This window comes from Asterias amurensis, chromosome 7 (genome assembly GCF_032118995.1).
Source record: "Asterias amurensis chromosome 7, ASM3211899v1".
Lineage (NCBI taxonomy): Eukaryota > Metazoa > Echinodermata > Asteroidea > Forcipulatida > Asteriidae > Asterias > Asterias amurensis.
In genome coordinates this window covers 10,983,505-11,234,962 of record NC_092654.1, presented here as the reverse complement: position 1 = coordinate 11,234,962, position 251,458 = coordinate 10,983,505, and the positions used below count along the sequence as shown (strand labels likewise).

At 38.4% G+C, this 251,458-nt stretch overlaps 11 protein-coding genes across 13 annotated transcripts; 9 read left to right on the top strand and 2 right to left on the bottom strand.

Moving 5' to 3' along the window:
* Window positions 1–39,886: 39,886 nt before the first annotated feature.
* LOC139939980 (achaete-scute homolog 5-like) lies at window positions 39,887–44,558 on the top strand. The gene is made up of 2 exons (XM_071936157.1): window positions 39,887–40,309; window positions 43,674–44,558. Exon 2 carries the CDS (start codon window positions 43,983–43,985, stop codon window positions 44,484–44,486), a length of 504 nt encoding a protein of 167 aa, XP_071792258.1. The 5' UTR covers window positions 39,887–40,309; window positions 43,674–43,982; the 3' UTR covers window positions 44,487–44,558.
* Window positions 44,559–54,512: 9,954 nt separating this feature from the next.
* Window positions 54,513–75,076, top strand: LOC139939978 (phenylalanine-4-hydroxylase-like). The gene is made up of 15 exons (XM_071936154.1): window positions 54,513–54,699; window positions 57,745–57,780; window positions 58,932–59,045; window positions 60,386–60,569; window positions 61,146–61,225; window positions 61,825–61,892; window positions 62,420–62,555; window positions 63,281–63,341; window positions 64,946–65,081; window positions 67,179–67,248; window positions 68,070–68,126; window positions 68,922–69,017; window positions 69,884–70,017; window positions 70,878–70,993; window positions 72,458–75,076. Exons 1-15 carry the CDS (start codon window positions 54,643–54,645, stop codon window positions 72,499–72,501), a joined length of 1,389 nt encoding a protein of 462 aa, XP_071792255.1. The 5' UTR covers window positions 54,513–54,642; the 3' UTR covers window positions 72,502–75,076.
* Window positions 75,077–77,194: 2,118 nt separating this feature from the next.
* LOC139939799 (protein O-mannosyl-transferase TMTC2-like) lies at window positions 77,195–139,940 on the top strand. The gene is made up of 11 exons (XM_071935918.1): window positions 77,195–77,417; window positions 109,564–110,170; window positions 120,105–121,161; window positions 129,742–129,856; window positions 130,522–130,607; window positions 131,513–131,697; window positions 132,494–132,572; window positions 133,284–133,405; window positions 134,063–134,144; window positions 134,593–134,771; window positions 135,221–139,940. Exons 1-11 carry the CDS (start codon window positions 77,335–77,337, stop codon window positions 135,428–135,430), a joined length of 2,805 nt encoding a protein of 934 aa, XP_071792019.1. The 5' UTR covers window positions 77,195–77,334; the 3' UTR covers window positions 135,431–139,940.
* Window positions 139,941–141,000: 1,060 nt separating this feature from the next.
* Window positions 141,001–153,529, top strand: LOC139939627 (F-box only protein 3-like). The gene is made up of 10 exons (XM_071935668.1): window positions 141,001–141,201; window positions 142,524–142,616; window positions 143,983–144,152; window positions 144,522–144,763; window positions 145,467–145,589; window positions 146,042–146,169; window positions 147,724–147,881; window positions 149,162–149,245; window positions 150,841–150,954; window positions 152,333–153,529. The coding sequence occupies exons 1-10, from the start codon at window positions 141,104–141,106 to the stop codon at window positions 152,434–152,436; spliced, it is 1,314 nt and encodes a 437-aa protein (XP_071791769.1). The 5' UTR covers window positions 141,001–141,103; the 3' UTR covers window positions 152,437–153,529.
* LOC139939628 (uncharacterized) lies at window positions 153,431–158,320 on the bottom strand. The gene is made up of 4 exons (XM_071935669.1): window positions 158,064–158,320; window positions 156,935–157,027; window positions 156,027–156,090; window positions 153,431–155,199 (listed from the first exon to the last, which is right to left on the bottom strand). Exons 1-4 carry the CDS (start codon window positions 158,106–158,108, stop codon window positions 154,670–154,672), a joined length of 732 nt encoding a protein of 243 aa, XP_071791770.1. The 5' UTR covers window positions 158,109–158,320; the 3' UTR covers window positions 153,431–154,669.
* Window positions 158,321–162,896: 4,576 nt separating this feature from the next.
* Window positions 162,897–164,294, top strand: LOC139939626 (alpha-N-acetylgalactosamine-specific lectin-like). Its single transcript, XM_071935667.1, has one exon. The coding sequence runs from the start codon at window positions 163,002–163,004 to the stop codon at window positions 163,548–163,550; it is 549 nt and encodes a 182-aa protein (XP_071791768.1). The 5' UTR covers window positions 162,897–163,001; the 3' UTR covers window positions 163,551–164,294.
* A 6,810-nt stretch (window positions 164,295–171,104) lies between these two features.
* LOC139939624 (alpha-N-acetylgalactosamine-specific lectin-like) lies at window positions 171,105–172,362 on the bottom strand. The gene has a single exon (XM_071935666.1). The coding sequence runs from the start codon at window positions 172,253–172,255 to the stop codon at window positions 171,722–171,724; it is 534 nt and encodes a 177-aa protein (XP_071791767.1). The 5' UTR covers window positions 172,256–172,362; the 3' UTR covers window positions 171,105–171,721.
* A 1,179-nt stretch (window positions 172,363–173,541) lies between these two features.
* Window positions 173,542–175,036, top strand: LOC139939623 (echinoidin-like). The gene has a single exon (XM_071935665.1). It carries the CDS (start codon window positions 173,607–173,609, stop codon window positions 174,219–174,221), a length of 615 nt encoding a protein of 204 aa, XP_071791766.1. The 5' UTR covers window positions 173,542–173,606; the 3' UTR covers window positions 174,222–175,036.
* Window positions 175,037–178,588: 3,552 nt separating this feature from the next.
* LOC139939836 (echinoidin-like) lies at window positions 178,589–180,236 on the top strand. The gene has a single exon (XM_071935978.1). It carries the CDS (start codon window positions 178,710–178,712, stop codon window positions 179,346–179,348), a length of 639 nt encoding a protein of 212 aa, XP_071792079.1. The 5' UTR covers window positions 178,589–178,709; the 3' UTR covers window positions 179,349–180,236.
* A 3,301-nt stretch (window positions 180,237–183,537) lies between these two features.
* On the top strand, window positions 183,538–202,258 carry LOC139939955 (uncharacterized). Its single transcript, XM_071936124.1, has 6 exons — window positions 183,538–183,716; window positions 185,656–185,811; window positions 187,036–187,150; window positions 190,577–190,653; window positions 194,334–194,479; window positions 195,374–202,258. The coding sequence occupies exons 1-6, from the start codon at window positions 183,547–183,549 to the stop codon at window positions 195,541–195,543; spliced, it is 834 nt and encodes a 277-aa protein (XP_071792225.1). The 5' UTR covers window positions 183,538–183,546; the 3' UTR covers window positions 195,544–202,258.
* A 5,134-nt stretch (window positions 202,259–207,392) lies between these two features.
* On the top strand, window positions 207,393–242,290 carry LOC139939745 (solute carrier family 28 member 3-like). Of its 3 annotated transcripts, none has more exons than XM_071935841.1 (11): window positions 207,393–207,693; window positions 216,676–216,828; window positions 221,318–221,601; window positions 223,087–223,228; window positions 224,175–224,366; window positions 226,047–226,208; window positions 226,980–227,236; window positions 229,807–229,975; window positions 231,037–231,210; window positions 238,591–238,771; window positions 240,377–242,290. In XM_071935841.1, the coding sequence occupies exons 1-11, from the start codon at window positions 207,421–207,423 to the stop codon at window positions 240,475–240,477; spliced, it is 2,088 nt and encodes a 695-aa protein (XP_071791942.1). In that variant the 5' UTR covers window positions 207,393–207,420; the 3' UTR covers window positions 240,478–242,290. The 3 variants fall into 3 exon arrangements, with proteins under 3 accessions (XP_071791942.1, XP_071791943.1, XP_071791944.1); XM_071935842.1 differs by lacking the exons at window positions 238,591–238,771; window positions 240,377–242,290 and adding exons at window positions 232,868–233,048; window positions 234,088–235,928; XM_071935843.1 differs by lacking the exon at window positions 207,393–207,693 and adding an exon at window positions 215,424–215,659.
* The last annotated feature ends 9,168 nt before the right edge of the window (window positions 242,291–251,458 follow it).

Genomic DNA, 251,458 nt, shown 5'->3' with positions numbered 1-251,458 from the left:
AGGAAATGTAATGAGAAATATTAATACCTGAATTATAAGGGGTGGGGCTGAGAAACAGTCAAGGATCCATTAAACTTAATTCTTCACAAATCTGTGCGTTCTCTTAGGATAAATATATCATTAAACATTAAAGGAACACGTTGCCTTGGATTGGACGAGTTGGTATATAAAAAGCGTTTGTTACCGTTTGTTATAAAATGCATATGGTTAGAAAGATGTTAAAGTATAATACAATGATCCACACAAGTAGATAAGCACCTCAAAAATATGCTTAGCAGAAAGTTACCAGAGTCAAAACACCATGCCAAAATGTACAATCTGTTACTGGTAGGCCTATCCTAATTGTTGTTGGCTATAAAGCAGAAAACTTGTCAGCAATATTTTTCTGCCTAGACTGCTCTATGAAATCCGGACCATTTTGTTTGTTTGTATTTTTCGTTTCTCCTTAAAAACAACAACTGCACACATTGGTGGTGTTATTTTAACACCCTTAGCCCATTTATTTTTCATGGTATTCTGCATACATCAATGTATACCAGGGCCCAATTTTATAGAGCTGTTCAAGCAGAAAATGTTGCTCGACGTTTCTGCCAAGCAAACTTAAACAGGATACCAGTAACATAATATTGTACATGATGACATGGTGTTTAATCTGGTATATGTAAGCACAGTTTTGTTGTAATTAGCTGCTTGTTTTGTTTATAAGCAGCTCTTATTTTTGGCTTCGAAGTCAAGTTTAAAAACAACAACACTTTTGTGTAAAACAAATACTCTCAACAAAAACTGTTTTTAACATTATTTTATTATATTATTTATTATATCATTAGCTGATTTGAAGTTCTATTTATATGAACTTAAGGTCTTTAAGTTAAGTTGCCTGAAGTTTAAAAACCACAACACCTTTGTGTAAATACTCCCCAACAAAAACTCTGGCGAGATTTCATGTATTTATTATATCATTTCTTGTAGTTGGAAGCCAAGGGCATGTTCCCGGTCATTGTACCGGGCGAACACGCAGTGCCTTAAGCCCCCGGGGCCGGAGCATACAGCGCGCGGCCCTGTAATTACCGCCAATGTCTCGACCCCAAACATCTGGCCACTTCTAATAAAACTTTCATTATTAGCGAAAACTTTGCGTTGATTGGAAACTTTGAAATAAATATTCTTGTAGTGAGACCCCAAATCAACATCTTACAAAAACTTTGAGATAAATTGTGTGGCATTGGAAAGAATGGCAGAGGAAGTTCTCATTCTTCGGCTAAATAAAGTGTAATATCCACAGCCAAAATGCTTCGGATGTTTTTTTTTATATCTTCAAAACTACAAACCATTTTTTAAATTTTCTTTAGATAACTGATTTAATGCCGTTTTATTCAAAGTATTATCATATTTCACAATAAATCGAAGAAATAGTATGAAAAAGGTACATACCATAATAATACCATTTTGCCTAAGTGAAAGTCAAAATCTCTTTCACGCTATGGGAAAAGGACAGATGAGGAAAACGGTTGCAGTAAACCAATGTTATATTTTATTTTTCAATTTCATTATTAGTATTTAATTGCTAGTTTGTATTTTTTTTAATGACAACCTCATTTACATATCATTGTTTATAGTAAGTGTTGGAGACAGAGGGCGTTACTTGTCATTGACCTTACAACTTGTAAAAGTTGTATTAGTGTAAACAAACAAGAAATCTTTTTAAAACAAATACAAATTGTGAAATCACAAAATTATATAGCAAAATAGTTTACAAGCGGTAATAATGTCTTGCTTTGAAATAAAGATATGCTCAAGCGGATAAGATAATACAATTTTCCTCATCAGAATTAGAGCTGTCGCAGAAAATAAACGACTAAATTTTTTGTTTATGCTGTACTACAGTTTGTATGGTGAAAATAATCATTATGAACATTTCACAAACAGGTACCTTCTTTGAAACGAATAGCTTTGAATTCATGAACAGAAAACTTGTTTCAAAATCATTAAAGAAGAAATTTTTTACCTGATATTTACTAAACGGTTGGATAACCTTTTAAACTTTCTAGGGTCAATAGGCCAAGTTCAATAATTGTAAGAACTCTCGGTCATTGGCACTAAAAACATCCATGGAGACTGTAAGTCTCTTTTATTACAGGTGCTAAATTTCAAAATGGCCGCCTCAGCGCGCCACCCAGCACCGTGGAATGTAATCGCTTAGCATCAGTCTGCTCAGAGTACGGGGCCTGGCCACAGAGAGAACGGTCTAAGGGACTTCTACCCCAGCGAAGCCCCGGTCGAATCTGGCCTCGTAGCCGGTACCTTTTTTTTTTTAAAGGCACTAGACACCTTTGGTAATTGTCTAAGACCAGTTTTCTCATTTGGTGCATCTCAACATTATGCATAAAAATAACAAACCTGTGATTTTTTTTAATAAATTGGTAATTGAAGTTGCGAGAGAATAATGGGGAAAAGAAAAAACACCCTTGCCGTACCAGTTGTGTGCTTTCAGATGCCTTGAATTTGAGACCTCAGCTGAGGTTTCTTATTACGTCACTTCAGAGGGAGCCGTTTCTCACGATGTTTTATACTACTAACATCTCTCAGTTGCTTGTTACCAAGTAAGTTTTGATGCTTACAATCATTTTGAGTAGTTACCAATAGTGTCCAGTGCCTTTAATAACACAGCGTCTGTGTTTCACATGACCTTGATGTCTACCAAGAACAGAAAAACAAACTCTTCGGATCTTTGACCATTCCAGAAGGCAAGCAGTGATGCACTATTGGATGCCTATGTTTCCCTCTGGTTGTTGACCTTAGCTTTCACATTGTCAAAGATGTATCGCTTTATACCGAATACGGGGCATTTTTTAATAAATAAAAAAGAATTTGTTTAAAACATAATGTGCTTTAAATATTATTCACTACAGAGATTTTTAAGAGGTTTAACAATTCTTTTCAACTTCGTAAGCAAATGTGTAACAATGCTAGTTCATAAGCCGATTTGTCTTCTTTTTATGTAAGTGGTAGTTTGGCTTTAGTAATTGTGGAAAAGTTTAGCGTATAACAAGTCATTTTCATTGGAGGAAAGAGGTAAGGCTTGGGCAAAGAATTAGGGCTCACCCTGGTGTTCCCAGATAAACAATTATTGCAAGAAGTGAAAGACATTCCTGGTATAGTACATACTCAAAGCATATGATGTTTTGAACCAAACAATTTAAGATCTCGAAATCAAGCATCTGAAAGCACACAACTTCGGGTAACAAGAGTATTTTTTCTTTCATTATCATCTCGCAACTCCGACGACCAATCGAGCTCAAATTTTCACAGGTTTGCTATTGTATGTATATGCTAAGATTCACCAAGTGAGAAGACTGGTGTTTGACAATTACCAATAGTGTCCAGTGTCTTTAAGTAGAGGGCTATAGAGGGGTACATAGTTCTTGGCAGAATGGGGGTAGCCTACTGAGTATCAGTGCTTCGCATACATCGGCGTAATACAGGCTATACATTTCATCTTCGAGGGCAAGGCATTTTGACTCTGCAAAGGGCGCTTCCATTGGAAAGTTTTAAGCATAATGAGAAACTGTTTAAGGGGACCAATATCAGGGCAACTTAAGCCAGATTGCGACCTTTTTGTAACCCTTGCCTGTGTATAAGCACTACACAAAAAAGACTATACTCTATCCCAATTCAAAATTAACATACAATCAAATACATGGAGCAAGAAGGATCACAAGTCAAATATGTCCATTAACAAGCTTGATGATTCGAGTACAAGATTTATTTATAAGGATGTCTTTTATCAAAAACAAAAAAATATTTTGCCTCAAAGAATTTGGAGTAATTAATGTCAAGAGGTGTTGTTCAGAATTGATCACGAGTGAAATAAACAATACAGGCTTTAGTCCCCATGGGTTTCCAGTCGCGGTGTCTTACTCTCTGTGGTCAAACGGAAACAAAAGCTGCAGGATTTAACAAACAAAGGGTCTTGTTAGACATACTGCCTCTAGCTAATTGGTGTTCGGGAATGCCAAAGTTGGTATAACCATGGAGCTATGGTGTAACTGTAGTAGACCGAGCAAGACTAACTTTGCAAGTTAAGTATTGTTAGAAGTGTAGATAGATCTGATACACACAAGAAAACTAATACCAATTTCTACGTTTCTCCCTCTTATTTTAATATTTCAGTCAGCTGTTTTTAAGTTTCTTGATATGTTATTTTATTGAACAATTATTTTTGGGATTAGAAAGAAACAACGAGGACACTGTGTGCTAAATCTGAAACAGAAGGAGCATTACATTTGGATAAAAATAAATTTTAAAAATCATGCAAAGTTTCATTGTTCATTTCCAAACTTAAACACCCTCTCATTTCTGTCTGACCTATTAAGTTAGTGTGGAAACACTATTTCTGTGTCTTATAGACTTAGATTTAGAGTTTATTTAAATTAAAGGTATCATAAAAAAACTTCTACATACATAAAACTGAAATTGTGACATTTGTGTTAACAAGCCGATGTGACGTAATGAAACTTAACGTTCTTTGTAGACTTTTCTCCGCAAAATTGCCGTCGGCGCACTTTAAAGTTGACCCCCTGGACCTATCTCAAAGTCACCGCTGGCGGCAGTATTTAACCGACAAACGTCTAATTGCTGAGAAGGTCTTGACCTTTTCGACGTGCCCTTTGTCTTCAGTGGCGACTGTCCGAAGCCGCGTTTGGGCAATTAGTGAGGTCAGGTGCCTCGGGCCTATTAACACATATCATAGTGAATTACGACATTAGCGTATAACAAGAATTGCCTGGGACAAACTACTAAAAATACAACTGACACGTTTAGTTAAAATGCGCGATATTTTAAGTCAACAACGAGATTTCGCGAGTGTTTGGGTAGTTTTTGAGCGAAATAAGTATTAAGCCTAAAAGAAGGTAGTAATTTGATTCTATGTGAACAAACGAGCCAATATAAGGCCTATATAGGTTTCAGATTGTTTAATACCCAAAAATTATCTGAGTTCTGCAATACAAAATGGTTTGGAAAAAAAAAACAAGGAAAGAAAAGAACAAGAAATATAAGAGTAAGCCAAAATGCAAATGACCGATCACAACAACAACAATGGCTCCATTCCTTTCAAGAACATGTTGCCAAACAGTGTAGTTATGATCCTATTATATAAAAGTCGTCATGTAAAGTACAAAATAATTTATTTCTTCTTCTCAAATTCCTTCGTACAGGGCGAATATCAGAATTTTCACAAGTACGTTTCACTGTGTCAATGTCCTGGAGTTAGCTGTCACAATGAGTATTCATTCTTCCAGAGCTTCAAAAGGTGAGTATTCAGATTAAGTATGATTTTCTTTTCTGGAGAGGCATAACATGATATATTTTTTTCACTAACGGAAATGTTTGATATTTTATACATAAAAATAAACGTAATTATTTACAAAATGTGTCAATATATTGAATAACTTAAAAACTTTGTGAGCACTTTGGTTTTGATACCTGTTAAATTTAGTGTAATTCTTCCTATTTATAACGATGTAATCGTTTTGATCTCCGAATAATAGCCGTTGCTCATATCGCCTTTACCACTAAAGTGCATGCACTCAAAATCCTTACACGACTAATTGACCTTTTGACCCCATTAACTATGAACTCGACTTCCCATACACATTAAAAAATCCACCACATGACCTATTAGTACGCAAGCGAGATGTCGACAGCCTTGTATAAGATCAACAAGGTTTTGTCGAATTGTGGGTGCACCACACTATAAGCGGCTTTCAAACTATTTGTTGTGACAATTTTCGTTTTTCCCCAATAAAAGGAATAGCCGTAGAATGTTTGAGCCAGCCTACGCCTGACGAAAATGAACACCAATGAGCGAGTAAACTGTTCATACCACCATTATTTGAATCAAGCCTGTTTAGTGTATATAATCTACCCCAAATTGCCAAGGTTGAAAGTCAACCACCCCCAACAATATTGGACCATTTTACAGCAATCCATTATAAACCATGTTTTTCACAACTTTGTTACAAAGTTAATGCATTGGTACAATATTTCTGTAAAGAATATTACATCCTACACGGTATTAGTCCCCTATTGGTTGTTTGTCTGAAAATTGTAGAGCGCCCTCCCTCTCGCCAGCCACTGGCTCACCGGTCTTATCAAAAACCGATGGAATAGGAAGTAAGGAGCCTGTACAAATTTTAGTTCAGGGTGCATCGATTGTAGGCCTACTGCCGATTGATATGATAATGCATGAAATGTTAAAAATATTGGCTAATTATTTGGAGTGTTGCGATCGAGCCCTATCAGTAAAAGCGAAACATAATTCAAAATGTTCACAGCTTTACATTAAACTTACACGGTTGATGATAATGGTAGTAGAAAGCTTCCCTTCAAATATTACTTACTGAGCTGCTGTAGTTTTTGAGAATTGAGTGAAACAGTCACAAAATAATTTTCGTCTCAGTTTTAGCATTTAAAATTCCATTAACCAGTTATGATATTATATCAAAAACATATCATAACTGGCTAATACGTTTTAACGTGTTATTTATTTTCGTGACCCTGTTTTACTCATTAATTTCTCAAAAACTACATCACCTCAGCAAGTAATATTTAAGGGAAGCTTTCTATTATCATTATAAATCTGTAAACTTTGTAAATGTAAATCTGTGGACATTGTTTTTTTAAATTAGAAACAAGTACATAGCCCTTTAATGCGCAATGGACTTGCACAATAGAGCTACTTTTTCGTGGTGGTGACTGCATAGTACGTGTTTGATTAAAGGGATGGGAAATTTCCAATGCACATGTGCATACGGCAGCAGCCAATCCTACCATTGATGATGAGTTGACAGGACCGAACGAATAACATAGTGATCATTAATTAATGCTTAGCCATTTATAAGTTATTTTATAAAACAATACACGAAAACAAATTGCAAAACCAATTGGTTTCGTGGTTTCGTCATCCAATGAATTTAACGAATGTACTCAAGAAAAATAAGTAGAAACCTTCCGTGATTTTCAAGACTGGTGTGTTGAAACAGCGCCACCATTTGTATTATTATGCACTCATTGGGTTGAATAAACTACGACGTTGGAAATGTACGTCATTGGCAAAACGCAGTAGCATCAACCGTAGCCGTATCTGCCAATTCGGATACGGTTTATATATTATTTTTATGCAAATATATCAGCGTACAAAGGTGTCAAAGGGGATGTTGTGCCCAGGTGTGTGTCACCGCCCACCCCCCCAAATCATGGTTAAACTATTTTTTCTTGGGCTGAAGGAAGTTGAGTCAAAAGAGGGCGCTATGAAGCCAAAATGTATACGCGAAAGATTGTTGTCTCCCCAAGATTCTTGTCTCCCAAGATTCTTTCCCCACATAACAAGGGGAGACTTGGATTGAAGGAGGTTGAGTCAAAAGAGGGCGCTATGAAGCCAAAATGTATACGCGAAAGATTGTTGTCTCCCTAAGATTCTTGTCTTCCAAGATTCTGTCCCCACAAGGGGAGACTTGGATTGAAGGAGGTGGGTTAGAAAGAGGGCGCTATGAGAAAAGTGTGTACACCGCCATATGACCAGTGCCTGCTGTTATTCTTACCTGTAAACACATGGGACCAGTTGAGAGACTCAGAAACCCTTTACTTAATTCAGACTCATAATATTGAAGAATATGGATTTGGCCTATGCTGATATTGAGCTAAATGTTCATTTTTGTCTGCTGTGCACAGACATAGAGTATTGCACCCGAATGAAATGCCTGTTTGGATCAACCAATTATACACGCCTAAAATTTGCTATACTGCTAAAATGGCAGCATGCAAAATTAACCTTATAGCTACCCACAATACTCTTGCTACGGTCACCCGGGCCCAATTTCATAGCGCTGCTTAACGGTAAGCAAATTTGTGTGCTTACTGTAGCAGAACAATTTGCTTAAAAAAGCCTTAGCGTATTTTACAGGTTAGCAGAACAATTGAGCGGCCATATTGCGTGTTTACCGTGGATTTGCATTGTGACGTCATTTATTTCGTACGGTAAGCACCGGAAAGTTATCATGCCTTTTCGTGTGCTTACGGTTAGCAGCGCTATGAAATAGATATTGCACAGAAAGCACAAAATCGGTCGCTAAACAGCGCTATAAAATTGGGCCCTGCATATTTAGCATTATATCTTGAGCTATACCCCTTATCCTGTGCTAACTATCATTCGTTCATTGGTCTCCAAAAGGCCGAATTGTGGACATTTTGTACATCAAGTCGTACAGATAAAAGGAAAGGTCTCCCCTCTTGCAATTTTCCTCCAAAATCACAGCCACATCTCTATGTCTAATCACTGGAAGATGTTATGAACAGTCATCTCGTCAAAAATGTTGTATGTTCAAGTTTTGCAATGGCGCCTTTTTGTTTTAAAGGCAGTGGACACTATTGGTAATTGTCAAAGACTAGCCTCCACAGTTGGTGTACCTCAACATATGCATTAAATAACAAACCTGTGAAAATTTGAGCTCAATCGGTCATCAAAGTTGCGAGATAATAATGAAAGAAGAAAACAACCAAGTCACACGAAGTTGTGTGCGTTTAGATGGTTGATTTCGAGACCTCAAGTTTTAAATCTGAGGTCTCGAAATCAAATTCGTTGAAAATTACTTCTTCTCACAATGTTTTATACCATCAACCTCTCCCCATTACTCGTCACCAATATAAGTTTTATGCTAATAATTATTTTGAGTTATTACCAATAGTGTCCACTGCCTTTAAGCAACACAGTAATAGTTCATTAAGAACTACACCATGAAAACTAGAAAGGCTATTGAAAAAGGTAGGGGATAAGAAGAAAACCCTTAGGGTATAATAATCTAGGTGGTAACGAGAGAGCCCCTTTTATGGCTCTGCTTTAATACCGTTAGCAAACAATCTGCGCTTTCCAAAGCGCTTTTCTGCGCTTACGTCAAGCGTATTTCACGGGTAAGCAGAACATGTTGTTTGTGCACGTGCGTACTCCTCATTTCTAGGCGTTCTTTATTTACAGCTATAAGAAATTCGGCGCTGGCACAGTAAGCGGAGAATGGTGATCGTAAGCGCAGAATTCGGCAATAAGCAGAGCTAAGAAATTTGGCTTGGTTCAACAAGAAAGTTACTAACAAATAAAATAAAAACAAGCTAGTGAGTATGAAATAATCAATTTTGAAAATAACCTAGCAAGCAAGCAAGGGATCACCCACATACATCAATCAATCAATCCATCATCTCTCACCCGTCAATCAATCAACCCATCCATCAATCAACCAATCCATCCAGAAGCAGGCACCTACATCAAAATTAAGAAGTTTCACTCACAACAAAAAAACACGGACCCCAAGTAGGCCTACTGTTGAGGTCACGGGCCATGAAAACCACACCCCTAAAATTGGCTACACCCTTTAATCTGTGGTTTGCCCTCATTCTAGAGATTTTAGAGATAATTCCAGATCCCCAAATTGCACAATATTGCGGTTTTTTTTCTTCTTCATGAAAGCCAGTATTAATAGAATTAACCAGTTTGTTGAATTATTGAGTCAATTTCTGTTTAAATCAAAGGAGATTAAAACCTGTTGAAGAAGATGTGCCCTTATTGCTTCCCGTACACACCACTATCGGCATTGTCCCTTTTCTGTAACGCCATAAGAAAATAAACGCTTCTGACTAAATTCAGCCCTCGGAAAAAAAACAAAAAATTAATAAAATCTCCGTCGAGGTTTCCGCCGGAGTAGCTCTGCCGATCGTAATTATTAGAACAGTGAAGAGAAGGGGAAAAAACCCGGAATAATATTATTTCCCGTTCCATTGGAGCCTAAGGGTAAAACTTGTCATATATCATTTGGTTTAGTCCAACCGCCGATCCCCAGGGGTGTTGTGGTAATTGTCCGCACACGCTCTCTCCAAATCTATTTTGATATCCCGGGAAAAAAACACTTATAATTACTAGCAAAACGGTACATCGCACCCGGGCCCTGTCGGGGCAATTTTAAATTAGTACAGAACCCGTAAAGCCGTTGTATTTATCTAAAGCGAAGAACAAAGCGACAATATTGTATTATCACACGGTTGTTGATTAAGTCTGACAGATATGCTCCGAACTAAACCAAAAACGCGGATGTCTTGAGGCGTAACCTCTGCATAATGCCTCACGCCCTCTGGCGATAAAATGGTGGAGAGGTTGAAGAGGACCACCCCGGGCTCAGTTTGCATGGATACACCCAAACGTTCCAAAGTCTTAACTTAGGGTACCCGGAGAGATTACATGGCATTTTTACACATTTTTGTATACCCTTCACTTGGTACAAAACGGGATCAACTGGTAAGATTTTTAGTGGGAATTGGTGGTTCATGGAACACACGCAACATGTCTTTTAAGAAAATGAAGACGGGACATTAGACAAGAAAAACAAATTGAAAACGTAAAAGGTACTGGTGTTAGTAAACAAAATAAGCTTTTCAACGGTTCAGGGGAACATGTCTCCATCTTTCAGTAAACGTTCATCGTCGTAGCAAGAGAATACAAATCAGGATTGATTAGGAAAAACAAAGTATTGTTTCTCATGTTGTAAAATGATAGTTTAAACTACCTTGTCACTAAGTAACAATATAAAGGGCAGTGTGTAAAACAAGTTGCTATAATGTTACTCTAAAAACTCTCGAATCAGTACTTAGTAAAAGAAGACCCTGATTCAGGGTCCAAGTTGGCCTTCACACATTTCTGGGTTAAGCTGACCCGCAGTCAGTCAGAGCTAAAGACGTTGGTTTCCAAATTTGACATAAACAAAAAGAAAACTTAGGGAGAGTAGACCTGTCTTGAAACGCCCTCGTGGTACGTTTCGACAATCTTTTTCCCAAAAAATAATTAATAGGGTGTGTTTTGTGTTTTTAATTTATGTTATTATGTATCTAAGTTCTAACATATCTAGGTTAAGCCTGGGTTGGGCCTAATATACAGCTGCATTGTTTGCTTATTCTTAAGTTTAATAATGTGGTTTACCATTGACAAATGATTTACCAATTTTGTACACAATGATCCTGGCAGAGTTTTGTCTTGCACCCCCCCCCCCCCCCTAACCAAATCACTGACCGTATTGATGACACCTCGAATGATGTGTGGCATGGTTCAGCATATGACATTACGGCATTATGACCGTATTTTGATTATGTCTAATACTTATTGTGAGTATACGGAAATAAATATTACATTGATGAATAGACCCTTCCCATGAAATATGTAAATTGCACGTAGCGCGTGCGCACTAACGTTTTGGTTGGCAAAATGAGGGAACATCGCGCTGTTTTGTACACGGCTAATGGGTGCGTGACGCAGACGCGATTGCGCGTCTACTTAGTGCACAACTCTATGGCGTTTGCCAACCAACAGGGTCTGTACGCATGCGTGTATGTAATTAGCATATTTCATGGGAAGTGTCCATTGAATAGACCCTTCCCATGAAATATGTAAAGTGCACATAGTGCGTGCGCACTAACGTTTTGGTTGGCAAAATGAGGGAACATCGAGCTGTTTTGTACACGGCTAATGGGTGCGTGACGCAGACGCGATTGCGCGTCTGCTTAGTGCACAACTCTATGGCGTTTGCCAACCAACAGGGTATGTACGCATGCGTGAATGTGATTAGCATATTTCATGGGAAGGGTCCATTGGATTGAATGTGCTAGCAGCGACCCTCGTTGCGGGGGTTTTATATAGTTGAGTATAACTCAGAAAGTTTTTTCAGACCCGAAGATAATTTCAACCTAGTATGGTGTCATGACATATTTTATCAAATACATCAAACTTTGTTCATTCCAAATTATCATAAGCAGTGTCATTTCTTTTTCATGTGCACAAAGGTTCATACAGTAAGTTGTACAGCTTTTGCTTTACAGCGCCCTCTCTGGACCAACCATAACCATCCCAGTGATGCCGGGAGGTGGGAATGACATGTGACTCTCAGTGAGGTATCGATGTGGATCGGACCCAGGTTGGCTGTGTGCAGCAAAATAATGGTATGAACATTTTTGTCACATTGTGGACAGTCTGGTTTTGGCTGCCATATTGACTAGACTAATTCAATACATACTGATCCATACCTGCCTTTAAAAACTATGGCTTTGGCTTCTGGTGAGGCTGCATCCGCCATTTTGAAATCTGTGCTGAATGCTAGGGCCTATCTGCTTCAGAAAACGAATCAAAATTCACAATGTACAGGAGGCCCTGTGGCGGTGGGTTTAGCTACGCCGGTATCCATCCTTGGACGTCACATCGTTGTACTGACAGCAAAAAGTGCTTAAAGACACTGGACACCTTTGGCAATTGTCAAAGATCAGTCTTCGTATGCACTTGGTAAATGCACAAAAGAACAAACCTGTGAAAATTTGAACTCAATTGGTTGTTGAAGTTGCGAGATAAAAATGGAAGAAAAAACACCCTTGTCACGCGAAGTTGTGTTTTTCAGATGCTTGATTTTGGGACCTCAAATTAAACTCGTGACAAATTACCTCTTTCTCAAAAACTGCGTTACTTCAGAGGATCCGTTTCTCAACAGCTCTGCATTGTTTGATACCAAGTAAGTTTTTATGCGAATAATTATTTTGAGTATTTACCAAGAGTGTCCTATGCCTTTATACAACTACAAATAACTTTTTTTTTATAACAGTACAACCAGGCATCCCCACATATGCATAAATTAACAAAACTGCAAAAATGTTGGCTCAATATTGATAATGAAAAGAATAATGAAAGAAAAACACCGTTGTTGCATTACTTTGTGTGTTTCAGCTGATTCGAACTCTTTTATTATTTGAGTGAGAAATTACCTATTTCCCCAGAACAATGTTGTCTCAGAGGGAGCCGTTTCTCACAATGTTTTATATTATTATAACACCCCTTACATGTATTCTGCCTGCTCATTGGTTTAGAGCGCGTCACATGACATGTCTTAGTTTTGCTAGACGACGGCCGTGTGATAGTGCGTCGGTTTGCCGTGCGCTAGTCCGAAGACTAGCACACGGCGTGCAGTACCCAGACGTCCGTTGCGTGTACGAGGATGACAAATTAATAGTCTGTTACCAGTTCGGATTGCACGACACTACATGCAGCACAGTAAAAGTTTTTGCAATCTATATTCGCGTCGTCCGTGGATTGTAGCATTCAGGTCTGTAACTTAATAATAATAGTACAGATTTAGAGAAATGTTTGGGGTGTTATAAAACAAATATTGACTGCTTTTTACTCGTGCAATGGTCAAAAATATGACTCCCTCGGTGATCCCAGTAGCGTTCTATTTTCCCTCGGCTTCGCCTCAGGAAAATAGAACGCTCCGGGGATCACCTCGGGAGTCATAGTTTTAACCATAGCACTCGAAGCAGTCAATATTTGTATACTATCAACAGCTCTCCATTGCTCGATACCAAGTAAGTTTGTAATCGCCGTCCTGATAGTAGAAAACATTGTGGGAAACGACTCCCTCTGAAGTAACGTGGTTTTTTAGAAAGAGGCGATTTCTCACTAAAATAATAAAAGACTTCTAGCTTGGAATCTTTTTTTCCTATCTGAAAGCACACAAATTCGTCCAACAAGGGTGTTTTTCTTTCATCATTTTCTCCCAACTCCGATGACCAATTGAGTTCACATTTTAACATGTTTGTTATTTTATGCATATGTTGAGATACATTAAGTGAGAACACTGGTCTTTGACAATTACCAACAGTGTACCTTCCCTTTAATTAACTTAATTCATCTACAACTCATAACTTCTTGATTATTACGTCATCATAGATTAAACACTCTATTAATTAGTTAATTTCTTTCATTTTGGAATGATGAAACATTGATGATTAGAGTGTCAATCATTCTGACAAACATTGTTCATCCAGCCTCGCGAAACTATCTCAAAGCTCTTCTCTGTCTTGAAAATGTTAATCGCCGTCCTGAAACAGGTAATATAATAAGCAGATTTTTTTGTATTGCTTAGGCTCAGGTTAATATTTCTTCAGTGTCCGCACTGTCAGGGTAGAGGCCTAATCATTAATAGAATAGGCCCACTCCAACCGTAGCCATGTTTACTGGCCTAGCCGGCCGTCCGTACTGCGCTCGCTATTCTAACCAAATCATTGCATAATGAAGAACAAGCTCTGTTGATTCAGTTGTTTTTTCGGCAGTTATTCCTTCAAAATCAAATTATCGTCCTGCTTTGCCGCAGATTGTTTTCATCAAATTGCACGATTATTGACTAGGAGCGCGCGAGTGCGGGGCCCGGCGCCCCTCGGAGCAAGACGATTTTAGGGGGGAGAGAGAGGCCGAGGCGACGGCCGTTCACTCCTCGTTGTGCTTCGGTCGGTCGCTAGCATATTGTGCGGATTACTGACGGACACTGATTTTGTAAAGAGAAATAATGAAGCTCCCAGTCAAAGGGATGGAAGGGGAAGAAAAGGAGGTAGGGGTTCAGTAAGGGTGGATCAAGAGTGGCTGAAAGGTGGGGGCACATGGGATGAGGAACATGAGATGGGGTGCAAGGGAAAGTAAGGAACATTTTAATAAAGCCTGCGAGCAATCTTCTTATTGTATTCCTTATACTACAACTGAGGTTGCAGTCTGGCGAAGAACAAAAAATAACAATAAAGACCTCATTATAGGGAAGTACACTAAACGTAGGGGGTATGGGCGGATCACGACTGGAGGGGGCAGGTTCAAGATAAACTTTTTCTGGTAGTCCTCTTTAAGGATCCACCTGCTTAATCTGCCTCTTTGGTAGGCTTAGATTATTTAAATGAGGAAAGATGGGGATGGGGTGTGAGACGTAGTAAAACGGGGTGAGAAGACGGAGCAGAGACTCCTGGAGGCGAGAGGGAGGGGGGAACACGAAGAAGTTAACTCGGTGCAGAATTAGGGAGGATGAGAAAAAGTCAGAACAAAAATATTGTGAGTTTAGGAAACAGAAAACAAACTACAAGGCGCGGCAACATCCTGCTCCTTCTGCCCCTGCTCCCCTGCCTCTCCTCCTCCCACCCAGCTCCTCCTCTTGCACGCTTTGCTGTTCCTCTTTCTGCCCATCCTCCTGCTGCGCTTCCTCCCCTTCTCCACCAATCCCGCTCATCCCCCTCTAAGCTTCAGCTTCTCCCTCTCTTTACGTGCCTCCTCCTTTTTGTCTGTTCCTGCTCATTCTCATTCTCTTTTTGCTCCTCCCCTTTTCTGCCCTCCTCCTGATTCGCCTATCTCTGATCCCCCCCTTCCCATCCTCATCTCCCCCTCCTTATTCACTTCCTCATCATCTTGCACCCCCTCTTTTATACTTCTCGTTTGTTCATTGTCTTGGGCTGTGACCAGAGATCGCGTAGGAAGCTGCTGTAAACAATTAAAACACAACACCACCTATAGTTTGTGAGGTTTGCGGTAGCAGAATGTGTAAATATCTGGTGAGAAGTGCTTAAAAGAATCGGTGGTTGACCACTCAGTTTCGATCAGTATGTTCTGATCGCTTTCTCCCGAAGACAATCAGAGCATACTGATCGAAACGTTGAGTTAGCAACCGTCGATTATACTCCAAGTATCCAAAGTTTCAAATCCTACCTGAAGTTTTAAGATGTGTGTGCATATGATGAAGAATACATTACAAACAAGTTTGTATTGTTCCAGGCTGCATGATCGTCCAATCTTGCACAAAAACAGTAACAAGACATTCTTAAAGATTGTCTCCACGGCCGGGAGCGATTTCATACTAACATGTGGTTATCGTCAGAAACTATCAACTTGAAAAAGTCAGTTAAATGATTGCATCGCTAGATGAAGTGATACAGCCGTAGTTAGAATAAAGAAGAGCGAGGTCAATGGTCAGCAAAGTTCAAGCACGTGGGACACAATCGAATTATTTTTAGGGTTTTGTTGAAAAAAACTAACTCTCAACCTAATCAATGTTGACATTACGGATATGAGTAAATAATATATTTTCAAGATTAAGCGATTGTTATTTACTTCATGACCCAATGCACCACAACAATGACAAGAAAAGAGAAAAAAATGGAAAAACGTGCACGTGGTCCGGTTTGCGGGCAATAGTTTATATAGAAAGTATTTCCGTGATGTGAACCGCCAGGAACGCCCCGTCACACCCAACAAAGTTGGCGCCAATTGAATCAATGAATTCATGCTCTATTTCATCTATTTGCCAAGCTAATTTGAGCGGACAAATACAATACAAAGCCAGTTTCCCATTGTTAGACCACACAATGGCCAAACGACGTTTGATTAAAGCTTTCCATTTTGTGAAGGTGTCCCAAACATTTCCAGAATGATTTATCCGATGACAACGTTATCGGGGTGTGTTTTTGACGCGACACCACGCCGGTCGTGTGCAAGTCATTACGTCCCTTCTTGAGCCTAAGCGATGGCCCCTTCATTTTGAAATAACAACACAGGCCCCTTGTATTAATATCGTAGCCTATAAACGAATACCGACGAAGATGCCATTGAAATGGGTAATATTTAACGAACAATGGCGCGCAACGGTAAGCCTGCCGACTGACTTTCTACTGGTTATGTTTGGGATTCTTGTGTTTGAACTCTGTTGGATGGAGGCAATACAGGGTGGACTTTTTGTTATGGTAGTGTTGTAAGGGGGGTAGGTAGGTGGGTAACCTCTACGTGGTCTTTTGCAAAGGGAGTTCAAACACGCGTAGTGTCACTGGCGTCGCCCGCCCCGCACGCGACGCTCATTTTCCATGTATGCCCAGTGCTCTATTGTTCTCAAAGGGTAATTTCTTTTTTGGTGGATAACCTTGTTGAGCTTGAATACCACTTCATTATTAAACATTTCCGGATAACTGAATTGGTTTAATATCGAATTAAAAACGCAACAATTGTAACAATATTGTGCAATTTGCTTGATAACGAACATTTTAAAAGAAGGCATTGTAAATCAAAGTTTAGTCAACATTCATGTTAACATGGACGTTGTGATTTGGAAAATGGCAGTAACAAGTGTTGTTTCTTGCTGGTCTGTCACCGCAGCAAATCGAAGAGTCTTGAATTAGTCCGTGTAATTACACTCGAAACTGATTCAGACAAAAGACCATTTTGGTGTGAAGCTCGGGTTTTCGTCTTGTTTTGCTAGCCGTTTTTTTTTTCTTCTTCTCTTCTCTTTTCTTCCCCCCCCCCTCTTTCTTATACCCTTCTACAGAGCAGAACAGTACAAGGATTTTAACCATCCCTCAAATTATCCTGGTTTGCTTGGGGGGTCTGATTGGGCCCACTTAACACGGCGACTCCATTGTTGCTCAATTCCCCTACTTTCACCCGATCTTCTCGTGCGTGCGATGCGGTGGGCCGAACACCGACTCTATTTTGTTGCGGGGATCAGGACGGCGCACTGCCGGCGGGGCCTGCCCGGCACGTGGGGCCTGGGACAAACCACGGCGTAGGGCCCGCGTATGGAGCTGGTGGGCCGGTTTAGCCGCACCGGCGATTCATAATATTTGACTTGTTAACCCTGGCGGGTGTGTACCCTAAGTAAATAAGAGTCACTGGATACAATTCGGTGCAAATTTCCTACGTTCCACTCTATTAACTCAATTTCCCCCTTGGATGGGTTCGGGACAACTTAGCCAGTGCCGCATTGATTCGCAACGGAAGTGCTACGCTAAAGCATCCGTCTACACAGCTTTTCTTTGGTCCAATTTGGGGCGTGTTGTTCCATATCAGTTTTGTACATGTTTTGGTTAAACGCTGAATGAAAAACTCTCCTGGTTTATTAATAATCGTGCGTTCCCTGAGGTAGTGCGAGCGAGCGGCCGTTAGAACAGAGAATTTCCCCCACGCGCATCCGACGCCATTCACGGTCGGTAAACCAAACCTGCCCTAATCCTCGTCCACCCCTTGGATTTAGATATCACATATCGCGATTAGCCGCCAAGAAAGTAACAATCGAGGCCGGATACTGTTACATGGGACAAGTGGGGAGAATTACCTCATTATTTCCCACCCTCTTTCTTCTCCTTCTTCGTCAGACATAAAATGAAGTGTTCTTTTCTGTTCAGCGGAATAGAACTATAGGAGTTGCTTGTTTTTCCCCTGCCAGTGCAACCACAATGCGAGGAGCGAATCCGAGAGGCCTCGCGAGCGGGGCTTTTTTCGCTCCGGCCCCCCGTAGTACATGTTTGTATATCGCCGCACGGTTCGTCGGGCGCAATTTCAGCCGTTCAATACGGCATTTGCCAAAACACTCTGGTACGAGACGGGAAACGTATGCTGCTCGAACTAAATGATGATTAGCAGATTTTGGCTCGTGTTAACAACGACAAATTAAACCACGCTCCAGGTTCTTCATAAAAGCATTTTTTCCCTTTTGGCTGGGGTCTTGTTGTGTGTGATTGAAAAGATGTAAGGGAAGTTTAAGGTCTTGAAGGCTCCAAGAAGCTTGGCTGGAAGCAACAATTGGAAGCAACTTTTATTCCTGATTCTCATTTGCATATTTTTGTCACATACAAATTTACAGAAAAAAAACAAGGGAACACAACTGGATGAAGTGACAAAATATAACTTTTGCCTCGGGTTCAAGTCTTTAGAATTTCCCCTAAATTTGACTATGCATTTTTCGATGAAACATGTATTCTATTTTTATCAACATCAAATTGTTCCTAAATTTTCAAGAGCAGACTGACTCTATAATCATATTATCTAACACTACCAGTTTCATGAAAAACAGACTCTCTTTTCTGATTTTCTATAAATAAATCCACAGAAGAAAGGGATTTTCAGACACCTGTGGCTGAGAAAAGGTTATTGTAGTTTTGTTCACTCTTCACAACGGGGTGCTGTCTTTCATATTAATTGCTCACCAATTGAACACCATTCACTGCGCGTGCACCGAACCATTGTTCGGTCTATGCGGTTGTATACAGCTGTATTCGGATCTTGCAAGAAAACCACAAATATTTCCATGAAATAGTGGAAGATTTTGATCTCTTTTATTGACGATTATCAAAACAGGTAAAACATAAGCAACATGGAAGACGATAAATGATTTTTATTTATTTATGATTTTTGAGGTTGAACAAAGAATTGACTAGAGTGGTATTCAAACCAACGACCTCCGCATTAACGTGCCGGCGCTCTACCAACTGAGCTATCTAGACCTGTGTTGGCGGTGTCCCTATTTCGTCAATATATTTGTTCGGGGTGCCAGTCAGAAGCCATACAACCGTTAACTGCCGTGTGGCCAGGGATCACACCCAAACTACGATACAACCTGTGAAGCGGCAGCGAGGGGATCACCTTACTTATTTTATATAAGACAATTGAGAAGAGTCATGCAACACATGCAATGAACCCATTCAGGGGAACCAAGAGGTAAATTAAACAAATTATTAACAACAAGTGACGTCATTAATACGAATTATTATACGAACATTCCAAACATAACCCCAGGCAAACTCAGGGGAAAAAGGAACGACCAAAATAGCAAAATCATATTAACAAGTGACGTCATTAAATCACCAAGAATTGTATACGCATATTCCAAACATAACTCCAGGCAAACTGGAAACAAATAAAGGAACGACCAAAATACAAAAGTATGTATAATTTTAGGTAAATGTTTTAAAGGAACACGTTACCTTGGATCGTTCGAGCTGGTCTTTGAAAAGCGTTCTGTAACCGTTTGTTATAAAGTCGATATGGTTAGAAAGATGTGGTAAAAGTAGAATACAATGATCTACAAAAATATGCCTCGAAATTGCTTGGTTTTCGTTTTACCTCGTCGACAAACACGGTCGGCCATTTATGGGAGTCAAAAATTTGACTCCCATAAATGGCCGGCCGTGTTAGTTCACGACGTAAACGGAAAACCGTGCAATTTTGAGTGATACTTATGTAGATTCATTATACTCTACTTTTAAAACATCTTTATAACCATATGCATTTCATAACAACGGTTTCAAACGCTTTCCATAGACCAACTGGTCCGATCCAAGGCAACGTGTTCCTTTAAGGAACACGTTGTCTCGAATCGGTCTTTGAAAAGCGTTTGTAACAGTTTGTTATTAAACGTTTTTTTATAGAAAGATGTTTTAAAAGTCGAACATAATGATCCACACAAGTATATCTCGAAATTGCACGGTTTTCCTTTTACCTCGTCGGCAAACACGGTCGGCCATTAATGGGAGTCAAATGTTTTACTCCCATAAATGGCAGACCGTGTTAGTTCGCAAAGTAAAAGGAAAACCATGCAATTTCGAGGCAAACTTGTGTGGGTCATTGTATTCTACTTTTAAAACATCTTTCTAACCATATGCGTTTTATAACAAACGGTTACAAACGCTTTTCAAAGACTAACTCGACCGATCCAAGGCAACGTGTTCCTTTAAAAAACAGCCACCACTAAAAAATAACCAGACAATATAACCAGTGTATATACGCCTGCAACCGTGGACCTCCTATTTTCCCTCTTGTTTATACTTTTTGGCAACTGTGGACCTTTCCCGAACCGTGCACCCTATTGTCCTCTGTTGTTATGTCTTGGTTTGAATGTGTATACCTACTTACAGATACCCAGATATGGTGCTTTGAAACGATGATATACAGAGGCTTAGGTCGTGTTCGAATTGGCGGATACAGCTTACGGCTACGGCTATATTTCCGCGTCACCATGCCTTGAAGTATAGGACGTCCTTAGCAACCTCCTTAGCAACAACCGTAGCCGTAGCTGTAGCCGTCAATTCAGATACGGCATTAGAGATGTAATTTTGTGCGCTGCGTGTGATGTGGCACCGTTCAAAATTATTATCACTCTAGAAGACTATCAATCATCGGTCACACACCGGTGCTTTTTGGAGTGACCAAAAACTAATGGGGGAAAAAAAAAACATTCGTGTTCTTTTTGTTTGTTTGTTTGTTTGTTTGTTTGTGTGTTGTTTGTTTGTTTGTTTTATTTGCTTGTTTTATATGTTTTTGTTTATATGAAAGTTTGTGAGGCTTCAAGCTCTGTCAGTTTTATTTACTGTTTAAGTTATGTGATTTTGTTGACTCTACAAAAGCATGCAAGGTAGCCATAGCTGTTCTCCAGGTTACCCGTCAATCTCCGTAAACATATGACACTGGTTACTTTATTTGCTGACTCCATGTCCTTTCCCGGTTGCGAACCCCTTTGATCGATGGCTACCATAGTATAGATTTGCTCCTATAATTGTTTTACACACATGTCTATTGTGGGCTATAATATACAATAGAAGCCCATTGACTGTTTTCACCCATACGGTTTAACACTGACACGTATAATTAATGCATCCATGTTTGAGCTGTGTGCGAACATTTCAAAAGAGCAGTACTAACATTACATCTTGCAAACGTGCGCACAGCGTTTGGACTTAATAGGCGAGCATGCAACATTATACCTTCAAAGAGATCTAAATAAATATTTATAAAACTGAATCCCTAAGACGGTGCTTGACAACTTCAGAGTACTTCGCAGATTTCGATAAGTAATTTCCTTTTCTCCTTCACTGGCAACGAGGAAATATAATTTGAATCCCCGGCTGTATATGGAATGGGGTAGCCCGCTCGAGACACGTGGCAGGCCGCGGGCAAGCCCGCGCTCCGCAACCCCCTGTCAGCCAGCCCGAGCGACGCTTGTTCTAGAAAACACATTTCTAACATGGCCAATATTCTTAGAGTTGGCCTGGAAACACAATGCGATGCGACGATGGGAACTGACTGGGGTGCTTTTGGCCTCTCTCTCTCTCTCTTCCCCCGGTAAGTCCTTACAGTTGGACGCCCTTGGATGGAAATGTTCGGCATGAGATGTTTATACAGAGCTGCCACACGATTTATGAACTTTCCCAAACGGCACTAATTAAATCGCATTTTAATTATAGGCCAAACCCTGTCTAGTCGGGATGTGATCCCAATTATCTTCAACTATCTCTGAAATTCCAGGTGTACTGTCGTTATGCAAAACCTTGATTCTATTTTCCCTTAAATAAAAGATCGATAAAACTGCTAGTTGTGTGTGTGTGTGTTGTTTGTTTAAAAGTCTGATTTTTGTTTTGTATTTTTACGAAAGATTATGGTGGTGATTGATATCACTTTTTGAGAATTTTTTCTGTCAAACTCTCTTGCGGACGCCGTTCAAATCCCGATTGGTAGATACATTTTGGTTTGGTTGTTCATGATCTTCTTTTTATCTCTTAAGTTGGATTTGAAAATTTGCGTGTTGGAGTATAATAACTTAGGTGAAGTTTGTAGCAGCAGTGTGAAAATCTCCTTTGAGTATTGGTTCTAAAAAGAACCGGTTGTTGGCAGCCCTCGATACTCACAAAATACGATACTTTTATTAGTATCCAACACAGCTTTTTTATACATGATACTCAAGCACTATCTTATTTACCACCCTGGCTTCGTTTCTTTATCTTGGCATAGGTTGGTTTACGCCCGTCACTTGAGATACTTAAATACCCAAAGCATGGATACTACTCTATTTCAAAAGTATTCAATACAGCTTTTTACACATGACTCGAACATTGTCTTATTAACCACTCGGGTTCCTTCTCTTTATCTTAGCCAAGCTGGTTTACCCCCATACTTGAGATGTTGTCAACACAACCTTCTCCGTAAGGGCAAAACACGAGTACGGCTCTCGGTAAGGGGTGCACCCGTGCACTACTTCAGAAGCTGAAAGGCTACGCCCAAGACAACTCATTGAGAGGCGCAAACATTCGAAGCGTATTTCGCTTTAAACCCTCACTAGGTGCGAAACATGCATTGCTTTGTGTATCATTAGAGTTTCACAATCATGTGCAGGAGGCATGGGCAGTGATGGCCGACACTTCACAACAAAAGAGATGAATTTGTAGACTTTTTTTGATAAACATATAAGTGGTGGAAACTAGGGCATCACCTTTTGAGAGGGTTTTTCTTCAACCTCTTGGCTTCTACACCATGTATTTCCTTTAGTCTATGAGGCGGTGAAAGCAGTGTGAAGTATATGGCCTATTTCACGCCGGAGCACTGTAACACAGCGGGTTTTCGACCTTCGTACGTTGATGTCTTTTTTGAAAACTGAACGCTCTCCCAGCTCGTAACTAAATTAAAAGCTAAACACAATAATGTGTGTCAAGTGTTTAGTTTAGGGATTAATGTTCAAGTATACGCGTGGTGTATACGCGCCACAAAAACACCGGTAGCCGATTCGCCAGACAACAACACAACAGATTCCCGCCTTAATTGTTTCCCAAGTATTTGAGTCAACATTTTCCCATGCCCGTTTGATAGTTACAACTCGATGGTCCAATTTATAGGTCAAATCCGATTCAGAAACACAAAACGAACAAATGGATTAAGTTCTTGGGCAAACAGAACAACCGGCAAAGCTTTTAGTTAAATAAATGGCAAGCGGTGGATGCATTGCATTAGAAGATGGTTAAATGTACTATTCTTTCGTATAATCTTACCTTGAGACACGCACGAACTCAGTCTCAAACACATGTTGAAATGCAAACATAACGGTCAAAAGATAAACACAATTAATTTGTCCCTTGTATAAAATATCTAGTTATTTATTCCGTTAGTTTCTTGACCAATTAAACAGGTGTGTGCACTATTGATGTTTCTAAAATCCCATGTACTATACAACTTGATAAGAAAGTTTACTTTGTTTAAGAGTAGGCTGATACTTTGAGAACTTTTGTTCGTTGCATGTTTCTTCATCAGTATTTGCGATGACATGCATTTTTCTCAACCATTTTGAACACCACTTTGAAACCTTGGAACTTTCAGTGAGGTTAACTCGAATGGATGTTTAAAGGACGATTTACAACACAAAACCTGACAGCTATTATAATTAGAGGGTGTAGTAACTGTTAAAGACACTGGACACTAATGGTAATTATCAAAGACCAGTCTTTTCACGTGGTGTATCTCAACATTTGCATAAAATAACAAACCTGTGAAAATGTGAGCTCAATCGGTCGTCGCAGTTGCGAGATAATAATGAATGAAAAACACCATTGTCACACCAAGTTGTGTGCTTTCAGATGCTTGATTTCGAGACCTCAAATTCTAAATCCGAGGTCTCGAAAGCAAATTCGTGGAAAATTACTTCTTTCTCGAAAACTACATTACTTCAGAGGGAGCCGTTTCTCACAATGTTTTATACTATCGACCTCTCCCCATACTCGGTACCTAGTAAGGTTTTATGCTGATAATTATGTTGAGTAATTACCAATAGTGTCCACTGCCTTTAAGGAGTACACAATATTTATTCTGTCAATATAGCTGGTATCTCTATTATTCAACAGAGGTATCTTAAGTATATAGGGACTAGCAAAACATTTCTCTATTACACGTGCATTGATATTGTTGTCAGAGACCTCTCTAAATTAGCTTAATGGAACTTATTTCTTGTATTTAGAGCAATGACCTACTTCTGTTAGATATATCACCATTCCTAACAATGTATTACAAATAGATGAATAAAAGAGATGTCATTATCAAAATAGAGATGTCTCTAATGATGTTATAGATGTCTCGGCAACTCCAGTCCTATATATGAGAAAAGAGATGTTTGTATTTCTCACAGAGATATCTCTATGAAGACAGCTATATTATTAATAAAAGAGATAATTTGATATTTATTAGAGGTATCATAAAGATATCTATATGTTTCTGTCAGAGATTGAATAGAGATATCTTTAACAGTTAGAGGTATCTTTTATTAGAAGTGACATCTATTTTCCTGTAGAAATATCTCTATTATACAGAAATCTCTTTTTCTATTGAGATATCTCTATTCCAAGTAGAGATAATTCTGTTAATATAAAAGATACCTCTATTGAATCATTACACAAATAGTTCATACTTACACGTCGCTACATGCAAATATATACATCTCTTACATTTTATAAATATCTCTACTAAAACAAGTTGACTCTGTTACAAAAAGGTTATCTCTTTTTATCACAGAGATGTATGTATACTTATATATTATACAATATAGATTTCAATTATAACAATAGACATAAATACATGTGTATTCGTGATAGAGATCTGTTTCCATCAGAGATACATACCCCTACTCCAAATAGAGACATCTCTATAAATAATAAAAGTATATGTGTTTCTATTTGATTTTACGACAAAGATAAAGCTATTCATATTAGAGATATAGCTATCAAATTGAATAAACAATAAGTCTGCCAAATGATAAATGATAAGAATGCATTCTGTAATCTGTACCAAAAGCAATCTGAATCTTAGATTGTACACAAAGCTACGAAACCGCATTCAATGCATTGTTCATAATCTATTGTGCGAATTGTGCGAACGCTATATTATTCTAAGTAATTTCGTAATTAATTTTTGCGGTTTTTGAATGGCTGCGGTATTCTGTAAATATGACAGATATCCTTAATGAACTTTCAGTGTGGTAAGCAATCCAGCACATTCATTCGTTCGCCTTGCCTTAAAACTTAGATAGGCCCGCTGGGGACGAGCGAATCCAGCACATTCCAACCATATTGGATTATACATGCAGCTGAAGTCACACGGGTTTTAATAATTATGTGGAATGGAAGGCGCCACCAATAGTCTAAAACAAACATGATTTCTAGAACGCTGACATCTAACGCCTCTATAGATCTAACCAGATCTGTAATTAAATCACAATACCGCTGAATGATAACATGTTATATAACACGTACTATTCTTCTTTTCAAATTATTATTACATTTTAATTTATTATATAATTTACTGATTGCTATTTTGTTCCCCAAAACAATTTTTTTTATTGCAGTCAAGATATGACGTCACTTTACAAAATGGCGGCCGATTTTGAAGGCCTACTATGCAAGTACGAAGTTCCAACATTCATTGACATGTATCAAGGATTCAACCACGGTCTCAAAAGTAAGTGATCTAGTTATCGTTTAAACTCTTAAACTGTTTGGTAGGACTGAACATATAAATGTTCACAGATTTACACATGGGTTAAAGGAGGTCATGGTGGCAACAACTGCAATATTTGTGCCTGAAATGCTGATGGTTTTTAAGAAATGAGTAAGAAAATAACTTTCGATCTCGCGAGTCAAAAGTCCAGTTGATTGAATACAGACTGAGATTTAGGTTTTTTTTCTCGCCATTTTCTCCTGACTTCGGTGGCCGATTTAGCTTAAATTTTCGCAGGTTTCTTATTTTATGTTGTCTCAAATGATTTGTGGAAACTGGTCTTAGTAATTACCAATGCTGTCCGTATGCCTTAACATCTAAATATGGTAACCCAAAAACAAGATATTTATGGTGGAGCCCACTGACGAAATTGTTCCTAAGGGGAAGGAGAAAGTACAAGTCCACGTAACCCATGATACCGAATGTACGCTATAGACTGTATCTAGTTCATCCACCACGCGTTCGTCCCCCTACCATGGAGAGAACAAGCCGAGCGTATTCTCAGGTGTTTGCAATCAACGTCAGAGACCGAATTGCCTTCCCAGCCAGGGAGCCAAAATCTTGTGCCCAGTTTTGTTTCATCTCTACCCCCATAAAAAAATGTAGGGGACACGAAAAGACACCCAAGAAAAATACAAGGGTGTCATATGAGTTCGCAACACTGGAACTGAAACCGACCGCTGTTATTTTCTCATTTAGTCTGGTACTTTAATGTAGCAACTCAATATCTGGACTATTTTTGATAACTTGCTGGGGATTGTGTTACCGTGGGACTATTAAGATTTGGGGAGCTGACATTCTTGTCGACGTATAGGAAAAATCGGTGGTTGCAAGTCGTCACTTTTATTTGGGAGATTAACTCCTGCCCGAAGCAATGGAAGTTGTAATGAAAAGCCTCTTACCAACTACTGCGTAAGAAAACAAGTTTATATAAATTAGCTTATAAGAAAACCCCACTTTGCTTTGATTTTGGAGGTGAACTCGACCAAAGTGAAAATGGTGTCCTTTAATTTTCTAATAACACTATGGAGAGCTGATATGGTGACTTGATACCCCTTGTGGGTGATTCAATTGAGAATGTCATAGTGGGTATGTGTCATAACGCTAGCCTTTGGTTTATACACAAACCATTGGCATTGAGGTAACACCAAGTCAAACCCCTATATATCTGCGGCTGCAAATGACGCATGTGCTTTGCCGACTGGAAAGGAAAAGTTCTCTCTGACACCTTTTTGCTTATATTCTGACAACATGACAGAATCTTGAGCGTTTTCCAGCGCTTTGACGGCGGGAGTATATCTCGACTATCTATCGGTTCCCACGCCGGCTATGTGAGCCGTTCAACGGCCGGGCGTCGTACCGCGCACGCCTGGTCAGACGATCTCGTGTGAAAGTATCGTTCTGCAAGCATTTGTTTACTAGTTACGATGATACACTGCTCCTTGGTACAAATTAATTGCATCAGAAACCGCAGGAGATCAGAGAGTTTTGATGTGGGTGTTATAAAATGACAAAAACCATACTGTAATTCTAGACTGTTGTGAAATTGAATTATGTTACACTCTTGGTTGCCTGTGTTTAAAGACATGTAGGCCTACACTTGGTGATTGTACACATATTGTTGTTGTAATAAATATTTTGTGTATTTAAGGTAAATTGATAATTCAAATACAACTGAGCCAGAACTCCTTAAAGAATGAAAAAAAAAATCTTCTAATGTGTCTGTTAAAACCTATGTCATGGGAATCTTTATTATTTTCATCTTTCACCTTTGTAATGTTGATGCCCAAACCCATCCAATTTGCCACCACACACAACATTATACTTGATTCACTCCTGTCCAACCCCTCAACTAGGATCTCGATTAGTGGCCAATTAACAGCGTTGCTGAGAATGTTCTCCCGTGATTTACATTATTTCTGTTGAAGAATGAAGTCGCTATGTATAGAAAGAATCATAATAGTGTTTGAGAGTGAATTGATGTCTTGTTGGGGTATCTGCCGCGTCACATTGTGAGCTGACAACACAGAAGAATCTTTGATCTTGATGGAAAAGCGCGTAATATTTGGTTGAGTTATAATAAAGGCGAATTTTACCTTTGGAATTTTGAACCGTTTGATTGTTTTAACCCTATACAAATATAAACGTATCAATAAATATTTCATCTGAAAATTTCAAGATGGTCGCGTTTTTAGATATCGCCAAATAGAAAATCCGGAGCGAGTATGTCAACGCATGAAGAATCCCCATCAGGAACACACAATCTGAGAAGCGTTACTAATACCTTTTTAGATAACCACATTACATCGAAGTGAAATGTTTCTCAAAATGCTTTATATTATTGAAAGTTGCTGTAGGCTTCTATCCAATGAGTTTTTATTGACAGTAATTTTAGGAGTGAATATTTAACAAAAACCTTGCCCTTTAATGGAGCGGGCTGTACATCAAGATACCTTCTTTTTATAGTGGAAAAGAAAAAAAAGGAAAAAGTAAACTTACAAATGGAAATATCCAGAGAATCATTCAACTGTCAATCTGCAAGTTTGTACAAAACATTCGTTTTGAAAATGAATTGTTTAGGCCTATACTCTACTACTTATAATGCACAAGTTATGTCACACAATAATTACACTCAATTTGGTGGAGCTTGCTTAGAGGCGTTATCTACGGAAGAGCTGACATAAATAATAGTCGCAGGCAGTGTTCTTGTTTTGTGTTTTCAACAATAATTATACACATGAAATACTGTGATAATTTAAGCTTTATCCGTTGTGTGAATCAGGAGAAACTAAGCAAACGTTGCACAAATTTTAGCATGTCCGCACACTGTCCGTAATTTTTGTTGTAAAAACCGAAATCCGCAGTTGCGTTTTTTAAAATCTTTTAGTTTTCTCGAATAAACATGGCCTCATTTAGGAAGAAAATATGCCACACAGATTTTTTTTTATATAAATGAACTTCAATATTGAATACTGTATGTGCAGCAGCGCCAGGAGCGTCATCGAGCTAGCCGAGTGACATATGCGCGCTATAAGAAGCCATCATCAGAAGGCCCATAAGCCTTCATACTAAAATTAACAATTTGGCATTTTGTCCATAATCATGTATACCTTTATTTTGATTGAATGAGACAAAACAACCATAGTGAAACACCTCGCAAAGTATACAAGTAAGATGACGTGGTGCATAATGCAAATGAACTTTAAAACCCCCTCCCTCTCCAACTCTCCAACTAAAAAGTAGAAGTATCTGACGTTTGAGTTACTAAAGAAAATACGAAGGAAAAACACTCTTGTATTTTTCGCCTTCCACCATGCAGAATCGGGGTTCTGTTTCAGACTGAGCCCCTTGTCCCCAGAGGCGTCAACTGGGCATCACCTCAGATTCCCCGGCGCAATAACAAGGACATTTCACGGACACTTGAGGACATCCTCGGGACTGTTTATTGGACTGTCAGTAAGGTATTGATTTATTCAAAATGACTGCGAGATGAACTGCGCATATTTACTGAACCGTCATGCTCAAATATAAAACCAGCTATATTAATTCTGTCAAACAAACAGCAACTTGGTATAACAAAATGAAATTATAGAGTTTTTCAACCTGTGATATTAAAACAACATGAACTGCGCATCTGAACCGTCATTCCCAAATAAAAAGACCGGCTATATTAACTGTGAACCATATCATAGACAAACATCAACTTGGTGTAACAAAGTATAGAGTTGTTCCTCACATGATATTAAAAACAATATGAACTGCACCGTATTTACTGAGCCGTCATGCTCAAATATAAAACCAGCTTTAAGGTTATATCAACTGAACTCTATCAAAGACAAACAGCAACTTGGTGGATACAAAATGAAAGTATAGCGTTTTCAACCTGTTATATTAAAAACAATATTCAATCTAAAAACGGAACCACTAGCAAGTCAAACAACGACCGGCATCTGTGTAAACCCAATCTCACGGAACGTCAGTTTCCAGTATGGGCCTACATGTGATTTTGTTTTGAATGGGCAATGGTTTTTAGTTTGTGTGCTGACTACAGCAGTGTAGTTTCAGTGCACTACTAAAACAAACGAAAGTAACAACTGGAAGTAAAAAGTTTTCAACCTATTACATTAAAAACAATATAAATTCTAAAAACGGAATCACTGGCAAGCCAAACAACGACCGGCATTTGTGTTAACTCAATTTCATGGAGCGCCAATTTTCAGTAAGTGATTTTGTTTTAAACGAGCAATGGTTTTCAACTTTTATGCTGATGACAGCAGTGTAGTTTCGGTGTAAAAGAACATTATCTAAACAAATGAAAGTAACAAATGAGAGTATAAAGTTTTCAACCTGTTATATTAAAAATAATCTACAATCAAAAAAACGGAACCACTAGCAAGTCAAACAATGACAGGCATCTGTGTAAACCCAAATTCAGCGTCAGTTTTCAGTGTGATTTTGTTAATATGGGTTGTGGTTTTAAGTGGTTGTGTAGTTTCAGTGTGAATGAACTTTATCAAAACATAATGGAAATTAAATATTACTGCATATAGCAAGACAAGGTACATACCTCACGAAGCGTCAATTACAATTTCCCAGTAGGCCTATGTGATTCTTTTGGTGAGCAATGGTTTTAATGGTTTTTAGTTTTTGTGCTGACCATTATATCAGTGTTATTTCAGTGCAATGAAACATTGCTACAAAACTGCAGTAGCAAGACAAAGAAAGTCAAAGCAAAACACACAGAATGACAAAACTGATGAGGAGTAACCTCAGCAAAAATGTCCCAGCTTAGTGAAAAAAAACTCTGTTTTTTTTCAAGGCAAGAGTGTGTTCAACGCACCCCACCCCTCCAAATCGATTCAAAAAGGAAATCCTTAAAAATACATCAGGAAACTGATTTTGAATGGCAATTCTTATACTATATCATACTACAAAGGCATTTATAAAGCGCTCTTACACAAAAATCACAGTGCTTTACCCTACCCCCTAGACCTCAATGGCTTCACATCCATTATCTTCTCATTTATCTGCCAAGTCTATGTCCCACTTTGAAGAAGAAAAAAAAACTCTCCATGTGATATAATTCAAATATTATTTCAGCAACGGATATATGAAAAAATGGTTAATCGGTCCGCACGCGCCAAAAAACCGCATCCAGCACTCGCGTGATAAAACAAAAAAACACAGGCTGAGTTTTTCTTAACCGAAAGCGCTCTGGCATCTGAATCAGCAATAATACTTGCCAATGCCGCTGATGCGTCTAATCGCATTCGGGAACAATGTAATTATCTAGGGGGGCTCCCTACGATTGCGGCAAGACTTGCCTCCCCTTTAAGAGCTCCTTAGAGACGGGGGTATGTTTGCCCCAGCGCGCCCCTAAAGTGCCGGGTTATGCACAGGTGTGCCAGGTGAAATCATAGACCCTTCTCTCGCAACTCCATCTCGCCAATTTTTTTCTTCTCCTCTCTCCCCTACTAACTCTTCTTCTTTCTCCCTCTCTCTCCCCTCGCCCCGCCGGAATCTAATGAGAATTTATCGATCGGCTGGCGTCGATCATCACGGTCTAGGCATCTTCAGCCCCGTAAACTCTACGTGTAACTAATAGGGATTTGCTTAACCAGTGATTGGACTCGCATTGATTTTCACTTTTCTGCCTCTTTCTCTTTTTTTTTCTTCTCTTCGCTGTCTTTCTCCATTTTCTTTTGCTGGAGACTGTCTTGTGAGATGGCAGTACTCATAGATGGAGGTATAAGTCTTGCCTGTTGAGAGAGCCGAAGGGTCCATAGTTATCATTTTCTTGTAGGGCTTGCCTTACGTATACACCATCTACACGGCCGGATACCATTGCGCTGCCGTTGAATTTGGGTTGTATTTGGTGTCGTGTGTAGGTTCTACATGTCAAATGCTGGATTACTGTAATGCAAAAGAGGCAGCGCCTATAAGATTGAAATATCCTCCACAATTTGTAAAGAAAACAGAAAAGAAAACACACATCCAAGTTACCTAACTGTTGGAAGATTTGATTTGTTCCCTTCTAACATTGCCTGGAGATGTTTGCATAGCTTCCAAGCTTCGGCCAGTTTCACTGCTACTTCTAATAAGAAATAATGCGTGACAATGTTCTGTTAATTCTTGCTTACAGCAAAAAAAAGTAGGATACAGTCACACACCGAACATGTGAAATGTTAATTTGTTTGGTTTCGATAAGAACAATTTTGTTGCGCTGAGCTGTTGTTCTTTATCAACTCTGAAACTTGGGCCTGGATTTAATTTTTCAAGTTTCACTGTCCAAATATCTGATATTCAATTATTAGACAGTCCTCTGCAATAATTCATAGTAAATTAACATAACGAATACCTATTTCCACGAAGATGATGTGGACAATTTAAACAAAAGAAGAATTAAAACTTTACAATAAATTGTTTAAAAAAATGTTGAATAGTTTCAGAAAATGTTGAATTCGGTTAAAACATACGATTACGAGCATTCGGCCGTCCATGCCACCAGCGCGGTTTGTTAATCAACAATGGAAAGGTCTGAATACCTCTTCGCCTCGTTTGCAATATAGCCTAACTGTGTTACTTGCTCTCTTTGCTCAAAGTGCCCGTGATAGTTCTACTTTCTGACTGCTTTCCTCAAGGCAACCAAAGGCGCGAGCAAGGCAATCAGCCCTACCGGCTCGCCCTTGATAAACTTTACACTACCTTGTGAGGCACGCGCCCCATTGTGCCGGCATAATGACCAAACCAGTTCTGGCTCAACTCAAACGAGGCAAAGTAGAAGAAATACCCCCTCTAAACAAACCCCAGAAATGGTAATACAGTTTCCTCTGTGGGGAGAGTGGGTTGAGAGATACAAAATATGATTGTCCAATAATCGGTCAAGTCGACGTTTAAAAGACCGCCGCCCAACCCCCTTCAACCACCGGGTTATACTCTCCTCGAATTCCCCGCTTTCTTACCGCGTTAGGTATCGCACCAAGCCAGCAAACATCGGGCTCTTATCCGTATCATGGTATAATCGGACACCTCGCCACTGCTTCTAAGGTGGACTTTTCCCCAGTAATTGTCATAAATTAAGCAATTTTTAGCGCGACTAAAAAAACGTTGACCCTTTGCCATTGTCCTTCTAGCGTCGCCCAATGTAAAGGAGAAACCCCGGGTATGGGGGAGAGGTTTTCATTAAATCTGTACAGTGAATTGAATTGAATTCAATCGGCTCTCCTCTCATGGAGTTTCTTTAACTTCCTTCTGGATTAGGCTACCATGGTGTCAGTGGGGTCTTATTGGGGGTTTTATTGGTTAAACAAGTGCAGACGGCCGATCCATTAATAGGAGAACCTTGTCCAAATATGCCTAGGCGCGGCATGACTGGTGAGAGCCTCAGGGCAAGAAATGAAAGAAGCTTGTAAGAGAAGACATGATGCACATACAAAGGACTACAGGTAGATATTATATAGAGACTAAAGCTAGACAAACAAACGTACAGGCAAGTTAACTTACTACAATAGGACAAACAGATTCAATTAAAGCAGGGCAAAAACAATGACAGGTACATGTTTTTAATATAAGACTCATGAAAAGGACTAAACATGAGGGCAAGAAATGAAAGAAGCTTGTAAAAGAAGACATGATGCAAATACAAAGGAAAACAGGTAGATGGAGACTAAATGAATACAAACATACACGCAAGTTAACCTACTACAGTAGGACAAACAGATTCAATTGAAGCAGGCCAAAGACAATGGTACATGTCTTTAATATAAGACTCATGAAAAGGACTAAACATTAGGGCAAGAAACGAAAGAAGCTTGTAAGAGAAGACATGATGCACATACACAGGACTACAGGTGGATATTATATAAAGACTTAAAGCTAGACAAACAAACGTACATGCAAGTTAACCCACTACAATAGGACAAATAGATTCAATTTAAGCAGTGCAAAGACAATGGTAGAGATCTGTGATACAAGACTCACATGATGCACATGAAAAGGACTAAACATGAGGGCAAGAAATGAAAGAAGCAAAGAGAAGACATGATGCACATACAAAAAAGACAGGTAGATAGAGAGTTAAGCTAGACAAACATATAGGCAAGTTAACCTACTACAGTAGGACAAACAGATTAAATTAAAGCAGGGCAAAAACAATGGCAGGTACATGTTTTAAATATAAGACTCATGAAAAGGACTAAACATGAGGGCAAGAAATGAAAGAAGCTTGTAAAAGAAGACATGATGCAAATACAAAGGAAAACAGGTAGATGGAGACTAAATATATACAAACATACACGCAAGTTAACCTACTACAGTAGGACAAACAGATTCAATTGAAGCAGGGCAAAGACAATGGTACATGTCTTTAATACAATATTCACATGATGCACATGAAAAGGACTAAACATGAGGGCAAGAAATGAAAGAAGCAAAGAGAAGACATGATGCACATACAAAGGAATACAGGTAGATAGAGAGTTAAGCTAGACAAACATATAGGCAAGTTAACCTACTACAGTAGGACAAACAGATTCAATTGAAGCAGGGCAAAGACAATGGTACATGTCTTTAATATAAGACTCGTGAAAAGGACTAAACATGAGGGCAATCAACGAAAGAAGCTTGTAAGAGAAGACATGATGCACAAAGGACTACAGGTAGATATTATATAGAGATTAAAGCTAGAAAAACATAAATCACATGATGCACATGAAACAAACCAAACATGTACATATTGATATAACCTTTACAAATAGACTATAGCATACAGATGAACGGAATGAACATGGTACGGTTGTGAATAATACATGATATGTATTCAAGACCTACGTGAATTTTAAAGAAGGGCTTCCAGGTCAAAGTAAGTTCTGTGTTGCACTCATTTAAAAGAAATTTTAAACATTACATCATTGGCTAGCAACAAGAAATTTGCAGATTTCTCTGAAGAGGAATGGTCGCGTCAATCAAGGGTAAAATACAATGAATATCACAAAAATTCAAAAATGATGTTCCCCCCCCCAGAAAAAAAAAATAAATATATATATATATATATATATATATATATATATTCAGTTTCCCATGTGGTTTATTATTTGATATATATATATATATATATATATATATAAAAAATCATTCGGACTGGAAGGGTATTAAAAACAATGGCAGTTTGCACCCTGGTAAGTGAGGTTAGAGACATGTAATTGTGTTCAATTTGTTCAATTTGCTTGTGTTCAAAGCACTCTGACTATTGTAAAATGAGTGCATCACAAAACTGAATTTTGACCTCGAAGTTCCTCTTTAAAAATCGAAAACTGGATTAACATAAAACATATCGATCTTCCCGTACAGATACAGAGATAGATGATGGGTCTGTGACGTAAGTTACTGTCTGTATTTGCTATATGAGACGAGACTCGTATAATGAACATAGAAATGTGTATTTATTATGCGCTTTTCATACCAAGTACATTCTTCAAAACATTATCAGCCCTTTCTATGGGGCCCTTGGCTTTCCCTGAAACCATCTCAACTCCTTGGGAGTATGCAGCACCAGCAACCGAATGGGTGCACACATGTCGCTATTAAAGGCAGTAGACACTATTGGTAATTACTCAACATAATTGTTAGCATAAAACCTTACTTGGTAACGAGTATAATGGGGAGAAGTTGATAGTATAAAACATTGTGAGAAACGGCTCCCTCTGAAATAACATAGTGTTTGAGAAAGAAGTAATTTTCCACGAATTAGATTTCGAGACCTCAGATTTAGAATTTGAGGTCTCGAAATCAAGCATCTGAAAGCACACAACTTCGTGTGACAAGGTTGTGTTTTCTTTCATTATTATCTTGCAACTTTGACGACCAATTGAGTTCAAATTTTCACAGGTTTGTAATTGTATGCATATGTTGAGATACACCGAGTTAGAATACTGGTCTTTGACAATTACCAATAGTGGCCAGTGTGTCTTTAAGCCATTTACATCAATAATTGCATGCACTACTCCTTGTATCGATGAGTGATGAGAAGTTGGCCTTATAGTTGGCCTATAATGCGATCAAGTTGGCTCAGTGGTTTCTTTCCCTTTCATTTCACCTCTGTGGAGCTCGGTTCGAATCCCACCTATAGGACCAGAGGCTTACATGTTAATTGGGTTTTTAATTTCGGATTGCGTGGATTTCCCTCCGTCCTCCCACATCTAAAACTGAAGAAAAAAAATATTCTCGCTTCCTATGTTTGTTATTGGCGCAAATTGTGCTGATGGCTGTGTAATAAAAAACAATATACAACAACAAAATACAAGGACACAAGCTTTACGACATGGCTTTGCTCTGATGCTCAGGCAGTCTCGATAACTTGAGTTCGATGCGCTAGCTCGCACGGCCAGAACACAAGCAAAGAGTAAAAACCAACGAACACGTGGGTTGTATAAAGTTACCCCTATAAATCCATCTAACCATTGCGAAACCCTACTTTGGTTCTGGTGTATTTTTTTGTCCGCCATTTTGAATCTTCGTTTACAAAAGCATGCAACTTTTTAAGTTACTGATGGGCCGCAGCCTATTCATAAGCAGAATTAAAATAAGGGTTTCCGAACTTCAGAAACTTTGAGACACCTTCCTCAAAAGCCGTAGCCCTCTTTCGGTAAGGACACAGCAGAGAATCTAAAACAAGAACAGTCCAACAAGCTTACCATCGAGTCATCGCGACAGACAACAACTAAACAAACAATCAACCAACGTTAATGCCCGTGAAACAATAATGAATTACTTCATTAAGAGAGTTGATGAACAACAAGAGGATTTCCCGCGCACAATATGCACAATCAGCTGTACCAGTCATATTAGTCCAGGGTCATGTGACTGGAACCGACAGACAAATAAGTAAACAAACGGACAAAGGGTTGAGCGGAAACTAAGGGAGTGACACACGTAGCTGAACAGTGCATGGGCATATCATGGTGAAGAGCTTGCCTAGTCAAATATGGTCAATCCCAGCTTATTCAATCAACTGACCAATATCAAAATAAATCCCAATTGACACTACAAGTCGGGGAAGATATTAATTTTGTTCACAAAACGGTGAAACAATCGCTCTATTTGGTTAACCGCTTTTGGCGCGCGACTCAAACCCTCGCCTATTGTGCTCGTGTATGCTTTGCCAGTCACTGCATCCACAGTGCATTCAATGGCACACCAGTTGCAGTTTACTAATTCTCCGTCAATCATGCATCATCCTAGCACCCCCCCCCCCTCTCTCTCCATCTCAACTCAACCAAAATTACGACCCCCCAAAACCACGCTGCTTTCAATTAATTTCAGAATAAGTATCCACGACTTGAAGTAAATCTAGTCACTGAAGGGTCCCTACATCAGGTTATAAGTGGCGAACACTCCAGGCGCCGGATAAACGTACTTACTTATCGTACGAACCAATTGGGCCGGTAGCGAAACACTGCCGAGAGAGAACTCGCTAGCTGTATAAAGAGAGACAACACTTCACGCGGGAAAACAAAAGCCCGCCCAAAACTATCCTGCAAGGATTATTCACTCTCTGCCACTTTGGGAACCCACGAGTTTTGATGATATTTAAAACCAGTAGCTATAAAATGATATTTGATTCATTGTTTGGCAGCAAACATAGCATGAAGTATTCAATGAACTAAATTAAGAGGAGAACGATTTAAGTGAGAGTGCAGGGAATTGAAACTTGAATACATTTGATTTTAAAAGCGAATACAATTATTTATAATGTTAACAGATGAAATTTAGTTTAATTTAATAAGAACTTATTGAGTAAGGTTGACATAGTTGTGTTTTAAAGAGGAGAAAACCCAAGTTGATTGGCACTAGGAAATATATAATTTAACACATCTAGGGTGTTTAGCTGAACAAGAAATCGTAAAAACTGTTGTCGAACAAAGAAGCATTGATGTATACATAATTAGTATACAAAGCACTTTGTGTCTGGTGTTTTTGTGCTCAGCAACCCTCGCTGTTCGGACAGATAAGACACACCCAGACTGGTTTTCACTCGAAATCAACTCGGTTAAATTTATTTCGAATTGAAGACAAATTCATGTTGTTAACATTAGTAGTAATTTATTTAATGGGCAAAGTATACCTTTGTTTTTAACCTATCGATTGTTTAATCGTATAATATAGATGTATGCCAATACGTGAAAATTTCATTTCATGTTGGTTGCGGTTTTTTAAGATATCGCCGAAAATCCGGAGCAAATAATATATCCAAACAGGAAAAAACCCTAATATGAAACACAATTTACTGCAGTCAACGCTTCTCAGAATTAAACAATGTGGACATAAAAACTGATATTATTTCTCATAAATCAAAGTCGTGGAACATTACTTCTTTCCCGCAAACTACGTCACTTCAGAGGGAGCCGTTTCTCACAATGTTTTTTACTATCAACCTCTCCCCATTACTCGTTACCAAGTAAGATTTTATGCTGGTAATTATTTTGAGTAATTACCAAATAACGTCCACTGCCTTCAAAGATTGTTATCTTCTGTTAAAAAAAAGCATTTTCCCCAAATGAACTCCGCCAACAAAACATACTATTTTGTGTTCATTCAAAAAACTTAAATAATGTTATGCGGACGTAATACAAGCTCTGTTGCTAAGAGAGTTTTAACCGATTTACAAGTGAAGCCGTCCACTGAGGCTTTCAGTTTAGGTCTACCTATTAATTTGTTAATCAGCACAAAAAACAAGTGTTTAATGTTACAAAAATACTTGCACTGTCAATTTATGAGTAAAATGGAGAGAAACAAATTCTGACAAGAATTAGTACACTTGAACTTCCTCCGGTAATTCCCGAGTGACAACACTTGATACATCTAACTGTTGTTTTTCTTAGCCCGTGCACTGACAGTGGTTCGTTCCACCGGCCCGGACCCCGAGATCCACGGCCGTCTTGTACCCGTGTTGCTTCCCCGTGTTTTCCCTCTCAATCGACCCTCTAACTGTCAGCCCCCATGAGCCGAGTCTCCGTGGGTGGTTGTCACGCCGTTGTTTCTCTCTCCACGGCGAATTAGCCGTGGTCCTCTCGTGCACTGCGATTGGATACCGGGCCCCTGTCACCGCTACGGCTTATTAGCGCTAGTCGACCAATTTGTTTCATTATCGAGAGTCTAATAAACTTGAGCTGAGCCAGATCTAGAAGAAAAGAAAAAATCCCTTCTCATCTCTATTCGATGCGGCACGGAGTTCCCTTGAGGGACGAGAAGCAAATTTTGTGTAACTCTGGATTGCCCAAAGCGATGGTAGTTTGTTCCTCGTCTCTACGGGAAGCTTTTCAGTTTTGTTTTTGTGGAAAAATCACCTAACTCTGCACAAAACACAAACTTAAGGAGTTTGGTCCTGCTCATGCGCAGTACTCCCACCACTCTGTAAAATCAATACCAAGATGACGCCTATTCACCTCTGTAGTTAAGACACAGGGAGGCAAACCACGTGAGTCATCTCTCGACCACTCATGGCAACAACATCTCTGATGACAACAGTTGAATTTATCCGCTGCAACAGTTTGCCGCCTCTTTACCCCCATCGCAGTGTGCATGCGTGAGGCAAATTCCAGTTACCCTGGCAACTATTTTGTTCTTCTTAAAAAAAAAACTCATCATGCGAGTTTGACACCGCGTGTTCGTTTTCGATACAACTTTCACCGTGAGGCAATCTGCGCATGTCTGTGCATATTTAAACAGCCTTTTCTTCTCTTTTGTATTTTCTACAACACAACTCGGTTGATGGATGTCGTCTGCAACATTTACGTCAGCACCGGAGGGCGGGAATTCGAAGTCCAGCAGGGAATAAAAAAGAACCGCTAGAGTCGAGCTGGGACTCTTACCTGCACAATCCCCCCGGCACCCCAACTTTCATTTCTGACACCACACATTACGGTTACGCGCGTGTATACACGGTGTCCTCAGTGAGAGAGATGCTCGTTGATTAACACAAACAATCTTTTTACTTTCCACCGCTGCGGATTTGTGTGTCTGTTTCCACAAGTCGGAAATCTCTCATTGAAAATCTCAACAAGCCAGAACTCTCAGTTTATGCGGCATTACGACTTGGACTTTATGAGCGAGATAGAAAACGGCACATCAAGACAAAACATTTGGGGCAAAGAAGTTTCTACTCGTGGAGGAGTTTGGTTTGAGGTGACTAGCTGTATCTTATTGCTTGTCGGCGCTTGGGGGTTTCTACTGCCACACACGGTGCTGAATGTTCTAATTGACAGTGTGGTCTTGTTATAGGGAGATATTAAGACTCAAGGCAGTTACAGACCAGAACATTATCAAAAGGGAGACGGCAAGACCACTATCTTGAACAAGGTAAGAACACTGATTTGTTTTTCTTTATTTTCTTAAAATATAGTATAAGTAAATTTCATACTTTGACACATTGGTTATTTGTGTAGCGGTGATACTTTATATAGTTTGCAGACTAATATATATATATCTGTAAATAAACGGCATAAGATTGCCATATTTTTCCCAACTAGCCGCCTAAACTTCCAAAAGGAATGCAGTTTAAGTTGAGTTGAGTAAATAAGCAAATTTGACGTTACAACGCGTGTAGGGGCGCAAAAGAGGAAAATGGCACACTGACTGTGTTCAAGTGAAGTTTATTTTAAAATAAAGCTAACACTTTAAAGCTAAGTTTAAAGTCAAGATTTTCGGCACGTGAAAAAACCTATCGACGTCTTGATTAAGGATATTCAATTAAAAATGTCTCCAGAAATGTAATTATACTTCAGTCGCAGCGTTTTCTCGGAGTAAGAAACCCAACTCAGCTATTACTTAATCCCTTTAAAAGGTTCGCAAAGGTGAAGTTTTTGTCCGTGGACATTTCTGGATCTCGTGAATAAAATAATCTTCGTGAAAGAACTCACCTGTCAGTATAAACGGCACGTGTGACATTTTGACAGGAACGTTTACCAACCGTAAAATAAATTCGTTGCATGAAGTTTGTTTCAGATAAGTGCTTTGTGTGTGGGTGTAAAACTATACCTTGGCTTTCAGACAGACCTCATAGTAACAGCAAACTATCACTTTGTGATTGTCAAGTATAAATACGGTCCATAACAGTCGAACGTATGGAATGGGCAATATTATCACTCTTGCCATTTTGCATTATTCATTTATAGATGCGAATTGATGTGAAACACACCAGACACCGATCTAAAAACAGGAGGAAAACAAGGCCACCAATGCAATTTTCGTTCATCTCCAAAATATAGAATCACATCTTTCTGAAATAACTATATTTAATAAAAAAATAGTAAACTTCAATTATTTTTTTGCCAAACATTGCAGAATAATCAAAATACAAACAAATATCTGCGGTTTGTTTACCGGTATTATCTTCGGATATTATTTTTATATCTTCGGATAATATCTTTAACAAAATTTCTTCATCAAGATTAGTAATCAGTTCAAACAGTACACATGTTTTTTTTAAACGAAATACCGCTCCTCAGTTAATATTCCAAACCACCCCCCCCGGATCATTATTCCAACGGTTGTTGTGAGTGATCACACGTTTAATTAGACGGATACTGAGTACAGCGGGCAATATTGGGGCCAGTTTCCCCCACCACGGACTCGCCGGAAGAACGGACGCAACGGCCCCGTATACAAAACCACCTGCAAGCCTGGTGGTTCGACCAACATTAATCAATAAAAAAAAAATCTACTCCGCTAATACTGCGCTAAGAACGGGCCGCAATCATTTTTTTTTCTCGCTTTCCGTCGTCTAGAAACACGCAGAATTCTTGTGTGTGTGCGGCACACCCGCGGTGGCCCGAGCCACCCTGCTACGGATCAAGTCGAGATTTACTCTCGGTAGCATTTTTATAAAAACCACAGAGTAAATCTTTAGAGAACACAGTTACTGCTAATTGCTCGCCAAATATTTCTCTTATTTAAGATGGCTTACTGAGATGTTAAACTCAAACCGAATTCGAAATATTATTTTTTTATTCCTATCCATGTTGATGCTCCTTCAGTTAAGCGGCAAAATTGAAGATCAAAATGATGGGCCAAATTGTTTCCGTGATCTTGGAAAGGGGTGGTTCCTAAAGTGGGCGTGTTTTGGGGGTTTCCTATAGGCTAGGCTGGGATAGGACATAGACATACAGCATCACTGTTGCTAGGGGGTAGCAAGTCGTGAGTTTAGATGATTTTGGTGTGAGACCATTTCGATTGGGCATTTGACCAAAAGGGCTCAGTTTTCAAATTGTATTCCGTCGCCACAATTATGTTAATTTTCTAAATGTTTTATTTTAATTAATTTATAAATTTACCTATTTATTTGTATTTGTGTGTATACAAGATAAATTTAAGTATTTGATCACAATTCCACAAAATAATTGGCGATGAATGAAGATGATAAAAACAAAAACTTTGGTTCTTTCGAATCCTCAACATTTCAACATAGCATACAACTTCATACAACTTTTTAATGCAGAATACAACGACCACTTTTAAAACATTCTAAATAAAATATTGGTAGTTATCTTCAACAAATAATACATATTGGCCTTCAAGAAATGTAATCATTCTCGAAGAATTGCTTCAGTTTTCTTAAAGCAACTTAGAGTAGTGTTGTCTTTTCCCCATATTTCCCCTCGCAGCGTCTAAATTCGGCATAACCGATCCTAGGTTTCAGTGAGGCCTTAAAAAGCTCCCCTCGGCCCCGCAATTGCGCACACAGCATGCAGTCGGCTATTATTACATATCAACCAGTGAATACAGTATTATTTTTGTTGGCAAAATAGGGACATTGACACGAAATACTTTGCTTTTTTTTCTTGCACAAGAATGAGTGCCCTGAGGGTATTCAGTCTTTCATTGATGTTATCCAGTCTTTGTTTTTACACGAAAAGAAGGAATATTATTCTTGTCGATAAAAGTGCTTTTAGGTTCTCGGTTTTCTAATGATGACGGTAGTGCTGCCGACTTTGCTCGACGGTTCCTAATAATTATGCTTCGGTCTTTTTGTGAGGGGTTCCTTTACGGTGTACATTATGTAAAGGAAATAATCTTTCGAGAATAGCATTCCATAGGAATGTCAGTAAAATGTCTTATGGAATTGTAAATGAAATAAAATCAAGATCGAAAATGCAATCGTAGTTAACATGAAATCAGAAATCGAGAATACAAATCCCGAGACCGGGTCATAAACACTAAGCTGTTGAGCTGCAAGCGCAAGGTTTGTTTTAGTTTGGTTGCTGGAAAAGACATAATTGTAATCAAATTTGCAATTAAAATATTCAATGTCAATAGCAGTTAGTAAAATAATGTTTGATAGGCCTACGTGACAAGCCACAATATTGAAAATGACAGCCGAGTGTGATGCATCGGTGTGCTTATTGGAGCCCACTGTGATCCGCTGACACATACAATTATACACCAAACGATCACCCAAATCTCAGGAGAATTATGATTTCATGTTCTTTACCTAATGAGATTGAGAACAAAATAGAAAAGGGAACACAAAAGGTCTACGTATACAAGGGGAATTCGAAAGACTGTGTATTCCACAAGAAATTGTGTGTAACAAGTCTATTGGAGGTTCTTAATAATATACAGGAACAAAGGAAAGAAGAAAAGATGTCTCACATATGGATGCAACAAATATAATGTGTACATTCATTTAATTTATGTGTACTTCCTATTGTTTTCCTCTCTGTAGATTTCGTTCGTCAATTTCCGACACTGACGTCTTCTGAGGACTCGGGGTCGGTGAAGACTTGTCGCCATCTTCGAAGCCTACGTCGAATCTAATTCTTGATTGAGAATTTACAAACATTGGTTGAGATTTATTACTCATTTGACGGATGAACCAGTCGAGTAATTAATCAGACAAGAATTTCAAGTCAACTCCAGCAGTTTAACAAGAGCTTTCAAATTCTGCAATCAGGAGAAGATCGAGAGTGGTTTAAAACCGAGAGGTTGATTTTGTTTTCTATTGAAGAGGGATTTTTTCAAACCAACCGGCCTCATGATGATGGAAGAGCCCCACTCGGAGTCGGCGATCTACTCCACGCCGACTTGTGTCCAGCTAGGAATACCCATGAGCGATTGCCCAACGGCGGGCGGTATGTACCCACTACGAGAGCACGGCAACAACACAGACGTCACCTTACCTATACCGAACTATCTCGACCCTCGCTACACCGGCTCGTTCATGGGGCACTACAGCAGCTACGTCCCCATGCCGAGTCCGTTCGGCTTCTACGACCTAGAGCCGTCGTTCATCAGACGACGGAACGAGCGAGAGCGGGAGAGAGTACGGAACGTCAACGAAGGGTACGCGCGGCTTCGGGAACACCTACCGACGGAAAACCCCGAGAAACGGTTGAGTAAAGTGGAGACGCTCCGGACGGCTATACGGTACATCAAGCAGCTCCAAGGTGTGCTCCACACGGAAGAACAAAAAGAGAATAACTGTGACTCCGAAACAGATAGAGGGTCGTTTGAAGACTCAGAAGAAGGCGAAAAGTGATTTTTTTTTAAGTAACACAAAACAATGCTTGTAAATATTTAATTATAGCTTGTATTTATTTACTACAGTGATCCATCTAATATATGAAAGACTAATCATTATAAAGAGAATGATAGACCAAATTTTCATGAGTGTACTTCTTATAGACACAATTTCCATGAGTGTACTTCTCATTGTATCGGCATTCATTTTGACAGTACCTTGAATTAGAAATACATTATTTTTATGACCACAGTTTTCTTACAAACCTCATCATTCGAATAGGTGTAAAATAATTTAAGTCGGCAAAGCCATCAGACTCTGCAATAATTTTGAATTTTTCAAGATAAGACGCCGTTGCAATCGTTCGATTGTTTAAAGGCAGTGGACACTATTGGTAATTACTCAAAATAATTATCAGCATAAAACCTTACTCGATTACGAGTAATGGGGAGAGGTTGATAGTACAAAACATTGTGAGAAACGGCTCCCGTTGAAGTAATGTAGTTTCGAGAAAGAAGTAATTTTCCACGAATTTGATTTCGAGACTTCAAGTTTAGAATTATCTTGAGGTCTCGAAATCAAGCAACTGAAAGCCCACAACTTCGGGTGACAATGGTTTTTCTATCTCTTCATAGTTATCTCGCAACTCCGACGACCAATCGAACTCAAATTTTCACAGGTTTGTTAGTTTATGCATATGTTGAGATACACCAAGTGAGAAGACTAGTCTTTGATAATTACCAATAGTGTCCACTGTCTTTAAATCCCATATACATGTACATGTAAATGAAGTTTTCATTTCAAAGGTGGTCTATCTATTTTTTAGATATCGCCGAAAATCCTGGGCGAATAATTTTGAGGCCCACGCAGGAAGAATAATCCCTAGTCCGTTAACGTCTAGCAGTCTAGGTTACATGTAGGTGGTCATTTTCAAATTCATCTCATAAATCTTTTAAATATCATGAGTTTGGTGTATCCTACAGCTCTAAAGACACTGGACACAATTGGTAATTGTCAAAGACCAGTTTTCTCACTTGGTGTATCCCAACATATGCATAAACTAACAAACCTGTGAAAATTTTAGCTTAATCGGTCCTCGAAGTTTCGAGATAATAATGAAAGAAAAAACACCCTTGTCACACGAAGTTGTGGTGCTTTCAGAAATGCTTGATTTCGAGACCTCAAATTCTAAATCTGAGGTCCCGAAATCTAATTCGTGGAAACTTACTTCTTTCTCGAAAACTACTCCACTTCAGAGGGAGCCGTTTCTCACAATGTTTTATACTACCAACCTCTCCCCATTACTCGTTACCAAGTAAGGTTTTATGCTAATACATATTTTGAGTAATTACTAATAGTGTCCACTGCCTTTAATTGTTTGGGGCATACGAACTGATATCTTTTTACATAAACACTTTACTTCGAAGTGAAAGGTTTCTAAATGGTTTCTACTATCGAAAGCTGCTGTACTTATAACCACAGCAAAAGTATACCTTCCCTAAATATAAATCCTTTTTTAAATCCAAAATTAACCCCCATCACAGTTTCTCCGAAGATTCTAACACCTATATGCCTATACAAATTTCCTTTGTGCCAAAAGACTGTTACGTACAAACTTTACAATGCTGTAAATATTAATGATATCATTGTGTTATAATGGGTAAAGCTTACACTGTGCCAAATATGATTGTACATTTAAATTGATTGTATAAGTGTAAACTTATTTACTGAATGTTTCTGTCTGACGTTGTGGTTTTTGTGTCTGTCAAAGATTTATCAAAATTCCAGTTGATGATACTATGAAGACATTGAATTATCCAAATGATTACATCAAACTGGGCCCAATTTCATATAAATCGGCTTGAGCAGAAAATAATAGACCGATTGCTTTCCGTGCGTCACGTGATCTATAGTGGGTATTGGATCTAAACAAACACGGTGCACTACAAATTCAGAACTAACTGGGGAGGGAAGTGTGTGTATCAAAGTGAACACCACATCTAGAATTGTAGCGCGTCTTGCGAGATAGAGAGATATAATTTGATTTTCCCAATCTCAGTTTTATTCCCGTCTTTATTAAAACAAATTCTTTAAATGAAACACAACAAATGTTGGAACACCCAGTTGATATCAGATACCAGTCATACCTGTATGCGTGATAAATAGTAACAACAATAATAAATAAATAAATAAATCTATAAAGAAAATTAACTTTGAATTGTACCCATAAACCGATGTGTGTTTGCACTGTTTACTCAGTACTTTTCCGAGTCCTGTGAAAAAAAATATAACAGGCATATACCTCGCGGGGATTCGAACCCAGGACCCTTGCATTTATAGGGCAGTGTCTTACCAACTAGACTACCGAGGTTACCCTGTAGCTAGGGGCAAAGCGAATCCTGTGGTATGTCAACACTTACCGCAACGATCTAAGAGATATTTGGGAAAAACAAAATCAATAAATTTAATCGTACAAATTATTTAATCTGGCGGAAAAATATAAAAGGTTACGCTCCGGAAGTGTCAGGCATTCAGGCGCCGGTTCAGTTAATGGCACACACTGGCCCCTCCCCATTGCCATATAGAACCCTTCTGGACTTGCATCCGACCCAGAGCACATCCCCCCCTGCCTCGAACCCTAGCCACCACGCGGGCCCTGTCCCTTTAGGGGAGAAAGCAAGGCAGATCCCAATCACACTGTCCCATCAGGGGCAGCAAAAAGCCTTGAATCTATATTAGAGACAGACGGTATTCGAACCCGGACCGGATGATCCGAGTTGCTGAGACAGTCCCAGCACCGTTACGCACTGCGCTATTGTGTTGGTGCTTAAAAGCTGGTGTTTTCATGGTCATAATCAATAGACCGATTGCGCTCCGTGCCTCACGTGACATATAGTGGGTAAAATGTAAACAAACACGGCGTACTGCAGTGAGTGCATATAAACGTGCTATATAAGACACGATTACTGTTGCAGTTTTTGACTCAATAACGACTCAATTCGTGAAATCACTGAAGAATATTCCGGGGTTTGTCATATGAGACCTTACCGATGGCTGAACAATGCCAGTAAGGGTAAACTAAGTTCCACCAAATAGGAAATTCCAAGAGAATGTTCACACGATGTCATGTGTTTGTGCACGGAAAGTGTGGTTTTACATTGCCCTCATTCAAATAAGTTTTATTGCCAATATTTTCAATAAAAATCTCATTATGAAGCTGCAAATCCCTTTATTTTCACCCTCAAAATATTTGATTGGAAGGGGTAGCTGTCAGCTATGGGTCGGACAACTTCGCGATCTCCCTTATCACAGCCAAACTTCACGCCGTTCACAACGCAAAATGCACGGCGCGTGAGGAGTTCGCTCCAACATCAGTCATTTACGTAGTCCAACCCTACTCTCAAAATAAACCTCCTTTGTAGTAGAATACTGGAAACATCAAACAGCAAATGTGATTTAAATCAATGTCACAATATTCAACCTTATAAAAAAAGGGCCCCGTTTTAGTTAAAAGTGTTATTTATATCGGTACGAGTCTTTCCATGTTTTTACTGTGTAGCGGTGTTTTTCTATACCCACTATAGGGCACGTGATCACATGTAAACATTGCGTAGCGCAATCGGTTTATTGCCGAATCATTTTTCTGCTTAGCAGGAATAAGCCGAATATCAGTCACAAATTGTATGTGTATGACGTCAGTTTCGCTTGTTACCATATTCTGGAATCACAATTTTGTTGTGCTTAGCAATTATTTGTGCTTAAGCAGCTCTATGAAATTGTGGCCTGATTGCATAATAAATTCGTCCATATTGTCGAGTGCTTTTGAATACCTGTTGATACGACTGAAGACACTTTTCACTACATCGATGGAGACTAGTTGTCGCATAATGCGACGTTGGGGAACGAGGTGTTAGAGACTAGACATTATCATGCTGATGCCGTCATGATTTCCACCACTCAAATCGGTGTATCCAAACCTAGACTAGATAGGGAAATAGTCTGGTTCCTTTTTGTAAAACATCAATTACTACACAGGGAACTAAACAAAGATGGCGCCAGCAACCTTTATCATTGAGTGACCGCTATGATTGTCATCCTGTCTTTCAAAATCAGTGTAATCGAACCGAGGCTGGATGAAAGAAAAAAGACTGGCTCCTTTCTTATGCAACGGGTATCAACATTCGTTACTGTCATTTGATAAAGGGAACATGACCAAGATGGTGGCAGTATGATAATGGTCTAGACTACGATAACTTGTTTTGAAATGTGTTCAGATCCGGTATTCCCCGATTGAAAACGAAAATTGTTATTGAATTGTGAAGTAAAATTAAACAGTTACAACGAAAGAAAACTGTAATATTGTCTACACGTTGAGTGTTTTATTTTTAAATTCATGACTGTAGTGATTTAGGCAAGCCCAAATCAAAGACATTCGGGGTCTTTACTTGGTTGATAGATGATTTAGAACGCACCACTAGACGTTAGAGAGTAATGTTCATGAAGCCTTTAGGTACTAAGTAGGCCAACATCACATCAAGCTCGCTGGTTTAATGGCTTTGAATATCTAACCGTTGAGAGACACTACATAGAGACAAGTGAAACTCCTTCTTGAATACGAACTGGTTATTTTTTTGTATAAAATAAATTAAATAACAGTGACACGGACTGGACGTGAACCTTCTAAGCTAAACTGACTGCTATCTGACGAATAAAGACCGACCCTGCAGTAAGTCATTATTAATATTCCTTTATTTTATTCTTGCGCCACTGTATACCTTATAGTCCCATAACTGTGATATTGTTATATGATGGCGAAGGTCGTGGGTTCGAATCCCAGTAATATTCGTGTAGATATTTTCACGAGGTGTGAAAGTACTGAATGACATCGGTGAAAGTGTAAATCACTTAAAGACACTGGACACTATTGGTAATTGTCAAAGACCAGTCTTCTCACTCGGTGTATCTCAACATATGCATAAAATAACAAACTTGTGCAAATTTGACCTCAATCGGTCGTCAAGGTTGCGTGATAATAATGAAAGAAAAAACACCCTGTCACACGAAGTTGTGTGCTTTCAGATGCTTGATTTCGAGACCTCAAATTAATTCCAAGTCTGATGTCTCGAACTCAAATTCGTGGAAAATTACTTCTTTCTCGAAAACTACGTTACTTTTAGAGGGGGCCGCTTCTCACAATGTTTTATACTATCAACCTCTCCCCATTACTCGTAACTAAGTAAGGTTTTATTCTAATAATTATTTTGAGTTATTACCAATAGTGTCCATTGTCTTTAGCATTAGCATCACGGATGGGTGAGGGCATTGTGAGGGCTTTGTGAAGGTGCCGCATGCAATGTCCTCTGTGCAATACTATCCGGAGCACAATATTGCGTATGCAATAATGTCCGTCGGACGGTTTTGCATATGCAATCGTGTCCGCCCGGACGCTGTTGCATAATGCAATTGTGTCCGCCTGGACACATTTGCATATGCAGTTGTGTCCGCCCCGTGCAAAACCGTCCTTGCAGTAAATTAAACGCCCTTGGTCGACGGAACGTTTTTTTACAAGCTAAGTGCATGTCATGAATGACATGGGAAATGTTCGGCCGTTGGGTATTCACTGCAATCATAAAAATACGTGAATATTCATGCTGCATGTACATTGGTTCAGTGCATGCACGTTCGCTTACGCGCGCACAAACATGTACAGTCATGTTCATGTCCACCGAACGGTTTTTGCATAGCCCCGGACACGATTGCATATGCAAAAGTGTCCGGAGCGGACAGTATTGCACGGCGAACACAATTGCATCTGAGGTCTCGAAATCAAATTCGTGGCTAACTTCTTTATCGAAAACTACGTCACTTAAGTAGGAGCTGTTTCTCACAATGTTTTATACTATCAACCTCTCCCCATTACTTGTAATCAAGAAATATTTTATGATAATAATTATTTTGAGTAATTACCGATTGTGTCCACTGCCTTTAATGGGTCGATTCCAGACTAAGGCCTTGTCGGAGATGCAACTACGGCTTCGGCTTGCTTGCCGTTTTAAACTCGAGTGCATAAAAGCAGAGGCCCGTAGCAACATCCCCAAGAACAGCCCCAGGGTAGAGTGACTTTGGCTACGGCTATTGCTGCAACGACTCTCATGAAACCTGCCCATAGCCATATAACATCTGCTGCTGGAGCCATCGATGTGGACACGACCTGTGCACATTTTCATAAAGCCCGATGCAAGCAGTTGCCTTCTACTAAGCACTGGAAAAGGTTGCTATACAGAAACTTGTGGCAGCCACAACTCCTCAAGGTTCACATTGTTGCAACTGGTGCCACGCTCATTTCTCGCAGAGCATACAAATTTGCTAAGCAGTATTTCCTGCTTAGCAGATTTATAAAATTAGGCCCTGAGCGATAAGTTCATGTCACTGTGCTTTTAATAATGTAACCAAAAGCGGCTTGGGACACGTCAGTTCCATCATCAGCACAAACTATATCGGTTGCAGTTTTCCAACGCCATGATTTTAATTTCCCCTCCGATTTATATCAATTAAGCAGCGCTATTATCTACTGGTCCTTGGATCTATAATATAAGAGCAGGCACAGTCCTCCCTTTTCCCTGGTCTAGAAATTAAGCCAGGGTTATCAGCCTGTAGCGAGAGGAAATATAACACCTCTCGAAGTTACGGGTAAACCTGGTTCGCCACTACGCCAGGAGACACGGTTGTGGCGCTTCATGTAAAGACACAAAATGTCACATAGAGCCGGGAAATCTGCAATTTGTCACGATCTCCTGAGATAGGACTCGCGGACGGTTCAGCTTACGGTAGGCTGTATACTCTAATGGGTACAGATCGCTACTATACGAGGGAGAATGTGTACGTTGATGGTAAACAGAAACAAAGGAAGGCAGATGAACTCCGGTTTTGTGACATTATTAAATGACTCACTTAAAGGCAGTGGACACTATTGGTAATTACTCAAAATAATTATTAGCATAAAACCTTTCTTGATTACGACTAATGGGAAGAGGTTGATAGAATAAAACATTGGGAGAAACGGCTCCCTCTGAAGTAGCCTAATAATGTAGTTTTCGAAAAAGAAGTAGTTTTCCACGAATTTGATTTCGAGACCTCAGGTTTAGAATTTGAGGTCTCGAAATCAAGCATCTGAAAGCACCAGCTTCATGTGACAAGGGTGTTTTTTTTTCTTCTTTCATTATTATCTCACAACTTCGACGAGATTGAGCTCAAATCTTTTACAGATTGAGCTCAAATTTTCCCAGGTTTGTTATTTTATGCATGTTGAGATACACAAACTGTGAGGCTAGTCTTTGACAATTAACAATAGTGTCCAGTGTCTATAAGGTGGTCATTAATTGATTCATTGACATTAAATCACTTGCTGACTTACTAAGGTGGGAAGAAAGGGGGTCCAAAAACTCATGGAAAAAAGAGAGGAAAAACAATAGCCTACACCGAAATTAATAGTGAATAACAAACCCGCAATCTCAAACACCATTTTGCTCGGCTTTGTCAAGCACCATTTTGCTCGTCCGTATGTGTGTATTGTATACAGCACATGTACATTTGCAAGTAATGTTGGTGTAGAATTTGACTGCGTATCTCGATGTGAAATGAATGTAGGTCGAAGGTGAATGTACACGCCGGTTTGGAGGCCGGTCTCTGACGTTACTCACGAGCCTCGAGGTGTGACGTCAGATGTTCAGGCTACCTATACATTCGCTTGGCTCATACATTGGGTTTGTTCGATTAGCTCCCCTGGGTCGAGTGCCCCACTTGCGGAGTGGGTCACTACTCACTTGGGGGTGACCCGAGGTGCATGACGTTACCACGAGAGGGCGATGTGATCGTTCGTTTAGCTCTTGTCTGTCAGGGGCTCACCCGAGTGACCACCGCGAGGTCGACACAGGGAAGCTAATCGAACGCACCTACAGTATGTCTCATCCAACCGCCGGGATGGGCAGGGATGGTCAGCACAGCATCTCACGTAACACTTCGCCAGAAACCCGCATTATGTGTAATAAGGATCCATAGATGTATATTTGACCTAGCAGTCAAATCCTACGTATATAAAACAACATTACATGCCATGTACTCTCTAAAATGTAAAAGAGTGAAAAACACCACTCTTTACATTTCGCGTTGTCCCTCAAATAGCTTTTTAAATAGAGTGGTGGTTATTTCACTCTTTTAGAGTGGTTTCACTCCAGGACAGAGTGAAAATCACTCAAAAAGATGCAAACTTCAATCTAAAAGAGTGGAAGACCACTCGAAAAAGAGTTGTCCCTTATATGGCTCTTCAAAAGGAGTGTTTTTTCACACTCTTTTACATGAAGAGAGTAATAACATGCATGCACAATAATGCAAAAACATTATGCACGCTGCATGCAACAGACGACCGAAAGTGCAGTTTACAAACGACTTTAAAGACCCCTGGGCCAATTTCATAGAGCTGCTTAAGCAAAATTCGCTTAAGCACGAAAATTATTTGTTTATTTTACACATGTTACTGGCCAAAATTTCATGCCGTATACATTGCTTGTGACTAGTAGTTAACTGCTGTTTTCTTTAGCATAACAATTGAGTGGAGTCTTGGCCGGTTATCTGATTTTACTAGGCAAGGATTTTTTTTGCTTAAGCAAAATTTTGTGCTTAAGCAGCTCTATGAAATTGGGCCCTGGGTCTGTGTTCGCTTGGTAATGACTCTGGAGATTAATGTCAATGAAAACATAATATACTTTGTAAGAAGCACACAGAAGCTGTGGGTAGTATAATACTTTTAGAGAAACTTTTCACTTTGAAGTTCAGCGGTTGGAAAAAAAGATATAGATTTTTACCCTCAATATTATTCTAATAATTATGAGAATCGTCACTGACCATAACGTTTTTCAAATTGTGTATTCGAATTGCTTTTTCCTGCGTGGACATGTAGCTATACCTCAAGTCGAACGCTTTATACCGAGCGAATCAACGTAACAGAGGGTGATGCTGCACATAATTTTGTCAGCACATAATTAAATAACTGTACGTTTGGATTGTTTTTTTCAATCCTAGTTGTAGATATAGGCTACATACAGTATAAAAGTAGCCTGTCTATTTTTAATTTCAAAAGGTGGTTAGGTATTCTTTAAGATAATATTGCCGAAAGTCCGGAGCGCTTAGTCCACTCAGAAAGAATAATTTGCAATTGGAAAACTCAATCTGAGAAGCGTTACTGTCAGTGCGGCTTGTCAGAAGTTCAACTTGTTTGGGATGAAAAGTGACATCTTTTCCCAAAACCGCAGTCCTCCGAAAATTTCTGAAAATGCATTAAAGCATGAATTACTAAAAGCTTCTGTGCTTTTAACAAAGTATTAATGATAAATTGCCATTAATGTACAGAGTCTAGTCGTTACCAAACGTCTGTAGTGAGTGTGGAGCACAATACGCGAGATGAGTCATTATTGTATAAACCTTAAAAATGTAATAATTAAAATTCTTATATATTATAGTTTTAAAATGATTTATAATGATAATATAAATGACTCTATTATTAATAATTTGTTTATGAAGAATGATGCTTAGTATAAATAACGATATTTTATAATGCAGTCTATACCTACTCTCTGTGAAAGAGAAACGATTTCACTCTCTTGTCCGAGTGGTGTCAGTTTCTTTTGAGAGTGAAAGTCAATCTGTTTCACTTTTTTTAGTGCAATTTATTGGAACAAATTTCACTCTGAATCTAGCTGAAAATACCCGTATTTCACTCTAAAAGGAGTTGTCCTCCATATTGTTCTTGGGCGGATGAAACAAGAACAGCGATCCTCCTGATTGTTCTCAAATAAACCACTCGACCCCCTCCCCCTCCCTCCCAATATATGGCTCTTCCCCTTCCCCCTCCTCCGATCACTGCGACAAGACGACATAAGAGGGCGCTATTTCGAACAGTCCACACGCTTCAGAGAGCAGAGCGAGCGGAGCATGCGCATGCAGCAGCCGACCGTACACACTATATTATAGTACACACACGCACAGAGCACCGAGGCTAGTGTCGCATCGGTCACCGGGGGAGCCGTCCGAGCTGTTGACAGAAGTACTGTATTGCCAACCTCATTGATGTCAAAGGCGTCCGTATTTACCACACCACATTACTGGTATATTTCGGAAGATGGAGGAAGCGAAATGCAAAGACGCATCGCAGTTCAAGATGCAGGGACAAGGAAGGGTTTGTGACGCGTCATCTTTTTAATTTTTAAATCATAAATGTTTATTATAAAAAATTAAAAAGTACAGCTGAAACTACGCCGGTCATGGTCAAACAAAATAAAAGTAAGGCTGGGAGGGGGCACAATAATTCACAACAAAAAGGGAAAAGTATCGTGGCCCTGAAGGTACATATCGCAAACGTGTGCGCATACGTATGCAATGTCGTGAACCAATTCGCGAATATGTGCGCACACGTATGCAATGTCGTGAAACAATTCGCGAATATATGCGCACACGTATGCAATGTCGTGAAACAATTCGCGAATATGTGCGCACACGTATGCAATGTCGTGAAACAATTTGCGAATATGTGCGCACACGTATGCAATGTCGTGAAACAATTCGCGAATATATGTGCGCACATGAATGCAATGTCGTGAAACAATTCGCGAATGTGTGCGCAGACGTATGCGAATTTGTTTGCAGTGTCGTGAATTTTATTGCATACCTCGTCGCATACCTTTGGGATGATGTCATAGTTGCGGTCAATTTGTTAGTGATCTAGGGAGTACGCAATTGGCACTGGTCCCATTTTGTATACCACATATACTTCATCAAGGCAGGACCTTGGGTACCATGCAGGTACATTTTAGCCGCGAATTCTCAGCCGCAAATTCTCAGCCGCGAATACCAGCTGCTAATTCTCAATTTACGGCCGAAAAGTCCAGCCGCTAATTCGAGCCGCCACGCCAGCCGCGAATTTCATTACAAAGTAGTTTCACGAAGCGACAGGATTTCCTAACTAGCTGGGGCAACTCCCCAGTTCATTAGGAATTTAATTGAAAGGTATGCGACAAGGTATGCAATAAAATTCACGACATTGCAAATAAATTCGCATACGTATGCCCACATATTCGCGAATTGTTTCACGACATTGCATACGTCTGCAAACATATTCACCATATTCGCGAATTGTTTCACGATATTGCATACGTGTGCGCACATATTCGCGAATTGTTTCACGACATTGCATACGTGTGACATATTCGCGAATTGTTTCACGACATTGCATACGTGTGCGCACATAATAAGCGAATTGTTTCACGACATTGCATACGTGTGCGCACACGTTTGCGATATGCGATGTCCCTTCAGGGCCACCATAGAAAAGCCTAGGTTCTACCTCCATGTTCACAAGAATATACCTTTTTGAAAATACTCGATATGCGCATGGAGGTAGTGCGCGTTTAGGCGTGGATTGAGGTGCATGTAGTTGTACCCTGCTTCTAGATTCTAGAAACTAACCCTCTTAATTATTGTTTCTACTTGGTACATGTACCCCTGCCAGGGCTAAGGGGGTAAGGTGCATGTACTCCTAGAACTATTATGAGGTTCGTTCCGCTATCGTTAGTCATTTGTGGAGACGATTGCAGAACCATGGAGGAAGGAAGAAAATTAGTTCTTCCTCCATGGCAGAACGAACCTCATTTAGTTCTAGAGTAGGAGTATTTAGGTGCATGCTGGTGATTGCTAGCCAGAGTAGACTGGCATTGCACCTCAGAGGAAGGGCTTGCGCAATGATTGAATGCAGAGATGCCAAGTTCAGAGGCCAGCTATGCGTGAGATTTTTCAAAGCCTACCCCCCCCCTTAAATAAAAAAATTTTACTCGGAGAACGGAATCGCCACCCCAAAAAAATTGTAAAAAAAAAAAAGTATTTCAAAACGCATCAAAAACCTCTTCAGTATACTTCAAAGTCACATGAGGTACACAGGAGATGTTGCTGATTAATGTGGAGGTACGATTGTGTCAGATTATTTCCCCCCCCCCCCCCAAAAGATCAATTTTCGACTAAAAATTATGCCTAAAATCCTCTGCTCACGACTTCTGCCTGTTTTTGAAGAGTCTACGCTGGTGGAGCGCATTGAACGAATTTGCAAAATGAATCGGGACAAACTTGTGCGCAATGTGCGTTTTGCGCTCTGTCAAATTGTCTGCTAAATCTTCTGGGAGAGCAAAAGGGTGCGCAATCTGCAAGTTTGCGCTATGTTTGTACGGCAGCTCAAGTTGATGATTCTGATGAACTGCGTGCAATCTGAAGATTGTGCAATTTTGAAGATTGCGTTCATTTGTACACAAGTGCGCAATATGGCAATGCATTGCCGTTATTTTTTATTTTTTATCCGGTCTGGCCCCAATGCGTGAGAAAATGGTTGCGGTGCGTGAGAGGGGGAGACAGACCCCTAATGCGTGAGACTTATTATTTGTGAAAAGATCTATGGTGCAACAAACAAAAATTAAATGTGCAACTTACTTTAACCATCATACACTAGAGATGTAGAACTAGAATTACCTCCAGCCATCCACGCTTTATTGGAGCAATAAAAAATGCTTAAATTTCAATATGATGGTGGTCAAAAGGGCTGGGCCTTTCTTCTCAAACCTCATGTAGCGAGTCCACCGGCTTATGCTCTATGTACCCAGCTCGGCCTTGAGCAATATCGAAGAAGTCTTTTTCTATTGGGGACGGGTCCAACCCCTGAAAACACCCCTGTAGTTAGTATTTTTATGGTCTCTATCATCAGGGCCAAATTTCAAAGAGCTACTTAGTGAAGCACAAAAATTTGCTCAGCATGAAATTTCTTCTTTGACAAAACAGGATTACCAACCAAATTTCTATTTGTTGCATATTGCTTGTAAGTGGTATTCAGCTGTTGTATCTGACACAAGTGTAGAAGCAACTTTGTCTGCATGTAAAATGAAAAAAAAGGTTTTAAAAAATGTGAAATTATCTCAGAATTAAAGGAACACTATTTATGATTTTTGACTCCATAAAAGGCCGACCGTGTTAGTCGACGAGGTAAAAAAAGAAAAACCGCAATTTCAAGGCATATTTGTGTAGATAATTGTATTCTTCTTTTAACAAACGATTACAGAACGCTTTTAAAAGACCAACTCGACCGATCCAAGGCAACGTGTACCTTTAAAGCTAGTAAAAGTTAAATGGTGTTCAAAGCTTACACATTACTCCAAATCTAATAATTTTTATTTTCATTTTTCCCCAGAGTGATTGGGGTGAAGAGCTTCGTAAGAAAATGGAGGTGAGTTTACCATTTTATCAAAGGCCCCCCCCCCAACACCCTACCTCCGTACTCAGCACCTCATAGTGCACCTTAGTATTAATTACACTATTGGTAGTTACTCAAAATAATTGTTAGCATAAAAACTTAATACTTGGTATTGACGAACAATGGAGAGCTGTTGGTAGTTTAAAACATTGTGAGCAAACGACTCCCTCTGGAGCAACATAGTTTTTGAGGAAAAAGTAATTTCCCACCAAAGTATTTGAGACCTCAGGCGAGGTCTCAGCACTCGAAAGCACACAACTTGTGCTACAAGGGTGTTTTGAGTTTGACCGATTTGAGTTCAAATTTTTACAGTTTTGTTACTTTAAGATACACCAAGTGAGAAGATTGGACTTTGACAATTACCAAAGGTGTCCAGTGTCTTTAAAGGCAGTGGACACTATTGGTAATTACTCAAAATAATTATTAGAATAAAACCTTTCTTGATTACGAGTAATGGGGAGAGGTTAATAGTATAAAATATTGTGAGAAACGGCTCCCTCTGAAGTAATGTAGTTTTCAAGAAAGGAGTAATTTTCCACAAATTTGATTTCAAGACCTCAGATTTAGAATTTGAGGTCTTGAAATCAAGCATATGAAAGCGTACAACTTCGTGTGACAAGGGTGTTTTTTCCTTTCATTATTATCTCGCAACTTCGACGACTGATTGAGCTCAAATATTTCCAGGTCTGTTATTTTATGCAAATTTTGAGATTATACAAATACACCAATTCTGAAGACTAATCTTTGACAATTACCAATAGTGTCCATGTCTTTAAAGCCCACTAACTATATTAACTGCCCTGAATGTAAAACCCGGTTACACTTTCTGCGAAGGCAAATGCATATTAGCCAATTTGACGTCACAAACCTGTTTTCACTGTGAATATTACAGCTCAACTCTTGCAAGATGTTCGTTGCAAAAATGTGTAATGTGAAGTTCACAATGCATCAATTGACATTTGCAGAAAGTATGAACCAATTGAAGCAATTGAATGGTTCCAAAAACCAAAGGTATTTGTAACATTCCCTTTCAACCCTCCAGGACATCTTTTCAGAATTAATCTTTTTCCAGAATTAATATTTTTGGTTACTAAAGCAACAATATTGGTTTTGTTTCCTTCCAGTCTTACAATGACTCCAAGACTAAGACAGAAGCGAAGGAGGCAACCTCACTCTCAGTCATGTTTAGCCTAGAGAAGGCAGTGACTGGCTTGACTCATGTGTTGGGTGTACTTCAGGTTGGTTAGTTTCCTATAGACTGGGGTGGATTTCACAAAGGTAGTCCTAACTTAGGACTAGTCCTCGGCAATGCTAAGAGATAGGACCAGTCCTAAGTTAGGATGAGTTACTGGTCCTAACTTAGCACTTTTAAGCCCCAAGTGCTGCTGGCTGCGCTGACATTGCTGGGATGCTGGCAGCACGAGGTTTTGTACACAAAGACATGGAGGAACCGTAGACTTTTTAACTTTTTATGTGAATTAAGTGACTTTCTCAACGATTTACACAATTTATCCTGTTGAACAGCTTTACAAAATGATAGAATATGCTTATTGAATATATTTAACTGAACAGAAAGTGAATTCTGAAATTCTGTCAAAAAAAGCCTTGCTGTTGTTACATACATTTGTGTTTTATACTTGCACGCTTGAATCAGTCTATAGTCAATGAACACTTTTAATGCTGTTTTGTACCTCTGACGGGCCAATTGCAATTGTGCCCTTTGCAAAGTTTCAATATAGATTTTTCCGTTATAGAAGTGCACACAGAGAGTTCAAGGCCTGCATGCATATATTACACATGTGTCCGATGATGCGTGTTCGACGATTCTATTGACTATAGAACTGTTCTGTGCACAGTTGTACCACCATACCCATGCAGTTGAATGCGGGTTGGCCATATCATTCTATCGTTGAAGACTAGCAGCTGACCTTTGTGTTTCTGGTTCATTGCAAGCACCCAATTAGCACAGGGGTCAGAGTCACAGTGATTAAGTTCCCATTTGGGCCTTTCTCTGTTCATTACCAGAAATTTATAACAATGACAACAATCACAGGACTATTACTCAGGTGGGATTCAAGCCCATGACCTTTGCAATTCTCGAGCAGTGTCTAAGTCTTACCAACTAGACCACTCAGATTGCCCGGTAGCTAGAGGCGTTGGAATCCTATATTTTAGCAGCAGGTACCGCTTCGATTTAATAGATGGAAACTTGCATCCCATACACCGAGCTCAGTGAAGCAAAATTCTGGGTATACAGTGCTAACAAACATCCTTTAATTGACCCCTTGCATGCACGTCACACGCGGCGACTGTGCCATGCTCACCATTTTGGTTGGCAAATAGGTTTGCGCTGCGTAAACGCTGCGTCTCCTAAAGTCGCACTTCACTGTAACACGCAGTGATATTACCCACCAATATGGTAAGATTATTCGATGATGGCTTCAGGCATGAATTGGGTCATTATGGGTAAAACAAAAATTAATATACGTTATCACCGATGGAAATTTCCATCTAATACATCTATTGATACAGGAAACTTGGAACTTAGAACTGGTCCTGAAATTTTTCATCCCTGCAGGACCACAACATCACCTTGGATCACATAGAATCCCGCCCATCAATATCCGACCCCGAGACCAAGGAGTTCCTTGTGACAATTCAGAGGAATCAAGACAGCGATCTGAAGCTGCTAGACGTCTTGGATCAGATCAAGCAGTTTGTCAAGTCCCTGGAGGTCATTCAGGGGTCAAAGGATGATGTAGGTAAGGATTTGTCATGCCCAACACGAGTAATTGATTAAATGTAACCCAGAGGGTCCTCTCCAGACTGGGGACTGGGTTGATCTGTGGAGGAGGCAGAAGTGGCAGCTCAAGATCAGACTATTTGGAAGCTTCTCACCAGTCGGGCAGCTGGGCAGAAATGCATGATGCTGACTAATGATGATGATGAGGAATACGTGACAGAGGAGGTTACACACTTGACATCCCAATGTTCGGACACCCCAATGTCCCTTATTTCATAATCCCATAGTAGCCCTACCCTTACCCTAACACTAGACCATTTACTGGCAGAGGAAGTTCATATATTCTAACATGCTCTTCTATTCTTGTACAGAAGTAAGCCCTGAAAATCTGAAGAATTCCTGAGAACACAGTGAAGACACAATGGGAGCAGGGGGCATGGGAGGGGGAACACCATTTCCACATATTGAGCATCGAATAGGATAGCCTTCAGAATCATATAGGCTATCAAGGTCTCCAATTTTACATAAATTGTTGTTCACTAGAAACTTCATTAGTTAATGCCTTTAATGTTAGTTGTGTATATTTTGTTTTCAGTCTGGTTTCCAAAGACATTGGAGGAAATGAATCCCTGCTTGACACGGCCTCTGTATGCAGAGTTAGAACCATCACACCCTGTAAGTCCTATAGTGTCACCGTTTGATTTTTGTCAAAATGTTATGCTGACTTATAGGCAAGATTATCAAGAAAGATACTTGAAAGTCTCTTGTGAAAGTTTCAGCTGGATGAATACAGTGTGAGCGCGCAGGCATACCTAGAGTTATGGGGTCATTTATACAATGGAATAAAGGTCCCCACAACGTTGTTTTCTTTAAACTGGGTCCTTAAAGGGAACAATAGAACAACACAACTCTGTGTAAATAAGTGTATGTGTACCTGTTGAGAAATTATCAGTGTTTTCATCAAGAGAGTGGAACCCAGCAAGGTGACGGCAGGTACAAATCACATCACAGAAATTTGACTCCTTGGCAAAACATGTGGCAGGAGCAGTAGTTTTTCTCACTGTGAACTGATGCAGATCGTCTTAACTTTATTGTAGTTATACTCGGGGTCTTATTGGTGACTGACATGCTCTCGACAGTCTATAGCTTAGCATCATCCTGAAAAGTCTGCCACTGAATGGTTTTTTTATTGAGCATTCCCCCCCCCCCTGTGGTTGGTACCCAGACTTTATCAGAGAAGCAAACTTTATATTCTGCTTTCACTTTTCAATCAGGGAGCAAAGGATCCTGACTATCTGGCTCACCGCAAGAACTGTTGGGAGATTGCACAGAACTACAAAATGTAAGTATGTCAGCGTGGGTTCTTGACTTGTTTTAAGGGGGTTGGATTATAGAGTGTGTGGAGAACCTTTATATTCCTACTATGAAACAATCATTGATGCATTTGGTGCTGATATGTGGCAAGATGTTACCCCCTGCCCCTCCCCTTACAGAGTTTGTCCTCAACTTTTTCAGTGACTGGCCAGTTGGACCAGTTACCTTGTCATTTCACTGGTCCATCAGCTTTTTCACTCGTCCCTACAGAAATAATAAATAAGGATTGCTTTAAGGATTACATTTTAACTGGCATTTTGCCAGCAGACCACTGTTATGGGAGAATACTGCCCTATTGTTTCTTCATTGTGATCTGGGAATCTCAGGAATTTTTCTGAACAAAGTGTGATGTCTCGATACATCACTGTGGCGATATTGACAACTCACCTTAAAAATGAATCTGTGTTTTCTGTGAAATGGGTCCCAAGTTTCAAAGTAGGATGGGATTAATGTGTCCTCAGCTCAGCTTATCTTGAGATCTTTTCTTACCTCCAGTGGCACTCCAGTTCCCCGCATGAAGTACAGTGAGAATCAGATCAAGACGTTTGGCGCTATCTTCAGTAAGCTCAAGGTCTTGTACCCAACCAATGCTTGCAAGGAGTTCAATCAGATATTTCCCGATCTTGTCAAGGTAGGTCTGCTCCTTTCTGAATAGTATTGAAAGTTCAATTAACCCTCCTGGCTAAATCCTGGTTCATACTTTTTACGAATGCGATGCAAATTTGACGTGAATTTGACGTCACAACTCTATTTTCGCTGTGATATACACAACAGAGTTGAGCACAACTGATGCAAAATATTTGTTGCGAATTTGTGACGTCAACATTCAAATCGCACTTGCATTCGCATTTGCAGGAAGTATGAACTGGGCTTAACTGTTGTATCATCCACTGTGGTTTTGAATGATGCCAGCATGCAATAATGTGATGAATGCGTATATTACATCATATGCTTGTGAAATATTGCCCAACTCACAAGGCCGGACGGCCACTTCAAGGTGAAGGCTACACTTTTGGGCTATTGACCCAAATCAACTGTCACCAGGGACACATTGTCACCTACTCATGGGGCTGAAATAGGGTTACCACCTTTACAGTCCATAAGGATGTAGGCATGGGTATCGTCCACGATAGGAGCCTGGTTGGTGGAGCTGAGTGCACTACCTTCCCAACTTTTTATGAAGCAATTTTGGTTTAGTTCCTTGCTCAAGGGCACAAGTGTCATGACCGGAATTCAAACCCACACTCTGCTGCTGACAACACCAGAGCTTGAGACTGATGAGCTAGGCCACTCGGCCATGACACGCCCCACCTAGAAATTAAAACTTGATCAGACTTTTATTATTTTTATTTTTAGGAATGCGACATTCGTGAAGACCACATTCCGCAGATGGAGGATATTTCCAACTTTGTGGAAAGTAAGTAAGAATATATCAGAAACAGGTGTTGACTTATTTCATAATATACTGCATGTTCGGGTCCTGGTTATATGATTGGTGTATTACGTATCACTTGTCATCCTTTATTTTGCCATGTATACAACTGCAACTCTCCAAAATTTAATATAGGAGTCATATATGAATAATTAAACATACATACATACATACATGTAAGACGCTTTGGATGCGTCGCAGCATCATTTTTGAAGTGGTAGGTGGGTAAAAGCTTCTGAAGTCATCGAGCAGCATGCTATTTGTTCCAGCATCTCCCTGAGTCCGGCTATGTCCCATAGCCTTAGATCTTAAGGGTCTTTCTCAGGATCCCAAAGTGCCATCTCTGTAACAGATCTACCCTCACATTTGTCCCTTTTTCATCTAGGTGTTTCCCCAGTGCATTCGGAATGATGCAAAGTGCTCCAACCATCACAGTGACTACTTTCACTTTCACTCGTCAAATCTTACGAAGTTCCCTGGCCAGGTCTTGAAACTTTTGGATCTTTCTGATTACTATTATTAGTTTTTAAACATCAATAGTCTTTGTATTGTGTCTATCTAACAGAGCGTTCTGGCTTCACTCTGCGTCCTGTATCAGCCTTACTGTCAGCTAGGGACTTCCTGGGTGCCTTGGCCTTCAGAGTCTTCCCTGCTACCCAGTACCTCAGACACACCTCAAGTCCATTCTACACACCATATCATTAATAATATTCTTTGTATTGTGTCTATCTATCAGAGCGTACAGGCTTCGCTCTGCGTCCTGTATCAGCCTTACTGTCAGCTAGAGACTTCCTGAGTGCCTTGGCCTTCAGAGTCTTCCCTGCTACCCAGTACCTCAGACACACCTCAAGTCCCTTCTACACACCATATCGTTAATAATATTCTTTGTATTGTGTCTATCAAACAGAGCGTACTGGCTTCACTCTGCGTCCTGTATCAGCCTTACTGTCAGCTAGGGACTTCTTGAGTGCCTTGGCCTTCAGAGTCTTCCCTGCTACCCAGTACCTCAGACACACCTCAAGTCCCTTCTGCACACCATATCGTTAATAATATTCTTTGTATTGTGTCTATCTAACAGAGCGTACAGGCTTTACTCTGCGTCCTGTATCAGCCTTACTGTCAGCTAGAGACTTCCTGAGTGCCTTGGCCTTCAGAGTCTTCCCTGCTACCCAATACCTCAGACACACCTCAAGTCCCTTCTACACACCATATCATTAATAATATTCTTTGTATTGTGTCTATCAAACAGCGTACTGGCTTCACTCTGCGTCCTGTATCAGCCTTACTGTCAGCTAGGGACTTCCTGAGTGCCTTGGCCTTCAGAGTCTTCCCTGCTACCCAGTACCTCAGACACACCTCAAGTCCATTCTACACACCATATCGTTAATAATATTCTTTGTATTGTGTCTATCTAACAGAGCGTACAGGCTTCACTCTGCGTCCTGTATCAGCCTTACTGTCAGCTAGAGACTTCCTGGGTGCCTTGGCCTTCAGAGTCTTCCCTGCTACCCAGTACCTCAGGCACAGCTCAAGTCCATTCTACACACCATATCGTTAATAATATTCTTTGTATTGTGTCTATCTATCAGAGCGTACTGGCTTCACTCTGCGTCCTGTATCAGCCTTACTGTCAGCTAGAGACTTCCTGAGTGCCTTGGCCTTCAGAGTCTTCCCTGCTACCCAGTACCTCAGGCACACCTCAAGTCCCTTCTACACACCAGAACCGTAAGCATTTTTTTAATCAAATTCAGAGTGGCTAGAGCAAGCTAGTCGAAATGTTGAGACCAATTTAAGACCTCACTCCACAGTAGTGGAGTTGAATTAAGACCCTATACATGAAGCTAATTAAGTAGTATTACCAGCCAATTTCCTTTACCTTCTGCTCAGGTTCATGTAGTAGTTAAAAAGCAGGACAGTTCTTTTCAGAACTTAGAAGTCTCCCGAACAATCAGATAAATCTACTCCGAGGTAGTAGAGTATAGAAAGACAGTTCTCTTAAAGAACAAACTCTACCTGGCAAGTAGATACACACATGGTGTTACCGCAAACCAAATTTACATTGATACCTCACCATGCAAAGGCTCAAATCATATATATTCAGTTCAATTAGATTGTACGCAAAATAGAAAAAGTGGCCCGACTATTCGACCCTAGCAGAGTCTTTCAGAGCCGAAAGCAAACAGAAAAAGCAAGGGATGAACCATGAAGGAGACAAAGAGGAGGGGACATGTTGGATTTATTGTGATGCACACAATCCTAGTATGTAGTCCAAGGACTAAATCATTCTGTTGATGACAACCAAACTTTATTTTATTATTTTGAGTATCCAAAATGGTGTGGGCGGGTTTGCTTAAAACCTTTCTAAAATTCTTTATTTCACTGTTGTGTCACAGTGTTGTTACCCTAGTATACCCATACATAAAGAATAGAGTAACTAGATCGGCCGCGCGCGTACATATGCAGGTTCTGGCATGGGGGCCGCCGTTGCCATCTCCCGTGTACGTTTTCTGTGCGTTGCCGTCAGCATGTGACTTTTTGCCATCAGCACGTGACATTTAGCGCGTCAAAGGCCTATCTCCGGTGTTCATTTTCGCTCGTCGCCTTTCGAACGTGAAATTTTTACTGCGTCCATGGCGAACTAAAACTTTTTCTACACAGGCAATGGCGCGTATGTATGCGCGGCCCATCTAGTTATTTTAATTCTATATCTATGAGTACACCTGTGTTCTGTGTCTTTTAGCAATCCAGCTAGGGTTGTATAGTCGGGCCACAAAGTATCCAAAATGGTGTGGGCGGGTTTGCTTAAAACTTTTCTAAGTTTCTCTATTTTACTGCTGTGCTACAATGTAGAGGGGAGGGTTCTTTGAGGTTTGTTTGGTACTGTCTTATTTTTTTGTGCCTATTTTTGATGAACACTTGGCCTCTTGATCCAATTCACCTGACGCCATTTTGGAAGTAAATGTCCCTGTGTACACAGTGTACTTGTCTGAAAAATACTGCATTCTATTTTTAGATTTTACCAAAAACTGTGTATAAAAAAGTGGAAGCATACTAAAGCCCAGTTCATACTTCATGCGAGCTGAATGCTAAGCAATAGGCAAGGCAAACAATCAAGTTTGTTATACCTCTGTAACAAACTGTGAAGTTTGATTGGTTGAAAACCAATCATGTGACGCGCAACAAAAACGCATGTTACATGGCTCACGACGGGCCGGGGAACATGAAAAGTGATGTACACCGGTGTACATCATCTTGATCGTTCCCAGCGTTGGTCGATTTCACGCTGTGTACGAAAAACCCGGGGGTTCGAGGGAATTGTTTCTCGTTCGTCTGCTAATTAAACAATGAATAGTCAGTCGTAATTATGTTTGAAGATGACAAGAGAACTTCGAGAAGAGGAATAACAATTATACAAAGGTATAACAAAACAATTGTTGCACGTTGTGACTGGGGTCCATGGGTTTTGTACACCCTCGAGGGAAAATGGCACCCTCGGCTTCGCCTTGGGTACCATTTTCCCCCTCGGGTGTACAAAACGCCATGGACCCCGTCCCAGCGTGCAACAATTGTATAATGCACTATTTTCCAGTTACAAACATGGCTACTTTCGGCCACACTGGCTACTTTGAGAGTAAAATCGCTTGTATCGATGGTAAGCTTGTAAACACCGCATCGACTTAAAAGCCACACATTTACTCCCAAAATAGCACAACCAAGATTATCGTAAGGATGCGTCAAGTGAATTGCTAAATCGAGTAGGTGATTTGTCAACTTTTGTCTTGCCAGTTATTGTTCTTACATTCTTTCTGATTTTTCCTGCAGAGACCTTTGTCATGAGCTACTTGGACACTGTGCGCTGTTGGCTAATCCAGAATTTGCTCAATTTTCACAGGTATATGATGTATGGTCTCATCAGAGCCCAATTCATGTAAATAAATGTCTACAATGCACATTATCCAGCATTGGTGTTCACCAAATTATATCCTGCAGACTATCTCCTTAAAGGGTCTATGTAACTTTTGTAGGACAAAAAACACAATGTCCGCAGATTTACACTAAACTTACAGAGTTTGAAGATAATAATAGTAGAAAGCTTCCCTGAAAATATTTTGTGCTGAGGTGCTGTAGTTTTTTGGAAATGGGTAAAACAATGTCTCATGAGACGAAAATTATTTTAATCATTTACAAACGTATTTTCATGACATTTTTTTACTCATTTCTCAAAAACTACAGCACCTCAATAAGTAATATTTGAAGGGAAGCTTTCCACTATCATTATCTTCAAACCCTGTAAGTTTAATGTAAATCCATGGACATTTTTCACGCGAGTTTGAAGGTTTCACAGTGCCATCAAAGTTTTCAGTCAACATTCGTGAATGTCATAGACCAGAGTCCACACTTTGTGTGACCCAACATAATACTAAGCATGATATTATTCCTATATAGCTTTGCTTATTGGTTATTCCTTATCAAACATTGTTTGTACTCTTTTTTTCCATGAAGTATGGAAATAAATATAATTTTGAATTGAATTGAACACTTAATTCTGATTTCTGATTTTTTGTTTGCCCTTGGAAAATTTAGAAAAGAATGTGACTAAATGTTGAAACGCCCTGAGTGTCACTTAGTGACAGATATGAGTGCTATTATAAGAAGCCACTCTTATTATTATTATTGAATCATAGAAATGTTTTCTTTTTTTTCTTTGTGCAGGAGTTTGGTCTTGCCTCACTGGGAGCTCCCGATGAGTTTGTCAACAAATTATCTTCTGTAAGTAAAACAATAGACCCTTCCCATGAAATATGTAAATTGCACATAGCGCGTGCGCACTAACGTTTTGGTTGGCAAAATGAGGGAACATCGCGCTGTTTTGTACACGGCTAATGGGTGCGTGACGCAGATGCGATTGCGCGTCTGCTTAGTGCACAACTCTATGGCGTTTGCCAACCAACAGGGTCTGTACGCATGCGTGAATGTAATTAGCATATTTCATGGGAAGGGTCCATTGTCAGAGAGTAACGATTATAACGTTGGTAACGTTTCTGTTTACACTTCTTCCAATAAGTTCCTGGTTGCTGTTGATGCAAAGTATTCTCCTTCAACTATTCTCCTTCAACTTAAAAACAAGACAAAGCAACTTGTAGGAGGACCGGCTTCCAAACCCTTCATAATAGGCCCCTGCAGTAGCTGGCATCACAGAGCTATGAATGGCGCCCTCTGCTGGCCAGTTGGCCCTTCGGCTGCAATACAAATGAGCAAACTAATTCAGTGTTCAAAATGGACTTGTAATGTTTTTTAGGCTAGGGATATATTACATATCCGCATGCTCTTAAGTTCATTATGACATACATGGCATTTCTTTCAGGCATTTCTTTCAGGCAACCACTTGCATTGTATGCTAAAGGAACACAAGAAAATAATAAGAAAACTGAAATGACAATAAATTTTCTTATTTGAGATTGCCTGGAATTAATTGCCTAAATTACATCATGTGACTTGAGGGTGCTGTTATTTTGTAGCATGCAAGGAGTCTATTAATCATATTCATGGTATCGTTTGTAACAGGTGTACTGGTTCACAGTTGAGTTTGGTATTTGTCAAGAGCCAGGTGGTAGGAAAGCTTACGGAGCTGGGCTTCTTTCCTCAGTGGCTGAGATTCAGGTATGGATATTGTTGTGTTCATAGACCTTATCACAAATTCTTGGTACATTTCCTATTTTTTGGCAATTAGAAAGTTGCATGTTTGCAATCTTTTGACCCCTACCTATAAAGGGGTACCGGAAGCAATCTTTGTTGATAGTCTTACCTTAAACTCTTTAAACCACCATCAGTTCTGTGAACTCGTCAAAATATGCCCATACATGGCCAAGATTGTTTTTAAAACAATTCAGAAAAATGTCTACAAAAAATAATTTGAAACATAAATTTTGTTTGTTTTACAAATGTAAGTCATAATTATGTCAACAATGGAGACATTGGAAAATGTCAATTACAGGCATGTCCTTTTCATTGACCTCTATGGGTGAATGGAAGTGGGTCAAATATTGCAGCTGTTTGCAGCCATCTGTGGTTTTTTTTTTGTGTTTTCTTTTGGGGGGGGGGGGGGGGGTAATCCCCTTGCAGTCACTACAGTCTCTAACCGGTTTTAAGAAATGACACAGGGGCTGTCATTTTGTCATTTATTCATTCTCACTGTACTAGCCAAAAGCCCAAAGGAGAGGACAAGGAGGTTTCAGTTTTAGATGTTGGTGGAAAACCTTTCGAGAATTATTCCAGCGGAAAACCCCCACAGTCTGGTAGGGACTTGAAACCCAATCCACATAGTGGCCGCAGTGGGTTTTGAACACGGGGTCACAGAGGTGGAAGGCGAGGCAAGATACCTCTACACAAACCTGTGATCAGGGTTAATTAATAGATAAAAGTACAAACCCTTAAGGTATCAAAGACTAGAATACAAATCCCATGGTAGTTTTTCTTGATTTGAAAGTACAACTAAAACTGAACAATTATGATCATCTTTACACTAGTATTTCCTAACTGACGAACCAACAGTGAGACCTTTTGATGCAAACGATACAATTAATGCGACCTATCCAGTCGAAGGATTCCAAACAACATACTTCCTGGCAAAAAGCTTCTCTGATGCGCTGCAGAAAATCAGGTTTGACAACTTTCATGAGAAATCTTTGTGTACAGCTATTATTAAAGAATTATTTATAAGCTTGAACCTTGGCTATGTGATTGTACTTCACGGTTCTAAAATCAAGGTAAAAGAACACATTATTATTATTTTTAATTTCTGGGCCCAATTTCATAGAACTGGTTAAGCACAAAGAGTATATGTAGGTAGCTCAGAACAATAAAATAATGCGCGACAGAATAAAGTCACCAGGCAAACTACCATTCCACACTTGCCCGCAAGAAGAATTATCCGTAATGAGAACAAACGATCTGAGAAATATTTCTGACAGTAACATTTCTCAAATTCAAATTTGAGGAATAAGAAATTACATCTATTTCCATAACCACATTACCACTTCAAAGTGAAATGATTCTGAAATTGCTATTTACTTTCGAAAGCTTCTGTACTTTGAACTAACCAAGTAAGTTTTTATTGCTATTAAAGGCACTGGATACTATTGGTTATTGCTCAAAATAATTGTTAGCATAAAAACTTACTTGTTAGCGATCAATGGAGAGATGTTGATAGTATAAAACACTTAAAAAACGGCTCCCTCTGAAAGAAGTTATTTCTCACTAAAATATTTGAATTTGATTTTGTGGCCTTGAATACAAGCATCAGGAAGCACACAACTTCGTGTGACAAGGGTGTTTTTCTTTCCATTTTTATCTCACAACTTTGATGACCAATTGAGTTCAAATTTTCACAGGTTTGTTATTTTGTGCATATGTTGAGATAAGTGAGAAGACTAGTATTTGACAATTACCAAAGGTGTCCAGTGCCTTTAAGTTTAGTGTTGATTACCAAATGTATACCTTCCTTGTAAATTCTGCTTCTAGGAGCTTTGCTGCCACCATACCACGACCATACACTCTGCAGTATAATCCATACACTCACTCCATTGAGGTGCTTGACAGTAAGGAGAAATTACTCAAGGTGGCTGAGCGAATAAATGGTAAGTAGTGATCCCGACTGATTTCCCACTTTCCACCTACTCTCAGTCAACCCAAATTTTCAATGTTTGAGTCGGGCTCGATGTCTGACACTCCACACAACTGTTTCCTGCATACCCATGGCTGATTAGCTCTGCCTTGTTGTTTACTCCTGCATCCTTAATCAGGGTTTTGAGCATGGTCTTGGTGGGTCTTCCGGGACCGCGCCTGCCATGGGTGGGCTCCCACACCATGACTTTTTTGGCTGGTAGCTCTAGGTACAGGAAGTTGTCAATTAAGAGGACAGTCTTGTTTAGAACTGAGTAATCTCCAGAATTCTGAAAAACCTACTCCGCGGCAGTAGAATATGTAGCATAACAAGTTCTCAAAAGAATACAATCTACCCAGCAAGTAGATTATGGTGTTACCGCAAACCAAATATATACATTAAAACCTCACCATGCAATGCCTTAAATCCCATATCAAATGGGTATTGTCTTCAGATTTTAATGAGCAAGGACTCGGTTTGAATTTCAAAAGAGGTGGTTTTTCTTGTAAATTTGAAAATAGAATTTAACTTTTATAGACTGCTTTCCTGCTTTCCATCCCAAAACGGTATAAATGCAAAAAAAATGTTTATAATTCCCTCACATTCTAACCCTGAGCAGAGTCTTACTCATTCAGTCTTTGAGAAAGACTCTGCCAGAGGATCAAAATTAGAAACTATAAACCAAAAATGTTAAGTTAAACTAACTCCTTCCAATAGCAAGTTTACATCAATGAATTTAAATGAGAGCAATGAAGGAGAAAATGTCTTCTGTCTGTTTTATATAAATTGAATTGACTTAAACAGCACTGATTTAAACACAATTTATATTTGGCATCTTTCAAATATTTAAGCTTTGGTTTTTGGAACCGTTTTATTTTTATTTTTACATAGCGCCCTCTGTTGAGCATCTTGACAAAACATACCCTTATCATCTGAGGTCACACTTCCAAGCTTGACAATAATACCAGATACCTGCTTTGAGTACAGGTGTACATGTACTATGACCTCACAGCCATTTAACATGGAGAATCACAGTCAATTCACATGTCCCAGGGAATTCTCTCCGCCTGGGATTCAGTGCCCTATACGCCTCTCTTAATATTTATGCATGACGTCATAATTCTTACCCAAAATGAGGCACGTCCCCCATCACTTGCAGTGGCTGCGCCCATCGCCTCGTTTTGAGTACGCATTGTGTCGTACCTCATGCATAAATATTAAGAGAGGCGTATGGGCTGGAGGAGCATGATTCAAAAGATGGCGCTATCGGAAGAAGTTTGTACACAGTTTGCCATGGGACTGAATCTCTGGGCGGTGGGCGGGGGGCAACAGAATCTCTTGCCACACACCCACATGTGTACAAACATTGTAAGGGCGCTGCATGAGTGCAAACCTACATTTTCAACAGAGTTAATTTATTGCCCCTTTCCTTTTCAAGGTGAGGTGAGCCAGCTGATGGAGGGGATCAGCAAGCTGAAATGAAGAGCGCCCTCTCTTGAAGAGGTGCAGTTAAAAATTTTGAGGGTGGTGTCCATTGGAGTATGCTGTGGTCAGAGACCCCACTGTCATTATGCTCAATGAGGACAGATTTGATGTTGGTGTGAACATAGAACATACCGTAACATTTTTTTGCTGTTTTATCAGGAAGTAGACATTGTATTCAGCTAAAATATTCATGGATATTAGTATCTATCTATATAATTTTGTCTATAAATCAACATTACATTGACAAAAACTACACAGTTTTAAGATAGACATAGTTGAAGACCTTGTTTTGTGATAGAATATTTTTAAACAGAATATTTTTACTACATTTTACTCTGACACCTCTGGACTAATGTGACAGTGCTCTAACAACTGAGCTGAGCTCTACCCCTGAAGTTGGCTGTCTTACTCAGTTGGTAGAGTGCTGCCACGTTAAAGCCATTGGACCCTTTCGGTACAGAAAAAAAACAAAAAGTTCACAGATTTACAAATAATTTACAGGGTTTACAAAAGGTAATGGTGAAAGACTTCTCTTGAAATATTAGTCCATGAAATGCTTTACTTTTTGAGAAAACGGTAAAACAATATAAATTCTCGTTAACGAGAATTACGGATTTGTTATAAGCACATGTCATGACACGGCGAAACGCGCGAAAACAGGAGTGGGTTTTCCCGTTATTTTCTCCCGACTCCGATGTCCGATTGAGCCTAAACTTCCACAGGATTGTTATTTTATGTATAAGTTGTGATACACGAAGTGTGGGACTTGGACAATACTGTTTACCGAAAGGGTCCAATGGCTTTAATCCGGAGGTCACCGGTTCAAGTCCAACTCCAATCAATTTGTCTTTGTTCAACCTGAAATTACATTTTAATCTGAAACTTTTTCTGATAAATTTAGTATTTGTACTAATTAACACAGAAAAGGTTCTTTGACTGTCATTATGTGATAACCTATTTTTTTAACCAAATTTTTTAAAACACTCTTAAAAAGGCATATGACACATATGGTAATTGTCAAAGAACAGTCTTCTCACTTGGTGTATCTCAACATGTGCATCAAATAAGTTAGAGCTGTTTCTCACATTGTTTATACTATCAACAGCTCTTCATTGCTTGTTACCAAGTAAGTTTTTATGCTAACAATTATTTCAAGTAATCACCAATAGTGTCCAGTGCCTTAAAGCCATTGAACCCTTTCAGTAAACAGTATTGTCCAAGGCCCACACTTTGTGTACCACAACTTCTATACCAAATAACAAACCTGTGAAAATTTAGGCTCAATCGGTCATCGGAGTCGGGAGAAAACAACGGAAAAACCTACCCTTGTTTCCGCGCGTTTCGCCGTGTCATGACATGTGTTTAAAATAAATCCGTAATTCTCGTTAACGAGAATTTATATTGTTTTGATGTTTTCTCAAAAAGTAAAGCACTTCATGGAATAATATTTCAAGAGAAGTCTTTCACCATTGCCTTCTGTACACCCTGAAAGTTATTTGTAAATCTGTGAACTTTTTTTTTTTTTTTTTTAACCGAAAGGGTCCAATGGCTTTAAAGCATATGAAAGAAGTAGGCCTAAATTTTCCTCTAACACATTCCATTTCCTTTAAATTTGTTTAATATTTACATGGTATATTTTGCAAGAATTTAAATACACTGTAGGTGGTTTAGGTTTAAAATACAGTACTTAAAATTAGTATATCAATATAAACCACCAAGGAAACTGACTGCGTAAATTTTTAAATATTTTGTTGGGGTTGGATTTGAACCAACTAAAAGTAAGTAGAAAAGAAATTAGTTTACTTTTTTTAAGAACTATGATTTGTCGTCATAAAATGTTGACAATGTTATAAATTTTTTTTTATACCATTGAACAACAATGTTTTGTTTTTCCAAACAACAGTCTGCAATTAAATGGACACGTTGCTTTTGGTTGGGCGAGTTGGTCTATGAAAAGAGTTTAAAACTGTTTATAATAAAATGCCTAATGGTTAGAAAGATGCTTTAAAAGTAGAATCCACACAAATATACCTCGAAATTGCATGTTTTTCTTATATGTAGTGAACTAATACGGCACACCATTTTGACTCCATAAAATGGCCAACCGTGTTAGCTCGCAAAGAAAAATGAAAACCATGCAATTTCGAGGCATATTTGTGTGGATCATTATATTCTCCTTTTAAAACATCTTTCTAACCATATCAATTTCATAGACCAACTGGACCGATCCAAGGCAACGTGTTCCTTTATGCATTAATTTTATAGTGAGTTGCCTATGCAGCCACTATTTTGTTTAATTATGAGAACAGGTTTGATAAAAAAAATTATCATCCAAGTGAAGGAAAGAGAACTTGGATAAACTATGTTATTGTCGGTTCATAAAAATAAATGTTTAAATTTTCTAAAACAGGGTTGAACAAACCTTTATAGCTTAGAATTACAATATGTTTTTATATTTTTATTTGTAAAAAGTGTTTTATTGGTTTTCAACAGCTGCAAATATTACTATAAAAAATATCTATATTCTACTTTTTTAAAGATAACAAGATGAAATAATATTAGGTGAAATAAATTGGCTGCAAACATGGAAAAAGTTTGTTCATTATTTTTTTTCTTTCTTGAAATTAATGTGTACCGGTTTGTATCCACATTCAAACTGAGGACCTATAACATAAGGGACAATGGGTCCACGGTTGCTATCACAAAGGAAATCATTGCGGTCCCTGGTTGCTATCACAAAGAGTTGAACAAAGGAGGGTCTCGATTGCAGGTGTTTACACACTTGTGTGTGTGTTGGGGGGGGGGGGGGTGGGGGCGCTCCGGTATAAAAGTTTGCAGTGCAGCCGTATGGTTCCCTTAGTAGTAAGCCCTACTTATTTGAAATTTAAAACAAAATAACAAAGTTGAGGTTTCAAAAGCCTCTTTTGAATGCTGGACGAATTTCCCGGAAAATTTTGATTGACTTTTACACACTAGACATGCTAGCCCTGGCAAACTTTTTCCCGTAAAAACACTACCTTAGGTTCAAGGGGGACGTTGAAAAATGAACCCCAGATTCACCCACTTAAAGGGAAGGCGTAAACATTTTGATAATCACTCTAAAAATAATTGTTAATGGCAACACAAACTTTTGGTTAGAAGCCTATTACAGCAGTTTTCGACAGTATCATGTTTTTTTTGTATAGAAACATTTCACTTCGGAGGAAAGTGGCTGTGTACAAAATTGTTTTTTTATGCGCCAAAATGTGAATCTGAGAAGCGTTACTGTCATTTTTGTTTCTCAGATTGTTTTATTCATAATAAATTGGGGATTATTCTTCCTGTGTGGACATAAATCTCTCCGGATCTGTGGCGAAACACGACTACCTTTGATATGACGTTTTCACTTGTTATTTTTTACTGTATACTGCTGCAGTATATATATATAAAGGATTATTTTCAAAAGCCGAAGGTATACTTCAGTCAGGCGAGATATCCCGGTTATTATCATGCTGGAATTGAATTCATACTTCCCAGGAAGTGGGCGGGGTTCAAATCCCCAGCAATTTCCCCTGGTTTCCTGTGAATTTGGTATTTGGTGTGAAAAGGGCTTCAGCAATAATTTTATTCCTGAGCAAATCTTTGCAGTTAATATTTCCGATTTTTGGTTGGCCTTCAGAAAGTCTGCAAAACTGTATCAGCCCCTGTACTCCATGCACTGTTCCTACTTATTTTGAAAGGCCAATTTGTTCTCAAGATCTTGTTAATGTTCAATTTGTCTCATACGCTTTGGCTTATGAGCTTTGGCTCTGGTAGGCGAATCGGCAGGCTGTTATTGTTTACTCTACCACCGCGGGTGAAAACACGGATGCGTTTAGTGGCCATAGAGGTAGATTCCTCCATGGTTATAATGAACACTTCAGGTTTTCGTTATATTGCTTTTACTACATCATAAACACCCAAGTGTCCCCCCATAAAAGGTTAATAATTATTTGGCAATGGCAAGCAAGTAAAACCGATCGAAATAGCAACATTAATATATCATGGAGGGTAAGTCGGAACTTTGAACGTGCGCGTGTACAGTGTGAAGAGGGGTGTGTTCACACCACCTTGTGAGCTGTAATGAGAGCCATTCATTTACAGCTCAACAAGGTGGACTAGCATAGGCCTATTTTGGTTCTAGAACCGTTCGATGGTTTTAGTTACTGTAAGTGTATGTACAATAAAACTATTTTATTATTTCTTTTTCAAAAAGTGGTAGCATAATTGCGTAGCCTATCCGTAACATGTATACAGTAACGCTTCTCGGGTTAAATTGTTTGGGTACAACGGATTACTTCGAAGTGAATGATTCTCAAAATGCTTTTACTGATAGGCAGAGAGGTTATGGGAAAATAGCACGGATTAACACAACTTTGTGCATTTTCATGCGAACAGAATTTTAAAAAGTGCTATAGTAGTTTTGTTGCTGTTTCAATCAGCAGAAATTAACAAGTTCTACCAACCCGTTCTCGTCATCCCATCCCCCCTTGCGATGCGGACCAAGTTTCTACCTGTCGCACCCGTACACACTTGCCAACGAAATAACCACTTTGCGGTGACTCTTTACGGCTGTTATGTTCGCACCCTATACAAACACATGAAACAGTCACCGGGACATCACACATTGTGGGCGCATGCTGTTTGCCTGTGTTGTGTGAATTGCATTCAAAAGCACATCCGTATTCTGCTCCACACGGACGGACGTATGACAGAATGGACTACGATGTTACGAAGTTTCCATCATGTTTTCGATGATTAAATCTCTCCAAATGAAGTTTTTAGCTTGATAACCTGCTCACCGGAAAGAAGATGTACGACATTGTTGGCTGCAGCCTTGTGGCATTGGTCCTGTACTTGAACACGCTGAATGCAGAGTTTGCATATGACGACTCGTAAGTTGAAATAGTTTTTCTGTTCTATTTTCTTCCGGGAAAGCGCTCTCATCCAAGAGCGTGTCGCTCTTTCAGTAGGTGCCGTGAGTTTGCGGTTCTAGTCGGGGCATTGCCGAGGCGCTATACTGTTGTCATGTTGACAGTTGCCATCGCGTCGTGCAGATGGTTGATTGCATGTTGGCCAAGTAAATAAGTAGAAATCCTTCTCTTTCTTCAGTAAACTTTGGGTGTCAAGTGATTAGTTGTTGGGCTGTTGTTGTGTTTTTAATCTGCCAACATGTTTATCTCATAAATAAACCGGTTTTCTCTATTTTTTTAAACATTATTGTGGATATAGAAAGTGGTTGGCTTGCACGGCTTCAAATTTGCAGCTCAGGTTTGCTGGCCATGTAATTTTTTCTTAAGGCGGTTTAATTTGTTTTACCTCCTTAGCTCCACCGTAGCTCCCCATAATTTTTTTTTTTATGAAATAAAGGTTCAATTACTTGCTCATTTATTAGATGGCGACTTAAACATTTGGTTTAGAACATGACCTGGGGTGGATTTCACAAAGGTAGTCCTAACTTACGACTAGTCCTAGACAATGCTAAGAGATAGGACTGGTCCTAAGTTAGGACCAGTAACCCATCCTAACTTTGCACTTGGTAAAAATATGGCACTAGAATTTTCCCCCCAAACTTTCCAATTTATTTTCATCAAAAAGTTACCAGTGAATAGAATAAACAAAATTCAATGAGATATTCTGCAACAAAATAAGCTCTCTGATATTCCATTGACTAAACCAGATGAAATTTTCATTCTATTTTATTCAAAATTTAACGTACATTTGTGGTACAATTTGCCATCGCTTCAGAAAATTGGAAGTCGCTCTGTTTAAGTCCCATTTTTTAGGCTACTAGTAAAAACTTTCAACCCAAACTAGCAGTTATCCCTTTTGATTTTTTACTCGATAAATGCAAAACAGAGCACAGAGAGTCATTGTGTCTTCGGAATTTCTTCACACATATTAAGTTTCACAAGAATTTCTTTGAGAATAATTTGTTACTTTTTGAGCAGAAAGAAACAGTCTCCAAGACATTACAAATGACACCTGGGAGATATGCAGTATTTTTGGATGGAGGGAATGGTTCATGAAACATTCCTTTCGAAAATATATGCACCACGAGTTCAAACATAAATTTAATGCAAGATCGTCAGGAGGTAATACATTTGCCTCCAGTTTTATTTCAATTCATTAAATCATCTTGGCTTTTCCGACTCAAACACCTGTTATTTGTGTCAGTTCAGGTTCACTGTTCGCAATCGTACTGTGAGTGTGGGAAAATCATTCTATATTTTGGGGTTGAAAAAAGAAACATTTACTTGAGCGGGACATGAACCTGTAACCTCCGGATTGACCTACCGTCGACTGAGCTTTCTTGCCCCATGTTGGTGGTCTCCTTTTTTTGGAAATCATTCTCTTACCATTTTGCCTCCAGAAAACAGCAAATTTTGTAAAACTTACATATGTATAAATTTGATGTCTAAAAAGTAAGTATGACGAATGAACGGCTGTGAACCATTATATACAGCCATTTTATTTTACTCCTTCAAATCAATGTAAAATGGCAATATCATTGTAATTTTCTTTCATAATGAGGATCGTAATTTATACTGGACTGCAGGCCTGAGGCCAGTGATGTAGCATCAGGGCAATAAAGTAAAGTACGAGTGGACAATTCTGATTGTCTTGTGTTAATATCATCTAACAAGACAAATGAGATGAATCTTCTCTTACAATCCTAGTACTTATGTAATAAACTGTGTAGAATAAGCTATTTTTGTGGTATGGCGGACACAATTGGGTAAATGAGTCTGTATACACCTCAAAACAGTACATTCCTATCAAGTCCGCCATACCTCAAAAAGGCTAATATTTTTTTCTCATTTTGTTTCTGGGTCTTGCAAATGAAATTCTGATCTTGGCAATCAGTAAACTGTTTGAGCTACACAAGCCCTTCTTCAGTCTAATGAATTCAACCCCCATCCCTCCACCCCCCCCCCCCCCCCCAAAAAAAAAAAAAAAAAATCAATAAATAAGCCCCATTATCAACATACAAAATAAATTCTTTCTGCCTTCCAAACAGAGGGAGTGGCTTCATTTAATACAATCGATTATGGTTTACAATTATATATGTTCTTTGAGAGGCATGCATCTTTTGATCATACCAGACAAGTTTAAATTTTGAAAATTGTTTACTTAATTTTGAAAAAAAAGTACAACAAGGCTATTTATACCAGTATATCTTTGAAATTCAAATTATATAAGTTTATGGTTTGGGGTTGTCGCTATATAGGCTAGTCTGTCTGACTCCACATAACGAACAGCTGGAAAACAGATAAATGTGAAAGCTTATGTCTTTTATTACTATGGCTTAATTCAAAATGAATTAAGTTTGTTTTTTAGTAAAACACCTTTTAAGAGGGGATATGACTAATTACTGATTATTAATGTGAAACATTTTCCAGAAATTCTTCAGCACTATTTGTTCAGGAATCCAAGCCTTGCATGAAAATTAAAACTCCCACTCTTATTCTTTATTTATCCAAATTAAAATAATTTTATTAGTCTTAGAATAAGACTCTGCTAGGGTTGAAACTTCAGGTAGCTATGTCTAGTAATATAATAATAATATTGCAACAGCTGTTCGTGTATAGCCTAGAGAATCTCTGATTATTCCTTAAAGAATCGGCAATATTATTCATAATTGTCACTTGATACACCACATGCAGCTTTTGAATTCAACCCGAAAGCAGAATTACTGCATTTTTAATCAACGCAATCCCACTACACAGCAGCCATTCTGAAAAAAGTGAACGACACACTGCCACAAATAACAGCCTCCCTGGGCTCACAATACTATGCATGTTTTCATTTTCTACTAGTAGAATGCCTGACCTAGAAAAAAAGGCAGAAACCACCCATTGAATGCGCCAAACGGCCTGTAAAAACCACAGTCAGCTTAGCAGCAGGGAGGTGGTAACACATACAGTGGCCTGGGCTTCAGTCGCTGTAGTCTCGCCTCCATGAGGAACAATGGGTTGCTGGAGCATACAAACTCTCTCTTTCATTGCACTCAGTATATATACACAGTATGCGTATTTGTTCTTCATGAAAATGGGATGGGAAAAAGTGTTGACTTTAGGGTTTTAAAAACTGTTGAACGACTTGTGTAGTTTGCTTTGTCTTGGTGTTGAAAGGTTCTTCAAAATGGTGTTGGGATTCGTCTCTGATTTTTTGATTCTGAACTGTTCAACATAGAATTGCTATTACAGAAAAAAAAAAATTCATCGCCATTTGATGTGTCCTAAGCTAGATTAATAGGTCCTTTGCTCATCTTTTCAAGAGAACTTTCGTCTATTATACACTGTACCTGCTGTTAAAACAGTTAAAAACAAAAATCTCCTCCTCTTGTTCATTGATAACAACAGTATTTGTTGAGCCTTTGTTCTTACTCCAAATAATGTTTAAAAGAACAACTTAATTTGACTAAATTGTATAGATCTAGATTAGTAATTTTGAGCATTTTTTTTTTAAGCTGGCAGGCCTGGAGTTTCATCTTTGGGAGGGCAAGGCTATTTTCATTTTTGCAAAGGTTACCTCCGTTGAAAAATCTTATAGTCTAGGCCTATGAAATTTTTTGAAGGGTTGAACAAAGGCCAAGACCAGGGCAACATCCAGAGACCACATAGCCTCTGTTGCCTCCATTCAATTTCAGACCTTGTGTTTAACTGCGTTTCATTGTTGTGAAAGACAATCCACACTAATAAGTGTATGCTTGATTTAATTTCAGTATTGCATTTCATTTGATTGACACACATTGCCAATTTATTATGATATCATTTATTAAACCATAGAGCAAGGACAGAGAACCATGCTTAAATATGCCAGTTTTCTAAAATTATTTGTGAAAAACCTACACATTCTTTAAAAAAAAGTAGTTTTGGCTCTCTCGTACTGAAAAGTTGAAGTCATCATAAAATGTACAAACTTTTTGTAAAATTGAAATATTTTGTTAAGCACATGTTGTAAAGTAAACAATATAAATGGTCCACAGTTAGGCCTACCTCTTCAAGACTAAAAAGTTACTTGAAATTCAATCTGACTTGGTTATCCCATAGGGTGGTCTTTTCTCTATAGTTATACTTCCAGCTCAGATTTTATCACTGTTACATTTTCACTCAATGCAATGTCTTGAATGGGATCCCATAGCTGTTTGAATAAGTTGGATTGATTTTAAAACCACCACACTGGATTAGTTAGGGGGAGGTCATTGATGAACCCCCCAAATCCTCATTAGACCAGATAGGAGTAGAGGATTAACCATGGCTTAGATAGATTAACCATGGCTTTCCAAAGTTTATAGCCCCATGCCAGTGTGCTGTACATTAACAAGGCAATAGGTATCATGTTGTGATTGAATGGAATTAGTTTAAGTGGTTTCCTTGTGGGATAACTATAGGGAAGGGATTCCAGAGAGAAAATCAGATTAAATCACATGAGCAGTTGTTGGGCTTCTCCATAGAGTAAACGTCTTATAACATCAAGAGATGGTGATGTCTCACTCTACCTCCATGCTATGACTAATACAAGCATGCACAATGGACACTGCTTTACCATGGATGAAGCCTCATAGCTTTACTGACTGAGGTGTGCATGCAGTCCGGAAATAAAGATGGGTCTCTAGGATCAATTATAAGGCTTTAATTTCTTGGAAGAACCTTCAAGGTTTTTTGGTGTTTAAAGGGTCTATGTAACTGTTGTAGGACAACACAATGTCCACAGATTTACACTAAACTTACACAGTTTGAAGATAATGATAGTAGAAAGCTTCCCTGAAAATATTACGTGCTGAGGTGCTGTAGTTTTTTGGGAAATGAGTAAAACAATGTTGTGAAAATAATTTTCATCTCATGAGACGAACATTATTTTGATAATTTACAAACGTATTTTCATGACATTGTTTTTACTCATTTCTCAAAAACTACAGCACCTCGGTAAGTAATATTTGAAGGGAAGCTTTCCACTATCATTATCTTCAAACCCTGTAAGTTTAATGTAAATCTATGGAAATTTTGAAAAGGTACCCAAGTCTAAGAAACTAGACTGATGGGTTGGCAAATAGAGTGTTCTCAAATGTCTGATGGAAATCAATGTCCGGATGACAAGGTGGTGCAGTACAGCCTGGGTTTTGTTTCAAAGGACTTTGTTGTCAGAATGTTTGTCTTTTTCAATAACTCTTTTGCAGCCGGAACCCTGTGTGGTTAAAGTACCTTTTTCTTTGTATCCACTTGTTATAAATCACAGACAGCAAGGCTCAGAAATTCAGGGAAACCATGAGACAGCCGGGCTTGTAGCTCAAAATTTGTATCGGAATTGAAATTTTATAAACCATTTTTGACACAGAGACTAAGAGAAGCTGTATCTCAAGTGTCTTCCTTTCCAGCCAGAGGAACCCTGGTACAAGGTCTCTCTTTTAGTAAACAGGGGTTACATGTTCTATACTTCAAAACTCATTAAAAGATGTTCTTCAGATTCAAAGTCAACATCTGAACTGTTTGTCTTAATGAAAGATATTACACAATATCAGTGTTATTGTTCAATTAAGTGAAAAACACCACCACACTAAGCTAGTCCTGTGAGTGACTAGGCCTATAAGTGAACAATTTATTTTGTTTCCAGCAAATATGGACACCCCTACCAAATCCTGTCTAAAAACCTTGTTGAATCCCTGCCATATTAAGTCCTGCAGTCCAGTGTAAAATTTTCGAGCCCAAACAGGGTATAATCCAGGCCCTGCAACAAAAGCCAGCCACTTCTTTGTTATACAGTGACCAAAACACACTAATCCCTACATAAAAACCACCCTGCAATAAAAATCAAGAATGGAAGGTCAAACCATCCCATGTTATTTAGGACACCGGGTCTGATCTTTGGATCTTCTTTTGCCATTGCTGTTTAGTAGTTTGTAATTTATCTGGCATGTTTTCGTCCGTCAAGCGTAACTGAACTAATAAGCGCTGTCACCCTTAGTTTTTTGTTTCTTTTCATGCTTACTTCCCGTGACTGAAATTGAGAGAGCAGGGGATATTCCGTTTCAAATCCAAATTTTTTGATGAGTTGGGAACAGAAAAATATTCAGCCTCCACGGTGCATTTAAAATTTATTGAAATTAATGACAGTTTCATTTATAAAGCACACAAATCCACCAGAAGTCCTCTTGGCGCTGACATTGATACAGAAGAAGAATGACTATAATACAGAAAACAAAGATACATCCCAAAACCCAGACGGACAATATGATTTATTAGGGACTATTCAAAACAAGGTTTTCATATACAAGGTTTTAGCCAGGATTTGGTAAAAGGGTGTCAAAATTTGCTGGAAACTTTAAAACGGGTGTCCAAATTGTTCACTAGTCATAAGTAAATGACAGATAAAACAGGGTGTCGATTTATAATTAGGTGTCCAAAACTAAGATACCCAGACACCCCTCTTGCCAACACTATGATTCAAAATAATCAATGGTTAAATAAAAAAAAATTTTTGAAATTGTGGGTGGGTTGGTCCAAAGAAATAACTGAAAATCAAAGTACAGTTTGCAGTGAAAACATAAGAGACACATTTTTTTAAAAGGGGGAAACGGCCAGCATTTTCTTTGAGATGGTCTGCCAGCCTATTTTATTATGTGCTGTCTATTGTTACCAGTCAACCATGTTTCAATGGCCGGCCTTCCATGCCTGAAAAAAAGATGGCAAGAATTTCCTCAACAATAAAGTTCCTTACTCAGGGCTCGAATTTGGCGGGAAATATCCACAGGGCTCGAATTTGGCAGGAAATATCCACAGGACCGCAGGGGCTTGTGTAGCTCAAAAGTTTATCTGGACCAGAATGATTTTACAAAATCAGAATTAAATTGACTCGGAAATAGAAATAGAGAAAATCCATCTCATTGTCTTTTATGTACAGTTCTTCGACAGGGAATGATTTCATCCAGCAATTTTGCAAAGCAGAAACATTTTGACTGCGCTTATTTTGTGCGCACTGAATGCTAAGACTGAGTAGCAATTAATCGTGATTTTTGAGTAGCAACTGATACACTTGTGTAGCGTTTTGCTCTGCTATACAAGGGACATCTCGCTGCTTCGATATAACTGAGGAGGATTGAAAGATATTCATCATACTCCTAGCCATTTGTTTTACAAAATATCACACAATAGAAATAGAATTGAATAGATTTATTTATTGTCCACATTTAAAAGCATAGAAACTTGACATCCACTGGCCAAATACCAGAATACACAATCAATATCAAAACTACAGTATATAAATTACAAAATAAGTTAAATTGGAAATACAAAGCAACAAAAGACCCGCACACTTAAAAAAATGCACCAGCCAAAACAACGCCAACCGGTCACATAGGACATCAAGACAACAACAGGCTGGAAAAACACAACGAGGTATCATATTATTACTAGGTAGAATACCACAAGACCACTAGGATTGTCGGGTTATGAGTTTACTGGCCTGAAAATAAAATCTCTGGCCTCAGGCCTGCTGTCCAGTGTTAACTTCTACTTAAATCTCTCCACTGGCTTCCCGTAAAAGAAAGAATTCTCTTCAAAGTACTTTTGTTTGTTTTTAAAGCCTTCCATGACCAGACGCCATTATATATCAAGGATTGCTTTACTTTTCATAACCCATCTCGCCCTAATCTTCGCTCTTCTCGAGACCCGTTTTTGCTTACCATTCCTAGGACCCGTAGCAAATCTGGCGATCGCACATTCACTTTACTGCTTCCACAGAATGGAACAACATCCCTTCTTTCATTAAAGCCGCTAAATCCACTGACCAATTCAAAAAACTTCTGAAAACACATCTCTTGCCTGTTTAGGCTTTTCTCTTTTTCTCATGCTTTTCAAACATTGTGTATGTAGCTTTTTCAATAAGTTTTTGTAATTGTTTAATTGTGCTTTTATTTTTCAGTTTTTGTAAGCGCTGTGATATAGTTTTTCTATGGGAAGCGTTTCTAAATACCTGTTGTTATTATTATTATTAAGCAAGGAAAAACCATTGAAATCTCCTGAGCTGGGAAAACATCTCAAATATAGATCTGCTTCATTTGAAATTTTGGGTCGGATGGGTGTAATGGTCATAGCAATTTATAAAAAAAGATACAATTTTGTTTAACAGTGGTTGCTCTGCTTGTCCCTTTTTCATATTGTTTTAGCTTTAAGGTTTTAAAGCTCTTTACAGTTTTGGAAGGGAAATTCAAGAGCTGGAAAATCAGTGACTGTGTGGGGCGCTTGACAAGGAGCGCTAACAAATTGGTAACCTGTTTTCTTTGTCCCCCAAATAACCCAACCATCAGGAGACCAAAAGTCTGACCAAATATTACCCGTCAATAGCATAAAAGAAAACGTGGGGCGCCAATCCACACAGAGAGTTAAATCCACGGATTAACTATCTCTTTTTAGAATGCTGGTTTTTACGACTGTAATTTTTCACTGTCGACAGTTGAGAGAGATGTATTTCAATGGTGCCACCATGTAAAGTCACTCTTCTGTGACGACTTAAAGACGACTTGTGTATGAATTGTCATAATATATTGAATGGAAAGGAGGTTACACTTTTACAGGTGAAATATTAGTGCACGTCCAACACATCACCACAAACATTTCAATGGCGTTTGTTTGTGTCGCATTTTTGCAGGGAGAGTTTAAAATTGTGTATGAATAGAATCTTGCAAATGATATGGGTTTATTGTACATTGTGGTTTACCAAATGCACATCAAGCTGTACATAAATCATATGACATAATAGAAAGTACAGATATGACACTTCACACCTTTGGACGAAAAATATTTGTGCCGTGATATGATTTTTATCGTCTGTGAATAAATTTGATGTACAATTGTACAATGTGGCTTACCAGTATTTTGAAAACAAACCATACATAAATCATATTATTGCATAATAGTGGGTACAGATATGACACTTCTCAATTCCTAAAATAACATTACATAAATCATTATGACATAATAGAAAGTACATATCTTTTCACACCTTTTGAGGCAAACTTTATATGCCATAATTATGATTAATTTTTATCATCTGTGATTAAATTTAATGTACAATGTGGTTTAACCAATACTCTGAAAACACACATTACATAAATCATATTATTGCATAAAAGAAGGTACAGATATGACACTTCACATCTTTAGACTAAAACTATATAATACCTTGATATGATCAAATCCCCAATTCTTCAAATAACATAACATAAATCATACATTATGACATAATAGAAAGTACAGATTTGTTCATCTTTGGACGAAATTCATATGCCTATACATGTAGATATGATTAAAACTTAAAAAAAAAAACATTACATTAATCACATGACATAATAGAAAGTACAGATATGACACTTCACATCTATAGACGAAAACTATATGCCATGATAATATTAAAATTCCCATCCTAATTATTTTTTTTTTTACATAAATCACATTATGACATAATAGAAAGTACAAATATGACACTTCAATCTTTTTGGACGAATACTATATTTGCCATGACATCATTAATTTTTAGCATCAGTGAATGAATTTGACTAATGACAATTTTCATGATCGTTGAAATGGACACAATACGGCAAGAAACTTATCTGGAATATTCCTACAGGTGCAGTTTCATTTGAATGCGTTCAAGTTTTGAGTGAATTCAGTCAAGTTTGAGCTATAAAACTACAAAATATGTTGAAAACATTAAACTATGATTGAAGTAGATAAAATGTTGCCTGTTCAGCAAGTTAAAATCTTAAAAATATTAGCTGTTCATGCTGTTAACAAAATTTACATTTAAGATGTTTTGGGGCTGTTTCTTTTTAGATACATTAGCTTACATTATGCATGATAGTATAAAATGTAAGTGTGTCTGCAGATCATAAACTAATTTGATAACGTCTTTAATTACATTTTGTCTATTTTAATTATATTTCATGCACTGTATCCATGACTGTTGGAGGTCTGACTGTTGAAAATTAGGCGGCCAGCTTTCGTTGTGTGTTCACCATGAATTTGCATTACTTTATTACGTTATCAATTTTCATACCTAGAAGGTAGCATACCTTTTAGTATGCTTACTTTTAGCAGCGCTACTATGAAATGGAAACTTGTGCAGTAAGCACAAAATCAACTGTTCAGCAGGTCCATGGAATTATAGGCGCATGTTGTCGTTCCAGGCCATGTGCAGTGCTGTTGTGTTTAGTATTTTGTCTCAAAATGCAACATTCTTTTTCAGATTTTAAAGAAAGCTCATACTTTCTGCTATTCTCCCATGGGTCACCTTCCCCCCCCCCCCATGTACATGCACATACTGTATATAGGCCTTTAGAACCTTATAGCACGCTGCCACCGTCTTGGTCATGGTCCCTGTATCCAAGAACAGCAATGAATGCTAGTATTCATTGCATTGAAAAAGGAACCAGACTATTTTTCTTTCAATCTCTGAAACAGTGACTTCGGCTACAGCTACGGCTATATCACATGCGTCTGCCTATATTTCAACACTGGCAGACATGCTGATTTAGCTGTAGCTGTAGCCAAAGTTGCTGTTTTGCACATGGCCTCAGTTTGGTTACTCTGGTTCAGATTGGAGAAAACCAAAATGGCCGCACCGTGATAAAAGGTCTATATTCATCTCATCAACACTCGACAGCGTGACAGAGCTGAAGGCTTTTGACTTCACAGTCCATACACAAAAACCATTCTTGTGGAATCTCTTCTTTATTCTGAGTCATTCTTTTCTTTTTTTTCTTGGCTCTTGATCAGTTATACTGGCCCAGGGATTTCTAAAGGAGTTAATTTACACAGGTGTGCATTGCCTAACAGACTGTAATAAAAAAAAAAAAACATGACATCAAAACAAGCCTGTGGTAATCTTGCTATGAGAATGATATCAAGCTTATCTTCTTTTAATCTGGTGGCAATAAAGAAAGATCTGATAAGAAGTGGTTTGGGTTTCCACTTTGATTTCTAGCCATTACTTGCGATCATGCTGGGAGGATTTGATCAGAAGGACTCTAAAAAACATGAATGAAATTCCAGAAATGATACTCAGATTTAGAACTTCTTGGGTTTTTGTGCCCCGAGGCGTTTGGCCTTTGTGCTGAAATCTCTTGATGTAGATGTTAGATACTCCCACTAGTGTGTTATAAGTGCTAGGAACCCAAGGCCAAAGGGATGCCTTTTGGGGAGATACATGTAGGGCAGACTCAACAACCCAATTTTCTAAATAATTATGTAATCAACTCAGAATCTCAGATAAAGGGAAGGTTTACCTGTTGATAATCACTCTTAATTAATGGCATAACAACTTCTGGATAGAAAACTACAGCAGCTTTGATAGTAAATAAAAAAATTCACTTCAAAGTCATGTTGTTATGCAAAAAAGTTGTAATTTTTTCTGCCCCCAAGTTTGAATCTGAGAAGCGTTACCGCCTTATGTTTCTCAGATTGTGTACTCCTGTTGGGAATTATTCTTCCTTCTTTGTCTTCTCTCCATGGGGTTGTTGGCTAATATAGTGACTCGAAAATCACTTCTCTAAAAGTCATTGGCTTCACAACCAGAATAAACAAGTGAAATGAAACTTGTGTGTATACATTTGGTAAAAAACTCCCTCAGAACTTAAAATAATTCTTGAGGTAAAAAAATCTGAAATATAAAAGTATCCCAAAAGATATTGTCTGAATGTGAATTACCAAAGCAATCATGACAAATATTGGTTGAGACTCTGTACGTACATGTACATGTGCGTATAGTATGCTGTGATTTCAGCATAAGTGTAACCATATGTTAGCTTCACTCAATTTCTTGTACACAGAGCTTGACCATGGCAAAGCAGTATGATGTGCATATGGAATACGACACTCCAGTAATGCATTGTACTGTGTCCTGTTTGTGTTCAGAGAGCATGTCTGCACAAATCTAACATGTTTCCAAACACACTCACTGCTTGGTTGATAAAGTAGACAATTCCCAAGTCAGTTTTGGAAAGCGTTGGATGGTTGGCAAGCTGTTCATGTTGAAGTGTCATTATATGGTTCAATCAGAACATTTCAACAGTTGAAGACATGAGTCAAAATCTAGGGTTGCTACAATGTACGCGTACAGTGTACATTACTGTACCATATGTCTGTGTAAGATGGGTTGTCAGAAGGGTTGGGGTTAGGTGGGGGGTGGGGAGGGGCTTCAATTCAGCCATGCCCATATAGTGCACAGCATTAACAGGCAATGTGAACACGTTATCTTTTTACAATGAAACCTTACAATTCAGGGGCCACTTCATTGGCCAACAGTCTTATCCATTAATTAAAACTAAACTTGCATTTGCTTGATTTTTTTAGGGGGGAGTGTCACCATTCCCCTTAAAGGGAAAGTATATGTTTTGTAATCACTTTCAAAATTTTAAACTTTTGGTTTGAAACAATTCACTTGAAAGTAATGTGGTTACTAAGTTTTCATGGCCCAAAATTTGAATCTGAGAAACGTTACTGTCAGATTGCTTATTGCTATTGGGGATTATTCTTCCTGCGTGGACGTATTCGCTCAAGACTGCCCGCAAAATCTCAAAATAGGGACCACTGCATACATATAAGAATAAAACAATCGACCAGTTCCAAAAACTGAAGGTAAACTTTGCCTTCAATGTTCAATATTTGATAGGCACCATTTCTCTATTGAAGACTGTCGCGTGACAAGTGTCCCCTGTGCATATTTCTCCATGTATCCCCTGAGACCCTGGCTATGTAGGGGTTAAGAAACCATTCTAATCAATGTTCATGTTTCGTCGTTTTTATGGACTGTAATTTCCTTCTCATGCAACTGATGCTCATGGGAGTTTGTGTTACCCTAGGATTGCAAGAAGGGGGTCATAGGTTCCCCATAAGATATCAATATGCACAACTTATTAAATGTTGCGTGCAGACCTCACTACATCTGCCCATAGTAAATCATCTCTTAACTTAACTGTTTTAAGAATTATAGGCGGTGGCACTGGCTACCGTGAGGACTGTACATCATAATGCTCTTGCGACGCCAGTCCTCCTAGGTTTTGCCATATTCTCCTGAGATGATGCCTGGGAGAATATAAATTTAAAAGAGCAAAATTGAGATATCTTCCGGGGAGTTTTCGTTTAAGAAAGTTCTGACAGCTGTTGGGTGATGGTGTTATAAACCATGTCACAGGAATCGCTTGGATACTTTTTAAATTGAGTTTTAAAAGCCAGTAGATATGAACCTGGTAGGGGGTAACCAGTATGGCCTCCAAACATCTGCGGAAGATTTTACACCTGAATAAACGTATTATTAATTTTTGCAGAATCCAGATTCTAGAGTTAGTTCCTATTGTATGAAATTGAAGTATTCGGCTGGTGGCCTGCTTGTTCAATCAAAGAATATTTTACAGGGCTATGACTAGCAACAGACTTCCAAGAAGTGACTTGAAGTGATCACATCATTTCAAAATGAAAGGTGAAAACCTCCTCTTTTGTGGGTTTGTAGCCAACCTCTGCCTTTTCTACAAATATTTTCATTGTGTACCACCAGTGTGTCCGACTTGGTTATTGCTCCTATCACTATCAGGATGTTCCAGTGCGAAATGTAGCTTTCTGGTTTATCTCATCCATACCCTTTTGCTTTACCAAGATTCGATCCACCATTCCAACAGCTTTTTTTCACCTACAATGTACATGTATTTTATCTCTTTAAAACTCCTTGCCTTCTGCATGTTTCCCTCCATCCTACAAAGTTTAAATTCTAGCCCGATAGTCGCGACACTTGTTTCCTTGAGCAAGGCACTTTATCATAATTGCTTCTCTCCTCCCAGGAATACAAATGGGTACCAGTGAGAGCTGGGCAGTAACTTGTGATTAACAGCGAGCCTGTCCATGGGCTCGGGACAGACTTTTCGTTTCTTGACTTTAGAAACAAAATGTCTGCAGCCTGACCTCACACAACTCAGATTCGTTCATCTCTCTTCAAGTATTAGGGTGCCATCACGTACGGGCTGCCTACGCTGCCCCAAAATACAATAACTTATCATAAATACAAATTATGCTATCAAATTAGCCCACACCACTGATAAATCAAGTGTGCTACTCAAAAACAAAAAGTGAATAATTTATTCTTCGAGAAAAGGGTTTGAATGTTTTTACATTTATGTGACACTCAAGGTCACCAAAACAAAATGTTGGTCAGTGTTTAGCCCTTTTCACACTGTATCTTCTAGTCCTATCCTTGTGGAATAAAGCCCTGGGGAGGCCCCGAGAGTTTTTTATGGTTACCCCCAATGCACTTTCACAAATTGTCCCTTTCACATTGTCCCGCCTAGGTCCCTATTCCATGTTTCAAATTTCGTACAAAATAAAATGACACTTTGCACTTACTTTAACATGAGGTTAGGGATTTGCAAAAGATAGTTACTTTGCTTAACAGACTTTACTTTAGTTGACTTTACTTGGTTGACAGACTTTACTTTGGTTGTCGGACTTTTAAGAAACAAAATGTCTGCAGCCTCACACTTTGACTTTTTAGCAGAGTCTTTCTCAAAAGTTTGAGATTTGCATTTTTTACCCTACCTCTTATATACATGTAAGGGCTCTATTGGAAAATATGGAAGTTGACCTTGGAGCCCCACTTTAACCAACATCTCAACTTCAGTTTCAGACAAGTCTACCTGAGGGCCCCCAGCTGGAAGGTTAACCTGGCAAGACTATATCAATTACCTCAGCCCTTTTTATGGCTTGTTTATTTGTGTACAAGGAATTATCCAATTTCCCTAGAGGAAGGTGCACTACAGTAGTTTTATAGCTCCATGTTGCAATTCAGGAATATTTTTGATAGGTTGAGGGGTGCTACTATTCCCATGATGATTTTGAAAAACTTGAGATGGGAAAGGGGAAACTTTGGTTGACCATGACCTTTTGGATGATGATTGACAGAAATATGGATAAATCATAAACACTTGGGCACACACTTTATTACTTTTGATGGGTTATTTAGGTTGCGGTTGAAAAACCATGGACTCAAGAACAAAAGTTTTCATAATGGCAATTAGCCACAAATTCATGCAATTCTTCAAAAATATTGGCCGCATAATGTTTATCCTAAGAAAACAGAGCAAGCTGTCGCAAACCGCGTACCAACCAAAAGGACCTTATAGTGTATATAAATGTAAAAAACTAGTAGTTAATGGTTTGACGATTTGACCCTAGCATAGTCTTTCTTGAAGGCTAAAAGAGCCTCCGAGAAAGACTCTGCTAATATTTATCCTGTAAGAAATCTTATCATGTTCAAAGGATTTGAACTGGCCTCTAGCTTTCGGGCAAGCTTGGTGGTCTCATGGTATGACATTGGCTCGAGAGTAGCAAAGGTTGTGGGTTGGATCCCAATGGAGTAATATGCCTGTGGATTTTTTCCTCCATATAGGACTGGGGGTGGACTGAGTATACAGTGCTGTACACACTGGTGTTAGGTCACAAACTCACAAATAGTATAGGCCTATTCAGACATACATAAATTGTGATGTAGAATATTATGATTTGCCAACGTTCAATGTTCACATCTCAAAATATTTGTGAAGTAAGTTCCATTAAGTTGTTCATGACAACAGGATTTTGTTTAGTAAGGAGATGAAGAAACTTTAAAAGAAAAATTAAAGATAAGGGACACTTTTGAAAACTCTTCAAACTGATTGTTTGTTTGGTTGTTTGGTTGTTTCCATAGGGCCTATATCACAACTAGACAGTATGTCAAGACAAGAAATTTGATGTAAAATATTGACAAAGGATGGCACCAGGAAAAAGCCTTGGCTTATTACATTGCCCTGGTCCCTTTATTCATCATGATGGGAAAGCTTAGATGGTACAACATGGTACAACAGAGCAAACAACAAGCACAGAGAATGCCAGAGATGTCTAAATTAATGAATGATTGCGGTATTATTATCTTTTTTGCTATAATAACCCCTCAACCTGCCTTGCTGATTCTGTATAAATAAATCCCAGACAGGGGCAGTTCCACATCAATAAAACTGATTCACACCAAGTCTCCAAAAGGCAAACACTTTTATTGGCGAGCCTTTCTTCTGAAAAATCTCGACATGCTTTTGTAAAACAACCACTCACAAAGTCAATACTTCAGTCTTCCTTCTGCCCCCCTTCCAAGTTCTTACTCGGTTACCACTCTCTGCTATCTGAGTGTGTCTTCCAATGAGAATAATGGAGGCCAGTGTAGACCCTTTAGATTAACAAACAGAAAGTGAAGCGGATTTGAAAATCTGTCTTCACTCGGAGCGGCTGTTGGGCAAGCTTGGCATGTTCCCTTCTGCCATGGAGAGGACTGGTCGATGAGGGTTTCTTTAAAGGCACTGGGGTGGATTTTCTTCATCCATGATCTCACAAAGAGTAAAGACTTGGTCTTATCTCAGGGTGGGACGAGTTATTTGTCTTTACTAAGGACTAGCCTTAAGTTTTTAATATCTCCTAGGAGTTAAGTCTTAAGTTAGGAATAGTCTTAACTCTGTGTGAAATCGACCCCTGGACATGATTGATAAAATGTGTCAAAGACCAGTTTTCGCACTTGATGTATCCCAACAAAATGCATAAAATAACAGATCTGTGAAAATTTGGACTTAATTGGTCATCAAAGTTGCAAGAGAATAATGAAAGAAAAAAACACCCATGTTGCACAAATGTGTGTGCCTTCAGATGCCTTAAAAAGTATTAAAAGATTTCAGGCCTGAATCCTTTTTTAAAAGGCTTCATATTAAAATATTTGAGTAAGAAATTACCTCTTTCTCAAAAACTACCATACTTCAGAGGGAACCATTTCTCACAATTTTGTACACTATCAACAGCTCTCCATTGCTCGTTAAGTTTGTTATGCTAATAATTATTTTGAATAATTACGAATAGTGTCCAGTGCCTTTAACCAGCTCATTGCAGAGAATCGGACCTGTTTGTTCAGGTAGATGGGTTAGGGGGTTTGTTGTTCCATGTCTACTAAGCTCTTGTTTGGTTCCATTAGAGGGGTAAGACTGGAACGCACTTGTTCCTCTTTTGTCAGGCCGTGTTTAAACAGTCAACATCAGGCATAGTGGAGGGGTTGGAGCGACTGACATGTACAAACTGGTATATCTTCCGTCTCGAGGGACAGTCAATAGTTAGACCTTGGTTGTGGCACCTAGCCTGGGGGTCTCTGATTTTTGACCTTATCAATTTTTCTCCTCTCTCTCTTTCCCTTTTATTACATATTTTGCTCGGAATTCCTAAATGATGAAAATATTTCCGAAAGATTTTAATGTGAAGAAATCGATTGATGTGGCATAATGTAAATATGAATTACAATATTTTGGGTTGAACAGAAAAAAATTGACTATTGCAGGATTTGCAACATTCAAACTCTGGATTAACGTGTTGGTGCTCCAACTAACTGAGCTCTCCTAATATTGGTGGCCTTCTTATTTTGTTTTAAAATATCGTTCTTTGTTCAGAGTTGCCAGTCAGAAGCCATTCGACATGTAATTAAATTATATCAGTTTTCTAAAGTGGGTATTATTATATTAATTTTTGGTTATACATCGTGTGTTAACAGTAACACTGTATACTCTTTTCCGAGTTCTGTGAAAAAAAAAATCATATTACTCAGAGTTGGATTTGAACCCACGACCTTAATAATTCTAGCGCAGTGTCATACCAACTGGATAATTAAAAGCATTTAGGCCTACTCTTTGAGGCTGGAAATTGAATTTAGATGATCTAAATCATAGGCCTACAGCCTTATTCAGGCTGTGACCTAGAAATACAGTAATAAAAATTACATTAACTACACTGTGTGTGTGTATGTAATCGTTAATGTACTTTTCATTGAATTCTATCGCGAGCTTAAGTTACTTGAAATCACTCTTCCTGATGAAATCAAGCTTCATAATTTACAACCCAATACAGGGCTTCCTCTCACACCCCAAGTGCTTTCTTAATGGATTCCTAGACACGAGACCCCACCACAAATGTGTCAATAAATGGATTTTGTTTGCACTTAAAAGCACGCAACATTAATCAAAACACTTCGCACAAAGATCGGAATTTAAATTGGTAATTTTCCAGGCGCTGGCGTTTTTTGTAGTCGCCAAACCAAAGGAATGTTGTTTTTCCCTACTATGATCCTACTGAAGTTTGCATGTAGAAATTTCTGTTTTTGTTAAAGACCTTTGCCTGGAAGGCAAAGTTGTCTCAGTCGTGGGGGGGGGGGGGGGGTGCAAAGTAGTTTTAATTTGACATTAGTTAATGGGATTGGAAATGACTTGCGACTACAGTACAACAAAAACATGGTGACAATAGTACTAACAACTTTACAAAGAGAAATGTACAACATTAGCGCTCGGAACATACATTTCTGGAAATGAGCACCTCTTACGAAGCTTATGACGTGAAAGTTTTTTCTTAATCTTTCAAATTTAATGCAGTGCTTCCATGGTTGACATTACTTTAAAAAAAAATTGTGTAAAGCATTTTCAGAGGGATATGATTTTGTCAGGATGTTGCAAATAAAGGATTTTTTCAAAGATTTTCATTTCCAGAACTACTCAAGACTTCCAATTCTCGTCAATTTGTATCTACTGCGAATAAGGTGTCTTGAGTAATAAAACCATTGTTTTGCTGAACTTGAGAAATAGTTATTTTGTCTGGGTTTGTAAGACCTTGGTTCTTAAAGGGAAGTAGTTTGGTAATCACTCTTGAAACCAATGGCAATAAAAACTATTGGTTAGAAGCTTAAAGCAGCTTTGGATAGTATAAAGCATTTTGAGAAACATTTCACTTTGAAGTAATGTGTTTATGTCAAAAGACATAAGTTTTTAAAACCCCAAGTTTGAACCTGAGAAGCGTTATTGTCAGTACTGTTTTTTCAGATTGCGTATCCCGATTGGGCATTATTATTTCCTGCATGAACAGGACATATCGCTACTGGTTTCGACAATATTTCAAAAATGCAATCACCTTTTGAACTAAAATTTTCACACATTAGTTCAATTGACAGATCCCTACACTACATATTTTATACAATACACATTTTATAATCATACGGTTCCAAAAACCAATGGTATACTTTGTCTTTAAAGTATAACCTTCTGTATTGGGTCTTGACACTTGATCTCCATTTTTCAGTGACTGGATTACTTTGAAGAGTAATTTTTATCAGCAAAGCGTTTTTCTCTGCGTTAAGCCTGCGAAAGGTAACAACATCGTGATTGGTTTAAATTCATTGTTTGTCAATTGTCATGGTACAGTGGCGTTTTGCAACAAGCTTCAGTATGCATGCATTCATTTCTGCATTTGTGTTCTACGTACTTTTATGAATGACATGAGTACCATAAATGGATAGGTAGTAAATGTCTAACTCGGCACAATATGCAAAATCCAAAATAAAAGTTCAGAGTATAATTTGGATTTGGTTGCACGATGAACCTCAATTTCTTTCTGAAAGGTAACAAACCCAAAGTAATTGGTTTCTAAGTCGGAGTGGCAACATTTGCCTTCCCCCTTGGGTTGGACATTAACAATGTCGTAACAATGGTTAGCAAAACAAATTCTTCAACCTTAATTGGAGGGTTAATTCCTGTTTCATCTCTGAATGAGGACCAGCCGTAAACTGGTTGACAGTTGAATCAACATGATTTATATGAAAAAAATTGAATAGATGTCAGTTCAATACAAAACAGACTTCAACATCCGCCATGGAAAAACCAAATAGCAGGTTGGGTTTAAGTTAATATAAACTTTGCTTGAACCTGAGCAGATGCCTCCCGATGGTAAATTCTGTTGTTGATTCTATACTTGTACAGTACACACCACACAACATGTCCACGCTGATGTTTAAACAGTTGCGGCATGTACGGCTAAATATTTGTTTTTGCTGCAAGAGGGAAAAAAACGTGACATGAAGCGATGATTTATGGACTGTGGAGGGTCGATAAAGATTTTGCAAGATTATTTTTTAGGTTGAATTAGAGATATTCTCAGGAAAAGTTTGTGGAAATGCAAGGACCATCTCCAATTGCACCGCAAATAAGTTATCCACAAACAACCAACTCTATGAGTCTTTAACTGAAAACATTGTTGTGTGTCTTAGACTCCTAGCTATTTCCCAGCTTTTGAGGACCATTGTTTGTAAGCATGATTTTTAATTTGATCTTTTAGAGGATTGAAAATTTTACATTTTCAGTGGTCTCCCTAAGCAGTGGTCCACTGGCCAAATGCCAGTCAAAATTCACTCTAAAGCCGTGTTCGCATTGGACTAACGTTTTACGGAGACAGTGGTTAACATTCCAAAAGGGGAAACTTACCAGCGTCCGCACTTGGATTTATTTGACTCGGGTAAACTAACCGAGACCGTGGGTAAACTAACCGAGCTGGCCCCCTGCGTGACATTGAATAGTTCGATAATCACGAAAATATTATTCTTCCATGACAAAACATGTCAGCTTCTTCGGGCCACGGACAGATTGGAGATTTAACCGAGTCGTCGCGTCCGCATTGGACTTTCTGGCTCGGTTAAACTGACCTGGTCAATCTTCCTGGGTACCTTTGACTAGGTTAAACTACCCATTCGGGTCGGGTAAGTTACCTGGGAGGAAAACTTCCTGGGCTGTTCGCATAGGACTTAAAATGGGTAAAAGTTACTCATTGGCTCGGTTAGTTTAGCCAAATTAAGTCCCACCCGAGTAACATGCCTGTGATATTTTTTCACAGGACTCGGGAAAGTACTGAGTATACAGTGCTAACACACATCGATGTATGGGTAAAAAAATTAAAATAAATTAATATTCTTTATCTCCGATGCAAATTTAACACCTATTAAATTAAGTCCAACGCGAACAGGGCTTAATTGTACCTCCATGGTCCGACTGACTAGAGTAGTAGTTCAGTTTGTAATGCTTCAATATTTCATTTTGGACCAATAAAAAAACTGACAAACCAGTGAAATGACAAGCTGGTCCTGCTGGCCAGTCAATAAAAATGTTAAGGCCAAACCCTGCTTTGGTTCAAAGAAATTAACAAATTTTTTTGAAAACATTTGCGGTGAATGGAAAACATGGAAGTTACTAAAAGCTACTTCATGAACAAAAGGTGTTCAGTGCTTTCTCAACTCCCAATGCTACCTCAAACTCCCAATTCCAGACAAAGATGAAATTGATGTATTAAATATGAATGACAAAGGGGATCAGATAAAAGCTGGTTATGATCGGATTTCATTTTTGAGCCCTTAACACCAGAATAAGATCTTTCAGTTTTCTACGTGCAGTACACGTGGGATGCCTGAATCATCTGATGATTTATGGCGTCTTGTGTTTAGAAAACAAGGCTTTTATCAAATATCAAGATTGGGGCTATGGTCGGGGTCAGAGGTGAACCCTGCCGAAATTGAGGTGAAATCCCCAGAGTTTGGCGTAAACTGGCAATCAAGGAAATGTCATGGTCAGCTGAGTCTGGGGATTGGAATGATGAAGATTGAATGGGTAACATATATCCTTAATGAGGTTTGGGTGGGAATGTGCTTAATGTACAAATTAAAGTTTCCTTTGTTTTGTCAAAAGTGTTTTCCAAGAACTAAAGCAACTTGAAAGAAATGTACTTGTTTACCAGCAACTCCGAACCGACCTTTTTAAAAAAATGTTTTGTATATAATATAGGGTTATATGTTTCCGGTGTGATCCCTGGCTGTACAGCAGTTACAGGTTGAATGACTTCTGACTGGCACCCCCCCCCCCCCCCCCCCCACCGAACAAAGATATTGACAAAATAGGGAGACTGCTAACGTTATTATAGAGCTAGATAGAATTAATGTTGAGGTCACAGGTTAAAATTCCACTCAGCTTAACTTATAGTAGTTTTTTAAGACAAATTGCAGAAAAAACATATACGTGTATGTAGATGAGTTTTCTAAAGGGTATAATTTTTCAGTTTGGGTCACTGATCTATGATCCATTTGAGAACCAAAAGTTCAAAGCATTTTGAAAGTAGTTCATGCGGAATAACATGATTTATTCTGTACCTTGGTCATATTTTTACCCATTTTTCCCCTTCAGATTATGGAGCCGTAGGTCTTTTTGAAACCATTCATGATATTTGTTGTTTATCTAGAACTTTGAGCAGAGCCCTTTTCACACAACAACAGCTTAGCAAGGTTCCCTCGCTTAATTTGAGCATGGTTGAGAAATTGCACCTCATGTGAATGGATTTATCAATGTTTATACTGTCCATAAAGGGCGGCAATCTTGAGAAGATTTCACTTGAGAACTTGGACTGTCCACGCTCAAATTAAACAAGGGACCCCTGTTAAATTGCTGTCAGTATGAACAGGGCTCTTGAGGTGTTGAATCTAGACTTTTGAATTGAATGATCGGATCCAGGTGGGTTAGTCAGTGGGTTGGTACAGATTCTCTTGTGGGTTTGTGGCCTGTACAAGAGTCTGACAATGTCAAGAAACCGGCCCCTGTTTGTTGTCAAGTTTGTCATTGCCATGTTCGGGAGCTTGTTTTGATTAACTGGATCAATGGTTTGCTTAAAGAGCGAGCTTGTTTTGATTAACTGGATCAATGATTTGCTTAAAGAGCGTTTCTATGAATGGAATGGATGGGATGTTCTGAAATATTATCTGATTTTTCATTTTTATTTTCCAATAGATGGAGTCCCCAAGAAAAAGAAAAAAATACTCCGAGTCCCTTTTCTCTTGGTAAATCAGGGTAAAATGTATTTTCCTTGAAACGCTCTCCGAGCCCAAAATCGCGATGTCAAACAAACGGTGTGACAAAGGACTTGTGATGTCTTTGTTGCTTAGTTTTAACAGGCTATCTATATGAATGAAGGGAGGTAACGCAAATAAACCCCAAAACTTAACCTGTAAATGCGACTCTCTAACAGGACGATCCAACTATAAGATAAGATCCGCAAGAATATACAAACAAGAATTTTTTTCTTTCTTTTTTCGAGGAGGCAAGGCAATTCCACCGCTCGGCTTAATTTTTAGTAGCCTAGTGTAAATCGTTCTACAAAAAATACAAGCCAGACCCTTCACATGGCGTCTTCTTGGTTAGTGGCACACTTTTCATCTAAAGTAAGCGCAGACATTTGGTTTATTGGTGAGCAGCTTTATAAAAAATTGAGCTATGCTTTGTAGTAGAATGGTTGCTCTTCAAATTCTAGGATGTGAAGAAACTAGTCACTAAATCTATCACTGCTAAACAACATGTTTCAGTTTTGAGCTATTTTGTGTGTTTTATGAATAATGATACCAGTATTGTTGCTGGCACTCCATTCTATATGATATTAGGGTAGACATTTAGACAAATACACAAATCAGCGGCACAACTCCCATGAGTTATGATTTGCATGAACTCCAGACAGATTTCAAACTAATTCAAAACAGATGAAGTTTGGAGGGGGGGGGGGTATCGAACAAGAAACTGCATTAACTCAAAACTGCTTGTAATGGCAACTGCTTTTCATCATGTTTTATGTTGAATTGATAACTACTGATAACTATTTATTGTGAGTGTGTGACTCGAAAATGGGTCTGGAGCCATTAAGAAAGTCTGACATCCTTGAAAAGTGAAAAGAACACACATTTCAGATTTTCTTTGGTGAGACTTTTTCATTGAATTGGAGAGACTACGTGACAGAACATCTTTATGTGATGGAATTTTCCCGGATAAAAGCTCTTTGTGGGTACAGATTGGAAACAATGAAATGGCAGATTGCGATAAGCCTGCTGCTTTTTTCGTGCTCTATTTGGACATAGTTTGGTCGTCACAGTCCACAATGAGGGTAAGGACTAGCTAATGTTGCAAGATGCATGTCTGCTTAATATCTCTATTTTGTCATCGATAAACAATTGAGCAGAAGGCCTTGATACATAATGGTGAAATGAATGATGGGTTATTAAGGGCACTGGACATGTTTGGGTAATTACTCAAAATAGATAGTAGCATAAAAACTTACTGGGTAAGGAGCAATAGAGAGCTGTTGATAGTAAAACACATTGTAAGAAACAACTCTGTCTGAAGTATTGTAGTTTTGAGAAAAGGGTAAGTCGTCACTAAAATGCTTGAATTATGAGAACAATTGAATGCATGAAGCAGTTAGCAGGCATATGATCAGAAAGAACACAAAGAAAAGGGTGTTTTTTCCCATTATTTTCTTGCAACCTTGATGACCAGTTGAGCCAAAATGGTCACGGATATGTTATTATATGCATGTTGAGTACACCAAGTGAGATTACTGGTCTTTGTCAATTACCAAAAGTGTACAGTGCCTTTATTAGAGTCGGAGCAATGGGAGAAAGAGCACTCTGCATAATGTTTTGGTGGTTTGGTTTTGTCTGGTAGGAAATTGACTTTTGACAGTGACACAGCATCTATTTTGTTGAACATGTGACAACAAAACAACAACCCATAGATCCAATCCTGCAGTGGTGTTTTAATTTCACTTTTTAGCCTATTATTTGATGTTTGGTTTGGAGGACTGCTCTTCTCAGTAATTATGAGAGCAGACTGAAGGCAAACAAAAAGAGAACCAATAACGAGGAAGCAAATGCCATGTAGGTGCCTTGAATATTTACACTGTTATGTAAACCAGTGCTTGGTTAAGTTGTCTGTGCAAACCCACTTCGAATTGGTGACACATTAAGGTCATTCATGTTGGTAGCGAAAATTCAGTGAATTGGGTTCAGAGTCTATCCAGCAAGTCGGAAATTAAAAACGATGTGTCGCAAGTTTTTTATCTATTTTGCCTGTTTGTAATTGAATGTTTATAGGTTTCGAACTGGATACGAACTGCCTGTAGCTACCAGGCAATCTCGGTAGTCTAGTTAGTAAGACACTACTCTAGAATTGCAAGGGTCTTGGGTTTGAATCCTGTGATATTTTTCACAGGACTCGGGAAAGAACTGAGTATACGTGCTAACACACATCTGGGTAAAAAAAGAAAAAAATTGACAGGCTTATTTGTGATAAAAGAAATTGAAAATATTTTGTATGTGTTTCACCAATTTGAATGTTTATCTGTGTTGAAAGAATGGTTGAATACAGGCAGTCAATTCCTCATGTCCCTTTTCTGAATTCCCGCTCCTCACTTTTGATTTAAAGGATGTAAATTTGATGTCTACCATTCTTCCAGTCCCTAAATTAGAGAGTTCTTTCTTAAAGTGCTAGCATATTTACACCCCCAAGCCACCGCCCCATTCCTTCCCCCATCCCAAGGTTCAATGTTTAAAAGTGTCATTGTTGCCCAGGGGTGCGGGTTTCTGTTTGAATATAAATGCAGGTATCCATTGCAACTTTTCAACAGATCTAACAACCAAGTCAACAACTTGGAATTAACAGATTGACATTTTTACAGCTTTTACCTTGGATGGCACCAGACTCAATTGTGCTTTTATGAGCGGGTTATGTTTAGAATTAGATGCAATTATTAATCACGCTATCTAATACAGGTTTTAAGAGACCTAGATATTGCTGATGTATAAATTTAGCTTTGGTAAACCTCAAACTGTCTTCACCTAGCTTCAGTTGAAACACCTGTACATGGCGATGCTAGCTGGAATTCAGTCATTTTACAGAGCTCCAATATACTGTAGGTTGGCAAACAGGTTGGTGGAAAAAGACCTTGTTTGCACCATTTCTGTGGCCGCATGTGTGAATTTTTGTTGTCCCACATGGAAGGCTGACAAACCACCCTACCCCCATAGTCAGCTGGCCTATATCCCTGATACTGGTAGGGAATTCAAGCACTTTGCAGCTCGGTTGGGCAAGCAGATTGGTGAAAAAAAAAAAAAACTTGTTCATACCATTTCTGTGGCCGATTGTTTGAATTTGTTGTCGCACATGGAAGCTGACCAACCACCCTTTCTATATACATGATATACATGCAGTCAGCTGGCCTATCCAAGATAGGGAATTCAAGCATGCAGGTCCTAGGTTGGGCCATGGAGGTAGTGGTTTGGCAAACAGGTTGGTGGAAAAAATACCTTGTTCGCACCATTTTGTTGTGGTCCTGTGTGAATTTCTGTTGTTGCAGGAGGCTGTGATGGCCAACCACCCTACCCATGGCTGGCTGGCCTATCCAAGATACTTCTACACCTCGGTCTGATTAAAATGCTGGCAAATGGTGGATTTAAATAATTCAGGCCTACAGGCCAGGCGATCCATCAGCTTAAAATAGCCACCCTTGTGCTGTAGATCTCATCCACATTTTAGAGAGCATAAAAATGTTCAATTGATGCCTAACAATTTGTAATATTGTTCGCATTTCGGTTGTTGTGTTTTTTCTTTAGGTGTATTTATAACAAAAATTTTGTTTTAACAAGAGATATCTTCATAAAAATATCCACATTTCGAATGTGGTATTTTTTGTTTTAAGTTTAAAACTAGATTTAATTAACTATATTTACAACAAAAATTCAGAAGAGTTATAAGGTGTTTGGTAAAAGGTTGCTTGCCAAATAGAAAGAAAAACAAAATTGCCTTCCGAAAAAATAGTGTTAAAATACGGCCGCCATGGCGCTGTAAGGTTTCATTTCTATCGCTGGTCAGCTCTTAGTTGAAGCACCTAACGCTGTAATGGAAGCACTCATGTATTAAGGCATCTGAGGGTCATGACACTCTTTGCCTCTACTGCATCTTTAATCCATTGCCTTCTGGGTGTTTTGTGTGATTCAGCGATTCAGCCGTCGGGAAAAAAAAGGGAGGCCTTTTCAGAACAAGGGAACCGTGCGGAATAAGATTATAATTTTTTTTTCTCTCCCTGGGAAAAGTGGGCCGGACATTTTAATGAGGGATGGCTTGTGGCTTGTAATATTCTAAGTGGGCAAACTGTGAAAGGTTTCTCGGGTGCATGGATTATTCTGTAGATGGAAGCCGATATGGATTTGAGTTGGGGGACAATTTTTCATGAGCTTTTGTGTTATAAATTTTAAGGAATTTCTAGTCATAATAGGCCTAAGTCATGAATCAATTGAAATTCCATTTAAAGTGAATATTGTAGGACACTTCAACTCTGGATATTTATATAATAGGATTTCTTTTATTCATAAAAATGCAGTAGAAGGAAACACAAATTACTCAAACTTCATTTGCTGGTTCTCTTTTAAAGCCATTATACACTTTCGGTAAACAGTATTGTCCAAGTCCAACACTTTGTGTATCACAACTTATATATAAAATAACGAACCTGTGAAAATTTAGGCTCAATCGGTCATCGGAGTCGGGAGAAAATAACGGGAGACCCCACTCTTGTTTCCACACGTTTCGCTGTGTCATGACATGTGTTTAAAATAAATGCGTAATTCTCGCTATCGAGAATTGATATTGTTTAATGTTTTCTCAAAAAGTAAAGCATTTCGTGGAACAATATTTCAAGAGAAGTCTTTCACCATTACCTTCTGTAAACCCTGTAAATTATTTGTAAGTCTGTGAACTTTTTTTTTTCTTTTTCTGTACCAAAAGTGTATAATGGCTTTAACTGTTACCCTGGGTTGACACTCCCTAAAATATTTTTCTGCAGACAACACATTTAGTTTCTGGAAAAAAAAATAATTAATGCATTATTTGTACAGTTATAAGAATATAAATGTAATTAGAATTAGTATTTCCTATTGGGGTTGGGTAAAGCAAACATTCTAGGACTCAAATTTGGGGGCAAAGTCAACAAGACCGCAGGGCTTGTTTTGTAGCTCAAAATGTTTACTGGACCTGAAGTTTCTTTACAATACCAGAATCCCAATGAGAAAGACTTTCTGCACAGTTCAAGAAGATTGATTGTACTTTTTTCATTATTACTTGTAAGTATCGTATGAGCTTAACTACGAATGACTTCGAGTTGAACTAATGAAAGGATGCAGTCTAACAAACAAATGTATTATTCAATTGGCAAACAGAATAAGACAACAGGACTTGTCTGGTCATGGGTTTACTCTACTGTAAATCACTGACATTGCCCGAGGTCCAGTGTAAATTTTGAGCCCTTCTTATGCAATTTAACTAGATAATATAACTTGGTAACTAGACATCTTTAGGCCTATATTGATTTTCTAATAATGAACAGAAATACCTATAATTTTAACTACAGGGTTAGGAAGTTTGGAAACTTCACTGGAATGGAAGTTAGTATGTTTAAAATCTAAACTTTTTGTGAACTTTTTATTTAGTTCTAATTTGAGTCACATGCCGGACTTTGGTTGGATGTAGACATGAGATAACAAAGAACAAGTAAATTAAATTTTGAAAGTGTGTTCGAACTTGTTGGAAAAGTGGACTGCACCCAGTTTCATGGAGTTGCTTGAGCACAAAATGTAGCTAAGCACAACGAAAGTATGCTTACCAAAGAAATGTTACCAGCCAGAATGCCATTCCACATGTACCGTTCTGTGACAGGGGTTCTGCTCATTTTGTTGAGCACATTATTGTTAAAGCGTAATTATTGCTGCTTAAACAGCTATATGAAATTGGGCCCTATTGGTTGAGGTCGCTGCGGACCATTGAAGTACTAGACTTTACAAGCTATTGAATGGTCCATTAGATATTTCAAGATGTCTGGCACGATGTAAATACCAATGTCTGAGACCAAGACTAGGCTGAACTGAACGTAGTTAAGACTCCATTATCAGCTAACAAAAGTAATCTAGACCAACACTAATGGACTTATAACAACAACAGACTCACTGCGAATTGATCTTATTTATCTTGATCTGTTTGCAAGCCAACAAACAATTTCCCACGTCACAGATTTCTTCCTTCCAACTCATCACCCCCCTCCCCCCTCCCACTTTCCATCCATGTCTTCTTCAGAGGGTTACCCCAAATAGACAATAATAGGATTATTTAGAAAGCTGTTTAATGGCTAAAGAGAGGAAACCAGTTGGGCATTAAAAGAGTGAACCAGGGGTCGGTCATGAAAAGAGGATGAAAGAATTAAACACAAAGACGCTGTGCCTTGGACTGACAACTACAGAGAATCGTCCCCCCGAAAAAACAAACTCGGACCCTTTTGTGTTTTGGTGAACGGAAAAGGAATCTCACAACTACCGCATGAAAAAAAAACCCTGACTGTGATGTAAACAAAGGACAGGGATAATAGATGTGTCCTGTGAGTGCCTGGAGTGGAATAAATAAATTGCCTTTTGGCCGAGGAGAAAAAGGACAAGAGATTCAGGGTGTGAATAAGTTGAAAATTACCCAATTTGACGAGGAAAGAAGACCGCCGGTGTTGCACCATGGTGTTGAATGCAAGGGTAGCAATCTCTTCTTTCCGAAATTGCTCAATTTAGGGGGATGGAGTGGGCGCTAGTTAAGAAACACTGTTTTCTTGTTATTGTGCTACTGTTTCTTTTTAATGCCAAGATTGAGGCAGTGAAATTGGTACCTCTCACAGGTGGTTTCACTAGGAAATTACCCTTGGGTGTTTGGGATTAGACAACTCTGTAAAAAGAACAAGACTTCAAAGCTCAACAAGGCATAAGTAGTTTGGTAAAGTGCAAGGTTTGAGAAGGCCGAACAGGGTTTGCCCTTTACTGGTGGGGGGAGTACATGTAGCTTGGCATTTGTAGTAGTCCATCAATGTTTTCACTGGTCCTTAATATTTCTAACAGACAGCTTTTCAGCTGAGCTATAGCAAGTCCGACCACTTTGGGTGTGTAGTAAACTAGCATTTGGCCAGCAGACCACTTTGCAAAAGCAAAATTCCAACGTTAATATAGGCTTGCTCCTTTGCCACTGATTTCCAAGGTTTTGGTTTCTCACATGTGACTTGAAAATTGAAAAACACAGTACGAAGTCTGACTGTGCCTAGACCTGTGGGCTTGTGGGCAGTTCCTCCCTTGTTAGTGATGTTATAACAGCTCTCCCGCGACTCTCACGATACTTCTGCTGTCTGATGTAGTGTCTATACTCTCATGAGACTACTGCTCTCACTGGAGACTGCTGGCACGTGAGGACAGCACTTAGTGTTGTGAGAGATAGGAAGAGCATCAGTATGCTATCTCTGACATTTTTGACAAACTACAGTTGCGTGTCTGTGTTCGTCATGTTTTATCATCCTACATGTAGGTAGCCATTCTTAAAACACTGGACACTATTGATAAAAACTCAAAAGTAATTGTTGGCTTAAAAACTTACTTGGTAACAGGCAATGGAGAGCTGTTGATAGTATAAAACATTGTGAGACATGCTCCCTCGAAGCAACACAGTTTTAATTTGAGAAAGAGAATAGTTTCTCACTCTAGTTAGACCTCAGTTATTACCCATATGAAAGCACACAAAGTAATGCAACAAGGGTGTTTTTCTTTTATTATTCTCTTGCAAATTTGATGAGAAATTGAGCCCAATTTTTCACAGGTTTATTATTTAATGCAAATGTTGGGATACACCAAGTGAGAATACTGGTCTTTGACAATGACCAAACATGTGTAGTGACATTAAGCTTCTGCTCTGTCTGACCTTATAATCTGACGTGTTAGAAGCCCTGTATATATTTTTCCTAAATTAACGATGGTGCCTAACTCAGACTAAGCCAAATCTGCCAAAAGGACCTGGGGCTAGGGTAGCCAATCAAAACATTGTAATAATACAGCATTTGTATGGCACACTTTATACATTCAAAGGCACCGGTTGTGGTCAATTAAAGAAAATTCTCACAAGTGTTCTTCATAGGCCAATCTGTAAAAACATGTTGGAAGGGGGAAATGTCATGTGTGTCTCTAACATGCTCTAAGATAATCATGTAAAGAATTCCAGAGGTTGCAGTGGCAACAGTAGAATTGCCATATCACCTCAATTGGCCAGGCAAGTGGGTGTTGGGGGGGGGGTGGTGGATATGCTGCCCGATCAAGACCTCAGACCAGGCCTAATTTCATAAACTGTGTAAGCAGCCGATTTGTGCTTACAGAGCATCTGTTTGCAAAATTTGTTAAAGCTGTTTATCGTAAGCACAGGTAAAATGCCTGCTAGCCCATAAGCACACGAGTCGTGTAACATTGCAAATCCATGGTGATTTGCATGCGCCCCTAGAAATTTTCTGCTTACTTGAGAAATCATGGTGAATTACGTTTCAGGCTTACAATACGTAAGCCTGAAAATTTTCCGCAGTGCTATGAAATTGGGGCCCTGGTGACATGCCTGTGCTGAGATGTTTTCTATTTAACGGTAGGGTAGGGAGGGGCTGGACCATGAAGTGATTTCTAAAAACCAGGGTAGCCAATGCAGATTGTGGTGGATGACAAGACATTTACAATCCAAAGTGGTGAACTATTAAAAGGCCCTGAGAAACTTGCTCCAGGTGCTTGAACTCTTACACGACTGAACTCAAAACCTCAGTAGACCTGAAATTCCCATGATACATTGGGACGCCACAAAAGAAACATTGAAAAACCAAGGAAGAACTGTAAATAACTCATGTCATGTTATGTGATTATAACAAGATTAATGTCCGCCAGTCTAAATCAATTGTCCCCAACATCTGGACTAAATTTTCAACCCATAAACTGCCCTGAAATCCCATGGTCAGCTAAAGTAATAGTTTTGAAGATATTTTTTATTTTACTAAAGAAAAACCCCAAATGGCGCATTAGTTGAAACAAAGTTCTCGTTGGTCTACATATCAAGAAATTTAGACTTATTTTGTGCACACTGAATGCTAAGATCAGTAGCAAATCCTGATTTTTGAGTTGCAACTGATACATTTTGTGTGGAATTTTGCGCTGCTTTACAAGGGAAATTCAGGCCTGTATGCTTTGTTTTTGAAAGGGCAAGGGCACCAAGGCATTTTTTCCTTGGTAAAGGCTGTCCTTCCTCTATGGTAAAGGGCACCCTATCAGGAAATTGTAAATTTGAGCATTTCAGGGGCACCAACAAGGCAATTACCAGTGGACTTGTGTGGAGTATCAGGCATGGGAATTTGTTCACTTGTTTACAAGTTTTTTAATTTTGCCAAATCTCATCCCTAAAGTTTCAAATGATTGATGGTTTCTTATTTTCTCTTTTGACAGACGTGCAATCCTCAAGAATCAAGACCTGCTCCAAGAAACCCCCATCTCGAACATCTTCTCCAATGACTTCTGGGGCACCCCGCTCATCCACAGCGGCAGCCATAAATCTTATCGTCCTCTCTGTGTTCTCTCTTATCGTCTCAACCACCTCCTCGGTCAACTCGATCCCTTTGGTTATCATCTTGGCAATGTCCTCATTCACGTCATCGTCACAGCTCTCTTCACCTACACAGCTCGGACTGTCGTTTTGCGTCGAACGTTACCGGCGTGTTTAGCTGGGGTTCTGTTTGCCGCGCATCCGATTCACACCGAAGCGGTAGCCGGGATCGTCGGGAGGGCGGACGTTGGTGCGTGTCTTTTCTTCTTACTGTCTTTTCTTAGCTACATCAACTACTGCAACCTACGAGACGCAAGTTATTCTAAAAGTGATGATGCGCAGTTATGGAAGAGGTGGGGTTACTTAATTCTGAGCGACCTGTTTGCGACGATGAGTATGCTGACTAAAGAACACGGAATGACCGTCTTGGCGGTTAACATTGCATACGATATCTTCATCCAGCATAAAACACGGCTGAGAGACCTGTTGTCATTAAAAATACTTTCAAAGGTGAGTTTGATAGCTGTTGTAGCATTGAGCATTGGTTAGTAAGATTGTGTTTGGTGCATTGACATTAAGATGGTTTAAGTTTGAGTAACGCCCGAACCTTGATTAATTTTTCAGCAAAACACCCAGGGCCCAATTTAATGGCTCTGCTTACCGTTATGACTTATGACTATGGTTCTCCATTTACTTTGCAAGTGCCAAAGTTCTGGTGAACACAACATTTTCCAGTTAGCCTGTAAAATACGCTTGACGTAAGTGCAGAATTTTCTGCTTCTGTAAACACTGATTCTTTGCTTGCGGTAAGCAGCGCTGGCGTTAAGCAGAGCCATTTAATTGAGACCATACCTCCATGATTTCCAAGTTACTCTGTCCCATGGCCGAGCAAATATTCAAGATAACAAAAACTTCAGTTTGATAGTACAGAGCATTTTCATAGCGCTCTAGCTGACCAGAGAAAGTATGACAGTACTTTAAAAAAGAGGTTTTTGTGAAAGCTGCTAGTGAGCTAGTGGCAGTACTCTGAGGTAAAATTGTTCCAGGGTTTTGGGGCAGCAGCTTTGAAGCTTTTGTCATCAGAGTACAGGTTTTTTTTGGCACAGAATCTGGTTAACAAGTAATCTGGTATTTGGTTGTTTGTTGTTGTTGGGTTCTTCGGTCTGACTTTAAATAAATAGCCCCCCAAACTTGTTAAAAAATTTCAGCAAAACATCTAGACCTGGCCTGCCATAATTTACAAACAGCTCTTTCTTCCCAGTTAGCAAATCTTCAAGAGCACAATATCTTTCTTGCAAAAGCTGTGCCTTCTTTTGAAGCAGGGGTCTTCAGTATTGTTTTTTTTAACAGGCAGGTTCTTCGGTCTGAGTTTGAATAAACCCCCAAAAACTTGTTTTAAATTTTCAGAAAGACATCTAGACCTTGCCTCGGATAATTTCCAAAAAGCTCTATCTTCTCAGCAGAGCAAATCCAAGATCCCAAGATCTTTCTTGCAAAAGCTGTTTTTCTTTTGAAGCAGGGGTCTTCAGTATTTTTTTTTAACAGGCAGGTTCTTCGGTCTGAGTTTGAATAAACCCAAAACTTGTTTGAAATTTTCAGAAACACCTTTTAAGGTGTTATGGTTAAAACCTCTTTTTTTCCAAAGAGCTATTTTCTTCCTAGCTCAGCAAATCTTCAAGAGCACAAGATCTTTCCTGCAAACCCCATGCTTTCTTTTAGAGGCATATGGGTAGTCAGTATTTTTTTAATGGCATTCTGGTGTCCTACTTTTGTGAAATGGATTGCGGTTTATCGGGGTCTAGACAATTCACATCACAAGCCACAACCGCATGCAGAACTTCTTTTGTATTTTTGTGCACACATACTTTCCGTGTTAAAAAGCAAACCAGGGTGCTTTTGTGAGGAGAAGTCATCTAAACATTATTATCAGAGGAAAAAAAACCTGCATGTGCACCAATGAATGGTGTCCGAGTTTGACATCTGACGACCTTGGCTCCCCCATAGCAGCAGGATGGATTATGGAGTCTATTAGTAGTCAAGCCTTTAGGTATGATCGTCCCTGTTTATTTGTGCTCTCAACAAATCTGTGACACCTTTTGTGTTTTGGTCGCTTACAGTGCTTCTCTAAAGGTTCGTTTCTTTCTGCGATTGAGTCAGAGCAGAACGGGTGTTGTTGTTGGCGCTTCACTGATCATTGATTTCAAAAGTTGTCCACAAAACTTTGAAAAAAGTGGGCCAAGGACTGAACCAGCTGCAAAGGAAGGATTTTATTTTGGCTGTTTGGATTTTTTTTTCAGGAAGGGAGGGGGTCTTTTTATGACTATATTAACAAATTGCCTGACGGACAAGTTCTCCATATTTGCTGAGCATGACAAATTCAATGGCTGGGGGGGGAGAGAAAAAAGAATGGTGGGGAACCCACTTGCATGTACATATAGGTTTACTCACAGAAGGTCTGTGAGCAAGCTTGTTTTTCTGCACTTATTTATTTCTGATTGTTGTCCCGGGCTCAGTGAAGCTTTGTTGGACTTCTAGGATTATGCTAATTATAGAGAAAAGAACTAAAAACCAATTTACACCAAAATTTGTTATGAGATGACAAGAAAGAAAAGTATACAAACTTTTCCATTCCAATGTCATTCTTTTCCTTACAGTACATCTACATGTACCTCCATGAAGCATCCTACTTCAATTTGGGATGGTAGTGCATTCTGCTCTACCAACCAGTTTAGTGCATGATACCCATGCCTTCATCCTTATGGACTTTGAAGAGGGTAACCCTGTTTCAGCCCCAGGAGTACATGTAGGTGGCAACAGGTCCCCGGGGACAGTTGTTTTTGGTTGATAGCCCAAAATCGGTTAAAGACAATGGACACTTTTGGTAAATGTCAAAGACCAGTCTTCTCACTTGGTGTATCTCAACAAATGCATAAAATAACAAACCTGTAAAAATAGGAGTTGCGAGATAATTATGAAAGAAAAAAACACCCTTGTCACAGGAAGTTGTGTGCTTTCAGATGCTTGATTTCGAGACCTCAAATTCTAAACTTGAGGTCGAGACCTCAAATTCTAAACTTGAGGTCTCGAAGTCAAATTCGTGGAAATTTCTTGAAAACTACGTCACTTCAGAGGGAGCCTCTTCTCACAATGTTTTATACTATCAACCTCTCCCCATTACTCATTACCAAGTGAGGTTTTTTGCTGATAATTATTTTGAGTAATTACCAATAGTGTCCACTGCCTTTAAATGTAGCCCTCACCTTGAAGTGGCCACCTGGTCTTGTGAGTTGGGCCAATACAATATCCCATAAAACATTTCTTTGCTAATACTTCTTGCTTCATAATGCTGTGCGTGTTCACAGGAAGAAAAAAAAAAACCTTTTACGTCATTCATTCATTTGAGCATCTGATTAGGGCAAACAAAGGTTGAGTATGATTTATTGTACTATTTTTAACTCTTAGAAGGTTTTTATAACTAACGGATCTTTCAAAATGCCAATGCCATCCATTACTACTAAAAGTGTCAGATTTTACAATAACAGGTAATGGATTGTACCCCCCAGATGCTCAAAGATGACAAACTATCAAAACTAATTTTGTGGAAATATTTCCCTCCCTCCCTCAAAAGGACAACAATAAATTTATGTCTTCTTGTTTTGCACGTAGACCACGTCATCTTCGCCATGATGCTACTAGTCTGAGGCGTACATGTCACTCTGTGATATATTAATGTTTGATTTGTTGTTCTGACTACGGGGTTTGAATGCACATTAAAAGGGTCATGTTTCTCACAACCCGCAAAAAGGTGTCAAATTATTTTGCTCTTTTCTAGATATTTACGTCAGGGGGAAGTTGATACTTGTTTGGACTAAAATATAATTGGTTGTGATATAAACTTTACTGATGTATGTTGTCAAATTGACATTCCGTCAAAATAAAGTTCAGCTCTTAAACTTTTCATTTGTCACAATTTTAAAGTTTTTATCAAGGTTTGGTAGAGCTGATAAAAACAGTTAAAGACAGTGTTCATGTTTTGATGGATCAACCATCGTACATGAAATAACAAACCTGTGCAATTTGGGTCTAATCTGGTGTGCGTGTCAGGAGAAATAGTGAAGAAAAAAAATGAAAATTTTTTTTCAGCATGTAAACACATTGTCTTTAATTTTGGTTGTAACATAAAATCAGCTGTTGCATTTTTGTTTAGGTTTTCAGATAAAATATTTATAATATAAACATCATACCTGTAAGGTTTGTGACTAAAATTAAACAGTGATGTTTTGTATTCTTACCATTCCTCTATAAGGAAATGAAGGAAAGTGACTTACAAGTTAAGTGTCATGCAGAAAACTGATAAGCACTACAAGTTTATGTACATGTGTATGTTGGGTTATTTCCTTGTTTTTAGCTTGTTTTTAGCAATTTCAAAGTCGCATGCCTGATTGTTACTTCCCTCATCGAATCGTTAGAATGTCCTAAAACAGAAAAAGAACATAATGGTTTTGTGCTGAAGTTTTTATTTTAATTTTGTAAAGCGATAGAAATTTTGCTTGCCATTAATTCTTTAAAAATTGTGGGGAAAATTTGTGACACAAATGGGGAGGTCACTTCTATCAATGAAATGTTTGTGCCAATTTGTAAGGAATTTTTTTTCTGCCAAATTTGTTAGTTGTAATGTTATAACAGAAATTAAACAAAAAAATTTAAATTTAATCTTTATAACCACCTGCTGGCATTCACCATATTGATTCTCTCACAGAATCGCCTGCGTTTCTGATCATGTGATCAGTACCTTCCACCAAGTAGGTCGAATTTTAGAATTTTAGAATTTTAGAATTTTTGAATTGCCACTGAACTATGTCACTTGTTATTATCAGTCTTCACTACTATACCTCACACATTTCATGTACACGTGTAATATCTGGCGTCAACTCTGAACTTTGACCCTGCATCCCAACTTTTTGCTCTCTGTTCACTTTTCGTCAAATGATTTTGACAAGGTATTGAAATTTGATTACAACATGTCTGGTTCACTCTTTTTGTTATACACAAATGTGGGTTACCCTTAGGCTCTTCTCATATTTTCCCCCTTTTTTTCTCTTTCATTTTTTTCTTTTTTCTTCAGTGAATGCTGTTTTTGTCAATTGATTATTTTGAAGGATTTGTATTTTTTTTGTCAAATGGCTGCGACCTGCTTGTTCTATGATTCTTCAGTTTCGTGTCATTTTTGTTTGTCATGAGCTGACTTTTGTCAAAGCTATGTCCCCGAAAACTCTGTAAATATTGGTACTTGATAGATCGGTGGTGGAGCTTTGTACAACACTAAAAACCAGATATAATGTGAAAACTTTGTCACTTTAAGCATTTTAATGCATGGTTAGGAATATGAATATCTAAAACAATTCTGTATTGTGTCCTTATTAAAAATACAGGTAATTTGTGTTTCAAATTGTGTTGGAAACAAAATTTGGGGTCACAAAACAAACACTTGTCAAAAACTAAATAGTCCGGATTTGCAATGTACTGGTAGGCCTACGTGTAGGATTTGAAACTTGTGCTGGAGTATTCCTCATACAGTACAATTCCTCTCAAACACTTTTACATTGTAAAATCCTGGCTGCTTTGAGCCTCTATGATTGAGCCAACAAACTTCAAAACAGTGGATCTGTTGTTGGCTGTGGTACTTATTAAAATTCTAACTCACAGCTCTATTGAATTTGTACAACACAGGATGACTTGTGTTACAAAACGAGATTGTGCCTTTGATCATGGAGCATGGAATTTGGCACACAGAGTATGTCACCAGAAAGATATCTGTGCTATAATAAGGCCATTGCAGATTTGTCCTTTAAAAAAATGTACACATGTAGGTACACATGTAGTAGAATAACAACAGCTTTCTCACTTTTTTATGGCTGCGGTTGCTCGTTTTTCTTCCTAATTTTGTTCATAGGACTAGTCTGCGATGACCCATGTAGCCAAATATATTTCTCATGACAATGAATGGCAAATTCAATAGGGCAAAGCTTGTATCTTCAAAGGCACAATTCCCCCAAATGTCTCCCCTGTTCCTTGCTCCTTGTTTGGGTCTGCCCCATTACATGTGTGTATTGCAAAATATATCTGCCCACAATGCACTTACTGGATATGTGCACAGTTACATGGTATGCACTTGTTTTTGTCCTCTCTCCATGCTTGTGTAGTGCACAATATGTCTGTACCTATTCATGTTTTTTACTCTCAGCAATTTGTAGACCATAGACCTTGCCACATGAAAAACAGAGCGATGTCCTGATTGTGGCCTTGTTTTGGCTGGCACCCCGCTATGGTCGGTCTCATGCTCAATTTGCTTTTCATGGATTAGATTGTCACCATCAATTCTACTTGGCCACCACCAGGACTCCCCCACTGGTTCTGGGGACGTCAGAGGAAAGCTGACTACCTGTTGGGGTGTTAGGATCGACTGCATTCTCTGTAGTTACCAAATTCCTTGTGACACCTTTGCCTTAATCTGTCCTACACTAGTTTCAGCTGCTTTTTGACACTAGCAGGTTGACGTAGATTTCACTTCTACCAAATTCAAGAAATTAAACCAAGAATTTGCGGTTACAATAACATATTTTTTACTTGGAAAGAAACTTGTCCTTCTCCATAAAGTGCTTTCACCTCGAACCCAAGTGATGTTCAGAAATTGATGTGATGGTGGCCCTCAGTGTATGGTACTTTACGCTCATCAAGGATTGGCAGTCCACAAAAGTAGGAATGTTTTTGTGGACAAAATAGGGCTGGGAAAGTTTTGCCGTAAGAATTAATTTAAGCCTTGAAGTTTTTTTCAGCAGAAACACGAAAGAAAGATTCCTCTTCTATTTCAGAAACAGCATAAAAGAACTTAAATTCCCTCTATATATTTTGTGAAAAACCGATGCTGTTTGAAATAGCTTTGGGGCACCGATCCTAGACGATGTTCTTACAGCGCGGTGTTCTTACAGCGTGCAGTATAAGTCTGTTTATGGTCTCAGTGGCTGGTTGCCACAACCCCTAATTCTTGAGTTCGTTCCTCGGTGTTGAACTTGTAAAGAAACACCATCCTCGAATTTACCTTAATTCATGAAATTGTGGCGCTAAACCCAAAACTTCATAACCTGGAGGGGTTTAGCCAAATCCATGAAGAAAGGAAGAATGGAAATTGATAGACCCGCTACACAAATTTGTTTCATTTCAAATTAATAAAGGTGGATCAGAGAGCAGTGTGCTTTGTGACCCAGAAACTGAGATATCCCACTGGGCTGAGGGGTAAACACCTGCACCCATGCAACGGGTGACTGGGATTTTCTCCCAGGACAGAGACCTCTGCTGCTTAATTTCTAGTAATGGAAGGGTTTGATTTTTAGCAACCAAAAAATACTGAATCTGAATCTGAATGATATACTTGGCAAAGCATCCTAATGGAAATGTCAGACCATTATTTTGTAGAGAAGACAATGTAGACATTTTAGAAATTTCAGTTTTAGATGTGGGAGGAAAACACCCTTAGGGATAACCCATGCAGGCGGGTAGGGACTGAAAAACTAAATCCACATGCAAGGCTCAGGTCCTGGCTCGAACAACAGAGGTCAAAGGCATGAAGAGAAACCACTGAGCCAACCCGACTGCCAAGATTGTATTGTTTACCTGAGGAGAACATTATGATAATTTAGAAATAGCAGAACTTTATATTGCATTAATAGGAACAAAAAATTAGTGATTACTTTAAAAGGAAAGATTTCAAATCGGCCTACACACTTGGGATGTATTTTAAACTGGGGGATTGTAGAGCAGTGCAGTGCAGATTTGGGGTTACTGGACAGCCTCGGGAGGGGGTTAATTTGCCTCCACGGGTAAGCAAAAAGAAGGTGTAAAGAGCATGGAGGAAAACCACTATATGCCACCATGAATTCCAATCCAGTCTTTGAACAGTCAGTTAAATAAATAAACAGTTTCAGGACCCTCAAATAAGTTACAACAGGGGAACTTTTTAAAAATAGGTATTTGTATATTTTTTTTTTAATTTATTTTATTTGTTCTTACATCAGCCACGACCCAACTTCATAAAGATGCTTCATTACAAAAAGTAGCTAACCACAATAAGGAATTATGCTTACCAGAAAGGTTACCAAACAAAATAGCATTCCACATGTACCACTTGTCGCTGGTGTTCTGTAAACTTTTGATTTGCGGCTCTATAAAATTTTGCCAAGGGCCCAATTTCATAGAGATGCTTAGGCAGAAAATATTGCTAAACAGCATTTTTGCCAAGCAGAAATGAGTAGGATACCAGACCCAAATTGTACCTGACACATGTCAGTTTGGCTGGTAACCTTATTCTTGTAAGCATAATTTTCTTGTGTTTAGCTCCTTTTAGTGATTAAAGCAGCTCTATGAAATTGTGCCCAGTGGCAACAGATCTAAAGATTATAAAGTACTTTGCTTTTGTTGCCTCAAGTCCAACCGCAGTCAAGAAAGACTTTTTATTGGCGATCTTGTTTGTGATGCCTAAATTAATAATAATAACAGCAATAAAAAACGACGTCATCTTTTGAGTCCCTATTTTTTTCATAATTTCTAACCAGGAATTTGTGAATGTGTTTGTGATGGCTGAATAAATAGAAATAACACAAACAATAACAACCATCACCTTATAGGTTCATATTTGTAATAATTTGTAATAACCTGGAATTTTGTCTTGAAATATGTGTATTTTTAATAGTTTCTAACCAGGAATTTGTGATGAATTTGTGAGTTTGTTTGTGATGGCTAAATAAATAATAATAACAAGGCGAACAATAACAATCATCTTTTTGTTGTTCATATTCATAATAATTTGGTAATAACCTGGAATTTTGTTGTGAAAATGTGTTCCTTGTTATGTCCAAGGTTGATCCGCTGGACTTCTTGATATTGAGTGTGTTATTGAAGAACTCAAGTTATTGCTCTTAATTTGTCCTTTTAATCAAATTAGAACCTTTTCCCCCCTGAGTGTTTAAAGGCACTGGACACCTTTTGTAATTGTAAGACCAGCCTTCTCACTGGATGTATATCATCATAGCATAAAATAACAAACTATGTCAAAGTTGCAAGCGAATAAAGAAGAAAAAACCCAAGGTTGCCGCACAAGTTGTGTGCTTTCAGATGCTTGAATTAGAGACCTCAGCTGAGGTCTCAAATTCAATTCAAATATTTTCGTGAGTAATTACTTCTTTCTCAAAAACTACATGTATGTTATTCAGAGGAAGCCATTTCTCACATCGTTTTATACTATCAATAGGTCTCGATTGCTCGTTACAAAGTAATTTTTTACGCTATCGATTAATTTTGAGTAATTACCAATAGCGTCCAGTGCCTTTAATCCCAGCATTCCGTTAACACATTTTATCCTTGGATGGAACAGTCTGCCACCAAATTACTGTTGTGTTGAGATACCACATGCAGTTAACAATTATCTTGGGTTCTTATTTATTGTTTGCCTGCCAACTCAAATGTGGAGGAGTTTTTGACATGCAAACAAGGCGTTCAGGTTTTTTTAATTGGTACCAAGGGAGGAAACTTTAATCCTTGAATGTTCAGATGAAGGACCTGGAAGCTCTGGTTTATGAAATTAAGTAACTGAAGACAAACTTATCCTCAGGTTTTACCTGATTTATTAATGTGTTGCACATTTCATATGAACTCAGAAGGGTCGTGGGTTCGCAAAACTTTGTGAACATTACGAAGTGCCAAAAACATGAAAAATTGGTACCGGTAGGAAAACTCTTTTGCTTTTTTGTATAGGTTCAATTTGGTTGATGATGAGTATCAACACATGTAACAAGTCATAAACCTATAGGTCTAAGAAGCATCTAGTTTCTTAATTATGCTTATTTGATTTAAGTCAAAAACCCTTAGAACCTGGATTTGTATTTCCATAAGACATTTTTAAACATTAAAAGTTTTGGCTAAATGGGACCTGGTGGCACTTTGGTATGTTGCTGATGAAATAAGTGTATATCTTTTGTCTCTTCGATCTGAGGCTGGATGCAAATCTGTCATTTGGGACTTGCTCTGTCAAAACCCTACAATTATGACCGTATCTCATTGGGCCCCGCCCTCAGACCCTCAGTTCTTGGTTGCACTCTTTGCGCTGTAAACACTCCATTCAGCTGTGGTTACAAACATTTCAACTGAGGTTGTAGTTTTGATTAGTGAGGCAAGTTTGTTGTATTATATGCACCAGTAGAGGGGGCAACATGGACTGGCTCCAATCGATTGGTTGGACAAGCCTAGGAATCATGAACAACACTAGCTCGTTTTGATTCAGATGTTTGTTTGATACATTAGTATCTCTTTTTCAATAATTCTTATTGCAATACCGATACCACATTATTATTTCATGATTGATAATTTCTTGCTTTCTCTCCCCTCATCTCAGGATTACCGATCCTTAAGAGAAGGCGTCATCTCTCAGGTGATCTGCGTAATTCTACTCCTTGCATTCCGTCTTCACTTCATGGGAAACACTACTCCTCAGTTTGCTCCCTCGGACAACCCTGCTGCCAGCAGTGAAGACTTTCTTACAAGACTCTTGACGTTTCTTCATCTTCCAGTGTTAAATGTTTGGCTGTTGCTATGTCCGTATCGTCTCAGTTTTGACTGGTCAATGGAAGCGGTCCCACTGATCGAGTCCCTGTTTGACGCTCGCAATGTTTTAACTATCGCTTTTTACGGCGGTCTAACCGCCACAGCCTGGTACTGCTTTCTAAAATTAGAAGATTTATTTATCGAGAAGGAAATTTTATGCAAGATGGAGGATGCGGATTGCCTATTATGGAATGGGAATGGGAAACTGCATGAAAATGGCAATGGGCATGCGTTGAACGGCTACGCAGAAAAGAGGAATGGACACACCAAGTATGGGTCAATGAAAAACGGACATGTTAAGAATGGACATGCTAAGAATGGGCATGCCAAGAATGGGCATGTGAAAAACGGACACACTTATATTCTCAGTCCGAGTTGCAACAACAGCAATGGCAATGGCCTGAAACACGATACCATATCAACCCTCCGTAGGCGGCAGGGCAACCAACGGAAATCCCATCACTCGCAACCCTCGTCACCAACGAATAAATCACCTCCAAACTTCCCACCGTCGGATCTTCCGGAGAGGGAGAGATTCCTGAATGTAATTATCGTCAGCATGGCTGTGATGATTCTTCCGTTCATTCCGGCAACTAATCTGTTTTTCTACGTTGGGTTTGTGATAGCCGAACGTATCCTTTACATTCCAAGCATGGGATTCTGTCTCATCACCGCCGAAGCCGGCTACCAGTTATGGAGACGCAGTCATAAGAGATATAGAACGGTCGTCATAGCGGTTATCGTTTCCGTGGTGCTGATGTTGAGTCTGCGGACATGGTTCAGAAACTTTGATTGGCAGTCTGAGGAGTCTCTCTACCGCTCTGGAATCGATGTGAACCCACCCAAAGGTAAACAACTATAATAATGTGTATTTTGTATGCGCTTTTTAAGCCAAGTTGGCCTCTCTAAGCGCCAAACAATATTATTACCCCTGTTCTTCAGGCCCCTTCCTTAGTTTAGCATTCTTAAAACCATCTCAACTCCTTAGTAGAATGCAGCACCAGTAACGGTGCACAGGTTGCCAAATCAGTCAAACCAACAGTCTTGAACCTCACATATATCCCCTTTAGCCTAATCCTGGGTGATGGACCTTGAGTTTGACCACTGGACCCGCTGGAAGATTTGACCATGATACAACGCAACAAAAACAACTTGTTGTACACTGGATGTGAACCTGAGACTCCTTAATTAAACCACTGGCCCTATAATTATCATATTCCAGGCCTGTAACTCGATCATTGAGAGGGCAAGGTCTTTTTTGTTTTGGAAAGGGCACCTCCATTAGAAAATAAAAAATTCTGTACGAATCTTTCAATGGGGAAGCGAGGCCAAGACCAGGGGCAACATAGCACATAGACTCTGTGGCCTCCAAGTGATTCCAGGCTTGATATTCTCCATATTGCCTGAAGAGAAATTAATTGACATTTATTGGAGACCACCAACAACCTTCATGGCTAGACTGGATAGCAAAGTACCAATAATATAAATTATTGTCTGGGGTCACTGGTTCAAGTCCCACTTCAGGAAGGAATGGTTGTTTACTATTGCAGGTTATTTTTGTACCTGTTAACTTGCTTATGAAAGCTAAGAGTCGTAAAGAATATAATGCAAGTGTGAAGCAGGAAGTCGCAAGAGGAAGAGGAGTTTGGGAAATGTAGCGTAAGTCCGAGGGACTTAATGGGAATAGGTCAAATCTAAATACCGTAGACTTCTCTAGTGTACTTCAACCTAAAGAATTTCAATTTGATGAAGAGGGACAGAATTCTAAAGACTGGGATCTAGTGTCCCTGAAAACCTGAAAAAAGGGACTTCAGAGGGGATTTTGCGTCTAGGGAATTTTGCTCATTGAAAGGTTCCTTCAGGACACTTATTAAGAAAGTGCTTCAAGATTTCCAAGGTTGTTGCATAAGTGCATAGAGGGTTTTGCTTATTGTATGGAAACCTGTATGAAATGATCAGTTTGGATTTGTATGTAACGCCCACTGTAACACTTCTCTGAACTCTTCACTTATTGACCATTGTGGAGGAAGTTGGCAATGTGCTTTTACATTCAGGTTTATTTTTCTGGATGTTCCAGATGGGTAATTTTATTTTGGAGGGTAGCTTTTTGAAGGCTAAATACAAATGAAAATAGATTTAGCTGTTTGCAAACTGCTTTATTCCAACTGACCAAAATAACCTACACTGTATATGTATGGTATAGATGCAAAAAATAGCAAATGGGCTGTTGTTACTATGAGCTTATCAGAGTCTTTCTCGAAGGCTGTGAGAAAGACTGTCTAAAGGTCTGAAACCTCAGGCCATTCCAATTCTGTATTAAATACAATTTAGTACCAAATAAAATTCTATCAGTACTGCAGTTAACTGCCCCTAAATTCTCTGAACTCTCTTAGTTTTTTTACCAGATTTTGTCATACATTAGGTAGACCTATGGTAAGATCATGGATGGACCATTGTTGGACCACGGTTGGACTATGGTTATAACCATGGTTATACCAATTGGTTTAGACCTTTGTTAAAGGCATATTTTTACCTCCATAGCAAGACAAACCCATGGTTTAACACCCATGGTCAATCAGTGCTCAAATCTTACACTGGAGCACATGTCTGATGGAGAGGATAGTAGTTTTAGTTCAGGGCCTGATGTTCAAATGTTGGCTTTGAGTCTGATAAAAATACCTTTCAATTTTAAAACATTTAAATGTATGTTGAATTGTGTCAGGAAGATCTTTGGTCTAGTAGGCCTAAAAATTGTGAGGAAAAGCCCTGTGGTCGTGTTGAATAATTTTTTCTCCAACATTCAGCCCTGTTAATGTTAGAACCCAAACTCCCCAGTTCAAATAAACCTACATTATTATAGAAAACAGCACACATAGACACAAACACACGCAAGTCCTTCCAATAAAAAAGGCAGAAATAAGGCAATTTGTGGCGTCCTCAGCCCACCTACAAGCACGTGTTGTTTATTTACACTTGGGGCACGGAGTCGCCCCAACAACCATCTGTTACAACATGTCTGAACCGAAATTATTAACATCCATAAAAAATCATGTCCATCAAAGAATTACATCATCAATAACTAATATGAGTTATGATATGTACTGTGGTGGTCATTCGCTGCTGGGGAGCGCTGTTTTCATAAGAGGTTTGGGGTGGGTTGAAGGACAAGGGGGTCAAATGGTGCTAAAGGTCAACTTTTATTGACAGCAATAAACCTAGATTTCTGTAGTGATCGGGGAGCTTGTTGTAAATCTACTGCGTACAGATGGGGAATTCTTTGTTTCTTAAACAACCGATGTTTTACACACACAAAATTGAAAATTTACTTTAAAGGTCAGGTCGTAGATTGATTTTGGTCAAACGAAATGCTGATTTATAGGCAAAATATCAGTCATATATGAACATTTCAGCTGGTTACAACAGAAAAAAACAGCTATTACAGTGTTTCTGCAAGATTGTCAAATCCATTCACGTGTAGCAAGGTGATTGCAGGTACCAGCTGCATCTCCAGTCACAGTATTCACAAACAAATGGACACCACAACCCTCAGAAATCTGAGAAACTTTTTAAAGGAACACGTTGCTTTGGATCGGACGAGTTGGTAAAAACAAAAGCGTTTGTAACCGTTTTTAATAAAATTCATATGGTTGGAAAGATGTTTTAAAAGTAGAATACAATGATCCACACAAGTTTGCCTCGAAATTGCGTGGTTTTCCTTCTACTGTGCGAACTAACATGGTCGGCCATTTATGGGAGTCAAAATTTTGACCCCCATAAATGGCCGACGTGTTAGTCGACGAGGTAAAAGGAAAACCACGCAATTTCGAGGCATGTTTGTGTGGATCATTGTATTATACTTTTACAACATCTTTCTACCCATATGCATTTTATAAAAAACGGTTACAAACGCTTTTCAAAGACCAACTCGACCGATCCAAGGCAACGTGTTCCTTTAAGCATGAATAGTTTCTCAAGTTCAATTGTTTTGGGGTGAAAAATCATCCAAAACAATATTATTTAAACGGATATCATTCTCAAATAGTTTACACTATACTTAAATATATTCATTCTCAAATAGTTTATACTGCATTCTCAAGTAGTTTATACTCCAGTATACATGGTACCACTGTCACAGCTGCAGTGCCTCTCTCACCACGTAAGTTTTTATGGTTAATAATTTGTGGAGTATTTACCAATCTATGACCCTACCTTTAAAGTCACCTGGAAGTGGTATTTTGTCAAAATAATGCTTTTGTCACTAAAATATGTGTTTTGATGAGTGGAATATGAATAAACAATTAAAGCCATTATACACTTTTGGTACAGAAAAAAAAGAAAAAAGTTCACAGATTTACAAATAGTTTACAGGGTTTACAGAAGGTAATGGTGAAAGACTTCACTTGAAATATTATTCCATGAAATGCTTTACTTTTTGAGAAAACAGTCAAACAATTATCAATTCTCGATAGCGAGAATTACGGATTTGTTTAAAACACATGTCATGACACGGCGAAACGTGCGGGAACAAAGTTGGGTTTTCCCGTTATTTTCTCCCGACTCCGATGACCGATTGAGCCTAAATTTTCACAGGTTAGTTATTTTCTATATAAGTTGTGATACATGAAGTGTGGGACTTGGACAATACTGTTTACGAAATTGTCCAATGGCTTTAAGTAATGCTATAATTTGTAAACTTGTGATGGTTATCTTTCCAAGTAATGCTGTAAATAAATAGGCTGTATACTTTGAACATACAGCTCTGTGTATCTTAGAAAAAGAAGTGCTTTGAGATGCCCTCAGATGTGTAAAAGTGTTCATAAGAACTGCGTCTCCTGACGATGACTAGAGCAAGCTAGTCGAAACGTTGAGACCAATTCAGAACTGACTCCGCGGCAGTACAGTTATTACGATCCTATAAGCTAAAGTAGTAGTCCAGTCTAATTTCTATACCATCTGCCCTGGTAATAGTTAAAAAGCAGGACAGTTCTTTTCAGAACTGAGAAGTCTCCCGAACCTCCAATTATCTACTCCACGGCAGTAGAATAAAGCAAGACAGTTCCCTAAGAACAACTCTACCTGGCAAGTAGATACACACATGGTGTTACCGCAAAGCAAATATACATTGATACCTCACCATGCAATGCCTCAAATCCTATATAACTGCATATTTGTTATCACTTCATTTTTTAGTTTGGTTTTCTATTGGTGTTCATTTTGAGTAATGAAATAATTGAAAATATGATTTCCAAATATAGCGATACACATTGTTTGCTAATGGTCTGTGGAAACCCAAGCATGACTTGTTGCTATTGGTTTGAGAGATAAAGATGACCTAAGATCAAATCTTATCAATCTATGACAATGATTGAAGGATTTGTTTGACTTTGAAGTTGTCAACAAAAGTGATAAGCAGAACTTGTTTTAATGTTTTATATTTTTGTTTATTTATTTTTTAGATACTATATTAGTTCTGAATTCCCGGAATTTTGATTACAAAAACTGCTGTTTGTGCTTAAAGGGGACATTTGGTAATCACTCTTAAAACTAACAGCAGTAGAAAAAATAGGTTTTTTTTTTTTTTTTTTTTTGACATTTCACTTTGAAGTAATATTATGGTTATGTAAAAATATATCAGATTTTGTGCCACTAAGTTCAAGAATCTGAGAAAGCATTATTGCAGTAAACTTCACAGAATTTGTAACTTTTGTCGAGATTTTTCTTCCCGCTAGACATTACATGTATTCACTTCAGGAAATCTGAAAAAAAGACTAAAAAGACTGAAATTAAATCTTAACAGGTGGTTTTTGCTGTATAAAATTAAGCACATTTGTATAGGATTATCAAAAATCGAAAGGTCTTAAAACCTAAGGTACATTGTGTATACTTTGCCTTACCACCTGTTAAGACTTAATTTCAAAAGGTGGTCGTTTTTTTAAGATTTCTGGAAGCGAGCAATTTGAGTTTTTAATCATCCATGGTTTACATTAAACAAACAGAGGACAAAATGGTATAACTTGAGAAGACTTGGCAACGAAGTACACATTCATTTTGTCCCGTTGTCACTGTCACCTTGGAAGGCAAAAATCTAAAATGTGGTTTTTGTTTTATATAATTATGCACATTTACACACAATTATCAAAAATCTAAAGGTCTTAAAACCTAAGGTACATCATGGAGGTAGGATTAAATCCATGGGTACATTGTGTATACTTTGCCTTTTAATCAGCTCTATTTAGTATACACTGTGGTTTCCACCCCAAGCTTTTCCAACTCAACGCACAACATTTATCATCCTTTATTGATGATTTATCATTCATGTGACCTACGTAGCATGAATGTTGATTAAAAGCACTAGATTTATGTCAGTAAATTAAGTGTTTTCCTTCCAAGGTGACAGTGACAACAGGACAAATTAAAGATGCTATGTCAGATTTTTGGCCCCAAACATTAAAAAAAAAATAGGTTTTTTTTAGTGAACGGCATTTCAAAGAGTATCACCCGCTCTAACAAATTTTGTTTTAACTTTTACTTTTAATGGTCAGGAACCATGACAAAAGTTTAAAATGTTTCTTATAAAACACTTAATAATTGGTCACGTGATATATTGTCGGGATACAGACAAAAACTAATTTTGAGCACTTTATTTCACTGCTACTAATAATTGGCGGACTTTTTCGAGCAATGGCTCAAATGAAAGCTTGTAACTTTCTCGACCCCCATCAAAATACCTGAATTTTAAATCAAAATTTTGGGGTCAAATCGGTCAAAAATCTGACATAGATCTTTAATGTGTACTTCTTTGCAAACTTTCTAAAGATAAGGTGTATATCGTTTTTGTCCTGTGTTTGCCTTTGTTTAATGTAAACCATGGATGATTAAAAACTCAAGTGCTGTAAACATTCAAAAAAGTAATTTAAAACAACAACAAACCAAACATTTCCGGGGTTTGTTGTGGTACAATTTGTATCCAATCATGTATGTGATTAATTATAAGTCAGGATGGCACAGTAAGTGGTTCTATTAAGGCCAAGTAAAAAAAATACCAGTTGATCGTCCAGGTTTTTCCAAAAAGAGGAGGATGAGGGCCTTTTTTTTGTTTTAGTTCTTTCAAAGGTGGCCACCAAGCATGTCAATTCAAACTGGCCACCAGTTCTTCAGTTTAAAGTCACCCCTTACTTTGTATAGTTACAACTTCTTAAAATATGGCAAGGTTTGCAGTAACACCATGGTAATGACTATCTCTAATGAGTTGGGGTGGTTCTGAAAAGAACCATTGGTTTTCAACTTGACGTTTTGATCAGTATGCTCTGATCGTCTTCTGGAGAAAGCCAACGGTTCTTTTTCAGAATCACCCCAACTCATTAGAGATAGTCATCACATGGTGTTACTGCAAACCTTTTTCATATAGAATGTCCACCATGCAAAGTTTCAAATCCTACTTAACTTCTAAAAAGATTAGTAGGCCTATGTACGTTTAATGAGAACTACACCGAAAAAGAAAAAAAAATGAAGATAAAAAATGAAGGAAAAAAAAAGGATAATGTCTCAAATAATGATGAGGGAGGGTACGATCAACCTTTTTATTTGTTTTATTTGGCCTAGCCATGGTGGAAAAGATCGGCCCAACATGTTGTAGTAAAAACCTCTACAGCCCATTCTTCATTTTGAACAAACAAACTGCCAGACGGATTATTTATTATCATAAAACAAGCAGCAGAGATTGATAAGGTTTTGTGTCTGGATCTTACAGATATATATTTACAATGTGTCAATGAGTTAGCGCTATCAGATAAAGGTGCAAACTGGCAACAGTGTTTACATTTTAAAGGGTGCACTCTACATCAATTGGTGTGATTGAAAATATGAAAGTTCACAGATTTGCACATACACACCTGTACATTAAAAGCTTCCTAATATATAACTATCTAAATCATTGTAAACTTTCATGTCCTAAGATACTAAGTAAAATACTGTAAACTACTCATAATTTGAATATATTTATAAAACTTTGTAAAATGTGTAAGTTTAAATGTAGGGCAGCAATGAAATAAATGTGTGCAAATACAAGTAAATACAAATACATGTTACTACATGATATAATGTAAAACAAGGAAGGTATGGTAGTACTTTCAAGCCATTGGACACTTTCGGTACAGAAAAAAAATTAAAAGTTCACAGATTTACAAATAACTTACAGGGTTTACAGAAGGTAATGGTGAAAGACTTCTCTTAAAATTTTATTCCATGAAATCTTTTAGTTTTTGAGAAAATATTAAAACAATATCAATTCTCGATATCGAGAATTACGGATTTATTTTAAACACCTGTCATGACGCGGCGAATCGGGCGGAAACAAGGGTGGGTTTTCCTGTTATGTTCTCCCGACTCTGATGACCTATTGAGCCTAAATTTTCACAGGTTTGATATTTTATATAGAAGTTGTGATACACGAATTGTGGGCCTTGGACAATACTGTTTACCGAAAGTGTCCAATGGCTTTAAAGGCAGTGGGCATTATAGGTACTTACTCAAAATAATTATTAGCATAAAACCTTTCTTGGTAACGAGTAATGGGAAGAGATTGATAGTATTAAACATTGTGAGAGACGACTCCCTCTGAAGTAATGTAGTTTTCAAGAAAGAAGTAATTTTCCACAAATTTGATTTCGAGACCTCAGATTTAGAATTTTGAGGTCTTGAATTCAAGCATCTGAAAGCACACAACTTCGTGTGACAAGGGTGTTTTTTCTTTCATTATTATCCCGCAACTTCGACGACCAATTGAGGTTTGTTGAAAATAAACCAATAGTGTTCGATGTCTTTTACACAAAAAACTGCATTTAAAGCTCATGTAGCAACACCTGTTTCATCAGTCATGGTGGAAAAGTTTTCCTGAAATATTGTTGCTTTCTTTGAATGCTTTAGGTTTTTTGAGAAATAGTAAAACAATTTTCATCAGCTTAATTCTGTTTTCTAATTTGGAAAAAAAATAACCAGTGAAGACATTTAGGCTTTTGAGGATTTATTGTGACTCCAATGACAGATTGACCTTAAACTTTTACATTTGTTACTTCGTGTCTATGGTTGTTCACATAATAATATAAGTGTGGATACTGCTCTTTGACAATTAGGCCTACCAATGCTTTTCAATGTGCTGTTAAAAGTTGGATCAGATATGAAAAGATACATATTCTTAGGGAGCTCATTTTTATTTCTTGAACTGTTTTTTGTTTTTTTGCTTGCGAAAAAGACTCTGCTAAGGTCAAATTGTAGGCCATTTACGTTTGCTTTTATTCTAGAGGTCCTTTTGATTGGTAAGCACTGTGCAACGACTATTTATATTTTCTGAAATAAATAATAGTATAATTCCCCCTAAAACTTGCAGACAAATCATTTCATATTTTGTTCCTGTTTTCTTCTCTTTGCAGCCTGGGGCAATCTTGCCAACATCCTCAAAACGCAAGGAAAGTCTGCAGAGGCCGAAGACGCTTACAGAAATGCACTTAGTTACCGTGGTAACATGGCTGACGTCCATTATAACTTGTAAGAAACAGTTGTTTGTATCAAGATACATATTTGTTGTTTGAAAAAGAACAAGTTAAACTCAATAAAATTGCCAATAAGTATACTTTTTCCTTTCTTTATAAAGAAGTTCAAAATGTTCTTTAAAAAAATATTTTTTCTCACAGAAGGTTATATATCTGTATACAATACAACCAACTCTCCACCCCACTAGTGAGTCAAGTATTCCATGCAAATATCTCTCGCTGTTGAGTGCTGACATAGCTTCAATTTTGTTGTGTATTCTGTTTGTAAGATGTTTTGCATCGGGGATAAAGAATAAAATTTGTGGATTCTTTTTCACAGAACTCGGGAAAGTACGGAGTATACAGTGCTTTATACACATCGGTGTGAGAAGGTTAAAACAACTCATGTTCTTTATCCCAATGCGAAACTAACATCTATGTAATCGTTGAGGTGCGCGCTGCTAACACTTAGGATTCTAGCTGCCTCTAGCCAAAGTGTTATTAAAAGACCTCTGCTCTAGCAATGCAAAGGTCGTGAGTTAGAATCCAAACCGAGTGATTTGCCTGTGGGTTTTTTCCCTCATACCTCCGGAGAGTACTTAGTATACTTGCTCAGTACACATTGATGTTAGGGTAAAAACAAGTTAATACTATTTGTGTCTTTTATTTTATTTTTTTCAGAGGGATTTTACTGCAAGAGAGCAAACGTCTCGAAGAAGCTTTAGCAAGTTATAAGATGGCCATCCAGTGCAGACCAAGACTTTCAAGTAAGTTTTACTCTTCATAAACTTTGATTTCTTCAAATCTACCAGGTTTATTATTTAATGTATATAAAACATGAACACTGCCTGTGACTATTTTTCAGCTCTAACAATGCTGTGGTAGTACCTTTAAAGGGTTTGGGTACTATTTGTACGACACAAAACACAAATGTCCACAGATTTACATTAAAATTACACTTTTTAAAGATATAGATGGTAGAAAGCTTCCCTTAGAATATGACTGGCTGATTCTGTAGTGTTTTAGAAATGAGTAGAACAATTTCACAAATTTTGTTTTGGCATGAACAACGGATTTACACGACTCTTCTGGAAGTAGTGCTCTTGGATTTTCACTTTTTTTTTTCTCAAAAACTTGACTACTAATGAAGCTGAAACTTCTCCAGGTAAATTATATTACAAACATCTTCATTCACAGTGAGTAGGGATTCATGTCAAGGCCAAAAACCTGATCATCAAAATGTATCAAAACCCTTTAAAGGCAGTGGACACTATTGGTAATTGTCAAAGACTAGCCTTCACAGTTGGTGTATCTCAACGTATAAAATAACAAACCTGTGAAAATTTGAGCTCAATCGGTTATCGAACTTGTGAGATAATAATGAAAGAAAAAAAAACACCCTTGTCACACGAAGTTGTGTGCGTTTAGATGGTTGATTTTGAGACCTCAAGTTCTAAATCTGAGGTCTCGAAATAAAATTTGTGGAAAATTACTTCTTTCTCGAAAACTATAGCACTTCAGAGGGAGCCGTTTCGCACAGTGTTTTATACAATCAACCTCTCCCCATTACTCGTCACCAAGAAAGGTTTTATGCTAATAATTATTTTGAGTAATTACTAATAGTGTCCACTGCCTTTAAAGCAATTTTCTTGACTAACTTTCCAATGTACAGTGGCTCATTTGAACCTTGGTATTGTGCTGACTGCTCTGGATCGTAATGAGGAGGCTGAAACGGTGTATCGTCACGCTTCCAAATTGGACGATGCTGGACTCAAAGATCCCAAGAATCAAATGACTGGTGTCATATCGTCACTGTTCAATCTTGGGAGATTACTGCAGGATCAAGGAAGATATGAGGTATAGAATGAAAATTATTTACAACCAGGGCCCAATTTCATAGAGCTGCTAAGCACAACAATTTGCTTAGCATGAAATTTCTTTCTGTTTTTTCTTTCTATTTGTTGCATTTTGCTTGTTACTAGTAATCAGCTGTTGTTTGCTTATCCTGAAAATCACATGGAAATTTGGTTGGTAATCCTGTTGTTTTCAAGGAAGAAATTTCATGCTAAGCAAATTTTCGTGCTTAGCAGCTCTATGAAATTGGGCCCAGGGCTCAATTTCATAGCCTGTTGGCACAAAAACTTGCTAAGCACAGAAATGTATTGCTTATCAGAAATTGGTGACCAGCCAATATTACAATAATTTTTCATTGTAATGACTGGTGCCTCACTAAATTTGTGCTCAGCAGTGAAAATTGCTGACTGAGCAGTTTTTTTCTCTTCTGCTAAACAGCTTTTTGAAATTGCCCACGTTAGTCTTGATTGATGACGCTAAGTTTTTGTATTAGGCACCATTAGAAGGTGCAACATCTATTGGCTCGAAGGGCAGGGGTTTCCCTTAACTTTTTGTTTTCACTTGCCCACTGGACGAGTCAGCCAATATTTTTGGTGGCTTGCAAATTTGTTCACTAGCCCACTTGTAATAATGCACACAATTTATGCAAATAAAAACCACCGAAGTAAAGTTCGCAAACTTGAGTTTGTTTATGATCTTATCCCCTTATTTGTGCCATTAATAATATTTCTTTCACTATCAACCAGCGGCTATTTTCTCTTGTTTTGCATTTACAGTGTCTAATTGTGTTTCTTTGTAGGAAGCTCTGCAAGTGTTTATAGAAGCCATCGGTCGGCGGCCTGATCACTACGCACCACAGAGCCTCTATAATATGTTAGGTAGGCAATTAACAAAATTATCTACACTTGCTCCAATATTCCAGTTTTCAAGAACTTTTCAATAATGATGATTTTGAATAACTATTTAACAGAAGTTCACCACTTGTAAAAAAAGTTGTTTTGGTAGTAAATGTTTCAAGGCCATTCAATTGTTTTAATTCTATATAAATGTATACATTAAAACTAAATGGGAACATTTCATTTCAAAAGGTGCCCGTTTTTGAGATATCAGCAAAAACAAAACAGAGCAAATAATCCGGAATAGAAGTACATAATTTGAGGAGCTTTATTCACATTTTGGGGGAGAAAAACTGATAACTTTTTCCATAAACCTGCCGATGATGTCACCAACTCTTCCTAACATAAGATTAATCTTAGGACTTAGGACGAGTCCCAACCCTGCACTGTAGCATGCAAATCTTAAAATGAATCCTAAGTTAGGACGAGTTACTCATCCTAACTCGAGATAGGATTAATCCTAGCGCTTCTGGAAATCGGCTGCAGATAACTTTGAAGTGAAATGTTTCTCAATATGGTTTGTACTATCAAAAGCTGATGTAGGCTTCCAGCCAAAAGTGGTTTGTGCTTTTAGTTTTAAGAGTGATTACCAAAAGTATACCTTCCTGTTAAAAATAAAGCAGTAATTTTTGTAGTGAGTATTTAAAACCTTAAAAATTTACAAATGTCTTGATGTTTTCCTTTTTAATTCAGGTGAGACATACTTTAAGCTAGGTAAAAGTGAAGATGCAGAACGATGGTTTAAGAAATCTTTAGAGGTCAAACCGGACCATGTTCCAGCACATCTCACCTACGCTCATATGCTTGCTAAAACGGTAAGAACACTTTTCTTATGTTTGTAGAAATGGTTATAAGTACTGAATACCTTGCAGGCCTTGAACTTTGCTCTATGAAGGGACATGGCATTTTTCCTGTGGTAAGGGGCACTCTATGTGGAAAATGTATACTTTGCAAAGGACACCACAGCAAAACCACAGTGTACCACAGAAATTCTTGTGGGTGCCATTGGTTATTTTAGAGCCCTTTCTTGCCTTGCCTAGCCTGGGCTCTGCTCATCCAGTGTCGGATGTAGCCCTCTTCATGTGCTCGCCATTTTTCTACTCAATACCTTCAAAAGTCAAATAATGTGAAAGTGTTCTTTGTGTAGAAGAAGACAAATGATTTTGATTTTACCCTGGCAGCAATGTGTGATATGCAATGTACACGTTTTACTTTCTGAGTCCTGTGGAGAAAAAAATCAAAAACACAATAAAATTTTTAAAAATCTGTCCAACTCGGGAAAGAACTTCGTATACAGTGCTTACACACATCGTTGTTTAAGGATCAAACAAAATATGATACCCCTTAGTGGAGTTTGATTGTAGAAACTGAAAGATACAGATACAAATGAAATTTGTATTATTATGTGTGATTTATCAACGGATAAGCAACTTGAATCTGAAAATTATCTCATATTTTTTCTGATCTTGCAGAATCGTGCTGCTGAGGCCGAGACATTCTTAAACAAAGCTTTAGAGATTGATGCGACAAATCACAATATTTATCAACATTATGGTAAGTATTTTAGAGTTTCCTTTTTGTCATTTTGTCTCTTTGATGGTGTGTCCTTATTTATGTAGTTTTGTTGGTTGTATTTGACTTTTTTTTCCCCACTATTTTCTTTTTACAATTTTGTCAAGATTATTATTTATCAAGTAGTAAACCACAAAGGAAACTGAGTGGGCAGGGCAATCTAGTGGTTGGTCACAAGAAAGTTTTTGAACAAAAGTATCATTTTAGCAGATCGCTAATTGGAAATTATTAATCTCTGAACATAAATTATCTCCAGCAATTACTTTGTTAAAAACTGCAGAGTTCTTTTAGACCCATTGGGGTCAAAACTAAACTCATTTACATGATATGGCCCATTTATATTCATATTTATGACTTCTGCAGTACTGTTTTAAAAGGCGTTTCAAGTTGTATCACTGAATTAACATGTCATTCATGTTTACGATTTCAGACCAGTTCCTTCAAGACCAAGGCAGACTCTCTGAAGCAGTAGCAATGTCCTTCAAGGCATTTGACCTCCAACCTGATGACTATGATGTGACCTTTAACCTCGCTAACACCCTACGGCAGACAGGAAATAAGGAGAAGGCTGAGGAATTCTACAAGAAAGCAGCTCTGCAACGGCCTGAGGTAGGATTGGGTTTTTTAGGGGTTGTTTTTCATCAATGTGTGCCCTGGCTTACCCACAGCTATACAGGGGGGGGGGCTGGATTAGACCCATGACTGGAAAAAATACCTTAAAGGGAAAGTTTACCTTAAGTTTTTTGAACATACAATAAAACTGACCTGTGAAAATTAAAGTCAAGTTGCAAGTCATCTTTGCTCAAGTCAAGTCACAAGTCAATTATTTGCAAGTCAATTTAAGTCACAAGTCACATAATGTCCCAAAATGAGTCCACTCTCATTAAGTTAATACAAACTTGAGTAAGATCAAATATTTTTGTCGACTACCTTTGTTGCCTTGTACTAAATTGTTGTTTTTAAATAAGTGATTGTTCTATTGCTACGTGCCAATTGAAGCAAAATTTCTGTATTTTTATGGTGCTTACAATAAATTATTTTCTCTTAACTCTCTTTAGGTTGCAACAAGTCATATGAATCTGGGGGCCATGTTTCATCTGAACGGCAAACTTGAAGATGCTGAGAGGAGCTACATGGAGGCGTTGCGTCTGAAACCCAACGAGCCCACAACGTTGCAGAACCTGAGGAAGTTACGCTCACTCATGGCTAAGAAAGCTAACGGAGAAGCCAAAGGAAGTAAGACAGAGACCAAGGAAATTGATAAGTAGTGGGATTGGGGTAAGGACAGAGATGTTAACAAATTAAAGGTGTTATACAGGATTGGTGGAGCTGACAAAGTAGTCTCAGAAAGTTTTCATGTTTTGAGAGACTTCAAATCACAAATCTGTGAAACTGTTTCCTTAATTTGCACATTTAAAGCATGAAATCACACTTGTCGTATTGGCTGTTACATGGAATCAACTCAACGTTTTGGGGGATATATTTTACAGAAAAAAATTCTAGTATGAACTTCATGATCAGTTAGTGTTAAATTAAATCAGCCTAAGTTAAATCACACAGTGGTGTGGGAGTTTTGTTTTGTTGCAAATCCTGTATAATACCTTAAAAAATGGAAGATCAGAATGATATATTTTTCCCCCTTTTTGTTTTGGGTTTCTTGTTAAGCAGAGGGTTGGGGGGGTACTTCTTTATTTGTCTGTGGGAAATAGGGGAGGCAGAGACGAAAACAAAAAAGTACACGAGACATTTTTGTCCTGTCTGTCAGACTACATTATTAATGCCCTTTGTAAGGCATCGGCTGCCAGTTAGACTGCATGTTAGTTGCCTTTGTAAGGTATTATAGGTGCCCATGGCATATCTGCCCACCATAGCGAGGTCACTCCAAGTTACCTGTATGTTTCATGTTGGTATTCTGGGTAGAATACGGCAAAAGTAGATGATGAAATTGCTGCAGAACCTGCTGCCGACATATAGGATTCGAACTGCCTCTAGCCATGCAGTGGGCTAACTCAGTGGTCTAGTGGTAAGACATTTGCTCTAAGCAATGCAAAAGGTTGTGGGTTTGAATCCCACCAGAGTGATTTGCCTGTTGATTTGTTTTCTTCACAGAACTCATGGAGAGTAACGAGTATACAATGCATAATACATATTATGCATTGTCAATCATCGAGTTAATTTGTTTTTTCAACTGTAGACGTAATACATCTCATTGATACCAGCAAATTCAGTATCTGAGAATCAGGAATCTGTGAGACAGATGGGCTTTAATAAAAGTGGAGAAATTTTAAGCGCAAAATGTTAACTGGCCGCGTTTGTCAGTCTTTGAACTAGTTTGCACCTTTAAGATTGCCCAAAAATGCAATCCACTACGCCCACCTTATATTAAAGCAAATGTGCCATAATGTGGATATTATATTTTATTATTTAAAGTTATATAAAGTATCTAATACGCAAGGTCAAAGACTTGAGGAAAGAATAACTCAACTTTCTCTAAAATCATTTTAGCAATTTTTCTAAGAGGTAACTCTGAATTTGAGGACTCAAAATAAATCACACAATGTTTTATACCGAGGTTGACTTGTGTTTAACTTGCTGAAGTAAATGGGAAGAAGGCACTTGAAAGTGCATTTCAGATTATTATTATCTCAACATTTTGCTTCCAACTCAGTCCTGACTACGATTGTTTAAACAAGTTTTGTAAGTAAAGATTAATATATCTAGAAGTTTCTTTTGAAAGCTGTTGGTTGGCAGTGTGGTTGTTTTGTGTTTTTACTTTATATTTTTGCTGAATATGAAATGGTCGAAAAGTATACTTTTACGCATATTTCTGTTAAGGGTGGCTTTATAACAAAATGTAAAGTCAGTTAAGAACTGACTATGTTTGTTTTTTGTCTAAATCTTGGTTTTACTTATGTTGTTTGTTTGTTTAGTAGGGCAGGTAGGCGATGGGATCGTGTCTTTGGTCAGACATTGGAATTTGAAACACAGTCAGAGTGTGTCATGAGAAAGATATTTAGCTACGGGACTGTAGAAGTTTATAGAGAGACTAGACCTTTCTATAGCTTATGTCACAGCCCGATTTTTTGACAACCGAGGCTGGAAAACTATGGAAAGCCATTAATGCAAAATAAAAATAAAAAATACAGCTGGCTACTGTTTTTAACAATATTCCACAATATTCAAACTTAGAAATGATTTTTGGGGGAAGTAAAACAACCAATCTTTTGATGTATTTAATTGAATTGAAAGTTTGCAGAAAATGTTGAACTTGGTTGAAACATCTGTTAACACCCAGGTCAAAATTCCAGTTGAACCTAGTTAACTGGGGTCAACTGGTTCAACTGGATAGTGATCAAACTTGTCCATTTTCCATATTAACCAACTGGTTTGGACTAGGTTTAACTGGGTTGAAATTATAAACCAGTTGGTCTCTGTCCATTTTCCATATTAAACCAACTGGTTTTAACTGTGTTTAACTAGTTTATCAACTGGTTTCAACTAGTTCCAGTTAAACCCAGTTTAACTAGGTTCAACTGGAATTTCGACCTGGGCAATATCGGGTGTTTTACTAACATTCGAACGTCCATGCCAACCAGCTCTGTTTGTTTATCAACAATGGGAATTTAAAAGGTCTATAACAAGCATTTTTTTAAATGGCTACCATTGCTTGTTATGTTCTTTCTAAAATTTTGGATGGCCCTGTAATCATCAAAGGCACAACCCCAAAATAGTTTCTCCTATCTGTCCCACTGTTGGTTTTCATTTATCAAAACTGAAGTTTGTTGGATGCTTTCTGAAGAGTAAATTGGACATTAATGTTTTGACCTTTCATATTTATAATATGGAAGGCATCTTTATTGGACTTAAAACATAATCATTGTCACTGTTGTAGACTGATTGTAGTCATCCAGCCCTATTGCTGTATGAAATATTTATTGTTGCAACATTTGAAAAATATTGGAAATTTCACTGCTGTCAAAAGTTGATTTAAATCTAATAACTGATTTAGTGACTTGCGAGGCTGCAACTAAAACACTGCATGTTTCTTCACAGAGCTGCTTATACAAAAAGTACCTAAACTCAAATCAATATCAACATTTTTACTTGAAAAGAGTCACAAACCAAAATACTATGTCATTATGTAGTGTTCTCCTTGATTGGTTGCCTGCCTAGTTTTGCTTAATATAGCAAAGGGTTGGAAGAATACAGTCAAAGACATAGTTACATAAATCGCCTGGTATTTTGATTGGTAACTTTTTATCTGGTAAGCAACATTGACTTTTGTTAGCTACTTTTTGTTCTTAAGCAGCTCTATGAAATTGGGCCCTGGTTTAAAACTAGATGAAAATCTAAAGAAAGTGTGTATGTATTCAAGGATTGTGTGATTTTAGATAAGAAGTTGTCAACTTCACAATGAACTTTTTATACAAACAATGAATCAGTTAAGTATGTAAATTAATGGAGAATATTTGATTCTATAATTATTTGTTTTTATTGAGAAAGATAAGGACATTAGAGTTCTTGTGGGTTCTTGGGGCTGAGCTGTGCCACAGAATCATTGCTTTGGAATGTTGCCAAGTCATGTTTTCATGTTTCAAACTTAACAATAAGGATTATGACTTTGAAAACAAGTTGTTCTTTGTGCAATGTAAGTCATGTTGGTAAAGCCTAAAAACTCTATTGTTCCAAACTGTTTTCTTTGACATTCTTTAAAAACATTTCTGGAGCAATTCTGTCTGCCTTTCTCGCTCAAAAACTAACTAGTTATAGAAATTTAACCTAAAAACCCTATTATTCCAAACTGTTTTCCTTTACATTCTTTAAAAACATTTGTTGAGCAATAAGTGTCTGCTTATCTAGCTCAATAACTAAGTAGTTATAGAAATTTAAGTCATGACTGGTGCAATGTAAGTCATGTTGGTAAAGCCTTAAAAACCCTATTGTTCCAAACTGTTTTCTTTTACCTTCAGACAAACAATTTGTTGAGCGACTTTTTCTGCCAACCCAAGGATGTCTCCATGTTTTCAGTTCCAAGTCACGAGCTCAAAAACTAACTAATGTAGAAATTTAACTGTTAATTGGCAATGTAAGTCATGTTGGTAAAGCCTTAAAAACCCTATCGTTCTATACTGTTTTATTTTACCTCAAGACAAACAATTTGAGCGACTTTTTCTGCCAACCCAATGATTTTTCTGAGTTTACAGTTCCAAGTGTCTCGCTAAAAAACTAACCAGTTGTAGAAATTTAACTCATGACTGTTGCAATGTAAGTCATGTTGTTAAAGCCCCTATCATTCCTAACTTTTCCTTTCATGTGAAGACAAACAACTTGAGCGACTTTTTCCGCCTAACCCAAGATGTTTATGTGTTTGCAGTTCCAAGTGACTCGCTCAAAAACTAACTAGTTGTAGAAGTTTAACTCAGATACGAATGCTGTAAAGAAAATTATATAATAACTTCTCTAAACTTCCATTCATGTTATGAAAATGTACACCGATTATTGTTTTGCTTTTTCCAGATATTTGTTTTAGTATTGAACTGCAGTACTTTAATATAATGTAATTTAAACCTGTACTGTGTTTAAGTAGTGGTCTTTTTAATTGATTGATTGATTGATGATGTAAATTTTATTCCCACCAAGAAAAATTATTTTGATAAAATAATGTAAAGAAAACTTATGTGCAATTATGATTGTTTTTAATGAAATTGAAACAGTCATTAGATCATGTGATTTAATTACTCTAATCATGAATAAAAATATCTGTTTGTGTATCTTGAATAAATCTCTAAAATATAAATGGAGTAAATTTTTGATTTTGGAGTCTGTTTTTTTTTTTGTCAAAATGGTATAGAGTGTTTTGGTAAACTAGGGTCACTAGATTGACTTTTTAACCCTTATGGGCGTGTCAGCCTCCCACTTATCCCAACGTTGTGGAACCATTATTTATAATCAGTATCATCCAATATAATAATGAAAACTTATAAGCAAACAAATCCATCGAAGTGTGCCAGGCGCTAAATACAAACAATAACCTACGCATGTACAATAACCAACATTGAAACGTAAGCCTAAGCTAAGAAGAAATCCAGAACATGTGGAAGAGATAAAAATGTTTTTGTGCAAATTCCCATCAAATATTTCATGAAATGACTTCTTTATACTTTGCCCAGCTTCTGTCTAGGATTACCCCATTTTCATCGTATAAAAAAAAGCAAACAGAATCTATGAAGTTTGTGTCGCTTTCTCTCAATTTAGACAAACATGAGTGACATCCTTTGCCAAGTAATCACTCACAGTTTGATTGCACTCAGGATGGGTGTACCACATACACCAACCATAAGCCTTTTTCTACCTGTAATGGTTTCATACAAATAACTGACTGCCCCACCTTATGAGTGGGCCCTACATCTTCTGTTTTTGGAATGGGATATAATCATGTCATAATAACACATAAGTGCAATAGCTGTCAGCTGCCCATAAAGAAAAGGGAAAAAACACATAATTGAGACCCCCCCCCCCTAGTTATGTTGATTAGCCCAGAAAGAAAGTTTTTAAAAAATTAGTAGACTCCTCCAGGTCATTGCACTTTGGAGAATTGGCTAAATTTGTCAGGGTTGACTTGTTATTATGGCAAAATTGGGGAAATTTCAGTCAGGAATCAAGGGTCATTATATTAATTTATCATTTCTAGTAATTCAATTAATGTCACAACTGGGTTTCTGGCCACACATCAAAAACGGTCACCTGTAAAATACTCTGTGATTGTGAAAAAAAAGGGTATACAAAATTCAGTACAAACTGAAGAGGGCGCTGTTCAACTTCAGAAGAATGTAAAATTTGCAAAATGGCTGCGCCCACCATCAACAATCAGAGCTGCTGTCAAAGAACTTTCTGATGATTTGGGAAAGTTTATTTGTATAAGCATGATTCAAGCGTAGACCATGGAGGTTGAGGGAAAGCTTGTTGATTTTTCGAGCTGTTTACCTGATGAGGTGCTGCTTCACTTGTTATCCTATGTTGATTTTAAAGATCTTTGCAGGCAAGTAATAAAGACAGGGTCAGTGGAGAGAGAGAGATTGGGAATTTTTATTGAGGTGATAGGATTATGTAATGAGGAATATATAATATGGGAAAAATTTTACGACCTCGCCACCAACTTCCGGCCGTTTTTTCTTCTCAGGTAAGAAAAAAAATGCAGTGGTTTTGGAGTTAATTAACGGCGGATAAATTGGTGGCGACGTGCGGAAGATTATGGAAAGGGCCATTTGTCAACACAGTCATTGGTCACCCTTCTCAAAAAAAAAGGTCACCATAAATTGGTGTAATGGATGGGGCTAACTCCCTGAGTGTCTGCTAAACATTGCTAGTGCTAGTGCTATTGCTAGTGCTACTGGGGTACTGGACTCTCCTCTCCTACCGTACCTGGCTGTCAATAAACTACTGCCCCATCATCAGATCATGAGAAGAGATACAACAATCAAAAGTGCACTTGTTGTAAACAAGTGTTTTTAATTAATGTTTTTTGTGCAAGAGTGCTACATGATACATTACAAATAGACCCAGGTTTTTCATTGAACGCCATCTTTGATGAAACATGCATGCATGAAAGCCTATCATTGGAGTGAGAGTCATGCGCAATGCGTATATGATTCTTATGAATGCACATTTCCATCGCTTGGGTGGGGATCAATGACGCCATGACCATTAATTTGTGCAATACATGAACGATGAACCGCTAGACTAGACAAGTTTTTTTTTTTAAGTTGAACAAATAAAATAAATCTATCAAATGGTTGGAAAAGTTTCAGTATCCTGCCACCACTTTTTCATTCGTTTAAAGAAATAAAATAGTTAGTATCTAATTTACTCAAATGAGATATCTATTTTTTTAAATGAGTGAAAAAGTGGGCTGAAAGTTTACCAACAAATGGTCTAACACATATAATGTATGCATGGTCACTGGTGGTCGTTCACTATATCTGTGTGGCAGTAACACTCACACACAGAAACTTTAAGTGAGTATTTGGTTCCAGAAACATCAAGTACGATGATCATGCCTAATGCTTCATTCCCGAAAGGGCAAGAAAGGCACTGGCAAGACACTGTCCCCTTCGTAAAGGGCATCTCTATGAGGAAATTGTTCATTTCTATTGGATTTTCAAGAACATTGAGGAAAATTGCCTGCGTTGCCAACATGAAACATTAGGCCAGGATAAGATAAAAGATTTTGCAATATAGACAATGTACTTTGAAAAATGAAAATGACCTTACCCAATATAAACTCTCAAAGATGAAATTTCAGGCCTGTTGATATTGAAATTTACCATGATTTTTTTATTTATTATATGAATCATATTTCAGGTTGGGATGTGTTTGTCAGCATTTACAAAGTTTAGTACACAGTGATAAATTGTGGAGGAGATTATGTCACACCTACTGGCTCCTAGATACCATGTAAGTAAAGGGAATGTACTTAATTTGGCTGGCTTCTTTTAAAGACATTGGACACTATTGGTTATTGTCTAAGACCAGTCTTCTCACTTGGTGTGTCTCAACATGCGTGTATGCATAAAATAACAAACCTGTAAAAATTTGAGCTCAATCGGTCGAAGTTGTAAGATATTGATGAAGAAAAAACCCACTCTCGACGCACCATGGTCACACGAAGTTGTGCTTTCATCAGATGCTTGATTTTGAGACCTCAAATTCTAAATCTGAGGTCTCAAAATCAAAATCAAATTCATGGAAAATTACTTCTTTCCCGAAAACTGCGTCACTTCAGAGGGAGCTGTTTCTCACAATGTTTTACACTACCAACCTCTCCCCATTAATCGTAATCATGGAGGAATAAATTTGAATTAATTTATTCCTCCATGTCGTAATCAAGAAAGGTTTTATGATAATACTTATTTTGAGTAATTACCAATAGTGTCCACTGCCTTTAATTTGGCTGAATTTTTTAAATGCACATCACTTTTTTTGTGACAACTTACATGTACTTGTTGTCATTGTCTATTGAAACTCTATTGTCTTGTCAGATTTTGTGCTATTATCAAAATTGACTATAGGAACATGTACACAGCCTGATACATGTATAACATGTAGATCCATGGGAAAGTATGGCAATAATACCTTTTCGGACTACTCTTTAGACATTAGGCTCTCCCTCTTTTTGACCAATGGATCTTCTATTTGGAGATTGCCTGGAACTGGTAAATTGCCTTGTGTGACATGGCCCTAAGAATGTATTCATCTTAACCCTCACTCTACATGCACCCTTTGCCCCATACTACCCTACTCTCCCTCTACTTAATTTCAACTGACACACATGTAGTTCAGTGAGCGTACATTACCCAATAGGGTTGTAATAATAATATCAAATTCTTATATAACGCGCGTATCTACCAAACAAGGTATAGCCAGGAACACTGGGGCAAACCCCTTCGCTTTTCGATAAGTGCACTGGGTTCTTTTACATGCATTACCAACGGCTTTACATCCCATCCGAAGGACGAAGCAATGGTGAAGTGTCTTGATTAAGGACACAAGTGTCACGGCTGGGGATTCGAACCCACACGTCTGCTGATCAGAAACACCAGAGTTTGAATTCGGTGCCCTTAACCGCTCGGCCATGACACTTCCACTAGCTCATTATAATGGTACTCAATACAAATTCGTAAAAATTCCAAGCTTTTTATATAATTGGATACTAAAACTATAGTCTACAATTTGTTTAAAGTCCTTCAAGAAATGATAGCTCAGAAAATTTGAGGTCATAATTATTGTATTAGATTTTTATTATTTTTTCTTTTTACCTCAGACCCGAAACAGAAGATGACACTTCTGCCAGCTGGTACACAACTTTCAAAGAATGGTATCAGAACCTTGGCCAGTTCATTGATTGTTACGCTACGATCAAAGGGTACTGGAATAGAATAGAAGATTCGTTGAAAGAAAGAGGAGCCATCAACATCTTCAAGTCTCTCAGGGGTAAGTTTTGATTCAGCTCAGAAAAAAGGTCAACTTTTTGGCGTGTCGTGGCCTAGCAGTCAAGTGTGCCGGACTCAAGCTCTTTTTTGGTCAGCAGAGTCTTTTGGTTCAAGTTCTGGTCATGACACTTGTATCCTTTTGTATCCTTAAGCAAGACACCTTTGCTTCGTCCTTCGGATGGGACGCAAAGTCATTGGTCCTTTGTGTTGTGTAATGCTCGTAAAAGAACCAAGTACACTTTTCGTTAAGAGAAGGGGTTTATCTCATTGTTTCTGGCAGCGCCCTTTTTTTAATGAGTGCCTGTCGGTTGTATAAGAACTGTACATTATATTATAGTATAACACTTTGTTTACTTCCCATTCTCTTCAGGTCCATTAGAACCCCAGAATGATCAACTCTCAGGTAACGAAGAGAACATTGACATCCCATTGGATTTACTATGTTCACTTCACGTTCACAACGGTCAGACCATACCTACCGATGGCGATGATGCAGTAACTATTGGCTTAGGAGGTACATTAAGTCTGTATGACTACAGTAGCTCACCATCTCTGCTGAGTTATGAGGAGATCCTTACATTGATCCAAGACGGAAATGAAGATCAGGAAAATGTGAGTGGCTTCTAGCGATGTTCTTGGTAATTTCTGCTGCATCTCCTGACGATGACTAAAGCAAGCTAGTCGAAACGTTGGGACCAATAAGAACTCACTTCGCAGCAGTGAAGTTAATAATGAGAAGTCCCCTCAGTCCACTATAGGCCAAAGTACCCTCTGACCTGGGCCCAATTTCATAGAGCTGCTATTGCACAAAAATTAGCTAAGCCTGAAATATCTTCTTTGGTAAAAACAGGATTACCAACCAAATTTCAATTTGTTGCATATTCCTTGTTACTGGTATTCAGCTGTTGTTTGCTCATCCTGAAAATCACCATGAAATTTGGTTGGTAATCCTGTTTTTATCAAGGAAGAAATTTCATGCTAAGCAAATGTTTGTGCTTAGCAGCTCTATTAAATTAGGCCCAAGTAGTAGTTAATAAGTGAGTTCTTTTTAAAACAAAGTAGTCTCCCAAATTCTTAATCTTTCTGATGACCCTGCATACATGTATGTTGATAAATTTGAATCACTGGCATGACTGGGAGGTTCATTTTCTCTTGTTCTCGCCAGCACTAACTCGAGACTCTTGCAAAGAGAAAATCTTTAAAAAAATGACCAAAATTACCCACAAACTTCCTGAATTCAGTGTGAATTATTCTTCACTGCCTCAAACTTTTTTTCGTTGACTGTTTGTAAAATTCTTGTATTGTATTTCCACAGAACCTGAAGACCTTGACTGTATTGAGGTGTCCATTCAACAGAACAACAATACGGATGTGCCTGGACTCCACAGGAGAATTCTTGAGAGGTTTTATGTTCTATCGTCAACACAACTTTTTGCATGTATGTACACAAATATTGCTGAATAGTCTTGAATGTTCACATGATTCTTGATTGTGTTGTTACTTGCATTTAAGATTTGTTAAGTGTGATTGTGGCGCGTTGTGGCCAAGCAGATAAAGACACTGGACTCAAGCTCTGGTGTTTTTGATCAGCAGGGTGTGGGTTCGGGTCCCAGCCGTTGTTAAGAAATAATAATAATATTGAAGTTTTATATAGCGCATGTATCTACAAAACAAGGTACTCAACGCTGAGTATATATATATACAAACTTTCAGAAAGATAGGTTGTTGCAGTGATGAATTCTGAGACCCTATTATAAGACCATTTTGCTGCATCCTTATTAGACGCAAACCTGAGGTGCCATGTGTTGTGAAATGCTAGTAAAATACCTCACCTTATTATACTTCCACAATGTGAATTTTCAGATCCTAATTAAATTCTTTTATCCTCAGAATTTTTTCCATGGGGTGGCACATAAAGGTTTTTTCTTGTCGGCAGAGAGTTTTACTGACTGGTTGTCACAACTTGCAGACAGATTATCTGATCCAGGGACTATGGTGCATGCTACTGGGTTGTTCAGGTAAAACGATTATTGAATTACAATATACACTTGAAATATACACTGGACTGCAGGCCTCAGACCAGTTCTTTTAGCATTAAGCCTGTAAACTCATGACTAGACAAGTCTAGTAGTCTTGTGTTTGTGATCGAATGTAACTTTCAGTCTGAAAAACGCTAATAGTTCTGTTAAAAACAGATGAGTAAATCTTCTCCTTGTGCTTTACAAATTCATCTGTTCAATTGTCAAATTGTTTTAAAGACACTGGACACTATTGGTAGTTGTCAAAGACCAGTCTTCTCACTTGGTGTATCTCAACATATGCCTGAAATAGCAAACCTGTTAAAGTTTGAGCTCAATCGGTTGTCGAAGTCGCGAGATATTAATGAAAGAAAGAACACCCTTGTCACACGAAGTTGTGTGCTTTCAGATGCTTGATTTCGAGACCTCAAATTTTTAATCTGAGGTCTCAAAATCAAATTCGTAGAAAATTACTTCTTTCTCGAAAACCACTCCACTTCAGAGGGAGCCGTTTCTCACACAATGTTTTATACTACCAACCTCTCCCCATTACTCGTTACCAAGTAAGGTTTTACGCTAATAATTATTTTGAGTAATTACCAATAGTGTCCACTGCCTTTAAAGCAGCTCAATTCTTGTCCTGTAAACAAAGCTACAAGCCCTGTAGTATTGTGGATTTTCCCTCTACGTTTGAGCACTGTATTGCATTTTTCTCTGTGAGTGAAAAATACTTCAACCGGTGTTCAAGTATGTCTATGCTGGCGATTTGATTTTATGTGTCTTAAATTTACAAACGCTATTGTTATACCTCGGTAACAAACTGTGAAGTTTGATTGGTCGAGAACCAATTATGTGACACACAACAAAAACGCATGTTACATGGCTCGACGAGCCGGGTAACATGAAAAGTGATGCACACCGGTATTGATCGTTCCCAGCGTTCAAGGGAATCAAGGGAATGGTTTCTTGTTCATCTGCTTATTAAACAATGAATAGCCCGTCGTAATAATGTTTGAAGATGACAACAGAACTTTTAGAAGAGGAATAACAATTATACAAAAGTATAACAAAACAATTGTTGCACGCTGTGACTGGGGTCCATGGGTTTTGTACACCCTCGAGGGGAAATGGCACCCTCAGCTTCGCCTCGGGTTCCATGTCCCCCCCTCGAGTGTACAAAAACGCCATGGACCCCGTCACAGCATGCAACAATTGTATAATGATACATTGTACAAACAAGTGTTTCAGGTGTGATCCCTGGCTGCACAGCAGCTAATTGATGTTTGGCTTCTAAATTGGCGCCCAGAACTTAGATAATAATATTGAAAAATAGATAAAATGGGAGACCACCACAAGACATAGGGCTAGTCCAGTTGGTAGAGCACCGATACTTTCATCTGAAGGCCGATGGTTCAATTCCCACTCTGTGGTCAACTTTTCTTTGTTCAACCAGAAAAAATTATTTAAGCCCTGTAGACGCCTGTAGATAAAGCACTTTATAAAAACTGAATGTTATCGTTATAAGATCATGGATATTATTATTTTATCATCTAGATTTTACCATGAGCCATCTTGCTTAGCAGTGACCGATGATGTCAAGGTTACCGTAGCAACGACCTTTGTTCCTGAGCTCAGCGAAACACTTAACAGACCCAAGAGAATGTTCTCTTATCACATCACCATGGAGATGGACAAGGATGTTCATAAAAAAAGTAGGCTATGGATAATTTGTTTGTACCTATTTGATTTTTTTTCCCCCTGTGACTTGTTTTCTTTGTAAGTGGGCTAGGCACATTATTGTGAACACTTTTGAATCCAATGGTATCAAATCACTTGACCATTAGATTTGTATTGAATTGATGTGAAATTGCTTCAATGTACACTGGAGTCAAAATATGACAAATACTGAACTGCATGGCAATTATCCGCTAAAATACAGCAGCGTTGTCTGAGACTAGCAGGACACTCGTACATCGATCACCAGCTGTCTCTCAGCTTATCACCTGGTCACCAAAACATGGAAGGAGAAATAGGGGGAAAAAGGCCCAGCTAAACATAAAATAGTTACCAGGAACATTGAGATGATGTAATTACCTCTTGGTACATATTACTACCTTTTAGTAACGTTTAGTTCCTCCTATCTTGGTATCTCGGTATCTCTTAGTGCCTCTTGGAACCTTTATGCTATTACTATACCTCATACATATTCATGACCGAGAGTCGAGTTCTCATTGGTCCATTCATCACTACGCGCCAGGTGTTAATTTTGCTAACTACCAAGCGCGGATGTGAGTATTCACACAAGTGGTAAATGCGCATGACAAGTAATAGTTCCCCGGGAGCTATTCTACTTGTCATGCACACTACCATTGCACGACGTCATCGCCACGGGAACTAGTTTGACAACTTCCAATACCTCGGGGAGCTAATATCGACTAGTCACCCTCAAGCCATGTTATATTTGTATATTAGTATGTCTCATTGTCCTCTATACTATAAACTTCATATTCAAAGGAATGATACAGAATTGGTAAGGAAAAACAAAAATCGTGAAGATCACAGATTTACATAAAGCTTACACGGTCTAATGATGATGATAGTTGAAAACATGAAATATTTCTGTCTGAAATGTCATATTTGATGAGAAATAAATAATTTAACTTTGCATTTGGCGTTATTCGTTCAATGAGCTTTTTGTTAATTTTTTTATTTTGGCATTGATACATTGCAAAATTTGTAATCGGTTTTTCACTATTCCTCTCTCATGACCCAGATGGCCGATCGATCTCAAATTTTATACAGGTTTGTCAGTTTGTGTATATGGGTGGACACATAGAGTGCTTACACTGCCAGCAATTGTTTTGTTAGCAAAAAACTATTCTGTAATGTTCCTTTAACAATCTCAACTGTTGCCATTGAACTGTGTGTTATACTTGACGTACAATAAGAGGATTCACAGACCTGTTTAATGCCTGATTTTCTCTCCTCATAGAAACCTGCCAGCTGTTAACCAGGCACTGGGAAGTGATAGACGGTAATGGTAAAGTTGAAACAGTCGTTGGAGATGGCGTTATTGGTAAGTGGATCCAACTTTTTTTTCTCTTACGGCTAGTCTGAACTGATGGTTTGAAGAGTTGGTTGACGTGCATTTTTCTAAGGGTTGTGTAATGAAGGTAGCAGGGCTCGAACTTAACAGTGGACTGCAGCCCTCAAGCCAGTGATTTCAGCATCGAGCCAGTTAACTCGGGTGGTCTTGTTTTTGTTTCAATTGAAAATATGCTACATGTACCTCATTGCGTAGTTATTGTGTAAAAACTGTTGACTATGGGGCTTATCAATAACTTCAAATTTTCTTTAGTTTCAAATTACTTACATAATACACATGTAAGACAAATGGGATAGATCGTCTCTTAGTGCTTGTTCAGTTAACAATGTATTTTGATTCTGTCCTTGTAAAATAAATTCTGGTCCAGTAAATTTGTTTAGCTGCAAGCCCTGCAGTCTTGTGGATTTTCTCCCCAAATTTGAGCCCTGCAAAAGGGGTCGCTGATCACTGTATTTAGATTGTAAGACAATTGTTTCGTCGGTCCATGGACCATTTTCTTCACATGTGTTAGCCATTGATTTAAGTGCATTTTGTGAAGTCTCTTTGGCGCAGATATATACCGAGGAACAAATTTGTTTTTCATGAAGCTGGTTTGTACTGAAGCTGAGGCACATGAATATATGAGGGTTTAGTTGGGATGTTGAAAAGTACTGGATTTACAGATTCTTTAATACACAAACGAATGATAGCAATTTTGGGAAAATAACTGTAAAGCCACCGTACCAAATGTTAAGCTTTTACATAGGTTTGTACACACTACACAAACATGGTCATTTATACACATTATGGCGCAGGACTAGTTAGCACTCAAGTAACTGTGTACCGTAAATGTTTTTTATAGGTCTAAGGTTTTAGCTTAGCATCATTGGGTCTTGAAAACTTGTAAACAGTAAACAGAGTAGCCCTTGTGTAAATTCATCTTCATTTTAAATGAAAGTGTCAGCGTTAGGATTCAAGAGTTCTGTGTTCAGGAATTTTACCAAAGGGGTCCCCTATAAAACAAAAACCCCATGAGCAATGTTTAATAACAAAGGCAGGAGCCTCCGTGCCTTGGTGCCTCTTTAAGTTTTCTAACTGGAAAGTTTCCCTCATACCAAGGGAAACACTTTTCAGGAAGTATCAGGCCTAAAAAATGCGGGTTCAGCAATTTAACCAGAGGGGTCCCCTATAAAACAATGTTTAATGATAAAGGCATTTGCCTCCATGCCCCTGTTCATTGATGCCTTGGTGCCCCTTTACATTCCCCAAGAGAAAAGTTTCCCTCATACCAAGGAACAAATTTGTCGGGAAGTATCAGGCCTGAAATTGTAACTGGAAGGTTGCCGTGATTGTAGGTAGGATTCGGGCAAGCAATAGGAATGTAGGTCTGCAATGAGATTAGGGCTGTTTTGTGTTAAGGTGCACGTTTTAAATAGGAAAAATAAAGTAAAAAGAAACTTCTTTTAAAAGTCGTCGAGAGCAGGGAGGGGTCCGGACCCCCCTTGGACCACCCCTTGGATTAATGCATCCCATTATTCAAAGAATCTTGGGAACCTTGCAAGCAGTTCTTTTCTGTTTCTACGTAGGCGCTTTTCCGATTATTAAGCCTGGGACTAAGTACTCCTGGACGAGCTGTACAACGTTTGATACCGTCTCTGGCTCCATGGGTGGTCACTTCTCGATGGTCAATCTTCAAACTCGTAAGTAAACATGCTAATCACAAATAAATGTATTAATCATAAATGAAACATTCATAAATATGTATCCAGTATTCATATTTACAATAATCATAAGCAGTAAGCAATTATTATAAATGCAAATCTCTGTGAGTAGGATTTGAAACTTTGCATAGTGGTAGTATAATCATGGAGGAAGGAAGAGAAGGAGCTTGAACGACGCGCAAAACCGCAGAGTAACAAAAGAATACTCTGAAAATGCCCCTGTCTGACCAGTGGAAAAAAATAGGGGACCTCCAGCTGGACGGCCGATTAACGAGCGGGATTAGATCTCTTTGAACAGAACGTGTGGTACCGCCAGTCTGTGCTCTTGCCTGCTTGTAAAGTTGAATCATTGGAGACAAGAATTGTGAATATACACGTGTTCATTGACCGTTTGTGGTGTTTCACGGAAACATCATGGCATATTTTTACATTTTTTGTGACTTTCCGGTCACTAGGGTATTAGCACACGAGGGTGGTTGGTATTCAAGTGTACACAATTTTTATCAGGTCTCAAAAAGGTTTTTTTTTTACTGTATTATATCCATACGACATACGACACCATAGTTAAGAACCAAGTGCGCACGCGCAAACTCACATGCCAGGTCGCCCGTTGTCTGTATAAGGTATGTGGGTGATTACAAGGTGTTGTTAAACGACCGCGGTACCATGGGTTCGACTTTTGAAGTCCCTTCGTTCGAGCTCCTTCTCTTCCTTCCTCCATGGTATAATCAGATGAGGTTTGTGGTAGCACCATGTGTAAAATCTCTTTTGAGTAGTGTGGTTCTGAAAAGAACTTGAGGTCGACAGCTCCAGAGTTGTCAACCAGAAACATAGTACTTGTCCTAAATAATCAAGTATTAAAATGAACAATTTGTAGGTGATTGGAGTTAGTTCTGAAAGTTGTTTACATTTGGCACTAAATTATGAAACAAGGTTTGGAAAGTTTGAGTCGCTTGAATTTCCAAACCCTTGAGAGCTAGTCATCCAAGAAACCAGTTGACTTCTGGACTGACATCATTCTTTCATTCCGTGAAACTTGTTGGCAATGGCCAGTTGGGTAGAAGAGTATACCAAAAGTACAGTACTAGGAGTGCGTTTTGGCGACCCCAACCAGAAACATTGGTCATCGGTTGAGCGTTGTCGCTTGTTCGGTTGAGCACAGTGAAGATGCTGTTTAGAACAACGGGTAATTGACTTGTTGAGTCGGTTGGGCTTTGGGTGGGTCGCCAAAATGCACTCGAGGACTCTAGATTGTGAGTCCAACATGCAAAGATTCTCATCTACTCAACAGTCATTTTCACTTTGATTTTCACACAAGTGATACATTTTAACGACTTTGATTCGTTTTTGATTGCAGAGGAAATAATTGAAGTGAAATGTCCCACGTTTCACATGACAGGTCTTCCTTTCTTGAGATTGTCCGAGAGCGAACTGTTTGATGGAGATAATGTGGTGGTATAAAGCAAGGCAACTCAACAGACTCGAGATTGACTGGACATCCTGATGATAGTTTCAATGTCATTCAGTTTAATCTGGTGATGAAACCAACGGTACCCTCACAAGTGACTGTAAGGGCCTTGTCACACGAGGCAACTTGGAGGCAACCAACTGCAGTGCGTGCTACAGGACCACTTTGGTGGCACAGGAGTTATTCTTCAAACAATGTCTTACGATCCCCCCAAAAATATGTGAACAATGAATGTTTTAATGGCATTTCTTCTTGAAGAACTGGTTGTGTGTAAATTGCCTTGTGTGGCATAGCCCTACATGTACATTGTAGCCTGTAGGCCTGAAGATACATGTGTCAAGAGAGGACAACAATGAAATGTCATTCGATGTGGGAAGCAACCCTAAAAATATAGGGAAATCCCATGCAATTGGGCTAGTGACTGAAAACCCAATCCACATGCAAGGCTCTGTTCCGGTATTTGAACCCGGGGGAGGGGGAGGGCAAGAGAACACGGAGGCAACCAGGGCCCAATTTCATGGTTCTTGCTTAATACTGCCAAATCATGCGATTACCATCACCATTCGCCGCTTACTGTGCAAGCACAAAGTTTTTGCACTAGCTGTGTTAGTGAATACTGCCTAGTAACAGGGAAAAGTTCCCTGCTTACCATGAAATGTTATGCTCGAAGTTAGCGAGAAATTCCCCTCTTCTGCAAGTGCTGAATCAGTGGCATAAGATAAGCAGAGCCATGAAATTGGGCACCAATTGCCAACTGTATTCACTTAATTTATTCAAGGTTTTTTATTCCGAAGAACACAAACAGGCCTGATGCTTCATTGTATCCAACCCCAAGTCTTTGTTCAAAACATTTACAATAAATTAGATAGTTCATCAACAGAGGGTACACTTCAAGTTTCTTATCATTAACATTTTTCTAGGCCATAACTTGTGGGGGGGGGGGGGTTAACCCGTTTTTGTTTACAGAAAGCACGCAGATAAGGTAACTGTTCTATATGATTTTAATATTTTATTAAGCAGTGAATGTTTTTCGGTTGTCTCCAATGTTATGGTCATGTAAATAAACGTTATTTAAAGAGCCTACAACTAGTATTTGAAAGATATCTTTTCTTGTAAGATATTGTGATTTGAAAGCAAAAGTACCACCGTCATTCAGGCCTGGAACTTCATTTTTTGAAAAGGGCACTTCTATTGGAAAAATCATCTACTATACAGGAATATTTTGTAGGGGCACCAAGGCCAAGACCGGGGCAACAGAGGCCATGGCCTCCATCGACTCTGTCCAGGCCTGGGACTCTGATGTTTCTCTCTGCTTTTTTTACCAGCAACTAACAAAGCAAATTCATTGGAATTTAAATTTAACTTTTAAGAATGTAGTTGACTATTTCTACTAGTGCAATTTATGTATCTTTTAGAAAGTTTGTCAAGTTGCAAAACAGTCTACATGTACATGATTTTGGAGATTTTGTACACCATTTTTACATGAATTCTTGCCAAGGTCGGTCTTCATTGTTAATAAATCCAGTAATAAGTCACAAGGAGTTTAGGAGACCGCCAACATAAGGGCTTGATAGGCCAGTAGGTAGAGTGCCGACGCGTAGATCTGGAGGTCTCAGGTTCTAGTCCTGCTCCAGTAAATTTTTATTTGTTCAACCCTAAAAAAAACAAATTCAAATAAATTGTCTAATTTTAAATTTTGAAATAGTGTTTTTTGTATTTCATTAGACATCTCATTAAATTATTGAAGAAATTATTACTTCATTAGACATCTCATTAAATTATTGAAGAAATTATTACTTTTTTAGTATCTCGGGATGATACAAAAATTGTCAAGCCGGCGTGTTATTTCACAATGGATCCTTTAGAAATTCAGGCAAAAAAACAAATTCAAAGGACCCCCATACAGGCAAATGGCCGTCATGCCAATACAAGGTACTAAATTAGCAAACACTCACAGAGAATCTGTAAATCCCCTGAAATCCAAAAGCAGATTTGTTGCGCAACTTTCTTTTCAACTCATTTTAACTGAACCATTTTAGTTGATACAAACATGCATCTACTGTACATGTTACTGTTCATGACATTATTCTCTTTTAGCTAATCTTTACTAAGGCTCAAGGCTAGTTTTAAACACTTGTTGACTTTAAAGCAGTACACGGGAAGCTCTACCATGGTTTTTTGTAAAAACATATCTACGAGCGAGAGAAGGTTATAAAACAAAAACAGCTAGTCCGAATCGCTGCTGTGCCTCTTGTCTTTATGCTTCTTTCTTTTACGCTCGGACATCTCCTCTGACTCTTCTTCTTCTTGCCGGTGTTTTCTTCGCTCCTTGGTTTCTCTTGATTCATCATCTCTATAATATTTCTTGTCATCCTCTCTTGAACTGGATTTCTCGTCTCTATCTCTGTGTCTATGACTGCGATGTTTCTCCCTAGAACTACTCCCCTCATCGCCTGATCTTTCTCTAGCACGGTCATCTCTTCTTCGCTCGTCGCGATACTCCTTTCTCTCTCGGTCTGGTTTATCCTCTGATCTTTTCTCCTCCTTAGAATCCTCTTTCTTGTCTTGGTCTTCATCCGATTCCTCACCAGAGTCACTGAACCGTTTATGCATCCCTTTTGGTTTCTCCTCTTTGGTCGGCTCTGGTTCAGCGAATCCGAGCCCAACGTGGCGTTTGTTCTGACCGGAAATCTTAGCCTGGAGACCCACCTTATACTGGGATTGGAGAGTCTCTTCTATTTTCTTAGTTTCATCCTCTGGAAAGACAAACATACAGTAATGAGGCTTTTTTTAATGGCTACGACTGCGGCTTGTTTGCCACATCAACTTAAAAAAAATAAACTACAGCATTTATAAGGCGCACTTCATTCAAAGGCACTGGTAAAGTTTTGTCAAGATGTTTGAAAGCAAGCAAGAACAAGTGTGTTTTGAGTTTTTGCTGGAAGAGAGTGATGTTGTCGATTTGTCTGAGGTATTCTGGAAGTAAGTTCCAGAGTCTTGGTTCTATGTTGGAGTAAGCCCCGTCCCCGTAACTGGCCAGGTGAGTTCGAGGAACATGGAGCGTATTGCTGATAGATCTTAGCATTGAAGCATAAGATGCCCATGGCAACACCCTGAGCAACAGCCAGCAGGTGCCAAGTTGCCCCCAACCTTACTCTCTGTCTGAACCTTGTAGTTTTATCTATTCCATAGTTTTATCCCGATCTTCTAAATAATTGGATTGAAAACATTTCTGCCAGAAAAATGTGTAAAAGGTAAAACTGTACCCAGACCTTGAACTTCGTTCTTGAAGTGGCATGCCAATTGTTTTCCGGTCTGGTATGGGACATTTCTATGGCGGCTATGTAAATTTGTATAATATAAGTTAACCTTGCAAAAAGGCACTACAGCAATAGCACAGACCACCACGGCAATTATTGTGGGTGCAGAGGGTGATTTTGAGGCCTGCTGTACAAACGTTGATGGATTGTACAATTACAAGCTGGGCTGGGCTTACTGCACTTGAATGGTTTGTGGTTCAAACATGTGATCCATTATTTACAGAAGTGAACAGGTCTTTGTGATTAGCTTTTAAATTGCTCACCTGTTCTTGAGTGTGTTTTCTCCTGGGTTGAGTCTCCGATAACGAAGCGACCAGTGTGTTGCTTCTGTGAAGAAAGGAATATGTACAATAATGTAATTTAGTAACTGATTCTATTTACACCAGAGTTTACAGTGAGAGATAGATACATGTGTAATCCAACAACCACCTTTTCACTACATAAGTGCCCTGGTCATTGGGCAAAATAACAATCCTGTAATCTTTCTCAGCTCCCTGGAGAGTATACAGCCCTGTGCTGTTGTGGCCCTCAGACTGCTTTTTCATACGCTATTTCAATCTCTACCCTCCTGTAGGTACTAACTTATACTACAGGGTAAGGAGAAGCAATTATAGTGAAGTCTCTTGATCAATGATCATGGACACAAGTGTTATTAGTGGGATTCAACAAACCCACGATCCATGCCTGGAATTTAGTCTTTGAGAGGGCAAGGCCATTTTCAATTTGCAAAGGGCAAGTCTTGCACTGCGAAAATGTGAAGGGGCACCGAGGCCAAGAACTTGAGTTCAATGCTCTAAACTGCTCGGCCATGACAACCTTTATTGTCAGGGATGAGATTGTCCAGACTTTTGGCTGAATTGAGACTTTTTATGTCGGCCTGGTGAAGAAAATCAGACAATATTTTTGTTCACAAATAAAGAAATACTACTCATTGGTCTACTTCTCTAGTGCTGTGGATATTGTTTCCAAAAGCTCCTTGGAATCTTTTACTCCAGGGGTTACCAAAAGGTAGAAATGCCATCTTCAAAACACCTTTGAATTTGTATCCAAGTTTCAGACTTTTTCGTTAGTAATGACTCTCACCCCTGTATTGTTCATTTTGAATGAAGAATTGGCAAATAGATGGGAAGTTTTTTCAAAAAGTAATAATATTTTACATTTTGTAAATTACCTTCATTCCACCCATGAGTCGTAGGAATTTTTGCTTCTGATCATCGTCTCCAAAGTTTGCGGATTCCCACTTATTGGCAGAATGAACAGCAGGCTGAAAAGGAAACAAAGTAATTATTATTAGTTCTTGTTTGCATCATCTTGTTTGATTGAATGTCAAATTCACCAATTAGCTGAACTCAGACTTTTTACGATAAGTGCACTGGGTTAACATGCGTTCACACAACACATGGGACCAATGGCTTTACATCCCATCTGAAGGACGAAGCAATGACTGGTAAAGTTAAGTGTCTTGCTTTAAAGTTAAGTAAGGACACAAGTGTCACACTCACAGTTAGGGATGTGAAGAACCAGAGTTTGAATTCGGTGCTCTTTTAACCGCTCGACCACTGAACAAAGTCATGGCCACTTACCTTTTCTCAACATAGCCCCCTCCGTTGCATGCAACAACACGACGGGCACTGACTGATGTCCTACCAGGGCTATACTCAACATTACCATCCATGATTACATGTTTGTTCAACAACATTCAATCTAGACCCAGTAACTGGGGCACTGTACTCCTTTTTTCAAAATTTTGACATTCTCAGTCGTGCTAGCTAGTTCGACCGAGAATGTCAAAATTTCGAAAAGGGAGTTACAGCGCCCAGTTACCTGGGTCGGAAAAGTTTCCGTATGGCGCCACCACTTTTTCATTCGAAATAAAATAATATAGTATCTAATTTACCTGATTGACATATCCCTTTTTGTAAAAATGAGTGAAAAAGTGGTGGCGCCATACGGAAAGTTATCCCCTGGGTCTACACTCATTACTCAATCAATGGTCCGTGACAAAAGTCATGAAACAAATTGATTGAAATGAAAGAAAGTGAGATGAGGTGAAATCTACTGTGGTGGCTGGCTGGTCTTGGGCATGGAGGCAGCTTTTGGTAACTTCGCTAGGGCCAAAACACTGGCTTCCATTATCATACAATGTATTCGGACCATTTCAGACCAATCGTATTTCGTTTTGCATTGACGTTAATGTATAATAAATTGTCCGGAAACTGGACCGGCAATCACAAAACAAACGGGGCACACAAACAAAAGTAATAGTATCACACACTATTTTTGTTCCTCTGCTCACTCACCTCTTTTCCCCTTTCTTGTCCATTCCCTCGGTCTCCGTCACTCATGTTGCGTTAATTAATTGGTGGCTTTACACACACACAGTGTGAACAGAACAATATCAAGTCAAGCAATTTGCATGCAAGATTCAGAATTCAGAATGGATTTGCTGCCCTCTCTCGTCAGTTGGTTTGGTCGATCATTGACCCATAAAGTATGCATAATTTCCACAGAGAACATTTTCCACAGAGAACATTTTCCACAGAGAACAACTCATGGTTTCTGTGTTTGTGACCCTTTCCGGGTTGACAAAGCTTTGGCTTAGGCTTTGGCTTAGGCTTGGGCTTATGATCGGGCTTAGGCTTCGTCAGCTATTTAAGACATGAGCAGTCCTTACGGGGCTTCAATCAGGCTTACGGATATCAAGCCGGAGCCCATCAAGCCAAAGCCGTGGTTCTTGAAAATGGCTTGTCCATTGTCTATGTCTCTGTTGATGTGATTGTTGAATGTCCGTGATACTAATGTCTTGATAATTATAATGTTAGTGTATATTTTGGATTATGGCGTTACGTTGCGATAAGTAATCCTAAATGGTATACAGATGACGTCAGAGATGCTAGACGAGCTCGAAGAAGACTTGCACGCAGGTGGAGAAAGACTAAATCCAACAATGATCGGGATGAATATCTTGCTCAGAACTCTAGAGTGAATCAATTAATTCTGGATAGTAAGACTGTTTATTTTCAAGAAACTCTTAAAAACGCTAATGCTAATACCATGTATAGAACTGTTAAAATGCTTCTTAACTCATCTACTCGTAAATACCCAGCATGCAGTTCTAACCGGATTCTCAGTAATACTTTTGCTCGCTATTTCAGTGACAAAGTTTCTCAAATTAGGTCCGAGCTTGATGATCTGCTTGCTGAAAATGCAGGTGTCGTTGCAAGTAGTGTAACAGTTTCTAATATCTCTGTATGTATGAATAATGATACTGATGTAAGACAAACAAATGAAATGTCTACTGTTAAAACCGGGGTGTGCAATAACTTTGTTGATGCTACGAACCATGGCCAGGTGTTAGACAGTTTTGATGCCGTGAGTGAAGATGAGGTTAGAAAATATATTTCTAAGCTACCTAATAAGACCAGTCCTCTTGACCCAATTCCTACTTGGTTATTGAAAATTTGTATTGATACTTTGTTGCCAATAATTACTTCCTTTATTAATAATTCCTTTAGAGTTGGTTTGTTTCCTTCTACTCTCCGTCAAGCAGTTATTACACCTATAATTAAAAAACCCTCTCTCAATGCAGATTCACTGAATAATTACCGTCCTGTGTCTAATCTTCCCACGCTGGGTAAGATCATGGAGTACCCTGCTGTATCTAGATTTAATACTCATCTTCAGAATAGCAATCTCACTGAAACATATCAGTCAGCTTATAAAGCCTGTCACAGTACAGAAACAGCTCTCCTTAGGGTCAAGAATGACATGCTCAACGAACTTGAGAAGGGTAAATCAGTTATGCTTGTTCTTTTAGATCTTTCCTCTGCATTCGATACAATTGATCATGATATTCTGGTTGATCGAATGCGGAAGGAATATGGTGTAACTGGGTCTGCCAACAATTGGTTCAACAGTTACCTTAGAAATCGTACAAGTAGGGTTTGTGTACTCGGTGACTATTCTGAAAATTATCCACTAAATTTTGGCATTCCACAGGGCTCAGTTGCAGGCCCGCCGATCTTCACTGCGTATGCTCAACCACTTGCGAACATCATCAGGCGTTTTGATATATCTTATCATATTTATGCTGATGATACGCAGCTGTACACCAGTTTCAATCCTAAGTCTGAGGCAGACAGAGCGTCAGCAAAGCTTAGAATGACCAACTGCATTACTGAAATAAGATCTTGGATGCTTGTGAACAGGTTGAAACTTAATGAAACGAAAACAGAGCTTTTCCTGATTGCATCAACTAGGCATGCTGATTCTCTGTCTGACTTTGATTTGAGGATCGGTGGGTCTGTGATTTCCCCCTCAACTTCTGTCAAGAATCTTGGCATTGTCCTTGACAATAGTTTGTCAATGAAAAAACACATTAGCTCTTTGTGTAGAAGTGTGAAACTTCCATTGAAAAAGAAAGCCCACAGTCCATTAGTTATAAGGGGCACCAAGGCCATAGGGCAACAGAGGCCATCGTTGCCTGCTTATAATTTCATGTCGACGTGTATTTTTCTTAGTCCCTGTAATTTCATGCCTATCATGTAGGGCATATTGTTCTAGGTGAGCCGCTGTACAATGTACGAATAATGTTATTAATAACAGGACTGATGTGCAGTGTATTATTGGTAGTCTGTGTAAACAATTATCGAGTTAGAAACGAATACATGTGGCTTTAGATGTTATTATTATTCAGCATAACTTCACGAGACAATAAAACAATAACCCAGTGAGACAATGATCAAAATGACAAAGGAACATAGAGCCAGCGACACATCCCTGGAAAAGTTTTACTAATAACTGTGGCTCTGTGGCTTTCGTTTCCTATTTGCTACTTTGCCGGTGCTTTCAAATGAAAGCAAACATTCTAGAAGATAGGTTGAGGGAACCACAGTATGTGAGAGGGTAACTCCAGCACAAAGCACGCAGAAATCACGGCAGTGTTTAAATATCCAACTAAAATAGTGCAAAACTATTATACCCAGCAATAATTTGCCCCAATATTTGAATCTGAGAAGCGTTGATGCCCGTAACGTTTCTGATATCGTGTATGGGGGATTATTCTTCCTGCGTGGACACAGCGGCTCTTGATTTTAGGCGATATCTAAAACATGCGATCACCTTTTGAATTGAAATGTCCAACGTTAGTTTCATTGTATTGGCATTTATTATTAAAACAATCAGACCAAAAACATTATTTGCCTCTTAAAATGTTTATGTGAACCATTGTGAACATAGACTGTTATCACGGCTGTAGTAAAGGGTGGGGGCACCGGTTCTTTCAACTCGTCCATGTGCCCTTTATCAGGTGCCTAGATTTTGTCAGAGAAAGCGGTCAATTTCGCAGCTGGGTCTGTGCCAAGCTGTGCCGTCCTAAGCTGTGCCGTCCTAACCTTCATTGCTGATGACTCAGAAACCGTCAATGACTTGGGTACTTCTTGTAAGACAGTTTCCAGTAAACGAGGATGACTCGGGCTAGAAAAAATAATTTCTTGACAAGAAGCAAACATCCAAATGAGATTAACCAACTGTCCTCTCGAACAAGGTCAATTCTAAAAGATGATAAACAAAACACTTCGGGTATGAATTAAGTTTTCCAGACCAGTGTCCAACTAGTTATCTTAAAGACAATTGAGATGGACACTTTTTGTTATTGACCAAGACCAGTCGTCTCACTTGGTGTATCTCAACATAATAGCATAAGATAACAAACCTGTGAAAAATTGAGCTAAATTGGTCGTTGAAGTTGCGAGATAGTAATGAAAGAAAAAACACCCTTGTCACACGAAGTTGCGTGCTTTCAGATGCTTGATTTCGAGACCTCCAATTCTAAATCTGAGGAATAGAAATCAAATTCGTGGAAAATTACTTTTCCTTGAAACTCCACTTCAGAGGGAGCCGTTTCTCGCAATGTTTTAGGGGGGACTATCAACCTCTCCCCATTACTCGTTACCAAGTCGGGTTTTATACTAATAATTTTTTGAGTGTAATTACCAATTGTGTCCACTGCCTTTACTGCAAAGTACACCCGAAAAAGACTACGCCATCTGAGAATACGCCATCTGAGAAGCGTTTTGAGGGGAAACTTTCTCAAAATGCTTTAATTCTCGAAAGCTACTGTTAGCTTCTATAAAAACCAAAAGTTTGTATTTTGCCGTTAATTTTAATAGTGATTACCATACGTATATACAATCCCTTTTACCATCAACTTGCGGTTTATTTTTTAGCCCTCTTTACATACTACGTTTTCGTGCAAATAATCTGATAGTTGGCATTGACAACGTTTCTCCATTCTTCAGTTCATTTTTTTTTCTTCTGTATTTCAAATGTTGATGCCGTTGACCAAAACAATGATGTTATGATGAACACCTATGATACAGGATTTATAGGCGCTAGCCACTAATTACTAAAAACATTATTGTTAGCATAAATACTTAATTGGTAAAAAGCAATGGAGAGCTGAAGATGGTATGTGAGAAACGGCTCCCTCTGAAGTAACTATGACAAAGAAGTAATTTCTCACTAAATTATTTGCGTTTAATTCGAAACCTCAGCTGAGGTCTCAAACTCAAGGCATCTCTAAAAAGCACAAACCTTGTGCGACAAGGTTGTTTTTTCTTCCATGACTCTCTCGCAACTTCGACGACCATCTGAGTTGTTTTAGTATGCATTTATGTTAAGATGTACCCATTTAGAAGACTGGTCTTTTACAATGACCAAATTTGTTCAGTGCCTTCAAGTTTCTACTAGGATCCAGTCATGTACATGTACAACACCTTTAAGTTCATCTAGGCATCTTTATTCTCAGAGTTTTGAAAAAGTTTGATTGGTGAAAAGTTCAAAGAGCAAAAGGACAATGAGCAAACTCTGTTACCGTCCCCAGGGACCAAATTACGTGCGGAAAAAAACAGGACGTGATTATAACGAGGTGAGCTCTTCCCCACGGTCAGCTTTAATCCGACGAGTCACCACGTTTCCCGTAGGCCCTCGCAATCTCTGCCTCGCCCGATATAATTTACATATTCAAATACGGCTAATTCATATTTAAATTAAGTGGGCGGGGTTTGCAAAGTTTGCTGCGCAAGCGCTCTTGTTTGGTTGATTGTGTTTTGCTGGGAAGTTTGCTTCGGTAGTTCACAGCGCATTCGAGAGCCAGGCTGCTACATCAGAGGCATAACGTTTTCAAACACTCGGAACAACATCACACTCAAAAGAGAGAAGTTTCTGTGAGCGTCAAGATGGCTTCGTTAATAGCAAACTGTCTTTTGATTTTGGCTGCCGTTACTTTCGTATCGGCCCAGGACTGTCCACCATACTGGTCCATCTCTGGCGATTACTGCCTGCAATTTTTCAAAGATCCGCTGACATGGCAAGAAGCTCAGGGCACCTGTGCAAGGTTTGCCTCATGCTCCACCGGTGCCTCAGCGTCCCTCCTCAAGATCACCGAGCAGTCAATGAATGATCGTCTCAACATCTTCCTGGGCCTCAAGTCCGACCCTACCTCCAACGTATGGATTGGTCTGAACGACGTACAGACCGAAGGGCAGTACATGTGGGCTGATGGCACACCAAGCACCCAGTACCCGTACAAGAACTTCGCCGCTGGGGAGCCCAACGGTAACTCCATGAATGGACAACCGGCTGATTGCTTTCAGCGCAACGGACTGACGGGCACGTGGAGCGACGAGGCATGCGCTGAGGCAGCACCCTTTGTATGCCAAATGGTACGTAGGACTCCGGCGGTTCCTGCAACTCCTCCAGCTGCACCACCACCACCACGTATATAAACTCATAAAAGAAAACAATACTTTGTGACTTTTTGCTGCAATACAGCAGCAAGATACCTTCATACCAGACCCCCTCTCTTGACTTGACAAGAAACGCTTCTTCGGTTCAGTGGCTTTAATAAAGATACAGCGTTCGCATTCGGACATCGCCATCAGATAGTCCCACCCAGCATGGACTTCATCTCGAAAGAACACTGAAATTACTTTAATTGAACTCATTACAATAATATAAATGTTGATGAAGTAACTTACCCCCTCTTTTTGCTGAACCTAGAGTTTAAATCATCAACACTTTTACAATTTGACTGAATGTGTATTCGAACAAAAACGAACGCCATTGAATTCCATCGCAAATATTTTGAGACCACAAAAATGTGTTCTTTTTTATTCGGAAGCAATATTTATTATTCGACCTAGGGAATTCAAATAACTGGAATTGATAACAGAAAGTGTTTGTTCTGCAAAAGCGAGAGAAGAAAAAATTATCAAATTATTAATGGCCTTAGCCTTAGGCCGTGACCGAAATATTGGATTTGCAGCGGCTGTGGCTGACACACGATGTCAGCCAACGGCCATTGTGGTAGCCAGAATTCGGACTCGGTCTATATTAGTGACTAAAATTGGCTTCGAGAAAGTTGACTTGTTTATTTTATTTTGGTCGGCCATTGTTTATTTTACCGTCAATTTTGTTAATCAAAATAAGAAAACTGGATGGAAATAAAACAAAACTAACCAATAACGGTTCTTTCACAACTATCTGTCTCTATGAGTGAGCCTTTTGTGTGTTGTAATGTTACTTTTTAATTGTATTTGTTACACATCTGAAAATTTGTGTACACTGACGTGGATTGACTTTTACTGCATGGGTGTGTGGGTGGGGTTTTATTTTATCATCTACTCTTCAAACGTTTGGTCTAGGTTTGGAATATATTCTAGCAGCCTCCTTATGTGCTTTCATCGGGTGGGTTGGTGGGTATAGGTGAACGGTGGTGTGATGGGGTTAACTTTGTATAAATGAGTTCAAAGGATCAATGTAATGATAAAGAGCACGGAAACAGTTTGGAAACCCGACTACTGGTTGCCTTTGGTCGGCCATTTTGATAGTTAAATGGCACATGACGATAACATTTGGGGGGGGGGGGGGGGCGTTTAAACTCGCATGCGTTACCGAGCGCGCCCAATGTCATAGAGCTTAAGCAGAGAACTTTCTGCTTACATTAAAAGTAAGCAGAATACCAGTCACAGATAGTACATGTGGTACAATCATGTGGTATTGGCCGGTAGTTCTGGTAAGCAGCGTTATGAAGTTAGACCCTTGGCGTATGAGTAACGTCATTGCACTAGCAACACACGCTGAACACAAACTGGCTCCTCTGATTGAGCTAGTTGTTCTTGATTATAACTTAGCAGTATATTTCTCTGTAACTGGGCCCAATTTCATAGAGCTGCTTTAGCAAATAATGCTGCTTAAAAATCTCTGCTTAGCACTAATGAGCAGGATACCAGTCACAAATTGGACATGTCACATGTATTGCACATGACGTCATTGGCCGCCATCTTTGATGGCAAACAATGGAAAAGTGTACGCTGTGTGCACGACTCTCGGCCAATGATAGCCTTTCACGCGTGCGCGTCTCATCAAAGATGGCGACTAATTCCAGGGGTCTTTAGGTGGTTGCGGCTTTGGGTGTTGGCTATAGAATTTTGTCTAAATGCATGGTGGGTGCATTACATTGATATGTAAAAACACAACTGTACACGATTTGCACAAAATCGACATGGTGTAAAGATGGTAATGGATGGACAATTTCCCTTAAAATATGTTTGCTTGAAATGCAAGTTCATACGAAAGTTACTTTTAATCTTGCGAGTCCCAATTCTCGATGTTTGAAAAAAGTGGGGAAAAATCTTCCTTTTTTCGTGACTCCGATTACGAGTCCCAATTCTCGATGTTTGAAAAAAGTGGGGAAAATCTCCCTTTTTTCGTGACTCCGATTACCGAATATGCATCTTCTATAACAGTTTTATTATTTCATGTTTATCTTGGGTTACATAAAGTACAGTACAGGTTTCTGACAATTATTATTAGCAATGTTAGCCGCGAGCTCCAATGCAATCCACCGCTAGATGGCGCTGCTTGTGGCGACCAGGGCCCAATTTCATAGAGCTGTTTAAGCAAAACATTTGCTTAAGCACGAAAATAGCTTGCGTTTTTTATACATGTTACTGGCAAAAATGTCATGCCATATACATTACTTGTGACTGGTATTTAGCTGTTGTTTACTTAGCATACCAATTGAGTGGAGTCTTGGCTGGTATTCTGATTTTACTAAGCAAGGATTTTTCTGCTTAAGCAAAACTTTGTGCTTTAGCAGCTCTAAGAAATTGGGCCCAGGGTGCACCACACACATGCACACTTCATGTAAACATCGGCAAAAATTCATGCGCGAAACTAATTATCATTTTTTTGTAAACCCGCACATACCTTTTTAAATAATAAAGTTTTCAGGGTTAAACATTAAGTAGATTGTTGATAGACACAATTATCTATCTGCCGAACCTGAGGTAGCGTGCTTCAACCTTTGAGCAAATTTGATAAATTTTAGGCGTTAGTAGTTAGTAGGTAGTAGGTCCCATTTGGCTACGAATTTGAGGAGTGCTTCATGAAATCTGGCAGCAAGTCGGTTTGGCATTTTCTGGATGTTTTTTTTCCTAGGATTACTGTGATAAATTTCAAGCGATGTAGTTGTCTAAAATTTATTTATTTATCTTGGTTATCAAGAGACTGTGAGACTTAATTATGTTTTGAGTGTCTTTGAATTATAATTTAGCCTTGTTTACTCACCTAATTAAGGCTGCACAATAAATGTTATATACATGTATTTACATCGAGGGTATTAATTGAGACTGTTTGACAAATGCAGTGTATCGTTATGTACATCACCAAACATAATTAACATAAAATGATGTCTTTCCTATCCACCACTCCACCCCATGAAACAAATCAAGCACTTAGTGTTATAGCAATTGATAGAGGGATCATGCATGAAGTAATAAATGATTATACTAAGGTAATAAGGAAAGTGCATGCGTTTAAAGGCAGTGGATACTATTGGTAATTACTAAAAAAAAATTACTATCATAAAACCTTTCTTGATTACGAGTAAAGGGGAGAGGTTGATAGTATAAAACATTGTGAGAAACAGCTCCCTCTGAAGTTACATAGTTGATGAGAAAGAAGTAACTTTCCACGAATCTGATTTCGAGACCTCAAGTTTAGAATTTGAGGTATCGAAGTCATGCATCTGAAAGCACACAACTAGTGTGACCATAGAGCAAGGAACCTGCTCTATGGTGTTACCATGGTGTGACAAGGGTGTTTGTTTCTTTCATTAATATCTCGCAACTTCGACGACCGATTGAGCTCAAATTTTCACAGGTTGTTATTTTGCATAATGTTGAGATACACCAACTGTGAGTACTAGTCTTTGACAGTTACCAATAGTGTCCAGTGTCTTTAATCATATTATTTTGCTGTATTTCAATCAAACTAGAAACCACAACTTATTCATTTCGTGGTTTAAAAAAAAGTTGTTATTTAAGATAAAGCACGATCAGGTAGTTCACAAGATTTTACAGGCCTTTTTGTCTCATGGCATGTGTCACCCCGCTAAAACAGCCCAAGGTTGACCCTCATCCCCCTGGTGAAAGCTTCGCGTGCCCGGGTACCAGGGTACAGTCGCGTGCCTGGTTGCTCCAACCACAAGAAATTAGCAAACTTCCTCCAGGTCGCAAAAAGTACAAAGACTCATTCAAGCTTTACCCCCTTCTATTACCCATGGGTTTGTTTTTATGAGTCATTAGGGTCAACTGGGCTTCTAGCAGGAAGGGGGTAAAAGGAGGTCCTTATTTGGTGATCAAATCATAAAGCTCTTTGAGAAGAATTGATCGCCTGTTTTTTCTTTTGAAGAGATTGAGGGATCGTGTTGGAAATCCCAAAGATGCTGATAATGTTTTAAGACACCAAGAGTTTGTGATCGTGAACACCGATGTATCGTTCAAAGATTATTTCACCATTGAGGTGTAAAGTAATCAAATTTGGTAGCAGGGTTTCTGCCGATCCTTAAAGGCAGTGGACACTTTTGGTAATTACTCAAAATAATTATCAGCATAAAACCTCACTTGGTCATCACTTAGTTGGGGAGAGGTTGATAGTATAAAACAATGTGAGAAACGGCTCCCTCTGAAGTGACGTATTTTTCGTGAAAGAAGTAATTTTCCACGAACCTGATTTCGAGACCTCAAGTTTAGAATTTGAGGTCTCGAAATCAAGAATCTGAAAGCACATAACTTTGCGTGACAAGGGTGTTTTCTTTCATAGTTATCTCGCAACTCCGACGACCGATCGAGCTCAAATTTCCACATACGCATTGTTGTTTTATACATATGTTGAGATACACCAATTGCGAAGACTGGTCTTTGACAATTACCAATAGTGTCCAGCGTCTTTAAAAAAATTATACTTTTGGTAAAGGCACGAGATGTTGATAGTAATACAGATTGTGAGGAACGGCTCCCTCTGAAGTAACGTCGTTTTCGAGAAAAAAAAAATAATATTCATCTTTAAAATATTTGAATTTGATTTCGATACCTCAGAATTCGTTTTTGAGGTCTGTCATGACACACCCTTTTTGCAGGGCATGTGTTAAAAACGTTCACATGGAAACGGTGCTGTTTACACTCATGTAAACTTTTCTTTACATCCTGCTTGAAATTATTTTCTCTTCTGCGGCTCTGCAGGTATAATTTTTATTTAAAATTAATCATTGTTTTTGTTTTGTTAAAGAAAATGATGTTTTATCTTTGGAAACTTCTTGTTTTTATATATTACTGTATGACGACTAAGATCTGTAAACTCACACAGCTGGACTGGCTTACCGGAGTTGCTCAGACAATTGAAAATATCAGTGTTTTTACAACTACTTTCTATCTGCACGCCTTGGATTTGTTTCATCTTAGAAAAAAAAGTAAAAGCTCAATAAGTACGATGAAAAGGGGCTTGTCTGAGAAAACTTCAAAAGGAAAGCCAGGAAAAGGGTGACCCCCTTGCGCCCCTGCCAACTATAATTGTACTCTATAGTTTCGGCGCTGATAACGACACAAGCACCGTCTGCATTTTTACCCAACAATTAAACAACAATTTATTCTTATGAAATTGGAAAGTTATAGTTAGAAACAGCCGCAGGATTTCAAAAACCTACGTTTCCAAACCGAACATATAAACATCGAATCATGGATGAAGGAACGGATCGAACTATGTGAGTTTGTCTGCTGCCCCCCCCCTCCTACCCCCAAAAAGGGCTCTATGCATGTGACCCACTAATTAATGTGCCTCATTTATTTTGGTAGGCCTTCAAATTATTCTAATTTAGCACAATAATTGTGTACGGTTTAAAACATAAATTTGCCAGATTGTGACCAGGGGATCGGTGTCTTGTAAATTTAAGGTATTTTGGATGACATAGGCCCTGAAATAAATAGACCTATTTGACGAAAGGTGTAGGGACATTTTTCAAGATTGATGCTCGGACGTTTTGGAAGTTCCACCACTAGGGGTGTTTTTGTTTGGAGGGAGAATAACTCGACAGGCCCGGGACTCACCACATCAAATTGAGCAGAGGATAAAGCTTCAAGAGTCCATGGATAAATTAGTTCCTATTACTGTAAAAAGCTGTGAGACTTGAGGTATAAGTTTTTATTTTATTTTTGAATGTGCAGCATTTAACACTGTGCTGTATGAGTTTTTTTTATACTTTGCTTTGGTGCGACCTGTTGGGGGCGTTAGTGCAGGGTTGAATGTACAGTTAACAGGGAGGCAACCATAAGCTAATTAAACCAACAACCCTTTCTGTAAATCCAAAGATGTGATGGTTGTGGCTTTTATGGATTGCTGAACAACTTTTATGGTATTGTGCCCTTGCTGTGGGAGCTACATTTTTCAAAGTGATACATTTGGGGGTAAGCAACCCTCTAACGGTCCTATTTTGCTCGAAAAGTGTGCGCCACTTTCTTGAAGATGGAGTATCAAGTTGGCTCGTTCAGGGTGTTTTTATGTTGTATGAGACTATAGCTCAACAATTTATTGGCTATCCTACTTACAACTGAAAATCAAAATTAAGTTGATAAGTTAAAATACTATTAGATTTGTTGTCCAGAGATAGTGACTTCTGAATATTTGGTGAGTAATTCAGAGTGGTATTAAGCATCCAACTTATGTTACACGTGGAGCTTATTAGTGTGGTGATGCCCCAATTCAAACCCCAAAGCCACCAAACCTAAAATGTGTGAGGCAGGGATAGAAGGGTCAAAGGGACTAGGTGATCGGTGCTCATCTTGAGTCCAACCACCATCATTCATAGAGTCCCCTACATACTTTGTTGTTTGTAAATTCTTCTATTTCTAAAGACTGTCCCACTTATTTATTGATTGAATGTTCAAATAATATAGATAGGCAAATGTAACTCTCATCTGTATCCATTACGTTTAAGAAAATACATCATACTGATATTGCACCACAGGAAGGGGGGCAGTTAGACTCCGTGAGGATTTTTGTATTGAATGATGCCGATACCTTTGCCTACAGTTTCGACACCGCCCCCTTCCCCAACCCCATCCTCCAGTTCACACACTTTGGGGGAGAAATCGTTTAGGGTTGCACCAAAAATCATGCAGGTTATATATTGTTACAAAATAACTGCCCCCTCTCAGACCCACTGACCAAAGATTATAGAGCGCCAAAGGTGCTTTATAATCTTTGCCACTGACCCAATTTCATAAAGGGGAAACATGCTTAGCAAAACAAAAGAGTGGCGCACCAGTCACAAAAATGTAAACTTTATAAAATGTTAGCTGGTTACCTGATTCGTCTAAGCAAGATTTCACTGTGCTTAGCAAATTAAGTTGTTGTTGCGCTTACAGGCTTTATGAAATTGAGTCTTGTATACAATACGCATGAAAACCACCCACAGAAAATAATCATGAGGCAATGTCTCACTCCCAAAACAGAATTATTGTGCAGATGTGCTCCTGCACATACTTATTTTACCTAATTAATTTATCTTGACAACTGTAGATTAATACCCCGATTGCCTGCTTCCGTGAGAACTATGTAATAATCACCCCCCCCCAAGTAACGACACGTCCCCCATCCGACTCCTCAACATCTTTGCCACGCCCTGTGCCCAATTTCACAGAGCAGATAGCACAAAATTAGCTAAACACAACAAAATTCTGCTTACCAGAATAGAGTTACCAGTCAAACACTTTGTGACTGGTATCCTGCTTGTTTCTGCTTAGAAGACAATTGTTAAGCAATATTTCCTGCTTAGCTCTATAAGTTGGGCCTTGGTGCCATAGTTAGTTTTGGTGGTTGTATAGTAGGGACGGAGGTCTGGTTACCCACTTACCAATACTAAATTAACAACAATATTAAAATAAAACAATAGAAAAGAGACACAGAAAATAGAATTACTTTGTTGAAGACTGTTTAATGATCTCAACAACGTTGTTGACGTGTTGACTTTATTTTAAAATAAACAAAGACAGTGATGTTTGGATGGAAGAATGTTCAGTGAAACATAACATAATCTGCGCTATGGTTTTTTCATAAGTTTCTATTCATTCGTATACTATAGTTTTCAGTATTTGACTTTCTTTTTGCCGTACAACTTTTGTTCTTCTTCTTAAGATGAAATTACTAATACTGACGTGGTTGATGTCGTTCATAAACTTCAAGTTTTATAATGTATGAACCTCTACCGCAGCTATACGTGAGGAGGAATGACAACGACTGTTTCATGTAGTCAAAACGTTCAACTTCGCAGCACGGGACAGACCTAAACTTGGGCTGATTGTTGATGACTCTGTTTAAATTATTTAACACAAAATATATTAAAATGGTTCTTATGGTAAATTGAAGCAAAATGGAGTTTCAAAAGTTTGGTTTGTCCGGAGACATCAGTTCTCTTGGTATCACATTTTGACCTCAGTCAAGTAAAGGTCACCATCAAGTTCTGTCAGATGTCCGAATTCTTGAAAGTGAACCAGTTCGTAGTCCCTCGCCGTGTGTCGGAGCATTACCCCCATTACCCTCGAGCTCAAGTCTAGTTTGTTTAACGTGGTACCCCTTGTCCTGGTTGTCCTGGGCACTGTACTGGTTTCTTGTTAGGGATGATACAAATGTATGGATAGAGCCTTGTGCATACTTCATCGCCCCATTGTCCCTTCTGGAGACCGTCCGTACCCTGAACAGAGACGCAGTTCTCCGCCAGGTTGCTTACCGGATTCGACTGGCCGAAGTTTCTGTATGTGACTGACCAGCCGTCGCTCCACTGGAAGTTTCCCTCAGTCTGTTGGTCGTTCATGCCGATCCAGAACGGCCCCTGTGCCGGTACGCTGATCATATCGTACAGCCTGGTCACGAAGTTGTTCTCGTCCAGGGAGTGGACGGAAGCGAGATGTCCAATGTCGCCCCCGGTGCAGGAGGTGTACGAGTTGCAGTGCTTCTCGGCCTCTAGCCATGTCTTTGACTTGGCTACTGCTAGGTAGCATGCATCGTTCTTGTACGGGGTGAAGTCGGCGGGGCACTCGCCCGCAACGAGGACGATCACCGTCAGTAGCGAGAGAGCTTGAAGCATTGCCATCATGAAGTCTCAGACCAAAATGGTGCAGCTGAAGTGAGTGCTATCTGCAGTTTGCTTTAGAGACGCACGACCTAACCGGTGGTGTTACTTCAAAAGAATGGCGAGGAGCGGTCGCGTTGAAAAAGCAAGCGATATCACTTGATGTGCTCACTAAACGAAGAAGAAGAATGGGCGTGTACGTTCTCATCGGGCATCATTTGCATATGTAGATTTATGTTAATGAGTGATGCATTGACGTCTGGGTCCGTCATGTCAGGCTGGGTCAAGGGGTGAGAGTGTCACATCGACTTAGCTGGTCCCTGAGTCATACATCGCCTGATTTCCGTTCATTAATCTACAAGGATATGAGTTTAACGGTCGTATCGCTGTGTACCAGTGCCGTGTCGAGTCAACTTGTACCACTCTCTACTGTTCGTGATCTATTGACTTTTTGTGTAATTACTCCATAAGTTAAATGACCATAAAAACCTGGAAAAAACACTTTGGAGGTTGATATTATTAAAGTTGTTAGAAACAACCCCCTTTGAAGTAGTGTAGTTTTGAGAAATAGGTATTCTGACAAAAGCATGCAGCATGCAGTATTTCTAAGGTTTCTGGAAGCACACAATTTTATATCCAACAAGGGTGTTTTTACCCCATTATTTTTCTTGCAACTTCCATGACCATTTTAGCCAAACTTTTTACAGGTTCGTTATTTTGTTGCACTTGTTTGGGGTTCACTAATGAATGAGGATACTTATTGTCTTTGTCAACCATAAGTGGACCCCACTTTAAGGATGATAGTCACAAACAGGATTAAAGTGAAGTAGAAATAAAGGAAGAGGAGAAAATTAAGGACTGAACAATGATTTATTTTCAAGTAGTATACTGCAATTCTGAACGGCATGGAACTTTTTGCCTGTCTTGTGCGGTACTGTATTATTTTGACCTTTTTGCATTTACATGAGTAGTTTATGTATTCCTGCCGTTTCTGTTTCATATATTGATTTATTCAATCATTTTGTTTTGACGATGTCATCTTGGAAGGATTATCTCATTTTCAATCGAGCCTGGGGTCACAGATTTTTTTCGAAACTTTAAATTTTCGCACGATAATGCTCTGCATCGCGAAGGAGTGTTGTGACTGAGATTATGCTAATTGCACACACAAAGATAACGCCCTCTTGCAACTATCGTCCAATCATAGTCCATCTTCGCTTACGCATAATTAGGTGCACGGCGCATGCGTGTTTACCTTATCAGTACATCGAGCGAAAAACGCAAGCTGTTTGCCGCGTCTCATTGCAAAGTGTAGCGAGCAGACGACCGACAGTTCGCGCTCTTTTTGCAATAGCCCCTGGTTTTTGCAGTCAAGATGGAGTCCAAAGCAGCAGTGTTGATATGCTTGGTGCTGTGTGCTGTATTCTGTGGTTCGAATGCAGGATGCCCAGCTTACTGGACACAGAATGGAAACTCTTGCTACAGGTATATAGGCCTGCCACAAACCTACGCGAGAGCCGAAAGTGTTTGTAAGATGTTCGCAGGGTGCGGGGAATCAGGGCGGGGGATCGGCCATATTCTCTCCTTGAACACACCCACTGAGAACCAATTTGCGTTCGGTATGCTCGCCAACATCTTCGGTGAGATCCCTCCAGCGCCAGCTTGGCTCGGACTGAGTGACATGAATCCCAACCAGGAATTCATGTGGTCTGATGGAACCCGTCCTACGTACAACGCATGGGGACCCAACAGCCCATCACAGAATCACAATTCGAACTGTGCAATCTTTGGTGAGTTATTAGCACCAAGATGGATGGACGTAGGGTGTGAGGAAGAATTCCCATACATCTGTGAGATGCCTGCTCGTAGTGAGTTCACCTGCCCAGAACGGGCTGACCCCGGCGCTGCCCCTGTTCCCGTGATACTTAAAAACCCCAACGAGCCTAGGGTCGTCCGATACCCCGATGGTCTGCCCAAGCCACAACACTAGACTAAGAAAACCAACGAAGGCACTGCCGAAATCTACACATTGCTTTTTGCTCCTTGGTCGGAAGCATTTCATCGGCGTGAAGACCGCGGACACTTTGCCCTCATCACTATTCATTGAACTTTGAACTTTGACCTCGTGAACTTTTGACTTTTGAGTTTGTAGGGACTTTTATGATTAATGTTCATTTACATCAAGTTTAAAGCCAAACTCGAAGTATTATGATGGTTTGATTTCAACTATGTGTTCCCTATTTAACATTTTTTCCCGGTTGGCTGATTGTTCACTTCTCCCCTTATTTTTAACCGATTTATAAACAAGATAATCATCATCAAACTAATCAAAAAGATTGTCATTGTCACCTGTCGTGTTTTCAACGACACAAGAGGGCCCAGTTTCATAAAGTTGTTCGCAAATTTCTGTGCAAACCAAATTGCTAAGCAAAATATATGGGCGGGGCACCACTCACAAAAATGTAAACTTTATGGAATTTTCCCTGGTAACCCGTTTCTGCAAAGCAGTATTTGTATGTGCTAAGCAAGTTTTGTTCTTATGAGCTTAATGAAATTGGGCCTCTGGTGACACATCAGTTGAGGTTTTTGAGCTCATCGTTCCTCCATTTTGTTTTTTTAGACATCAATGTGGTAACCGGAAATACGAGCGATTTTGAAAGAGAGCAGGACGAATTAAAACACTCTGATTTATCTTTTAGCTGTGTCGTGTCGAATTAAAGTTTGTTTGTTGTGTTTAACTATACAATGACTTGGTGATGTACATAATTATATTTTGAAGTACCGAAAGCCAACTGATATTTTATGTTTTGGGGTGTTGTTTTCTTTTCTTTCTAGTAGGTAAATAAAACAAGTACACTGCAAACGAAGAAACAAATGTGGACTGTCTTTTTTTTTTTTCCTAATGGAAAGTTGTCCAATCATTCATAGAAAGGTATATCCCATAATGCATGTCAAACCTCAATGAGCATGATCGGAGCGCAAATGATTCTGTGTGGAACCAGAGTCCGCACACCACTGACAACCATCGTGGGTGCGCCACACTATATTAGTAGGAAACAAACAGGGCGTTAGACCTCATTAACATTTTGTAAAATAGTCTTTATTGTTAGACAGACTGAATTGAAGGCCCCAAAAAGGGTTTCAGTGTAAAACAAAATTGACACAATATGACCTGGTGGTTGTTCCAACTTGATCTATTTGGGAAGACAGGCCGTAACAAAAAATGGTCCTAAGTTGAGAAGTGTGTGTCTGATGCCTGGACGTTCGAAAAATTACACTGCTGTATGTGGCGTTTTTATTTGGTCGGGAATAACTCGACGGGCCCACTCAGGATCTCAATTTAGCCCTATATAGAACTCTTCCTCTGTGCTGTACACAAATACTGTATAGTACAATACGAAAGTGTAAGGCCGCCAGGGCTAGACTTCAATTATATTTAGCTATAGTAGTGGACAAAAGTAAGAGTCTATTTAATGAATAACTTTCATCTTACAGTAAAAGCTGTGAGAGTATTAACTAAATTATAATTACATACATATTTACGCCTGGTTTTACTTTATTATGTAGACTGCATCTTATCCCATGCTTGGTTTCCCAAGATGCACTGCGACTTCGAATGTTCTTGGTGTGTTTGTATTGTGTTACTATAGTATAGGGGGGATTTCTTTACTGGTGATAGGGGCGGGCAGGTAATTCGCCTCTGCTTGAAACCTACATTTATTATTTAGAGATATTGGAACCTAAATGTTCATATGAGGCTATGCGTAACAATTAAATCTGAATGGAAGTCAGACCCTATAAACTGTTTGGAAATGCTGTCCCCACACTTCTGATTATAACACGTTCTGTAGCCAAGAAATTGTGTATGCTTTGAATCAACTGGGCCCCAACATTAAAAATGTTGCATAATGAAGGCACATGATGGGCGTGACAAAGCAAACAATTTCACTATGACCGTTTTAGGTTACAAGGTAATGTTGTTGGAAGAGGGGGGGGGGGGGTGTTGTGAGTCACACATCCGTTGATTGTACGTAGCTTTGCCCCTCGCACCATCACAACACCTCCCTGGATATGTAAGTGACGTCGGGGACTTCTAAAGGTGCCTGGAATACTCAGGGACCACGTTCAGAAAATAAAGTTACGAAGTGGGAGATGTAGAAGAGTGTATACGAGAAGTGTGGAGTGTGTGTGAAAGAAAATAGTAAAGAACTTCAAAAGACAGGTCTCGTTATTGAATGAGAAGAATAGTGGAGAGACACAGAACCTGTTTTCAGCCGCAAGTACAGTTTTCTGATTTAGAAAACGAATAGCATTGTTTTCTGCTGATAAGTTATACGTATTTTTGTGATTACCTGATTGAATACCAACTTTTGTTTTGTAAAAACTATTGTTTACCGATACTTTGGAAATTAAGGGTGGTGGACATTAAGTGAACGAACTGTTTCGCAACGAGAAGTCGCATCACAGGGGAACCCCCCCCCCCCCCAATAATAATAATTGTTATTATTGGGGAAAAAAAATCCATCAATAAATAAATTAATAACTATTTTTGTAATGACCTGATGGAGTACCAACTCTTATTGTAAAAACTAATGTTTTTAAACACTAAATACGTTAAAACGTTAAAAAGTTCCTTCGAACATCGAGGGTGACTATTAATATTATGTGAGCAAAAAGTTCCGCAGAGGGAAGTCGCATCAGAGGCCCCCTCCCCCCCCCCCCAATAATACAAAAGTTATTATTGCAAAATACATCCATTACTAAATAAGTGAATAAATAAACTACAACAAATAGACACCATAGCAAACAAATGTATAAGTAACTACATAAACAAACAAACAAATTAGCCTAATAATGACAACAAAATATCCAAATAATTCATGGGATTCAATGGAATAATTGAAGACATAATGGGGCAGATATCATGCTACGTCTAATTGCAACATGACTCATGAGGTAAATCACATGATGTTGAAAGTGTACAGGAATTTCTTAAAGCCACTTGACACTAGTGTAATTACTCAAAAATCTTACTTATTAACGAATAATAGGCAGAGGTTGATAGCATAGAACATTGTGAGAAACAGCTCCCTCTGAAGTAACGAAGTTTTCGAAAAAGAAGTAGTTTTCGAAAAAGAAGTAGATTAAATTATAGTCTCGAAATCAAGTATCTGGAGCACACAACTTTGTGTGACAAGGGTGTTTTTTCTTTCATTGTTATCTTGCAACTTCGACGAGCATTTCAGCTCAAATTGTCACAGGTTATTTTGTGCATATTTAGATACACCAAGTGAGAAGACTAGTCTTTGACAATTACCAATAGTGTCCAGTGTCTTTAAGACAATCAATAATGATGCATGAAGCATTAAAGTCACCTGGAAATATATTTGTTTTCTTTCAAACATAAGAGTATATGCTGACGAACAATAAAACATTTTTTTAGTAATTGTTTGTCACGATTTATATGTTTAAAAAATATATAAATCTGTTTGGGGCTGACTCTGCCTACCCATTTTGTGACGTCAATCGAGGCAGACTTTGCCTGCAATGCGAATAGTAAACACACGTGCAAAGTACATGTACGTCCAAGTCGTGAGTTGGTACATTTAAAAAAGTATTTTTCTGCATTCAGCAGCAATTCACCTGGTCGGCATTGCCGTTTTTGCCCTCTCGGGTCGGGGTCTACTCTTAAATTTGTAAATAACATAAGAAATGATTTTGTATAACCTTAGTTAACTGTTTATTCACATTCCACTCATCAAAACACATATACTAGTGACAAAAGCTTTATTTTGAAAAAAATACCACTTCCAGGCGAGTTTAAGTTTGTGCTTGAATTCGAGGCCCTAAACACACATGACGGATCCGTTCACGTAACGAATACTGAGCGTGTACTGGCACTTGGCTATTATTTTTTCAAAAACAATTAAGATCACCATGTTTACAAATTTTCACTTCACAGATCTTCTGATGTTTGTACAGACCTACACTATGTGTATAGCGTACTACAATGGTGAATAGTTATTTAAGTTATTTGCACTGTTTTCCATTAAACTAAACAGTAAAATCTGCGTCAACAATTTATTAAAAAACTAAAAGATGTCTCGTATAAGAGATTACTCATAATATGAATACGGTCAAGATGTCATCCAGGGATAGCACCGAGTAGGTCGGGAAGGGGCGTGTTTATGGGGTCAAGGCTTACCCCTCACTCTCAACAATAAGTCAAGAGGCGGGGCTTAGACAGGGTTAGTTGAAAGGTCACGATGTTCACGCCCACTTAAACTCTCAGCCAATAACATCGCTTTGTTTATGGAGCCAGGGTTTCGCGTACTGCGCAGACGTATCCAAGCCGCCTCTCCATGTTGACTGCAGAATAGAGCAGTGCTAGTTTCTTCTCACTGCAGACCCAAGCCAGCAAACAACCGACACTTCAACTAGTTTTTTTGAAAAATCTACTCAATACGAGGGGCCAACAATGAAGCTGTTAGCACTGCTGGCGTGTATCACGCTGTACGTTGGGATCTCCAATGCCCACACCTACGACCCATGCCCAACATACTGGCTGAAAAATGGCAAATCTTGCTATCGGTACTTCGGCCAGATTTCGAACTGGATAACTGCCGAGAATATCTGCAGGATGTTCTCGGGATGTTCGGGCGGAATTGGCCACCTCGTATCCATCAATGATGCTGCGGAGAATGACTTCGTTTTCAACCTCTTGAAGGGTCTTACGGGGGCAAACGCTCCACCCCCAACATGGCTCGGTGGGAGACGATATGCCGCAACCCAGCTATGGCAGTGGAGCGACGGCACACCCGTTAGCCCGTACAATGCATGGGCCCAAGGTCAAGCACCGCAGCAACAGGGCAGAAATTGCATGGTTTTCAGTGACACCGCGATGCCAACTTGGACCGACATCAATTGCCGAAACGAAATGTTCCCGTACATTTGCGAGATGCAAGCAAATGTTCCAGATGACCCCGCTACGTGTGCTACCGGCGGAACAGGCAGTGCTACCGGCGGAACAGGCACAGGAACGAACCCCTCCCAACCAGTACCTTTCCGCTACACAAAGTCGGGGAATGTAGAACAACGCAAAGTAAGTGAGCCATAGAGCGAGACGTCTAAAGAAAACAACTCGCTAAAAACTCCGAAACACATCATTATCAGCAGGAGCGACTGCGTTCAAATAGGAAGCGTGGAGCAAAACAGGAGTGTCTTCATCAAACTGCAGTCGTCTTTTATTGACCCTTGAACTTCGACCTTTCAGGAACAGTTCAAACATTGTTTGGATGGCCGAAGAAGATCCCTTGATGCGTCACTGCCCAGATATCAATGACTTTCTCAATTACTCACCTTTAAACTTTAACAAAATTACTGACAGACGTTATGAACATGACGACTCTGAGTAGGGCGCCCTCGTTGGCCATTCCCTGTGCCTCTAAGATGGCAGCTTAATGACGTCTATGCATAATGTCCATTGTTTACTCTCTTTTTTAAATCCAACATTAACAACATTGCCTTTTTAAGATTTTGTCTAAAATCGGACACAGACTGTGCAGCCATTTCTAGTTCCACTCATTTGTAAATTAAAAAGAGAACAAAATATTAATTGGGAAAGAGAAAACGAGTCTGGTACCCTTATGCCTCGATGATTATTAGTGTAATCATGATGTTGTCTGACCAAAATGGCTGTAGCTTGATAATGATCTGTGATGTGCCATTTTTCTTAATAGGAAATAACCGGTGACGTCAGATCGTTGCTCATTTTAATTCCGAACCCACAGTTTACTCAACTAAACTTTTTTGTCATCCAAATTACAAAATTTAAGCTGAAGTTGCACATTCTAGCAAAGAAAAATGACTGCAGATAAGTCTTACACCCTTTGGGTAAAAATGTTGTAACTTTAGTCTCTTTATGAGCCCAAGTTTTATTTTGAGAGCACTGGTGCATAGGTGTTGTTTCTCCAACTAGAAAATAATGATCAAAATAAAATTAAAAAGGTGATAGTATTTCAGTATGAATAGTGTGCTTGTGTATTTTATTTTTGTAACTTACTTTCAACAAACTTTTTATGAGTGGAATGTTTTTAACGGACATGCTACTTGAACTTTGTTCACCATTTAAATGTAATTATGATATTTTACACCTCTGATTTTATCGTAATTAGCCCTATCGATTAAAATATCAGGCTCCAACCTCAAGGTTTTGGAAAATTAAAAACACTTCTGCCGTTGACGGCGCGCGTCAAAAAGACAACGCTTCGACGTCATGTTTGGGAGTTTGCTTTATCTCCAAGCTGCAACAACAAAGCGGCTGTATAAATTGGAGCTCCAAACTATGACGTAACATGATGGTAACAGAGCTTTTCGCGAATCTTTAAGAAAAGCGCTGGAAATGATTGTTTTTTTTTGTACACAATTAAAATCTATTCACAGTATTGACTCGATTTCCCTATTGATTTAAATATTTAAAATTTTATTCAGCAAAGTTCATGACTTGACATTTTCGCTCAAGCAGGTATTTAAAAGGTAGGGGCGTGGTCGGGTGGAATGGGGCGTGATGGGGTGGAATGGGACGTGGTGGGTCGGGTGTGGGACTTATAGGTGTAATTATGTTTTTTGATTGAAAATGACGGGAGAATAAGCCTATTCCATGAATCACGCATGCTTAACGACCTAATTGTGATAAACGCCATAAAATGTGACGAATAAACGTGCATGCGTCACGCCACCACCAACCCCAAGAAGGTACAATGCTCTTAAAGAGTGCCCTCATTTTGTCCAAGCCAACTTCAAATAAAAAGTTGCTAAGCTAAACAAAACTATGCTTATCAGAATAAGGTTACCAGTTTGATAACCGCTGTGTTAAACAAATGTTACTGGTGTCCTGCTTAGTTGTGCTTAGCAGAAAATGTTAAGCAATATGTGTTTCTACTTTAGCAGCTAAAGTTTATGTATAGGCCTACTTTAAAGGCGCTTTGCCGCGAAATGGAGCTGCACGTTATGGTCTCTCTCGTCATATACGAGCCTATAGTACACCGCGTGTCTTTCTTGTGTCTACGGAAATCTGTTCTCGGAGGTTTTGTCCCAGTCAAAAGAGGGCGCTGTGAAAGGAATCTACATTGGGTGCGTTTGTTTAGCTTCCCTTGGTCGACCCCGATGTTGCGTATATTTTTATTTTTTCCCAGGACGAACGTGGGCACACAACTACCCCACGTTCGTCTTCGAACCAGAAAAAAGCCCAGACACGTCATCACGCGAGCCTTCATGTGGTGACGTCAGTGCACCTCGGGCCAGCTCCAAGAGCCCCACTTGTGGATTGGGTCACCCCACTAATATATAGGCCGTGTCCGAAACGACGACTTCGGCTACAGCTATGTCTAGATCAGCGCGTCTACCAGTGTTGAAGAATAGGCAGACGCGCGTGATTCAGCCGTAGCTGTAGCCGAAGTCGCCGTTTCGGACACGGCCAAACTCTCAGAAAACAGTGCAAATTAATGCTTAACATATAGGTCACAATTATTTTGGGCATCATTACTCTAATCCCTTTTCTTGGGCTCTGAACAAATCTGCTTTCAAAGCACTAATGAGGTCCGACGCTCTGTTTCCGCGTTGGGCGGGCGGGGGGGGGGGGGGACACAGAATCTCATGCCACGAGTGGAGGTAATGAGTTTGGCGGTCGTCAATAGAGGGCGATCTGCAGCTTTATCGTACAGCTACACATGAGTCGCATTATTTTCAGCCAGACAGCTAGCTAAACCCTCGTTTCTTTTAAGTTTTGCATTGGTAGGATAGCCATAAATAAATTATTATCGGACTTTTCTTGAAAAACATTAGAACTAGCAAGTGTCCCCATGCAAGGTGGTATCAAATCATGGAGGAAGAGTCAAATGTTTGACTCCCATAAATGGCCGACCGTGTTAGTTCTCAAAGTAAAAGGAAAACCACGCAATTTCGAAGCAAACTTGTGTGGATCATTATATTCTACCTTTTAAAACGTCTTTCCAATCATAATATGCATTTTATAACAAACGGTTACAAACGCTTTTAATAGACCAACTCGTCCGATCCAAGGCAACGTGCTCCTTTAAGTCGATAACTGTATTCAAAATACTGGGTCATATAACAATCCGTAAAAAAACCACGCAGTTGAGAGTGTGCATTTATTCAGTTCCTTTTTGTCGTCGTATTACTTTTGTCAATAAAAGGGGATGGCAGACAGCTCCGAAATGAATAAATTAATGAGACCGTTACTGTAAGGTCTACATGTTCAAAATAAAAGACAATCTGTGAATGGTTTGCTGCAAAAAAAAAAAATGCAAACATGTGGTGAAACCCTACTCCTAGAACTATTTCGGTTTCGTCCGGCTATCGTCTCCCGTAACCTCATAGGTTTATATCTCTCACGCGTTCAACGACCCATGGTTCAATGAATTTCGGCATCAGGAATCTCTCTTTTTTTTTTTTTTAATCTCGCCAAAATTAGGCTCTATGTGTCCTTTGATGTATCAATGTGTATTCTTTTGACCAGAGAATCCACTCCACAATCTCAAAAATTGTTAAAAATGATAAATTCTTACCGTAATTTCAGATTCCCTATCTACTGTACGTGTTACTCCTCTGCCAACAATAATTGAAAATTACCCGACCTCGTTTTGCGAAAATGCGTCACGAGAGGGCGGGTACGATCCGTGATTTGTGTACAAAACATACACGGAACCACGAAGCTCGCACAGGGTATCAGTATGTAAACGGCTGTGTGCAAAAAGTGTACATACTGGTACCCTGTGCGAGCTTCGTGGTTCCGTGTATGTTTTGTACACAAATCACGGATCGTACCCGCCCTCTCGTGACGCATTTTCGCAAAACGAGGTCGGGTAATTTTCAATTATTGTTGGCAGAGGAGTAACACGTACAGTAGATAGGGAATCTGAAATTACGGTAAGAATTTATCATTTTTAACAATTTTTGAGATTGTGGAGTGGATTCTCTGGTCAAAAGAATACACATTGATACATCAAAGGACACATAGAGCCTAATTTTGGCGAGATTAAAAAAAAAAAAAGAGAGATTCCTGATGCCGAAATTCATTGAACCATGGGTCGTTGAACGCGTGAGAGATATAAACCTATGAGGTTACGGGAGACGATAGCCGGACGAAACCGAAATAGTTCTAGGAGTAGTGAAACCCCATCACGCAAAAAATAGTTTTGGGAGCCGAACATGTATACTGCGCCCTCTTGCGTTTAAGAAAAAAGTTCTTATTGGTGGCGCGCTTCACGTTATATCATCAGTGCGGAAAGTTCAAAATGGCTGCGCCCATCGTAGTGAAAATGTTTCCATCAGTTGTCTACGACAATAGTGAGGAAAAATGCCACCTACATCAACGAGATACGGAATTTGACTTAAGAAATGACTTATTTGGAGTGAGGATTCCTGGGAAGAGTTACAGGTGTTTACTTATGGGTAAACGAAGCAGGTTAGTTAGTCCATGGAGGAATATATTACATTAAATAACATTATCCGAATATCCTCCATGTTTGTTAGTCTCTTTAGTCTTTGACGTTGTAAAAAACTTGTAGTACATCATCATCATAATAATAACAACTTACTTACAAGTTACATGGTTGCTTTATTAGAATAGTAAGTAGACTAGGGTTATTTTATTTTGATTTATATCAACCCTCCATCATCATCTGATCTGTGATCATGCCAACCCAGCATAGGTAGGCAGTTTCATCAAGTTGATTTCACGTGTACCAAAACACACACACACACAGCCCCGAAAAAAAAAGAACGAAATGTATTAAATCATAACTCACATTTTGTACAACTCACAAAAACTATGAGACTTGACAGCAGGCAGGAGCATTCTCTCCTCGTGCTTACATTTCAAATTTTTTTGAAATCGGATGAATAGTTTTGGAGATATTGTGAAAAATAGAGAGCAACGACAGAAACCGGATGCTTGGCCTCGCGTGTAGCGCCCATTCGTTTGTGCATGACGTCACCTTTGAACTCCATGGACAACTGATTTCGGAAATCTTCGGGAAGCGCCGAAGAAGCCCGAAGACGTTTTTTTGCGATGAGGGAGCACATGTTTACACGAAATGAGATAACGATTACATCATCGTGTAGCCGATAAAATTCCGCACATGGTACATCTAGTCGCATAGCTTTTACCATGAAAACCTATTTTTGTCAGCGTTTTCCGTTTTTTGAATCAAGATTTCTTCCAGAAATAATTATCAAAACTTAATGCAACTTGGTCAGTGCTAATTCCCATACTTTTAAGAGTAACTTGTAAAAATTTTGTGTAATTTGATTATGTACTCTTCTCCCTCCGAGAGGTTTTGTTCTACCATTTCTTACAAAGTTGTCCTAAATACGCACGTATGTATGTACGTCGCACAGTCTGCAAACCTCCCCGTTGGTAGAGGGCACTCGTCATATAGTGCGCCCTTTTTTGCCATAGGCTGTTAAACTTGGCCGTGGCCGATATGAAGAAAAACATAACAAATTGAACTTGAACACAGGTAGTTTTTTGCACGATCCACGCTCATTAAAAACGGTATATCTCTGCAACCAAGCATCCGATTTCAAAATTTTAAATTGATTTTTACTCCTTATAATACACCTTAACAGACCACTTCTTGTCAGAGAGAAAATCACCTGCATTTAATTTCACTGAAACTGCCTACTGCCAGTAGTATATTGGGCGTATTAGTTAACAACTGGGCTGGGGGTGGGGTGCTAAACACCACCCAGCCCTTTTTGGTAGCTGCTACTGTTGACATAACTCTTAATAATAAATAAAGCGGAGTCACACTGCAGCGCTAACAAAAACGGTAACGATCACACTACAACAACCCAAAGAGAATGCATTGTATTGGTTGAATTGCTCCACCCAGAATATGCACTACACTCATTCAAGCAACATAGTGCATTCTCTTTGTTTTATTTTTTTGTGTACAAAACAAGTCACAGTTGTCCTGGACCAGCACACGTAATAAGAATGAGTTTTCAATATTTTTCACCCATAGTTGTGAATGTGACATCACACTTATTTAGCTTTAATTTCCAATGGAATGTACACAATTAGTATTTTAGAAAGATTGGTTTCTCTGCGACTTGGGAGCATTTAGTTATTACAAACAGATCCACATGGTATTTAATATTTCCAGGGCCTAATTATTATTATCAGTCATGCCAATAAAACTTTTTTTTTGAGAAGTTTGCCCAGATATACACTTTTGACAGAGAAAATTAATTTTTCTGCATATATATTTCTTGTTTAAAATTCTTTTTTTTTTGTAATTGTTAACTTGGGTCTGTTTATTGCATACAATAACCTTGACCCAAATTGTGTACACTTGTTCCATTTATTAATCAGTCCGGATACTTTTCCTTTTCCACAGTGGTCGGACGTCCCTTTTGTTCCAGTGTGCGTTAAGCTCTGCATTGGAGGGTCGGAGGGTCATTTTGATAACACACAGTAAATTCCAGACACTACCATTATGTGTTTATGGAGCGCCACAACCTGAGCCTTTGCTGATGAAACAGATTCATATCCTGTAAGTCTATAACGCCTAGACAATACTCCTAGAGCTATGAGGTTCATTCTGCTATCGTCTCCAATAACCTCAATGGGTCAACATGTACAAAATCCTATGTTTTCACTGTGAGAACAAAGAACAGATAGAGCCAAGTTTTGGCAGGATCCGGATTCAAAAGAGAACTCCATGTGCATAAACGTGAAGGGCAGAATTTGTTAATAGGATTTTGTACATGATGACTAATAAGGTTCGCGGAGGCTATAGCGGATTGATCCCAGGGGTACCTAGACCCCATACAAAAGTCCTCAAACATATCCCCCAAGCCTGGTTTTTACTTCAAGCGAAAGAGAAAGGGAAGTGTTCCTTTTCTGTGTCGCAGTTGAAAAAAAATGTGTTCTGATTATTGCGTCACCAAAATCTGCTTCACATTTGCTTTCAATAGAGTATGATTGGGGCTTCTCTGAGGTCAATGAAGATCTATCATTGGCTGAAAGTTGTACACCTGATCAAAATGAAATTGTTAATTTCTATTGAAACATTTCAAGGGGTACAAGGCAAGGATCAGGAGCAACAGAGGCAAGTGCCCCTGTTGCCAACGCAAAGCATCAGGTATAGAGCCAAATTTCATAGAGCTGCTTAAGCAGAAAATACTTCCCTTTAATAAACAATTGTCTGCCATTAGGACAAATCAACAGGATACTAGTCACAAATTGTAAATGTGACATGCGAGTTTAGCTGGTAACTTTATTCTGTTAAGCCTTATTTTGTTGTGCTTTCTAAAGGGAAGGTACACGTTTGGAAATTGTCAAAGAACAGTCTTCTCACTTGGTGTATCCCATCATAAGCATAAAATAACAAGCCTGTGAAAGTTTGGGCTCAATCGGTCATCAAAGTTGTGAGAAAATGATGAAAGAAAAAACACCCTCGTTGGATGAATTTGTGTGCTTTCAGATAGGAATAAAAGACTTCTAGCTAGAAGTCTTTTATTATTTTAGTGAGAAATTACCTCTTTCTCAAAAACTATACGTTACTTCATAGGGAGTTGTTTCCCACAATGTTTTATACTATCCCCAGCTCTCCAATGCTTGTTACCAAGTCATTTATTAAGTTAATATTTGTTTTAAGTAACTACCTACTTTGGGGGCTTTTGAAGCAGCTCTATGAAATTGGGCACAGATTTTTGCATTGCTGGTGACTGGCAGTATAAAAGTTGATCATTATTTTCTTAAACTCCTTCCACAGATATCATCAAGACAGATCGTCTGTCTTGGAGTATCTTGCCAGGATTCAAACCTTCCCAGTACTTCCCGATGTTATCATTATTGATGACTTGGACTTCTATGCAACACATCCAAAGGTAAGAGTCCATGTTTCCCTAGACTTGTGAACAAGTCGTTAAATGTCGCGCTGAAAACGTTCCAACTCTCTCTCCGCGATTCTTGCAACACTCTGGCGGTATTCTCGCGAGACTGCTGGCCTCCGTTAGACTACTGCTCTCACAACTACGGTCCCACTTTATTGGGGAGTGGTAATCGGCAGATGGCAGCTTCACAAGAGCAGTATTTGATCGTGGAACCCTAAAAATGCCTCCAGCCACCAATCTTGGTGGTCTTGTTGGTATGACACTGCTCTAGAATTGCAAAGGTCGTGGGTTCGAATTCCACCCGAGTTACAGAATTTGGGTAAGTACTGAGTATACAGTGCTTATAATACACATTGGTGTGAATGGGTAACAACCAAAATGAATATTCTTTATCCCCGATGCAAATTTAACATCTATTGAACCACCACCATCACCACGACTGGGCTATCAAACCGCGACAGACCATTAATGACTTGTCCACTGTCTTATGTTTCCCTGACTGATTTCTCACTTTAATCTCTAAGTATTGTCTTAGCCTTTCACAAAGACAGCTAGGGCGTTATTTTAACTTGCCCACACTGAACCAAAAAACCTTCAAATGTTTGATAAAATTCCACAAGACCATAATTTAGTTTACAAGACCAGCAATCCAGCATCTTAATGAGAAAGAACTTTCTACAAAAAGTAAACTGTTTTATTTGAACAAGCAATATAAATGCAAAAATTTATTGTGTTTGTCTTATGGGTATGTGTATTTTGATACTCAATGGAATCGTATTAACCCTGGCAGACTTAAAATCAACATTGAACATAAACTTTCTGTGGAGATGTTTACACATGAGGTATGAATATTCAATTGAAAAGCACAGGACTACAGGATTTGTTGGGTCATGAGTTTACTACACTGTAGCCCCTGGCTAAAATCACTGGGCTCTGCTCTGGCCTGTTGTCCAGTGCCAAATTTGAGCCTTGCTCTAGCTTGCAACTGTAGGCCACATGTTGTAGTAAGTTGAGTTATCATTTTAGATAACGCATTTTTAGAGGAGGTCATTTTCTAGACCAAAGAAAACCCTGACCCACTACAAAGTTAATATGTCAAAATGTTGTTAGTTACGGTACACACCCAGTCATTAGTTTGTCATTAGGGCATCACATGGGGGTGTTTGGACAGATGATATAACACCAGTAAAAAGTGTTGAAATAGGGCATGACACGCGAGCTTGCACCTGTGCTTATAAGACAGTTGCTTCATTTATTGGTCGAGAGCAACAGCTGGAACAGTTGTGCCACATCATGCGATACGCACGATGCGCACAGCAATCTCCTTATAAGGAGTTGTTTACCTGAGGGCCTTACCGTTTCATAGCTGGAGGCGTGTTGTGTCGAAAGAAATCATATCATTGAACAATTAAAAATTTTGCATTTATTTTACTTTTTGACCAAAAAGTGTTGATGTTTTTTGACCAAAAAGGTATTTATGAATGGGAGTCAAAGTGTGTTGAATCGGTTTTCAACTAGTGGTTTAAACCCGCCAAGGCCTGGTTCTTGATGATTTACCTTGACTTTGTCCCGGTCAAAATTATCAAGAACCACGCCTCGACGGGTTTAAACCACTAGTTTAAACCTCTTCATTACACATTGATTCCCTCAATAGTAGAGATATTTACACGGTCATACCAATTATCTTTCTAAGGTTTGAACTTCCACCTTGCAAGCTTTGAATCCTAATTATTGTTTTCCTTTAGGTATTAGAATAAATGCTAAGTTTGTCATTTGTTCTTTTACTTTCCCTTATGTTTGTCACAATTTGGTACTCAGGGTTAGGTTCTCCATTAGAAAGGGGTATGACTTTGGTAATTACTCAAAAAAAAAATGGCCATAACATCTCACTTGGTAAAAAAGCTATTGATAATGTATACATTTTTGAGAAACAATTCCCTTCAAAGAAATGTTGTTTTACTTAGAGGGAGGGATTCAACACACTTCGATCTGGGAAACGTTTCTGCATGAAACGTTTCTCAGATTGTGTGTTTCAATGGATACAGTTTACATGTAAAAACTTCCTGTATGGACATCATAACTCCAGATTTGTGGCAATATCTCAACAATGGTACCACCTTTTTTGACATAAAAATTGTCACGGGTGAGTTTTATTGTATTTAGGATGTAAAAAAATGTAATGGTTCCAAAAATCAAGGGTATACGTACCTTGCAGCCAAAGAAATGCTAGCTAGTTCAGTGTTGAAAAACATCCCTATTTTACATGATATGGATCGGTTAGAAAACTGGCATACTAGACAATTGACAAGGGGAACTGGTCCAGCTGGCTTGTCATTAAAAAATTTAAGGGCAAATTTTATTTTTACTGTTTTTCATTTATTGAAATGTTTCCTGACTTATTTTCTTTTACTATTTTAGTTGTTGACATTTTATATTTGTACTTTTTTTAAATTGTGTAAACACGTGTTTTGTGTACTTTATGCTTGTACCATTGTTTAAATGGTGAACTGTTTTCTGAACTGAGAGTGAACTATTTTCTTAATAATCTCCATTATTGAGTGTAATAGTTTTTACGCCATTTTAATTTTGATTGTAATGTTTTACTCATATTTTAAGTAACTGTTCTCCTCCGTATATGAGTGTACAGTACTTCTCTCCGTCCTATTTTTTCTGTGTAAGATTTTGGTAATTTTAATGGTTTACTCCAAATTTTTAACTATGTAACTGTTCATGTAATTCTGCTGCTGGCAGCAAATTGAATATAATTTTAATAAACCATTGAATTTAGAATTTTAATTTAATTAAATGACGTACAAATTTCTCCTGGTGGGACAAAAGCACTCTGCAAAAAAACTAAATATAGAAGTATCCAGATCTCTGTCAAGATTCACTGACGTATTTGCACGTACTGAGTGTGCAGTCAGGTACGCCTATGCAGAGATCACGTGAGAGCCAGTGGTGGAATGTTTTAGCAAAGTGCAGTGTTAGTGCAGAATGCTATTAAGTTGGTTTCCCCCTAACCTAATTAGTCTAGTTTAGTCTTATTTAATTTACTATAATCTAAACTTATATCTCTAATCTAATTAAAACAAATTTCATCTAAACAAAACTACAACGTACCATATCTATCTCAATCTAATGTAATCTATTTTAATCTAATGTAATCTGATCTGATTGGATCTGATCTGATCTGATCTAATCCTGTCTAATCTAATCTATTCTAGTCTAAACTAGTATTGTCTAATCCATATTTTCTAATATTCTAATCTAATCTTATCTAATCTAGTCAAGACTAATCTAATCTAGTCAAGTCTAGTCTTGTCTAATCTATCTAATCTAATCTAATCTAATCTATTCTATGGTTTAGTCTATTCTAGTCTAATTTAATCTCATCTTATCTTATCTAATCTGTACCTCTAGACACAAGACACTGCTTCCACGGTGGCCAAGCTCTGTGCTTATTTAGTTGATACAGCCACGTTCATCGAAACACAAAGGTATGGATCTTATAAAACAATTCCTTTTCAAATAAATCAAATGTTCCATTCAAAGAGCTATCGAGGGGCCAAGTTATTGTTACATTATTTATTCAACATAAATATAAGATTGTGTGTCATTTTTAATTTGTTAAAAATAATTATTATGCAATTCACCAGACGCACAAGGCCTGAAGGCCACTTCAAGGTGTCGGCTGCAAATGAACTATTTTTCTAGGGGCCGTTGCCACCTAATCTTGGGCTGAAACCGGGTTACCCCTTTTACAGTCCATACGGATGTAGGCGTGGGTATCATCCATCAGAAGCCTGGCTGAGCAGAAAGTAATTGTTACATTATTGTTTGTAATGTTGATTTTTTCATTATTTTCCCACTAGCTCGCTGGGCTATCGAACTGGAAAAATGAGTAGCCCAGCTGTAAATTTAGTAATTTGGGTTAATGGGCTAGTGGCACTTTTGACCCCTCGCAAAAGATTATAAAAAAAAACAGAAACCTGTCCTGTGCCCCCACAGGAAATTCTAAAAACATTGTCTAAACAATGTGGACAATTCCATGTAGACACAAACTTTTCTCAGCCACGAAATGAGCATTTTCTTTCCAGTTGGTCAGAGTCCTATCTGAAGCTTCATAGTTGTCTGTAGTTTACTGTTTACATAGTTTACTGTAGTTTTAATGTGCGAGTATACTCAAGAGGAGGTTTCTACACAGTAGAGGAAGATGATGATGTTGATATTGTTTTACTTTTTGGATAGGGACTTTGAGACTAACTGTTTGACCCATGACCTGACACTCAGTTTCCAGCTAAAGTCATAAAACAGAAGGCCACAACTTGTGTTCCAGAACTTGTGTTTGATGCTCTAGACTGCTGTGCCCCCAAATGTTTTGTTTTCAGTTCTGGTCAGAGTCCTTTGTAAAGCATTATATAGATTACCGATTTTGAAGTTGAACAGATACCTTTCTTACAGGGACATCCCTGTGGAGATTTACTTTTTGACCCTTGACCTGACACTAACCATAGTTTCCAGCTAACATCATAAAACAGAAGTTTAGCATCAGGTCATTTTAAACAGCGTCATTCCATAACTTTTGTTCCAGACTTTGTGTTTGATACTCTAGACTGCTCAACCCCTAAATGTTTTCTTTTCTGTTGGTCAGAGTACCATGTAAAGCTTCTTAGCTTACTGATGTTGATATTGAACAGTTTTACTTTTTCGACAGGGACTTCCCTGTGGAGATTTACTGTTTGACCCTTGACCTGACACTAACCATAGTTTCCAGCTAACGTAATGGAATGGAAGTTTAGTGGGACATTTTGAAGTACGTCATTCCATAAAGGAAGCGAGCATTCTTAATCTTTTCAGTTGGTCAGAGTCTTATGAAAGCATCGTAGATTACCGATGTTGAAATTTAACAGATACTTTTCCTGGACTGGGACATCCCTGTGGAGATCTACTGTTTGACCCATGACATGACAATAACCATAGTTTCCAGCTAACGTCATAAAACAGAAGTTTAGTATCGGACCATTTTAAACTACGTCATTCCATAAAGGAAGTGAGCATTCATGGCCATTATGGTAAATCCTTATCCCGCCCCTGCGTTCTTCACAGTCACCCAAGACCTTGACCAGTAACTCTGTATACCATAACAATTACTAACTCTTGGGACCTTCAATTAAATTCCTACTCCCAAGAATAAGGCTTGTGGCAACCTTGGCGACTGCTGGAGTCCTGGGTGTACTGAAAAGGTTTTGTGTACTTGACTGTGTCTCTGGAATTGTAATTTGCCATTAGTCCCCAGTGAACATATTGTGTGACCTAGGCCAAAAGTTTGGAAAATAGACAATACTGCAGGACGTGGAGTCCAACTTTGTTTACGAGACCAGAATCAAAATTTTAGAGTAAAAGATCTAACTCTGATCTACACATCTTGACTACAATGAACTGTTTTATTTGTGCTGACATGGCTCAGATATTCCCCAAGACTGTAGGGGCTGGTATCCCAATGTGTGTACTGCATAGTGTTAGCCAGTTATTTTTTGACACCCTATTTTAAATTTTGACACTTTGTTTTGTTGTGCATTTATGTACATAATTGAACAGTGGACAACCGGGGCCCAATTTCATAGAGCTGCTAAGCACGAAAATTTGCTTAGCATGAAATTTCTTCCTTGATAAACACAGGATTACCGACAACATTTGTATTTGTTGCATATATTGCTTGTTACTGGTAATCAGCTGTTGTTTGCTTATAAATCCTGAAAATCACGTGGAAATTTGGTTGGTAATACTGTTTTTATCAAGGAAGAAATTTCAGGCTAAGCATATTTGTATGCTTAGCAGCTCTATGAAATTGGGTCCTGTTCTTAAATTTTCAGAAAATTTGGATACCCTTTTATCAAACCCTGATGCTGAAACTGGACCAGAATTTTAAATACCAGGCTAAAATTCAACTTTTGAACATCATTTCTTTCTGTTAAAGATTTTACACAATTGAATAACTCAAGACTGCCCCAGTTTTCTGGCCCAGCCCGTCACAGTGCTAAAATTCCTGGATAGTATGAATATTATTATTGGCAGTGGCACAACCAAATTTCTCAAGGGAATTTTTAATGTATGGAACCGTTCCTTTGTGCGTTTAAAAAAAAATCTTATGTGGGGGGCAAGATAAACAATTTTGTTTTCGACCAGTACCTCAAATGGAAGTTTATAACTTCCTTAAGATATCTGTATTTCAATCCAGATGTGTAGACTTGCCTAAAAGTCTTTAAGAATCACGCTCTAAAACAGTCGGTGTAGCGCCCTCTTCTGGTGACTAATACAAAAAACAGGGTCACTATTCAAGACTAGGCAAGATGTTACTATACGTCTTTCCATAAAAGCAATCACTGACGCACGTGTAAGCCTTATCCCGGCCCCCCCCCTGTCCCAGGTACATGTGATGTAAGACCTGAATACCTTCACGACTCGGAGTTAATCAAGTAACCATTATACCCTAATCCGGTCAGGGTTATGGAAATCTCAGTGCCTGTAATCCGTGGAGTACATGTACACAACAAAATCCCTTATAACATTGTGCAAGTGTACTATGGAGATATATACAGTTATTGCTTTATAATGTGTAAAGACCATGTAACCTGTGACATCACATGTTTACAAAAAAGCTACAGAGCCTGCAGCCTATTTCACCAAACGCAAATATTAATCCCATCTAGAGTAAGGCAAGTAAGTCGTCCTAACTTAGGATGGGTTCAATGCGTCTTAACGTCTATGGTTACAGAACTCAGTCCAAAGATTTATCATAAATTAGGAAGAGTTTGGTGACATCAACACCTGGACTTCTTGCAGGGGCGCTTAGTACATACATGTAGCCCATATTGAAAAAACATCAAATTTCATTTCTGGAGATTGCATTGTCTGATTGTTATTGAAACTTTATATGAAAGAAAGTTGGCACATCTCCAACCTATTTCGAAACTATGATACAAAGATTAAGATTTCCCATATGACCAGTGTGATATTTTGCCTGCCAGAAAATGTACAAGGCTTCTCCTTTTGTAAACAAAGGTTACATCATGGTCTACACTTTGACGACAACATTTCAAGTGAACTTTTTCCCAACTGTATAAACTTGGTTTGATCTTGGATTTCCACGAAAACTCTTTTCCTTTTTTCTCCGCAGAATCAAAATTCAGGAAAGCACAAGTAAAAACAATGATCAGGACCATAGATGTTTAGTAATCGGCTCAGTTTCCATGACAACCAATGGAGAAGTCAGCCACCAACACATTTATGAAAGCTTCCTTCCTACAGTTCTTAGGATTTCAGGTAAAGATTGTAAAGACTCGCAACAAATGGAAATATGAACAATGATATGTTTCTTTTTAATTATTTATTCGATAGCCAACAGCATAGTGTCTTTAATTTGCAGGTATTTAAAAAAACATTTAAAATGATGTATAAGTAAATTCAGAATTACACAAGGCATAATACAAATTAAACTTAACAAGTGTAGAAAAAAAAAGTAAAGTGAAACCCTAATATAAAAAAAAAAAACCTCTAGGCACACTAGAGTGCTATTCACACGACAGCAATCTGGGGTCCCTTGTTTACTTTTAGCTTGGTTTGAAAATGTTGCAATGTTTGAAGAGATTTCTTTTTGCAAAAGAACATGGACAGTTGCTGTCCTTTCACACAAGGTACATTTTGTAGTATTTTACACCCACACAATTTGTCAAGGGACCCTTGCTAAATTGCTTTCGTGTGAAAGGGGCTTAACAAACACAAAATCAACCCCAGAACAAACATAAACAAACACCCCATAACCAAACAAATGAACCTGACACACCCACATAACAACTAGCAAACAAGCAAAATACAAACACCCATACAGACAAATGGAAATAAAAAAAAGATAATGATGCTATAATATTCTGCCTTGAATCTTTTCGCATTAAACTTATATGTAAAGATGATGTGACCTATGTTTACATTCAAACCGCCCTCTGTTGACAAAACACTGTATACGTCATGTTTCGCCGGGCAAAAAGACGCGTAGTCATGGTAAGGTTTGCGTACGCTTTCTAGCTGGCTGCCAAAACACTAAGATTTTGCCCGGCGGTATGCGCGCGAATTATGCTATGGTTTTCGAGTAACGTCATAGGTCACATCGTCTATAGCTCCATTAATCTTAGAAGTTTTTTACTTGTGTTTTTGTTTCAGGGGTAGCTGGCACAGACAATGTCCACCAGCTCTCCCTCCACCCGATCGGTACGGCCCAGTCAAACTGCACTATCACGTATGAAATCAAGGACAGCATCCGACTGCTGGACTACAATACAGGGGAAGCAGCTTTTGGTATTTCTCAAGAGTTCTCGCAGGAAACTGAGTAAGAAATTTTGTGAAAACTTAAATTAAAAAAAGTCTCAGCAGAGCTTTAACTTAAAGAACATAATCTCTTGAGACTTTTAAAAGTCACAAGAGGTTATACATGTATATGTTCTTTGAGTTGAGATTGCGTATCATTATCAAGAAAGTTGCATAAATTTGAGAAAGTTCCTAACAATAAAATGGCTTAATGGTGTTTGAAACTTTGCACGGTGTGGAGAATAAGAGTAACTATAAATATAAATTTGAATAGTAAACTTGCGGGTACAACCATGTGTAAAATCTCTTTTGAGGGAGTGTTGGCACTTTTTCCTGATGACGAGCAGAGTATACAGTTCGAAACGTCAAGACAAAACCAGCTCTTTTCAGAGCCAACACTCCCTCAATATTCACATGGTTGTACCCGCAAGTCTACTATTCACATTTATATTAATAGTTACTCTAAATAAAACGGCTGACGGTTAAGTAGAGTTCAATCAATTATCCAGGGCCCCTGGAGTTACTTGTGCTTTTACTCTGTTAACCTGTTAACCTTGAACCTGTGACGCAGAACTCTGAAGTACCTGGTATGAGAGATGGTTTGTTGGAAGTAGGTCAACAAGTTGCAGTGACAAGAAATAAAGATATATACAGTAATCATTTGGTAAATCGTTGCATCACACGTGTGCATCTCTGCTCCTCGCCCAAAGTTTTCCCTAGGCTTCCCTCTCCATGGCTGGCATATGTTCATGTGTAATTTGACCAAAGGCTATTTCATCATTCAAAAACAGTTCTTGTGACAGAATTTGTTTAGTTCTGAGAGGAACTTACAAGAATGTAGGTAAAAGCCAAGTCCAATTATTAAACTTTTCTTGCAAAAAAGTATCAAAGGAAACTGCTTCAATGTAACTCCTATGGGCTTCTTGGAAGAACCGTGTATGAAGTAAATGCAGCTAACTGTAGAATTACATCACACTTACAAACATGGTATTCTTAAAGTCGTTGCCAGTCGATATTTTCCCTTTCTCTTCTAAATGGAAAAACAAACCAGTAATGAAGAACTGAGTGTTGTTGTTGGTAGATTGGTTGATAGTGTCAGTGTTTGTTGCGTGGCAAAGGTACCACAACATTGTTAGAGGCAGTGGACACTATTGGTAATTGTCAAAGACTAGCCTTCACAGATGGTGCATCTCAACATATTCATAAAATAACAAACCTGTGAAAATTTGAGCTCAATCCGTCATCGAACTTGCGAGATAATAATAAAAGAAAAATAACCCAAGGGTGTGGAACATATCAAACGAGCTGCACTGTTTTGTAATCTTTGAATTCTGTCCAATTCGTTTGACCAGTGCCAAATAACAGATAATTGCTAGAGTCAGTATGAGAGATGAATAAAGCTCCAACAACTTGTTGAAGAGTTGTATTAATCCACGGGAAGCTGAAGAAATGTTAAAGAAAATCTCATCATGTTACAAAGTAGTAATATCAGAATCTGGTTTCAGTTTAAGGGTCATCAGCTCTTTTCACACTTGGGGAGGGCCTGGGACTTGTTTTGCCCCGCAGTAATTACCCCTACTCTGGAGCAGGGGTGGCTATTACCGGGAGGATGCCTGTTTGCCAGGGCAGACCAGGGTAAAGCAATAGTGTGAAAAGGCCGGCCATGGCAACCTCAGGAATAGAGTTGTGCGAAAAGGGCTATATATTGGTTTTGTTAAAGACAGTGGACACTATTGGTAACTGTCAAAGACCAGTCTTCTCACTTAGTGTATCTCAACATATACATAAAATAACAAACCTGTAAAAAATTTGAACTCAATTGGTCGTTCAAGTTGCGAGATAATAATGAAAGAAAACACAACCTTGTCACACGAAGTTGTGTGCTTTTAGATGGTTGATTTCGAGTTCTAAACTTGAGGTTTCGAAATAAAATTCGTGGAAAAAATACGTCTTTCTAGAAAACTATGTCACTTCAGAGGGAGCCGTTTCTCACAATGTTTTATACTATCAACCTCTCCCCATTACTCATTACCAAGTAAGGTTTTATGCTAATAATTATTTTGAGTAGTTACCAATAGTGTCCATTGCCTTTAACAATTGTGCTGATTTGCAGAAAAAAACAATAAAAAGTTTCAGCTGAATACAGTGTCTACTTTCGGAGAAAACAGCAAAAAAGGTTCATGGTATTTTCACAAAAAGCTTAAATCCATCTTTGTTTTGCGAGGTAACAACTGATACAACAACCGTGTCTCTGGCCTTCTCATTCACAAGCGGACATACACTCACAGAAATGTGAGAGACTCAAATGTTTTGGAGTGAACAATTATCCAAACCATTATTATTACGAAGAAAATCCTTTCCCAAAATAGTTTACATAATGAACAGCTGCTGTGCTTCTCACTCCTTTTCTTATGGTCATTAGTTTTTGGAGTATTAATCAATCTATGAAACTAAATTTAATGAAAACTGCTCTTTTATTTAATTAAACTTTACCACAGTCAACACAATCTCTATGTAACCACCGTCTGTGTAAATAACCGATACAAAGTATAGTCAATTCTTAATTAGGCCAAGCACAGACTTTATGTTAATATTAAGTACAAGTATTTTTCTGATGTTTATCTCTTATTGTGTTTTATACATTATTATTAATAGATATATTGTAAATAATATTGAGTTGAAAACCATTGCTGTTAGATTTGTTACACTCCTTGTTTTGTGTCTGTGTTGGCTACTAGTAATGTGTCAAATTTCTGTTGACTCCGACATTCCTATGAGCTATGATTATGACCAATTTGGAAAGACAGTGTTTTGCCATCCAGTGAAGTATAGTTCCAGTGGATTTTGCGTCTGTTTTACTCAAGTTCAGTTTGTTCTTAAAAAAAAAGAAAAAGAAAAAAATAACCTTTCGTACTTATTTATAAAAGAATAAAAATAAATTGTATAACTTTTCGCCTCCACCCAAACTGCCAGAGTAAGAGTCATAAGGCTTGGCAATAAAGTCGATTGAACATTTGATTGAAAATTCTGAGAAACAGACGCTTCATTTAAAAAATAACTGATAGACACTAAAAACAGGAGCCACAGCAATGACGTATGTCTGACTACCGGTATTGAGCACGAGGTCGTCTGATATCGTTTCTATCAAAGAGGTTGATATCATCCAAGACTAAGCGACTTTATGTACGTGACCTTGAATCAATTCCGCTAATCACTCCTAACCATCTTCGCCTTGTTTGCTCAAACAATAAATTGATGATAGTAAACGTGAATGAAATTAGATTTTCCGCTACGGATATAAACCTACAGGAAAGAACAAAAAAAATAATAATATACATCATTAGATCCACCCACGTTTGTATTCAATTAATGGCGAGCGCGTAGAGGTGGGCAATTCAATGTGCATTAGTGGTTTTGAGATTGCTGACGTCATTGAACGAACTGTCAAAACAACTTCTGGGATGTTGAGTCAGAATGGACGAGTCTTCGAATTCGAACCTACTCGGCCCTTACATGGCAAAAGAGCCTTACTTGCAAATTTTGGTTTCTTTATACAAAGATTATCTTTGGGTAAATTTATGGTGTTCTTCAATTTCAAACTTTCAAAGGCATTGCAAAACAGCTTATCTCTGTAGGACTATACTTCATTTTCTCAAAATGTTATTTTTCGGGTTAGCTGTTTTGCTAATGGCGGGCCGTACTGGAACTCGCATCATCTGAGAGGTTTCTGTGTTCGGTGCGGTTTCTACCCGTTCATGAAGTGTGTATCATATTGGCATATCAGTAGCTGAAGATATGGCGAAACCATTTCGTTTGAAGTGAAGTCACTTTTAGCTTTTAGGGAAAGCAAAATACTCAAGTGCTGTTTTGGAATGTTATGGAAAACAACGTGGAAAACACGTAGATCATGAAGTGCAAGCCAATCAAAGTAAAGAAGTTAAGATGTGCCTTGAACTGCCTCTAGCCATCGGGTAGCTCGGTCTACACAATAGAGAAAGACATCTGCACTAGCAATGCAAAGGTCGTGGGTTCGAATCCCACCGGAGTGATTTGTAGCCCGAATTTTGTTTCACAGAACTTGGAGAAATTAGGTTAAGGGATAACATAATTACATGTACTGAACTAAAGTAGCAAAAAACATGGGAAAACATAATGATAATAGCCTGTCTGAAGTCAAGTTGCTTTAAAGGCAGTGGACACTATTGGTAATTACTCAAAATAATTATCAGCATAAAACCTTTCTTGGTGACGAGTAATATGGAGAGGTTGATTGTATAAAACATTGTGAGAAACGGCACCCTCTGAAGTGCCATAGTTCTCGAGAAAGAAGTAATTTTCCACGAATTTGATTTCGAGACCTCAGATTTAGAACTTGAGGTCTCGAAATCAACCATCTAAACGCACACACCTTTGTGTGACAAGGGTGTTTTTTTCTTTCATTCATATCTCGCAAGTTCGATGACGGATTGAGCTCAAATTTTCACAGCTTCGTTATTTTATGCATATGTTGAGATACACCAACTATGAGGGCTAGTCTTTGACAATTACCAATAGTGTCCACGGCCTTTATAAAGAAAAGTGAAGTCAGGTGTTGTTTGGGATTTGTAAGAAAACATCGAAAAGAAATCTCGAAATAAAATGCGGCTTGAATTTTATAACAATAATAGAGAAAAAGCCAGCAATTGTTTGTATTTTTTTTGTCTGAGGTGAAGTTAGTATTTTACTTTGCCTTGAAGAATAGCAAAGTTCTCTAGGCTACCATGGAATTCTAGAGGAAAACCATTCATCATAAAGTTACAAGGAAACATAAAACATTATATCCTAAATGGGTCATTTGAAATTTGATGAAGTTCTATTAAACAAGATAGCTTTACCGCATGACATAGGTAATTTCGTGTTTTATTAATTTTTCACAATTTATTTATTTATTTATTACATTTTTTTTTTTTATTGCATAGGCCTTTTTTATAGCCATTTCCAATCAACTCTTTGCAAATGTACTTTAAAATAAAATAAAATAGAGGTCACGTTAATTGAAGATTAACCAAGTGTCTAGTTCTGCACAATATTTCAGACAATAAAACTATATTGCCTGAAATGGCTGTGAATAACAATGCAGAAAACGCAGATTATGAAATGAAGACATGCACTTTCCAAAGTAAGCAAATTCAGGTGCGTTGCACTGAGATGTGTATCAAAATAATTATGTTATATATCAGAAACACGTTTGGAAGACAATGATACGCGAAGTCAGATATAGGCACTTGAAAATATTGGTAATTACTCAAAATAATTGTCAGCATAAAAACTTACTTGGTAACGAGCAATGGAGAGCTGTATAAAAAAACATTGTGAGAAACAGCTCCCTCTGAAGCAACGTATGGTTTTTGAGAAAGAAATCATTTCTCACTAAAATATTTGAATTTAAGTCAACACCTTAGATGAGGTCTCGAATACAAGCATCAGGTTGTTGTTTTCTTCCTCATTATCTCGCAATGTTGACGACCAATTGAGTTAAAATTTCCACAGGTTTGTTATTTTATGCTTACAAAACAAACCTGTAAAAATTTGAGCTCAATTTGTTGTCGAAGTTGCGCGATAAGGAAAGAAAAAACACCCTTGTCACACGAAGATGTGTGTCTTCAGATGCTTGATTTTGAAACCTCAAAATCGAATTCTGAGTTCTCGAATTAAAAATTCAAATATTTTAGTGGAATGTTAGGCCTTATTATACTTCTTTCTCGAAAACTACTCCACTTCAAAGGGAGCCGTTCCCCTCACAATGTTTTATACTATTAACAGCTCTCCATTTCTTGTTACGATTCGTAAGTTTTTTATGCTAACAATTGTTTTTTTAAGTAATTACCAATACTAGTGTCCAGTGTCTGTAAGGAAAACATCCAAGAAATCTCGAAATAAAATGTGGCTTGAATTGTATATCAGGGAAAATGCTCTTATTGTAGAAGCCTATTGTTTTATCTTGGGTTAAGTTTTTTTTTTTTTTTTACTAAAACCAAACGGAAAGCAAAGCCAGACTCCGTATTGAATTCTAAGAGAAAAAAAAACCGTCGAAATAAAATAGTGCATGCGAACCATTCACCTTAAAGTCTGGATGAAAAAAACAAAACATAAGTAGGCCTAACTACGTGCGTCAGTGGATATTTATTTATAAAAGTTGAAACTAAAAAGTAATCACAAGGGAAATTAATTACATGGATGGGTAATTTTGTTTAAATATTAATTTATAGCACGTACCTTTTTATAATCCACGCCTACCCATTTATAGTTTACTCTTCATCAGTTTGCAAACCATTGTATCTAGTTGTTTTCTCAATTGGTCATCTGAAGCACACAAACTTGTGCAATTGCTTTGTTTTCTTGCGACTTCGACGACTGATGAGCCCCAAATTTTTACAGATTTGTAATTTGATGCATATGTTTTGGGGGAAACACTGTTCTTTGACAATTACCAATTGTGTCCATACATACTGAACAACTTTTGGCGGAACAGTAACAGGAAACGGATAACAATAATTAAGCTCCAAACCACTGTATATTATAGTAAAACCATATTTTGTGTAATGATTAACCATGTCATTTTCGAAACCACGACTTAGCCTTGGGCCTGGGCGACTGTGTTAAAGGGTATATTATGTACTTTTTCCTAACAAAAAACACAATGTCCACAGATTTACATTAAACTTACACAGTTTGAAGATTATGATAGTAGAAAGCTTCCCTTGAAATTTTACTTACTGAGGTGCTGTAGTTTTTGAGAAATGAGTAAAAGTAATAATTTTCGTCTCAGTTTTAGCATGTAAAAACGTATTAACCAGTTATGCTATGGTTTTGGTATATAATATCATAACTGGTTAAGGGGATTTTACATGCTAAAATAGTTTTGGTCTCACCAAACCCACAGGTATTTAGCCAGTATTATGTGAATCATTATTCTACTAAAATTGTATTTTTCCCAAACCAAAATAACTCCATAAACTTCTTTAAAAAAATTAATGCTTTCTGTGTTAAACCCGAAAGCGCCAAAACCCAAGGCAGTGTGCCCCTTAATTTATAGGCTACATACATATGAGTTGGGTTTCCTATTACGGAGGCACGCTTCCGCCCCGTCGCTCGGACCACGCGGAACCTTTAGTCGAATATCGGTAACTGATTTCAGTCGCGTTGGAATTTTGTCAGGGACATACTCGTGGTATTAAAGCCTGTTGCCAAACCATTCTGGAGACGTCATGAAGGTAAATATTAACTAAGATTTCTTTCGATTTAATGTGTTCTTGCCCAAGATATAACCATGGAAATATAACGAACAATTCGTGACCATTGTATTTAGGTAACGTACATTGAGAAACTTGTCGGTCATTTAAGATAAAATCGAGTGGGTATATGGTGCGGCCATCTTGATTTTCTCACATTCAAATTAATGCAACCAAACCGAGGCTGGAAGGAGAAATAGTCTGGTTCCTTTGTGTACAATATTAATGTTAGTGATGTTGTTAAATAAGCTGAGGTGATGTGTCTTAAGAATTTTTTTGCGGGTTCAGCAGATGACCAAGACGGTTATGGCAGCTTGAAACAGGTCGCGAGTCTCCTCGGTAACGTGGAGTTGAAACAATTCGCCATTATGACAGGGTGAACACCACGTGTATAGTGGTCATTCAAATTTATTACTGTGTAAAAGCATAGAGGAAGTCCTTCCTCTATGGTAACAGTTTCTAGAATGATAAAAAACAAAATAACTTACATGACATATAAACAATCGTCAGTCGTTTTTCAGCCCCTCCATACATCAATTTGAAATTGAACAACTATTATGGTATAATGACAGGCATTTATTGAGATAATTTCAACAACCTTTTTGAATGCATATTGTAAGATCAAGAAGGCACGAAGTGTTTTGTAAGAATGTACGAAATGTCATACTAAGAAGGTATGAAGTGTCTTATAAGAAGGTATGAATAGGTGCGAAGTGTCCATAGGGTACTTCAAATTTCACTTCCAGGGTATACGAAGTGGTCAAGACGAAGTGACCTGTGACATATTCTTGATAGGAAATTTTCAAATTCAAACCTGGTCATTCAGTGGAACCTTTTGACAAAAATTGTTCTAAATCATCGGTTTATGTTGTTGCTGTAAAAAAACCGCAGCAACCTTTATGGGAGTCTCTATAGCAGTATAACAGGTCTAAGCTCCTTTACTCGTCTTTTCCTGCTTTATTTTCGTGAAAGTCATCCAAAAAACGAAAGGATAAACCACCGTCCGCTGTGCATCCCATTTTTTAAAAACTACCCCGGTAATTGTTTAATTAGAAACACGCATGCAGAGGTTACTGCACTCGGGTTTTTCCTATATCCGTCTTCGTTCATGATGGGGGTTTTCCAAAGAAACAGCGGGTTACAAATTTCGCGGCACCGGTGACCAGTTCGTAACCTTGCCGTCTGCGGCCTCCGAGCGTAAGCCGTTGTCACGTTCGCTCCCAGACTTGTTATAATGAAGACCTCATAATCTTACTTTCAACGTGCTTTCAAGAAACCTGGAGACGTCTAATACAATCTGAAGACAAGTTGTCCCAGACAAGGAGTCAAGGGTGACCACAGCATTAATTTCGCTGCCCGGATCATGCTCAAATAAAATTTGGAAACTGCTGTTCGCAACTTGACGTTAATTCAGTGACAAAAGCCAGCCAAAATAATTATATTGCAAACCGTGTAGGCCCAAAGATTCTTTAGTTTTTTGACGAGAGATAATTATGATGTTGATAAATGTTGTCCTTCTTGAGATTTCTTTGTGTGGAAATCCGAAACCCGCATTATATTGTCTTTAAGGCCTTGTTTGTTGAACAAAGTACCGGGCGGATGGTTTTTTCTTAGAATTATGAATGTCTAATATTATAGCCACGCACCCCCTCAGACGAAAAAGATTAAGTTCAAAATTCGAATGCGATAAACCAAAATTGGCCATTTCCTTGCTCATGTATGGGCCAATGAGGTTGGTTTACGCAGGAAAATAATCTCATCGATCCGGGCCCTGTTTCAGATAAAGCTGCTTTAGCATAAAAAGTAGCTAAGCTCAACATAATTATACTTACAAGAAAAAGACAACCAACCATAACCTTCACGTGTGCATTTGCTGTGTTTTGCTGTTAAAAGACACTGATGGACACTAATTTCGGTAATTATAGTCAAAGATCAGTCTTCTCACCACTTGGTGTAGCTCAACTATGCACAAAATAACAAACCTGTTAAAATTTCAAATAAATTAGTCGTTGAAGTTGTGAGATAATAATGGAAGAAGAAAACACTCTTGTCACACGAAGTTGTGTACTCATACACTTAAAATCTAATTTTGATTCGAAATCAAACTCAAATAATTATTTGAGTAGAAAACTACTTCTTTCTCAAAAACTACGTTACTTTAGAGGGAGCCGTTTCTCATAATGTTTTTTTTTAATATTATCAACAGCTCTCCATTACAATACAATACAATACAATAATCTATATTAGATCACAAAAAGGGTAATTCAAATGCTCGCATACAGTACAAACATTAAAACATGACACCAAGTAAGTTTTTATGCTAACTTTTGTTTTTAAATAATTACCAACGCGTTGGTCCCTGTATGTAGTGTCATGGTTTCTTAAGAGGTCTACCAGTGAAACAACGGGAAAAGTACAATAAGATGTTGACGGCTGCCACAACTGCCACACATCCGTAACACACTACCGTTACCAAGAAAACCATCTGCAACAACGAACCACGTATATCAACACACCCTTAGGCCTATAATTTATGATACATCATCGCTCTATGAAAAGAATGGGAGAGCCCCTCCATCACCCAAATACAATAAGTTTGATGTTTGAAAAGCCCAATTTGATTGAGGAGTGACACAATACTTTCAATAATGTGGCTGAGGAGGATCCTTCGACCGAGTTCGTAGAATGACGTTGTATTTATTGGATACAATACAGGAGCAACAAACTGTTGTTTTCCATAGATTGATGTTGTTGTTGTATTGATTTTTCTCTGGTTCGACCCTAGAGCAAGGACTGGTGGTTCTATTTACCAATCAGTGGCACATACAACTACACTATTTCATTTCATGGATCTGGCGAACCAAAAAGACAGCGATTCATCTTGTAGCTCCTTATGATTTTACACGAACCACGAGGACCACATGACACATACTATAGATGAGGCCTATAAAATAATAACCATAACTATTTCTGCAGCATTGTTTTAGGTATAAAAAACCCAAACGGTGACAGATCTTCAGTGTTGTCCTTGTTTTGTTGCTATCAATCTTATCATCGTTGTCAATGTTTGAGTTGCTGGCTTTGAGTTTGGTCTGAGTTGTCCTGTGCTTCAGTTGCTGTCATTGTTGTACATCTCTGAGTGTCATTGTTGTCCATGTTTGAGTTTGTTGTCATTGTTGTCCATGTCTGAGTTTAAATCGTTGTTGCCCATGTCTGAGTTGCTGTCATTGTCGTCAATGTATGAGTTGCTGTCATTGTTGTCCATGTCTGAGTTGCTGTCATTGCTGTCCATGTTTGAGTTGCTGTCATTGTTGTCCAGTGTCTGAGTTGCTGTCATTGTTGTCCATGTTTGAGTTGCTGTCATTGTTGTCCATGTCTGAGTTGCTGTCATTGTTGTCCATGTCTGGGTGGCTGTCATTGTTGTCCATGTCTAAGTTGCTGTCATTGTTGTCCATGTTTGAGTTGTCATTGTTTTCCATGTCTCGGTTGCTGTCATTGTTGTCCATTTCTCAGTTGCTGTCATTGTTGTCCATGTCTGAGTTGCTGTCATTGTTGTCCATGTCTGAGTTGCTGTCATTGTTGTCCATGTTTGAGTTGTCATTGTTTTCTATGTCTCGGTTGCTGTCATTGTTGTCCATGTCTAAGTTGCTGTCATTGTTGTCCATGTTTGAGTTGTCATTGTTTTCCATGTCTCGGTTGCTGTCATTGTTGTCCATTTCTCAGTTGCTGTCATTGTTGTCCATGTTTGAGTTCGTTGTCCATATCTGAGTGAGTTGCTAGATAGGCTGTTATTTCTGTCAAAATGTTGTCAAATCCACATATTCAGATCTTTTCTTAACAAAAAATGGTGAAATTCAATTCAGCCTGCTCACGGCTGTGAAAAAAGCACCATTGACCACACACACACACACGGATACGGTTTTGAAATTTAGCATCAAAATAAAGATTTATTGAGTAACCGGAACCATAATTAAGTAGGTACCCTCGGTATCTAGGGTCAGACAAGATTCTGTTGGTAACACTACAATTGGCCAACTTCCAAGAAATTCACAACTTCCTGTAAAATGTAAACAGAGATTGGTCACACATCAATGCAATCGCTTACGTAGGCAGAAGGTGCTACCATTATGATAGGGGTGTTCAAAACGTTTGTTTACATTTTTCCGAGGGTATCTCCATGATTTAGAGGGACACGTTAAAACACTTGACTAAAAAGGGGCCAAAGAATATTACATAAAAAAGTGTATTTTGTTTTTATTTTATCACTAAATGACACATGTACCTCCATGCCCCCACCAATACTAAGTGTATTTTAAAATATACACGGAGATAACACTTATAACACAAGTTATTCCATCAAGAAAAGTATACTTAGGGCACTATTCCACCTGGTTTTCTAATAGAACATTTTTTCCAACAGCACTTTTAGTTTGTGAAATCATGGAGGTAGAATTAGTGGTGAAATATTCGATCCGCGAAAGAAAGACACCCCCATAGCCAAAATGATTGCGGTTGGCGCAAAATAATGGCCAACCGTCGTCACGCGCCCTAATGAATATTAATCGACTGAAGGTCTGCCATTCATAAATTTTTTGCACCGATGATCGGCTCTCGCGCCCGCGCGCATATTGTATGCATAGTACAACAACCCACACAATCAATTTACACACGTCGTATGCATTTTGTACACACACAGAGTGGGTACATTCTTACAATAATCCCCTCCTTGTTAACCAACCGGTCTCTGGAATAACTCTCCATTTTCACCACAAAATGGAGTATTCACAAACATACGACCCCGACTCGGGCCATTTCTCAACAACGATAGATTTTCCTCCAGATGAGTCTATTACTTGGGGAAAGTCGTCGCCCAAAAAGAGTGAAAAACCCGTCTCAAGAACACTGGTAAGTGCAACATTTTGTCTCGAATTCTTCACGTGGTCCACACGCAGTGTAAATGACGAGCATCAGGAAATATTTTGTCAACATTGTACACGATTTCCTCCCATACAGAATTTGTCCGTGAATCTTTGTTTCCTGATTAACAAAATGTTGTTCTGTGATACTTAGCCAATATACAATTTTGAAAATAAGTGTGAAAAAGTATCGTTAATGAGGATAAACACTGACGAATTGGATCCGGATGTGTTCGGGTTTGGAAACAAACCCAACTGGCGCCAAATTCAAACGCGCCAAAATAAAACCACAACAAAGTATTTTCACGGTCTCGTCCATGGTCATTTTCGTTAAAAATTGTCCATATCATGCAACCACCTTTTCAGTCGTATTGAAATAAATAAGTATCTAATTTACTAAAAGGAGGTATTCCTTTTGGTAATTCTGAATGAAAAAGTGGAGGCAGGATAGGGAAATTTGTCCAAACAAATCTGAAAGTGTAGGCCTAGGTAGTAGTATACTCCTAGAACTATTTCGGTTTCGTCCGGCTATCGTCTCCCGATAGCCGGACGAAACCGAAATAGTTCTAGGAGTAGGCCTAGTACAGTAGTAGGGGGGGGGGGGGGGGGAACACTACAGTAACAACACAACAGTGATGATCGTCACTGGACTATTTTTGTTGTGCTCTGTTGCATTGAACTCTGTATCTGAATTGAGTGTGCTGCTGTTTCAGATTCAGTTATTAGTTAAGTTTATAGGCTCACACAAAAGTTGTTTAAGTATGCACCTACTACAGACAGGGCTGGCTTCACGAACTGACGAATGGTACAAAATAAATGTTTTTTCTCATTTTGCTTCATGAATCAATATCATGGATGGACTTTGTTAAAAAAATAAAGAGGCCAGACTGATAATTCAATTTTGTTTGTAAATGTATTGTAAATGTGATTCTGAAAGCTGGGCATTTGTCAGTACTACTATTACTAAGTAAATCTAACTAAGCATTCATGTCGGGGATGAATTTGTCTGTCCCTTGTCGACTGTTAATAAACTTAATTTAGGAAGATGAAACTGAAATTTCGACAGCACAGGACTTGACTTTATTATTTTTTAGAATTTGAAAATCTTTTGAAGGCTTGTTCTTTTTTAATTACAATATAGTAGCACATTTGAAATACAAAAAATAAAGCACAGCCAAATGAAAAAGATTTGGAGCCGAAGCTTCTTTCGCTTTCCAGAAATGTATCTTGTGCGCGAGTGAAATTCATTCAGGGAAAAAAACATGCAACTCAAGCTTGCTTTGCCCCTGGTTTGAGAGTTTGATGTTAGAACGTACCTCCATGGTTGGAACTGTTCTTATTTCCACTCTGGTAAGTTGTAGGTCGCTATGCAACATCGGCCATGGTCTTTATACAGACACAATGGTTTCATTTGAGAAAAAGATAGACAATGACAGGGCCCAATTTCACAGAGCTGCTTAGCACAAACATTTGCTTCTAGCATGAAACTTGTTGCATATTGATTGTTACTGGTATTCAGCCGTTTGCTTAAAATCCTGAAAATCATGTGGAAATTTGTTCGTAATCCTGTTTTTATCCAGGCTAAAATTTCATGCTTAGCACATTTTTGTGCTTAGTAGCTCTATGAAATTTGGCCCTGCATGCAATGATGCATTTCTACAGACTGAAGGTGATCATGATAGTACGTACTTGTAAACACACAGTATTTTGGCATACAAGGTCAAAGGTAAATACTGCAGTTAGTTAAAGGATCGTTACAGAATTGGTAAGAAACAAAAATTGGAAGATCATAGATTTACATTTACTTTACATGGTCTAATCATGATGATAGTTGGAAACATCCCTTGAAATATTTCTCTCTGAAATGTCATATTTGATGAGAAATAAATAATCTTATTTCGCGTTTTGAGTTTATCGCTCAGTGAGCGTTTTATTCATTTTTGTTTTGGCATCGATGCAACATTTGTAATAAATTTTTCACTGTACTCGTGGTGTGTGATCCAGATGGCTGATCTTGTCAGTTTATGGTGGATTACATAAAGTGCTTTTTGTTATCTTCCTTTAACTGAAAGGTTCAAAAAGCTGGTATCTGGCGCTATTCACGAGCCTCCAAGTGTGACAGCAAATGTTCGGGCTGCACTAGCATTTGTTGTTGCCTATTGTTTTTCTTGGAAGCAGATTGTCAATGTCTGGTTTCCACCTCCATAAATAGATCCCCGATGCACCTAACGCAGTCAAGTTAATTTGAATGTTCGTCGGCTCTACATAGATCAATGGATTTGTGGAGTGGAGTCCAAACTCAAGGTTGTCTAAAATAATCTAAGTTCGCGAACTGGGATAGAAATTTGTGGAAGTTTTATCTTTCGAAGTACATTCTTATAAGAAAGGAGGGTTTCCCCATGCACAAGCTGTGTGTAGCATTATTCGCTCGCCAATGCAAAAATAAATAAAAATAATACTAGTATAATTTATTTTTCCATTTTGTTTCTTTATTTATAATTATGTATTATGTGGAATTCACATAAATCCATTGAAGAGGAGTGGTCCAGATTGCACAGGACTGGGGGCTTATTTGATTTTAAAAAACTGTTTATAGTCTAACCTAATTGTTTTGTAACCAGGGTCTCGAGGTAAACCTGTGGCAAGGAAATATGAAGGCAATATGTTGATTCAGTTTCTATCTTTCTGTTAAAACAATGCATTTTTTAGTAAAAGTACATTGCCCACTCTCTGCCAGGCCACAGGATTTAAAAGTTTTGTTTGGGGCTATTGTTTACATACACAAAAGCAATACATTGGAAGGGTGGTAACAGTTTCATTTCAGATTTTGAGACTCATAACTTTATTTTTTGTTAGATACTGATCAACTAAATAAAACCACGAAAATGTCATAATATATAGAGTTTTTTTGTCATGCAGTTGCAGACAACCAACTGCAGCTGACAATAAGTAAAGACCTTATTGTATCTCTGGCCTGGAGTAGACACACAGTGTTTTCATTTGGAGAAAACAGACTAAACATTGCCAGGCAACAATTGCAAATTACTCAGAAATTATCGTTTATGACTCTTTCTATTCCTGGATACTAACAATGATGCACACTCCAAGAGAACTGTCGTATTTAAGCCAGCTTTTTAAACAATTATTCTTAGCTAATGATGATGACTACATGTACTTTGTCATGTGTGACTCACAGCCTTGACTAAGATAAAATTATTGTTGCCTCTCCCAATCTGACCAACAGAGGGGGCTACAACAATCATCTGTACAGTTGTGCGTTTGTGAGTGTAGTGTAGTTGCAATGAAGAGTCAGCGCAAACAGAATTTTGTCGCGGACACTGTCACTACATTTTGTGTAGGTCTATCAACTTAAATTTCATTGATGACAGTATGCAGTCAATGCTTTTTTGGTTCATTGTAAGATAAATTATACAGTTCAATTGCATGCTAGTAATATATGTGATGTTTTGGTTTTAGCATTTCTTGGGCTTCATTCAGTCTTGCACAAGGACACAGCAACCCCCCCACCCTAGTAATGGGCAATTAATGTGGGAAAATTTTGTCTCATGGCAACAGTAATACCTGCATAGTGCATGGTTGACAATTAGCATAAAATATCCCTTGCATATTGACGTCAGAAGTCCCCGCAGCTCTAATTCAGACTTTGGTTAATGAAGAGCCATCATTGGCCGAGAGTCGTGCGCATAGCGCCTACACACGTTTTTTGTTTTTCTGTTGTTTGACATAAAATATATGCAAGGGGATTATAGGCCTAGTTGATGCATCTGGTTAACTTCCGGCGAGTTTGGCTACAAAAAATACTGAGTGACTGATGGGATCCAAACATCAGTGATACAATTTTGCATTTTAAAATGGGTTTCCAGATCTCGAATAAGAAATAAAATACCGCGACTTTAGGGCAGCAGCTGTTGCCTTAGATCGGACGAGTTGGTCTATAAAAAGCATTTGTAACCGTTTGTTTTAAAATCAATATGGTTGGAAAGTTGTTTTAAAAGAATGATACACACAAGTTTGCCTCGATATTGCGTGGTTTTCCTTTCCTTTGCGAACTAACACGGTCGGCCATTTATGGGAGTCCAAAAAGTTGACTCCCATAAATGGCTGACCGTGTTTGTCGACGAGGTAAAAGGAAAACCGTGCAATTTCGAGGCATGTTTGTGTGGATCATTGTATTCTACTTTTACAACACCTTTCTATCCATGCATTTTATAACGAACGGTTACGAACGCTTTTCGAAAGACCAACTCAACCGATCCAAGGCAACGTGTTCCTTTAAATTACCGCCATGTTGTAAACATGTAGTAAAGCCATGCAAACAAAACAGCTGTTTTCTCTTTTCAATTTCTGCAGCTTGGGAGAGAGTTATTAAACAAATTGTCTTCACGTCAATGGCATTGCCTGCACGTGAAAACAGAGACAATGCTTTCTATTTGAAAAGTTAAGAACACCAAATCATTTTCTTGTTAGATGGCAAGGCCTTTTTCATTTTGCAAACGGCACTTCCATTGGAAAATGTTTCAGTCTATGGGAAACTTTTAAAGAGGCATCACAACCAGAGTCTGCGGCATCTACCTAATCCTATGCCTGCCCTGCATTGTGATAGCAAGTGTTTTTGAGTTTCTACCGTGTTCAATAACACGTTGTTGACAAAAACAAAACAATTTGGGGGCGATTTTTGCAGTTGAATGGAAACAGTAAGTACTTAGTGTTTTCCCTCTTCCATTATTGTTGAGTGTTTAGATTTTTGTGATGCAGTTATCCCTGTGATATGCTGCCCAAATGGCACTTAACTTGCAGTAAACACTTCTCAAATACTTTCTCATGCATGAAACATAACATGGAAACCAATCATCATAATATAATCAGCGCTCTCCCTTTACAGTTGGTCCACTGGCCAATTCAAACGGCTGAGGATCGGTCATAATTATCTGCAAGTGCTGCGGCTGTCTAGTGCAGTGTAGAAAAGCATTATTTTTTTCGAAAACCATGTAGGAGCCTGATACTTCGGGGGCAATTGCCTTCCCTTCATGCCCCCTGGTCATTACCTTTGTGCCCATGCTCCAATAGAAGCTTACAATTTCCTCATAGGGTGCCTTCACTAAAGAGAAAATTAGGTGCCCTTGCCCTTTCAAAAATAAAAAATACAGGACTCGTGAACTGCTAAATATACTAAACTGAAAAAGTTAAAGGGCAAGGCAAACCCTGCATTTCAAAAGAAAACGGGTATTGTGCTTCCCCCCCCCAAAAAAAAAACAAAGAAGTAAAAAACAACAACAAAAAGCCTAGTGACCTGGCACTGGATTAGACTTCTAATTCAATGTCACTGTACCAGGGCTGTATGCTTTGTTTTTGAAAGGGCAAGGGCACCAAGGCATTTTCTTCTTGGTAATGGGCACCCTATGATGAAATTGCAAATTTGTACTGGAGCATTTGAAGGGCACCAAGGCAGTGACCAGGGGACACGGAGGCAATCGCCTTCGTTGCCTCCGTGAAGTATCAGGCCTGCTGTACTTTACCACTAAATCATGCCCCAAGCTCACCTTGTCTTTTACTTGCTGTCTAGTAGACCATGACTTGCAGAAACACCTGATCGTTGCGCTATATAAATACATTAAAGGAACACGTTGCCTTGGAGCGGACGAGTTGGTCAATAAAAAAGCGTTTGAAACCTTTTGTTATGAAATTTATATGGTTGAAAAGATGTTTTAAAAGTAGAATATAATGATCCACACAAGTATCACTCAAAATTGCACGGTTTTCATTTTACGTCGCGAACTAACACGGTCGGCCATTTATGGGAGGCAACTTTTTGACTCCCATAAATGGCCGACAGTGTTAGTCGACGAGGTAAAACGAAAACCACGCAATTTTGAGGCTTATTTGTGTAAATCATTGTATTCTACTTTTACAACATCTTTCTAACCATATCAATTTTATAACAAACGGTTACAAACGCATTTCAAAGACCAACTCAACCGATCCAAGGCAATGTGTTCCTTTAAAATGTACCTCACCTGACCTGCTGTCTGCCGACCTACATGTACATGTACGTCATAGTTTACTGAGCTGAGCAGAGCAGAGCTTTCAAGAAAAACAAAATTAACAAGGATTTGTGCGTTTTGATCTTGTTTTTATCTTTTGCCTCCCTTGTCCCACGTTTATTCTTATAATATTCATAATAATTAATTTGGATTTACTTTTATTAAAAATACCAAACATACATTTCCAAGGAATAAGAGTATTCAATAACAAAAAAGTGTCTGGTTAGGCCTGTATGCTTCATTTGTGAAAGGGCAAGGGCACCAAGGCATTTTCTTCTTGGTAAAGAGCACCCTTTGAGGAAATTGTAATTTCTACTTTCTAAAGCCAAACAGAATACAGGAAAAGCAAGAGGTGTGTTATAAAGCAAAACATTTCTGTAAGAGCAAACTCTACCTGGCATGTAGATACACACATGGTGTTACTGCAAACCAGTATCATTTATAACAGAATATACACAAATTTGTAACCAATTTCTCAAGAAAATATGGCTTTCAGTCAATGCGTTACTGAACTTCGCACTTTGCAGGTCTCGCTGAGTCAGAATTACTGGCCAACCGACTCGAGGCCAGTGATTTTTACATGCGGAATCAGTAAACACATTGACCGGACAAGTCCAGCTTCGGGTCTTATCTTGTGTTTTTTAGTTGAAAAGCAATGTCTCACGGTTGAAGCCCTGTGTATATAATTTTTTTAAATACAAAATTTGATTGTTGATTGTAAGGCTGATTAAATATTATCGTTCAATTTATTTTTCATTGAGGTCTACTAAATCCATTTATACTGCAAAATGAAATAGATCTTTCCTCAGTACAGTTAAAAACAGTTTATATGTTATAGCCTAAACTACGGAAAGTTGTTTTCTCATTTAGATTCTGGTCATAAAAAAACACTGGTCCAGTAGAAGAACAGTTTTAAAACTTTTGAGCTACCATTTTTTTTACAGAATGAATATGGCCAGGCCTTGCCCTTCCAAAGATGAAATTCCTGGCCCTATTTGTAATGTTAAATAATTTGTGTTTTTGTGTTCATCATATGTGTTGGTGAGTTACAAATTTTGTAGTCAGGTCAATTTCATTGAAACCTATAGCAATGAATTTCTGAAATGCATACAGCCTGTTTAACCTGGAGGTTTTCAATTGTGAAACTTTACTGGACCTGAACATATTGTGTGCACACCTCAAACTATTGTGTTCCCTAAAACAGGTTTTTATTCACACAATGCAAATAGCACCTTCCTGGGTGGGTCACCATTCCAGCTTCAGCAATTCACCAATGCACTCGGACAGTTCCACAAAAGTTTTCAGACTCAACCATTTTCAGAATAGGGGGCCCCTCTTGAAGACAAAAAATTGACTGTTGAGAAGGATTTATATTTTAGCACTCTACTGATAAAATAATGTTTTATTTATGATGATAGGCACCATACAATTGAAGATGTATCAGGAACAGGGGAAATGTCAGCTTTCAAAACTGGCGTTGTTAAATTAAAAATATCACCTTGAAAATTGTACCCCTACTTTGCAAAATACACATCCTACCACGTCAAGGATTATGCATTGTGTGTGCAGTTGCTCTATGGTGTGTTGTACCTTTGTACTTGATTATTATGTAAATTGTACAGCATCAGATAGCAATTGGTCTTAAATGCTATATTTGTGTTAGTTAGCGAGCAGTATTAGCCTGGTTCTACCAGCGGGCCGCAGTGTGTAGTTGTCTGGAGAATGCTTTAAAAAAGTTTGCCACCAATTTGCTCTGAAAAGAGTTTAGCTGAATCTGCAAGTGCAAGTCTTTTAATTGCAGGGTCTTTCTCACTTTGAGTTTTCAAAGCGTCTGTTGAGATTAGTAAGATGGCTGAAGTTAAGAGTGACCACCACATGGATATTTTACCAGCTGTAAGCACACAAGTTTGTATTCAGTAATAGGCTCACTGGTTTATCTACAGACAGTGAAGAGAGGAAGAAGGTGGCTCTACCTTTACCCTAGCAAAGTTTTTTGTTTTTTGTTTTGATCTGTTGAAATTGGTCAGTTTCAGCTTATGCTTCTAAAAACAGTCACTAAGTTGCAGTTCAACTTAAACACCGATCATTTTCCAAAAGCAGAACACACCCTGGCTTCCAGATGGATTTTTCATCGTTCAGGCATGCAACCACATGTAGCAGATCAGCTGATTTACTCGTGTTTGGTTTTTAAACTGTGCCATTAACAAATTTTAAAACGCAGTCTTGCTGTGCAAAGAAGTTTCCTCAGCACAGGTTTTTTAGTTACAGTTTTTGTTTGGCAAGCTCCTGCAATTGCATGCCTGATGGAAACTCGGGCGCACAGGACTTTAAGTCCAGTGGACTGCTTGAGTGTTCTGCTTGAGTGTTCTGCAAGACTGCATCATTGTGCTGAAGTACTGGAGCATTTGTATTAAAGTAGATTTGCACATTATTTTGAATATTGAGTGGGACGTTCCGGAGGTCCAATCACAGGTCCAATAGAACTGGAACTCTGAATTTGCCAATGGTCCACTGTACATCCATGTGGTTTGAAACTTCTAAGCATCTGCGCCCAATTTCATGGCTCTGCTTACACCGAAAGCAAAGAATCAGCGCTTACGGAAGCAAGAATTTTCAAGTTTACGTCAAGCATATTTCACAAGTCAGCAGGGAATTTTGGCTTGTGTGCGTGTGTACCTAGGCATTTGTCGCTTTAAGTACAGCTAGCGCAGAAGTTCACCCCTTACCTTGCAAGCTGAGAATGGTGATCGTAAGCACAGATTTCTGCAGTCTTTAGCGGTCGTGAAATTGGGCCCAGGTCAGCCAGCCACCACCTGCAAATGATATTGCTCTTGAGTGGATGGTAAAATTGTATATTTTATTGAAACCTTCATTCATGTTACTATATTTTATTTTCAATTTTCCAACAGGATTCTGAATTCGGCATCCCCATGACAGACCTAGACAACCCAGGATTCGAAGCTTCGCCTAGATCCGGAAATAAAAATAGCAAATATGACCCCGAACGAGCTGCGGATGATGTGGAAGAGGGAAGTGAGACCAGTGAAAACAAATGTTGGACGGTAAGATTTCAAGTGGTTTTCAAAAATGATACTCTTTACTTAGATTTGACATTAAAGGGATCTGTTGCCTTGGATTGGGCAAGTTGGTATATTGTAAAAGCAACTGACACGGTTTGTTTTAAAGGCATATTCATTAGAAAGAAGTTTGAAAAGCAGAATTTCATGTAATGCTCCACACAAATATGCCTTGAAATTGAATGGTTTTCCAACCATGGCATGCTAGTTTGTGGAATAGTTTACTCAAGAAAAAAAACTGATAATGTTAACACTCACAAATGAAAGCCATTGGACCCTTTCGGTTCAGAAAAAAAAAAAAAGTTCACAGATTTACAAATAACTTATAGGGTTTACAGAAGGCAATGGTGAAAGACTTCTCTTGAAATATTATTCCATGAAATGCTTCACTTTTTGAGAAAACAGCAAAACAATATAAATTCTCCTTAACGAGAATTACGGATTTATTTTAAACACATGTCATGACACAGCAAAACGCGCGGAAACAAGGGTGGGTTTTTCCGTTGTTTTCTCCCGACTCCGATGACCGATTGAGCCTAAATTTTCACAGGTTTGAGATTTGATATAGAAGTTGTGGTGCACAAAGTGTGGGCCTTGGACAATACTGTTTACCGAAAGGGTCCAATGGCTTTAAAAGGAAAACCCTGCAACTTTGAGGCATATATTTTGTGGATTATTGTATTCTACTTTAGGAATCACATGGAACCTCTGAATTCTTTCAGAATACATCCTAAAGGCCGAGTCACACTACAGCGATAACGAGAACAATAACGATGCAAAGAGAACGCATTCTAGTACTAGTTGAATTGCTCCATGCAGAATACATGTACGCCCACGCTTATTCAACCAATCAAGGGCGTGCATTTTTATTGTTCTCGTTTTCGGTCTCGTTATTCAAGGCCTGTGTGATCTGGGGGTGGATTTCACAAAGGTAGTCCTAACTTAGGACTAGTCCTAGGCAATGCTATGAGATAGGACCAGTCCTAAGTTAGGATGAGTTACTGGTCCGAAATTAGGACTGGTCCTATCTCTTAGCAGTGCCTAGGACTAGTCCTAAGTTAGGACTACCTTTGTGAAATCCACCCCAGGCCTTTACAGATTCGCAGATGGCCTACAAGTACTTTTTTTTTTTTACAGTTTACACACACAGAGCAAATTTGTGACTTGTTGTTGAAGCCATCTTTCCAACCACTCTAATACCACAATGAACAATTTCCTGTGCTGTGAATAGCTGAATAGCGAAAAAACCAATAGCCAACCACCAACCACATTAGTCGTCCTTGCATGGCTCCCCAAAATCTGGAGTTGGGTTCGGGACCTCTTTGTCCTGGTTTCAATTCCTTGTTGTTATCTCTGCATATCAAGTGGTCATTTGCTTTGTAGATTGTGCTGCTGATGTTTGTAGCTTTCATCCTCCTGGAACACTGTTTACATGTATTGTATGTAACTTGAGGTGACTTGGGGTATCGAAATTGCTACAACAAATTACCATTTCAAGAATCAAACGGACTTGTTGAGAAGTTTGTGTACCAGTGTTGAGAATTGATCAGTGTTGTTTAGAGAAACGAGCATTGGATTTTATAACTGGGAGACCTCAACGATCGAAGGCCACGTGGCATTCGCAGGGATTGCATTGGGGTAAAAATCCAGAAGACCAGAATGCAGGTCTGGTAGCTCAGAATCTTACTGTATCTTCACTTTACAAGAACGGAATCAATCAACATGAAAAAATGAGACTAGAATTTGCTGGCCCAACATTAAAATCACTGGCCTTTTAGGCCTGTGGTCCAGTTTACAATTGCTCTGTTGTTGTGGTGCCCTTTTTTCATTTAATGGACCCCAAGATTTTCCAATTGCAAAATGAAAACGGCCTTGCTACAACAAATTACCATTTCAAGAACTCAACAGACTTGTTGAGAAGTTTGTGTACCAGTGTTGAGAATTGATCAGTGTTGTTGAGAGAAACAGGCATTGAATTTTATAACAGGGAGACCTCGATTGATCAAAAGCCATGTCATTTGCAGGGCTTGAATTGGGGGGTTAAAATCCAGAAGCAGAAGACCAGAACGCAGGTTCTTGTAGCTCAGAATTTTTACTGGATCAGGATTTTATTTACAAGAACGGAATAAACATGAAAAGAGACTATAGAGTAAACTTTCTGGCCCAACAATAAAATCACTGGTCCAGTGTACAACTGCTCTGTTGTTGTGGTCTTGGCCCTGCCGGGGTGCCCGTTTTAATGGACCTCAAGATTTTCCAATTGCAAAATGAAAACTGCCTTGCCCTCTCAAAGGCCTCTGGACAAATCTAGTTTAGGAACAATATCAGAGCAAAAACAGTTACTGTCTCCAACTAATTTTTTCTTCATCATCATCATCATTTGTATAAAATAAAAAAAAAGTATTCATGAAAAACGTAAATAGGATTGGAAATGCCAGGAAAACAAATATCCCAAGTTTATACATCAACGATTGAGGACATCAAGACTAACCAAAAAAACCTTCTAATTTCTATTGGATTTTTGTTGGGCTACATGTATACTTTAAAAACAACAGAAAAAAAAGAAAGAAAAGAAATTAGTAAGCAATAAATAACGTTTCTCTTTAAATTAGCAATTTCAGAAGAAGGAATCGATTTAGTTTTACTTGTATTTTGATGAATGTCCTTTTGTTGTTGTTCAATAACGTTAGGTGCCAATCCCAGCAGATTAAGACCAAAATAAACAATTATACAGTCAATCCAAACATTGATTGTGTGTAACTGTATCAGGCCTGTACTGCTGCCTACACTCGTGTACACTCTTTTGAATAGCATCTTCAAACATTAACAAACATCGCGTTTACAGATTATGTGAACCTTCATTTATTTGCAGGATGGATCGGTACGTAAATAAATATCAGTTGTATAAACATGAGGGTTAGATAACACCTGGTATTGCTTGAATGCTCTTTGGACTCGCTTAGCATAACGCCCATTTATTGGTGCTACCCAGTGTTGTCGATAAACTGTTGTTATATTGTGGGGCTGCTGGAAGAAATTTTCTGGGAAATTTTGAAAGTGTTGCCCTTTAAGTATTGGAATAAACAAAAAAACTAGGCTTGAATTGTGGGCAATTACTGGATTACTTGGTACATGTAGGAAAAAGAAAGCAAAAAAGACTACTCTAAAAAAAAAAAAAGGGCAATAACTTTTATTTAAAAGTGAGAAAATACACTTTTTTGAATGAAAGATAATTTTTTTCATATTATTATTTACAATAGTATGCATAAAAAACACACAAAACTGCTGAACTTAACTGGACCGAAGCTAAAATCACTGGCCTCGGACCTGCGGTCCAGCGTGAATTCCGAGCCATGCATACCCCACCTGATGCTACATTTTGCAAAACTAACTTTTCCCTGAAATGACTATGCAAGTATACATCAGCAGTGAATGGTTTCCCTTACAAGTATAGCAGAGCAAAATGCTACACAAATACAAAAATCACCATCTGTGCTACTCAATATTTGCATTCAGTATAGGCCTATGCACAAAATATTAGTTCCAAGGCAAATTGTTTTGCAATGCAAAATTGCTAGATGAAATGGCTCCCTGTTCATGTTAGATTGTTAGGGCTCAAAATTTACTGTGGACTACAAGGTCAGTGATTATAGCACTCGACCAAAAAATCCAAGACTGCAAAAGTCCAGCAGTCAAGTGCTGTTCAAATGTTGACTTTCAGTCGGATAAATCTCTTTCAATTCTGTAATACAACTAAGATAAACCATCTTCTCAGTGCTTGTTTAAGTTTTTTTTTTTTTCATTTCAATTTTGTCTTGTAAAAGAAACTCTGGTCCAGTAACGTTTTGAACTACAAGCCAAGGGACTGGTATAGTTTTTTCCGCCAGGCCATAATCTTGTTTACATCTTAACCAGAATCTTGACTGTGGTGCCCTCAACCCATAAAAGTTAAAGGGTTTTCAAAAAACACACATGACACGTTACAAGGGTCTATATGAGCGTGGTTTAAAAAATCGTAAATTTACATCAATTAATTATGCAAATATGAAATAAAAATGTATGGTCCTCAAATCACACTGCGAAGATCTATGTTTGTACGAGCGCAGTTTAGGACTATAAATAATAAATGTGAGTAAATAAATAAAAATTTAAAATGACTTGTTTGTTGTTTTGAGGCAATGCATGGTGAGGACATGTTACTGTATCAAATGTATTTTGGTTTGCAGTAACACTACATGTAGTTTGCTGGATAGGTTATTTCTTTTTAAACCTTGTATGCTATTATATACTTCCTCGGAGATGATTTTTTGAAATTTTGGATGGTTCTATACCATCCCGTTGTAGATTTCCCGAATTCGGGAGACTTTTCAATTCTGAAAGAATGTCCTGCTTGTTAACTAACAACAGGCTGGGCAGAATGAATGATATCTTGTTTAAAAATGTTTCAAACCATATTAAATATTCTGTTTTATAGTTTGTGGACAGTGTACTGGATGTTCTGAAGGAGTTCTACGCTGATAACAAGTCCGTCGTCCTCAGTACCATCTACACCATCTTGGTACTTCTCTACTTAGCGTACATCATCTATGCTTGTTTCTATGACTTCCAAGAGGCCATGGTACTGTTCATCATTTCTTGCATAGCTTTCGGTCTCTTTCTGTATGGGGTCATTCGAGACTACGCAGGGAAAGACATCTACAATGCTACCTGCAAACCAGGCGGTAACTTTGTTGACAAGTACTGGAGGTATATCAGATGGTAAGTTACATGTTTTTTTGGTAAAATAACAGTGCCTTTGATTGGATGAGTTGGTCTTTGAATGTGTTTGAAATCTTTTGTTAATGAATGCTATGGTTAGAAAGATTTTTTAAAAGTAGAATGTAATGATCAGAAAGATTTTGTAAAAGTAGTATGTAAATCCACACAATTATCACTTGAAATTGCACGGTTTTCCTTTTATGTCGCGAACTAACACGTTCGATCATCTTATGGGGTCAAAATTTTGACTCCACAAAATGGCCGACCGCGTTTCGTCGCGAAGAAAAGGAAAAATTTTGAGGCATGTTTGTGTTGATCATTATATTTTGACTTTTAAACAGTATCATAACAATTAGGGGGCCTGTGCAATTCATAACAAATGGTTTCAGATGCTATTCAAAGACCAACTGGACCAATCCAAGGCAACGTGTTCCTTTAAGTCAACTCACAGATTAGAAAACAATTATTCTATAATTCTATAATCCAGTTATCTAGATGGTGAAGATTGACGTGGAACCCATTGTGTTTCAATCTGATGTAGCTTTAGATACTGTAAAACTGGTAGCATTTTTTAGATTAGCCTATTGCCGGAAATCTGGAGTGGTTATGTTAACGCAGGAAGAATAATTTGCTCTTGGAATACACAATCTGAGAAACGTTACTGTCTACTGACAGTTTAAGTTCAATCTTTTTCTATAATCGCAGTACTTTGAAGTGAACTGTTTTTCAAAATGCATTATTCTTTCTCTAAAGCTGATGTACAAGTTAGTTTTTATTGCCATTATTTTTTCAGAGTTATTACCAAGCCTATACAGTCCCTCTGAATAAGTTGTTGTGCTTATGTGCTTTATGAAGACAGGCCCAGATGAGTTGTCAGCACCACTGTAGTGATTTGTATTGTGACATCACATTTTGCCTCGAAATTAGGAATGATACACAACCCTTCAAAAGATCAATCTTAGCTTTTGCGGAAATTGGATGACATTTGTCATGAAAGAGGAGAGGCTTTCCCTTGTGTTTCTGGACCGGCTTCATGCCTTTTTTGAGCATGTTTTGAGTATACTATAATAGTAATAATAACAAATTCTTATTAGGTGCATTTCACAATAAACCATATTAATGCGCTTTACATAAGTCCCCTGGTCATGGGGTCAATAACATTTCTTTAATCTCTCTCAGAGTATACAGCTCCGAGCTGCTGTGGCGCTCCGAAGGCTGTTTCATTCACAATATCAAACTCTACCCTCGCAGGTACCCATTTCTACCCCTGGGTGAAGAGAAGCAATTATAGCAAATTATTTTGCTCAAGGACACGAGTGTCACGACTGGGATTGGAACCCACACTCCAATGACTTAGCATCAGAACTTGAAATTGATGCTCTTAACCACGAGGCCAAGACACACTACGAGTATGTATGTGATGTGCATTTTAGTATGAATTGTGCTTTTAACATAACATGTATTTCTTTTCTTTTTGATGTACAGGCCTCTCTACTTCGGACTTGTTGCTGCAGTTGGCGTTGCTCTGTTCTTCTTATGCAGGGATAATCCCGTCCAGCTGATCTCCGCTGGGGGTCTCGTTGTATTCGTTCTCTTTACCTACGTCTTCTCAAAGCATCCTCGCAGCGTAAGTCAATCTTCTTATAATCTGTCTCGGCAGACACAATCCCAGAGTTTGATTCTAAAAAATGTAGCGACAAGGCCTGGGAACAAAAGTGGGAACATGGCCTGTATGCTCTGTTACTGAAAGGGCAAGGGCACCAGGGCATTTCTGTCCTCAGTAAAGGGCATGGTATGAGGAAGTTGTAAATTTCTACTGTTTGAGCATTTCAAGGGCACCAATGCATAACCAGGGGGCATGGAAGCAATTGCATTGTCTCTGTAAAGAATAAGGCCTGGGCAACTGTCAAGTACGAGGATGAGATAGTTCAGACTTTTATTTGAACTTGGACTTTTTAAAGTCTAACTTGTTATTAAGATACTGTGTTTTTCTCCAATTTGAACAAGTCATGCTCTGAGGATACGTTTCCCAAAAGCTTCCTTGGAATCTATAACTCCAGGGGAATCAAAAAGTGCACTTTCTATCAATTGAATGTAGCTCCTAAGATCTGGATTCCTGTCCGAGAAATTTTCAGGCTGTACTTCACGGAGGCAAAAAAGGCGATTTCCTCCTCGCCCCCTGGTCATTGCCTTGGTGCCCTTAAATTGCTCATTAGTAGAAGCTAACAATTTCCTCACAAGGTGCCCCATACCAAGGAGAAAATGCCTCGGTGCCCCCGCCCTTTCAAAATCACAGCATACATGCCTGTTTTTTTGTCAGCAGTGACTCATCCCTTCAAGTATCAAGTATCGACATTTCCAGGGGGAAAGGGTTGTCGGAAATTTTGATTTTATTTTTTCCCTTTTTTGTGTGTAGGGGGGGGGGGCGTTTGTAGGGCAGTGGCAACAACAAGTGTTTGATGATCTGTTTTGTCTGTTTAGCAAAATTAGTTACGATTTGTTTTGAATACTGCAACTTTTTGCTCTATTTTTGATTCTCATTTTAAATTTGTTTTCCCCCTCTCTGTTAACAGGTCAAATGGCGTCCAGTAGTCTGGGGCTTAGCACTACAGTTTATTCTTGGCTTGTTTATTCTACGTACATCCATCGGGTTCCAGGTGTTTGAATTCCTCGGCGATCTTGTGCAAACGTTTCTTAATTTCACAGATGAAGGGTCAAGGTTCGTCTTTGGCGATTCATACCAAGATCATTTCTTCGCGTTTAAGGTAAGTATTTAGACTATAAACCATCTTAGCTTCGGACAATAATAAAGGAACTGCCCAACGATTGTCTTTTTTCTCATGGAGCTTGATTTACCGTAAGGGCAGTGCTTCCATCTTCTCAGGGTTATACTCGTAATGTCGTATTGAGTGTCAGCCCTTCTCAGTACCGCATTCATAAAAACGTTGAGAACTCAATCAAAAGGGTGCCTGTTTCCTATTCCAACAGGGTGAGTCAAAACCCTTCACCAGCCTGCCGGGCGAGTCAAATAATTATTCCTTTTCACATATTAAAGGAACACATTGCCTTAGATCGGTCGAGTTAGTCTTTGAAAAGCGTTCTGTAACCTTTTGTTATAAAATCGGTATGGTTAGAAAGATGTTGTAAAAGTAGAATACAATGATCTACACAAATATGCCTCGAAATTGCGTGGTTTTCGTTTTACCTCGACGAAAAACACGGTCAGCCATTTATGGGAGTCAAAAATTTTACTCCCATTAATGGCCGACCGTGTTAGTTCGTGACGTAAAATGAAACCCGTGCAATTTTGAGTGATACTTGTGTGGATCATTATATTCTACTTTTAAAACATCTTTCTAACCATATGCATTTTATAAAAAACGGTTACAAACGCTTTTCATAGACCAACTCGTCCGATCCAAGGCAACATGTTCCTTTAATGAGGGTACAGTGGACAAATTCTGGCAGGCGATTTGAAAACAAAAGTTAAAGAATAACTTTTTCTCCTCAAAACAATTGTTTTGTAGAAAGTCATAAAGAACCAGTGCATCTTAGTTGACTGTTAGAATCAGTCATAATATTTCCCAATTCCTGCTTTATCATGCTATTTTATATAAGTTGACCTTCTAAATGTATACAAAAAGATAAAGGAAACATAAAACCAGGGTTGACAAGGCCTGCGGCCAGTACATTTTTAAATATTGATTGTGTATTTATAAAATTACTATATTTGATCTTTGCATTAACTTACATGTAGATCAGTTCAGCTGTTATCTAAATACATTTTAATATGTGGAGAAAAAGTATTTTCGGTCAACTTTTAATCACAACGCTTATCAAGAGATTATGAGCAAATGATTGGGGTAAAATTCCAAACAGGGATGACATGCATATGGTAGGGATGGGATTTCCCAGTTTTAAATCGAAAATCCCGTCCCCCCAAAAAACATTTGTCGTTCTTTTTAAAAATATTTTGTATAAATAAGATCAATATTAAAACAAACCACAAGGGAAACTGACTGGGTAAATTTTTAATGATGTTGGGGGTTGAACAAAGAAAGTTGACTAGAGTGGGATTCGAACCAACGACCTCCGGTTTAATGTGCGACTGCCAGCGCTCTACCAACTGAGCTATCTAGCCCTATGTTGGTTGGTAGAGCGTCGACATGTTAATTTTGGAAGTCGTTGGTTCGAATCCAACTCCAGTAAGATCAATTTCATTAGATAACGAATTTAAAAACATACGGATTAGCCAAGATTGTAGAGTAGGGCTTTCAAAGATAAACATAAATGTTTGTAAACAAGCTTGGCACTCTGAAGCTTTCACTGATTTTTTTAATGTTTTTATATATTTTTTTTTTTTTTTTTTTTAGTTTCAGATTTAGAAAAAAAAGTGGGGACCCATCCATTCTAACAAGCCCCATTTGTTTCATTATTCATTTCAGGTTTTACCAGTTGTTATATATTTTAGTGCATGTATCTCTGTCTTCTACTACCTTGGGGTTATGCAAGTTGTTATTGCAAAGTTGGCGTGGCTAATGCAGAAAACGATGCATACATCAGCATCAGAATCATTGAATGCGGCTGGAAATATTTTCATTGGTCAGGTGAGTGTAGACCAGGCCTGTGATTGGTCAGTTGAGTGTAGACTAGGCCTGTGATTGGTCAGTTGAGTGTAGACTAGGCCTGTGATTGGTTAGTTGAGTGTAGACCAGACCTGTGATTGGTCAGTTGAGTGTAGACCTTGCCTGTGATTGGTCAGTTGAGTGAATTTTTCTTGAGCCTGCAGATTGTCTTGAAAGAGACCATCTTATCTTGCCATCACAGAGACCAAAGACTAACATTTGTTATGTGGTGATATTTAAAGAGTCTGAAGTGGGGGTCGTGGCTGAGAGGTCTAGGGTTGTGGACTCAAGTTCTATTATTTACAGAATGTGGGTTGGAATCCTGGCTTGGTCAGTCGGGATACTTGTGTCAATGAGCAAGGCACCTTATCATAATTTTTTTCCCCCTTCATGAGTACAAATTGAACTAGCCTGCAATAGATTGGCATCCTGTCCAGGGGGAATAGACATATTCTCAGTTGATTAATGCCAATGAAACTGGATAAAAACACCAGCCTGATGAGCATTTATGGCTTGAGACACACTTTATCTCTAAACCCCGGAAATTTAAAAATTATAATTCTTGAGAGATTTTCATCCCCATAGACCAATAGGATTTTGCTCTCCAATTTTTGATTAAATTTAAGTTTCACCCAATCTTGTCCATGGTTAGACAAGTCGCCAAGTAGTAGTTTCAAATCACTGTTTGTCAATACTGCGAAATATTTCAGAATTTATAATTTTCTTTTCTTTCTCTTTTTAAAAACTTTGCAGTCAGAAGCTCCCCTCCTTATTCGACCATACCTTCCTAAGATGACGCGATCAGAGCTACACGCCGTCATGACTGGCGGTTTTGCGACCATCGCTGGTAGCGTTCTCGGTGCGTATATCTCGTTTGGAATCAGCGCTTCTCATCTTCTATCAGCTTCGGTGATGTCGGCACCCGCTGCTCTAGCCATTGCTAAGCTGTTCTACCCAGAGACTGAGATTTCACAGACCAGGACAGCAGCTCAAGTTAAGCTCCCAAAAGGGTAAGTGTTTTGTCAGAAGGGACATGGTAGTGGGGTTTTGGGGAGTACAGTTCATGCATGAAACCTTTTTATAAACTAACCTAGATGTTGGTTTTTAGTTTGTTTTTACCCATTCGGTCACCTGGCTTACTTGGTAGTCAGCTGTAGCAATGCAGAAGTCATGGTTTGAAATCCCACCCGGCAATTACTGTGGGTGCCGCTGGTTATTTCCAGGCCATTATTGTTTCCAAAGCTACCTAAACCTTGCTCACATGTATGTACATGTACACATATGGCTACGGTTCTGTTTTAAGAATAAGTCTTTCCGAATTGATGGCCTGGGTACATTGGACATAGTGTGAGTGCTGAAAAGATTTCTTCTTCAATGTTGCTGTCATTTGCCAAAACACAGGCCTACATGTATCTGGATTTTAAAAATATGTAGACAAATTTTTTCTATTCAATCTGATATACGGTTCTTTTTCCTTCGGAAAATAATCAACATTGTTGTTGCATGTAATAGCCCAAAAAAAGTCTATGAAACCTTTCTAATTTGTATATTATATAGATTAACCCCTATACTCAATAAAATGTCCCTAATTTTTCCCATGGACCAAACATCAGACCTGATACAACTATACTGACCACCATATTGTTTGTGTTTAGTCACGGTCTGACCCGATGACATTGGCACCAGCTGTTGATCCCATGCCAATTGAGGCTTATTACACAATAAGCACAAATCGGGCCAAGGTTATTGCATTGGTAACTAATTGATCCAGTGTAGGTCTGAAACCACTGTAGTGTATACTCACTCAGGGTCATGTAAGAATACTTCAACAAAAGTACATTTACTCTAGATTTGTTTCCACCGAGTTATTAAGCGTAAGCTTGGGCGATACCACGATATTATCGAATATCGCAATACTAATTTGGAAACGATTTCGATATCAGATCGATTTGGTTTTAATAGAAATATCGATATGTTGCGATATATCGCGATATCGATTAAGTGTCGAAATATCGCGATGTATTTCCTAGCTGAGACATCTTGCACCCCGTAGGTTTGGAGTAAAACCAGAAGAATAGGTCATTAGAACACCTCTCTTACGCTATGACTGTCTCTTCTACAACTTTCACTGGGAGTTTGAAGACTGATGATGTCAAATTTAATTAATCGCGATTATATCGAATATCGCGATATATTGTGGGCAATATATCGTGAATAAAATAAATCGATATCGCCCAAGCTTATTTACGTGTATATGCAAAATATAGTTAATGGCCTGACATTTTGACCCTAGGAGAGTCTCTCAAGGCCTAAAATGAAAACACAGCACACAGGTATCCAACTTACATGTTTTAAAATGTGTTAGAATATGACCAACAAAAGTACATGTATGCAAAATATAGTTGATCTGACAATTTGACCCTAGGAGAGTCGTTTTTGAAGGTTATCTCCAACACGACACAACACACACAAACAGTGCAACAGACGCATGAATAGAGAGGCAGAATGCACACAGAAAAAGCAAGGGGCGAACAATGAATATGGAGGGGGGGGGGGAAGGTGAGTGATTAAATTAGATTTATACGAGAAGGCTTGCATTAGAGGTGAAAGGTTTTCACAAAAGTATTCACTGTCGATCCACACTGCGTTCTTTGAATTCTTGTGCAAAGTTCAATGATATATTGAAGATTCCAAGGTTGCAACTAGAAATGTTACAGTTTGGACAAAACATTGTCAGTTTAAATATTTTGCCATGCAAAATAACTGAACGAAGTTGTTCGCTGTGATGCCACCAAGATTTATTGTGGTACTGTGACGTCTACTGAATTGGGTCAAAACAATATGAGTACCAGTCGGTGCCATTCGGCAAGGCCACACCCCTGGATATGTTATAATGTTGCCTTAGTTCCAAAGTACCAATATTTAAGGTTAAGTAAATACAACCTGTAATGTTGGTTAGACTCCTTGAGCTCAGCACCCTCCCAATTCATGAAAATGTTGATTTTATTTCTGGTTTATTTATTTTTTGTTTGCTGTGAACAGGCTCATTATGAGACCCTAAGGGCCATGTCACACGAGGCAATTTATGGGCAACCAGTTCCAGGCAATCTCCAAGAAGAAACGGCGTTCCAATTTGAATGTTAAGATTTTTCTTTTGTGGATCGTAAAGACAATGTTTTAAAATTTACTTGTGTGCTACCACAGTGATCCTGTAGCATGCACTGCAGTTGATTGCCTCGAAGTCGCCTGCAAAAGTTGCCTCATGTGACAAGGCCATAAGGGACAGGCAAAAAAGAAAACACAAAAGGAAGTTGTTTCCCTCATAAATTCTCAAGTTCCCTTGAAAAAACCCCACTTTGTTCCCTCGGAAGAAAACAACCTCATTCCTTCAGATCATCATTTTTGTTCCCTCAAAATAAAATCTCAAAATTGTTTCCTCAAAATATTGTTCTGTTCACTTGAAAAAAATGTTCCCCCCCTTGAATCACAAATTTATCTGTCTCAAAACCACCTTGTTCCCTCGAAATACATCGGGTGAAAGTTATTAATTTTCGGCTTTTGTGTTTTGTTATTTATTCAGTGAGGAGAGGAATGTTATCGAGGCTGCCTCTTCTGGAGCATCCACTGCAGTCATGTTGGCCTTGAACATCGGAGCTAACCTTATCGCCTTCTTGGCTCTTCTAGCTCTCTTCAATGGCATTCTGGGATACCTCGGAGTTCTCGTTGGCATTGAAGGACTCAGCTTTGAGGTAAAAATAGTTTTTTTAAAGGCAGTGGGCACTATTGGTAATTACTCAAAATAATTATTAGCATCAAACCTCTCGTGGTGACGAGTAATGGGGAGACGTAAAAGTATATAACAGTGTAAGAAACGGCTCCCTCTGAAGTAATGTAGTGTTCGAGAAAGTAGCAATTTTCCACGAATTTGATTTCGAGACCTCAGATTTAGAATTTGAGGTCACGAAATCAAGCATCTGAAAGCGCACAACTTCGTGTGACAAGGGGTTTTTTTTTCTTTCATTATTATCTCGCAACTTCGTAGACTGATTGAGCTCAAATTTGCACAGGTTTGTTATTTTATGCAAATGTTGAGATACATGTACACCAACTGTGAAGACTAGTCTTTGACAAATTACCAATAGTTTCCAGTGTCTTTAAATGTGAATTGAAACTTTCCAAATAGATTGGGTAGTAGATTTAGTGATGACAAGTGTTATAATACCAAAGTGTAAACATGTACCGGCCACACGCACGCAAACTGCAAGAGATAATTTATGCTTGACCTTTCATTGACCCCGTAATCTGTTTTTATGAATGAGTCGCTTACTGCAAGTTTTCTAGAAGCATAATATGATTTTGGAAAACTGGCGTAATTGTGAGAAGTCGCTAAAAACTCAAAAGCTTAGAGTTTAAATGATTAACTACTAGAAAATGATGAAACTTGTAATGTTATGGGCTGAAAAAGATTTCAAGTTCAAGTAGGATTTGAGGCTGTACATCGTATATCAGGAGCTTTGGTATTGCTTGTGACTAGCCTGAGGATCCTTAAGAGAAGTTCCTCATAATTAATTGAAGTGTGAGAGCTGAGTTTCATTCCAGAAGAGACATTTTGTGAACTAAATATACAGTTCAATATTTTTGCGTTTCTCCTTCCATGTTTCTTTTGTGATTGGAGGCGGCTTGCATAATTTTATACCCTAAAGAGACTTTTCTTTCCCGGAGTCTGCTCAAATTTTTCGCCTTTTAGACAAGGCTCAAGTGTGTCATGTGAAAAAATTACAAATTGCGATTTATTTTAATTTTTTTCCAGCTGATCTGCTCGTATTTGTTCATTCCCATCGCCTTCCTGATGGGAGTAGAAACTCAGGATTGTCGGGTGGTAGCTGAACTCATCGGAACCAAAACATTTTTGAATGAGTTTGTGGCCTATGAGCGACTTGCAGAGTACATCTCGCATCGTGGGACAGACGAAATATCATTATCGGTAGGTTTTTTTCTAATATGCAACATTCCGCTCACCTCTCTTAACCACCTTGGCATTTCCTAAACTTGGCTATGCTGAAAGGCAGGATTAATTTTATAACTTGGTTTTGGGAAACATTGATATCGCAATATAAAACCATGACTTGACCAAGTAAAAACAATGGATGATCTCATTTAAAGTCTCAGGATTTTTTTTCATCATCAATTTGCCAAACCTTGGCTGTAAGGCACAGTCAATCATTGGCCATGGCATGTCTAAGTCTCTGACTTGGTGTCCATGCATACAATAACCACCATATGGGCGAGCACCGGGTTCGCAAGCATTGAGAACCGCGCACCATTTGTGTCTTCAGTGGCTAGATTATGCACAAAGACACAGCAGTTGCAAATTTTTTTAAATAGAAGGCGCTACCAATTTTCCATCATCGGCTTGGTCTATTGGCAGAAACAAAAAGAAAAAGATCTGGAGTTGGGTATTACACAGTAATCCCGGAAATAAGGGAGACTCCTGAGCATGATTTCCAGTACCCTTTGTCTCTCTTTGTTGCACACGGTGAGCAATGGAATATTTTTTTAAACAGGTATATTCGACTTCTGTTTGCCCATAAATATTTTGCTTGCACCCAGGGTCCTCAAAAGTCTCTCGTTGATTTTGTGGAACTGCTTGTTCATTTTTGAATTGTTCATTTTGAACACGCCATTCATGGGGAGCCCGCTCTTTCTCACACTCTGGCCCATCACTATGGAACGAACTCCCCCCTAAACTCCGACAACTCACTACATATTCCAGCTTCAAAACCCATTTGAAAACTTATCTGTGTGCTTGACTATATTCTTCGCTATCTGGCTTCGGCATCTCTCCTGCGCCAGGAGTGTCTTTTAGACAGACATGGCGCATTATAAATTGCCACTATTATTATTATTATTTTCTTCTGTTGTGCATGTTTGTAGATTAGTTTAAGTTTTAACTTGGGTATTATTTTTAATAAACAAACCTAACACCAGCACCGCCCTATGTGTTTGTTTTGCTTGACTTGCTATCTTAAACTTCTTTATCCTTCTATCTAACAAAATCCAATAGCCTGTGGTTAAGTCCGCATCCTATCTGTAGAGCTTTGGTGATGGTAGTCTGCATGATCCTATGTAATGTGTAACTTTACTTTACTAACTAGTGCAGTCTTCAGTCAATCAAAATTTATTTAGTCGGACAAAATATGCTGTTGGATTTTGAAGGTGTTTGGGATGGCTAACGGAGCTAATTCCTGCGAATGCGAATGTGATCTGCATTTTGACGTAACAAATTCTCAATGAATAATTCGCATCAGTTGACTGTGCTCAACTCCTGCGAAACATTTTCTGCGAAAAACAGCCATGTGACGTCAACATAAATTCACAAAGAATAATTTGCATCAGTTGACTTACAAATGTCCGTGCCCAACTCCTGCGAAACATTCGCTGCGAAAACAGCCATGAGTTGGCAAAAATCGCCTCGCATTCGCAGGAAGTATGAACCAGGCTTTATTTAGATGTAGTTGCATGCACTCTTACTCCCCTTCTCTAACACAACCCTCTCCTACTGCTACCCCACCCTTTCCTGCAATGTAGCATGCTAACTAGCACAAAGCATCCCATCCTTTCTTGCTTAACCTCCTAATTAGGATCGTTCCGAAGTTATTGCGACATACGCCCTCTGTGGGTTCGCCAATCTGAGCTCCATAGGGATCCAGTTGGGTGGGTTGACACCCATGGCGCCCTCTAGGAGGGGCGACTTTGCGGCCGTCGCCATTCGCTCCCTCGTGGCTGGTACGATAGCGTGTTTCATGACGGCTTGTATCGCTGGTAAGTAACTTAGATTGTCGAAGTACTTTTCAATTCAATAAGCCATTTGCGAGATGAACAAAAGTACAACTCAAATACTGATTTGATAGTCTGCTAAAATAAACTTATAAATGGAACATTAAAAGTAACATGTTTATATTAACAAATAAATAGATCATTATGAAAACACAAAAGTGCACAGCCACGATAAGGGGTACACTTTTTTGTTACAAAGACACCAAAATGAACAATAAATACAATTATTGAGTCACTCTTTGCAGATTTTGTATTCTCAAGCACTTTTCATTGACACATGAATTGTTAAATTGATCAGCGAAATAGCTTTTCAAATTGCTGTTCATAAAATGGACCATAAAAAAATGTAACATTGAATGCAGGCTTTGAATTTCACTGAGCCCACTGAAATCATGGTCTCTGTTGCCCTGGTCCTGGCCTTGGTGCCCCTTTCAAAAGTTTCCATAGACTTTAAGATTTTCGAGTGGGAGTGCCCTTTTCAAAATGAAAATGGCCTTGCCCCTCTCAAAAATGATATTCCTTGTCTGATCAATGTGATTTGATGTCTTAAATATTCTACATTTGTTCAATGCTTACCTTTCAGGCCCGTATTAGGTTGTTCTAAAACTATTTGATAAGAAAGTTTTAGAAACCTACATGTACATGTAGTTTGAGTTTGGGCTGGAAGTGTCTGGTTTGGTAATAGACCATCACATTTAGACCATAACATAGAGATATGTTAGTGTTGAGAGAGAATTTTTGCTATTTAAAATAATCTTAAGTTTGTCAATAGTGAGGAATTAGTTATTTACAATTATTACTGTTTGTTTTATTTAGATAAAGTTATTATTCAGGACTGTTAGGGATAAAAACATCATTTATATTTATTCTGAAATCTTACTGATTATGAAATTTATAATGTAGTCGTTTTGTAGTGAAATATTTCATTTTGAAATAAATGTAAATTCTATGTAATTTTAACCTGTTTCACCCTCAAAGCCCCAAATAACCAATATCAATGGTCAACAAATTTTCTTATTTTCAGGTGTTCTGTACGTGCCCCCGACTGAAAACTTCCTAGGTACGACCATAATGCCTGGTGGAATTTCTCCCGTCTCTAATCTGACTACACCAACTACATGATAGAAATGAAACAGGCTCACCACCATCTACAGGATCATAAAGGAGTTTAAGCTTGGAGTTGAATGGACCATTTTCATGAAACATGCTTATTACATTCACGCATACGTATTGCGTACAGACCCTGTTGGTTGGCAAGCGCCATAGAGTTGTTCACTAAGCAGACGCACAATCACGTCTGCATCACGCAGCCTTTAACCATGTACAAAACAGCGCGATATTCCCTCATTTTGCCAACCAAAATGAGAGTGTGCACTCGCTATGTACAATTTACATATATTCCATGAAAAGGGTCCATCGTCACCATGTCAGGGCAGGGTCAGCAATATGCCGTTGCGAGATATATTTGTCTACTGTCTGGTGTATTGACTCGTTTAAGTTTCCACCTGAAGTTTTAATTCCTAAGACTATAGAAACGGTTGCGATGTCACATGATTCTGGGCAAGCTTTTGCGTTGTTAAGTAAGAGATGGTGATCACCCTACTACATGTACACTCAATGCATGCGTGGCATGCATTCTTAAATTTATTGATTAAAAGCGATGCACTACCTGCTGCTAACACATAGCATTCCAACTTCCTCTAGCCGGGCTAGATCGGTGGTCTAGTGGTAAGACATCTGCTCTAGCAATGCACCTGTTCTTAACAGACAGTTTCTTCATTCCTATTGGTCGAGAGCAACGGCTGAAACAGTTGTGCCACATCACGCGATACGCGTGACGCGCACAGCATTCCCTTATAAGGAGTTGTTGACCAGAGGACCTTGACTGGGCCTTACCATTTCATAGCTGGAGGGGTGTTGTGTTATAAGAAATCATTGAACAATTATAATTTTTGCGCTTATTTTACTGTTTGACCAAAAAGTGTTGATGTTTTTGACCGAAAAGGTATTTATGAATGGGAAACAAAGTGTGTTGAATCAGTTTTCAACTTGTGGTTTAAACCTGCCGAGGCCTGGTTCTTGATAATTTACCTTGACTTCCTTTATTCTCAAATATAAGCATTTTGTTAAAACACACCTTGCATGAAACATGTCCACCTTCATAATTGGTGGAAGGGTTTTGTTGCGCTTTACAAACTCTCTCACCCTCAACTTCAACATATCAATCCAGTTTCAAATAAGGCTTCATTTGTTTGTGAACAATTTACAAACCAGATAAGTTTAAAATGTTTTGACAAAATTATAATGTTGATGATGTTGCAATGAGTATGAAACAAGTGTTATTTGTTTTTCTTCTGCAAAAACACCAACAGACGCACGTAGTCTCATATATTCACACGGTATTTTAAGAAAGTCAATAATAATTTAAAGATTTCTTTACACAAAGATGTTCTATATTACACTGTCTTCCAAAATTGATCGCGCAAAAAAATAATCCATAGAATGGGTGGGCTTTGCATAGTACAGGGGATTTGTCGAGGCTCATTATTTGTCGAGACACGTTGTAATTAAATAGATTGTTTTTATCACTTCAGTATTTGCTCAAGCATTACATATCGTAAATAATTTGCAATTTTGTAATTATTTTTTTTCCCGGTGCGTGTTGAACTTTGTTTCACCTGTTTAAACAATACCAGAATTTTAAAGGAGTTCTTCTCCTCATATGGGGGGGTTATAATATTAAGTTATTAAAAAATGTTTGCTAAAGATACAAATAGTTTGGTGCAGTGGCAGAGAGTTTTGCCAATTCAATTCAGTATTCGGGTTTATATTTGTCTTCCTTATGTAAAAAAAAAAAGAAAATTTGTCTACATACATGCTGTGAAAGTCTTGTGCGTATATTCAATCTTTTATTACCAAGTTAATTCCAACCATATCGGTTTTATTTTTTTTTACGGTTGCACAAATTCAGGTAGGATTGTCAAATTGGGTTTCTCAAGAATAACCATCCTCATCCCAAGTTTTGGTTTTGTGTCATAGTTAACAAATTATTAGTGTTTTATACAAAATTGAACTTGTAATTACAGCACATTGCCCAGGGTATTTTTTTTTCAAGATTTGTGTGTGAATTGGATTTTAAAAGGTCTTTTTGTTCCCTTCTTTTATAAGTGCGAGAGTTACACAGCCGATTGTTTTTCCTAAGATGTGTAGGTGTTTGGCTTACAAACAAGGAAAAACATTTATTGAATTCTATGAGATTATTTTAACAGTGTGGTTTTTTTCTACTGAGATTAAGGTTCTTTGTTAACTGTTAATAACAATTTAAAAAGAAACTGTTTTTGCAGATTTCTAATTTTTTTATGCAATGTATTCATTTGAGGGTCAATGTTACCAATTGTTGATGATGAAGAAAAAAAAGATATGTGTGCTAAGTGTAAATATAACCAGTAAAATAAGATTTTAAATAAGAGTGATAAAGATGCAATTTTAATTAACTGATTTGAGTTTTCAAAACTGTTACGATCTTACTATTCGCAAGTCTGACTAGTTTTAATTGTATATAATGTTGATTTTTTCCCCTTAAAGGTGGCATCTGTCCAATCAAACAAGAATCCTTTCAATGCCTCCTGTGTCTTAAATTATAATAAATTATTCCCTTTAATTGTTTTTACTTTGAGGTCAAAGGTTCGAAAGTCAAAGGTCAATTGTGTGTACTTCGCTAATATTTTTATAAGACATTTTATGTAGATATTTTTAATGAATGAGAATCCCATATTTACAAAAGTTTTCATTCGTTTGATGAGCTCAATTAATATATTTCAAAAATGAAATGATTGTATTCATAATATATTCATGAACACCACTGTTGTAATAACCATCTGAGTTTCTTTCAATTTGAAGCAAAATATATTAAAATTGTCAATAAGTTCAGTAAACCTGATTTGATGTGGTATGTTGATTTCTTTCGTCCCTGCTTGAAGAAGTTGTGCATTTGAGCAACAACCAAGTGATCTCCATCTTTGAAAGCCGAAGGTTTGCGCTGAGTAGTGAAGGGGAGGCATGGATGGTCAGGGCTACTCGAAGCCTGAACCCTCTATAGTGTGAGATGCAGGGTTCGCCTCGACTTGTTTCCAAGTCTGGAATTGTAGCTTTTAGTCTACCGAAGAGCCAATACATTATTAATAATTATAATAATAATTGTGGCTTCTTATATAGCGCACATGTCCGTGACGCTCTGGCGCTGTAGCATACAGTATTTCGTGCAAGATATGTTGGACTATGTTTTGAGTTATGAACCCGGGGCAAACCTTTCGTTTCAAATGAGTGCACTGAGTTCTTTTACATGTGTTACATAACACATTTTTGCCTGAAGTAGCGCCCTCTTGTGGATTAACCTTTGCATTAGCCAACGATCACAGTTGGATTGCGAGTTTGATAACAAATCTGTGGGAGAGTTTTGTGTTGTCTCTGACTTGAGATCAAGTCTAGGGCTTACTTAAGGGTCTGCACAAAATGTTAGTACATGATTGTACATGCTCTGTAAACATACATGTAGTGATGCAATCCGAGGACTTTCTCCGAACTTTTTTGAGCAAAAGTTTAAAAGATTGCATCTGAACTTCGAAATGCAGGAACTTGAAGAAAAACAGTGGGGAAAGAAAAAACGTGGCTGACAGATTTCAAACCTTGAAAGCAGTTTGTTTAATGTGGTGGGTGTTCCAGAAATCGTTGTGGTGCACCAAGAACACAGCACCACATGCACATGCTATAATGAATGATCTGGCAAAGTTTGTTGTCCGTCTCCAATGTCTCTTCATTCTGGACAAGATTTGTAAAAATCGATTTCAGCAGTGTGGTCGGACATTTAAGGTTTCACCTCTTGCGTATACATGTAACATGGCATGACATATTTCCTACTTGCGTCTGATTTCTTATTTTTTGGCCTTTCGTAAAAGACAAAAGAAATTTTATTAGCCTGAAAAGTCTGTTAAAGCCTACGCCTTAAAGCCATTGGACACTTTATGTGAACAATATTGTCCAACCAACACTTCGTGTACCACAACTTATATATCAAATAACAAATCTGTGAAAGTTTAGGCTCAATCGGTCATCGGAGTCGGGAGAAAATAATGGGGAAAACCCACCCTTGTTTCCCCACGTTTTGCCGTGTCATGACGTGTTTAAAATAAATCCGTAATTCTCGTTATCGAGAATTGAGATTGTTTTAATGTTTACTTAAAAAGTAAAGCATTTCATGGGATAATATACCAAGAGAAGTCTTTCACTATTACCTTCTGTAAACCCTGTAAGTTATTTGGAAATCCTGTAAGTTATTTGTAAATCTGTGAACTTTTTTTCTTCCTTTCTGTACCGAAAGTGTATAATGGCTTTAATTGAAGATGTAAGTCATCCCTTACACTCAATACAACTTTCCTACTTTTTTTTCTAAGGACCAAGTATAATGCCTGTTTAACAACATCCTTAGCTTATTATTATTATTTTTCTCATTTTCTTGAATTGTTTAAAGGCTCGTTCAGAGGTGATAACAACGTATGCCCTTTGTGGTTTCGCCAACCTCGGTTCCGTTGGGATCATGATGGCAGCTCTCACTTCTATGGCTCCGAACAGGAAAGGAGATATTGCATCAGTTGCAGTAAGAGCTTTGATTTCCGGCACCACGGCATGTTTCATGACTGCTTGTATAGCAGGTAAGATCACAGGGAAAACCAGGGATGAGATTGTCGAGTCTTTTGGCTGAATTTAGTCTTTTTATGTCGGCCTGGTGAAGAAAATCAGACAATATTTTTGTCCACAAATAAAGAAATACTGCTTATTCGTCTACTTCTCTGGTGCTTTGGATACTTTCTAAAAGCCTCTTGGAATCTATAACGCCAGGGGGTAACCAAACAGTAGAAATGCCATTTCAGACTTTTTCGTTAGTAATTACTCTCAACCCTGGAATCCACAATGTACCTAGGTTTTAAAGGAGCACATTGCCAAAGTAGGGTTGGTCTCTGAAAAGCGTTTGAAACCATCTGTATGAAATTGCACGGTTTTCCTTTTACGTCGCGAAGAAACACAGTCTGCCATAATTTTTGACTCCGCAAAATGGTCGACCGTGTTTCTTCGCGACGTGAAAGGAAAACCATGCAATTTCAGGGCATGTATGTGTGGATCAATTGTACCTTTAGTTTATCTATCTAACCATTAGCATTCACAACATGGTTTCAACCGCTTTTCAAAGACCAACTCGACCTATCCAAGGCAACGTAACGTGTTCCTTTAAGGTAATGGTTTGAAGATTTTGTCAAAGTTTTGCCATTCAATGATTTGAGTCAATACTGCCCCCCCTTTCTTTGTTTATGTGAAATTAGATTTGGAAGTGATTTTTGTTAGGAGAATAACAGGTCACAAAGAAATTAAAGCGACGACAACTGAAAACGGTTAAATTGTTTGGGAGTCCAAAGATGATTTGCTTGTTCATTTTTCTTTTGGTAAATTATCTGGCAATTTCTTTAACTCCCATGACTGACTGACTAAAAGGGGTTAAGTTACAGTATTTATAAACTGCGCACTACAATTTAATTGGTTAAATGGAATTTAAGCAACTTTTGTTATTGTTATATAATATAATAATATATGCAAGCTTTTAGGCAGCCAGCCTTCATTGGTGGGTCCAAATGAATGAAATCACAGTCTATTGCGCCATGCCGCCTTCCACTTTTTATTAACAGTCATGCCCTCAAAATGTGGCCACAGCTTATGTCCTCACACTTTTGTCTGTACTCTTGTGTATGCACACTTTTGTTTGTCGGGATGTCCTCGCAGCTTGTGTCCAGACTCTTGTGCCAACAGCTGGTGTCAGTAGGCTCAGGTCCGTAATCAATATGACCCTTTAAATTTAATGACCCTCCACGTTTCTTGTTGGCTTGTTATTAATTTTAATTTTTTTTTCATCCTTCTCTGGTAAAAAATCCTACATCCATACCTGGGTAACCACTGGATCCTTCCAATTGGTTCCCATCTGATTCGTTGTAAAGTTGCAAAGTCTGGTGGTCTAGTTGTCAGCCCTGTATGCTTCTTGTTTGAAGGGCAAGGGCACCAAGTTATTTTCTCTTTGGGAAAGGGCATCCTATGAGGAAACTAAAAATTTCTACCGAAGGGCACAAAGGCAATGACCAGGGCAAGGGGATTGGAATGGAGGCAATCGCTTTCATTGCCTTCATGAAGTATCAGGTCGGACTTGTTTTCATGTTTTATTTCAACTTCCATTTTATAATGCACTTTTAATAACTTGTCTTTTCATCCTAAAGGAGTGCTTTATACAGAGCCAGCTGCCATGTTAGATCCTGCTACAGTACTACCTGGTGGTATAGAGAATGTGACCGATGTCATGATGGCGAAAATGTCATAGTAACGACAATGACAATGTCATGTTATGGACTTCACAGATATTAACATGATGTTGTAATACCTAATTTGTAAGTTCGTTTAATTTGTACTTAATATATCCGAGTTGTACAATTCATGAGTTCTCTAAAAACTTTTAGTGAAATGAAGAAAAAAAAGGGAATTGTAAATAATAAAAAAACAGCATCTTGATATTCTGTGAGTTTGTTTTTGAAATTTCAATGAAATTTAAAAGGATCTCAATGTGGATTCAGCTCATAATGAAATGATTCAGGTCGCAATGATGAAATGGAGAACAGAAACCATTACCCTTTGGGAAAAAAATGACCCAACAAAATTCACAGAAATAAAAACAAAGGTAAATAGTGCTTTATGAAAATAGCAACTTGAAATGCCTTGAGTTTGTATCCCACTTCTAAAACCTTCTTTATAAGGAACTTAGCATTGATCTACCTCACATTTAAATAAAACGTGTGTTTTCACTTCTGAAGACAAACGTCCGAAATAAAAACATTGAACTGAAATGAAATACCCGTCATTCAAGAATGATGGATCAAACAATCCTTTTGACACCCCTTCTGAAAATATTTTACACTGTCAGAAAATAAGTTTTGTTTCGTTATTATATTAACTTACTGTGTGCTGACTAACTGGTGAATGTCAAAGATATTGGAGTAACGAAAATGTACAGAAAAATGATTCGCTACAATAAATGAATTTTAAAGAGTTTTTATTTGGTTTTTAGGTTGTTTTGGTCATTTCCGGCAAACAAGCAGGCTGCTTCACTTTCATGCAGATGTATTCAAGGGATTTTTGCCTATTTATTTGAAACCATTCATCAACATTTTGAGGCTTGAGAATTTATGTAGCATTACGATCAAAGCAGCTTAGGCGTTCGTTTTAGTAGCCATGCGAAATCACAGTCAATTAAGTGGAGTAGTCGCAACTGTAGAATTCTACGAAAAGCTGCAGCAAATTTGAATGCTGGTCCAGTGGAAATGGTGACATTTGGCTTCACACAAATGAACAATTGCTTGAAGTGAAACTGAAGAACTGTTTTGAAAAGATTTAAAGCTCATACAAAATATATTATGTGATGCTTAAATTGTTTCCTTATTTGCCGAGAATGACCTGGGAAAACGTTTAGTACAAAGGAACAAGTTGACTTCTCAAAATTGTGTGTAAATGATTTTTAAAATAACTTTCGGTGCAGTTTGATCAGTGCTGGTGGTAGACTTTTTAAAGGATATTACTTTGTATTATATTTCAGTTTTATTAGCTTATATTTAAGAGGTTTTATGGACAAGGGGAAATAGACTCTATTGATGAAGTTTTATTCAATTTTTAACCCGGGTATGAGATATTGTTTGGGAAGTGTTAATATTTGACAAATAGGTCAAAAGCTGGAAAAAAACATAGGAAGTTCTATGGAAACTAGCTTTCACATTTAAACTTGAAAACTTCTCATTTTTGTTCTTCCAAATCTATGTAAAGTATGTGTAGTTATTATTTTTTTTTTAACGGGGTAAAATCAACAAGTTTCTTAAATTTATAGTTTCAGTTAGTTAGGTCTTCATAATAGGTACCAGTCTATGATAAGGTTCCCAAGACAATCTTTCGACTTGTTAGGCTGTGTCTGTATGCTGCGGCTGCTGCTAAAAGTATACTGTTGCTACAGGATGTCTATTTCTCAACACTTCATGGGACGATCAAGCGGCTTTTGTAATTTGGACACAGTCTTAAGCAGGAAGGCAGACATCTTGAGAACCTTTTTGAGTTGGCATCGTTTTCAATAAATCACCTTGTATTATAATGTATTCAATCAATTATATTTTTTATGTCAAATACCAGAGCAGTGCCTTATTGATTAAACTATAGACGATGTGACCTATGTTTACATTCAAACCGCCCTCTGTTGACAAAACGCTATATACGTCATGTTTCGCCGCGCACTGAGTTGCGTAGTCATAGTAAGATTACGTACACTTTCTAGCTGGCTGCCAAAACACAAAGGTTTTGCCCGGCGGTATGCGCGCGAATCATGTTATGGTTTTCGTGTGAAGTCAGAGGTCACATCGTCTATACAACATAGCCTAACGTCAAGGTATTTGCACTGTATGTGACCACAAGTCAAGTTTGAAGAAAAAAAACCCTCAGCAATTCAATCAAACTTCAATCTCAAAATTTAGGTAAAAAAAAAACAGAAGGGGTAAGTCAAGCATTTTAATCAAATTTTAGTAAAAAATGTAACAAAAGTGACAAGGGTTAAGTCAAGCATGTTTAACATATTGAAGCCACAAATTGAAGAAAAAAACAAGGGTTAGTCCAGAATTTTGTTTGAATTTGGTCAAAAAATTAGGGTAGCAAAACACAAGTGGTAAGTCCAGCATTTTGTCAAATTGTGTCAGAAAATGCTATGTGGCCTTGTCAATGTGTACACAGCCTTGTGAAAAAATGTGTACAAGGCTATAGCCTTGTGAACGTGTCAAATTTTGCACAAAAATGTATACAAGGCTGTGAACTTGCCAAATTCTGCACAAAAATGTGTACAAGGCTATAGCCTTGTGAACTTGTCAAATTTTGCACAGAAATGTGTACAATACAAATTTTGCGCAAAAATGTGTACAAGGCTATAGCCTTGTGAACTTGTCAAATTTTGCACAAAAATGTACACAACGCTATAGCCTTGTGAACTTGTCAAATTTTGCACAAAAATGTGTACAAGGCCTTGTGAACTTGTCAATTTTTGCACAAAAATATATACAAGGATATACATGTAGCCTTGTTAACTTGTCAAATTTTGCACAAAAATGTGTACAAGGCCTTGTGAACTTGTCAAATTTTGCACAAAAATGTACACAAGGCCTTGTGAACTTGTCAAATTTTGCACAAAAATGTGTACAAGGCTATAGCCTTGTGAACTTGTCAAATTTTGCACAAAAATGTGTACAATACAAATTTTGCGCAAAAATGTGTACAAGGCTATATAAAAATGTGAACTTGTCAAATTTTGCACAAAAATGTACACAAGGCTGTGAACTTGCCAAATTCTGCACAAAAATGTGTACAATACAAATTTTGCGCAAAAATGTGTACAAGGCTATAGCCTTGTGAACTTATCAAATTTTGCACAAAAATGTACACAACGCTATAGCCTTGTGAACTTGTCAAATTTTGCACAGAAATGTGTACAAGTCAAATTTTGCACAAAAATGTGTACAATACAAATTTTTCGTAAAAATGTACACAAGGCTATATAAAAATGTGTACAAGGCTATAGCCTTGTGAACTTGTCAAATTTTGCACAAAAATGTGTACAAGGCAAATTTTGCGCAAAAATGTGTCCAAGGCTATATAAAAATGTGTACAAGGCTATAGCCTTGTGAACTTGTCAAATTTTGCACAAAAATGTAGCCTTGTGAACTTGCCTAATTTTGCACAAAAATGTGTACAAGGCTATAGCCTTGTGAACTTGTCAAATTTTGCACAAAAATGTACACAAGGCTATAGCCTTGTGAACTTGTCAAATTTTGCACAAAAATGTGTACAATACAAATTTTTCGCAAAAATGTGTCCAAGGCTATATAAAAATGTGTACAAGGCTATAGCCTTGTGAACTTGTCAAATTTTGCACAAAAATGTACACAAGGCTGTGAACTTGCCAAATTCTGCACAAAAATGTGTACAAGGCTATAGCCTTGTGAACTTGTCAAATTTTGCACAAAAATGTACACAAGGCTGTGAACTTGCCAAATTCTGCACAAAAATGTGTACAAGGCTATAGCCTTGTGAACTTGTCAAATTTTGCACAGAAATGTGTACAAGGCTATATAAATGTGTACAAGGCTATATAAAAATGTGTACAAGGCTATAGCCTTGTGAACTTGCCAAATTTTGCACAAAAATGTGTACAAGACAAATTTTGCGCAAAAATGTGCCTTGTGAACTTGTCAAATTTTGCACAAAAATGTACACAAGGCTGTGAACTTGCCAAATTCTGCACAAAAATGTGTACAAGGCTATAGCCTTGTGAACTTGTCAAATTTTGCACAGAAATGTGTACAATACAAATTTTGCACAAAAATGTACACAAGGCTATAGCCTTGTGAACTTGTCAAATTTTGCACAGAAATGTGTACAAGGCTATAGCCTTGTGAACAAGTCAAATTTTGCACAAAAATGTGTACAATACAAATTTTTCGTAAAAATGTACACAAGGCTATATAAAAATGTGTACAAGGCTATAGCCTTGTGAACTTGTCAAATTTTGCACAAAAATGTACACAAGGCTATAGCCTTGTGAACTAGTCAAATTTTGCACAAAAATGTGTACCAGACAAATTTTGCGCAAAAATGTGTCCAAGGCTATATAAAAATGTGTACAAGGCTATAGCCTTGTGAACTTGTCAAATTTTGCACAAAAATGTACACAAGGCTATAGCCTTGTGAACTTGCCTAATTTTGCACAAAAATGTGTACAAGGCTATAGCCTTGTGAACTTGTCAAATTTTGCACAAAAATGTACACAAGGCTATAGCCTTGTGAACTTGTCAAATTTTGCACAAAAATGTGTACAAGACTATAGCCTTGTGAACTTGTCAAATTTTGCACAAAAATGTGTACAAGGCTATATAAAAATGTGTACAAGGCTATAGCCTTGTGAACTTGCCAAATTTTGCACAAAAATGTATAGCCTTGTGAACTTGTCAAATTCTGCACAGAAATGTGTACAATACAAATTTTGCGCAAAAATGTGTCCAAGGCTATATAAAAATGTGTACAAGGCTATAGCCTTGTGAACTTGTCAAATTTTGCACACAAATGTGTACAAGGCTATATAAATGTGTACAAGGCTATATAAAAATGTGTACAAGGCTATAGCCTTGTGAACTTGCCAAATTTTTCACAAAAATGTGTACAAGACAAATTTTGCGCATAAATGTGCCTTGTGAACTTGTCAAATTTTGCACAAAAATGTGTACAAGTCAAATGTGTACAAGGCACAAAAATGTACACAAGGCTATAGCCTTGTGAACTTGCAAAATTGTGTACAAAAATGTGTACAAGGTCTTGTGAACTTGTCAAATTTTGCACAAAAATGTGGACAAGGCTATGAGCCTTGTGAATTTGTCAAGTTTTGCACAAAAATGTGTACAAGGCTATAGCCTTGTGAACTTGTCAAGTTTTGCACAAAAATGTGTACAAGGCCTTGTGAACTTGTCAAATTTTTCACAAAAATCTACAAGACTATAGCCTTGTGAACTTGTCAAAAATGTGTACGAGGCACAAACATTTTGCACAAAAATGTGTACAAGGCTACATATAGCCTTGTGAACTTGTCAAATTTTGCACAAAAATGTGTCTTTGTCAAATTGTGCACAAAAATAATGAACTAGTAATGAAACTTGTGACCAAAATTTGAACATTTTGTAAGCCATTTACTTGTTCTTGGCAATAACTTCAAAAGTTTTTCTGTGTTTGTTGTGTTTTCTTACGTGACATGTCTGGGTTGCAACTTAAAGTTTTACAATCCTTTACGTTTTTTTTTAAAAACAATATACATGTATTTATGCAATTTTTAAGTACTTCTAATTAGTAGCTTCCAGACAGACGGTTTAATATAAAATATGGGTGCTATTAAACACTGTCCAATATATTGAAGAAATAAAAACTTCTGAAATAAATCTAATGTTTTTTGAGTCTTTTTCTTTCAGTTGCTTCAGATTTTAATATTGTATTCATATTGCGCACACCATCATGCAAATGAATTCAAATCATATTTGCTACAAATCAAGTGAATAATTAATCAGGATGATTCGCTCACACTGTTTAATAAAATTTGCCACGAGTTGCTAATGTAGAAACCTAAATGACCATCCTTTTTCAAAATAGATATAACACGTTTTCTTTGTACAACAATTCACTGACTGTCTATTCTAGTCTAGAAAAGCCTTATTTACAAACAAACAGCTAGCTGGTTATTTATTTACAACGTTAAAATGTGTGCCGGGTCAGCAATCAACAGGGCTGCATACATACATGTGCCTTACTGATGTACATGTACATGTACAGTTGTAGCAGGTTGGTTTAGCATGCTGTTGGTTGCTGTAATCTGCAGGGTCGTCAAACAATTTGGCTGTATACATACATGTATTCTGCCTTACTGATGTACAGCTGTAGTAGGTTGGTTTAGCATGCTGTTGGTTGCTGTAATCTGCAGGGTCGTCAAACAGTTTGGCTGTATACATACATGTATTCTGCCTTACTGATGTACAGCTGCAGTAGGTTGGTTTAGCATGCTGTTGGTTGCTGTAATCTGCAGGGTCGTCAAACAGTTTGGCTGTATACACACATTTATTCTGCCTTACTGATGTACAGCTGTAGCAGGTTGGTTTAGCATGGTGTTGGTTGCTGTAATCTGCAGGGTCGTCAAACAGTTTGGCTTTATACACACATGTATTCTGCCTTACTGATGTACAGCTGTAGCAGGTTGGTTTAGCATGCTGTGGTTGCTGTAATCTGCAGGGTCGTCAAACAATTTGGCTGTATACATACATGTATTCTGCCTTACTGATGTACAGCTGTAGCTGGTTGGTTTAGCATGGTGTTGGTTGCTATAATCTGCAGGGTCGTCAAACAATTTGGCTGTATACATACATGTATTCTGCCTTACTGATGTACAGCTGTAACGTGTTGGTTTAGCATGCTGTTGGTTGCTGTAATCTGCAGGGTCGTCAAACAGTTTGGCTGTAAACACACATTTATTCTGCCTTACTGATGTACAGCTGTAGTAGGTTGGTTTAGCATGCTGTTGGTTGCTGTAATCTGCAGGGTCATCAAACAGTTTGGCTGTATACACACATGTATTCTGCCTTACTGATGTACAGCTGCAATAGGTTGGTTTAGCATGCTGTTGGTTGCTGTAATCTGCAGGGTCATCAAACAATTTGGCTGTTTACACACATGTATTCTGCCTTACTGATTTACAGCTGTAGTAGGTTGGTTTAGCATGCTGTTGGTTGCTGTAATCTGCAGCGTCGTCAAACAGTTTGGCTGTATACACACATGTATTCTGCCTTACTGATGTACAGCTGTAGTAGGTTGGTTTAGCATGCTGTTGGTTGCTGTAATCTGCAGCGTCGTCAAACAGTTTGGCTGTAAACACACATGTATTCTGCCTTACTGATGTACAGCTGTAGTAGGTTGGTTTAGCATGCTGTTGGTTGTTGAAACATGAAGGGTCGTCAGACAGCAACTGGTTGTGTCTTTATATATTACAAGCACTGTTGTACTTGAAACTTGTATCCACCAGATCCATGCAAGATGGACGACTAGAGAAGAAAACTACATCGGGATCAAGACTTGTTAGTGTGAGACGTACATAATAAATGCTTTTGTAAAGCATGGAAATAAAAAAACAAGTGTTTCATTCGATCTACATCACCTATAATAAATAACTCTTTAGATCATTTTGTAAACCACGATCTTTGTCAATTTTGGCAAAGGGATGCTAGCTGATCAAAGTCCAGCCGTTGTCTATTTATTCTATTTATACCAAGTTAAGTTGCAATAATGGTTCTAGAAATCGTGTCATACTTTTCTCCCCCAATCTTGCTTAACAAGTACAAATGTACAGACATGTTTGGTAGACTGACATTGTGGGCTTTCCAAAGGTGTTGTTTCTATGATCCCTTTTCTTTAATCTTCCTGTTAAGTGCACCATACAATGTCAAAACACACCACAAGTTCAGTTCCTACCTAAAAATCACTTTACAATGTACTGTATATCTTGCAAGCACACCTGACATGTACATTGTACACATGTTCACATTAACATGTAAATCCTGTAAACTATTATTACATGTAAACTACAGCAACACTATTGGGACATACCACTATTGACCCCTTGGAACGTAGTGCCACTATTGACCACTTTTGACCCTTTGGGACAACCATGTACATGTAGCACTAACTATTAACCCCTTGGGAAACAGTACCACTACTGCCTCACAATATGTACATGTAGTACCACTATTGACCCCTTGGGGAACATACATTGTAGTGCCACTATTGATCCGTTGCAGGCACGTCACACATGGCGATTGTGCCTCACAGCATATCAATTTTGCACTACACAGTCACAGGGACATCTTCTCCCAAAATGGCGCAACCAAGACTATTTAAGGTGACATTTTAGGCGATTTTACTTGAGATCAAGAAACTTACGATGTGACTAAAACCAAGTGAAATGTCAGGTATTACAAAGTAGTTTTCCAAGCGTGTTTTGACATGAAAATGTAGGTTCCACAAGAAAACAACAAAAAAGAAAGCAAGGTTTGTATAAATAAGAATTATTCTATAAAACCACTATTGCCGTACAGAAAGCACACAACATAAATACAGTTGTCACATTCTGTTAATGTACAGGAAAAAAAGGTAATTTACAAATCATAGGCAACGTAATAAATAAATAATTAAGTATAGTGATATAAATGTGTTGGCTTTAATAACCAATATATCAAATTTTGTACAGCTTTAAATAATCATGAATGTTCTGTGTCTTTTGATCCATTGCACAATTGCGCAGACACTTACATGTGCCTATCCTGTCCGAAATTTAGGGAGTCACTAACTCCAGAAATGGTGGAAATGGTAGACAGGCGGAGGTGCAATGTGCAAGGGGTCATTCGGAAACTTTTTACGACTTCATCAATACGTTCTGGTTTAAAAAAAGGAAAAATTAAGTATTCTTACAGAATAAAATCTTCATAAACTTAACTCTATCATTATTTAGGGGTCTTTTTACAGAGCGATGCAAATCAAATTACATTGATTTGTGACGGGTTAAAACATCCTTTCTAAAGGCTACTCATAAAATACGTATATAACATAACTTTTATTAATATGTATATATTTTAAGCAAACTTTGATTCCAAATAATTCAAACACGCAATATAGTTCTTTGAAATTGATTAAAAAGAAGAGTTTAAAACCAAAGAGCACACATGTGGTATTAAATGACAACAAGTGACACTAGGTACGTGTAGAAATAGCCCAAAGGTGTTGTGACACTAAGAGACAGTTGGAAAACAGCTTCTAGGTTTTCAGTGACATTATGACGCTAGGTGAATACTTCAATTTGTAGTAGACTCACATTAGTTTCAGTTATTCTTATAAGCAACTGAAAACTATTAATTGAGTAACTATGTTAAACTAAGATAGGCATGCATTCCTTTTGTAGAATCAATTCCATTTTAACAAAAATATCTTTTAAATATATTTTCAAAGCTGTCCAGCAGAGTTTACGAAAAAATAATTTAATTTTTCAAATCCGATACTGATTAAATAGTAAAAAAGAAAAATTATAAGTTAAGTCATTGAATTTTCTGATAAGAGTGCAGGGTACAGAGGTTAAAGAGTTACATTATGTGAAATAAAAGACCAATTCATGTCCCCCTCCCCAGACCGAAGAGGCCCCACCCCTCCCCCTTTCCTTTTGTTGAATGGACATGCAATAAACTTAAACCAAAATTATTTACAGGTTCTAGTTTGTTACCTTTTATATGATTGGCTGCTAACAAATTCATTCATGTTATCTACCCTATCAAAACAGATAGTGTATTTAACACATAAGCCTTTAACCACAATTTCCTTCCATTCCGCCTTAAATCTGTATATATCCAAATAGGGTTTGGAATCAACAACACATTAATAAGAAAATGAATACCACAAAAGAACATTGGAAGTCTGCAGACTTGAATGAAAAAAAGGGAAATATGAATTTCTGAATTCCACGAATGCTCAAAAAGTTATAGAATTTGGAATTTACGAGTGTCCAAATAAGCCCCTTTCACACAAGAGCAATTTAGCAAGGGTCCCTTGCTAAATTGTAGCATGTTTGTACCTTGTTAAATTGTAGCATGTTTGTAAAATTTTACAAAATTTCACGTAGCAATGTTTAAGAGATTTTCAAGGATCTTGGACAGAACAAAAATTGTTGTCCTTTCACACGAGGTAGATTGTGTAAACCATGCTACAACTTAGCAACGGACCCTTGTTAAATTGCTCTCGTGTGAATCAAGAGGAATGAGAATTGACTACAAGCCAGATATCTTATACATGTGGTTCATAACCACAGGGGACGAGTCAAGTAAGACATGTGTAAACATGCATCATACACTCTTATTGAACATCTCTTACAGTGAAACAGACAAATCTATAAGTGATTGCCTCAGTTACTATGGGACATTGTCCTTTCCTCAGGGCACTGACATTCAGTTATGTAGAGAGTCAATTCATGCATAAATGCACTAAATGGCCAAAGACATGTTGTAAGAAGCATTACTCATAGAGCTGTACTTCACTTCTCCATTCGCTTAAAAGTAGCCACTCACACAAATCTACCTTTGAGGTCTTAAAGGGTGTATACAACACTGAAAAGTAATTTATGTTAAAGATTTTCATAATTTAGGATTGAACAAAGCAAAATTGACTAAGAGCCTTTCACTTTGTTGTGAACCTGTTAAATCTGTAATGTACATTAACGTGTTACGCTCTACGAACTGAGCTATCTAGCCCCAATATTGGTGGTCCCCCTATGATGGTTTCTTACTTGAGTTTTGCACATAACTTACATGGCACAAAGATATTCATGGTGGATACTTCCCTTGAAAATTTGATGCCTGAAATGATATACATGTAGTATTTGAGAACTGAGCAAAACAATTAATTTTGATCTCGCGAGACCAACCATATTTCTAAAAAAGTAAAAAACATTAGAAAATAGAGGTTCACTTCATGTACCTTCTTGTCACTCGGATGACCAATTGAACAACAGTTTTCACAGGTTTGTTATTTCATGTACTATCTCGAGATAGATTAATTCTATCTCGAGTTAGGACGAGTAACTCGTCCTTTCTTAGAATGGGCTCAAGGCGTCCTAACATATTTGAATACAGAATTGAATCCGTTAGGATTAATCCTAT

What these genes read in the sequence shown, in the direction of transcription:
- LOC139939980 (XM_071936157.1), top strand. Translation starts at nt 43,983, where the DNA reads ATGATGATGGAAGAGCCCCACTCGGAGTCGGCGATCTACTCCACGCCG.
- LOC139939978 (XM_071936154.1), top strand. Translation starts at nt 54,643, where the DNA reads ATGGAGGAAGCGAAATGCAAAGACGCATCGCAGTTCAAGATGCAGGGA. An exon ending in AGATGCAGGGACAAGGAAGG is followed by an intron (nt 54,700 to 57,744) that starts GTTTGTGACGCG and finishes ATTTTTCCCCAG; the next exon opens with AGTGATTGGGGTGAAGAGCT. An exon ending in GATGCGCTGCAGAAAATCAG is followed by an intron (nt 70,018 to 70,877) that starts GTTTGACAACTT and finishes TTCTGCTTCTAG; the next exon opens with GAGCTTTGCTGCCACCATAC.
- LOC139939799 (XM_071935918.1), top strand. Translation starts at nt 77,335, where the DNA reads ATGTACGACATTGTTGGCTGCAGCCTTGTGGCATTGGTCCTGTACTTG. An exon ending in GAGTTTGCATATGACGACTC is followed by an intron (nt 77,418 to 109,563) that starts GTAAGTTGAAAT and finishes CTCTTTTGACAG; the next exon opens with ACGTGCAATCCTCAAGAATC. An exon ending in GAGCCTCTATAATATGTTAG is followed by an intron (nt 132,573 to 133,283) that starts GTAGGCAATTAA and finishes TTTTTAATTCAG; the next exon opens with GTGAGACATACTTTAAGCTA.
- LOC139939627 (XM_071935668.1), top strand. Translation starts at nt 141,104, where the DNA reads ATGGAGGTTGAGGGAAAGCTTGTTGATTTTTCGAGCTGTTTACCTGAT. An exon ending in GATTTTAAAGATCTTTGCAG is followed by an intron (nt 141,202 to 142,523) that starts GCAAGTAATAAA and finishes ATCATATTTCAG; the next exon opens with GTTGGGATGTGTTTGTCAGC. An exon ending in CATGCTACTGGGTTGTTCAG is followed by an intron (nt 146,170 to 147,723) that starts GTAAAACGATTA and finishes TTTATCATCTAG; the next exon opens with ATTTTACCATGAGCCATCTT.
- LOC139939628 (XM_071935669.1), bottom strand. Translation starts at nt 158,108, where the DNA reads ATGAGTGACGGAGACCGAGGGAATGGACAAGAAAGGGGAAAAGAG. An exon ending in GACTCATGGGTGGAATGAAG is followed by an intron (nt 156,091 to 156,934) that starts GTAATTTACAAA and finishes CTTTCTTCACAG; the next exon opens with AAGCAACACACTGGTCGCTT. An exon ending in GAAAACACACTCAAGAACAG is followed by an intron (nt 155,200 to 156,026) that starts GTGAGCAATTTA and finishes TTGTCTTTCCAG; the next exon opens with AGGATGAAACTAAGAAAATA.
- LOC139939626 (XM_071935667.1), top strand. Translation starts at nt 163,002, where the DNA reads ATGGCTTCGTTAATAGCAAACTGTCTTTTGATTTTGGCTGCCGTTACT.
- LOC139939624 (XM_071935666.1), bottom strand. Translation starts at nt 172,255, where the DNA reads ATGATGGCAATGCTTCAAGCTCTCTCGCTACTGACGGTGATCGTCCTC.
- LOC139939623 (XM_071935665.1), top strand. Translation starts at nt 173,607, where the DNA reads ATGGAGTCCAAAGCAGCAGTGTTGATATGCTTGGTGCTGTGTGCTGTA.
- LOC139939836 (XM_071935978.1), top strand. Translation starts at nt 178,710, where the DNA reads ATGAAGCTGTTAGCACTGCTGGCGTGTATCACGCTGTACGTTGGGATC.
- LOC139939955 (XM_071936124.1), top strand. Translation starts at nt 183,547, where the DNA reads ATGGCTGCGCCCATCGTAGTGAAAATGTTTCCATCAGTTGTCTACGAC. An exon ending in ATGAAACAGATTCATATCCT is followed by an intron (nt 185,812 to 187,035) that starts GTAAGTCTATAA and finishes CTCCTTCCACAG; the next exon opens with ATATCATCAAGACAGATCGT. An exon ending in TACAGTTCTTAGGATTTCAG is followed by an intron (nt 194,480 to 195,373) that starts GTAAAGATTGTA and finishes TTTTTGTTTCAG; the next exon opens with GGGTAGCTGGCACAGACAAT.
- LOC139939745 (XM_071935841.1), top strand. Translation starts at nt 207,421, where the DNA reads ATGCATAGTACAACAACCCACACAATCAATTTACACACGTCGTATGCA. An exon ending in GTGAAAACAAATGTTGGACG is followed by an intron (nt 216,829 to 221,317) that starts GTAAGATTTCAA and finishes TCTGTTTTATAG; the next exon opens with TTTGTGGACAGTGTACTGGA. An exon ending in TTGAAGGACTCAGCTTTGAG is followed by an intron (nt 229,976 to 231,036) that starts GTAAAAATAGTT and finishes ATTTTTTTCCAG; the next exon opens with CTGATCTGCTCGTATTTGTT.